The sequence below is a fragment of the Bos taurus genome, chromosome 26 (assembly GCF_002263795.3).
Source record: "Bos taurus isolate L1 Dominette 01449 registration number 42190680 breed Hereford chromosome 26, ARS-UCD2.0, whole genome shotgun sequence".
NCBI classification, from domain to species: Eukaryota; Metazoa; Chordata; class Mammalia; order Artiodactyla; family Bovidae; genus Bos; species Bos taurus.
Window position 1 is genome coordinate 31,435,756 of NC_037353.1, and position 288,358 is coordinate 31,724,113.

General features: G+C 41.8%; 4 protein-coding genes, 1 long non-coding RNA gene and 2 other non-coding genes across 15 annotated transcripts; 6 read left to right on the top strand and 1 right to left on the bottom strand.

The window, feature by feature from the left end:
* Positions 1–701: 701 nt before the first annotated feature.
* Positions 702–27,341, top strand: PDCD4 (programmed cell death 4). Of its 2 annotated transcripts, none has more exon segments than NM_001083647.1 (12): positions 702–799; positions 5,154–5,260; positions 11,932–12,234; positions 13,777–13,871; positions 14,930–15,043; positions 16,624–16,845; positions 18,415–18,512; positions 19,471–19,585; positions 22,130–22,237; positions 22,460–22,570; positions 23,393–23,532; positions 26,621–27,332. In NM_001083647.1, coding segments are annotated over 11 exon segments (1,410 nt in total). In that variant the 5' UTR covers positions 702–799; positions 5,154–5,217; the 3' UTR covers positions 26,682–27,332.
* Positions 16,211–16,291, top strand: MIR6524 (microRNA mir-6524). Its single transcript, NR_107777.1, has one exon. It is a non-coding gene; the product is annotated as a microRNA mir-6524 (primary transcript).
* MIR4680 (microRNA mir-4680) lies at positions 26,678–26,753 on the top strand. Its single transcript, NR_129539.1, has one exon. It is a non-coding gene; the product is annotated as a microRNA mir-4680 (primary transcript).
* On the bottom strand, positions 27,331–44,963 carry BBIP1 (BBSome interacting protein 1). 5 transcript variants are annotated; one of them, XM_059882049.1, is made up of 5 exons: positions 44,613–44,963; positions 43,867–43,964; positions 34,166–34,215; positions 31,940–32,012; positions 27,331–28,554 (listed from the first exon to the last, which is right to left on the bottom strand). In XM_059882049.1, the coding sequence occupies exons 4-5, from the start codon at positions 31,983–31,985 to the stop codon at positions 28,391–28,393; spliced, it is 210 nt and encodes a 69-aa protein (XP_059738032.1). In that variant the 5' UTR covers positions 31,986–32,012; positions 34,166–34,215; positions 43,867–43,964; positions 44,613–44,963; the 3' UTR covers positions 27,331–28,390. The 5 variants fall into 5 exon arrangements, with proteins under 5 accessions (XP_059738032.1, XP_003587940.1, XP_003587939.1 ...); XM_003587892.6 differs by lacking the exon at positions 34,166–34,215 and having other exon boundaries at positions 44,911–44,963; XM_003587891.6 differs by lacking the exon at positions 34,166–34,215.
* Positions 44,678–132,363, top strand: SHOC2 (SHOC2 leucine rich repeat scaffold protein). 4 transcript variants are annotated; one of them, XM_010820029.4, is made up of 9 exons: positions 44,678–44,765; positions 76,647–77,571; positions 102,942–103,079; positions 119,211–119,341; positions 122,308–122,496; positions 125,606–125,728; positions 127,974–128,111; positions 128,643–128,760; positions 130,238–132,363. In XM_010820029.4, the coding sequence occupies exons 2-9, from the start codon at positions 76,869–76,871 to the stop codon at positions 130,444–130,446; spliced, it is 1,749 nt and encodes a 582-aa protein (XP_010818331.1). In that variant the 5' UTR covers positions 44,678–44,765; positions 76,647–76,868; the 3' UTR covers positions 130,447–132,363.
* Positions 132,364–152,881: 20,518 nt separating this feature from the next.
* Positions 152,882–154,243, top strand: ADRA2A (adrenoceptor alpha 2A). The gene has a single exon (NM_174499.2). The coding sequence runs from the start codon at positions 152,882–152,884 to the stop codon at positions 154,241–154,243; it is 1,362 nt and encodes a 453-aa protein (NP_776924.2).
* Positions 154,244–164,110: 9,867 nt separating this feature from the next.
* Positions 164,111–194,253, top strand: LOC112441478 (uncharacterized). The gene is made up of 5 exons (XR_009493003.1): positions 164,111–169,223; positions 169,407–169,475; positions 170,058–170,392; positions 174,905–175,256; positions 175,597–194,253. It is a non-coding gene; the product is annotated as an uncharacterized lncRNA (long non-coding RNA).
* Positions 194,254–288,358: the final 94,105 nt, after the last annotated feature.

Genomic DNA, 288,358 nt, shown 5'->3' on the forward strand with positions numbered 1-288,358 from the left:
GCCATGGTTGAAAACCTCAACCTTGGAGCCGGAAACGTGTGTTTGAATCCCAGGAACCCGAGTAGTCACATTTAGCAAAGGGACTTCAAAGAGTTTTTGAGTCTGTTTTCTCATCTATGAAATGTGAGTGATTTTTTACCGCAAAGGATTGAGAGCATTCACTAATATTCTTAGCATGGGGTTTGCACACAGTAGGGGCTAAGGAGTGAGCAGGGGCCAGCGGGAGAAGGAATTAGAGAAGTTAAGAGTATTCCCCTGAGGAGTGTCGGGAAATGGAGGCCGGGACCCTCAGGAAGCCCAAAGCGTTTGCTTCAGCCGAGGCTGCTGACCGGCGTGGAAGGATGGGTGCCCGCAGCCTGAGGCTTTGCCCTTCCGTCCTCACTTCCCTCCAGCCGGGCCTCCCAGCAGCAACCCACTCCATAACTCCCTGCCGCCCCCCTCAACTCCCCGCCCCCAACCTCCCCAGCCACTCTACTCGGTTCCCCCACCAGCCAGGCCCCAAAGCCTGATGCGCATGCGTCCTCCCGCGCCTTTGCCCAGCTTTCCACGTTTCACTTCCCTCCTTTTCCCTCCGCAGCGCCAGCTCCATCGCTACGATTGGCCAGAAGACCTCCTCGGATTGGCCAATAAACGGCGCCCTGTCGCCCCCGTGTTACTGGGTAGAACAAAACAAAAACAAACAGAGCGAGAGGGGCCAGAGACGCTCGGAGGCAGCGGCAGACGCTGAGGTGCGGGGTCGGGGCCGGCTGACCAGAGACCTGGGCGAGCAACAGCGGCGGCGACGGCGGCGGCCTGAGGGGTCAGTAGCGGCGGCCCGGCTCGCGCGGTCGGGAGGACTGCGCCCTCTCCCACAGCCCCTATCTTCAGAGGCAGCCGCTCGTTGAGGGGGGAGGGGGCCGGGGGGTTGTGGAGGCGGCGGCCGAGTCTGGGTCAGGCTGGCGGGGCCGGCGTCCGCCGCCTCCTTGGAGTTCGGCAGGCCCAGCCGCGTCCGCCCCAACGCCCTGGGCTGCGGAGAACCGGCCCCGGTGCCCTCCTTCTGCCCCCGGCCGGGAGCGTGGCGCCGCGGGCCCGCCCCCTCTTGGACCCCCTCCAGGCTTAGCGGGGCGCGCGAGGCTCTCGCCGTCGAGGGGCTCCTCGCCCCCCAGAAGGCCGACTTTTCATTTTCCTCTGGGGGTGGGCGTCGGGAGGCGGGTTTCTGGCCCGACTGAAATCCTGTGAGGAAGGTTTGCGCCCTCCCCGCCCTCCTGGTCTCCTTGGTGGCCGGCTCTGAAGATGCGGCCGGGCGTTCCCAGACCCGGCCCACCGGAGCCCGGGCCCGGCCGCCCGCCCGCGTCCAGCACCACGCGGGGGTCGGCCTGGCCTGGGGTCTGCAGGAGCCCGGGCCTGCGCGGCGGGGAAGCGGGCCGGGCCGCAGCGGGAGGGGCTGCTGGGAGGCGGCCACGTGCCTGCCGCCCCGGCCCTGCGAGAACTTCGCGGCGCCTCAGGTTGGGTATAGGGTCGCTTGTTTAGTTTAAATGAAATCTCCCGGAGAAAACAAAGGCAGGGAGGGAGCCCCCTTTCTGTGTAACGTGTGCTCTGTCTGCTGCGTTTGTCTATTTGATGCTGCGGTGTATGCGGGGAGGCTTTTTTGGTTTGTTTGCTTTGCAAGAGCTTTAGAACTGCCTTCGGAAGTCAAAATCGCCGGTCTCCCCTGGCCCTAGTGAGAACTGACTGCGTAGCCAGCAGTTGTGAGATACTGACAGAGGAGTAAAATGACTAAAAATGCACCTTTCTCGGGGTAGGGGGGAATGTCACCGCCTGTTTTTCCCTGCATTTTCACTGTTAAATTAGACTTTTGGCATTCTTGCTAACGTAAGGCTTTTTAGGAACTCACCACTCACTTTTTAAAGGATCACTACAGATATGTTGTAAATTTACTTATTGGTATTTATGCCTTTGAGCTTTCCTGGCGGCTCAGTGGTGAAGAATCCGCCTGCCAGTGCAGGAGATGCTGGTTCGATTCCTGGCTCCGGAAGATCCCTTGGAGAAGGAAATGGCAATCCACTCCAGTATTCTTGCCTGGGAAATCCTGTGGACAGAGGAGCCTGGAAGTCTACAGTTCATGGGGTTGCAAGAGTTGGACACAACTTAGCTACTAAACTGCCACCACCATTTGTGCTCTTAACTTCCCTTTTTTATAGGTTTATTAAACTCCTTAATATCTTAGCAGGCGTCTTTGAATTTTATTTTGATTGGTTTTTCTGTTGTAATAATGAGAAAGGAAAAGTAGTTGCTAAAAGTGTAAAAATAAATGACATTTTGCTATTTTCCCTCATTTTTGCATCATTGTGGTTGAGTGCTTTTAGCTGATTTTAAGTGGCTAGTTAGCAGTGACTGTAGCCCTGGAGTGAATACAAGTTCTTTTCTAGTTAACATATGGCCTAAACTTCAAAAAACAGTCAAAGTGGTTTATGAGGTATATTTCAGGAAATAGGTTTTTTTAGGGGAGGTAGGATGGGAAAGTGAGGGTCTTTTGGGGAATGTCTTGGAAATTGATGCTTCTGCCTGTATGTTTCTGTGAAACACAATGGATAAATGAAAACTGTTTAATTTCAGCCTTTAATTTTGTCTGACTTACAGCTTTATTGAAAATTTTCTAGTTTTGTGTGAAGAATGTGGAGTTTAGATTTTTTTTTTTTGCTTTACATTTTTCTTAAGTTTGTGGCAAAAATCTTATGGATTGTTAAGTAACTGGAAGCTCATTACTTTGAAGACAGTAAAAACATGGGACTTATCTTTATCCTTCTGTAAATTCTAAAACATCTGTGTTGTTATCAAGTGTCCCTGAGTTCTTGAATGTGTTAATCATTGCCAGAAGACCCAGACAGGGCTTTTTGTTGTTGTTATAGTTATTTAATAAAAACAAACTTGATAAACTATAGTCATTACCTGATAATGTTCTTTGTCCAACTGAGTGTTTTTGTGTAATAATTTAGATATTATTTTTAGTGTTAGAAAAGCAGTATTTAAAATTTTGATATGACAGCAGAAGTCTGTGTTCTAATAAGCTTCTCTCTGGTAACTCTAAAGAAGAATTTTCCTGTGGGTTATTAAAATCTTGTATTGAGCTTGTGCACACGGAACTGGATTTAGAAGGTCAGGGTTCTAATCCTGGTTCTTCCAATGAGCACTTTCTCTGATTCCGTTTAGTTATGTGAACAGTGGAGTTCCTACCTCAAGATTGTTCTGAGTTGTACATGAAATAACACATGTAAAATTGTTTTTGAATTATATGGGGCTTTTTAAACATCAGTTATACTTTATTAGCTAAGTTCTGTGGAAAGTGTCCTCTTGAAGATTATGCTTGTATCAAGATTGAAGAAGATTTTTAAAATGTAACTCGTTAAAAAATCTCACACGCGTATCATGTGACATTTTCTCTTTCCAAAACATGTGATTCATCTAAAAAATGAAATAGGTTTGGGATTTTCAGCTATGGAGGACACTAATGTTTAGGTTTACGAACTCTTATTGTTCATTTATCTTTACGTATTTCTAAGGTTCATTTTTTCCCCCTTAAATCTGAAGTTGGTAGGAGTTATGATACTGAAAGATATTTATGTACAATCCATATTTTTGTTTCTTCTGAATAGAGAGTGATTTCACCATTTTCTTAACTTCTGAAACAATATGGTAGCATCTGGGTAGCCTAAGGATTATGCCACATTAAGAAACTTAAAATTTTAGCATAAGGTATGTGTTCATTTTTGTTTCACAAAATAATACCTTTTTCTGAAGGAAAGGGCTGTACAACTTACAAGATGTTAAAATGGTGTATGTTAAGAAATGTAAAAGTCAGTTTTTCCTTTGAGTGGCAGGAGGCATATAATTTTTCTAAAATGACAACAGGTTATGTTACATGAAAACTAAATGCTTTTTTGTAATTTGTTTATTAGTCATTCTTTTTAATTTGTGCATTTTATATCTTTTAAAAAGTCACTAGACTTCCCTAGTGACCCAGATGGTAAAGAGTCTGCCTGCAATGCGGGAGACCTGGTTTGATCCGTGGGTCAGGAAGCTCCCCTGGAGAAGGAAACGGCAACCCACTCTGGTATCCTTGCCTGGAAAATCCCATGGACAGAGGAGCCTGGTGGGCCCCAATCTATGGGGTCGTAAAGAGTTGGACACAACTGAGTGACTAACACACATATCTTTAAAAAAGGGCACACTGCTGGTGAAATCATTATAAATGACCTGAATGACATATCTAACTTACGCTACTTCTAAACAGATACTTAAGTACTGTAAATCACTATTTAAAAAATATTTCCAGAGAGATTATAAAATTGTATTTGGTTGCACCTTCTGGTGATAATTTTCATGAGAATGTATTTTGATAGTCTTTTTTCAAACAGTGGATTTTTATTGCTAAGTTAATTGTCTAAATAAAAGGTAACTGATTTCATCAACTAGGGCCTTCCAGCATTAGTAATATTCAAACCATTTTGAAATCAAGATCTAAAATATTGAGGTGCTAATGTCATTGTACTTACTCTTTTCTTAAATAGGTAAGATTTTTAAAATGAATGAGTTTTTCAGATTATAAAAATAATGCTCTCATAGAAAATACTAATTTAAAAAATTTCTTTGTAGCAGTAATTATAGGTGCTTCGGTGATGAAATGGCAGATTTATCTGCTTTCAGATATGTTTTAGTGTGAAAAATAAGATAATCCTGTCTTTTTTTTTTTTAACCAAAACTGTGTTATTTGCATTTTAAAGTATTAGTTCTTACAGTTAATTGGCAACAAACTATTCAATATCTAGATGTAGCAGATTAATTATGAGGCCTGGTATTTTTAAAAAATTTGGAATGTGTATCTACTTTAACTTGAAATAAGCATGTTTAGCAAATATATCTTTTAATTCCAAGTTACAGGGGTGCTTTGCCACATCAGAAATATGGACTTTTTTTTTAATCTTTTTGGACACAGGTAAACTTATCAAGAAGATTGAAACCAAATGTTAATTAGGGGAAGTAAAGTGAACTCTTAAAAAAAAAAGGAATTATGTGGTGATTTTTTTTTTAAACGGTCTGAGTAAGTAAATTAAATGGACCTTAATTATGTGAGTTTGGAAGACGTTGAAGTTTTTCTTTTTTTTTTCTTTTTAAAGAAATACATCCCAAAGGAAGAGTTCCATTTGATAATTTAATCAGTGCAAGTGAAATTAAGGAACAATGGATGTAGAAAATGAGCAGATACTGAATGTAAACCCTACAGGTAAGTAATTATCTTGAATCTTGACTACTGTGAGCAAGTTTTAGGCCATTCCAAATTTTATGAAAACATCTTTACTTTAAAAACCATCTTAACTCATGCTATAAGAAATCAGGTCATATTATTTTAAAAATCAGGTTGGTGATTCTTACTTTTATGAAATTCATTGTATGTATTTTTCTGTGTGTCCTTTCACATTTCATACATTTATTCTTCAGTATTTATAATAAACTCTATGGTGTGGATGGGAGCAGAATAGTGAACCTGATCATTACTATTTTCATATGTGCTAGTTAGTGGTTTCTATACTATAAACTATTCTTGGTATCATTGCTATCTTTCCTAACTAATAATTTATTATAAATTAACTGTATTTTCCTCAATTTCCCATGATGCTTCAGTAGTACATTATTGTAAAAATGATTTTGTAGAATAGATATCCAAAATAACTTTAGATCACTTAAAATGTGTATATACCTTTCAGGATAATCTTTGTAGAGAGCTGATTAGGATTATGAAATATTCTCAGTAGCAAGAACTTTTCATGTTGGTACGTTTTAGGTAATTCTTTGCTTTATGATTAATACTGAAAAAATCTCCATGGAATTGAATGTTTAGCATATTTCATTTTTTAATATTATAGCTTCGTTTTTCAATGATTTTGATTCACTGTTCTGTCCAGTTATATAGTGATCTGAATTCACACTTTGAAGTTGAAGCTTCTTTCTTATTTTAAGTGTGCTAGAAAATTATTGTTGAAAAAAATTACTACAATAATTAATGATTATTTTGGTGCTGCTATATATAATGTCTCTATGAATACTTGTTTTTTAGCATTATAAATGGGTCTTATGTCCCTGCTTCATTGAGGCGGGAATAGTAATGATAAAATTTAAGAATATATTTCACAGATGGATAATTGTTTCTTCTCTGTATTGTCTAGTATGATAGCCAATAGCTACATATGACTACTCAGCTCTTAAACTGGGACATGTCTGAATTCAGATGTATTGTAGGTGTAAAACTTTTTCTATTGGTTACATGTTGAAATGATAAAATGGATCTATTACATTAAATAAAATATATTAAAATAAATTTCAGTTGTTCCTTTTTAGTTTTTAATAGGAATATTAGGAAACTTAAAATTACATCTTTGACTTGCATTATTTATTAGATAGCACAGCTCTTTTATACTGTTTTCTAATTGTAACAAGTTCTATTTCTGACTTTGTTCTTGATGTCTCTGCTCAGTACTTCTTAAATACTTCACTACTTGGATGTGCCTTAGACAGGCTTTTGCATTCAATTTAACCTGTAACAGTCCATGTTAGACTAGTGTATTAATTCCAGCTTCTACTTTTACCAGCTATGTTACTTTGGGGAAGTAGGTTATGTGCTTTGACCTTCAGTTTATTCATATGTAAAGCTGGAATTGTAAATAACCCACTTTAAAGGTTTGTTACTGGGATTAAGTGAGATACTGTGCATGTGTGTCATGCCCATAGCATGTATTATGCATATCACAAATGAAAATGTGCTTATATTGTTAAATATAATAACATAATTCAGTGGACTAGTAATTGAAAGTGTGATTGTCTGGTACTGTGGTGTAATGTATGTTGGGTTGGTTATTGAGATGTTAGAGAATTCAGAAAGAAGAATTTAGTACACAGTAGAAAATGACTTTGAAGTCACCACATTCTGTACTCAAGGTTTTTTTTATCTTTTAAACTTCGGTTTTCTTAAAGTCAGATCAATAGTGGTTCAGTTCAGTCGTTCAGTCGTGTCTGACTCTTTTGTGACCCCATTTCTAAAACCAGCTTGAACATCTGAAAGTTCACGGTTCACATATTGCTGAAGCCTGGCTGGGAGAATTTTGAGCATTACTTTACTAGCATGTGAGATGAGTACAATTGTGTGGTAGTTGGAGCATTCTTTGGCATTGCCTTTTTTTGCGATTGGAATGAAAACTGACCTTTTCCAGTCCTGTGGCCACTGCTGAGTTTTCCAAATTTGCTGGCGTATTGAGTGCAGCACTTTTACAGCATCATCTTTTAGGATTTGAAATAGCTCAACTGGAATTCCATCACCTCCACTAGCTTTGTTTGTAGTGATACTTCCTAAGGCCCACTTGACTTCACATTCCAGGATGTCTGGCTCTAGGTAAGTGATCACACCATCGTGATTATCTGGGTCGTGAAGATCTTTTTTGTACAGTTCTTCTGTGTATTCTTGCCACCTCTTCTTAATATCCTCTGCTTCTGTTAGGTCCCTACCATTTCTGCCCTTTATTGAGCCCATCTTTGCATAAAATGTTCCCTTGGTATCTCTGATTTTCTTGATGAGATCTCTAGTCTTTCCCATTCTGTTGTTTTCCTCTATTTCTTTTCATTGATTGCTGAGGAAGGCTTTCTTATCTCTCCTTGCTATTCTTTGGAACTCTGCATTCAAATGGGTATATCTTTCCTTTTCTCCTTTGCTTTTTGCTTCTCTTCTTTTCATAGCTATTTGTAAGGCCTCTTCAGACAGCCATTTTGCTTTTTTGCATTTCTTTTTCTTGGTTATAGAACCCCAAAACTTAGGTAGTGAAGTGAAATCTCTCAGTCGTGTCTGACTCTTTGCGGCCCCGTGGACTGTAGCCTACCAGGCTCCTCCCTCCATGGGATTCTCCAGGCAAGAGTACTGGAGTGGGTTACCATTTCCTTCTCCAGGGGATCTTCCCGACCCAGGGATCGAACCCTGGTCTCCCACATTGGAGGCAGACGCTTTAACCTCTGAGCCACCAGGGAATAGGTAAGTATATAGCAAAATATAAAAGAGCAATTGATGTAAAAATGGGTTAAAATTATAATACCTAATATATAAATATACCTAGATATATCTACTGCTCAAGATACATAAATGTATATTTGAAAGGATATTAAAATAGTTGAAGAAACTCAAGTGTAGGAAATATGATTAAATTGAATACTTTAGTACTCTGAGGGACATTTTAATGCATTGTTATACTTCTAAGAGAGGCCTTTATCTTCTGGTTGAGTTTGGTGGCTCACCTTGATTGTTGAATAATGAAAGCAATATGTTAGAGATAGGTGTTTAATGTTTGCTTCGGTCATCCATTCTTATGTGAAACACCATCTAGCTTGTCTAATCTATGATCTTTCCTTCTTCCTCTTATTCTTTTTTCTTCTTTGTATTCCCTCATTCCCTGTTTCTTTAGCTGTCACCACTTTGTTGCATTCTAGCTTGATATTTTCTATAGTTAACAGTCATCTAAGATTCAATGTGAGTTTGAATCTTATCCGCAGTCCTTCTTAAGTTTGTAACTTTTCTATGAAACATCTTTCTGGAAAATGAGGATAAACAGTTTCATTGTAGAACTTTGTTTGAATTATAGACCATGTAGGTAAAGTACTTGTGACCTGCTATGTAGTAGGTACAATACTGATGGTAATGATAGAAGAAGTATACAACTACTATGGCTACTGCTACTTTTACCACTAACAGTCTTAGTAGTTTAGGTCTGGTGGTTATGATGATGTCCCAAAGTGACCCTCCTAGCACTGGCTTCCTTTCCTAGTCTAAACTTTTGAAATACTGTTTATTTTTTTAATTCTCTTTGAAAGCCCTTTATTTTGTCTTTAAAAGGGTTAACCTTTTTATTTATCTCGGAGTTATTACCCTTGCCCTTTTCAGTTAGTTCGTGACTGAATACAGCAACATTTTCTTAGCTGGTCTCTTGACACTTTCTATTTTTTATAAGATATTCAGTATTCCTCTGCAAACAAATTATGCCATATCTACCTATGATATCAAATCTGAGCTCTGACCATTTGAATGTGGGAGTGGTCAGCAGCTATTCCAGTGATTGGGACAGGATCAAAAAGGACCTAACATTACAAGGTAATGAGTTTACACTTTATTTCGACCCAATAGGAATACCTTCAAAGGATTATCAGTGGAAGAAGATCAGTCTCCATGCAGTTTGGAGAATGGTTTGAGGATTCAGGGCAGGAGACTATTTATGAGACTGCTCAAGTCGTTTGGTGCTTCTTAATGTTTTTGTTTTGTGATTACTACAGGATTTGTGCCTGTTATACTTTTTTTCAAGAATTGTAAAGATTTTAACACACCTATGGTTCTTTATAGGATGATTTAAAAAATCCTTAGTTTCTACCTTAAACATTTGAAAGACCGTGCATATAGATTTGACACATCTTAGTTACACTTCGGAATTTCTTAAGACATTTAAGCAAGCTTCAGGAGTTGGTGATGGACAGGGAGGCCTGGCGTGCTGCAGTCCATGGGGTCGCAAAGAGTTGGATGCAACTGAAGACATTTGAAGGGCTTTCCAGGTGGCACTAGTGGTAAAGAACCTGCCTGTCAATATAGGAGACAATGCAGGAAGACATAAGAGACACAGGTTCAATCCTTGGCTTGAGAAGATCTCCTGTGGTAACCCACTCCAGTATTCTTGCCTGGAGAATCCCATGGACAGAGGAGTCTTGGCAGGCTACAGTCCCTAGGGTCACAAAGAGTTGGACATGACTGAGGCAACCTAGCAAGACCTTTGAAAAGGGATTCAGCTCTGAGTTGAGTTAGCCATAATGAGCAAAACTCAGGCCCAGGGGTAACTAATTCACTAGCTTTCTGAGCCTTGAAAAGTTTTCAGAGTAAAGCCAGTTGTTTCCATGTCATTTGATCCCCATTGACATTAGAGTAGATAGCATGAAGGATACTCTGCTAGGTGCTGCAGTTACAAAAATATACAGTATAGACATGGTTCCTCTTTTGAGCCTTATGACTTATTTGGAAAAGCACGACTGGTATATAAAAATAAAGTGATTTCGTGAGGTGGTAAATGTGCAGTATGTGAGTGTTACTGTGCCTAAAATTGTTAGAAAAGTTTTCATGGAGGAAGTAAGACCTAAAGTATGTCCTAAAGGACTTTGGTAACTGGAAAAAGCAGAGAGGATGACATTTTAAACAGAAGACCATTGGGAACTGTGGATGCATTGCTGTCTTTCAGAGAATAATGTGCAAATTTTATATAGGCTAGAAGATATTCAGAGAGTGGTAAGTAAATGTGAGTCAGATTTGGAGAAATGAATTAGAATTTTGAGATAATGGCTTTGAAAGCAGTGATGAATCAGCAGTTTGGCTCAGTAATCACAAATGATCACTTATTTGCCAAATGCCTTTCAACCTCTTTGGATTAGTAGCATTTTCTAAGTGTCCATAATTAATCATGAGATGTTTGGCAATTTATTTAAATACTCTTATCTTTAGTTTCCTTGTCTGTATAAATGATGCAATAAATAGCTCTCTAACTTATGGGTAAGTGACAAAATGCCCAGCCTAGAGCTTGGTAAATAATAGGCATTCTGTAAAAGTTTATCTCCCTTCCCTCAAGAGCCTTAGTCTTTTGTTTCTATCTCTAGCTGCTTGACTGTCTTAACTCATACAAGTTTCAAAGGTTTTATGTTTGTGTTTATATTAACACAGGTTTTATGATATAAACACATGAGATAACACACTTTCTGTAAACATTGTTCATTAACATTCAATGCCTTAGTTTACTTTCCATGATACTGTGAAGAAAATCCTGGTTCAGTTCAGTTCAGCTCAGTCAGTCAGTTGTGTCCAACTCTTTGCAGCCCCATGGACTGTAGCACGCCAGGCTTCCCTTTCCATCAACAACTCCCGGAGTTTAGTCTAACTCATGTCCATCAAGTCGGTGGTGCCATCTAACCATCTCGTCCTCTGTTGTCCCCTTCTCCTGCCTTCAGTCTTTCCCAGCATCAGGGTCTTTTCCAGTGAGTAGGCTCTTCTCATCAGGTGGCTAGAGTATTGGAGCTTCAGCTTCAGCATCTAGTCCTTCCAATGAATATTCAGGACCGATTTCCTTTAGGATTGACTGGTTTGACCTGCTTGCAGTCCAAGGGCTCTCAAGAGTCTTCTCCAGTACCATAGTTCAAAAGCATCAATTCTTCGGCACTCAGCTTTCTTTATGGTCAGACTCTCACATCCATACATGACCACTGGAAAAGGCATATCTTTGACTAGAAGACCTTTGTCAGCAGTGTCTCTGCTTTTTAATACACTGTCTTGGTTTGTCAAGAAGCTTTTCTTCGAAGGAGCAAGCATCTTTTATGGCTGTAGTCAGTGTCCACAGTGATTTTGGAGCCCAAGAAAATAAAGTCTGTCACTGTTTCCATTGTTTCCCCATGTATTTGCCATGAAGTGATGAGACTGGATGCCATGAAATTATTTTTTTGAATGTTGAGTTTTAAGCCAGCTCTTTAGTTCCTCTTGATTTTTGCCATAAGGGTGGCATCATCTGCATATCTGAGGTTATTGATAATTTTTCCCTGCAGTCTTGATTCTAGCTTGTGCCTGGCATTTTGCATGATGTTAAATAAGCAGGGTGACAATATACACTCTTGATGTACTCCTCCAGTTTTGAGCCAGTCCATTTTACGTGTCTGGTTCTAACTGTTGGTTAGTTGTCATTTATTAGATTGAGCCTATGAAATTGGCAATATGTGACTGCTACATATAAAAATGATAATTTCATATGATTCAACCTAATCTAACATGACTATAGCTGGTATAGCAATAGACAGTTAAAATGCTTACTTAGATTTCCTTTTTTCCTTCATTTTGTTTTTAAGACCCAGATAATTTAAGTGACTCTCTCTTTTCTGGTGATGAAGAAAATGCTGGGACTGAGGAAATAAAGAATGAGATAAATGGAAATTGGATTTCGGCGTCTTCCATTAATGAAGCTAGGATTAATGCCAGGGCAAAAAGGCGGCTGCGGAAAAACTCATCCCGGGACTCCGGCAGAGGTGATTCCGTCAGTGATAATGGAAGTGAAGGCCTTAGATGTGGAGTATCTGCACCAACCAGTCCAAAGGGAAGGTTGCTGGATAGGCGATCCAGATCTGGGAAAGGACGGGGATTACCAAAGAAAGGTTGGTATATATCTTACACAAAGAAATAAAAGGAAGAGATGCTTTCTGATTCTTGTACTGCAATTTCTTGTTCTAAGAATGAGAGGAATTTAAACAATGATAATATAAGGCTTTATGGTTTGTATGTATTTTTACATAGTAATAATCCAAGAATTACCCCACTCTTTAAATTGAGCCTTTTTGCTTGTTTGTTTAGGTTTAGCTCTCTTAAGCAGAACTTGGTCTCATATTTCCAGCAAAATATACACCAGTGCTTTTCACAGTTATGACTTGTGCACGTATTCTCTAATTCTGCTTGAAAGAAGTAGGGTCAGAAATTCATCATACCTATTATCTAATGAATCTAATTAATTATGTCTTGTTAAGAATACATGATAAATACAATTTGACTGGTAATATCAGGGTCAGAATTTTAATAATTTTGTAGATCTGGTTCTAAGTTCTTTTTAGTTCTATTTATTTTGGGTACTGATGTATCTCCAGGGCCTGGAGTAGTGACTCGCGAGGTAGGTACTTACATAATTGTTGAATTGAGGGGTCTTGTTAGCCTCTGTGGTAGAATTTTGATGCAGTTTGGAGATTTCACTTGCATCTAAATGGTGGAAGCATCAAATTATGGCCTAGGATTCTCGTAAAGTTTTTGTGCCTTGTCAAAAATTGTTGTTGAATGACTCTGCAACCATTGCCTGGATCAGAATGAAACCTAACTACCAGATTTGGTTTTGCTCTGGTGGTAAGAATTATACTCAATGTGTAAATAACGCCCCCCTTCCCCATGGGTGATAAAGTTCTTTTAAAATATTGCAATATATTGAGCCTTATAAAAACATTTCAATACATTTATTTAGTAAAGCAACTTGGAAAGTTGGAATTGTTCAACTTCTGCTGATCTATTTGTTGGTAGAAAAATAGAAATGATTAGTTTGGTTAATGCTTAAATAGAAATCAGTTATTTGTAATATATTTCTGACTGTAAAGTATTTGTTTCTGGTGGGTTTAGAGGGTTGCAGTCGGACACGACTGAGCACACACACGTGAATATCTAAAGAGAATTTGACTTTAAAACAGTTATGGTGGTCACCATACTTTGTTGAATAATTTCTCTGTTGTTGAGTTTTCTATGTCATCCCTTAACTGAATCAGCGTATTTCTTTTTGTTGTTCCCAAGAAATGTCAGAATTTAGAGCCCAGTTGTTATCAGCTGCCTTGAGGTTACCGCTACAGCTGTTTTTGTTTGTTTGTTTGTTTTTTACTTTTATTTTAAAGCATCTGCCTTTTTAACTTTGTGAGCTGTTTCAACTTGGTTTTTTGGAACTAGGTTATAAATATATCTAATCATTACTGAAAAAGCAATAATCTGAATAAAAAGTTTACCGTATAATTCTCAACTGGCAAAAAAAAACCCTGGCATAAAAATTAAAATACAGTTTTTTAACTGCTCCTTAATTAACACCTGAACGTCTAGAACTATTTCAGATTTCAATTAAAATTTATGAACTGTGGACATTATGCTGTTTCCTTTCTCAATTCTAAACTTTTCAGGTGGTGCTGGAGGCAAAGGTGTCTGGGGCACACCTGGACAGGTGTATGATGTGGAGGAGGTAGATGTGAGAGACCCCAACTATGACGATGACCAGGTATAAGGCTGATACTTCTTGTGATACGTATTTAAAAGACTTACAGACTTTTTTGACCTCATGTTTGTAACATACTCATATATTGGTCAAATCATGTATTCTATATTTGTACTATTCATATACATATAATTTTATTTATATGTGTGATTATCTGCATGATTATATAATATGTATATGAGTGTGTATATATGTGTGTACACATTACACCCATTCGTATATATATCTAAATCGTATGTATATTCAGTACTTTCGGACTATTAGGTTAATTTTGGATTAGAAAACCAAGTTAACTGAGTAATGTATGTGTAATTTTCACTTGGTTTTTTAATTTAATATTTGGATATGGAAATATTTCTAAGAGAACATGAAAAAAATTTTTTTTTTTTTTTTTTGAAAAAAATGTTTTAAAACCAGTAGGATTCAAGTACTATAAAATGTTTGCTAAATATTCTAATTTTAATGTATAAACTTGAAGGTATTTGTTGTTAGATGAAGCCAGTCACATGTTGCAGGCAAACACTTCAGGACTGTTTTTTGCAGAGGACAGGGTTAGAAGATTATTGGACTTCTTATTTGTTTTGAAATTTCAGTTGAATAGTGCTTTTTCTTAGAGATTTTCTGGACTCATGAAGGCTTTTATTTTGTGGTACTAATCATAAAGTCTTTGGTTCCTGCTGTTTTTTTTTTAAATGACACTTTAATGAAAATACTGGATATAATAGAAAGCCATCATAAAGTTTTTTGGTCACTGAAGTATTATTGGTTTTTTGGGAGAGAGAAAAAATAAACAAGCTATGGGGGATCAGGAGCAAGTCATATATTTGCTGTGGTTAGTGGTTCTGATCTATATTTTGATTTATTATATTCAGATTTTATAAAAGAACAGTGACATAGATTTCTGTTTTTATATTATGTAAGTGATCAAAGCATGTAGCATGTTTTTTTCTTGTTCCAAATAGGTATTACTAAGCAGTTGGAGTACAAAACTATGAAACAATTTCAATTTATCTGAATATTGTGTTCTTTAATTTATAACACTCTGCCTCTTCCCTTGCCAGGAGAACTGTGTTTATGAAACTGTAGTTTTGCCTTTGGATGAAATGGCATTTGAAAAGACTCTGACACCGATTATACAGGAATATTTTGAGCATGGAGATACTAATGAAGTTGCGGTAGGTTTAAAGTTGCAAGTGTAACTTGTTTAATATGGGAGAACACACACTGTTAAAGCAAAACATCATATCCAGGAGGATTTTGGATCACTGGAAAAGACTAAGCATTTTTTAATTTGTAAATGAAGTTTTAACTAAGAAATGGAATAAAATTTTATTTACCATTCTTAACCTGTTTGCAATCTGATGAGGACTATGTGCCATTTCCTTCTCTGAAAAACAGCACAACACAATATTTTAATAATTGTTGTAATTATAACATTTCCATAATTGATAGTATTTAAAATATAATTTTAACAATTTCAAGGCATTTATGGACCTAAAACCTCAGGGATCTCAGTTAAAAATACTTCAGTTCCACTTTCTTTGATATTCATTTCAATACTTAGGACTAGAATAAAATTTATCCTTGTACTTTGTCCAAAAATGAACACAAATGTAAACAAAGATTTAGAAAAGAATGCATACAAAAATCAAGAGAACAAATGTGTTTTTGAAGCATAATTTGCATGAGGACATTTGCCCTATTTTGAATTGTTCATAGAGTAAATCTAGAAGGGTAAAATAAAATTGTTGCTCTCGTTTAGTAGTTTAGTATTATTGACAAAGTAATAAAATTGTATCTGTAGAAGACTTATGATTTAGATTCTTTTAATTCAGACTGGGCTTTCTTGGTTTGTCTCATAATATGAGGTTTGATAGCTTTGCATTTTTGTAGTATTTGAATATAAAACAAATATTTGATCAGTGGATACCATGTGGAGTTATTTATAATGGTAATTCCTGCCCTTTTGAAGCTCAGTCAAGTGAAGGAAATGATACATGCACAGATTATTAGAATGTTATAGAGGAAAAGTTTACCAAAGTCCCATGAGGGTAGGGACTTGAAATCTTGTTACCTACGTAGCATGGGACCAGCAGTATACTCAGTTTATTAACTGAGTAGTACTGTGAGGTGAGTGTTATGGAAGCATAAGATGGAGGGTGATAGATTATCTGGAACCATCTGAGGATAGTTAGGCATTTGCCAGGCTAAGATGGTCGAAGCAGGTTTTCCGGGAAGGAGTAGTCCTGGAAGGAGTTTTCCAGGAAGGAGTGTCATGTTTAAAGTCAATGAATTGTTCAGGTGCAGCCCAGGAAGATGAAATGGAGTGGGGAGAGACTATTAACAAGGACACCAGTTAGGCCACTCAGAGTAACTATCAGTAACTAACTGGTTACTCTGAGTAACCTAACTGGTATCCTTGTTATTAGTCATCACTGTATGTAACTGAGTTACAACGTAGCTTCTTTGGTCATACTGCCTATATTCTGCTTCATACTTGGTCACTCCTCTGGGAATCTTCAGCAAATACTTCCATTTTTCTGTGCTTGGGATAGGGTGAATATGATAATACCTCCTCAAAAGAGTTGGTTTTTTGAATTAAGTAATAAAAACTTATTCCCCCAAATATGACTGCTTCTCTGATTATTTCGAAACAAGGAGAGAGGATACATGGATAAAGTTTTGATTTTTTTTCCAAAATAAAATTAAACTATAGGCAGTGACATACTTCTTTTTCTTTTTTTTTTTGGAGTAGGAAATGCTAAGAGATTTAAATCTTGGAGAAATGAAAAGTGGAGTACCAGTGTTGGCAGTGTCCTTGGCATTGGAGGGAAAAGCCAGTCACAGAGAAATGACGTCTAAGCTTCTTTCCGATCTTTGTGGGACAGTAATGAGCACAAATGATGTAGAAAAATCATTTGATAAATTGTTGAAAGACCTACCTGAATTAGCACTGGATACTCCTAGAGCACCACAGGTTTGTAAAATTCTTCTTTGTGTTCATTCTTCTTTTTGTTCATTCTCCGTCTGCTTTGCTTGGATTTATAGAACTAATACCTGCTCCTAGGAAGTTTTATTAGACGAAAGAGGGAAAAACTGGCCCATATTCCCTATCACACAACAATAGTGCTCTAATATTTTAATGTATTTTTCCTTAGCTCTTTCCATTCCCCCAGTGTAGTTCTCATCACTGTAATTTTATATCCTACTTTCTCCACCATGGTCTCTAGTTTTTTGGTCATTATTTTTTTTTTTTTGCTGTCTCTATATTCTTTATTACATGTACTTGAGCTGTTTCATGACCTAGGATCTTTTAAAAATGTAGATTGTTGTAATTGAGGATTGAGTTTGCTTCACTAATGTTATGAAAATAATCATAAATAAGATTGTTCCCTTTTATAGCTTTGTAGGGAGATAATTAGAAAATTCATGACTTATGTATGCTTTTGTTTAGATTCTGTCCTCAAAGCCTTTTACTTTTATTAGATTTAATACATGCTGACACTATAATATGACTTTCTGGTTTGAAATTGAAAACGTGTGAAATCGTTGCTATTTACCTGACCAAAGTTTTAAAGCAAGGTAGGAGCACTTTACTTAAACATTAATTTAGGAATAGAGTATAGGTAGGTTAACTTAAATGCTGTTTCTGTTTTCTTTCCTGTGACAGACAGTAAGTAGTCTGTGCTAGTATTGAACTGTGATTCAAACATGAACTTTTTTTTTATACCAGTACCAATACTTAAAAAAAGAAACTGTACACAATAGTCATTATAGAAATTTTGGAAAATAAGGAAAAGCCAAAAGAAAGAAAGGCGAGCAAAAATAGCCACTGTTAACTGTTAGCATTTTGGTATTAAATCTTCCATTCTACTTTTTGTGGATATATGTCAATGTATAATTTTTATATATCCTTACCTTTTTGGTTTTAATAAAAAGTGGAATCATGGTGTATATGCTACTTTGTAAACTTGATTTTTCTTATACTCATAAAAATGCGGTAAATATATTTGTCCATATAGTGTACCCATCTTACATATATACCGTTTAACCCAAAATTACTTTTAGACACTCAGTTGTTTCCAGTGTTATAAGAAATAATGCTGTGAACATGCTTTCATGTAAATATTTCTACACACTTTTACCCCCTCAGATAAACTCTCTTATTCAAACAGGTTTTTGAGAGACCATAGTCCAAGTTTTTTTTCCCCCCAGAAGAGTGGTTTCTCTTGACTGTTAAGTCACTGACTTGGCAAATATTTTTGATCATGTATGCTATGCTTCAGGCAGTGTGCAAGGTCGGGGATTCAGTCGTGAGGAAAACAGATGTTTTATGCCTCACAGCACTTAAATTGAAGGTTAAGATGTGGGGAGTGTATGCCAAGCATAACTAGTAGGTGCTAAATGATGTTTTCTGAATATTCCAGCATGTCTTAGGTATTGACTGTGTAGTTCAACCAGTCTTCATCATTTATGTATTTAGAAATTGTGTCCTATAAAGGTTTTAGATTTTTTATATGGCTCTTTTTTTCCCCCCTTATTATAGTTGGTGGGCCAGTTTATTGCTAGAGCTGTTGGAGATGGAATATTATGTAATACCTATATTGACAGTTACAAAGGAACTGTAGATTGTGTACAGGCTAGGTAAGTAAATTAATTTTTCTACTTAGAACTTTCAAAATAGGGGAAAGTTCTGCAGGATTCTGTTGAAATGACACTGGAATTAATCAGACATTGTGGATATCTATTTGTCATTTATGTGTAATTAAAATTGAGAGTTTCTTGATACAATAGAACAGAAAGAAGATAGTATTATAATGCAGAAGTTCTGCATTATATATTTCTGCATCTATATTATATGCAGAGTTTTAGCTAAACTATTACCTACCTTTATGTCAAGCTACTTTTCTTTCTGCCTCAGTTTCTATATTTATAAAAGGAAAGGATGGGACTTAGAATGTTCTTTAAGGTCCCTTCAGGTTTTAATATTCTGTAATTATTTAATCTTCTAATAAGATGGACAACATTAACAAAAGAGCCATATTTTCAATTTTATATTTATTTGCTATGGAAATCTTAGGAAATATTGTTTCTTACTTTTGTTCTTTAGCATAACTATAAGCTAAATGTGTTATTTGGGAATTATGCTCTGTAATTTTTCATAACTTCCTAGAACTTAGATTTGGACTTAGCCATGTCTTAGGTTTTCATAGGTATAGATACTAATTTTCTGGAACTATTTCAGGTCATAGTGTAATGGTTGCCTTGGTGGGAAAGTATGAATATATACAGAAATTCATTTTAGGTGAAATGTTCCTTCTCAGTGTAGATCAATTATTTTGTAATAACATTAGAGTTCTGTTGACTGGGAAATGGAAATAAGTGTGTGAGAGAATATTAATATGAAAAACAACCTTTTTCCTCCAGCTTTTTATTTTGAAAAATAGTTTGAGAGACTTCTTAACTTTAGGTTGCTTTTATGTTATAATGCAAAAGCTTTTAGTGTATATAGCCCTACCTCTTCCCCGGACTTTATCCATAATTTAGTCAATCTCAACAGTGTTCATATGTCAAAATTAACTGTTTTTGTTTGTTTTTGTAGAGCTGCTCTGGACAAGGCTACTGTGCTTTTGAGTATGTCTAAAGGTGGAAAGCGCAAAGACAGTGTTTGGGGCTCTGGAGGTGGGCAGCAGTCTGTTAATCACCTTGTTAAAGAGGTAACTATGGGGTATTGTCTTTAATTTATATGTATTCTTTAGGAAAATAAACATGCCCTCTAGCTTTTATGGACAAAAATTAAGTTCAGTCCTGCAAGTGAAAAATTGAATAATCCTTATATATATGGCTTTGTGCCCTTTTGCTATAAATTATACCACGACCATATAATCAATTAAATTTTTACTGTTTCCCTGACTTAAAAATAAGATTGTGTTAAGTTAAAGTGGCTTTCATGAAGAAAGCTATGTGGGAACCTTAGCGGAATACCTAGTCTTTTTCTTGGTATTTAAAAACTTTCAAACTGTTGAAGTAAGAGTTTCTATTTTGTAGTTATTTACTAAATGTCCATTTTTATAACCAGTTTGAAACTGGATGGTCTCAGATTTTGTTATGCATTATGAACACTAGAGTAGATCAGAGTGGTAGAATTTTTGTAAGGAAGTTCACTACTGTGAGAGTTGGACCATAAAGAAAGCTGAGCGTTGAAGAATTGATGCTTTTGAACTGTGGTGTTGGAGAACACTCTTGAGAGTCCCTTGGACTGCAAGGAGTTCAAACCAGTCCATCCTAAAGGAAATCAGTCCTGAATATTCATTGGAAGTACTGATGCTGAAGCTCCAATACTTGATGTGAAGTCACCTGATGTGAAGAGCTGACTCACTGAAAAAGACCCTGATGCTGAGAAAGACTGAAGGCAGGAACAGAAAGGAACGAGAGAGGACAAGATGGTTGGATGGCATCACCAACTCAATGGACATGAGTTTGAGCAAGCTCTGGGAGATGGTGAAGGACAGGGAAGCTTGGCGTGCTGCAGTCCATGGAGTTGCAAAGCGTCAAGACATGACTGAGCGACTGAACAGCAACAAATACATACTTTAAAAGAAAAAGTAATTGATTTTTGCATTAATACCAGATTACTCTCTATGGATTTTTTTCCTGGCAGCAAAATGATATTCTATATTAAACCAAAAATGTTTTACTCTTCTTCTTTGAGGATTTTAAAGAAAATTAGAAGATTTATATAGTACATGTGATTTTTATTTTTTAGTGTAGTCTTTTCATGTGAAAGAAGTAAAACTTTCTATATTCCCAGATGACATCATCTGTATACAGAAAATCCAAGTGAATCCTCAAGAAAACAAAAACACCAAACTGTTATAAAAGAATTCACTGTGGTTGCAGGATATAAGATCTGCATACAGAATTTAATTGTAGATCATCTGTATGCTAGCAATGAGTGAATGATTTGAAATGAAATTAAACAATTACATTGATAATAGCATAAAAATTAAATATAAAGGAATAAATTTAACAAAAGAAGTGCAAGTCTTCTGCACTAAAAATGATAAAACACTGTTGAAAGAACTAAGGTTTAAATAAGTAGAAAAATATCCCATGTTTATGGACTGAAAGACAATATTGCTCGGATGATAATGCTTGTCAAAGTTAATATTTTGAGAAACTGCCAAACTATTTAATGGTACGTGAATTATCTCAACAAAAATTAGTCAACATAAAAGCTGAAATAAAACTACCAATATATGAGTTTGAGGTTGACAGTATTTGGATATTCATTTATTTTATATGGAAGGATGAGTTGGACAGAGAGCACTTTTAGAAATATATACGTGTATTTATCATTCTCAAAAATGCATGGAACCAAATGAGAAACATTTAAATACTTTATATAACAAAGTTAAAAGTTCCATGCTTTAAATATTTATTTTCCTAGAGCATAATAGGAATTATTCATCAATCTGTATTCTGTTGATCAGATTTTATTTTTTATGGAAATATGTTGTAGAATTTGGAAGTAGAAGATATGTAAATAAGATTATTTTATTCAGTCAGCTAACATTCATTTGAGTGTCTGCTAAGTGCAGATGATTTTAACAGGCAGTGATAGGGGAGAACATTCCTAGTTGAAGTTCTTGTGCTGAAAAACTATCCTCTTTGTTTTTTTCTGGAGCCATAGATATTCTTGTGTGACTTTAAACAGAGTCAGGACTTGACCTCCTTAGCTGTAACTGGAAGCAGAATTGCTAACAAACGTTTTAAATGGGCCTCAAAACTTCAGTTTTAGAGGAAAGAGAACAGTATTTAGAGAATCTTTGCTCTGTCTAGTAAAGCCCTATTATCTCTCATTTTTTGGCTCCCACTGCAGTATTCCGGTTATCCTGGTGGAAATAAGTTTGTGCCACTTTAAAAAGTCATTTTGAGACTTCAGTTAGTGCCCTCTAGTGGTATTTAAAGTGACTTCTTTTTTCACAGGGAGCGTTGAAGCATGACCACAGCTCAGGCCATACACACGTCTACTCGTCAGTCTCAGTGATTATCAAAGCACACCAGAACACTGCATTATTCCCTTTATGATTTGCTTTTCAGTTGTGAAAAAATTCTGTTATGTCAAGACTACTAGACAACTGTTTGTGACCTACTTATACTTATTTACTATGTAATATATTGAGATGAGGGTAAATCTTCAGGCAAAGCAGAAGTTTTCAAAAATCCAGAACTAACATCTCAATTCTTAAATCTGATAGATTGATATGCTGCTGAAAGAGTATTTACTCTCTGGAGACATGTCTGAAGCTGAACATTGCCTTAAGGAACTGGAAGTACCTCATTTTCACCACGAGCTTGTATATGAAGTAAGATTACTTTGGCATTCCAAAGAGAATTATTGTGTTCCTTTTTGCACCACAGAGACTTAATGCTTCTTTAATAATACACATTTTTAAAAAATTACAATATTAAGGGAGAGTTCTATAATTTTTAATGGTTACATATTAGAGAAAAGAGATCTGATAGATTTTAGGAGCAGTTTCTTATATGAAAATGAGCAATAATTCAATCATTTATTCAATTTTTAGGCCATTGTAATGGTTTTAGAGTCAACTGGAGAAAGTACATTTAAGATGATTTTGGATTTATTAAAATCTCTTTGGAAATCTTCCACCATTACTCTAGACCAAATGAAAAGAGTAAGTATAACATTTTGAACCATGTTTAGGCTGATATCTTAAATTTTGTATGCTTGAATACAGACTGAGGTGTCAATGAAACTTTCTTTCTGGTTTATTTAGTAATGTTATGCCTTTTTCTATATTTTTTAATGGTACTGTTTAGTTTTGAACCTCTTACAGCCATTTCCTGGGAAGTTGTAAATACGTCAGCTTTTTTTTAATCTAAATTTTAAAAATGTGTGTGTGTATGTTCTTCCTCAAGAGTTCTAAGATATGATAATTTGGTTATATCTAAGAGTCAGACACGATTGAGCGACTTCACTTTCACTTTTCACTTTCATGCATTGGAGAAGGAAATGGTAACCCACTCCAGTGTTCTTGCCTGGAGAATCCCAGGGAAGGGGGAGCCTGGTGGGCTGCCATCTATGGGGTCGCACAAGAGTTGGACACCACTGAAGCGACTTAGCAGCAGCAGCAGAGAGAAACAAACTTGTAACAAAAGTACTTGATTTATTCCTATTTTATTGTATGCATTGTTATTAAAATGTTGGTAAGGTTCTTATTTGCCTTTTATTTTTTTTAAAATGTAGTAAATGTATTACAGTAGATGGAGAAATGTATCCAGTGTCCATTGTCTGCTGGAAGCTCTTTTGAGAGAACAGTTTTAAATATTCTGTAACAAATGTACTTAACTCTCTGTACTTTTCAAGGTTCAGATCTGACTTCAGTCTAATTAATATGACCACTTGGACTTAAATATAGCTTGATAACAGTGATGGGTTACATGCATTATGTATTTTATATGGGCTAACACTTCTGTATATAACTTCATTGTTCTAGGGTTATGAGAGAATTTACAATGAAATTCCGGACATTAATCTGGATGTCCCACATTCATACTCTGTGCTTGAGCGATTTGTGGAAGATTGTTTTCAGGCTGGAATAATTTCCAAACAACTCAGAGATCTTTGTCCTTCAAGGTACTTTATTTACTTTCTCAACATCAAATACTGACTGAGGTACTTAAGGTTAAGCTAATTTTCTGTCATTCTGTCTGAAAAATAATAGTATCTTCCCTTTAGTTACTCACTAGTGGAAAATCATCTGAGTCTATGGAGAAGCAAGCATGAAGCTTTTTCTCTTGTAAATCTGTACAGGACTATCTCATGAAGCCCCAGTTCACTGGAAAGAAGCTAATTTTGTGGAACAAAATGTGTCTTACTCTGTTCTGAGTAGATTATTTCAGAGTAGATATTAATCAGTAAGATGAAAAAAATTGAGGCTTATGACAGTGTAATGTACCTTTTCTAAGGTTACACATAGTAAAAGCCAAGGATGGATCCAGACTTTTTCCGGCTTTAAAGGTCTATGCTCATTCCTATTGGAGAAGGCAATGGCACCCCACTCCAGTACTTTGCCTGGAAAATCCCATGGATGGAGGAGCCTGGTAGGCTGCAGTCCACAGGGTCACGAAGAGTTGGACACGACTGAGCGACTTCACTTTCACTTTTCACTTTCATGCATTGGAGAAGGAAATGGCAACCCACTCCAATGTTCTTGCCTGGAGAATCCCAGGGACGGGGGAGCCTGGTGGCTGCCGTCTGTGGGATCACACAGAGTCGGACATGACTGAAGTGACTTAGCAGTAGCAGCAGCAGCAGCAGCAGCAGCAGCTCATTCCTATTCTGTATGTAGGTTCCTTTTGATCCTTCACAGAATGGAGAATTGGGGCTGATTGCATTTTACTTCTCTAGAAAGTGTATGTGTGTGTGTGTGTGTGTGTGTGTGTGTGATTCTTTGGAGGTATATGTGCTAGTAGGATCACACTCTTTAGGAGTTGATGGATTTTTTGTTATTGTTAAAGCTTAAGTTTATATTGTAATAGATATAAAAGTTTAGTAACAGCTAAACTTCTTGTTTGGGCTTCCCAGGTGGCTCAGTGGTAAAGAATCTCCTGCAATGCAGGAGACACAGGTTCGATCCTTGGTCAGGAACATCCCCTGGAGAAGGGAATGGCTACCCACTCCAGTATTCTTGCCTGGGATATCCCATGGACAGAGGAATCTGGGAGGCTACAGTCCATGGGGTTGCAAGTTGGACATAAAGCGACTAAAACAAAGAAGAAACTTATTGTGTGGTCTCCTTTATGTATATTTTAAGTTTTTGTAATTTTTTTCTGAAGAAATTTCAAACTTTGCATACTTTTATGTAAGTGCATTGTGAGAAATCTCAAAAAATACTTAAGGCTGTCCTTTGCTTACAAAGTTCAGAAGCCATTAAGAGAGAAGGACAAGATAATGGTGGAGATACTTTTTAATGGCTTTGATAAAAATGTCTGAAAATGTGTATTTCTACTTGGTGGTGGCATCCTTTATGTACTAATGTGCAAAGTGGTGTACATCAGTATAAACTGTCAACTTTGGCAAGGCTTTTTGCTACTTGCTGCTTCATTTCCACCCTTGATCTCCTAATATTATAGTATGAAGCCTTTATGTTCAGGAAAATATAGCTGCAATACATACCCCTTTCATAAATACCCCTTAATATGAAAAGGAGTCAACACTTTGGCACTGTCCTTTGATAGCTCAGACGGGAAAGTGTCTGCCTGCAGTGCAAGAGGCCCGGGTTCGATCCCTGGGTTGGGAAGATCCCCTGGAGAGGAAAATGGCAACCCATTCCAGTATTCTTGCCTGGAAAATCGCATGGACAGAGGAGCCTGGTAGGCTGCAGTCCATGGGGTTGCAAAGAGTTGGACACAACTGAGCAACTTCACTTTCACTTTTTAAAAAGTTTTTCAGCCTCTCTTCAAAAGTCTTAACTAGTGATTTCTATTATGGCCTTACTTTCAAGGATCATTTGGAGAGATGTCTAAACTTTCTGTGAATTCCATACAACTTTAACTTTTTATCCTCTCTTTTTTTGCTTATTTGGGCAAAGTGCACATTTGTGTGTGACCTTGAATGCCTGTGCATATTGGTCTAGGGTCAGAGAAGAAATAAGGACCAATTCTGCCCAAGCTCTGTTGAGCACTTACTGCTTTCAGCTGCTGTGACTGTTCCTCTTGGGCTGTTGTTACTACATGTAGCTGTAGAGGAAGGCATCTTGAGTTTGAAATGGCATAAAGTTCAAAATGGGGTATATACAGGAATTAAATTGACTCTGTTTTTCCACATTCAGGTTATGGCTTTTCTGTATCTGAGAAAAAATTAAAAACCATTTTAAAACATAGATATTTTATAGGTTCTGTAGCTTTAGTTTTCATAGTTCCCAATCATGTTGGTATTTCCTATTTGGTTCAATGTTTAGCTTTCAAATAATATTAATAACATAGTAGAAATAAATACAGGCATGTCTCATTTTATTGTGCTTTACAGATACTGTTTTTTAACAAACTGAAGGTTTGTGACAACCCTGCATTGACAAGTCTGTTGGTGCCATTTTCCCAAACAGCATTTGCTCACTTTATGTCTGCGTGTCACAGTTTGGTAGTTCTCAGAGTATTTCTAACCCTCAACTTGCAAAAAGATTAGACTTGTTAAAAGTTTGGATGATGGTTAGCATTTTTCCTCAATAAAGTATTTTTAAATTATTATATGTACATTGGGGTTTTAGACATAATGATATTGCACACTTAATAGGCCACAGATTTATGTAAACATTATATGCAGTGGGAAACCAAAAAACTCACGTGATTCGCTTTATTGAGGCAGTCTGGAACCGAACTCGCAATAATTTTGGCGTGTGTTTGTATTAAATTTCCAAACAGCAAAATGTTTGCCATATTTGTATTTTTTTTTCTTACATGACTTCATTTGAACAGTGAACTTATTTCAATAATTGAGCTTTTGTTTAACTAAAAAATGCTCAGATTAAGTAGTTCATTTGGTATGTTCTAGGGTATGTAACCAGTAAGGTCTTTTCAAAAGACTTAGGCATGCTGACTTTTTAAAATTTAAATGACAAACTATTCAAAAGTTAATGACAAAAAAAGATGAAGTTTTTAATTATTTTAATTGACTGTAGTCAAAATTTGTATCTGTTTACATGTTTTTGTTCTTTTCATTACAGGGGTAGAAAACGTTTTGTAAGTGAAGGAGATGGAGGTCGTCTTAAACCAGAGAGCTACTGAATAAAGAACTCTTGCAGTCTTAGATGTTATAAAAAATATATATATCTGAATTGTAAGAGTTGTTAGCACAGGTTTTTTTCTTTTTTTTTTAAAGCACTTGTTTTGGGTACAAGGCATGTCTGAAATTTTTAAAGGAAGTGTTTTTTTTTCTTTTCCTTTCTTTTCTCTGTTTTTTAATTTGAGGGTGTAAAGGAGGGACAGAAAAGCAACCACTTCTTAAGTGGGATATTCTCATAAGCTACCTTTTGTAAGTGCCATGTTTATGACCTAATCATTCCAAGTTTTGCATTGATGTCTGACTGCCACTCCTTTCTTTCAAGGACAGTGTTTTTGTAGTAAAATCACTGGTTTATACAAAGCTTTATTTAGGGGGTCAAGTTAAGCTGCTAAAACCCCATGTTGGCTGCTGCTGTTGAAATACTGTGCTTTGGGAGTTAAAAAAAAAAAAAAGTTATTTCTTTGTTTCAAAGAATTTTTTAAAAATGAGCTAGTTGTGAGACTTATTCATCTTTCCAGAAAACATATTGCTTGGTCTTAAAGACTAGACAGTTAAGTAAATGGTGGCTGGAACATCTATTTTTCTACAAAACTGGAAAAATGAACCCAGTTCTAGAAGAATGTATGACAAAATAAAACATGTGAAGCAGTGTTGATTCTTTATTTGGAGTGCATTTATTTTAGATCTTTTAAAAAATTTATTTCCCACAGCAAATTTTAAATCATATAAAAGAGCATATTTGAACCCAGTTAAACTTTGCTCCTGGCAAACTTTTAAAACAAGAGTACAGTAGTAAATAAATTATTTTAATATTATACTTGGGAAATTCTTGCACACTTCCTTGTTTTTTATCTTATCTAGAACTTAATGAAATTTCTAAAAGTATATACCTTTCATCATTAAGTTCTATTACCAAGTAGTGCTTGTAGTTAGAAAAATTATTCTTCAAAGACTCAAAAGTTTTACATTTAGTCAGTGTATGAGAAAATAGTAGTTACTGATAACAGTAATCTAAGGGAAGTTCACATTTCTAACCTCTTTTGCAGAGCCTAATTACTCAGCAAGGCCTAAAGGTCCATACTAATTTAAATTGTCTATTACCAACTGTAGCAAACCAACCAAGAATTATATTCAGAATTTACAAAGGTTTTCCTAGGAATATACCCATTACAGGTCTAGCTACAGTCTTTTAGAAATAAAACTTCCAAATTTATGTTCATTTTACTTCATGGGCTCTTTCAAGTCCTTATTAATTTCCATTTTTAGGGTTTTATGTTTTGATACCTGAAGACAAAGGTGGCAAGGTAAGTCCTTAAAGTCAGTATAATTAAAAAGCTTAGTTCAGTTTTTAAAACCATGTACAGGATGACTGTAAAAGAAGTTGCATTTACTCACTGTGCCTAACTAAGAATGTTATCTAGAAAACTGATAGGAATGGTGAACAGTAATTTGTAGTTTGAACCCAGATTTTGTTTTATTTTTAACCCAAGCTTTTCAAAGTTTTAAAATTGCTTATATTCAATACAAACCAGTGTTTAAATTCACAATCCAAATGTTAGTAATCTGGTTTTTTTTATAGGGATACTATCTTTTATTAATACATACTGTTTTCAGCATACAGATGCAGATTATTTTCAGCTCTTGTTAATAGAAAGGTGTAGGGTGTTCTGTAGAAGTGCTAGTTATCATTCAGTGAGTTACTTGCCATTGTTCAGTGAGTTATTTTCTGTTCCTTTTCTGTCATTTCCTGTTGGTGAATTGTATCCTGTGCTGCTTGCTGCATTTTCTCCAGTTTTTCCAGAGTCAGAGATTTTAATGGTAAAAGTTTGGGTTTACATAGCACCATTGTGGTTATATCTTCTACATACAACTGCCCTAAGTTTAAAAAGAAATAAAAATCAGAGTGAGATAAATACAGCTGTTTGGTAGTTTGGATTTGCAGTTTAAAAATTTAATACATTGTCATTTAAAATCTCTTGTTCTTACAGTTATCCTTGTAACATATCTTTAATATAAAAATATAAAAGCATCATTTAATACTAGGAAGTTCATGAGAAAGGTTTTGAATTTTCAACCTAAAATTATAAGTTGCCGTGGGACACAACTTCTTGTGTCAGATGTTGAATTTCAAACAAACAAAAAAAATGGAAGGAAATACAACATACATAAAAATACTTAGGGGGACAAGATGGCAGGGTAGAAGCCCACCAGAGTCACAACTGAATGCTGACCAACCATCAATAAAAAAGACGCAAACCTACCAAAAAAGATATTCTGTTGATACATCCAAAGACATGAAGAAACCCAACAAGATGGTAGGAAGGGCACACTCACAATATAATCAAACCCCATACCCCCCAGGTGGGACCCACAAACTGGAGAACAATTATATTGCAGAAGTTCTCCCGTAGGACTGAGTCCCACATCAGGCTCCCCAGCCTGGGGGTCTGGCATCAGGAGGAAGAGCCCCCAGAGCACTTGGCTTTGTAGTCCAGTGGGGCTTGAGTGCAGGACTGCCACAGGACTGGGGGAAACAGCAGCTCCACTCCTGGAGGACACACACGGACGGGCGTGCGTGCACTGGGACCCAGGGCAAAAGTGCACTGACTTCATAGGACCGTGGGTCATACCTGCTGGTCTTAAGAGGCTCTTTTGGGGAGGTGTGGGGTGACTGGCTCACTGTGAGGACAAGGACACTGGTAGTGGAGACATTAGGGAACGCTCATTGGCATGAGCTCTCCTAGAGGCTGCCATTTGGCACCAAGACCTGATGCCACCCAACAGCCCGTAGGCTCCAGTGCTGGGACCCCTGAGGCCAAACAACAAAGCAGGAACATCCCCTCCCCGCCATCAGACTGCTTAAACACTTCCTGAGCCCACAGCCACCTCTGGTCACGTCCCTTGATACGGCACTACCACTGCCCGTCAGAGAACCAAGGCTGAGCTCTACCCAACAGTGTTGCCAAGCATAGGCCATTTCCACCAGGAAGCCTGCTCAAGCCTCTGGACCAGGCTCAACCACCAGCGGGTAGACTCCAGAAGCAAGAAAACTAGCATCCAGCAGCCTGGGAACTGAGTTCACAAACAGATCAGAACCTTCCCTGGGACTAGCTGGTCCCTGGACTGCTAGGTGACGAGAGTGTAAGGCTGGGTGGGACACACAGGACATCCCCTACAGAGGGTCACTTCTCCAAGGTCAAGGAACATAAATAACCTTCCATATACATAAAAAAGAAATTAAGAGAAAATGAGACAGCAGAGGAATACACTTCCTAGAGTAATAGAAATAACAAAAATACACAAATGGGACCTAATTAAACTCAAAAGCTTTTGCACAGCAAAGGAAACCATAAAACGAACAACCTATAGAATGGGAGAAAATGTTTGCAAATGATGTGACTAAAAAGTGATTAATTTTCAAAATACACCAATAGCTAATACAGCTCAATATAAAAACCCAATCAAAAAATGGGCAGATCTAAATAAACATTTCTCTCAAAAGATGGCCAAAAGACACAAGAAGCTAATTCGAGAGAAACAAAACTACAATGAAGTATCACCTCACACCAATCAGAATGGCCACCATCAAAATATCTACAAATAAAAGCTGGAGAGGGTGTGGAGAAAAGAGAACCCTCCTACACTGTTGAAAGTTGCTCAGTAGTGTCCAACTTTGCAACCCCATGGACTACACAGTCCATGGAATTCTCCAGGCCAGAATACTGTAGTGCATAGCCTTTCCCTTCTCCAGGGGATCGTTCCAATCCAGGGATGGAACCCAGGTCTCCCACATTGCAGGCGGATTCTTTCCCAGCTGAGCCACCATGGAAGCAACTATTCAAGTGTACAGCAAATTTTATATACAAGTTATACATACATTCCCACCTACACTGTTGGTGGGAATGCAAATTTGTGCAGCCACTATGGAGGACAGTATGGAGGTTCCCTAAGGAACTAAAAATAGAGTTAACCACATGGTTCTGCAATCCCACTCCTAGGCATGTGTCTGAAGCAAACTGCAATTTGAAAAAAGAAAGGCACCCCAGTGTTCATTGCAGCACTATTTACAATAGCTAACACATGCTGCTGCTGCGTCGCTTCAGTCATGTCCGACTCTGCGACCCCATAGACAGCAGCCCACCAGGCTCCCCCGTCCCTGGGATTCACCAGGCAAGAACACTGGAGTGGGTTGCCATTTCCTTCTCTAATGAACATATGCAGGCACCCTAAATGTCCACTTACAGATGGATAAACAAGACTGTGTGTGTGGAGTATTAACATGAAGAAGACTGAAATAATGCCGTTTGCAGCAACATGGATGGACCATACTAAGAGGAGGAAGTCAGACAAAGATATCATTTATATGTGGAATCTAAAAAAAAAAATATGAACTTTTAAATATAGAACAGAAACAGACCAAAAAGACATAGAAAACAAACTTAGTTACCAAAAGGAAAAGGTGGAGAAGGGATAACAGGAGTTTGGGATCAGCACACACACACCACTATATATAGAACATACAAACAAAAAGGACCTACAGGAATCTACTATATACAACCTGGAACTATAGTCAGTATTTTGTAATAACCTACGAGAAAAGAATCTGAAAAAAAACAAGGTAATTAAATATGTATGTATAAATTGTATATAAAACTTGCTATACACTTGTATAGTTGTAAACCAACTATATACTTCAATTAAATGGGAAATCAAGTACCTAGTAAGATATGGTATTAACATGAATATTCAAATTACTGAATGTTTACCTTAAACCTTCAGCTTTTGTTACAGGTTCCTTTTCCCTCACTTTCGGACCTTAGTATTATGGTAAATTATCGTGCTATTTTTGTCACTAAATTTCTTCTTGTTATCACCAATCTTGAGAATAATAGGATTTCTACATTTAAGAAACAAACCATCATCTTACATCCTTTTACTGGGGGCAAAAAAGCAATGGATTACTCCTTTACAAACTACTCATGACAAAAGCATAGTGAAAGCGGAGAGTATCTGTGGCATCTATATAACACAAAATGGTTACAAGATGTCTAGCTATTGAGTCTGCTTTATGACACTGTTATATGTATAATATTGGAGAAGGAAATGGCAACCCACTCTAGTATTCTTGCTTGGAAAATCCCATGGACAGAGAAGCTTGGCAGGCTACAGTCCATGGGGTTGCAAGAGACTCAGACACAACTAAACGACTAAAGCAGCAAACAATAATATTCTATGACCAAAGCATCTGTGATTTAGATACCTTGTTTTGGAAGAACTTCCCGGAACATCGACTTCGTTTCTGCCATATCTGAAATGTTGGATACAGTCTCGTCCTTCAATGAGAAAACAAATATTATTCAAGAATGAATTCCCAAAGCATATTTCTTGAGAGATTTCCATTGTAGTTTAAGAAGTAAAATCACAATGTGTATAGAAAATGAACTATCCTATCCTTGCATAATTTTTCTTTTAATTACCTGTGAGTCTTTCCACTGAAACAAGGTTGAGATAGTTCATGTAAGCATGCAGACTTTGTCAACTTTTGTTCATCAGTGGTGGTGTTAACTGGAAGGCTGCATGTTCTAAATTTTTCCCCTCTTAGTGAAAATTGGTAGGGCTTAAGTTTTTCAAGCAAAGATAATTAATCATCTAGTAGGTATCTGTGTCACCCCAGTCCAGTACTCTTGCCTGGAAAATCCCACGGGCGGAGGAGCCTGGTAGGCTGCAGTCTATGGGGTCGCGAAGAGTCGGACACGACTGAGCGACTTGACTTTCACCTTTCACTTTCACGCATTGGAGAAGGAAATGGCAACCCACTCCAGTGTTCTTGCCTGGAGAATACCAGGGACGGGGGAGCCTGGTGGGCTGCCGTCTGTGGGGTCACACAGAGTCGGACACAACTGAAGTGACTTAGCAGTTAGCAGGTATCTGTGTAGCTGAGGGAAAACAAAAGGATTTATGTGCAGCTGATAGCATCTCCTGAGTGGTAGATGATGATAAAAGACAAGACAGTTTGGGAGGTGGCCTATGCCAGGCTGTTAGGGAAAGGAGGCAGTACTATGCAAATACTGCCTAACATTCACACTTCTTTCAGTAGCTAACAACCGATTTCTGCTTTAATTCCTTTGCTTTAATGACAAAAAGCAACTTAAGGATCAGTTACTGGCTACACAGCTGCAATTTGTAAGGAAGCAACACACACAGGTGAAACTGGCTTCTGAATACCAGAAGTGAGGTGTGCTTTCAGTTTACTATTTTCCTCTAATACACATATATTAATACTATATGCTGAAGTGCCAGTGAATACCCTCATGTGAGTATTTTGTTATGCAGATCCCAGTGTGTATGTCATCTCTGGCTAGTGACATGTTTCCAGTGTTACATCCCAGTTTATGCCATGCTATGTATTAGTATGTTCAAGGTGTTCTGGACTGTAATTTTTAGCATAATCCCCTTCCAAATACAGAAGCTTCTCTAGACAGTCCCACCCATTTTGTGATATTTTGCCACACTGATGCAACTTACTGTATATCTTTCACAACACCACCACAGAAGAAAGATTTATTATCTATAATGTGATGATGCTGGCTTGGTGCCTGCCTTTACCACCCACTGCAAATTAGTTATAATAAAGTGAAGCTGCTGCTGGTCTTATTCCCATTACCACTATTTTGACATTCCTAATAAAAGTTTCCTACTCTCCATCCACCAAGCCTTTTCCCCTTCTTGTTCAAATTTCTATTCTGAAAGATCTAAAGTTCCTGAGAAAGCTTTATCTGCTTTCCAGAACGGTCATCAAAACTTACCCCTATTCTGCTCTGTCTGGGAAGGAAGATGAAGTAGGGAATGGACCAGGAATAAAGCAATGCATCACACTACCTAGAATCTGAGATAAATGCAATTTACTCAATGCACGGCTGCTTCTCCTTCTGACACATTCTTTCCTTCCTGTTACTTAGGCCTGCCAGTGGTAACGAGTGATCATTTCTGTTTTCCAGGTTATGTTGAAGGGCAAAAACATTGCAGATCTCTGAATAGCATGAATATAAGAAACACTTTACCTCTCAAAGGTAGAACAACGAAAATATTCCTTAAGCCTTTATTTGGTGCAAATCTGACATGATATGCTACTGAAAGGGAGGACAGACATTATAAATGTTGACAAATGTGAAGGAGTGCATAGCATCTAAGAATTTTTATATTACCAATTTTTTTAATCACCAAAATGCTAAAATGGTGGATGAACAAATACTTAAATCTTAGCTGATTTAAATAGCAACTCTAGATACTCATAATTTAATCACTATCTTTTGCTTTCTCTTCTCTATACCCAAAATCTAGCTTGAAGAAAACAATGAAGCTTGGTGCTCTATGAAACCTTAGTTCTCTGATTAAGCTGCCATTGTTACTGGAAAGGGTGTGGAGCTAAAGGCCCGGTAGGGAGTGGGTTGGACCCGGTGTAAGGAAGATCAGTGCCGTCACTTGCCTGGGTGGAGTGTCTACTTTGCTGGGGCTGATTCTTGTTCCGAGGTTCCCCTAGGCATTGGCAGGACAGAAACAGGAAGGGAAGGGCTAAAATAAGCAAGGTATTGGTTGGTTGGCTGGCACTGCCAAGCCTACCGTGTCTTGATAATCAACTGCCCAGGGAGCCCAGAGTAGGAAGGAGCATTTTTATCCTTCCCCAGGTGGCCTGCTAATAGCCAAACATGGGTGTTTTGCCTGGTGTAATGCACCCTATGGAGTGTGGCTACCCTTCAGGGTACTTTCTAATTGGTAAGGTAAGACGTGTGTAATACCAGGGACAGATAGGCCCAAGAAGGAAACATACCAGCTATGGATAAAATTCATGTATGTTATACAAGTGTCACATCATTCAATTCAATAAATATGTGAGTGTCCACCACATGCCAGGAACCATTCATTAGTGAATAAAAGAGGAAAAAAACCTTTGCTCTTTTGGAGCTTACGGTGTAGTGTATAGGGAGAAAAACAAATAACAATGCTATCAGAAGGTAGTGTTACAGAAACTAAAATAGTTTAAGGGGATTTAGGAGTGCTGGGGGTTGTGGTGGTTATACTTTAAATAGGAAAATCATTATGGCCTCATAAAGTGAAAATCATTGTGGTCTTATTTTAGGGCGTGTGTGTTATGTTTTTTGAGATTGCAAAAAAATCAAAATGCCTGATAGTATCCACAGTTAGGGAACATATAGGGAAATGGGCACTCCCTATTGGTGAGCAGGTTTGTCAGTACAGCATTTTTAGAGGGATAATTTGTAGTATCCTTAAATATTTTATAGTATCTACTACGAAAACCAAATATGTATATTTTCTTTGACCCAAACATTCTACTACTAGTAGTGATCCCTAAAGAAACAAAGCATGAGTATGTAAAGATAAAAGCGTTCAGTTTAGCCGCTCAGTCACGTCTGACTCTTTGTGACCCTGTGGACTACAGCACACGAGGCTTCCCTGTCCATCACCAACTCCCAGAGTTTGCTCAAACTCATGTCCATTGAGTCGGTGATGCCATCCAACCATCTTATCCTCTGTCGTCCTCTTCTCCTCCTGCCTTCAATCTTTCCCAGCATCAGGGTCTTTTCAAATGAGTCAGTTCTTCACATCAGGTGGCCAAAGGACTGGAGTTACAGCTTCAGCATCAGTCCTTCCAATGAATATTCAGCACTGATTTCCTTTAGGATGGACTGGTTGGATCTCCTTGCTGTCCAAGGACTCTCAAGAGTCTTCTCCAACACCACAGTTCAAAAGCATCAATTCTTCGGCACTCAGCTTTCTTTATAGTCCAACTCTCACATCCATACATGACTACTGGACAAACCATAGCTTTGACTAGACAGACTTTGTTGGCAAAGTAATGTCTCTGCTTTTTAATATGCTGTCTAGGTTGGTCATAACTTTTCTTCCGAGAAGCAAGCGTATTTTAATTTCATGGCTTCAGTCACCATCTGCAGTGATTTTGGAGCCCCCAAAATAAAGTCTGTCACTGTTTCCATTGTTTCCCCATCTATTTCCCATGAAGTGATGGGACCAGATGCCATGACCTTAGTTTTCTGAATGTTGAGCTTTAAGCCAACTTTTTCACTCTCTCCTTTCAATAAGAGGTTCTTTAGTTCTTTGCTTTCTGCCATAAGTGTGCTGTTATCTGCATATCTGAGGTTATTGATATTTCTCCCGGCAATCTTGATTCCAGCTTGTGCTTCATCCAGTCCAGCATTTCTCATGATGTACTCTGCATATAAATAAGCAGGGTGACAATATACAGCCTTGACATACTCCTTTCTCGATTTGGAACCAGTCTGTTGTTCCATGTCCAGTTCTAACTGTTGCTTCTTGACCTGCATACAGATTTCTCAGGAGGCAAGTAAGGTGGTCTGGTATTTCCATCTCTTTAAGAATTTTCCACAGTTTGTTGTGATCCACACAGTCAAAGGCTTTGGCATAGTCCATAAAGCAGAAATAGATGTTTTTCTGGAACTCTCTTGCTCTTTTGATGATCCAACGGATGTTGGCAATTTGATCTCTGGCTCCTCTGCCTTTTCTAAATCCAGCTTGAACATCTGGAAGTTCACAGTTCACATACTGTTGAAGCCTGGCTTGGAGAATTTTGAGCATTACTTTGTTAGCATGTGAGATGAGTGCAATTGTGCAGTAGTTTGAGCATTCTTTGGCATTGCCTTTCTTTGGGATTGGAATGAAAATTGACCTTTTCCAGTCCTGTGGTCACTGCTGAGTTTTCCCAAATTTGCTGGCATATTGAGTGCAGCTGTTTCACAGCATCATCTTTTAGGACTTGAAATAGCTCAGCTGGAATTCCATCACCTCCACCAGCTTTGTTTCTAGTGATGCTTCCTAAGGCCCACTTGACTTCGCATTCCAGGATGTCTGGCTCTAGGTGAGTTATCACACCATCGTGATAATCTGGGTCATGAAGACCTTTTCTGTATAGTTCTGTGTATTCTTGCCACCTCTTCTTAATATCTTCTGCTTCTGTTAGGTCCATATCATTTCTGTCCTTTATTGTGCCCAACTTTGCATGAAACGTTCCCTTGGTATCTCTAATTTTCTTGAAGAGATCTCTAGACTTTCCCATTCTATTATTTTCCTCTATTTCTTTGCATAAAAGAGTATGAATGTTCATTAGGACACTGCGTTCAGGCATATGTCATAGGTCAAATAAATTATGGAAAAACCATACAATGGAGTACTCTGACAGATTTCAAAATGATACAGACTGTCAAGGCATGTTTTTTAAACAAAACATTAAATTGCAAAAGTTAAAATTCCTACACTAACAGAATGCAAACTTTTAATGCTGAGAGAATACAGTGTCACTCAATTTTTGAAGTTTTTGGTCCGGGTAATTAGAAAAGAATCTGTTGTTTCCTTCTCCCCCAGTTTCTTCACTTTGTAATTTTCCCCACAAATAATGATTTTGATGGATAATACATTTCAAATCATGATAAAAGAAGCAAACCTGTTGTAGCCATTTGAGCTAGATGTCTAAAATTAATGCAGAACTCAGAGGGAAACCAAATCTTTGTCATGAAAAATTTTACTAAGTTGTTTTACTAAGTTGAGTGAAAATCGAAAGGCACTTAGGTCTAGGCAATGGCACCCCAGTCCAGTACTCTTGCCTGGAAAATCCCATGGACGGAGGAGCCTGGTAGGCTGCAGTCCATGGGGTCGCCAGGAGTCAGACATGACTGAGCGACTTCACTTTCACTTTTCACTTTCATGCACTGGAGAAGGAAATGGCAACCCACTCCAGTCTTCTTGCTTGGAGAATTCCAGGGACGGGGGAGCCTGGTGGGCTGCTGTCTATGGGGTCGCACAGTCGGACACGACTGAAGCGACTTAGCAGCAGCAGCAGCAGCAGTAGGTCTAGGCAGGATTAGTAAGTCAATTATACACATATTGATAGCATAAATTAGTCACAGAACTTGAAGAAGTTAAAAATCTCTAGAGTGATTTAGTCTGAGGACCAACCTAGATTTACTATTACAACCAAACTAAACTGTGGGAGTAGGACTGGACAAGAGTACTAGAGTGTCCTTTTGAAACTTAAGAATGTATATTTGTGGTCCTCAAATTTTATCCTTGCATAACCCCCAAAGAGATTTTGAAAAACTAGCAGAAAAATTAGGTACTCTTTTACACATTTCCAGGTAGACATATAAACTGTTATCGTAAGTTTAAACTTATGATAAGTTGCAAAGGACAAAATTTTCAGCATATTTACCCCTATGTCCATAGCAGCACTATTCACAATAGCCAAGACATGGAAACAATCTAAATGACCATCAACAGATGAACGGATAAAGAAGTTGTGGTATGTGTACATAATAGACAACTACTCAGTCATAAAAAAGGATGAAATAATGTTATCTGCATCAACATGAGCACAACTAGAGATGATCATACTAAGTGAAGTCAGAAAGAGAAAGACAAGTACCATATGATATCACTTATATGTGGAATTTAAAGTATGACACAAATGAACTTATTTATGAAACAGACACACACACAGAACACACCTGTGCTTGCCAGGGGGAGTGGGATGGGGGAGGACAGACTGGGAATTTGGGGTTACCAGATGCAAACTATTACATAAAGAATGGATAAACAACAAGGTCCTACTGTGTAGCACAGGGAACTATATTCAGTGTCCTGTGATAAACCAAAATGGAAAAGAAGATGAAAAAGAATGTATATACATATATAAGTGAGTCACTTTGCTGTACGGCAGAAATTAACACAACACTGTAAATCAACTATACTTCAATAAAATAAATTTTGAAAAAGATTGGAGTAGGAAAGTATGCTCTATTTGATGACAAGGAAATTATTCCTTTAGAGTGGAAAATAAATGTAAAATTAAGAAGTTTTAGATCCTATGTACCTAGCCTATCCAGATTTTTTTCTTTCAACAACATACTAATTGTCTATAATGTACCAATCACAGCTAAACGTGGGAGATACAGTAGATAAGAACCTGTTCTTCTCCTTGAGGAATCTGGAGGAGGTGAGATCGGGGAAGAGACATGTAAATAAACAATTACAATTCAATGCAACATACTTTAATAAAAGCATATCTATTGTGCCTTAAGAAACCAAAACCATGAATAACTTGGCTCTGTACAGGTGAAAGTGGTGATCTCTCAGGAATAATTATTACACATGACGTTGGAACTAGTTCCAGGATGCATGGGGATTTACTATCCAAAGAAGTGGCTGTGTAGCAAAGGGAGGGTGTTCCAGATAAAGTGAATAATGTGCTCAAAGAAAGAAGCATTTGAAAAAAAAAGCTTGGAGGAATGGCTAGATTACAATGTATATACAGTGCACATATCATGGTAGGGTCAACCAGGTGGAGGCCAGTTCATGTTCAGCCTTGAATGGCATGCCTTGGAGTTTGAACTTTATAAACAGGAGGGAGCTACTGGATGGCTTTGAGTAGAAATACGACATATGATTTTTTTTTTTTTTTTTTTGGAGACACACATTCTAGATAAAAAGGAAAAACAGAAGAGAGACTAGAGGCAAGACGATTAGTAAGGAAGCTATTGTTTAGGTAGGATGATGAGGATATGAACAAAATCAGCAATACTGATCAGTATGAGGAGAAGATACTTGAGGTATTCAAAGATATAAGAAGTTGAGATTCAAGGAGGGAGGTGGGAGGGGGATTCAGGATGGGGAACACGTGTACACCCATGGTGGATTCATGTTGATGTATGGCAAAACCAATACAGTATTGTAAGGTAATTAGCCTCCAATTAAAATAAATAAATTTATATTTAAAAAATAAAACAATTAAAGAACAAAAAGAAGTTGAGATTCAAGTCTCCTCTGCCATTCCCCAATACCACTTTGGGTGATAAGAAAATGATCAAGGATGACTGAGATTTTAAGCTAACATGCCTGAGTAGATGGTGCAGGTATCAATTCAAGTTGAGGACAGATAAGAGGGACAAGCTAGGAGGGAAGGGTAAAGACTATGAATTAGGTTCTAACCCAATGAGTTTGGAAGGTAAAAAAGACGGGAGGCCTAGACAGGCGGCTGCACAGTAGTATAAGCTATGGAGTGGATATAATGACCTAACAAGGATACGGAAAGATGGTAAATAGTGGTAGGGTGGTGGTAAAAAGAGATAAAGACAGTGTAGCTGTTTAGAGAAGGGTCTGGAGTCAAATTAGTCATTTAAACAAATTATTTAATTTTCTAAACTTCGGTTTTATCTCTAAAATACAGTTTACAATAGCACTGACTTTAGATGCCTTATTAAATGACATAATTCACACAAAGCCATTAACCAGCCCTAGCACACAGGAAGAGCTCAGTGTCTGAATGCTTACTGCAGGTTGTTGATGGGGATGGGAGGAACGGTAGGAATAAAAACGAAAAAATCTGTCTTTTGTCTGATGCAAGACTTGTGTGGTTGACTGATAGATAAATTTTCAAACACATATTAGACTTCTGAATGTAAACCAGCATGAGACAAACGTGAGAGGGAGCCCCCAAATAAGGTGTTTTTCAGCAGATACAAAGTAGTAATGTTCTCTCTCACTCAAGTGATTGACCACGTGCTGGCAGAGTGCTTAACTTGGATTGATAATGTTCAAGTGGCGATGCCAAATAACATTATATGTCATGTAGTTGGAAACTACAGTAGATTCTACTCTGTTTTGCTATCTGGCATCTGCTAGTAGAAAAATGTTGCAACATGTTCAGTTTGGCTAATTAACCCAGACTCATGTGAATAATATGTGCAGAGTCTACCTTCTGGAACGTGCCTAGGCCTAAGAACAGGAACTGCTCTTCGTGAGTGAACTTGGATGATGCCATTGGTTATGTTACTCTCCAGTAGCAGACACTACTGTTAAGTTAGCAGAAAATGACATGTCCTACTCATGCAAAATGCCTTTTACTAATAATTTTTGCTTTTTCAAAATCCAGTACTAAAAGTGATCCTAAAAACATTAGCTATTAACGCTTTAAAAAAGGGTTAAGCCTTTTTTAAAAAAAGGTATCTTTTATATTCTCAGCATCAGAGATATGTAGTTACTTCAATAGAATGCAAAGAAAGGGAAATAAAGAATTGTTTGATACTTTACTCAGTGTTTCTGAAAGCCTGACCCTTGGATCACCTTATCAAAATCCCCTGGATGATTATTAACAATACAGATTTTTCTGGAGCCTTCCCCAGATTCACTGAATTAGAATCTCTAATTTTTAAGTTCCCCACATTAAAGTTGGAGAACCACTGTCTTAGATTCATTCATTCAATAAATAAATATTTAATGCCAACAATATATTCAGATTGGACTGCTTTAGAAGTTACCAATAATAACTATCATACACTGTCTATACACCATGTGCTACACAATATGCTGATGCATTTTATGTGTGTTTGACTCACTCTGTTCAACAAGCCTGAGGTTTTACACTTCTATGTAATAGATGATAAACAGAATGAGTAAACTGTTCAAAGTCATCAGTTAATGAATATCCCTGTTCCTGAAACCCAGGTCTGATTCTAAAATCTGTGGTCTTAATTAGTATATTATTTAGCTTTACTTGAATCTAGAATACAAAAAAAGTGATTGATGGAGTGCATTACTTAAATTCCAATGCGAAGACTAAAAATATTCTGTATCAATCTAAGAGTATCTGCCCTCTCAGAGAATTTTCTTCCTTCCGCTTATCTTTCATGATCAACTGTAAGTCTAGGATAGGAGGAGTACAAAAGCTTGGCTGTCCTGGGAGTTTTCCTCTTGTGATCATGAATTAAATTCTACAGACATCTGTATATCCACTGAACACAGAATGTTCTTTGTGTACTCAGTGCTAAGTATAATCTTGATTTTGCAATTTTTAATAGGCTCTGATGAATGCTACCAACAAGCCATCACAAAAACACCAGGACCAATTAAGACTTGCAGGAGAATTTCAGGGAGAAAAATAATACTGCAGAAATTGGAATGCAGCCATATGGCCAGTACTTGCCTCAGTATCTGCTTTGATAACATCAAGATTCATCTGTATTTGAATTGCAAGGCCCACACACCTTTCATCAACAGTCTTTGGGGTGCCAGGAGATGAAACTCATGAAACTATGCTGACATCAGTACACTCTGCTGTAGATGACATTGCATCAGCTCCAAGTGAAGGCAAAGTAGCAGCAACAATTTATCAAAAGGTAGACAGTCTATGTTGCCAGTGCAGGGTACTAACACACTCTACATTGGATGGCATCACTGACTCGACAGACATGAGTTTGAGCGAGCTCCAGGAGTTGGTGATGGACAGGGAAGCTTGGTGTGCTGCAGTCCATAGGGTTGCAAACAGTTGTACACAACTGAGCGACTGAACTGAACTGAGACAGTCTATGCTGCCAGTGCATGGTACTAATACAGTCTCCATAGACAAGAGGATTAAATGCTAAACTGTTCTTTGTAGGACATGATAGAAAGTGGTATGCTGAGAACTGGCATGGATTTAATGAGCAGCTCATGGTATGGGTAAGAGTAGCTGCATTTGGGAAGATTTAATCATGACTGGTGGAGAAGGCAATGGCAACCCACTCTAGTACTCTTGCCTGGAAAATCCCATGGATGGAGGAGCCTGATAGGCTGCAGTCCATGGGGTCGCTAGGAGTCGGACATGACTGAGTGACTTCACTTTCACACATTGGAGAAGGAAATGGCAACCCACTCCAGTATTCTTTCCTGGAGAATCCCAGGGATGGGGGAGCCTGGCAGGGTGCCATCTATGGGGTCGCACAGAGTCAGACACGACTGAAGCGACTTAGCAGCAGCAGCAATCATGATTGGAAAAGGATGAAAACTTTTAGTTTTCTTACTTTGAAGTAGTCTGGCAAAACCATTAAATTGGATGTAAGCACGCCTCCAGACCAACTTCTGATGTACGGGAAATAAGAAAAAGGAGACGGTCAAAAAGACCCCTGGCCTGAATTTTTCAAAATGACAATGTTACATGTGAAGAAAAAATGGGGTGACTGTTCTAGATTAAGGGTAAATAGTTATAATACTGAAATACAGTACATAAACCATGACTGGATCTTGAGTTTTGTTTTTTTGCGAGGAGGAGAAGGTATAGAAGACATTTTTGGGTCAAATGGGAAAACATATGTACATACAGACTGGATTCTAAAGACTATAGAATTGTTAACTTCCTTAATTGTGATAATAATATTATGTTTTCCAGGAGAACTTTAGAATTCTTAGGAAATACATGTTGGGAATTTTAGAGATGTCTACTTAACAACAGGCATCTGCAACCTATTTCCAAATGTCTCAATGACAAAAAGTGTGCGAGAAGAAATGAAATAAATATGGCACAATGTTAACAACTGTTGGATCTAGGTGATAGGTATATGAATGTTTGTTGCATTCTTTAAACTTTTAATGTATGAATATTTCTTTGATAAAATATTGGGGGAAGAAATTGTGTTGAGTAGCAGGAACTATGCTCAAATTCTGATAAACCGAAATTCCCTAAAACTGAAGTTGCTGGCAAGCATACTGGGCATCCAGGAGACACCCAATATTCAATCTTTCAGTATTTATCAAAATAATGTGTAGGGTAAAATAATAGGCTGATAAATCTGATACAAACCATTCTATTTAGGAGTAAACTGGGCTTTCCAGATGGCACTGGTGGGCTAATGCAGGACATCTGAGTCTGATCCCTAGGTTGGGAAGATCCCCTGGAGGAGGGCATGGCAATCCACTCCAGTATTTTTGCCTGGACAGAAGAGCCTGGCCGGCTATAGTTCATACAGTCACAAAGAATTGGACACAATTGAAGCAACTTAGCACACATGCAAGGCAGAGAAGCTAAGAACACAAGCAGCTGTTATATAAAACAATGGTTGTCATAAAAGAGGTTCAGAAAAATGCTAGGTAAGCTCAGAGGAAATTACTTCCTGCTGGGGAAAATCTGGACACAAATCTCCAAGGTTACTAGGACATGGATACAGAATCACAAAACGTTGGTGCTTCAGTGATTAATCTTGTTAGAAACAAGAAAAGTCCATTTTGGCTAGAGAATGAATACTAAGAATATAAAAAGAAATTCAGCAAAGAATGTAGGTGTGCACCCTTGTTGTGGACTAGCGTGGATATAAACCATTTTCAGTTTACCTGAAAGTTCTCCTGATCCTTTTTCCCCGCAGCTTTAGGTATCCAAGCCGGTATTACGAAGATGACTGACAGGTGTTGACTCAAACCTACAGAAGGAACTATATGAGATAAATGTGAGACACTTGTGGTAAAGAGTCATGTAAAACTAACACGAAACGAATATTCACAAACATTGAATTGTTTAATACACCGTTGACTTGCAGGATTAGAACAGTATACTTTCTTTCAGAATGGCAGTCAGTGCTTACAAACTCTCACCAGAGAAACAAAGGGAGAAAATTCAGAATCTGAAGACAGGAAGTGGGGAAATAAGACTTAGAGGTGTTGCCGCGGTGGTGGGTAACCATCTTTTTCCTTCGTAGCTGGGAACGTAAAACGATTTCCTCAAGTTCCAGAATTCTCCATCCTCAAAGGTCAGGGGGTGAAAGTACTTAACAGAATTTGCGGGGGCGTGGTCAGGAGCTGCACTTTGCTAGAGTTAGGGGCTCCGCCCGGCGGCCCGCACCCAGGCCCCTCCCGTCTCGACTTGCTGCAGCTAGGCGAGGGGAGCCGGTTGAGCGGCCTCGCCCCACAGGGAGCCTCAAAGGGGCGGAGGGAGGGAGGGCTGCCGCCTGGCCAGCCCGGAAAGAAAACCTTCTTCCAGCGGAAGCTACTCTGAGCCTTGCTCTCCTCCGGGACTCTCGGTCTCCCAGGGCCCTGGGGCCCGCTCGGATCTGACCCACGGTTCGGAACCAAGGGACACTCACCTCACTTCTCGACTCCTGTCAGAATGGGTACTCCCTGGGGCAAGGGGGGCGCAAGCTATTCCCATCCTTCTGCCATGACCCTATTCAGAAGTGTCAAATGCAACTTTCGGGCAGAACAGGGATTTTCGGAGCTCTAAACTCCTGTCCACCTAGGTAAGTGACCAGACGTCCCAGCAAAATAAGGGACGGGAAACCTGCTGTCTCTAATCCCGCAAACGGGAAGGTAGTCCGGAATAGGAATTAACTTGTTTTACATGGGATGTCTGGTCACCTTTGGTCCTTTTTTGGGCCTACTTACAGATGCTTCTCTTCCCTGACTGCTCGACTGTTGCCCAGGGCAACTGTGAGTCTGGGCGAAGGGAAAACTACGTCACACAGGAGACGGGAGGCCAGGAAACTCCCGTTGCCATTATCAGTTATGGCTGCCTTAGCGTCAACAGTAACTTCCGCTTGAGAGTTGTCACTCTACCCTGCTGGAGGCTCTCTCTGTGGCCCAGCTAGCCAGCGGCGCCCAGTGGGCGGGAGAGAGGGCGTCCAGGAGCAGAGAAAAGGAAAAGGGCGCAGAGAGGGAAGCTGGCGCCAATACCTCATTCTGATTGGGTAGCGTCGCTGGCGACAGTACGTCTGTCTGATTGGGCAGCGTTGGCGGCTCTGGCCCCGCCTGTTTCTCTTCCCCGGCGATTGACGGGCCTGCACTCGAGAGGTGGGGCGGGGCGGTAGAAGCGAGAGTGTGTGGAGGGGCGGGCGGGGCGGGGCGGGGCGAGTGGGGGAGGGGCGGTCGGGGGGCGGCGGTTGGGCAGCGTCGCTTCCAAGGAGGAGGAGGAAGGAGGGCGAGTGAGGAGGATGGCGAAGTCCGGGCTCCTGACGGTAACCAGGGGCCGCCGAGGCGGGAGGGTGCCTGTTGGCCGGTTCTTCTTGCCGTCCTTCCTGTCCGTCGGGCGGTCGGTCGGTAGGGGGAGGCCCCGCGCGTCCTGACAGGCGCGAGCCGGCGGGGCCGGGGCGAGGCCCGAGGTGCCGGGGCCCTAGGAGGCGCCGCCGCCGCCGTTTTCCTGGGTGCTGTCGCCGGGAGGCCCGGGCCCTGGGAGCTGACTCTCCTGTGGGGCCCGCAGCCGAGCACCGAGAGCGAGCCGGCCGGCTGACAGTGTCCGGGGGCCGGGCCTGCGGTGGCGGCGGGCGGGCGGCCGGCCGGGACAGCGCCCGGGCGAGGACTAACCGGCGCAAGGGCCGGGGCCGGGGGCGCCCGGAGGATAGTCTCGCTCCACTAGGCTCCTGGGGTCACCGGGCCCAGGCTGCGGGGCGCCCCGTGGGCGTGCGAATCGTTGGCGGGGGCCTTGGCGCAGCGGTAGTGATACGGGGTGGAGTCTTTCCTCGCCCCTTCCCCAAAGCCCACCGCGCTCACCGTCTCCTCTCGGTTCCGTGAAGAGTGGTGAGTCGGCTTTGGGTGTGTTGCTTGGTGAAGCGAGTTGTAGGCATCCAAGAGTGCTCTGTTGGACATGCCTAATGGCAACCTTTTTCCGCGGAGGCTTTTAGGGGTAGAGGGAAAGTACTCTTCTCCCCGCCTCCCCCCCCCCCCCCCCCCAATGCTAGAGGCTTCGGGACAAAACGATTTTCCCCCAGCCCTTCAGTATCCATTGTTTTGTACCACCTCCCTCCCCTCCTTTCCTAGGTAGAAGAAGAATGACTCCAAGCCATTAATTGCCTTCCTTTTTTTTTTTTCCCTCAAAAATCAGCAGAGGGTTTGTGTAATTGTGTTAGTGTGGATCTACAAACAGGTGAAATGAATACCGTTTCAATAGTTGGAAAGAAGATGCTTTTGTGTGTGTGTCTGTGTGTGTGTTTAAGCTTTCAGCCCTTTCAGTTGGTGATTTGATTTTCTTTTCTGTTGCTTTGTATCATAATGGGGCTGATGAGAATAAAAGAGGAAGCAATATTTTGCAATCTACCCAAAAAATGTTTTCTAAGTCTCTAGGGATGCTGAAGCAAAATTGGGTTGCAGATGTGGACTGTATAGTATTTGCTTCCCTCACGATAAGTACCACCAGTCTATATCTAAGCTTACACCTGTGCAGTATTATACACTTCTTCGTAAATGTCAGCACTTTCTCCTTGCTCAGTACTCAGGAGTAATGGATAGTTGTATCTAAAACTATTTTTTGTTAGGTTTTCAGAATCTTAGAGTACACTTGTGTCACCAAGTATTTTTTACATCATCAACCCTTTAAGAAAGATTGTCTTAAAGACCTCAGTTTATTAGTTGCTAATCTCTACCCTCACCTTTACATGTTATAGCCTTTGTAACTGTCTGTTACTATGTATTTGAGATTTAGCTATTGAGTACAATTTGTGACATTCAGCAAACTTAAAGTTCATAGTTTGAATTTGTTAAGTGTTTGTTTTCTGTGTGACAGTGACAAGAATTATTAGGAATAATTATGAAAATGACCATTCCCTACCTACATAAGGATCTTAGACTGAATATGATAATCTTTTAAATACTAATTTGCACCTCAGGCACACTGTAAAAGTTTTAATTATGCATATGCATTTTAAAGTAGACCACAGAGAAATAAAGGCTTTGTCTAATGGTTTAAATGTAACATAAAGCTGACATATAAAACTATATTCTTGAAATGCCAGTTTGGAAATAACAGACATGGCCTATCTCGAAGGTTACTACGTTTTCCCGGCGTTTGTTCAGTTTTTGAAAAACACATTGATCTCAGGTTGGCATTTGTTTTCTGATTTCTTGATTGTTAATACAATTTTTCAGCTGTTTTTAAGATTTTTCTCTTTTATTTGTTATGAATGGTAATGGATTAAAGAGTGATGTTAAGAAATACATTAATAACTTGCAGCTGGGGTTTTTGTTTTTTTTTTTTTTTTGAGTTTTTAAGCTACCATATTCAGAAAGTTGATCAGAACTGTTTTGATAATGGTAACAAGACACAGCAACTTGTGAACTAGAAACCAGTCAGAAATTTGAAACATTTCACTTTTCAAACGGAACACTAAAATCATAAATTCTTTTGTTATGCTGGCTGGAATTATACTTTTTGAATTTTTTTTGTTTCTTCAGTGACTTGGGAGAGGGCTTCTCCCATATTCAAGAGAGATAATAAACTGGAATTCTAGGTGGAATGCTCCCAAAGATGGCTTCTGAATAACTGCTGGTATATTTTTTTTTGCCTTGCGTTACCTGTATGGATTTTGAGGGCAAGCGTGAAAATTGAAATTCCTTGTTATCCAGGCAGTTAAATTGCAGTCATATTTGTTTTAAAAATATGCTGGATTATCAATATTGTGTAATTTAATATTTCTGTAAGACTTGTATTCTTTAAACAGTTTAAATAGTTTTTAGATTTTAAATATCATATGAGAAAAGAATACCAGAATCTGTTGTGTTTTTTTTGTGTGTTTTTTTTTTTTTTTAACTGAAAAATATACACTAACCTGGGCATGCAGATATAAGAATGAATTTCTTTGGAGGTTGAAGATTAAATGAAAGACTATATCTTCATAGGATTCAGTTCACTGTATCGTTTATGTATTTTTCATGAATGAAAAAACATAGAATATATGCTTATAGTAATTAAAAAAATCACAAGACCAAAACACTCTCAAAACAATAAAAAACAACAGAAAAACAAGCTGACTCCTGTCCTTCGGTGAATTCTGAGGTTCTGTAACTTGGGTTTAGTGAAGGTGTTCTTGAACTGGATTATAAGATACCAATTAGGAGAGGAAACTTAGATATAAAACTTTGATATTTCCTAATAAGATCCGTGGGGAATTAGTAATACTTTGTTATAGATGAATTAGAAATGGGCTGTAATTTAGCAGCAGAATAATAAAGTACTTCTATGTGATACTTGAAAAAGGAGTACTGCAAATAAATTTGCTGTTTTTGCTTATTATTTGACTTATATTTCCTGCATTACATATTTCACATTAAGCATTAGGCATATTATAATTTAAGGCTAAATCTTTTACTGACTAAAGAATATATAGGTCAGGTTTGCTATTCCTGTCTTCTGAATTTTACGTTGTATCAAGGCTATGTACTATATATCTTTCTGGAAATATTTTTTTCTGTTAACACAGTAGTTAAATTTTGTATTTTACTATCAACTCTGACTTTTAAAATATTAAAAATTTCTGTCACAAGTTGACCTATAGTGTGCTTCAAGTATTGGAGTGCTCTGAAATGTAATTGTCAACCAGCGCAGGTAGAAAAGAACATGCGTAAGTCTAAAAAACTAATTTATGTTCTAAAATATGTAGTTGCGTTATTTTAACATAATATTTCTTCTGTCTTTGGCATTTTCTCCTGGTTCCCAGTTTTTTAGCACATCATCTTTAACTCAGCAAATCAAAGTTCTAGTGTATGAAAAGCATATTCTAATTGCAGAGGGCTCTTCAGCTTTTGAGATGTTGCTAACATATGTGCTCTTTGAGAAAGTATGATGTTCCCATTATCAAGATTTAAAGAACTAATTAGATTATTTCACACTACGTATCTCATTCCAACTTTTGTAAATATCATAACTGGTCACAGAAAGTAGTTCATGCTAGAAAAGGTTAAAGTTTCTTTTATTGGAAATAATGAAGATATTGCTTGAAGCTAAAACATTATAAATGACCTTAAAAGAGGGTATGATTTGTCCCTATGTGAAAGACTACTATGAAATATTTTGGAATGTCTATCTTCTAATGTTCATAGCACTGTGAACACACAATTTAAGCATCTTATTTGCCCTCAAATACTTTATAAATCTTGCAAGTTTAGTTAAGTAATTTCACCGTTGACAGATAAATATTTTTTCTTTCAGTTTTTCTAATGCCTTGTAGGTAGAAATGATGTGTTCTGACATGGGTGATGTCTAGAATTTGGAGTTAATTTCATCAGTTAAATTTGGGCTTTCTCTGTTTCCGGTTTTGTGTTGTACAACACTGCCTTCAGGAATTTTACCATTTTGCAGATAGTTTTTGAGTTAACCTTTAAGTTTTATTATGTAAGTGTTTCTCACTAGTTTCATACTCACTCATGTCATAGACCTTCTCCTGAGTGCTGTGTGTTTCCCGGTCTGTAAAGGCACAGAGATAAATATACTGTTTTCTGCATTTAGTAAGTTCATGGTTTGTTGCATGAAGGGGACAAACAGTAGTTAATTGTTTTGCAGTGTGACAAGTGCTTTGGTAGCTGTATACACTGAAGAACTCAGATGAATTAATTCAGACTGCATGTATAATCATCAGTGCTTACTGAAGGATACAACCTGAACTAACTCTTGAGGAATAAGTTGGATGGAGGGTAGAAAAAGCATAGAAGTTAGAGATGTTAAGGTCCATTTGGAGAATTGCAGGGAATAACAATTTGGAGTCCATCTATGACCTAATGTTAATATTTTAAGTGATACAGTAGGCTTGCATTAAAGTTATTATCTTTAGAGATTGTATGCCTTTTGTGCCTCATTTAATTTGGGGCTTGAACTATGGATCTGCACTAATGTTAGGAATCTGCTCCAAATTATTATTTAAAATTTTTAACTAAGTATATTTTCATAGTTAAATAGAAGAAGAACATATCAGCCTAACGTGAAATAATTCTGAAGCATGGAACTTGGATAATAAGAAAATGTTTCAAAATAGTATTTAAATATATTTTTCTCATATCATACTTAAATATATTTTTCTCAGCTTTTATGTATCTTGTTAAGAGTAACATTTATGAATTTCCTTCCTTAGAACTCATGGTGAGTTATTTCGCAGATATTTAAAATGCACTCTTCTGAGAACATTAAAAATAGCCTCTTTCCATACTTACTTCAGAGTGCCACTCTTTGCTTAAAAGTCAGACTGTATGATCAGTAGTTATATCCTGGTAGCCTGCTAGAAGTCTTTGTATGCCTTTAGAAGTTTTTTAAGATTTAAAAGTTCTCTGAACTTGACTATTAAAAAGTAATTTTTCATGCAGTGTGATTTAATACTTTTTGAGGATGAAATGAAGGCTCTTCGGCTCTCCCAGCGTGCCGTAGTTTCCCATTTTAAAACATTCTCATACTTGGCTTTTTTTCAATCCTTCCTGTTGGGGCTTCCTTGATAGCTCAGCTGGTAAAGAATCCGCCTGCAATATGGGAGACCCCGGTTCTATTCCTGGGTCAGGAAGATCCCCTGGAGAAGGGATAGGCTACACACTTCAGTATTGTTGGTTGAGCTTCCCTGGTGGCTCAGACAGTAAAGAATCTGCCTGCAGTGTGGGAGGCCTGGATTTGATCTCTCGGTTGGAAAGATCCTCTGGAGGAGGGCATGGCAACCCACTCCAGAATTCTTACCTAGAGAATCCCCATGGACAAAAGAGAATGGCGGATCACAAAGAGTTGGACACGACTGAGAAACTAAGCACAGCAGTCCTTCCTGTTATTTTCATTATAGAAATCTGAGAAATTCCTTTTTAAATGTTTCACATTTTAGCAATTCCCATATAAATGTTATAACGTCTCACTTATCTCAAGGTTATCTTTTAAGAAACTAAAACTTTCTGGTGTCATCTCCTTGGGTACAGCCCCATGCTCGCTTCACCTGGCTAACCTCCTAATTGCTGGTCAGGCCCCAATATCACATCCTTGGGGAAGCCTTTGATCTCTAGTTAGATTCTCCTGTTTTAAGGTCTCCCACCTGTTATTTCCTTTTTATAATACTCATCATTTTTGTAATGATGTGTTTAATGTCTTTGTCTTTTTTGCATTACTGTAAGCTTCATGATGAGCATCAAGTATTTGTCCTCTTTACTACCATTTCTCCAGTACACAATGTCTTAACTTTGTAAGGCTTCTAATAGAAAATTTGTCTAGGGCCCCCAAACAAACAGGCCAAAAAGGGCAAAGATATCATAATGCTTTTGCTCTTAAACACATTTACTGCTCTTAGAACCCCCTAGGCCTTAATTGAGGGATCTTTACAATTTTATGCTGCTGCTGCTAAGTCGCTTCAGTTGTGTCCGACTTTGTGTGACCCCATAGATGGCAACCCACCAGGCTCCTCCGTCCCTGGGATTCTCCAGGCAAGAACACTGGAGTGGGTTGCCATTTCCTTCTCCAACGCATGAAAGTGAAAAAATAAAGTGAAGTCTCTCAGTCGTGTCCAACTCCTAGCGACCCCATGGACTGCAGCCCACCAGGCCCCTCTATCCATGGGATTTTCCAGGCAAGAGTACTGGAGTGGGTTGCCATTGACTTCTCCGTTAAAATTTCATAATGTACAGTTACTTTAAAGTTTGGTAGCCAAATGTAGAAAGGATAGGGTACTCCTAGAGGCCTTATGAAAGTTGAAAATAAGAGCAAGGGTAAAGTACTTAAAAAGCAGACGTAAGACATTAAAAAATAAATTAATGTGATAAATACTTAAAATCTTTTAAGATGCCATCTGTTTTATATGTAGAATAGTATAGCAAAAACGATGATGTAAGATCATGACAAAGATATTAATTGCTGTTGGTAAATTTTGATAATGACACAGAAACAGGTATTTCAGAAAGGTTTCCATCTAAAATGATAACAAGTTTTAATGTTCAGTTCAGTTGCTCAGTCGTGTCCGACTCTTTGCGACCCCATGAATTGCAGCATGCCAGGCCTCCCTGTCCATCACCAAGTCCTGGAGTTCACTCAGACTCAATGCCATCCAGCCATCTCATCATCTGTCGTCCCCTTCTCCTGCCCCCAATCCCTCCCAGCATCAGAGTCTTTTCCAATGTGTCAGCTCTTCACATGAGGTGGCCAAAGTACTGGAGTTTCAGCTTTAGCATCATTCCTTCCAAAGAAATCCCAAGGTTGATCTCCTTCAGAAGGGACTGGTTGGATCTCCTTGCAGTTTTAATGTTAGCCTTTTGTTATTGGGAAGATTTGCTTAATGAGATGAAACATAGTAGGTATTGTAAGTATTTATTAAGTAAAATTAAATTGAAGAAAATGATTGAAAGTCCTGATTTAGTGCAGTATATTATTACTGCCTTAAAAGCTTTTGGATTTTATACCTACCATGTGTTTCTTTTGTGTACTGAGGTACGAAATATGTAAAACTGAGTAACAACATGTTTATCAGTTTTGAATGAAAACATACCTGTTGCAGTGATATGACAAAATGACATAAAGCAACTTTTAAACTGTTAAAGAGAGTAGTGGTTTAGTTGCTAAGTCATGTCCGACTTTTGTGATCCCATAGACTGTAGCCTGCCAGGCTCCTCTGTCCATGGCATTCTCCAGGCGAGAATACTGGAGTGGGTTGCCATTTCCTTCTCCAGAGGATCTTTCCGACCCAGGAATTGAACTTGGGTCTCCTGCATTGCAGGCAGATTCTTTACCAACCGAGCTATGAGGGAAGTCCTTAAGGAGTAAGTTTTATTGTTTATTTTTGGCATTTTTGGTAACCTAGACTGGAAAAATTAGATTGGAGGTTATAATACTTGTTTTAGAAGTCTGTAGAATGCTGCAGCTTGGATGACCTGAAATATATTATTTTTAATTCAACTTTGTTTTCTTTATGTCTTCTGGGATAAAGAATTTGATATTTCACTTAAAGGGCTTTAGTTCTGGTTCATATAAATTTATTTTGTCTTAGTTTTGTAATCAGTTGTGTTTTCTGACTATATAAGGATAGGTAAAAGAGCTAGTTATTTCCTATTTTGTTGCTAAAACAAATATTGGTTTATCTACCATGTGTTAATTACAGTTTTAAAGTCATAGAAATGGGATACTTATATACCAGGCAGCTTAAAATGTAAGGTTTTATGATTTAATTTTGAAAACATTTATTTCTGCTTTGGAAGTAGGGATTTGAAATTCTTAATACTAGAAATATGGCCTAGTTTCAGAACACCCACTAAGCAACTGTGGAAACTCAGCATGCTCAATGGCTTATAGTGCTGCAGTATTCTTTAATTTATCCCACCTCCTGTTATATAATAGCTTGTAGTAGTACACACAGAACATGCGTATTTAGGACAAGAACAAAGTGTATTGAAGGTCCAGAACGTGAGTCTGTGTTGGGCTTTGGATTGGGCAGGAAAAACCTGAAGATGATCAAATATGATAGTCAATGGGTGAGTGAGTGACATAAATCAGTTAATATTTTAGGTTGCAAATAAGGCATGAAAAGCAAAAATTGTTTTGGGACTTGAGAACAATGATTCTTTAAAATGGAGTCACAGTTTTTGAAACAAACACTTAATTCTATTAAAATTTATTAATATTTTTATTTAAAAAGTTTGACCACTCTTGTGAAATTGTCATGATGCTTGTGTACAGGACTAAGTATTTCAATGTAAATAATTTTATACATTTCCCCCAGAATGTTGTGCAACTCTGAAGTTGCAGCATTGTATCAGACTGTGAGAAACAGATACTGAAACTGATTAGAAACTAACTGTAAAGTATGAAACTAGTTTGTATCCATTGTTCAGGATAGTATACTGTCAAGGCATTTTATAAAACATACTTTTTACCAGCTTATTTTGTTAATTAAAAAAGGTACTGAGTTGATCTATGCTAATTATTATTATCAGACAAATGGATTTTAGAGTTAAATGTTTCAGTTTAAAGATTTTGTGATATGAAAAAGGAAGGACTTAATAAATTTGCCTTTAAAGTCAGCTATGTAATTTTTATAGAGTTAGCTCTGTGAGTAATGCTTTAACGCATAACTAATTATCTATATGCAAAAATAAACTTATCTGGCCTTTTTTCAGTTGGAGCTCACTATACCTGATATTTACACACACACACACACACACACACACACACACACACACATATATTATGCTAATTGATACTTTTGTAATGACTCTGTAGTAAGATCTTGAAGATTTTTATTTTATCAAAGAAAGTTAAAATTAAGTTTCATATAATTGAAGTTGTAACCTATCCCTTCTCCAGGGGATCTTCCCAACCCAAGATTTAAACCAGGGTCTCCTGCATTGCAGGCAGATTCTTTACCAGCTGAGCCATCAGGGAAGCCCATTATGTTCAAATTCTTTGAATAATCCTCAAAGGTAGATCATGTGTAAAAATAAAAATAATTTCTTAATTGACACATCTTTTTTTTGACCATACCATTACCCAGCTTTTATAATTAACAATTTGATAATATTTGAGTTGCTTCTGAGAGTAATTGAAATTAAGTATGGCCAAATAATGCTTTTTCTTTTTTTCTGGCATAATTTAAATAATAAATCAATTGCTACCTGCAAATTACTAAATGATTTACATTTTTATGATGTAAGAATTTTTTACATTAAAGCTTCTGTAAACTATGTGGGACTCATTTTGCAATTATAGTCACATAGTAGTAGATAGTACATCTAACCAGTTGGGAACTGGTTAGATTTAATATGTTAAATTGCAAAAAAAATATTTTTTTTAATATATATTCAAATCTATAAGCACGGGCTGCTTTTCCATATTTAGAGTAGGTTCTGATGGCAAAGAATCTTTATTAACCTTAAGTTAAATTGGGCTTGACTGTTCCATGTTTTTTTTTTTTTTTTGATCTTGTATGAGGAAGACTTTTGCTTTGGGGTATTTTTTAAAATGTAATACAGAGATAATGAGATTATATTATTAAGGCCCCAAATGCACAATGTAAATTCTGTTTTAACAGCTGTTAGGATGAATAGATAAATAACTGAGCATACTGGTCTTCACCTAAATAGTCTAAAAAGTGAACTATATGAATATAAGAAAAACTTTGTTTTATAATAAAGGCAACTTATTAAATACTGACTCTTAAATGTAATATACCTGCCTTGACACCACAGTCCTCTAATCTTGCTGTGTGTGGTAAATTTATTTTTGTTTATATTTTTTTCCTGACAGTTTCTGATAGTTTATAGAATGAGTAATGGACAGACTTTATGATCAGATAAGATCTAGTGAAGGAATGTGTGGGTTTATACACACAAAAAGCAATTAAATGAGATTAATTTTTAGCTTAAAAGTACTGAAAATCAAATTCTAAGTTGAAAATACTTTTAAAATACTGTAGTCACCTTAGTGCATATAACCTAAGATAGGAATTACATTTTATCTCGTTTGCTTTACACTGATAATTAGGTAGCCAACTTTTTGATTTATTGCCAATTAGCCCATGTTAAAGAGTAAGTGTTCTTTGAGAACACTTAGGTTCTGTTTGACATGTTTTGAAGTTCTGGGAAAGAAAGGCTGTTAAAGCAAATATTCACAAATCTTTTTCTTTAGACTGTGTGGCCTAAGAACTTTTCAGATTAAGTTTGATCAAGATATGACATTTATTATATCTTAGTTATCTTGAGACATTTAAATTCCCCCATCCCACCTCTTCCTTTTATTTTGCTGGAGAATCTTACAATTTATGTATATAGTGAAGTGTTGTACAAGAGAGCTGTAATCTCAATTATGGCTTGACTTTTAGGTTGAGTAAACAGATTTTCAGTTCTTTGCTCAAAACTTTTGTTTGCTCAGAATCAAAATTACATAATAAATCTTGTGCTTTCCCATAAGAAGGAATACCAAATTTCTTGGAAAACTCTCATGTATTTGTTACTGTATAATATTTAGTTTCCGTGCATGTTAGTCCAAACTATTTCAGTCCAAACTATTTCATCTTGCCTCTTTAGAAAAGGGGGGGAAATGAGTTTAGAGATGCTATGAGTTGTGCACTCTTGCCTTGATTCTAATTAACATGGACTAATATAGAGCAATTTATTTATTTACAGCTATTTCTTTAGCCTGCATGAAAATTAACTCTCGCATCATGTTCATTCATGCTGCTTAGGGCAGTGTTTTTCCATTTCTCTCTGAACAGTAATGTTCCCTTGAACATGTTAATTTTGGGTACTTTCTCAATCTTTGGTTTTCCAGTTTTGAAGATTCCTTTTTTAACTTGAATTACAAAAATACATAGAATTATGTGATTTGGAGGGGAGAGCAGTTTATTTCTTTCAACTAGTAAAAGAATATAAAGAGCATTTCAGATCTTTATAAACAAACGAAAATAGTTGAAATCTTGCCATTTTAGTTATTCATTAAAAAATCTGAGTGATTTAATTTTGAGTATAGGGAAGTATGCAATGAGACAAGATTTTTGTCTTTGCTTATTGTTCAACTGGTTTCAGCAAGTGTTTACTACATGCTTATTGTGTGTTTAATAAAAAGTTCATAGTATCTTTGAAGCTGTAAAGTACTTAAGAGGAAAACTGTAGGAAGGCTGCTTTTTAGTAGGGTAGATAAAGCCCAAGTTAACAAATACTCAACAATTCTTTCAATAAATTAAACTGTTAGGTATTATTTTATAACTATTAGAATAAAACTGTGAAAAAGACAATAAGCTCCCTGTTTTCCCACTGCTTTAAATGAGGGAGTGAAATAGCTAATCTGACAAATATGATACAGTGTGAAAAATACTCTGATAGGGGAAGTTTTAAGTGGGAGCACAGAGAGCGGAGACAGTATTCAGAAATGCTTTTGAGTAGTCAGGAAGGACTTCCCTGATATTTAAACTGAGATCTGAAGGGTGCATGGATCTCAGTGAAGAACTGTAAACCTGTTTCTATTGTTGTTGTTCAGTTACTCAGTCATGTCTGACTCTTTGCAGCCCCATGGACTGTATAGCACGCCAGGCTTCCCTGTCCTTCGCTGTCTCCCTGAGTTTGCTCAACCTCATGTTTGTTGAGTCGATGATGCCATCCAACCGTCTCATCCTCAGTCACCCCCTTCTCCTGCCCTCAGTCTTACCCAGCATCAGGGTCTTTTCCAGTGAGGCAGCTCTTCGCATCAGGTGGCTAAAAAATTGGAGCTTCAGTATCAGTCCTTCCAGTGCATATTCAGGACTGATTTCCTTTAGGATAGACTGATTTGGTCTCCTTGCTGTCCAAGGGACTCTTCAAGAGTCTTCTCCAACATCACAGTTTGAAAGCCTCAATTCTTCATCGCTCAGCGTTCTTTATGGTCCAGCTCTCACATCTGTACATGACTGCTGGAGAAACCATAACTTTGACTAGAAGGACTTTTGTCAGCAAAGTGATAAATATAAATACACTGATAAATACAAATACTTAAAATATTTTATACTTTATAAATGTACTGTCTAGGTTTATCATAATTTTTCTTCCAAAGGGCAAGTATCTTTTAGTTTCATGGCTGCTGTCACCATCCACAGTGATTTTGGAGCCCAAGAAAATAAAGTCTGTCTCTGTTTCCATTGTTTCCCCATCTATTTGCCATGAACTGATGGCACCAGATGCCATGATCTTAGTTTTTTGAATGTTGAGTTGTAAGCCAGCTTTTTCACTCTCCTCTTTTGCTTTCATCAAGAGGCTCTTTAGTTCTTTGCTTTGTGCCATAAGAGTGGTGTCATTTGCATATCTGAGGTTATTGATATTTCTCCTGGCAATCTTGATTCCAGCTTGCACTTCCTCCAGCCCAGCATTTCCCATAATGTACTCTGCATAGAAGTTAAATAAGCAGGGTGACAATATACAGCCTTGACATACTCCTCTTCCAATTTTGAACTAGTCTGTTTTTCCATGTCTAATTCTGACTGTTGCTTTTTGACCTGCATACAGGTTTTGCAAGAGGCAGGTCAGGTGGTCTGGTATTCCCATCTCTTTCAGAATTTTCCACAATTTGTTGTGATCCACACAGTCAAAGGCTTTAGCATTATCCATGGAACAGAAGTAGGTGTTTTTCTGGAATTCTCTTGCTTTTTTAATGATCCAACAGATGTTGGCAGTGTGATCTCTGGTTCCTCTGCCTTTTCTAAATCCAGCTTGTACATCTGCAAAATTCTCTGTTCATGTACTGTTGAAGCTTAGCTTGAGGAATTTTGAGCATGACCTTGCTAGCATGTGAAATGAGTGCAGTTGTGAGGTAGTTTGAACATTCGTTGGCATTGCAGTGACCTTTTCCAGTCCTGTGACCACTGGTGAGTTTTCCAAATTTGCTGGCATATTGAGTGCAGCACTTTAACAGCATTGTTTTGTAGGATTTGAAATAGCTCAGCTGGAATTCCATCATCTCCACTAGCGTTGTTCATAGTAATGCTTCCTAAGGCCCACTCCAGGATGTCTGGCTCTAGATGAGTGACCATACCATGATGATTATCCGGGTCATTAAGATCTGTTTTGTACAGTTCTGCCACCTCTTCATAATATCTTCTGTTAGGTCCATACCATTTCTATCCTTTATTGTGCCCATCTTTGCATGAAATGTTCCCTTGGTATCTCTGATTTTCTTGATGAGGTCTCTAGACTTTCCCATTCTATTGTTTTCCTCTATTTCTTTGCATGGTTCACTTAAGAAAGCTTTCTTATCTCTCCTTGCTATTCTTTGGTACTTTGCATTCAGATGGGTATATCTTGCCTCTTCACTTGCCTTTTGCTTCTCTTCCTTTCTCAGCTATTTGTAAGGCCTCCTCAGACAGCCATTTTGCCTTTTGGCATTTCTTCTTCTTGGGGATGGTTTGATCACTGCCTCCTGTAGAGTATCACAAACTTCCGTCCATAGTTCTTCAGGCACTCTATCAAATCTAATCCCTTGAATCTATTTGTCACTTCCACTGTATAATCATAAGGGATTTGATTTACGTCATACCTGAATGGCCTGGTGGTTTTCCTTACTTTCTTCAATTTAAGCCTGTTTTTTTGCAAGGAGTTCATGATCTGAGCCACAGTCAGCTCCTGGTCTTTTTTTGTGCTGACTGTTTGGAGCTTCTCCATCTTCAGCAGCAAAGAATATAATCCATCTGATTTTGGTATTGACCATCTGGTGATGTCCATGTGTAGAGTTGTCTGTTGTGTTGTTGGAAGAGCGTGTTTGCTATGACCAGTGTGTTCTCTTGGCAAAACTCTGTTAGCTATTGCCCTGCTTCATTTTGTACTCCAAAGCCAAACTTGCCTGTTACTCCAGGTATCCCTTGACTTTTACTTTTGCATTCCAGTCCCCATGATGAAAAGGACACTTTTTTTTTGTTTTAGTTCTAGAAGGTCTTGTAGGTCTTCATAGAACCGTTCCAATTCATCTTTGGCATAGTGGTTGGGGCATAGACTTTTATTACTATAATATTGAATGGTTTGCCTTGGAAACGAACTGAGATCATTTTATGCTGGTTTCTGATCAAATGAAATAGCTCATGTAAAGTCTTAGGGACAAGAGGTAGCAGAACTTGGGGGATTGGAAAGAAGTGTTTGTGACCAGAGGATAAGGTGGGGAATGTTGGAGTTGTAGCTGAAGTCAGGGGCCAGATTATGAAAGACTTGAGAATTATTGCTAAGAATTTTGGATTTTATCTTGAGGGCTGTCTTTGTGGGACCACCCCCTCTCCCATCCAGGTGTTTTAATTTGGATAGTTGGTTGATTAGATTTGAGTATTTGAAAAGAAAGAAAGAAAGTGAAATCGCTCAGTTGTGTCCAGCTCTTTGTGACCTCATGGACTGTAGCTTGCTGGGTTCCTTCATCCATGGGATTTTCCAGGCAAGAATACTGGAGTGGGTTGCCATTTCCTTCTCCAGTGAATCGTCCTGACCCAGGGATGGAACCTGGGTCTCCCACATTGCAGGCAGACTCTTTACCATCTGAACCAGCTGGAAAACCCTGAGTATTTGAAAGATTACTTTAGTTACAATGTAGTGATTAGATTAAGAATAAGATGGGGAGTGGATGCTTGAGACCAGTTACAAAGCTATTACAGGAGAATGTTCAGCGTACCTGGCTCAGGGTAGTGGCATTGAGAATAAAGAGAAGTTGAAGAGCCAGGAGTAATTTTATGGGAAGAATGAGTAGGATTTAGTGATTGTTAGGATATGAAAGATGAAGGAGAGAGAGGAGTCAGTATGACCTTAGGATTCCTGGCCCTCTCCCACTCTTATAGTTGATCTCTTCTTAGGTGTTGTCTCTTTAAGATGAAGCCTTTCCAAGGCTCATAAGTGCCTTTGTGCTTCAACAGCTCTTACCACACTGTTTTTGCCTTTACACTTGTTTGTTAGCTTACAGGTAAGGATAATATGCTTTATTATGGTTGCATACTTGGCACCTTGTGCAGTTCATGGCATTTAGTATATTTTAAATGTTGACTGAACGAAACTATAGTTTTTATATTTATGAAAATTGAAATATTCATAATTGAAGAAAAAGCTGGTTTCTGAACTGCCAGTATTCAGAAATTTGGTTTTATAACTTCAATATGAATCAGATCGCTCCAGGCACTTTTGAATATCGCTTGTAAAGCAGTCAAATCTGAAGTATTGGCTATATTTGGCTCCACATGAACTATTGTGGACTAATTTAAATGGGTTTGATTATTATGTTGCCCTCCTCTGGTATTGTATATTAGAGTTTTCTTTGTTAGTTTAAAAGAGAACATAACCGAACTACCATTCTCTGTTTCAAAATGAACATAGCTTTTTCTTTCCCCCCTCACTGATTGTAAAAGGAGGGAATTCTTGTATTTATTTTAAAAAATGATACAAAGATAAATAAAAGTGAAAGCCATTCTTACAACCAAGGATAAACATTGCTATCATTTGATTAAGACTTTGCGATTCCTATATATATGTATATATGAACAATATCATTAAGTTAAAAATTGAGACAAGAAATACTTTATATATATAATTACTTATATGTGCGTGCGCGCGCACACACACGCACACATATCCTTCATAGGAAGAATTCTCATAACTAGTATATAGCCAAGTAACTCAATAGCAGTAGAATGCTAAATTTAAATTCCTGCAAGAGATCAGGCAGGTAACATAAATGAGTGAACTCAGTAGGGATTATATATGAGATTGTTGAGTTGGAGAGTGCTGTGTGGGCACAACTTCTGTTCACCACTAGTTGGTTTTTGTCATTAATAAATGTTGACCCAGTGGTGCTCACATTTAAAAATTTTTTTTAAATGAGAAGTAGTAGTCTGAATTTGTATGTGAAACTTCCAGTGATTGCTACTGCTGCTAAGTGCTTCAGTTGTGTCCGACTCTGTGACCCCATAGACGGCAGCCCACCAGGCTCCTTCGTCCCTGGGATTTTCCAGGCAAGAATACTGGAGTGGGTTGCCATTTCCTTCTCCTCCAATGATTAAATATTGGCAAAATAAGAAAAATTAAAACCATGATGAGTATTATACATAATGTAGCTATAGTCCGTATTTTGCCTGAATACCACAAACGGGAAGAATGGAAAGATTTCTTCACCGTCCCTAATCAAAGAAATAAAGATAATATGTCATTTTTCATACATCAGATTGATAAAAATGAGAAAGAATAATGATTGTCAAGATTGAAAGAGTGTAGATTTATGCATTCTCTTTGGAAGAAGACGGTTTAGAACTACTTACACATATTTTAGTGCTTCCCTGGTGGCTCGGCCGGTAAAGAAACTGTCTGCAATGCAGGATACCAGGGTTCAGTTCTTGGATTGGGAAGATCCCCTGGAGAAGGGAATAGCAACCCACTCTAGTATTCTTGCTGAAAAAAATCTATGGACAGAAGAGCCTGGCGGGCTATGGTCCAGAGGGTTGCAAAGAGTTGGACACGACTGAGCAACTAACACTAGCATACGTGTTTCAAAGGCACTTTAGTTTTGACCGAACAGTTCTGCTTTCAGGACCCTGCCTTATGGAAATACTGGTTCCTGTATATAAAGATTTATGTTCAATGAAGCATTATTTGTGCTACCTATCCCCCCCCCCCCCCCCCCCACTGAAGGCAAATAGAAATAACCTAAACGTCAGTTGATAAGAAAATGATTAAGTAAATTATGGTGTAGTCATACCACAAATTATAACAATGAAAAGGAATGAAGGATATCTGTGTTCTTGTGTAGAAAGAGTCCATAGTTTGTTGTTGGTGTTGTTCAGTTGCTAAGTTGTGTCTGACTCTTTCTGACCCCATATGTCCTTCACTGTCTCCCAGAGTTTGCTCACATTCATGACTGTTTGAGTCAGTGATGGTATCTAACCATCTTGTCTTCGCCTCCCCCTTCTCCTTTTGCCTTCAGTCTTTCCCAGCATCCAGATCTTTTGCAGTTGGCTCTTTGCATCAGGTGTCCAAAGTATTGGAGCTTCAACAACAGGCCTTCCAATGAATGTTCAGAGTTGATTTCCTTTAGGATTGACTGGTTTGATCTTGCAGTCCAGGGAACTTTGAAGAGTCCATAATTTACTGTTTATCATTTATGTGCAAAATTGTAAACCTAAATTTATGTGTGTATGCTGTCATTTTAAATATCTGAATGAAACTCCATTGTGTGGCACCATAATTTATTGACACTTGATGTACATGTAAGTTATTTCTAATGTTTGGTATTTGTATGCACATTTCTTTGAACATTTTTTTGATATTTGTATTTGTAATGTTGTCTCCAAAGATAAATTCCTTTTGTATATTATACAGTAACATATTAAATATCTGAGCTTTCATAGATAGTTTGAAGAAATACATTTGTCTCTGAGAGTCTGCTGTTTGTAACCTTTGATCTGAGTAAATGCACCTTAGGCACAGTGGTCAGAGAGCTAATAAAGAAGTGGCACTGTGTTTACTTATCTTAGATTCCTTAAGATTTTTAAGGGTAATTTAAGTACTGATTTCTGTCTGCTCAATATATGCTTATGATAGAGTCCAAAAGATACAGACATATGCAGCAAATATTTCTCCTACTCTGAGACTTCTGCCTAGTTTTCTTTCCTACAAAACCACTCTCAGTTTTGTGGGTACCTCTGTATTTTGTACATATAAGCATATGTTTATATATATATTTTCCCATAAATAGCACAATATGCTGTTCTACACCTGGGTTTTTCTCACTTATTTATAATTAATATATTTTTGCAGTGCTTTGTATGTTCTACAGCCTGTTTTAACAAGCATTTTAGTATTTATTACTAATCTTCATCACAATCTTCATGCCACATCTTGAGAGGTAGATAGTATTATTTCATCCTCCTCTTACAAAGAAATTAACTGAGGCATAGAAACTTTAAAATGCTAGGTAGTTGGGGAACTGGAAATTGAATTCCAGCAGTCTGTCTACAGAGTTCTAACTATTACCCAGAAAGCTTTACTGTCTCAATTGTGTTATACCAGTACATGGTTGTTGACCATTCTTTTTAGTAATTACAAAGTATTTCACTGAATAAAAAATAATGTATATAACCATGGCCTTGGTGATGGGCACTTAGGTTATTTGAATATATTATTGTTTACATATAGTTCTACAATGAATATCCTTGTGCCAATATAATCCCTATGTCATTTTGTACATACAGAATTTGCATGTATTTCATTTTCATCCTTTCACGTTTGGGCAGGATGAGGGTGAATCTAGTATGCACAGTTATATTTTATTTTGTGATCTAATATCAGACTTTTTCCTTTAATGGGTATGTTTCGTTCATCTGTGTTTATTATAGCTTTATGTTTATTTCCTTATCTTTTATACCTAAGAGAGTAAGATACAGATCAAGCTATAACTATTGAGGTGTACTTAAAGGTATAAAGCAGCATAAAGTATTGTGAAAGTGAAAGTATTAGTCACTCAGTCGTGTCTGACTCTTTGTGACCCCATGAACTGTAGCCCACCAGGCTCCTCTGTCAATGGAATTCTCCAGGCAAGAATACTAGAGTAGGTAGCCATTCCCTTCTCCAGGAGATCTTCCCAACCCAGGGATTGAACCTGGGTCTCCTGCAGTGCAGGTGATTCTTTACCATTTGAGCCACCAAGGAAGCTCTAATATTTGGTAATACTCATCTATGAAGCTGTCTGGTTTCTGGACTTTGGTTGGTTGAGAATTTTTTGATTACTGATTTGATATCATTCCTGATAATTAGTCTGTTCATATTTTCTATTTCTCCCTGATTCAGTTGTGAGAGATTGTACATTTCTAGGAATTTGTCCTTTTTTTCTATGTTGTCCATTTTATTACCATATGATTGTTCATAGTAATCTCTTGTGATCATTTGTTTTGTGGTGTTGGTTTTAACGTCTTTTCCATTTTTGATTTTATTTGTTTGGGCCCTCTCTCATGAGTCTGCCTCAAGGTTTAGCAACTTTGTTTATCTCTTTAAAGAACTCCCTTTTAGTTTCATTGATCTTTTCCATTGCCCCCCACCCCTTTTTTTTTTTTTGCTTTTTAGTCTCTGTTTCATGTATTTTTGCTCTGATCTTTATGATTTCTTTGCTTCTGCTGACATTAAGTAAGTAAGTATGTATTAGTTGCTCAGTTATGTCTGACTCTTAGCAACCCCATGGACTGAGCCAGCCAGGCTTGCCTGTCCATGGGATTCTCGAGGCAAAAATACTGAAGTGGGTTGCCATTCCCTTCTCCAGGGGATCTTCCTGACCCAGGGATTGAACCTGGGTCTCATGCATTGCAGGCAGATTCTTTACCATTTTTGAGCCACCATACAATGGGTTTTGTTATTTCTTCTTTTTCTAATTCCCTCAAGTGTAAGGTTAGGTTGTTTGAGATTCTTAATGCAGCCTGAGATACACTTATATCACTGTTTCCCTCTTAGAACTGCATTTGCTATGTCCCATAGATTTTGGCTCAGTGTATTTTCATTTATCTGTTTTTTTTTTTTCTTTTTTTAAAAATTTTGCCTTAATTTCTTCAGTAATCCATTCATGTTTAGTGTGTTCAAGCCTCCATGTATTTGTGTTTTTCCCTTGTTGCTTTCTATTCTCACAGCCTTGTGATTATAAAAGTTGCTTGATACAATTTTAGTCTTCCTAAATTTACTGACTTTTTTGTGGCCTAGCTTATAGTCTATCCTGGAGAATGTTCCATATGTGCTTGAAAAGAATGCTTATTCTGCTACTTATGGATGGAATGTTCTCTGTATATTGGGTTGGCTAAAAAGTTCTTTTAGTTTTTAAGTAAGTGATATATTTTTCATTTTCACCAAGAACTTTATAGAACAACATATTCACCATTTTGTTCCCCTACCTTCTGCCTTTTTTCAGGCAACTTCATAATTCCATCTTCCCAAAACTTTTTATCTTTTTGAGCAAAGAACTATTCCAGGTGCCTTTTACAGTCTTCCAGGAAATTGAAGTTTTTTCCATTAAGAGAATTTGTAAAGGCCGAAATTAATAGAAATCCAAAGGAGCAATGTATAGTGACTATGGTGGATGAATCAGAACTTCCCAGCCAAACTGTAGCAGATGATATTTACGACTTTTGTCTTTTAAACTGTGGAAAATTCTGAAAGAGATGGGCATACCAGACCACCTGACCTGCCTCTTGTGAAACCTATATGCAGGTCAGAGAGCAACAGTTAAAACTGGACATGGAACAACAGACTGGTTCCAAATAGGAAAAGGAGTATGTCAAGGCTGTATATTGTCACCCTGATGATTGAACATCTATGCAGAGTACATCATGAGAAACGCTGGGCTGGAAGAAGCACAAGCTGAAATCAAGATTGCCGGGAGAAATATCAATAAGCTCAGATATGCAGATGACACCACCCTTATGGCAGAAAGTGAAGAGGAACTAAAGAGCCTCTTGATGAAAGTGAAAGTGGAGAGTGAAAAAGCTGGCTTAAAGCTCAACATTCAGAAAACTAAGATCATGGCATCCAGTCCCATCACTTCATGGGAAATAGATGGGGAAACAGTGGAAACAGGGTCAGACTTTATTTTTTTGGGCTCCAAAATCACTGCAGATGGTGACTGCAGCCATGAAATTAAAAGACGCTTACTCCTTGGAAGGAAAGTTATGACTAACCTAAATAACATATTCAAAAGCAGAGACGTTACTTTGCCAACAAAGGTTCTAGTCAAGGCTATGGTTTTTCCTGTGGTCATGTATGGATGTGAGAGTTGGACTGTGAAGAAAGCTGAGTGCCGAAGAATTGATACTTTTGAACTGTGGTGTTGGAGAAGACTCTTGAGAGGCCCTTGGACTGCAAGGAGATCCAACCAGTCCTCGGTGTTCATTGGAAGGACTGATGCTAAAGCTGAAACTCCAATACTTTGGCTACCTCATGCGAAGATTTGACTGCTGGGAGGGATTGGGGGTAGGAGGAGAAGGGGACGACAGAGGATGAGATGGCTGGATGGCATCACCAACTCGATGGACATGAGTTTGAGTAAACTCTGCGAGTTGGTGATGGACAGGGAGGTCTGGTGTGCTGTGATTCATGGGGTCGCAAAGAGTCGGACACGACTGAGCGACTGAACTGAAGTGAACTGACAAGGTTTATCAGTCTGTTATATATTTTCCTTTACCAATGAGACTTTTCCTGTTGTAATTTTCATATTTCTAGTTGTGGCCTTTTCTTTAACATTTCTTACAAAACTGGTTGTAATGTTGAACTCTTTTAGGTTTTGCTGGTCTGTAAAACTTTTGCTCTTTCCTCCAAATCTGAATGAAAGCTTTGCTCAGGAGAGTATTCTTGATTGTAGATTTTTCTCTCTCATTTTTTAAAATATATCATGCCTTTCTTTCTCTTCTGGTCTGTGGAGTTTCTGCTGAAAAACAGCTGGTAGTTTTATGTATATAACTTGTTGCTTTCCCCTTACTACTTTTAATATTCTCCCTTTATCTCTTACTTCTGCTATTTTAATTACCATGTATCTTTGATGTGGTCGTCTTTTGATTGATTCTGTTTGGAATTCTGTGCTTTCTGGACCTGGGTGTCTTGTTTCCTTCCCTAGGTTAGGGAAGTTTCCAACTGTTTTGTCCTCAGATATGTTCTCTGTTCCGCTCCCGTCCCGCCCCCCACCCCACACACATTTCTGGGATCTCTGTATGTGAATGTTAGTATGCTGATGTTGTCCTAGAGGTTTCTTAGACTGTCCGTATTTCTTTTTATTCTTTTTTCTTTTCAGCTTTAGTGATTTCCGTTGTTTTTAGCTCACTCCTTTATTCCTTTTCATCATCTAATCTGCTGTTGTTTCCTTCTAATGTATTTACTTCATTTATGGTATTCTTCATCTCTGGTTGCTCTTCGTATTTTCTAACTCTTTGTTAAATCTTACTGTGTTTATTCCTTCTTCTCCCAAGTTCTTTGAGCATCTCTAAGACCATTACCTTGTACTCTTTATCGGGTAGATTCCTTATCTCCACTTAGTTTTTTTTCTGGGGTTTTAACTTGTTCCCCCTTATTTTGCCTGTTTTTGTGCTCAGTCGCCTCTGACTCTTTGTGACCCCATGGACTGTAGTCTGTCAAGCTCCTCTGTCCATGGGATTGTCCTGGCAAGAATACTGGAGTGAGTTGCCATTTTCTTCTCCAGGGGATCTTCCTGACTGGGGGATCGAGCCTGTTTCTCCTGTATCTCCTGCATTGCAGGCAAACTCTTTACCACTGAGCCACCAGGGAATCCCAGGTTCCTGCTTTCATTTCTATTTATTCAATAGGTTGGTTACATTTCCTGATCTTGGAATAGTGGCCTTATATAGAAAATGTCTTAGAGGTCCCCATAGCACACTCCTCTGTAGTCACCAGAGATTTAAGTTCCAAAAATGGCCTCTGTGTGAGTTCTTTTGGCCTTTGTGTTGTGGTGGGCTACATTCTGTGGGTACACTGAGATGTGGCTGGCCTGGTTGGTTGCCAGGCCCCACCTTTTGTGGAGGCTACTGGCAGCTGGTAGGTAAGGCTGGGTCCTGGCACATTTGGCTCCATGGACAGAGGAGTCCTGTGGTGGTGCTGGCCTGCCAGTGGGTGGGCCGAATCTTTAAAGACTGGCTGTGGGGCCACAAGAGTTCTGGAATTTATGTTGGCCCACTGGTGAGTGGGGCTGAGGCCCAGGGGATCCTGGGGCTTGTGCTGTCCAATAGTGGGTAAGTCCTGTCAGCCTACTGGTAGGTAGAGCTGGATCCTGGAGTCTCTGACTGTGGGGCCTCAGGGTCCCAGACTTGGTGTTAGCCCACTGGTAGGTGGCACTGAGGCCCAGGAGGTCATAGTTTTTCTGTTTATCTTTTGGATGTTTGAATTATATTAACTAGTGTTTTCTTCAAGAGCAATTAATAGGAACAATATTCCTTCAGTTCTAACATGTTTAATAATATTTACCTGTTTTTATACTGAACTATATTGTTAGAACTCAGTATTAATTCTTGGTCATATTTTTTTTGTCCTTGAAGACTCTTTGCAGTTGATCTACTGTTTTTGCCACTGAGTCCCTCCTCCTGTTTGTTTTTAGGTAGCAGTGAGTTTGTATAGATTCCCAAAGAATTCTCTTTGAATCCTTGAAGTACAGTAGTTTCCCCCTTTAAAATTTATGTTTTTCTTTTTTTTTACTTTTCAATATTGTATTGGTTTTGCCATACATCAGTATGAATCCACCACGGGTGTACACATGTTCCCCATCCCGAACCCCCCTCTCACATCCCTCTGGGTCATCCCGGTGCACCAGCCCTGAGCATCCTGTATCATGCAAAAATCTATGTTTTTCAATAGTACTTTTAACCAAATTCCTTTAGATCAGAAATTAGCTAGCAGATATGTACATTTAACATTAGAATACAGGATAGAGACTGAGTTAGGTTATAAGGCGAGTCAAATTTAATATAGCTAGAACTCCTCAAGTCTCTGAACATCCAGTTCCCCCTCCTCACTTATGGGAATAATTCTCTTTATCCTAGGCAAGAGAAAAATAGTTAGAAAATAAGCATGTACTCTTTTTAAATTTTGTATTGGAGAATAGTTGCTTTAAAATATTCTATAAATTTCTGCTGTACAGCAAAGTGAATCAATTATATGTACACATATATTCACTCTTAAGATTCTATTCCCATATAGATCATTACAGAGTATTGAGTAGAGGTCACTGTGCTATGCAGTAGACTCTTTTTAGTTATCTATTTTATATAGTGTGTGTGTCACTCCCAACCTCCCAATTTATCCCCCCCCCCCCCCCCCCACTTCCCTCTTGGTAAAAATAAGTTTGCTTTCTATATCTGTGACTCTGTTTCTGTTTTCTAAATAGGTTCATTTGTACATTTTTTTTTAAGGTTCCACATATAGACAGTATCATATGCTGTTTGTCTTTGATTTACTTCACTCACTATCTAGTTCTATCCATGTCACTGCAAATGGCATTTTTCATTCTTTTCTATGACTGAGTAATATTCCATTGTGTAATATATATTACATCTTCTCTGTTGATGGACATTTAAATTGTTTTCATGACCTGACTAGGGTGAATAGTGCTGCAGTGACCATCGGGGTATGTGTATCTTTTTGAATTATGGTTTTCTCTTGATACATGTCCAGGAGTGGGATTGCTGGATCCTATGACACTATTACTAGAAGGGACTAGTCAGTACTGGTTTTTAATAATTAGTGCATGGGCCACGGATGTATGAGTCAGGCTCTTTTCTAAATTGAGCTGTGTTATCACTTTCTAGTGGCCAGTTATTGAAACATTTATATATTCTGTTAATGGAAAAGTAGAGCTAATTGGTGGTAGAGTTAAACTGTAAGGTACTGAATTAAAATTAATTTATAAAATATATTCTTTTTATCATACTTTTCAGGAAAATACCACTCAGTAGAAAATAATTGAACTTGTTGAGTTGAAAGTTATATGAATTATGCATTTAGGCATATAATAATACATGGAAGAAATTTCTCATTTGCTCAGAAATTTCTCAATTTCTCAGATTTGTTAATAAACTACTGCTGCTGCTAAGTTGCTTCAGTCGTGTCCGACTCTGCGACCCCAGAGACGGCAGCCCACCAGGCTCCCCTGTCCCTGGGATTCTCCAGGCAAGAACGCTGGAGTGGGTTGCCATTTCCTTCTCCAATGCATAAAAGTGAAAGTGAAGTCACTCAGTCGTGTCCGACTCTTCACGACCCCATGGACTGTAGCCCACCAGGCTCTTCCGTCCATGGGATTTTCCAGGCAAGAGTACTGGAGTGGGGTGCCATTGTCTTCTCCGTAATAAACTACTAGTGTGATCTATATGGAGGGAGAATAATTTTGTAAAGATATTTAGATTTTCTGTATTGGGTTTTTTAATTTAGTATTTCTTAAGACTATAGAAAGCAATCCTACCTTTTTCAATCTTGCTCTGTTAAAACCTTGATTCCTGTGTCAACCTGATTATTTACATGGTTATGTATAACCCTTTAATGTATTATGAGATAGTATAGTGGTTACGACATGGGTTTTGGAGTTGGAACTGTGTTAGCCTTGTGACTTAGTCAATTATGGTCTGTGTGATCTTTGACAAGTTGTTTGATTACTCTTGAGCCTTAGTTTCCTTATCTATAAATGGATGTTAATCTGGCTCCGAATTGTTGCAAGGACTTCATGAGATAAGAGCTAAAAGCATTTAGCACTGTGCCTGACAAGTAGTAAGTACTAAATAAACATTATCTGCTGCTACCTCTAGTGTTATTATTGTCAGACTCCCACCATGCTGTTGGGCAGATAATTTAACTTCCATAAACCTTAGTTAAGGTGAAAGTGAAAGTGAAGTCGCTCAGTCGTGTCTGACTCTTTGCGACCGGTGGACTGTAGCCCACCAAGCTCCTCCGTCCATGGGATTCTCCAGGCAAGAATACTGGAGTGGGTTGCCATTTCCTTCTCCAGGGGATCTTCCCAACCCAGGGATCGAACCCAGGTCTCCCACATTGCAGGCAGACGCTTTAACCTCTGCACCACCAGGGAAGCCCTTAAATACAAGAATCGGTCTCTCAGAAAACCTCCTATAGAGACACAGAACTTCAGATCCAAGTACTAACATCAAAGATTTCAAGGGAGGAAAGGAAGCCAGGTTGAAAGAAGAAGGGGGAGGAGGCGGGAGAGGGGGAGCGAAAGGGGTGGCCTTACAGACGTCCCCTGCCACCTACAGATACCCAGGCATTATGGGACTTTTCCCTGGGCCTCCAGAGAAGGCAGGACTGGAAACTCGGCCCTACCAGAAATCAGACAAGACCAGGACCAGAATTCGAGTTCTCTGCCAAGGGGAGGTGATCAGTCTCCAATCCTCAGCTCAGGCTGAAGGCCCTTCAACCAGATTCCTGTGTCTAGGACCGGGGGACTAGAAAAACAGGGAAGGATAGAAAGGGTTAAGGAGAGGAGAGAGAGAGAGAGAGAGAGAGAGAGGAGGGAGGGAGGGAAGGGGAGAGAGGTCAGTAAAGTCTCATCTGTTAATGAGAGTAACACTCCTGGGGTGCCTGCTTAACAGATGGTCACTTTGGAAATCAAATATAATCATGTGATAGTAGTTTATAAATTTCTCAACCTATCTGAAAAGAGGGAGCAAGTCTTGTACCATTAGGATTGGGCAGGTAAAAGCAGAGGCAATGGGGATCTGCTTTTTTGGGAAAGGGTTTAACTGAAGACTTGATAACAGATTTGCTAGACTGAGGCAGATGTAGATACGTAAGTTCCTTTCCTGATAAGTCAGGCTCAAAGTGCATATCTGTTTCACCAGTGTTCTCCATGTGATATGTGTAAGATCCTAGATGAAGAGTTTGTGGCAAAGTCCAAACTCAAGCTCAGTGTCCATGGCCCTTTATGATTTGGTCTCAACTTCAATTTCTTTACCTCATTCCCTGGCATTTCCTTTTCTTGTCTCTCTCTCTCTCTCATCACCCAGTATCTTTTTCCAGAGAGAGAGGTAAGCAGTTAAATGAACAGTTTGAGGGTGTATTCTTTTATTTTTTTCTGTGTTATTACACAGATTTGTAACTCTCACATACATTTATATTTTTATTCAAACAAAAAATGCCAAATTAATCATATTATGAAGAAGCGACATTTTCAAAAAGTCTTTACTGGATTGTATGCCCATCAGCAGTCTATGAGAGTATAAGTGTCTCTGTGTCCTCACCAGCACAATTCTTTTTTTAGTTTTTAATCAGTTTGATAGGTATTATTTCTCATAGTTTGTTAAATATTCTTCTAATAAGTAGAAGAAGATGGCTTTCTAAATCTTTCATACAGCCAGAAGAGGATTCAGAGTTCATTTGCCCATTTGCTTCAAAATGAAAACATAACTTTGGACTCTACTGAAATCCACTTGTCAAACATTGGGTTAGCGTTCTACTTAGTTGTCTTTACAACTGCAACTTAGAAGCCACCTTGGAACCACAGCTTAGAAACCACCATCCTGAATTTGATGTTTCTCAATCCTTTGTGTGTCTAAATGTATGGTGTTTTTTTTTTTTTTTTTTTTGGCAAAGAATTAAAAAATTTACACAAGTAGAAATACAAAGGCCCAACAAACATTTGAAAATGAATGTCAAGAAATACAAATTAAAACTATGACAAGTACAATATTGGTTCAAAGTCAAAAATATTAAAAAAAAAAAAAAGACAGGACTGTCCATGGTATGATAAATGTGTTCACAAACCATATATATTAATTTGTATGTATTGACACATTATACAGATGGAACCATTCTTTATCATTATGCAATTTATATGTTTTATGTCTTTTTAAAACTTTTTATTTTATATTGGAATGTAGTGGGTGAAAATGTTGTGTTAGTTTCAGGAGTACAGCAAAGTGATTCAGTTATACATATATATAGAGCTACTCTTTCCTGTTTAGGTTGTTACATAATATTGAGCAGAGTAGATTCTTGTTGGTTATCCATTTTAAATATAATTGTGTGTACCTGTCAGTCCTAAACTCCCTACCTGTCTCTTTCCACCACGCTTCCCTGGTAACCATAAGTTCTCTATGAGCCTGTTTCTGTTTTGTAAATAGGTTCATTTGTATCATTTTTTTAGATTCTGCATAGAAGTGGTATCATATTTCACTTTCTCCTTCTAACTTAATTCACTCAGTTTCTGGGTCCATCCATGTTTGCTGCTGCAAGTGGCATTTCTTCATTCTTTTTAATGGCTGAGTATTATTCCATTGTGTTATATATACCACATCTTCTTTATCCAGTCCTCTGTCGTTGAACACTTAGGTTTTTTCCATGTCTTGGCTGTTGTAAACAGTACAGAAATCGGGGTGCTTGTGTCCTTTCGGATTCTAATGCATGCCCAAGAGTAGGGTTGTAGGATCTTATGATAGCTCTATTTTTCGTTTTTTTAAGGAACCTCCATACTGTTCTCTACAGTGGCTATACCAGTTTACATTCCCACCAACCATGTAGGAGAGTTCCCTTCTCTCCGCACTCTCTCTAGCATTTATTGTTTGTGAATTTTTTGATGATAGCCATTCTGACTGATGTGAGGTGATATCTCAATGTAGTTTTGATTTGCAGTTCTCTAATAATTAGTGATGTTGAACATCTTTTCATGTGCCTCATGGCCATCTGCATATCTTCTTTGGAGAAATGTCTATTTAGGTCTTATACCCTTTTTTGATTGAGTTGTTTTGATGATATTAAGCCCCATGAATTATTTGTAAATTTTGGAAACTAATCCCTTGTTGGTCATGTCATTTGCAAATATTTTCTCCAATTCTGTGGGTTGTCTTTTTGTTTTGTATGGTTTCCTTTGTTATGCAAAAGCTTTTACATTTAATTAGGTCCCATTTGTTCATTTTTGTTTTTATTTCCACTACTCTTGGGGGATGGACCGAAAAAGATATCACTGCGATTTATGTCAGAAAGTGCCTATGTGTTCCTGTAAGAGTTTTATAGTGTCTGGTCTCACATTTAGGTCTTTCATTCATTTTGTGCTTATTTTTGTGTATGTTAGAGAATGTTCTAATTTCATTTTTTTATATCTATTGAATAGCTATCCATTTACATTTAAAATAATTATCAATATGTATGTTCTTATTACCATTTTCTCACTTGTTTTGGGTTTGTTTTTAATAGGCCTTTTTCCTTCCCTTCCTCTTCTGTTCTCTTTCCGTTTGATGACCATTTTTGTGTGTTTGGACTGCTTTTTCTTTTTTGTCTGTTTATCGTAGTTTTGGGATTTGTTGTTCCCATGAGGTTTTGATATAGCAGTCTAATATATGTGCAAGGTTGTTTTAAGTTTGCTGGTCTGTTTCCCACCTAGAAAAGTTCCCTTATCATTTGTTGCAAAGCTGGTCTGGTGGTGCTGGTTAGCTTTTGCTTGTCTGTAAAACATTTGATGTCTCTGTCACATCTGACTGAGAGCCTTGATGGGTACAGTATTCTTTTTTTTTTTTAATTTATTTGGCTGCATCACATCTTAGTTGTGACATGTGGGGTCTAGATCCTTGACCAGGGATCGAACCTGGGTCCCTGCACTGGGATTGCAGAGTCTTAGCCACTGGACCACCAGGGAACTCCTAGCATATTCTTGGTTGTAGGTTTTTCCCTTTTATCACTTTAAATATGTCATACCACTCCCCTTGGGCCTGCAGAGTTTTGCTGAGAAATCAATCAGATGATAACCATATGGGAATTCACTTGTATGTTATTTATCATTTTTCCTTTGTTGCTTTTAATTTTTTTTCCCCTTTAATTACTGTGTGTCTTGGCATGTTCTTCCTTGGGTTTATTCTGCCTGAGACTCTGAGCTTCCTGGACTTGGGTGACTGTTTCCTTTCCCATGTTAGGGATGTTTTTCGCTATTATCTCTTCAGATATTTTCTCAGGTTGATTCTCTCTCTATTCTCCTTCTGGGACCCCTATAATGCGAATGTTGATGCATTTAATGTTGTCCAGAGGTCTCTCAGACTGTCTTAATTTCTTTTTATTCTTATTTTTTCTTTTCCATGGCAGTGATTTCCACCATTCTGTCTTCCATGTCACTTATCTGTTCTTCTACTTCAGTTATTCAGCTGTAGATTCCTTCTAGTGTATTTTTCATTTCAGTTATTGTATTTATCTCTGTTTGTTCTTTAGTTCTTCTTGTTCAGTCACCAAGTCATGTCTAACTCTTTGGGACCCCATGGACTGCAGTCCTCCAGGTTTCCTTGTCCTTTACTACCAGTCTGTCTTCTTGTATCTACCTTTCAGAATATTCTGCTAGTTGCTTCATGTGTTTTGTCAGGGTTTTAAGTTACAATTAATGTGAAAAACAGAATATTTTTCTAACTTGTATGGAATTATTATTATTCTAACTTGTATGGAATCAGAAGTCTTTTATTGTAATTTAAGATTCAGTATTGTAAAGCTTTCACATATGCATTTAAGGTAAGACTAGGGAATATATTTAGTATATGTGGCTTATTGATGTGTTTTTCTGAGTAACTAATTATTAAATGTGATGATCAACATTCTAGTCTTATACCAAGAATAGATCATATTAGCCTAGTGTTGTCTTACTTCCATCTCCCCTTGTATTTTCAACCTTTGTGGGTCATTTTGGTCAGTCATTTTTACCAGTGAACTGTTCCTGTTTCTAAGAACCCTTAATCCTTCTCACTGTCAACTGAAAAGTTACCTTTTCAGTTCCTAGAATATAGGTTTCATGGATATTGCTCTGTTATTGTTTCTCAAAAGGGGTACTTAGAGCCCCTTTCCTGATGTATTTGCTGTTTTCCATATGTATCTCAATTTTGTTCCTTTACTCCACTGCTCTCCATTCTGTCATGATTGCCTTTCAAGTCTTTCCTTTTGCTTGAAACTGTTTGTTAATTAGCTGCAGATATAGCAGTTTTACTGTAGTAGTTAGGCATGTAGGGAGTGTACCACCATTTTGGAATCTTAGTTTCATTACTTTGCCAAGATCACAAAGCTGGTTATTTAAAGATATTTCTGTGCCTCAGTTGTCCCTGTGTGTAAGATAGGGGTAAGGATTTATCTCAGGGCTGATATAGAATTAATGTTTGTAAATTCCTTGCAGTGGTGTTTGTTCATAGAAAGTACTTAGACATTAGCTGCTGTGGTGATTTCTCCATGTTTCATCACTTTAGAATTTTGCATTTTGATTACTTGTTCTTATCTTACCTCTTCCTGTTAGATTGTAAATTCCTCAAAGTTAGAATCTGTTTTATTAATTTTTAGTTTTTTAATGGGTTTTGTAAAGTAGGAGGTGTTCAATATTATTACTGTTTCAAATCATAGGAAAATAGCAAAATTGTCAGTAAGATTGTTTGCAGCACCAATTTACTTAATATAAATGATAACCTAAAGTAATTTAATACTCTCTCTGTATTATATTTCAGGAATTCTAATGAATCATTGATTGACCAGCACCATTTTACCAGTTGGAATGAGTTATCAGAAATGGGCATAGTGGTTTTAGATCCAGCATGTAACAGATGGAGATTACTTCTTCAAGCCAACACCTTTTTTGACTGTGTAGGATCTTTGTCTCTTCATCTTTGAATTTCTTTTGTTGGTAAATAAAAGGAGTTCATGTAGTTTTTGCCCTAGCTTGAGTCACCATGAGTAGTAGTTTAGGAAAAGAAAAAGACTCTAAAGAGAAAGATCCCAAAGCACCATCAGCCAAGGAAAGAGAAAAGGAGGCAAAAGCCTCTGGAGGTTTTGGGAAAGAGAGCAAAGAAAAAGAACCTAAGACCAAAGGGAAAGATGCCAAAGATGGAAAGAAGGACTCCAGTGCTGCCCAGCCAGGGGTGGCTTTTTCGGTTGATAATACGATCAAACGGCCAAATCCAGCACCTGGGACTAGAAAAAAGTCTAGCAATGCAGAGGTGATTAAAGAGCTCAACAAATGCCGAGAAGAGAACTCAATGCGTTTGGACTTATCCAAGAGGTCTATACACATATTGCCATCATCAATCAAGGAGTTGACTCAATTAACAGAACTTTATTTATATAGCAACAAATTACAGTCCCTCCCAGCGGAAGTGGGCTGTCTAGTAAATCTCATGACACTGGCTCTAAGTGAAAATTCACTTACCAGTTTGCCTGACTCTCTCGATAACTTGAAGAAGCTGCGGATGCTTGATTTAAGGCATAATAAACTGAGAGAAATTCCTTCAGTGGTGTATAGGCTAGATTCTCTCACCACTCTTTATCTTCGCTTTAATCGTATAACTACTGTGGAAAAAGACATCAAAAACCTGTCAAAACTCAGCATGCTTAGCATTCGAGAGAACAAAATCAAACAACTACCTGCTGAAATTGGTAAGAGGCCTTGCATTACTTTTATTATTTATAGTATTTATTATGCTAAATAGTTTCGTTGAGTTCTTTTCCATATCAGAAAGTGTCTAATAACTTGCCTAAAAAAAAAAAAAAAAACTAATTAGTTTCTAAGTTCTGTCTTTAGCTTGCTTTAATCGGTTTTATGATATTAATAGTACATGGTTTGAGATCATTTTATAGACCTAGAAAATGACTTAGAACGTAAATGCAATTGGGCCTTTTTCACACAAAACTAATCTACTTTCATTTTCATTGGGAAATAGTAAATTTGAAGCAGAAAAAAATTCTTGCCAAAGTTTTTAGTTGTTAACCATCTGCTTTTAAAGTATTTACAGATAGCATTATGTAAGACGCTTTAAGGCTATGTTTTCCCATTTTCTGACATTTTCCTTTTTACCTGAAAATGTTTGTTTAAATTCACATCTCTTTTCTACCTAATTTACCACAAAAGATTGGCATGTAAGAGTCTTGTGAATAAGCTGGGTGGTAAGCAAGTTGAAAAATTTTTTCATTTTGAAAATACTTACATGTTCATTAAAAACACTCTGAGGATGCAGAAAAGTACAGAGGCAGCTATAGTTAATGTCAACACTTAGTATTTTGATAGCTTTCATTCTTATTTTTACACCTAAAGCTATATGTACTAAAAAAAGGGGGAATGCTTTTAAAAGAATGGATAGATGGATAAAAAAATAGGAAATATACATGTGTAAACAAGTCAGTAAAAAGTTACTTGTTTGATATTTTTAATTAAAATTTTTTCAGCAACTTTTGGAATATAGTAAATTGTTGATTTACCAGATTTGAGAAATTGATAAAGGTATTGTCTTTGTAGGCCCTTTTTATGAGAGTTCAAAAACTTGACATAAAAATTGATTATGTAACTTTTAAAGATAAGTTTCTTTTTTTGTGGGTGAAAGATTTATTCTGAATAAAACAGGTTAGTTAAATATATTGTTGCCTTAAGTGTTGGTCTTACGAGTGATAAAAGAAACTTTGTTTTTAGGCTGTGCAGCTTTGTAGAGATACAATACTCTGTGGGCATTTAAAAATTTTTTGTTTAGCTTTGAAAAAAATGTAATTTATATTTTAGGTATGGTGTTCTATTATATTTAGCTCTAGCCAGAAACTTAAAATCTTAATTTAATTTTGGTTTAATTAAATATATTTAGAAATCCATGATTGATTTTTCTCAAAGATTTATAAAGTATGACACACTTATAAGATATTAAAATATTCCTGAAAATTTGAGTGGAAAGGCTCTTTTCCATGTTTTCAGATAGGAATGTGATTGTTGAATGACTTTTGATTCTGTACTTGATTTGATCAAAATTTGACCTGTTTATGTGATTCATTGTAGAATAGAATTATAAGTTTTTGGGGAATGTAATGCTGAATTTTTAGGTAGACATATAAAATGTTATTTGCTGTCTTTGTACTTAATGTTTTGTGCATGTTACACTTCAGTCTAAAATGTTGACTTTCATTCATATGAGAGTTTTTCATTAAGGACTTTATGTAGAAATGTTATCAAATTACCTGGGAATTAAGAACATTCATTTCTTAAACAGGAAATTATTTCATTGGACTTTAAATTTACTTCACTTTGTTTTTAAGCATATGGATAAAATATTTTTACTATAAAGTAATGCATTTATTGGCAAATTTTATTTAATTAGGTTGATTTTTGTGGCTGCCTAATCTTTGGACCTTTATTTCTAAATTTGCAATTTTAAAAATAAACACAATTTGTTTTTTAATGAGTACCCCCCAACCATTAGTGACATTGAATTTTGTGTTCTTTTAATTTCTGTATTTCTATGAAAATAGTAACTTCATAAATGTCATTCATATTCCAGGCAAGGCATCAGATAGAAAGTAAATTACTTTAAAAAATAAAATAATATTTCTTATAAGGAATTAAAATTTATAAGGTTTACTTTAGATGCATGGATTTGGGACAAACCTTGCAGAAGTCTGCATTATGTATTTCCTTATGGGAACAAGAAAATAAAGGTCTAGTAAAAATAAAATAGTTGGAATAATATGAATAGCTGTTGTTTGAGCACAGTATGTTGTATAACATACACTGTTTTTTACATGTAACTTTGTTATCTCATTAAATTCTTATAGTAATCCAGTGAAATAAGTACTTTTCTCTATGCTGAGAAAGGAACTGAAAATTGAGTGAGATTAGATAATTTACTAAAGGTCATATGGTAAGAAGTTGGCAAAGTCACAGTTTGACTCTAGGTCTCACTGTACTGCTTCCAGTGTCTAGAAGTGGATGCCATCTGACTTTGCAACCTCATGGACTGTAGCACACCAGGCTTCTCTGTCCTTCACTATCTCCTGGAGTCATGTCCATTGAGTTGGTGATGCGATCCAACAACCTCATCCTCTGTTGTGCCCTTCTTCTCCTGCCCTCAGTCTTTCCCAGCATCAGGGTCTTTCCCAGTTGAGTCAGCTCTTCATGTCAGGTGGCCAAAGTATTGGAGCTTCAGCTTCAGCATCAGTCCTTCCGATGAATATTCAGGGTTGATTTCCTTTAGGATTAGCTGGTTTGATCCTCTTGCAGTCCAAGGGACTCAGGAATCTTCTCTAGCACCACAATTGGAAAGCATTAGTTCTTCAGTGCTTAGCCTTCTTTATGGTCCAGTGCTCACATCCATACATGACTGTGGAAAAATCATACCATTGATTATATGGATATTTGTCAGCAAAGTGATGTCTCTGCTTTTAGGGTGCTGTCTAGCTTTGTCATAGCTTTTCTGCCAAGGAGCAAGCATCTTTTAATTTTGTGGCTGCAGTCACCATCTGCAGTGATTTTGTAGCCCAAGAAAATAAAATCTGTCACTGCTTTCCACTTTTCCCCCTTCTGTTTGCCGTGAAGTGTTGGAACCAGATGACATGATCTCAGTTTTTTGAATGTTGAGTTTTAAGGCAGCCTTTTCACTACTCTTTCACTTTCAAGAGGCTCTTTGGTAACTCTTTGCTTTCTGCCATGAGAGTGGTATCATCTGCATATCTGAGGTTGTTGATATTTCTCCTGGCAGTCTTGATTTTAGCTTGGGATACATCCAGCCCAGCATTTCCCATAATGTACTCTGCATATAAGTTAAATAAGCAGGGTGACAATATACAGCCTTGACACACTCCTTTTCCAGTCCATAGTTCCATCTCTGGTTCTGTTGCTTCTTGACCTTCATATAGGTTTCTCAGGAGACATATATGGTGGTCTGGTATTCACATGTCTTTAAGAATTTTTTATAGTTGTGATCCACACACTGAAAGCTTTAGTCTGTGAAGCAGAAGTGGATGTTTTTCTGGAATTCCTTGCTTTTTCTATGATCCAACAGATGCTGGTAATTTGATCTCTGGTTCCTCTACCTTTTCTAAATCCAGCTTGTACATCTGGCAGTTCTCAGTTCATGTACTGCAGAAGCTTAGCTTGAAGGATTTTGAGCATAATCTTACTAGCATGTGAAATGAGTGCAATTGTATGGTGGTTTGAACATTCTTTGGCATTGCCCTTCTTTTCGATTGGAATGAAAACTGACCTTCTCCAATCCTGTGGCCACTGCTGTTTTCCAAATTTGCTGACATGTTGACAGATTAATAGCTTAATTCAGATATAATTCACATGCCGTATGATTAATGCATTTGAAGAATACAATTTAGTGGTTTTTTAGCATGTTCACAAAGTTGTTCACTATCACAAACAATTACAGGACATTTTCATTACTCCAGAGAGAAACTCTGTACTCTTTGGCAATCACCCCACCCCAGCCCCATTTTCTTCCAACCCCTTAGACCTATTCAAGCATTAATCTACTTTCTGTTTCTGTAGATTTGCCTATTGTGGTGTGTGCATGCTAAGTTGCTTCAGTCATGTCCGACTCTTTGTGATCCTGTGGACTGTAGCCTACCAGGCTCCTCTGTCCATGGAATTCTCCAGTTCTAATAATTGGAATAATAAAATATATAGTCTTTGGTGAGTGGTTTCTTTCACTTAGCAAAATGTTTTCAAAATTCATCCAGATTGTAGCATCTATCAATATATTGTTCTTTTTATTGCTGAATAATATTCCATTGTATATTATACCACATTTTATTTATCTACTCATCAGTTGTTGAACATTTGGGTTGCTTTCACCTTTTGACTGTTAGGAATAAAATTACTATGAACATTTGTGTGTAAGTTTTTGTATAGACATTTGTTTTCATTTCTCTTGGGTGTATACCTAGAAGAGGAATTACTGAGTCATATAGTAACTCTATGTTTAATCTTTTGAGGAACTACTAGACTATTTTCTTAAGTTACTGCACCATCTTACATTTCCATCAGCAGTGTATGAGGGTTCCAATTCCTCTACATCCTCAACACTTGTGTTAGCTATTTTAATGTAGCCATTCCATGAGTGTGAAGTGGTATCTTATATGTTTTTTATTTATAGTTCTGTGATTATTGATTTGTTTTTAATTTTTGAAAGCTATCTTTTGTTTTAAAGGAAAGACAGAAATAACTGTTTTCTGTGATGCAGATCTTGCTTTTCTGATTTTTAAATTACAGCACCCCCCCACCCTCCTGCAAATCCTGAGCTCTTTTAAGAATGCTTATTAAAAAGACTCATGCACCAAGATCAAATGAAATGGAATTTGACATTTTGAAAAGTTTGACATCTTTAATGTAATTTGACTTATTGTTGAAGATCATAACAAGAGAATGTACACTTCATTATGTTCATTATATATACTAATTACCATTTGTTAAACTTGCATTTTTAGAAGTTTAGCTCTACATTATTTATATATATATATATTTATATATATATATATACACACACACATATGGTACTTATTCTTTGTTGTTTTTATGAGTATAAAACCTTGATTCATGCTATCTGGTTTGTTCAGCAGTATATTTGGTAAGTATGAGAAATTTGAAATTTGTGAAACATAGCGTAGTAGTATTTAGTTTAGCATATTTGAAATTTAGCAGCTCTGTTGTGTTTATAAGGAAATTATATTAAAAACTGAATACCTGTTTAAGTATTAATGACATCTTTATTAATGCCATGTGATTTGATACCAATGATGCATATTCACGTGGGTGAACATTGGCATAAAACAGTGAAAGGATACTGAAAGATCCTTTCTGAAGGATCCTTACTGAAGATCATAATATATTAGAGAATAGTCAGGAAAACTCTTCATTTGGTGATACTGAATTTATTTTTTTCCTTTTGTATGATAAGGTGTGGACAGATAAAGTAAATGTACTATCTTTTTGTGTTAAATAGATAGATGGAAACCTTAGGCATTGCTTTCTCTTTTAGACCAGTATATCATTCTTCCTGCCCACATCTCCTTTCACCATATTTAATCTTGAAAAAGACTCCTCACTGAACACCAAGTCACTCAAGAAGTCATATTTTCAGAGGGAAAACAATAAATAACCACTCTCTTACCCCATCCTCTTCCCTGCCTGGTTCCTTTGAGTTTCATGTTAGAGATGTGCTTTTGTAAAATTTTTTTTTTGCTTCAGTAAATTAGAGTAAAGGTTATCAGGTTTTCATTTTGAATAATCTGTCACTTTAGTTCAGGTAATTCTGAACAATGAAGTTTTAAAGGGTTTTATTCTTCTAGAAAGGAAATGATTACTCTTTGAAACGAGAAATAAACTCCATCTTTGTCTCTTACTAGTAATACTATAGGACTTCCCCCATGGCTCAGTGGGTAAAGAATCTGCCTGCAATGCAGGAGACCTGGGTTGGATCCCTTGGTCGGGAATATCCCTTGGAGAAAGAAATGGCAACCCATTCCAGTATTCTTGTCTGAAAAATCCCTTTGATAGAGGAGCCTGGTGGGCCACAGTCCAGAGGGTCACAGAGAGTTGGACGTGACTAAGCACGCACTAGACATTCATTCAATATTTCTAGAACTTTTCCTTCAGTGAATTAAAAGACTAGTTTTAAAATTTCTTCTCTTTAAAGTTTCCTCCTATTCATTATTCTTTATAAAATAGCTAAGTTAGAGGGAATCTTTTTTAAAAAAAAATATTCATCCTATATTTTCTGTTCAGTGAAGTGCTAGATCATTTATATTGTACACAATTTTGAGTGGGTAAATTGTCTTAGAGAATGATCTGCTATGTTATACATGCTTTTTGAGAACCCAGATCATTTTTACCCATTTAAAAAACTCTCACAGCATTCAGATATATGAGAAATTAGAAATAGCAATTTTTTAACCCATATGACTCATTAACACTTATTGAAAACAAAATCAGTTTTCTACTGTTTATACTACAGTACTGCAGTTATATTTTATGTCAAGTAATATATAATAAATGTATATATGTGTATAATCAATATATAAAAAAATACTAAGAATCAGTTTTTTTAATTATCGAAGAGACCTTAGAGATTTTAATTCCCTATTATGTAGTTTTCTGTAAATTTTTTTAGATAATAAATGGTAGGCTTTCAATAAATGTTGAAGGGCTTCCTTGGTGGCTCAGATGGTAGAGTCTACCTGCAGTGCAGGAGACTCAGTTTCGATCCCTGGGTCGGGAAGATACCCTGAAGAAGGGAATGGTTATCCCCTCCAGTATTCTTGCCTGGAGAATTCCATGGACAGAGGTCCCTGGCAGGCTACAGTCCATGGGGTTGCAAAGAGTTGGACATGACCGAGTGACCAATACTTTCAATAAATGTGGCTTGAAGTGAATTTAATGAAGCCCAACACTATTACCCAATTTTTAATATTAACTCAAATTGTAACCCTTAGTTCCTAAAATTCTTGAAATTCTCTCAGGACTGTCAGGGGTGCTGCAGTTGCTTTCATGGTCCAGGTAACATTATTTAATGATCTCATTTGACTGTTTTGTACAAGTGCTAATGAGTAACTTAGTTTGGCAGGCAAGAGAAATCAGGAAAGGGAATTCATAGTTGTTAATAAATAACTTTTTTTCACTGGAAATCAGCAAGAAACCTTACAGACCTAGAAATGAACTGTTAATTTAGTTGCTGCTGCTGCTAAGTCACGTCAGTCATGTCTGACTCTGTGCAGCCCCATGGCAGCCCATCAGGCTCCTCCGTCCCTGGGATTCTCCAGGCAAGAATACTGGAGTGGGTTGCCATTTCCTTCTCCAGTGCATGAAAGTGAAAAGTGAAAGTGAAGTTGCTCAGTCGGGTCCAACTCTTCGCGACCCCATGGACTGTAGCCTACCAGGCTCCGCTGTCCATGGGATTTCCCAGGCAAGAGTACTGGAGTGGGGTGCCATTGTCAAATTGTCCGGTGTTTCACTAAAACAACAGAAACCTGGAAAAGTTGTTATTATTGCTAAAGGAGGAGATAACAGAGGGGAAAAACAGCATTTGAACCATCTTGGAAAGATCTGACTGAACCAGAGGATACATTTGACTTCCCACTCTGCTGTGGTGTAGGGAAGAGGGCAGTCTTTGTGCTCTAATGATAGCATGCTAGCCATTCAAAGAATACACACAGTGTTGTCTATGTTGCTTAGTTACAGAAGCACTTGCTTAGAAGAATTACTAAAGTTTTCTTTAGAGTAAAAGGGAGAATTAGGCCTATAATACAAATTTATACAAATAAAATAATGTGTATTCTGATATAAGTCCCTAAATCTGTTCAAGCTTGTGTAATAAAAATTTCCAGCCCTTGTTAATTGTGTTGTTTTGCATATGTATTTTAGTAAGATTTGATTTGGTTTTTATTGCTCTGAATGTTTGAAAAATGACCCTATAAGTTCAGGAACAAGAGTTAATTTAAAAATGTAAATGTCCTTTAGTTCAGTTCAGTCGCTCAGTCGTGTCCTTAATATGAGTCAAATGATAATATAGGGTAAGCCACAACTTATGAAATAAACCTAAATTATTTATTTCCTAATATTTGAGTGCCTGTTAGATACATTTTAATAGGGTCTTTTTGTATGTTGCTAGATTTAATTTACTAAATCTTGAAGATTTTTGCATCTGTACTCCTCATGGATATTATCTGTAATTTCCTTTTTTCCCTTTCTCATTTTTGTAATGGTTTGCTATCAGGGCAACTCTGGCTTCATACTGTGGAATGAGTTGGGAGGAGTTCCTCTTTTATGTTCTGGAGGAGTTTGTGTAGAATTAGTATTATGTTTTCAAATGATTCAGATGGTAAATAATCCAACTGCAATGCAGGAGACCCAGGTTTGATCCCTGGGTTGGAAAGATCCCCTGGAGAAGGAAATGGCTACCCACTCCAGTATTCTTGCCTGGAGAATCCCATGGACAGAGGAGCCTGGCAGGCTGTAGTCCATGGAGTTGCAAAGAGGCAGACATTACTGAGCGACAAACTTTTACTCCTTTGAAATGTTTAGAAGAATTTAAGAGTCTTGTAATCTGGGATGGTTTTCTTTGTAGAAAGGTTTTAAATGGCAAGTTAATGGAAAGTTATTTGGGTTTTTTGTTTCTTCTTAGTTGAATTTTGGTAGTTTTAAATCTGTCAGAGCGTTTGTCTTTTGATTTGTTAAATTTTTTGGCATTAAAGTTTTTGAATTAAAGTTCATTTAGTTCCTTATTATACTTTTGAAATTTGGAATATGTATTATTATGTCTCTCATTCATTCCTGATATTGCTTTTATTGGTATTTAAAAAAAAAACAAACTGCTTTTGATGTCTTTATTTTTTCTATTATATTCCCTTTTTTTGTTGTTGTTGTTTTCTATGCATAATTAATAGAGTTTTGCCAAGAAAATGCACTGGTCATAGCAAACACCCTCTTTCAACAACACGAGAGAAGACTCTACACATGGACATCACCAGATGGTCAACACCGAAATCAGATTGATTATGTTCTTTGCAGCCAAAGATGGAGAAGCTCTATACAGTCAACAAAAACAAGACTGGGAGCTGACTGTGGCTCAGATTATGAACTCCTTGTTACCAAATTCAGACTTAAATTGAAGAAAATAGGGAAAATCACTAGACCATTCAGATATGACCTAAATCAAATCCCTTATGATTATGCAGTGGAAGTGAGAAATAGATTTAAGGGCCTAGATCTGATAGAGTGCTTGATGAACTATGGAATGAGGTTCGTGACATTGTACAGGAGACAGGGATCAAGACCATTCCCATGGAAAAGAAATGCAGAAAAGCAAAATGGCTGTCTGGGGAGGCCTTACAAATAGCTGTGAAAAGAAGAGAAGAGAAAAGCAAAGGAGAAAAGGAAAAATATAAACATCTGAATGCAGAGTTCCAAAGAATAGCAAGAAGAGAGAAGAAAGACTTCCTCAGTGATCAGTGCAAAGAAATAGAGGAAAACAATAGAATGGGAAAGACTAGAGATCTCTTCAAGAAAATTAGAGATACCAAGGGAACATTTCATGCAAAGCTGAGCTCGATAAAGGACAGAAATGGTATGGACCTATCAGAAGCAGAAGATATTAAGAAGAGGTGGCAAGAATACACAGAAGAACTGTACAAAAAAGATCTTCACAACCCAGATAATCACAATGATGTGATCACTCACCTAGAGCCAGACATCCTGGAATGTGAAGTCAAGTGGGCCTTAGGAAGCATCACTACGAACAAAGCTAGTGGAGGTGATGGAATTCCAGTGGAACTATTTCAAATCCTGAAAGATAATGCTGTTAAAGTGCTGCACTCAATATGCTAGCAAATTTGGAAAACCCAGCAGTGGCCACAGGACTGGAAAAGGTCAATTTTCATTCCAATCCCAAAGAAACGCAATGCCAAAGAATGCTCAAACTACTGCACAATTGCACTCATCTCACATGCTAGTAAAGTAATGCTCAAAATTCTCCAAGCCAGGCTTCAGCAATACGTGAACCGTGAACTTCCTGATGTTTAAGCTGGTTTTGGAAAAGGCAGGTGAACCAGAGATCAAATTGCCAACGTCCGCTGGATCATGGAAAAAGCAAAGAGTTCCAGAAAAACATCTATTTCTGCTTTATTGACTATGCCAAAGCCTTTGACTGTGTGGATCACAATAAACTGTGGAAAATTCTGAAAGAGATGGGAATTCCAGACCACCTGATCTGCCTCTTGAGAAATCTGTATGTAGGTCAGGAAGCAACAGTTAGAACTGGACATGGAACAACAGACTGGTTCCAGATAGGAAAAGGAGTTCGTCAAGGCTGTATATTGTCACCCTGTTTATTTAACTTTTATGCAGAGTACGTCATGAGAAATGCTGGACTGGAAGAAGCACAGGCTGGAATCAAGATTGGCGGGAGAAATATCAATAAGCTCAGATATGCAGATGACACCACCCTTATGGCAGAAAGTGAAGAGGAACTCAAAAGCCTCTTGATGAAAGTGAAAGTGGAGAGTGAAAAAGTTGGCTTAAAGCTCAACATTCAGAAAACAAAGATCATGGCATCTGGTCCCATCACTTCATGGGAAATAGATGGGGAAACAGTGGAAACAGTATCAGACTGTATTTTTGGGGGGCTCCAAAATCACTGCAGATGGTGACTGCGGCCATGCAATTAAAAGACGCTTACTCCTTGGAAGGAAAGTTATGACCAACCTAGACAGCATATTCAAAAGCAGAGACATTACTTTGCCAACAAAGGTCCATCTAGTCAAGGCTGTGGTTTTTCCTGTGGTCATGTATGGATGTGAGAGTTGGACAGTGAAGAAAGCTGAGCGCCAAAGAATTGATGCTTTTGAACTGTGGTGTTGGAGAAGACTCTTGAGAGAGTCCCCTGGACTGCAAGGAGATCCAACCAGTCCATTCTGAAGGAGATCAGCCCATCATTCTTTGGAGGGAATGATGCTGAAGCTGAAACTGAAGCTGAAACTCCAGTACTTTGGGCACCTCATGGGAAGAGCTGACTCATTGGAAAAGACTCTGAAGCTGGGAGGGATTGGGGGCAGGAGGAGAAGGGGATGCCAGAGGATGAGATGGCTGGATGGCATCACTGACTCAATGGACGTGAGTCTGAGTGAACTCTGGGTGTTTGCGATGGACAGGGAGGCCTAGCGTGCTGCGATTCATGGGGTCGCAAAGAGTTGGACACGACTGAGCGACTGAACTGAACTGACGCTTAATTATCTTGTTTCCTATTACTGTAGGTTTCATATGTCCTTTCTCTTAAATTGTTTGATTTCATTCCTTTCTTCCTTTCATTGTGTAAGTGTTGATAGCTGTGAACCTCCCCTCCAAGTGCTATTTTAGCAGCATCACATAAATTTTGATATGTTGTATTTTCCTTATTATTTAATTCTAAATATTTTCCAAATCACCTTTTGTTTATAAATTGTAGCTTTCGTTGGTAGATCTTCCCTGAAGCAATTATTACTATATTCTCTAAACTCCAGGAGTTGATGTTGGACAGGGAGGCCTGGCGTGCTGCGGTTCATGGGGTCACAAAGAGTCGGACACGAGTGAGCAACTGAACTGAATGATTTTTTAAAATTTCCCTTGTTTCTTTTATATTTATTAGTTGAAATTCTTCTATAAGGAAGAGCTGTCCTTTCTCCCCCATTTATTTATTCAGTTAATTATATCAGTCTGGACTCATTTATTCTGTGGGTTTCAATCCAAGATTATTCTTTACCGTTTTGTTGCTCAAATTATTCCAGCTTTGCTTACTGTGAACTCTATGTTAGTTGGTTCCTGTGCCTTTTGATGTGTCATCATCTTTTTTTATCTTTTAAAGAGACTAAAAATGCCCCCAAATTTTGATATTTGCTCATGTATTTATTCCTTCTAGTGCTTTTCATTCTTTGAGTAGATCTGAATCTCTATTTGGTATTTGCTTTTTGCCCAAAGAGCTTCTTTTAATGCATATTGTAGCCCAGGTCTCCTCTGATTGAATTTTTTATGCTTTCTATAGGTCTGAAAGCCTTTATTTTGTTTTCATTTTTAATGGTGGTTTTTCCTGTTACAAAATCCTAGTTTGGCATCTTTTCTTGTTTATTCATTATTTTTAAAATAGCTCTCCTTTCCCTATGTTTTTGTTTGTTTTTTTCTTGGCTTGCCTAGTTTCTGACAAGAGTTTTGCTGTTATATTTGTGTGTTTGTAAAGTATTTTCTTCTCTGTATAGTTTTAATATTTTTCTTTATTTCTGGTTTCCAACAATTTGTATATGGGCTTTACCATATGTAATTTGAGAATTACTTGTCTTATTTCATTCATACTGCTTTTGCCATCTCTCTTAATAGGTCTCCTAGTGGGAGATAGCCCTCCCGTTCATTCTACTATTGATTTTGTATAGACCCTCATATTATTTCATGTGAGCTAGTTACAGTAGTTTCCTAATAGACTATGCTTCCTAAGCTATCCATCCTTTCAAATCTATGAGTAAATAGTCATTTTAGAATAGCATTCTGATTATCATGCATTATTCAGAAGCTTTAAATTTTGTTTTATTATTTGATCAAAAAGATCCAGATTCCTTAGTTTGGTATTGAAGGTTCCAGGTGTCCTCTCTCATCTTGCCTTGTATCTTCCCTTGGTCTTGAAGATCCAAAAGAAAGACTCTTTAATGTTGAAATTTAATAAACGGGATCCTCTGTAGCCTTCCTCAAATCACATGTAGTCTCCTACTAATTTTTAATTTCATGAAAACAAGCATTTAGTGTACTGTAGTGTCTGTGTCTTTAGTGTCTAGTTTTATGTCTGGAAAAGAGAATGTGCACATAAGAATCTTGTCTGATTGACTGACTTAATGCTCTTGTAGTAATAGTTTATGAGCCTAAAACACAACAGAAAATAGTGTATTCACATGTTTGTATAATAATGTTTCTTTGTTACTGGTTAAACCCCACAAATTTCATTTTCTCAATAATGGTCAGGAATTTCTTATTTAAGCATTTTAATTATCAATACTTGCAGTCTCGAGAAGGGAGGGAAAACCTTTTTCCTCCAAAAATTGCCTGTCTGTTTGATGAATATTTTAACTGTCTGAATTCTGGAAATGAGGGGCAATGTGTCCCGCTGCTTTTTGCATCTGGCATACTACTACTGGAGAAGAGTGGAGAAATAGCTCCAGAAAGAATGAAGAGGCTGAGCCAAAGTGAAAACAAAACCCAGTTGTGTATGTGGCTGGTGATGAAGTAAAGTCTGATGCTGTAAAGAACAATATCGCATAGAAGTCTGGACTGTTAGGCCATGCTGCTACTGCTGCTAAGTCGCTTCAGTCGTGTCCGACTTTGTGCGACCCCAGAGACGGCAGCCCACCAGGCTCCCCCGTCCCTGGGATTCTCCAGGCAAGAACACTGGAGTGGGTTGCCATTTCCTTCTCCATGCATGAATGAATCACAGTAAATTGGAAGTGGTCAAACAGGAGATGGCAAGAGTGAACACTGACATTTTAGGAATTAGTGAACTAAAATTGACTGGAATGGGCAAATTTAATTCAGATCATTATGTGTACTACTGTGGGCAAGAATCCCTTAGAAGAAGTGGAGTAGCCTTCATAGTCAGCAAGAGTCGTAAATGTAGTACTTGGGTACAGTCTCAAAGACAACAGAATGATCTCTGTTTGTTTCCAAGGCAAATCATTAAATATCATAGCAATCCAAGTCTATGCTCCAACCACTATGCTGAAGAAGGTGATACATGGGGTCTCAAGGAGTCGGACACGACTGAGCGACTGATCTGATCTGATCTGATCTGATGAAGACCTTCAAGACCTTCTAGAACTAAAACCTTAAAAAAAAAAAAAAAAAAAATGTCCTTTTCATCACTGGGGACTGGAATGCAAAAGTAGGAAGTCAAGAAGTAAAGAGATACCTGGAGTAACAGGCAAGTTTGGCTTTGGAGTACAAAATGAAGCAGGGCAAAGGCTAACAGAGTTTTGCCAAGAGAATGCACTGGTCATAGCAAACACCCTTTACCATCAACACAAGAGATGACTCTACACATGGACATCACCAGATGGTCAATACCAAAATCAGATGGATTATATTCTTTGCTGCTGAAGATGGAGAAGCTCCATACAGACAGCACAAAAAAAGACCACGAGCAGACTGTGGCTCAGATCATTAACTCCTTGCAAAAAACAGGCTTAAATTGAAGAAAGTAAGGAAAACCACCAGGCCATTCAGGTATGATGTAAATCAAATCCCTTATGATTATACAGTGGCAGTGACAAATAAATTCAAGGGATTAGATTTGATAGAGTGCCCGAAGAACTATGGACAGAGGTTTGTGACATAGTACAGGACACAGTGATCAAAACCATCCCCAAGAAGAGGAAATGCCAAAAGGCAAAATGGCTGTCTGAGGAGGCCTTACAAATAGCTGAGAAAGGAAGAGAAGCAAAAGGCAAGTGAAGAGGAAAGATATACCCATCTGAATGCAGAGTTCCAAAGAATAGCAAGGAGAGAAAAGAAAGCCTTCTTAAGTGAACAGTGCAGAGAAATAGAGGAAAACAAAAGAATGGGAAAGTCTAGAGATCTCATCAAGAAAATCAGAGATACTAAGGGAACATTTCATGCAAAGATGGTCACAATAAAGGATAAAAACAGTACAATGGCACCCCACTCCAGTACTCTTCCCTGGAAAATCCCATGGACGGAGGAGCTTGGTAGGCTTCAGTCCATGGGGTCGCTAAGAGTTGGACACGACTGAGCAACTTCACTTTCACTCTTCACTTTCACGCATTGGAGAAGGAAATGGCAACCCACTCCAGTGTTCTTGCCTGGAGAATCCCAGGGACGGGGGAGCCTGATGGACTGCCTTCTATGGGGTCGCACAGAGTCGGACACAACTGAAGCGACTTAGCAGCAGCAGCAGCAGCATGGACCTAACAGAAGCAGAAGATATTAAGAGGTGGCAAGAATACACAGAAGAACTATACAAAAAAGATCTTCATGACGCCAGTAACCACTATGGTGTGATCACTCATCCTAAAGCCAGAAATCCTGGAGTGTGAAGTCAAGTGAGCCTTAGAAAGTATCACTATGAACAAAGCTAGTGGAGGTGATGGAATTCCAGTTGAGCTATGTGAAGTCCTAAAAGATGATGCTGTTAAAATGCTGCAATCAATATGCCAGCAAATTTGGAAAACTCAGCAGTGGCCACAAGACTGGAAAAGATCGGTTTTCATTCCAATCCCAAAGAAAGGCAATACCAAAGAATGTTCAAACTACTGCACAATTGCACTCATCTCACACAGTATAATGCTCAAAATTCTCTATGCTAGGCTTCAACAGTGCGTGAACTGAGAGCTTATAGATGTTCAAGCTGGGTTTAGAAAAGGCAGAGGAATCGGAGATCAAATTACCAACATCTCCTGGATCATAGGAAAAGCAAAAGAATTCCAGAAAAACATCTACTTCTGCTTCATGGACTACACTAAAGCCTTTGACTATGTGGATCACAACAAACTGTGGAAAATTCTAAAAGAGATGGGAACACCAGACCACCTGACCTGCTTTCTGAGTAATCTGTATGCAGATCAAGAAGCAGCAGTTAGAACTGGACATGGAACAACACACTGGTTTCAAATTGGGAAGGGAGTACATCAATACTGTATATTGTCACCCTGCTTATTTAACTTACATACAGAGTACATCATGTGAATGCAAGGCTGGTTGAAGCACAAGCTGTAATCAAGATTGCTGGGAGAAATATCAGTAACCTCAGATATGCAGAAGACACCACCCTTATGGCAGAAAATGAAGAGGAACTAAAGAGGCTCTTGATGAAAGTGAAAGAGGAAAGTGAAAAAGTTGGCTTAAAACTCAGCATTCAGAAAAGTAAGATCGTGGCATCTGGTCCCACCACTTCATGGCAAATAGATGGGGAAACAATGGAAACAGTGACAGACTTTATATTTTGCGGCTCCAAAGTCACTGCAGATGGTGACTGCAGCCATGAAATTAAAAGACGCTTGCTCCTTGAAAGAAAAGTTATGACCAACCTAGACAGCATATTAAAAAGCAGAGAGATTACTTTCCCAACAAAGGTCTGTATTTTCAAAGCTATGGTTTTTCCACTAGTCATGTATAGATGTGAGAGTTGGATGGTGTAGAAAGCTGAGCACCTAAGAATTGATGGTTTTGAACTATGGTGTTGGAGAAGACTCTTGAGAGTCCCTTGGACTGCAAGGAGATCAAACCAGTCCATCCTAAAGAAAATCAACCGTGAATATTCATTGGAAGGATAATACTGAAGCTGAAGCTATAGTACTCTGGCCACCCGATGCAAAGAACTGACTCATTGGAAAAGACCTTGATCCTGGGAAAGACTGAAGGCAGCAGGAGAAGGGGACAACAGAGGATGAGATGGTTGGATGGCATCACAGACTCGATGGACATGAGTTTGAGCAAGCTCCAGGAGTTGGTGATGGACAGGGAAGCCTGGAGTGCTTTAGTCCATGGAGTTGTAAAGAGTCGGACACGACTGAACTGAGTCAGAGCTATGGTTTTGCCAGTAGTCATGTATGGATGTGCGAGTTGGACCATAAAGAAGGCTGAGTACCGAAGAATTGATGCTTTCAAATTGTGATGCTGGAGAAGATTTTTGAGAGTCCCTTGGAATGCAAGAAGTTCAACCTGTCAATCCTAAAGGAAATCAACCCTGAATATTCATTGGAAGGACTGATGCTGACATGAAGCTCCAATATTTTGGCCATCTGATGTGAAGAGCCAACTCATTGGTAAAAACCCTGATGCTGGGAAAGATCGAGGACAGGAGCAAAAGGGTGAGAGAGGATGAGATGGTTGAATTGCATCATAGACGCAATGGACAGTTTGAACAAACTCTGGGAGATAGTGAAGGACAGGGAAGCCTGCATGCTCTAGTCCATGGGGTCATGAAGAGTCGGACACAACTGAACAACAGCAACAGAAACAGATTTACAGTTCTTCACTAAGCTATCATATTGGTATACATAGTTAGAAGTTATTATTTTTCACTACTGTATAATATTCCATAGTGTGAATATACCACAGTTTTATTTATTCTGTTGTTTTTGGCTGGACAATACCAAATACTTGTGCAAACTTCATTTATTACTGTTGGAATGCAAATGAGTATAGCCACTTTGGAAGACAGTGGCAGTTTCTTGCAAAGCTGAACACAGTCTTACCATAAAACCTATCAGTCATGCTTCTCTTTACCCAAATGAGTTAAACTTGCTGCTAAGTCACTGGCGTGTCTGACTCTATGCGACCCCATAGATGGCAGCCCACCAGGCTCCGCCATCCCTGGGATTCTCCAGGCAAGAATACTGAAGTGGGTTGCCATTGCCTTGTCCAACGCATGAAAGTGAAAAGTGAAAGTGAAGTTGCTCAGTCGTGCCCGACTCTTAGTGACCCCATGGACTGCAGCCTACCAGGCTCCTCCGTCCATGGGATTTTCCAGGCAAGAGTACTGGAGTGGGTTGCCATTGCCTTCTCTTATGTCCATGCAAAAAACTGTACAGAAAATATTTTTAGTTGTTCTATTCATAATTGCTAAAAATTCTATTCATAATTGCTAAAAATTGCTAAAATATTCCTTACAATGGAATATTGTTCCGTGGTAAAAAAGAAACGCATATTTCTAAATGAAAGAAATTAATCTGGAAAAGCTGTGTATCGTATGAATCTAACTATACAATATTCTGGAAAAGGCAAAAGTAAAAGGTCAGTAGTTGCCAGGGGCCCTAGTACAGGAGACTCAGATCAATGAGTAGTGAAACACTGAAGATTTTTAGATCAGTAAAACTTACATATGATACTGTAATCATGGGTACTGGCTATTACACATTTACCAAAATCTACAGAACTGGAAAACACAAATAGTGGATGGATGTCAGTGTAAAATATGGACTTTTAGTTAATAATGATAATGTATAAATGTTGGTTCATCAACTGTAATGCACAATGTTGGATGTTAGTAATAGTGGAAATTATGGGGAGGGTGGTATATAAGAACTCTGTACTTAATTTGCAGTTTTTCTGTAAACCTGAAATTGCTCCAACAAACAAAGAAAACACTACTCTTAATACCCACACCACTATTTTCTTAGTCAAAGTTGAAGTTGCTACCTTAGCCCACAAGACTCTAAATAAATCTGACTCCTGGCTACTTCATCTATCACTTTCTTCATTACTCATTATTCCAGCAACATTGGCTTTCTGTTGTGTTTTGAACTGCTTTCTTGCCTCAGAGTCTTTGTATTTGCTGTTCACTCAGCTTCCCCCAGATGTTTCCATTGTTTCTTTCCTCTTCCATTATTTAGCTGTGTATATTAAAATGCTACTCCATTGGGGTTATTTTCCTTTTCTGCTTACTATCAATACCTCTGATCTCTGCTTCCCACCATCAGACTCTTTGACCTTGCTTTTTTTTCTTTTATAGCTTTTATACATCCTCAGTTCAGTTCAGTCATTCAGTCGTGTCCGACTCTTTGCAACCCCATGATCCACAGCACGCCAGGCCTCCCTGTTCATCACCAATTCCCGGAGTCCACCGAAACCCATGTCCATTGAGTCGGTGATACCATCCAACCATCTCATCCTCTGCATCCCCTTCTCCTCCTGCCCTCAATCTTTCCCAGCATCAGGGTTTTTCCAATGAGTCAGCTCTTCGCATCAGGTGGCCAAAGTATTGGAGTTTCAGCTTCAACATCAGTCCTTCCAAAGAACACCCAGGACTGATCTCCTTTAGGATGGACTGGTTGGATCTCCTTGCAGTCCAAGGGACTCTCAAGAGTCTTCTCCAACACCACAGTTCAAAAGCATCAATTCTTTGGTGCTCAGCCTTCTTCACAGTCCAACTCTCACATCCATACATGACCACTGGAAAAACCATAGCCTTGACTAGATGGACCTTTGTGGACAAAGTAATGTCTCTGCTTTTGAATATGCTGTCTAGGTTGGTCATAACTTCCAAGGAGTAATTTAATTTTACTTTTAATTTCATGGTTGCAGTCACCATCTGCAGTGATTTTGGAGTCCCCCCAAAATAAAGTCAGCCACTGTTTCTACTGTTTCCCCATCTATTTGCCATGAGGAGATGGGACCAGATGCCATGATCTTAGTTTTCTGAATGTTGAGCTTTAAGCCAACTTTTTCACTCTCCACTTTCAGTTTCATCAAGAGGCTTTTGAGGTCCTCTTCACTTTCTGCCATAAGGGTGGTGTCATCTGCATATCTGAGCTTATTGATATTTCTCCCGCCAATCTTGATTCCAGCTTGGGCTTCCTCCAGCCCAACGTTTCTCATGATGCACTCTACATATAAGTTAAATAAGTGGGGTGACAATATACAGCCTTGATGTACTCCTTTTCCTGTTTGGAACCAGTCTGTTGTTCCATATCCAGTTCTAACTGTTGCTTCCTGACCTACATACAGGCTTCTCAAGAGGCAGGTCAGGTGGTCTGGTGTTCCCATCTCTTTCAGAATTTTCCACAGTTTGTTGTGATCCACAGTCAAAGGCTTTGGCATAGTCAATAAAGCAGAAATAGATGTTTTTCTGGAACTCTCTTGCTCTTTTGATGATCCAGCGGATGTTGGCAATTTGATCTCTGGTTCCTCTCCCTTTTCTAAAACCAGCTTGAACATTTGGAAGTTCACGGTTCATGTATTGCTGAAGCCTAGCCTGGAGAATTTTGAGCATTACTTTACTAGTGTGTGAGATGAGTGCAATTGTGTGGTAGTTTGAGCATTCTTTGGCATTGCGTTTCTTTGGGATTGGAATGAAAATTGACCTTTTCCAGTCCTGTGGCCACTGCTGAGTTTTCCAAATTTGCTGACATATAGAGTGCAGCACTTTTACGGCATCATCTTTCGGGATTTGAAATAGCTCAACTGGAATCCCATCACCTCCACTAGCTTTGTTTGTAGTGATGCTTCCTAAGGCCCACTTGACTTCACATTCCAGGATGTCTGGCTCTAGCTGAGTGTGAGTGATCACACTATTGTGATTATCTGGGTCATGAAGATCTTTTTTGTACAGTTCTTCAGTGTATTCTTGCCACCTCTTCTTAGTATCTTCTGCTTCTGTTAGGTCCCTACCATTTCTGCCCTTTATTGAGCCCATCTTTGCATGAAATATTCCCTTGGTATCTCTGATGTTTTTGAAGAGATCTCTAGTCTTTCACATTCTGTTGTTCTCCTCTGTTTCTTTGCACTGATTGCTGAGGAAAGCTTTCTTATCTCTCCTTGCTATTCTTTGGAACTCTGCATTCAAATGGGTATATCTTTCCTTTTCTCCTTACAGCCTCACCTTGATTATATACTGTTCATTTTTCCTTATTAAAATACAAGTTCGCTGAGGGCAGCAAACTTTTTTCTTGCCTTCTCCCTCTTTTTCCCTATCGTGTCTTCAGTCCCTAGAATAGTGTCTAGCACACAGTAGGTGCTTAATAAACATGTGTAGGGTGGATCAATGAAGTCTATGTTCTCTCTGTAGGAAGTCAAACTTTAAAAATTTGCTTAGTAAGTATGGAATGTGAGTCATAAAATGCTTCATATTAATGGCTGGTGTCATCAATATGATCACATGGTGCATTCATTTTCACTAAAAGGTACATCTGCTCCACAGCCAGGAAACTTCTCTTTATGGTTTGAAAACTGCTCTTCATGTACAGTGTAGGAGAGACTGCTTATGTTTATGTCTTGAATCTGTCCCCCCCTTTCCTCTTTAGATTAAAAGATGTACAAAAACATCGAAAAATCACAAAATACAAATATGTGAAGTAGAAAAGAAAAACCACTCTTAAACCTAGCCAGAGACAAGTCACTGTTAAGATATTGATTATTGTTCTTTAGAACCATCTGAAATGAACTTATGTTTTTAAAGTAATATTTGGGTCATACATAGTGAAATAAATGTTTAGAAGTACTAGATAATTGGACAAAGTATAGAAATAATAAATAGTGTGAAAGTATTTTATGAACTCGTTCAATATTTAATATCCTGTCTTTTCTGAATGGTAACACAAAGTCTTATCCTGGCACAGTATTGACTAGTGCAGAGTTTATCATATATTCAGAATTGTCAGATGTTTCTGACTATTTGGATATGAAGAAAAAAAGCTTGAGCAGTTATGAGCATTGCTCTAAAGAAGACAGATCTAAACTTCTTTTTTCCCCGCACTAAAAATGTTTTGTACATTTAATAGGACATTTTGGATTAGTTTTGAAAATATTTTAGATTTTCCTGGAAGCTATCTTTTATTAATTATAAACGCCCCTGAAGTTTTTTAGATCTTTTTCATTGGACTGAAGAAAATTCAGTTCCTAAGAGAAAATGTTTTTCATGTCTTAAAATATATACATGGGTTTTGGGGAAAATCTAAAAATCAGTTTCAAATTCCGCAATATGTATAATTTACTCATGAGTTTATTGTAGTTCAAGGACTGACAGATCAAACTTAAAAATCAGGTTATTTTTGTGTGCTGATACTGTTAAAAAATTAAATCACATTTCCTGAGTTTTAAGCATTTTCAAAACCATAATTACTAGATTGTGAGAAAGAAAGATTAGTAGATGACACTCTCCTTAATGTATCAGTGTTAACATGATTTCCTGATGTTGTAGAATGTTGTATTGTTAGAGGATGATTTTCTGGAGAGCATATAGGCTCAAAATAATTCAGTTATATAGATGGTGATTTACATAAATCAAAAAGGATTTAACTTAATTTGAATCAAAGTAATTATATTCTGCATTTTTAAAACACTTATTTTTTAGTTTAATGTTAGATAGTAATATGTAAGTTCCTGTCCTAAGATACTGGTAATTCATCTGTTTCTGTGTTCATGGGTATCAAACTGGTGTCCTGAATACTGTAAAAAAAAAAAAAAGTCCACAGATATGTTTGATAACGCAGTGTTTTGTTCTATTTTAACCTAAAAATTAGTTGTTAGTATTTGAACATTAGATTTTATATGAAAATATAAATTTCTAGGTTTTTTTTGAAAAGTGTGAGGATTGGACAGTATTTGAGCTTTCTCATCCCAACATTGCAGTGATAACCTGGGGCAGTTTTGGCAATGTTAAACAACAAAGGACATTTTTTAATGTCTAGATGATTGTCATGACTTGGTGGGGAGGTGCTCTTGGCATCTTTTGGCTAAAAAGACCAGGCATGCTGCTTATGCACAGAACACCTTTCTACAGCAAAGAATTATCTGGTCTAAAATATTTCAGTATTGAGTTTGAGGAGTCCTGTAATATAGCAGTAATTGAGCTGAGTTGAATCATATCAGTTTCATATAGGCTATAGTTAGCCATAGTCTCCTCTCAACTTGCTTTATTTATGTGCTGGGACTCTTATATACTTCAATTTGTGCATCTTCCTTTAAAGTAGTGGGAGTTACTTTCCTAGGAATTGAAACAACTTTGAGTATTATTAGAACAGTTGTGGCAAATACACAAAACATTTGTTACTTCTGGCATGAAGAGTATTAGCATCCAAATTTTATTTTCCCCAGTTATCATTTATTCTTTCAGTTAACATAGTGCTGTGTGCTAGATACTACACAATATGCGGAGGAGATAAACAGCTGCTTACACTTTGAGGCTTTTATTAGAGAATTGTTCTGTTTATCATTATGTAATACTTTGTGTATCTCTGATAATTTTCCTTGTTTTGAAGTTGGCTTTGTCTGAAATCTGTGTAAATATTTCAGCTTTCTTTTGATTAACATTAACATTGTATTTCTCCATCCCTTTATTCTTAATCCACCTGTGTCTGTAAAGTAGGTTTTTAAAAGACTGTACTATTTAGTGGGGTTGGGGGCAGGGTCTTATTTCTTAAGTTCCTTCTGATAGTCTCTGTCTTCTTGCATTCACTTTCATATTTAAAGTATTTATTGATTTAGTTGGATTGATATCAACCATATTTGGAACTGTTTTCTATAACTTGTTCTCTATTTTTTATTTTTTTTGGTCTTACATCATTTTTCTGCATTATCTGGGTTTAACTGAGCATTTTGTATTATTTCATTATTTCTCTCCTTAGCATATCATTTATACTTGTATTACTTTTTTTTTTTCGCTTGTATGTATGTTTGTGATTGCCCTGGAGTTTGTGGCATAAATTTACAGCTAATTTAAGTCCACCTTCAAATAACACTATACCACTCAGTGTGGTAGCTTATAACAGAATATTCCCAGTTCTTCTCTCCTGTCCCTTATAACACTGCTGTCATTCATTTCATTTACCCTTAATCTATAGTTACCCAGTATATTGCTGCTCTTCATACTTTTAACAAACTGTTATCTGTTAGATCAATTAAGAGTTTAAGAATATAAAAGATTTTATCTTATTCCTTCTCTATTGTTCTTTTCTCCATGTAGAGCTAAGTTTCTGACTTACATCATTTTCCTTCATTCTGAAGAACTTGTTAATTTTAATATTTCTTTACAGACAGGTCTACTGGTGACAGATTCCCTCATTTCTGTTCATCTGAGAAGGTCTTTATTTCTCCTTTACTTTGAAGGATAATTTCATTGGGTACAAACTTTTAGGTTGGTGATTTTTTTTCCCTCAACACTTTGTAAGTATTCTATTCCATTCTTTTCTTGCCTGCATCATTACTGAAGAGAAGTCCAATGTATTTACCTTGTTCCTATATAGGTAAAGTTTTTTCCCCACCTCTGTCTTCCTTCAAAATTTTATCTTTGATTTTCTGTATATGATTTTGAATATGGTATGCAGGGTGAGAATAGGAGGGGACTTTTATCTTCACTCTGAGAACCTGTGGTGGGGCTCCTGGAGGTAAAGCACAAGGATTCCAATTTTTCCATATCCTTGCCAACATTTGTTTTGTTTTGTTGTTTGCTTTTGTTTACAGCCATCTTCAGGGGTATAAAGTAGTATCTCATCTAATTGATTTGCATTTTTTAATGATTAGTGATGTTGAGCAGCTTTCATGTGTTTATTGTTTATTTGCATATCTTTGGAAAAATATTCAGTTTCTTTACACACTTTTAAATTGGTTTTTTTGGTTGCTGTTGAATTATGGGAGCTCTTTATACATTTGGGCTGTTAATCCCTTCCCAGATACATAATTTGTCAATATTTACCCCTATTCTATGGGTTGCCTTTTCATTCTCTTGATAGTGTCCTTTATACAAATAAGTTTTCAATTTTGAAATCCAGTTAATCTGTTTTTTCTTAGTTGCTTAGGATGTGTCAGAAATATGCCCTACACCCATTTTTTAGTTTTATGCACTTTTACTTATCTTACTTGCTCAGTATTTCCAACTTCAGTTCAGTTAAGTTCAGTCACTCAGTCGTGTCCAACTCTTTGTGACCCCATGAATTGCAGCATGCCAGGCCTCCCTGTCCATCACCAACTCCCGGAGTTCACTCAGACTCACGTCCATCGAGTCAGTGATGCCATCCAGCCATCTCATTCTCTGTCCTCCCCTTCTCTTTCCCCCAATCCCTCCCAGCATCAGAGTCTTTTCCAATGGATCAACTCTTCACATGAGGTGGCCAAAGTACTGGAGTTTCAGCTTTAGCATCATTCCCTCCAAAGAAATCCCAGGGCTGATCTCCTTCAGAATGGACTGGTTGGTTCTCCTTGCAGTCCAAGGGACTCTCAAGAGTCTTCTCCAACACCACAGTTCAAAAGCATCAATTCTTCGGCGCTCAGCCTTCTTCACAGTCCAACTCTCACATCCATACATGACCACAGGAAAAACCATAGCCTTGACTAGACGAACCTTTGTTGGCAAAGTAATGTCTCTGCTTTTGAACATGCTATCTAGGTTGGTCATAACTTTCCTTCCAAGGAGTAAGTGTCTTTTAATTTCCAACTTCGCCCCTCCCCCCCAAAAAGGAAAAATCATGAGAGAGCCGATCGAGCTTTTATAAATAAGTTTTTGAAGACAGAAAAACACTAAGAATAATCTAAATTGCCAGTACTGTCCTTTCAAACAGAATGAGGAGAAAAATACCTTATTTTGTATCCTTTTGGAGTAATATTAAATTGAGAAGCAGTTTTTGATTTCTAACTCTTACTTTACATTTTGAGGTAAGGTGACCCTCAAGATCTATCTGATATTATTGTGTTGAATTTGATTTAAAAATTAGTAAGCTCTTTTTGAAGTATAGAATATACAAATGTAAATGTGGTTAAATTGGTTAATTAAAAATATATAATATTGGTTGATAATGATTTACAGTCAACATGTTAATGTTATCAATATCATTTTCTTTTTTTCTTTAGGTATAATTGACATAAAACCATATATTAGCTTCAGGTGTACAACATAGTTCAGTATTTGTAAGATGTCATTTTCAAATAAGAGTTTCAGATTTTGTTTAACTTTTATTTTGTGAGAAAAAGTATAGTTATGATATAAAATGTTTTATCTCCCAGAAATTCTTACATTTTTATGTTGATCAATTTACAGGTGAATTATGTAACCTCATTACGCTGGATGTAGCTCACAATCAACTTGAACACCTTCCAAAGGAGATTGGAAACTGCACACAGATAACCAACCTTGACTTGCAGCACAATGAATTGTTAGACCTCCCAGATACTATTGGTATGAAAAGAGAAAGAAGATACTGTTAATCATTTATAACTACTTGGACATTAAAATCTATTTCAATAATAAAGTTAAAAGATTAAAATTCAGCATTGTTGAAGTGGTAAAACTTCTAAAAGATAGTATTTTAAAATAATTTTTTATTTCCATTTCTAGGAAAGGAAAGTAAGTTTTAGGAAATGAGCTCAGTTAAATTGTAAAGAAGGTAGAATATTGAGTAACGTCTATATGTTCTATAACTCTGTGCTTAAATTGCAGAATGGGTGCATTCTCTGTTTTTGCTTATTTCAGAAATGTTGCATGCTCTTGTATAGGGTGTGGTCCCTTCTGTGCTAAAGTAGACCACACTGAAAAAATAAGATCATTGCTGTTTAGTTTTTAAAACATGGCAAGTACATTTTAAAATTTGCTCATCTGTAATATCGAGGGATTAAAAGAAAAGATGTCTCAAAATGCATAATGTGTTTTGAAGACATAGTCAAACTACAGAAAGTTGATGTGTTCCATATTTATAAATTCTTGTTTATATTTCTGAATGCCCCAAAATTTATACAAACAATAGAGGGAATTTAAAAATTTTTGGATGCTTTTAGTTATCACTGTGGTATGAGGAAACTATTAGGTTTATTTTAAAAAATTACTCTGTACTTAGTTTATATAATTTTAGTAATGAATATTTATAAGGTTCTATTACTAAATTGCATGAGGCCTATGATGTTATCTTTCTCCAGAAGAATTTTTATTTGCTTCTCTCAGGTACCTAGAGTAACTAACCACTTTAATCCATCCGTGTTCTAAGGGTTGTGATTTTTCTGGTCCTCTCAAGTGATTCAGAGGCAAACTGCAGAGTAATTGGAGGGCCGTTTTAATTCTGATTGACCCCTCATACTAGGGTGCAGCCCTGTAGGGTCCTAGTTGATGCTGATTACTAGACTCCTCACCCTTGGCAGGCTCTAGATTTTGACTCTTGGCAAAACATGCCTTCGCCTTTCAGTTACATCTTCTGTTTGGGAGAGCACTCTTAGGACAAAAATCTCCCGTGCTTTGCTTGTTTCTGGGTTCCCAGCTGGTTTCCAGCCTGGTTACTGCTAGTCATTATCATATTCGTTTTCTGATTTTTGTTTTAGAAGTGTTCTTAGTTTTCTGCAATGGGAGGGTTTGCTTGAATTACCTTGAATTACTTTCTGCTTCATTACTTGAAGCAGAAACAATTGTAGCAGAATTTTTTTTAATGTTACAGTAGACTGTCTCTGGTAACGTAACAACTATTCACAGAAAAGTTAATCTGAGACTTCTTCAGATTATAATAGCTAGCCATTAGAACCTGTATCTTTCTGATTCTTGTCCCCTAGAGTCTAGAACAAAAAGACAGAAAAACACAAAATAAATGAAAAAAGTCATGGGAGACAGGACTAGAAGTTCTAGAAAGAGAATAGAGGTAAGACAATGAAGCTGTAAAATATAACTTAATACTGTTTCCCTGAATTTGACAAAAACCCAGATAATAAGATTGAAATTTCTTACCAAGATGAAATAATGAAAAAAGATACATTCTGGTAGGAGTTTTAAAAATTAAGTTTGCTAATTTTTAATAAACGATATGGGCTTCTCTGGTGACTCAGCAGTAAAGAATCTGCCTGCCAGTGTAGGAGACCCAGGTTTGATCCTTGGGTTGGGAAGATCCCCTGGAGAAGGAAGTGGCAACCTACTCCAGTGTTCTTACATGGGAAGTCCCATGGACAGGGAAGCCTGGAGAACTGCAGTCCATGGGGCTGCAAAAGAGTTGATCACTACTTAGCAAATAAACAATAATAAGAATAAACAATATGTTCATGTGTAATGTTATAAAACCTTTGTCTAGTTTCAGTTTCAGAGTAATGCTGACTATATATAGTAAGTTGGGAAGTTTTCCCTACTCTTCAATTTTTGGAAAAATTTGTATAAATTGGCATATTTCTTATTTGATAAAGTTCATTGATACAGCCACCTAGTCAGAACTTTTGTTTGTTGGAATGTTCTTTAAAAACAATTTCAGTTTTTTTGATAGACATAGAGCTATTTAGGTTATCAGTTTCTTCTTGAGAAAACTTGATCATTATTTGTGTCTTTCATAGAATGTGTTCATTCCATTTACGTTGTCACATTTAATGGGGATAAAATTGTTCATAACATTTGCTTATTATTTCAGTGTCTATAGAATCTGTGGTAATGCCATTTTTCTCTCTTCTGATATTGGCAATTTATATCTTCTCTCTTTTCCTAATCAGTCTGGCTAAAGGTTTATTAATTTTATCAGTTCATTGATTGTCTCAAAGTATTGATTTTACTCTATTTTTCCCTTGGTTTTTATTTCATTGATTTCTACTTTGACCTTTCTCATTCCTGTTTGTCTGCTTACTTTGATTTTATTTGCCCCTTTTCTAGTTTCTTATAGTGGAAGATTGAGATTATTGATTTAAGACCTTTCTTCTCTTCTCAGAGAGTCAGTTCAGTTCATTTCAGTCGCTCAGTCATGTCCGACTCTTTGAGACCCCATGGACTGCACCACGGCAGGCCTCCCTGTCCATCACCAACTCCCGGAGTTTACTCAGATTCATGTCCATTGAGTCAGTGATGCCATCCAATCATCTCATCCTCTGTTGTCCCCTTCTCCTCTCATCCTCAATCTTTCCCAGCCATTTAGTGCTATAAAATTTCCTCTTACATACCACTGACAACATCCCACAAATTGACATGTTGTGTTTTATTTTTTGTTTTGTCCAAAATGCTTTCTAATCTGCCCTTTTGTTTTCTATGATCTATATGTTACTGAAAAGTTTGTTATTTAGTTCCCAACATCTAACAATTTCCCAGGGGTCTTTCTGTTACTGATTTCTAATTTCATTGTGGTTGAGAACATACTTTGTGTGACTTGAATCATTTAAATATATTGAGACTTATTTTATGGCTCAGTGTATGGTCTATCTTGATAAGTATTCCATGTGCAATTGAATATGTATTCTATTTTTGTTGAGTAGAGTAATGTGGATGAGGCAGTCAGTGAATTTATTGTGCTGCTAGCCCTTTTTGGTCATTTTTTCCTCCCAATTTTTATTAGTTATATTGTTAGGACATGCAACATTTATGGTATATCTTGTTAAGCCAGTCTCTAGTTTAGTCTTAATTGTTCACTAACAGTGCTTGCTGCTATAAAATTAAAGGCCATAGTTGTTCAAGTTATTTCTTGGTTGGTTAAAGTCAGTCTTACAGTAATTTTCTCTGAAATCGTTCGTAAACAGTGAAAGTGAAGTCGCTCAGTCCTGTCTGACTCTTTGTAACCCCATGGACTGTAGCCTACCAGGCTCCTCCATCCATGGGATTTTCCAGGCAAGAGTACTGGAGTGGGTTGCCATTTCCTTCTCCAGGGGATCTTCCGGACCCAGGTATTAAACCAGGGTCTCCCACATTGTAGGCAGACGCTTTACCATCTGAGCCACCAGGGAAGACTTATTAGCAGTAGTTTTTGTATGTTTGTAAGCTTTATATTTAAAGAACTCTTTGATGGATATAAAAATCATTGGGTTCAACTTCCTTTCCTTGAACATCTCAGGAGACCTAAAAGGTAGCTCTTTTGTCTTCTAGAACTGAATATGCAACAGTATGAGGCTGGTCTAATTGTTTTTTTCTCATTATAATGACTTAATGTTTGTCTCTGGCCACCCAAAGGGTTATTTCTTTATTTCTAAAGTTCAAGAACTCTATTATATTTCTAAGTGTTAATCTTTCAGGTTCCCATTTCCTTGGGATACTCTGAACCAGTTCAGTAATACAGGTTTAATTTTTACTTCAGTATAAATCACCTATTGACGTGTTTACTTTGTTGTATGTTCTTATGTTGAAATACGTAAGTTTGCTGATTTTAAATAAGAAACTGATTTTGATAGTAAAGGAGAAAAGAAAGAATAATGCATTTTAACATGATCACTTTTCAGTGAATGACACATAAAAGCACTTTAAAAAGAGACTTCTTTTATAAACATAAAGGCTTCTCAGTCTTAGAAAAGTAAAGGTTGTTTACTCTAGCAAATCAGGTCAACTGAAATTAAAGATGGTTGAAATGTTATAAAGTTACGGCCTTATCCATCTCATTGACGCTTAATTATTGTGTATTTCCTAAGATACTATATGTGCAGATACTTTATTGTTCCTTGAGCATATCAGGCAAGTTCTAGCCTCAGGGTCTTTGTACTTCTCAGTTTCTCGGCTTAGAACTTTTTTTCCTAAATATACACATAATTTCCTCTACTCTTTCAACTAATCAAATGGATATATAGCGTTCTATAAAGGGCATGGTTATCAATTAGTCCTGTTCTTCAGTTCAGTTGCTCAGTTGTGTCTGACACTTTGCAACCCCATGGACTGCAGCGTGCCAGGCTTCCCTTTCCATTATGAACTCCCAAAGCTTGCTCAAACTCATGTCCATTGAGTCGGTGATGGCATCCAACCATCTCATCCTCTGTCGTCCCCTTTTCCTCCTGCCTTCAGTCTTTCCCAGCATCAGGTGGCCAAAGTATTGGGGTTCCAGCTTCATCATCAGTCTTTCCAATGAATATTCAGGACTGATTTCCTTTAGGATGGACTAGTTTGATCTCCTTGCTGTCCAAGTGACTCTGAAGAGTCTTCTCCAACTTAGCATTTGTGAAATGACTCAGGAAATGTGCATCAGATACTATTATCTGGGTACTTCGGCAGAGGATTTGAGGGAGGGGTCTGTTCCAGAAAGGCCCTGTAGAGTCCTGTTCTTACTCTCAAATATTCTAACAGTATTTCATTATTTAATATTTTATGCATGTATTGGTTTCCCTATCTTCCTCAATAACAATTGGCGGCGGGGGGGTGCAGTTATAAAGTACTAAAATAGTGTTGGCAAATAGAGAAAGCATAAGTCGTAGAGGATGATAAAGCAATCCAGTTATTAAGACTAGGGTCCTTTGGATTCACTTCCTCTGACAGAGGATAGCGTCTCCATGTATTCTTTCTCCTGGCTTTCTTAATTTTGCATTTCTATCTGAAGTAATTCTTCTGTATTTCAAGTGTGCTTGTTAATATGAAAACATTTGACTTCATTATTAATCTTGGGTAATTGACATGTTATCTCAGAAAAACACAAGTGCCTGACTTCTAACACACTCTACATGGTCAGATTACAAATATGTATTGGAAATCAATAAGAACTGAAACATAAATGATAATAAAAATTTATATATCTCATTTATAAATTTTTATAGTAAATATAAATAGGCTTTGATAGTTGTCAGCAAACTAAATACAGCTGTTATCCCAAGTAATAGCAAAGTGAGTTAAGTATTGTGTGTTGAAAGTTTTTATAATATTATAGTCATTTATCATATACTGTGTTTATTAAGATAGTTCTTTGCCTTTCTCCATCCCTCTTATCCCCCATGGTTTGATTGTATTGCAGAAGGTTGAGATTTGATGAGAAATCTGAACATGCAGGTCTTGATCTGTTACAAATCTCAACAGTCATAATTCACCTTTGAGATTCTCTCTCTCATCTATTGGAGAAGAGCAATTCACCCCAAACCATCAGTGACAAACTTAGCTGGAGTATAATTCTGATACTTTGCTTTTTTTTTCCCCCTGGTTTACTAGTTGAAAAGTATAACTTAAAATGAAAAACAAAAAACCCAACACCTGTCTTGGAGAGTTGATGCTAGTCCCATAGGAGTTGCCCTGTCTCTTTTCCCTGGACCAAAGAAACTTGCACTGAATTCACAATTGAAAATCAAATCTTTTATCACCTTACAGTTACTTTTCCAAAAATCGTTTTTAATTATTTGCCTTTTTTTTTCCTCACAAGTATATCCAGATATTTTTAACTCTTTTTTGCTTGAGATATAAATACTCCTAGAGTAGTTATCACTCTTTGGCAATAAGCAATGCCATTTACTTCCAGGCTGAGCAGTGCCAAGATCACTGACAACTCACACTGTAGAGAAGAGGCAGAAGGAACTGGGGAGATTGGCACAGCTGATTGCGGTTAAGTGAAAGAGTGCTCAAAAACATATTTAGAGTCTTGAAGCCTCAGATATGCAGATGACACCACCCTTATGGCAGAAAGTGAAGAGGAACTAAAAAGCCTCTTGATGAAAGTGAAAGAGGAGAGTGAAAAAGTTGGCTTAAAGCTCAACATTCAGAAAACGAAGATCATGGCATCTGGTCCCATCACTTCATGGGAAATAGATGGGGAAACAGTGTCAGACTGTATTTTGGGGGGCTCCAAAATCACTGCAGATGGTGACTGCAGCCATGCAATTAAAAGACGCTTACTCCTTGGAAGGAAAGTTATGACCAACCTAATAGCATATTCAAAAGCAGAGACATTACATTGCCTATAAAGGTCTGCCTAGTCAAGGCTATGGTTTTTCCAGTAGTCATGTATGGATGTGAGAGTTGGACAGTGAAGAAAGCTGAGTGCCGAAGAATTGATGCTTTTAAACTGTGGTGTTGGAGAAGACGCTTGAGAGTCCCTTGGACAGCAAGAAGATCCAACCAGTCCATTCTAAAGGAGATCGGTCCTGGTGTTCTTGGAAGGAGTGATGCTAAAGCTGAAACTCCAGTACTTTGACCTCATGTGAAGAGTTGACTCCTTGGAAAAGACTCTGATGTTGGGAGGGATTGGGGGCAGGAGGAGAAGGGGACGACAGAGGATGAGATGGTTGGATGCCATCACTGACTCGATGGGCGTGAGTCTGAGTGAACTCCGGGAGTGTGTGATGGACAGGGAGGCCTGGCGTGCTGCAATTCATGGGGTCGCAAAGAGTCGGACACAACTGAGCAACTGAACTGAATTGAACTGAAAGCCTTCTGAGGTCTCCAGTGGTTTTATGAAATCAGGGAGAGGGGGATCTGAAATAGGAAAAATTTTTTATTTTCTATTTCTTTTCAAAGTGAGAGAAATATACAAGAAGACTTTGCCTTCAAGGCTAGAGCACAGAATAATTCATATCTCATTTTGTTACACTGTGCTCTGAAGAAATGTTACAGTAATTATATCAACAAATAGAGTTTTAGTAATTGATTTTAGGTAATTACAGTTCTACTTACATGTAACACCTTTACTAGTTTTCTCTTTAATGGTGGTATTCTTTTGAGTTTTTGACTTTTAAGAATATTTTTTAATAAGTTTACTTTTAATTGGAGGATAATTGCTTTACACCATTGTGTTGGCTTTTACCACACAACATGCTGCTGCTGCTGCTGCATCGCTTTAGTCATGTCCGACTCTGTGCAACCCCATAGATGGCAGCCCACCAGGCTCCCCCGTCCCTGGGATTCTCCAGGCAAGAACACTGGAGTGGGTTGGCATTTCCTTCTCCAATGCATGAAAGTGAAAAGTGAAAGTGAAGTCGCTCAGTCGTGTCCGACTCTAGCGACCCCATGGTCTGCAGCCTACCAGGCTCTTCCGTCCATAGGATTTTCTAGGCAAAAGTACTGGAGTGGGGTGCCATTGCCTTCTCCACCACACAACATGAGTTAGCCATAAATATGCATATGTCCCTTCCCTGTTGAACTTCCACCCCATCCCACCCCTCTAGGTTGTCACAGAGTACTATGTTGAGCTCCCTGTGTTATACAACAATTTCCCATTAGTTATCTGTTTTACATATGGTAATGTTTATGTTTCAGTGCTACTCTCTCAGTTCGGCCCACCTTCTCCTTACTCCGTTGTGTCCAAAGTCTGTTCTCTATGTCTGCGTCTCCATTACTGCCCTACAAATGTTTATTGGTACTATTTTTCTAGAGTCCATATATGTACGTGTTAATATACAAGAATTTGTTTTTCTTTTTCTGACTTACTTCACTCTGCATATAGGCTCTAGGTTCATCCACCTCACTAGAACTGACTCAAATGCTTTTCTTTTTATGGCTAAGTAATATTCCATTTCATTTGTCATTTATCCATTCATTTGTCAGTGACATCTAGGTTGCTTCCATGTCCTGGTTATTATAAATAGTGCTGCAGTGAACATTGAGGCATATGTGTCTTTTTCAGTTATGATTTTCTCAATGTATATGCCCAGTTGGGATTGCTGGGTCATATGATAGTTTTATTCCTAGTATTTAAAGAAATAGCCACACTGTTTCTCCATAGTGACTATATCAATTTACATTCCCACCAACAGTGCAAGAGAGTTCCCTTTTCTCCACACCTTCTCCAGCATTTATTGTTTGTAGATTGTTTTGATGACCATTCTGACCAGTGTAAGGTAATACCTCATTGTAGTTTTGATTTGAATTTCTTTAATAATGAGCAATGTAGAGCATCTTTTCATGTGTTGGTTGGCCATCTGTATATCTTCGTTGGAGAAATGTGTGCTTAGATCTTCTGCCTACTTTTTGATTGGGTTGTTTGCTTTTCTGGCATAGGGCTGCATGAACTGCTTGTATATTTTGGAGATTAATCCTTTGTTAGTTTCATTTATGATTATTTTTCTCCCATTCTGAGGGTTGTCTTTTCATCTGGGTTATACTTTCCTTTGTTATGCAAAGCTTTTAAGTTTAACTAGGTCCCACTTGTTTTTGTTTTATTTCCGTTTCTCTAAGAGGTGGTCAAAGAGGATATTGCAGACATTTATATCAGAGTGTCTTGTCTCTGTTTTCCTCTAAGAGTTTTAGAGATCCTGGCCTTACATTTTATATAACTTTTAAGTTTATTTTCAATTTATTAGTTTAATGTTTCTGGAAAAAAATTGTACCTTTAACAATATTTCATTGTTAGAACTTGTATGCCTTTTCTAGTGATTTTTTGCTACTTTGTTAAAATAAGATAAAGACTGTTTGAGTTAGAGGCTTACTCAAAAGTTACACTAAATTAACCTAAAAATGCTGATTTCTTTTGCTGAAATTGAAAGCATTAATTTTAATTCATAGCCATTTAATGTTTCCATATTTTAAAAATCTGACAGCATAAGAAAACAAGCTGTCAGATTCAGAACACAGAGCAACTTACTGTCAAAGTTAAGCACTTAGAAAGCTAAATGCCAGTGATTGACAGTGATCAGCCTACATTTATAAGCGTTGGCAACATTGATTTTATTTCTTAGTCACAGTGGCTCAATATTAAAGCAAGCTGTGGCTTGATTTCTAGGTTGCAGTTTACTTTGTGGTTAAAACCACTTACTGAAAGAGGCTAGAGTTGAAACCACTGCAGGGGGTGAATCACAGTAAATGCCAGACTTCTCATGTCAAGTTTTTTTTTTTTTTTCTGGCATAAGACAGTGTTGATATTTCATCGTTAATTTTTTTTCACCTTTTTTATTTTGCTGAGAGTAGTGCATTTTGACAAAATGTGGATGACTCTGAGCATACCATGCTCTCAAGAAAGTGACAAGTCCTTTGCAGATGTTAATTGCTTCATCAGAATAGCATATTCTCATAGAGTACAATTTTTAAAGTTCATCCTCTTCAATCCCACTGGGGGGGTGGGTGGAGTTCAGGCATTTCATAGACCTGTTGGTGAATGCTTCAGCCATTTTATTACCATGGAACAGCTTTATTACATAGGGAAAGCAGTGGTATGAAGGAGAGACAGAGGATGAGCTTCTTCTATTTATTTTTTAAGATTGAGTGCCTTTTTTATCTTCAACGTGGTATAGCAAATTAAAATTTTATCAAAAGATTTTTGAAATTCTTTGTACTCAGACATTATCACTGCTTATAGGAAAATTTCCATCTCTTTACCAGTCTTGTAGTGGCCATGGGCATGCGATAGGCAAGGAATAAAATATTGATACCCTCCCTCCTTCCCCATTTTATTTATTTATTTATTTTTTAAATTTCCCCTTGGCCCCGTCAGCCCCGCCACCCCGCTAGGTTCCATGGCGGCTCCTTCCCCCTTGGCCCGGAAGCAGTTCTGGGTCTCCTTCCCCATTTTAAATGGATGTGAGTTAATGGGGACTGCCCTTCAGTTTTGGTGGGAATGAAATTGATACAGCCTAATGGCACTGTCTGTTAAGATTTAAGATATTGCTATCTTTTGATACATCTGAAATATTTTCACATGTACACACAAGTATCTATTAGGACGTTCATTATAGAATTCCTTTTTAAATATTAGGAACAAATGCTGTCCATTGGGGATGATTAGATAATTGTATAATTATACATATAATAGGGTACAGTGGTTAAATAAAATGAAGTATATCAGTATTTACTCAACAAGAAAATATTTCTATGACCTGTTATTTAGGAGGAAAAGTGTGCAAAATGATCCCATTTATATAAAGACAAATAGAGAAACATTTTAAAAAATCCTGAATTTGTATATGTATAAGTAAAAGCTTATCCGGTCTCATCACTTCATGGGAAATAGATGGGGAAACAGTGTCAGACTTTATTTTTTTGGGCTCCAAAAACACTGCAGATGGTGACTGCAGCCATGAAATTAAAAGACGCTTACTCCTTGGAAGGAAAGTTATGACCAACCTAGATAGCATGTTCAAAAGCAGAGACATTACTTTGCCAACAAAGGTTCGTCTAGTTAAGGCTATGGTTTTTCCTGTGGTCATGTGTGGATGTGAGAGTTGGACTGTGAAGAAGGCTGAGCGCCGAAGAATTGATGCTTTTGAACTGTGGTGTTGGAGAAGACTCTTGAGAGTCCCTTGGACTGCAAGGAGATCCAACCAGTCCATTCTGAAGGAGATCAGCCCTGGGATTTCTTTGGAGGGAATGATGCTAAAGCCGAAATTCCAGTACCTTGGCTACCTCATGCGAAGTGTTGACTCATTGGAAAAGACTCTGATGCTGGGAGGGATTGGGGGCAGGAGGAGAAAGGGACGACAGAGGATGAGATGGCTGGATGGCATCACTGACTCAATGGACGTGAGTCTCAGTGAACTCCGGGAGTTGGTGATAGACAGGGAGGCCTGGCGTGCTGCGATTCATGGGGTCGCAAAGAGTCGGACACGACTGAGCTGAACTGAAGTAAAAGCTTAAGAGAAGGATCTCAATATGTACATATTGGATTACACACCATGGTTTTCTGGGCAGTAAAGTAAGTTATACTTATATATTTTGTAATTGAAAATTTATTTGGTGTGATAAGAGGAGTGCAATGGTTAGTTCATTCTCTGATATCTAAAAATGGGCTGCTTAGTCATTGGGTATCCCAGGAAAAATTAAAGTGAATATTTTTAAAAGAACTAATTTTTAGTCAGGTAGACCAGGAAAATCTGTTATGTACTTTAAAATCATGTCCAGTTAACATCTGTGTTTTGGAGACATGCTATTTTATAAGTTGAGAATGGGTCAAAGAAAAAAAGCTTTTAATGAGTCTCATATAATTCTGAGTTTTTACATCTTGTTCCTAATGGAAAGGAGGCCATATGGTGAAATATTTTAGCGTCTTTAGTAAATACGAAAGCATGAATGAAAGCCTGGTGTGTGCTTTGCACTGAAATTCTGTGCAAATTTCAGTAGAAATGCATAGCAAGCTCCCTTACTTAAAGGATTTTCAGTCTCTTGGGGGAAGTAACTAATCCATGAAACAACCAGCAATGTAGACTTTAAGTAAAATGCTAATGTATAATGAAAACAGCATGTAGCCATGTGTCCGGTTTAGAGGGAGATCAATAAGATCTTGATAGAATGGCCAGAGAAAACTTCATGAAGAAATATGCTGGACTTAGTATGGAATAAAAAATGCATTCCGTGAGCTGAACAGCAAGGACAGTCAAACAGCATGGAGGCAAGAATGAGCATATCATGCTTCTGTGTCAGGAGGAAACTAGTTCACTGGATCAGGGTCGATAAAATTCGCAAAAAACGATTACTTGATAAGGAGCCAATTGAGTTTGATTCTAGCTCTGCCATCAAGTCACTTCACATGTCTTATGCTAAAGTCCATTCTGAGTACTCTCAGATGGTTCTTATTGGTGCTGCTTGGGTATCTTTTTAATCTCTTGTCTTTTTTGGGGGGTGGGGGGGTTGACTGTCTGAAACTTGAAACCACCATGCTCTGTTTTTCCACAGCTTAGCTCATATCCTCACTGTATGGAGAAAATGAGCCTCACAGTGTAAAGTGTCCAAACATCTTACCTCTCTGTGTTAATATAAAGCTTCTCCATAATGTAAACTATTCATTCAATAAAAGGATGGTATAAAGATATCACAGTTTTTAAAATTAAACTGACTTCAGAATTACAGAATTTTTCTTTATCAAAAGGACATTTTAAAATTAAAAAATTATAGAAAATTAGGGAAATTCTAGACAGTTCAAAGAAAAAAATTTAATCTCTATTTCTATCATATAGAGATAACTTGAACTCTTTGCATGTGTATGTAATCATACAGATCATACAAAACACATGATTTTGTTACCTGACTTCATTTAATGTCATAACAGTCTTTCATATCTTACAAGATTTTTTGTAGAATAATTTTAATAGGTACAGAATATAGCAGACTATAGTAGTACCATAGAATAGGATTATCTTTTGAGTATCTATTTCATATCAGTCATTGTACTACGTATCTTACATACATTGTATTTAATCATTAGAGCAACCCTGTCAGATATTAGACATTATCCTCACTTTATGGATGAGGAGATAGACTAAGTTAAGTAACTTACCCAGGGACACGTAGATATAGAATATCCTTTGTTTTTGCTGTTACACTGTGATGCCTTCAATCTAAATAATTATGCATCAATTCTTAAACATAAAGGTTGTCCCCATTTTTTGCTATTAGAAACTTGACTATAATTTCATCATAAAGCAGATTATTTTTTGCCAGCCCAATTTCCAAGTAATATTTGTATCATATTTAATGTCATAGTGGAGAAAGGAATGGCTGCCCACTCCAGTATTCTTGCCTGGAGAATTCCATGGACAGAGGAGCCTGTGGGCTACAATCCATGGGGTCGCAGAGTCGGACACGACTGAGCAACTAACACTACAATGTCATAGTTCACTGATAGAAATAATAATGTTCTTGCACTTATTTTTAATCTCTGAATTCTCTGGAACTTTGGAAAGTGATCCAGTTCTCTGCTTGTTCCCCCCCCCACCTCCAAAATTGACACATATCCCTGGAGTGTCATTAGAAAGACACTGGTGAAGCATCCTTATTTAATTTAGGAAGCACTGTAAAGACAAAGTTAACTTGTCTTTTCTAAGTGGTCGTTTTTACTGTTGCTTTTTAATTCAGTTTTCTGCCTGTTGGAAATCTTAATTAATCATAACTAGTGAACTCTTGACCCAGTTTCCAAACACTGTTATAAGAACGTAATGAAAATGAGTATACCATACCTCTGGAATAGTTCTAATTGCAGGAATTGAAATGATTGCTAAGGTTTTTTTGCACTGTAGTTGGCTAGACTTATGGTATATAGACTTATCAGAGTATTTTTGATACTAGTAACTAACTCTTAAAAATGTAAAGGGTAAAAATTAGCTCCATTTGGACATTTCTTACAATTTTGATCACTATTTTCTTCAGCAAGAGCTGCTGCTGCTGCTAAGTTGCTTCAGTTGCCTCCGACTCTGTGAGACCCCGTAGACTGCAGCCCACCAGGCTCCACTGTCCCTGGGATTCTCCAGGCAAGAACACTGGAGTGGGTTGCCATTTCCTTCTCCAATGCATGAAAGTGAAAAGTGAAAATGAAGTCGCTCAGTCGTGTCCGACTCCTAGCGACTTCATGGACTGCAGCCTACCAGGCTGGAAAGATGCAAATGAATATAACTAGATGAGGAATATGAGACAAGGTGACTGCTCTGCTAGGTTTAAGGCTTAACTTATTCTGTAGGCTAATACATGTTTTCTGTAAATATTGGAGTAATGTATCTAAAAGTTATTCATACAATGACTTTCTGAAAAATAGTCAAAGCAGAAATTCGAAAGAAATTGACAAACATCAGATAGTTGCTGAAAGTTGAAAGGCACCAAAATACTTATCTCCAAAATGTTGTGTGACACAGGCATCCACTTCTATACAGACCTACTTTGGAGATATTGTCGATTCCATCTCAGAGCACTTCAACAAAGCAACTATCACAATAAAGTGTCACACAAATTTTTTTGTTTGCCAGTGTATATAAAAGTTCTGTTACACAGTACTGTAGTCTATTAAGTGTGCAGTACCATTTTGTCTAAAAACTATACATGCCTTAATTAAAAATACTTTATTGAAAAAGTATCATTCAGATTATAGAGTAGCTCTTTTGATTTTCTTCAGTTATTTCTGGCTTTTGATTTAAAGTGAAAGACATGCAATTCTGACTTTGACTTGGTTAGAAGTCACTGTAGGGTCATTATTGGCTTAATTTCAATATTGTTGTATTTCAGGGGAGAGGGAGAGAGACAGGGAAGCAACTGTTTGGTGGAGCATAAAGAATATACATAGCATTTATCAATTAAGTTCACCATCTTAAATAAGTGCAGTTCATGGCACCCCAAAACAATTACACTAGTAACATCCAAGATCACTGATCATAGATCTCCAAAACAAGTATAATAATAACATAAAAGTTTGAAATGTAGCAAGAATTACTAAAATGTGACACAGAGACATTAAGTGAACAAATGCTTTTGTGAAAAATGGCACAAGTAGATTTGTTCAAAGTATGGTTGCCACAAACCTTTGATATATAAACACACAATATCAGTGAAGCACAATAAAGAAGAGTATAATAAAATGAAGTATCCTTTTAATTTCTAATACTGGTTATACTGTTGAATTTAAAACTAGAGGCTAACATTTAACCTAGCCCAACTAAAAAGGTTGTAGCAACAATTACATTGTTGAATCAGAAATTAACCAGCCATGACAAAAAAAAAAAAATACATTGAACTAAATTCTCATTACTCATCTTTTTTGGTATCAAAATGAGTTTATACTATTTTGAAAATTAAATTTGATTTAAACCTGTGATAGCAGATATCATCATATTCATCCATGTAGCTTATATATAGCTTACCATGGGTCTTGGCTATAGAAGTATAAAATGTCTGTTTTTCTGCTCTGCTCATTTTAGGTATTCAATAGTGACTAATATGCTCAAGCTGGATATGCTTAGATAATGAGAGACTGTAGCTTTCACTTTTGTTCATAAAAAATTATTTTGAGAAATTTTTAACCATCAAGTCAACTTTTTAGAGAAATTTTGGATTGTTTATATTTAAACTCATGAAAAATATTGAACCTTTCTGATCTCACAAAATAATTGTGCATCTCGTATTTTAAGTAATTATCATTTATTCAATTCAGTCGCTCAGTAGTGTCCGACTCTCTGCGACCCCATGAATCGCAGCACGCCAGGCCTCCCTGTCCATCACCATCTCCTGGAGTTCACTCAAACTCATGTCCATTGAGTCAGTGATGCCATCCAGCCATCTCATCGTCTGTCATCCCCTTTTCCTCCTGCCCCTAATCCCTCCCAGCATCAGAGTCTTTTCCAATGAGTCAGCTCTTAGCATGAGGTTGCCAAAGTACTGGAGTTTCAGCTTTAGCATCACTCCTTCCAAAGAACACCCAGGACTGATCTCCTTTAGAATGGACTGGTTGGATCTCCCTGTAGTCCAAGGGACTCCCAAGAGTCTTCTCCAACACCACAGTTCAAAAGCATCAATTCTTTGGCGCTCAGCTTTCTTCACAGTCCAACTCTCACATCTATACATGACCACTGGGAAAACCATAGCCTTGACTAGACGAACCTTTGTTGGCAAAGTAATGTCTCTGCTTTTGAATATGCTATCTAGGTTGGTCATAACTTTTCTTCCAAGGAGTAAACTTCTATCATTTATTACTTTGATGTTATTCAGCTGGGCCTTGTCTAAAGGTTAATATTTTATTTAAGTGTGCCAATACTTTCCAATAACTGATTTTAAAAATTGACTTGTAGCTGTGTATTTCATTATTTCTCTAAGACGGTGGACACAAAAGTGGCTTCAGTTTCATCCTAATTGGTAGAGTGTACTGTGTAGTTTTTTGGTACAAAAAGTTAGGGCTCTTGCTGAAATAGTACTTGAAAGTAATTTATAAATATTGCTTGATAATCGCCTGGGAGAGTGACAGGCTTATCAGATTAAAAAAAACAATTCCTTTTTTTTTTTTTATGTTCACAGGAAATCTGTCCAGTTTAAGTCGTCTTGGTCTGAGATACAACAGACTGTCAGCAATACCCAGATCATTGGCAAAATGCAGTGCACTTGAAGAATTAAATTTAGAGAACAATAACATTTCTACTTTACCAGAGGTAAGAAGTGAATTATGGTAAACTCTTGAAACGAGTCTATAACATAATGAAGGGAAGATTAATCAGTCTTTACAGCTTGGTAAATTTGATGATTGAGTTTGCTTAAATAATGGGTGTGCTGTGATACGTATCCCATCGCTGAGATAAAAAAATTCCAAAAAAGAAAGAGTAGGTATGTTTTAGCATACCCAGCAACTAGTAAGTTTGCTTATAGTTATTCAAGCATATTTTACTGTAGTATTCTAACATGAGAAGAATTATGGACTTAATGGATTGACTGAACTTTGCAAAGTCTTTTTTTTCTAATAATTAAAAATACCTTGTGTAGTTTCTAGTCTGGACCAGTTCACTAAAACTACTGTGACAGTATTTCACCTGTGGCAAAAGAGCACTATTGTTAGTAGTAAGTAGTAGTTTGGGATTAGGAATAGAATCCACAGATTGTAGATATAGCCCTGACAGCTAGACTGTTTGGATTTTTAAATTTCTGTGATAATGGTAATTCTTAACTTGAAAATGGGTGAAGTTCTACTGTTTAATGTCATCCTCTTTTCTAACAGTGATTCATATCCCATAATAAGGCAAATAATTAACACATTAATTAGATCTTGTTGGCATTCTTTTAGGGTGTGATTTATGAGTTTAAGTAAGACTGACCTCTTTTACAGTGTCATTATGTCTAAATGTAAAGACTAGGTATATACCAAGTTTCACCTAGTGAGAAATTTTAACATTTATTTATATATCCAGTCATATTGTCACTGAAGGGAAACATAATTATTGGGTATCTTAGGATAAAGACATGTGCTGAGTACTTTCATATAACTTTGTGACTGAAATAAGTCAGGATTTATTTTTGATAGGAGAATTATAAAGAAGACAGCTCTCTTCAGTCTGTTTATGGAAGAAGGGGTGTGTGTGTATATTTAAACATACCCATTTTCAGATAGAGAAGTATGGATGAAATACTTGATAGGCCTTGTTCAAACATTGGAAAGCATTTTTATTTAAAGGTAGTCTATGTGCTTTGGAAGTAGCATATTCTTAATGCAAATGTGTAATTATCTGCATTTATAATAACAAGAAAAACAATAAAAACCATTAAACAGCACTTAGATATTCAAGCTGGCAAGAAAAATCGGGAAAGTGATTTTCAAAGGGGGCTCATTATATTGCTGAAATCGGAGCTGGCAAAATCACTATATACTTTTCCATTTGAAGACTGTCTGCAAATGGACTAGTTTTAATGGATACCCAAAGACTAAAGGAGAAGGAACTTAATAAATTTAAGCCCATATACTCAAGGCATAAGGCTGGAAGCTTTACATGTATTATTTCATTTTTATCTTCACTGTAATCCTACTGATTATTGGAGTGGTCTCATCAAATAAAGAAATAAGACTTGAGAAGTCATGTTTTTGGCCACATGTGTCACCCTGAAATATTTTTTTCTGGGAATATAGTGAGAGATATATTGATTGATTAATTCACTGAAGCTTACAAGGCTGGTAAGTAGAAGATCTGAGATGGGAACCCAGATGTGTTTGACTCTGCAGCAATGGTCAGCAACCTCAAAGCTTCACAGTATGACCTTAGAATGAAAAGGTTGGAGAGCTGCCTTACAGCAATCCAGAATGTTTTCTTCTGCTTCTCTGAGTATTTAAAATGGTTTTTCATCCTTTAAGATTTCACTCACTTTCAATTGTCTTCTGCTTTTCCAGTTATTCCAGTATTTCTCCTTTTCTTTGAATTTAAATAAAGAAGTGACTTATAAAGTTACTTATATATATATATTTATTTATTTAAAAAATCTTTACTACAACCTATAAAACAAGACATCATCCTCTTACAAATGAATAGAACAAAGGTTCAGAGAGATAACTTGCTCAAAGTCATGAACTACTAAAAGATGGGACCAGGATTTAAAACTATTTTATAGCCTGAACCAGTGTTTCTCAAACATTAATGAGCATACAAATCACCTGGAAATCTTAAGATTCATATTATGATTCTGTGGAGGTGGGGCCTAAGAGTCCACATTTCTAACAAGCTCTCTGGGGATACGGATGCTGCTCTTCCTTAAACCAGACTTTGAATAGCAAGAGCCTATTCTGTATAATTTATTATTGATTATATAGAGTTGTATATTATTTTCTTTTTCCTATCTGTGTGCTTTATTTCTCTAAATGGAATTTAGTCTTCCTGATGGTAGAGATCCTTTTATAATACTAAACACCTAGTACTCTGGTTACACGGTGGGGGACTGAAGTAAGAGGGAATATGGGGTTATGTGCTAAGTGAATACTTGTTTGATAGATGTATATTCCCTCAGAAATTTACAGTATGGAAAAGCAATGTATTATATAATATCAAAAAGTAGTGTTACCTTCTGAATTTAATATTCTTAAAAGGAACATTTAAATTACTGAATGATACCTTATTCTGTGTCAGGTATTATATTAATCTTAATAATAATTTAGAGATAGATACTTAACCAAGACTTGAATAGCACTGAATACACAGCAGGTGATGGAGTCAGGACTCAGACCCAGGACTGTCTGATACCAGTCCTCTGTAAGATCCTGTATGAGAGGTCTCAAACTGGCCACTCATGAAACACCTCTTACCCACAGATACATTATCTTTACCCTGTAAAGTAATTTAAATAAAGCCAAAGAATAAAAGGAGATTTAATATAAGTAAATGAATTTCCTGTTTCTTCCTAAATTCTGAAAATCTGACTATATTGGCTGCACATCCCTGCAAGGTAACAATTAGCTAGAGCTGAGTAGTGAATGACTTTCCTTCTGGATGAGGCATTATAGAACCGGCCCAGCCAGTGTCTGTCATTTGTTACCTGCAAGACTCTCCCAGGCATTTGTTTGGTACTGCTGCTCTATGTTCTACAGAATAAGTCTTGTTATAGTTCTAATTATTATGCTTATTTCATTTTTTGTTTTTAACAGAGTCTTTTATCAAGTCTTGTGAAACTGAATAGTTTGACATTAGCTAGAAATTGCTTCCAGTTATATCCAGTAGGTGGTCCATCTCAATTTTCCACTATCTATTCCCTCAATATGGAACACAATCGAATCAACAAAATCCCATTTGGAATTTTCTCCAGAGCAAAAGTATTAAGTAAGCTGAATATGAAGGTAAGCCTCTATTTGTGTTAGGGGAAAATCACTACTTTAACTAGTACTTTTAGTGTATTTATGATTTATCAGAATGGGCAATTGTTTCTTCCTTATGCTGTGCTCATTTTTTAATTGGATTGTTTGGGTTTTTCTTTTTTTACTGTTGAGTTGCAGTTCTTTATGTATTTTGGATGTTAATGCTTTGTCAGTTATATGATTTGCAACTATTTTCTCCCAGTGGGTGATTTTTAGTTTCTTGTTGCTTGTCTATATTCTCTACCATGAATGAATCACATTTGTAGTAAGGAAAAGAAATTTTATTGCAGAAGGAAGGAAGAAATGAAAAATGGTTTGTCCAGCGATTTAATTTGTAGTGAACAAACTTATTTTTCTTGACTTCCTACTTTTGCATTCCAGTCCCGTATAATGAAAAGGACATCTTTTTGGGGATGTTAGTTCTAAAAGGCCTTGTAGGTCTTCATAAAACCGTTCAACTTCAGCTTCTTCAGCATTACTGGTTGGGGCATAGACTTGGAATGCAAAAGTAGGAAGTCAAGAAACACCTGGAGTAACAGGCAAATTTGCCCTTGGAGTACAGAATGAAGCAGGGCAAAGGCTAATAAGAGTTTTGCCAAGAGAACGCACTGGTCATAGCAAACACCCTCTTCCAACAACACAAGAGAAGACTACACATGGGCATCACCAGATGGTCAACACCGATATCAGATTAATTATATTCTTTGCAGCCAAAGATGGAGAAGCTCTATACAGTCAGCAAAAACAAGACCGGGAGCTGACTGTGGCTCAGATCATGAACTCCTTATTGCCAAATTCAGACTTAAACTGAAGAAAGTGGGGAAAACCACTAGACCATTCAGGTATGAGCTAAATCAAATCCCTTATGATTATACAGTGGAAGTGAGAAATAGATTTAAGGGACTAGATCTGACAGACAGAGTGCCTGATGAACTATGGATGGAGGTTCATGACATTGTACAGGAGACAGGGATCAAGACCATCCCCAAGAAAAAGAAATGTAAAAAAGCAAGATGGCTGGCTGGGGAGGCTGTACAAATAGCTATAAAAAGAAGAGAAGTGAAAAGCAAAGGAGAAAAGGAAAGATATACCATTTGAATGCAGGGTTCCAAAGAACAGCAAGGAGAGATAAGAAAGCCTTCCTCACCAACCAATGCAAAGAAATAGAGGAAAACAATAGAATGGGAAAGACTAGAGATCTCTTCAAGACTATTAGAGCTACCAAGGGAACATTTCATGCAAAGATGGGCTCAATAAAAGGCAGAAATGGTAGGGACCTGTCAGAAGCAGAAGATATTAAGAAGAGGTGGCAAGAATACACAGAAGAACTGTACAAAAAAGATCTTCACAACCAAGATTATCACGATGGTGTGATCACTCACACTCAGCTAGAACCAGACATCCTGGAATGTGAAGTCAAGTGGGCCTTAGAAAGCATCACTACGAACAAAGCTAGTGGAGGTGATGGAATTCCAGTTGAGCTATTTCAAATCCCGAAAGATGATGCCGTAAAAGTGCTGCACTCTATATGTCAGCAAATTTGGAAAACTCAGCAGTGGCCACAGGACTGGAAAAGGTCAGTTTTCACTCCAGTCCCAAAGAAAGGCAATGCCAAAGAATGCTTAAACTACACACAATTGTAGTCATCTTAACACGCTAGTAAGGTAATGCTCAAAATTCTCCAGGCCAGGCTTCAGCAATATGTGAACCGTGAACTTCCTGATGTTCAAGCTGGTTTTAGAAAAGGCAGGTGAACCAGAGATCAAATGGCCAACATCTGCTGAATCATGGAAAAGCAAAAGAGTTCCAGAAAAACATCTATTTCTGCTTTATTGACTATGCCAAAGCCTTTGACTATGTGGATCACAACAAACTATGGAAAATTCTGAGAGATGGAAATACCACACCACCTGACCTGACTCTTGAGAAACCTGTATGCAGGTCAGGAAGCAACAGTTAGAACTGGACATGAAACAACAGACTGGTTCCAAATAGGAAAAGGAGTTTGTCAAGGCTGTATATTAGTGTGTCAATATATATAAGCTTATTTAACTTATATGTAGAGTGCATCATGAGAAACGCTGGGCTGGAGGAAGCACAAGCTGGAATCAAGATTGCTAGGAGAAATATCAATAACCTCAGATATGTAGATGATAACCACCCTTATGGCAGAAAGTGAAGAACTAAAGAGCCTCTTGATGAAAGTGAAAGAGTAGAGTGAAAAAAGTTAGCTTAAAGCTCAACATTCAGAAAACTAAGATCATGGCATCCGGTCCTGTCACTTCATGGCAAATAGATGGGGAAACAGTAGAAACAGTGGCTGACTATTTTTTTGGGCTCCAAAATCACTGCAGATGGTGATTGCAGCCATGAAATTAAAAGACACTTACTCCTTGGAAGAAAAGTTACGACCAACCTAGACAGCATATTAAACAGCAGAGACCTTACTTTGTCAACAAAGGTCCGTCTAGTCAAGGCTATGGTTTTTCCAGGGGTCATGTATGGATGTGAGAGTTGGACTATAAAGAAAGCTGAGCGCTGAAGAATTGATGCTTTTGAACTGTGGTGTTGGAGAAGGCTCTCTAGAGTCCCTTGGACAGCAAGGAGATCCAACCAGTCCATCCTAAAGGAGATCAGTCCTGGGTGTTCATTGGAAGGACTGATGTTGAAGCTGAAACTCCAATACTTTGGCCACCTGATGTGAAGAACTGACTCCATGGAAAAGACCCTGATGCTGGGAACGACTGAAGGCAAGAGGAGGAGACTACAGATAATGAAATGGTTGGATGGCATCACCTACTAGATGGACATCATTTTGAGCAAGCTCCGGGGTTGGTGATGGACAGGGAATCCTGACGTGCTGTAGCCCATGGCGTCATGAAAATCGGACACGACTTAGTGACTGAACTTAACTGTATGGAAAACTTTGGAGGCTGAGTGTTTTTGTTCCTTGTTTTTCTTTCTTTCTATATTTAGATACTAAAAAAAGGGAATGTCTTTTTCTGTTTAAGAATTCTCTTTCTATAGGGAGTTACATATGGAGCTTTGTTTTTGTGGTTTTACCTTGAATGCTTCGTTTTATCTCTGTCAGGACAATCAATTGACATCACTTCCCTTGGATTTTGGAACTTGGACCAGTATGGTAGAATTGAATTTAGCTACCAATCAGCTCACAAAGATCCCTGAGGATGTGTCTGGTCTTGTTTCTCTTGAGGTGAGTATAAAAGAACATTTAGAACTCATTAGACTTTTCCACAGTTACCTCACTTATGAAGTTTACAATTAATCAGTTTCATAATTGAAGATCATAATTAGAAATGTTAGTGCTCTCAGGACTTCCCTAGCAGTCCAGTGGTTCAAACTCCTCGCTCCCAATGCAGAGGGTGTGGATTTGATCCCTGGTTGGAGAACTAAGGTCCTGTATGCCACGTGAAGTGGTCATAAATAAATAAATAGTCCAGATTCTGTCAATTAAAAAAAGAAATGTAGTGCTCTCTTAAACATGCAGCTGTATTAGGATGATGAAGTGTTGACTTAATCTGGGCTCAATGCTTTTGAATCACTCTTGCCCACTAAAAGTCGGTCGGTTTGAATACTATAAACTATCTTTGAAAGAAAGGGTCTCTAAAGCGCAGCATCTTTTGTATTTTTTTTCTTAATTCTTTGTAAGAATGCTATACCATTGTCCTCTAAAATAATTCTGGGTTCCTCATATTGGCATTCAGCACCCTTCATATAATTCTGACCTACTTTTTCATCCTAATTACCCACCTCCTCTTTTATTTACTAACTGAATTGATTAGTTTCTTTGTTGGCAATGTGTGCATATTTCTAGCTCTGTACCTTTATTGTTCCCAGTATCTAGAATGCTCTTTTCTCATCCCCTTAAAATTTTTCTTTTAAAATTATTTCTCACAATTAAAGATCCGTGCAGTCCATGGAGTTGCAAAGACTCAGACACAATTTAGCAACTACTTTGTTGTTAAAGTAGTTAACAAAGATCTACCTTCCTGTTACTTCCTCAAAGATTTCTCCTGCCTCTGAATCCCTAGCATTTTCACTCTTTTGATGAAAAAACTTACTAATAGTAAATATTTCTAAAATTGTCCTCATGTTTTTTTAAAAATTCTAATTTTTCTATTCTTTTATTATTGTATTTAATAAGGTGAAAAAGTATGGTGTAATGGCTAACAGCAGGAACTTTGAAGCCAAATAGATCTGGGTACAATTCCCCTTTTAACTATTTATGGATTTAATGTACCCAAGCTTCAGTTTCCTCAGCTGGGGAAAGTAATGGGGATAGTAATATATTCCTCATAGAATTGTGCTAGTGCTAATGAAGTCACTCAGTTGTGTTTGACTCTTTGTGACCCCATGGACTGTAGCCTGGCACGTTCCTCCATCCATGGGATTTTCCAGGCAAGAATATTGGAGTGGGTTGCCATTTCCTTCTCCACATAGAATTGTAATTAAGACTAAATGCAGTAATGCACATTTTTCATTTAATATGTGGTGTTAGTGGTAAAGAATCCACCTGCCAGTGCAAGAGACACAGGGGACATGGGTTCAATCCCTGGATTGGGAAGATCCCCTGGAGGAGGGTATGGCAACCCATTCCAGTATTCTTGCCCGGAGACTCCCATGGACAAAGGAGCTTGGGGGGTTGCAGTCCAGTGGGTCACAAAGAATCAGATACAGCTGAAGCAACTTAGCATGCATACAAATAGTAGTAAACTCAGTGATAGCTACTATTGTCATTTTCTTGGTCTTATTGAATATGTTTACTTCATTGTATGTAGTATAACTTTGGAAGAAATAAGTGGGCATAAAAATTTAGCTAGAACCTTACATAGATCTTTCCATTTAGTGCTCTTCTCACTATCCCCATACTCAGTATTGTTTGCCTACCTAACCCCCCTCCACTATAACTTCTCTGAGAATGAAGACTTGTATCTTCTTCAACCTTTTTTCCCCTTCTTATTCAAGATACTGCAGGATGCCCTGCAATGTAATAAATTTACTACAAATAATAACTAGTGGATTGATATAGGCAGTTTAGAAGTCAATTGTTACCTACCTTAAATGATGGCTTGCTTGTAAGGAGTTTTGAATAAATAATTGGTTTCCTATTAGATAGATATTTGTAACCATTCAGTATCAAAATACCATTACCTGTATGAATCTTAGTGCAAGTAGTTAATAATTTTCATATTTTTTGTAATTTAGTTTAAATTCTTTCCTTTTGCTTTCATTAGTTTTGACTTCATCAAACTATTTTGTTTCCAGTGACTATGGTAATTTTTTTTTTAGAATAGTAAGTTTAATATCTTGTTATATAATTAGACATTACCCTAAATATTCACTGTTTAGAAAATTAACATTGCTTAATTTTAAGGCACATGATGATAATATATTTCTGTTTTGTGGGTTGTCAAACATTATCAATGATTTCTCTTTAGGTTTTAATATTATCAAACAATCTTCTAAAGAAGCTTCCTCATGGCCTTGGAAACCTTAGGAAGTTAAGAGAATTGGATCTAGAGGAGAACAAATTGGAATCCTTGCCAAATGAAATTGCTTATCTTAAGGATTTGCAGGTAAAACATTCTGATGATTTTATAGGTATATAATTAAAGTTTTTGGGATGCATTCCAAATTGTACATTTTTTTATTCTTGGACCAAATAGATTTTCCTATTAGAGCTGAATTTTATGTTCATGTAACCTAGCTGCTTTTGTCTTCCTAACAAATGATAGTGTTTGAAAGAAAAAGTTATTTAGTGATTTTTATATAATATGTAGCTCAGACAGTAAAGAATCTGCCTGCTATGCAGGAGACCCAGGTTCAGTATCTGGGTTGGGAAGATCCTCTGGAGAAAGGAATACAACCCACTCCAGTATTCTTGCCTGGAGAATCCCATGGACAGAGATTCCTGGAGGGCTACAGTCTGTGGGGTCGCAGAGTCAGACACGACTGAGTGACTAATACTACATTACTACTATATAATATTAGTCAATCTAATTTCCCTATAAATTTATCTTGCTGTTTAGTAGATGTAATTTTTAAAAAATTTACATCAGTTACAGGAAACATACATGTAACCGTCTTTTATTTTGTTAACCTTTTAGAAATTAGTCTTGACAAACAACCAACTGACCACTCTTCCCAGAGGCATTGGTCACCTTACCAATCTTACACATCTAGGCCTTGGAGAGAACCTACTTACTCATCTTCCTGAGGAAATTGGTATGAACCCTTTGGGTATTTGACTGTACTAATAACATGCTTTCATTAGTTATTACAACATGTGTTCAAGCAGTGTTTCTGATAAATAAATCTACTATTTTTGTCAACTTACTCAAATTACATCAAGCTCAAGATTTTTTTTATAGAGCACTAGTAGTAATAGTAGTAGTTGGTTAGTTTTTATTAGGTTTCCTCATGGGGAATTGAGTTTAACATAATATTTGAGAATGTTTTAGCATACTTGTATTTCAGTAGATTTAACGTTAATTTGGAGGAGTTCTTTTTCTTCCAAGTTTAAAAATTACACAAGCATGAATTAAATTAGTTTCTTATGCCAAAAGAATTTTCCCTTATGAGGTTTTAGGATTGATATTAATATTTGATTAATGTTAATATTTGAGTTACTTTAGAATTTTCCAAGTGTTTTCATACCCATTATTTCATACTGTCAATATGAACACCTTGAATTTTACGCAGTGCAAGTTGCTTCATGTTACAGTGTTTTAATCAATTACAGTCACATAGTACTAAAATTAGTAATCCCATTTGTTATTCTCTCATCTATACCATGCTGTTTCAGAGGCACTATAGATGAGTGGTTAAGGATGGTTTTGGAGTACAATAGACAATTCAAAATCTGGCTCTACTGCTTCTGGTTTTGTGGCATTGAATAAGGTACAGAACCTCCCTAAGCTTCAGGTTCCTATCTATAAAATATGGATTCTAGTAACTTTCCGTAAGGTTGCTCTGAATAATACATAAAATCTTAAATGTAAACAAATCCAATATCTAGTAACTTTTTAAATTAGTTCTATTACATACCACTGTCAAATATTAAGATTTTGAAATTAAAAAATTGGAAACTCATAAAGCAACTTTATATACTTATTTCTAGTGTGCTTATCCAGCTGGCCACATGCAATTGCTTGAGACTATTTGCCTAGAAAGTATGAGTATCCTAAGATGGTCTAAGGAAAAATTTTTAAAGATTACATAAATTGACTTTTGCCTTACTGGCAAATACATAATAACTCTCTTAACCTTTCACGTGAGAAATTTATTACTAAGAGAAATGATCACATTTCTTCAACATGAAAGTAATTATAGGCACTTACTATGTAAGTTGATTATATAATTTTTGAAATTTAAAATACACATGAATGCCAGGCTATCCCAAACAGAGTCTCTGGAGATACAGTATATATTTTTTCAAAGAAACTGAGCTTGAAAACCAAACATAAAGGAAGAGATTTTTATTGGTATAGCACGTGACCTGGACATCACTTTTTAAAAATCTCCCTTGTTTATTTGAATAAGCAGGAAAGTTTGAGATCCATGGTTGTAGAGAGTTTTAAAACTAAGAGAAGAGAGTAAAAGGCACTGTGTGTTCAGTATGCGTGATACCCAGGATAAGGATCATGCTCAGTTGAGCTTTTTAAATAATAACTAACTTTTTAAAAATTATTTTTTATAACAGGTACACTGGAGAATCTAGAAGAACTGTATTTGAATGACAACCCCAACCTGCATAGCCTTCCCTTTGAGCTGGCTCTTTGCAGCAAGCTTTCAATCATGAGTATTGAGAACTGTCCACTCAGCCATCTTCCACCTCAGATTGTTGCTGGGGGTCCTTCTTTCATCATTCAGTTCCTAAAGATGCAGGGTCCATATCGTGCCATGGTCTGATACAAATCTGCTGGTCCCACACACTGTTCAAAAATAGACTGCCGTTAATGTTTCATATCTATATCTGTATCTATTTATGTAGATATTGATATATTTGGCAGATTTATAAAGACTATGTTTATGTGTTTCTGCTAATAGAGGAATCATAGCCATTTAGATTTTTTTAAATTCTGTACAAAAAGCTTATATAAGTTTTCTTTGCTGAACTTGATGGATGTTTTTCTGTTGTGTAATATGATATGCCAGTTTGCTTAAAACATTTGCCAACAAATTATGAAATTATTAAACTTAAGGGCCAGAGGTAGTATAGTTAGATATACTTTTTCTTAGCAAAAATTCTGGGCAAGCAATTTTGTTGCAACTTTTCATATATATTTTCCCCTTACCAATTGTCAGATCTTTTTAGTATTATAGGCCCTGAAGGTAGAATTTTTCTTTTAACTTATTTTGAAATTTGAGATTTGAATTTTATATATTGTTTACAGTCAGAGTAAATCACTGGATTTTATTTTATTTTATTTTTTTTTGGTTTTGATTTGCTCTGTTTTGATCAGCAAAATCTCATTTATATCCTTTGCTAAAGAATTTGCATCAGCTGATTTAATATTAAAAGATATCTGCTTGTTGAAACAACTGGCAAAGTGAAAAGATACAGTCAAAAAATTTTGAATTCCTTTAATTGTGTTTCTCTGATCAATTGTGAAGCAAAATATCTGAAGTAAGTCTTTGGGTTGGGGGAAAGTATTGATACCTTTTCTAGTATAAATATCTTTTCTGAAGTTTAGGGGAACAGAAACTTGTAGTGTAAAGGAGTTTTCATTCCTGAAAGTTGCAGATCCACAGAAACTAACAGAATAATTTGGCAAAAAAAGAAAAAGATACACATAAACACACATAAACACATTCTATATATGTATATACAATGCTATATAGATATGTATTTATTATATCATAAACTGCGATAGGTAACTTTAAGGATTTCTCCCTAGCCTTGTACAATGAAATGAATGTTTTTCTTTGAACACTGCAATATATGTATGTTTCAAGGTTATTTAACAGTGTACTATGGTTTTATATCTTGACTTGCCTTGTACATCTTTCAGTTCTGGAATATCTGCGTCTAAGCACAATATCTTCACACTGTGCTATATTGCTGCTGAATTAAATGCACTTTTCCCCACAAATGGGGCACTGGCTTCAAACAATTCAGTTCAGTACCATTGATTTCAATCTCATCTTTCCTTTTTTGGTAGTTGTTAATAAAGTTACAGAAAAGAGCACATTGCATAAAAGTCATTGATAGTTCAGTGGAAGTTCTGTGAGATATGCATGTGCTATTTGGTATATTTTCTTTTGCTTTACTGCTTTTAAGGCTAGCAGTATTGTAAATGTGTGCCCCTTATTACAGTACTCTTACTTTTGATAGTGTTGGTCTAAGTCAATTTAATTACTGAAGAGACTCACAGAGCAAGTGCATTCTAGATATACCATCCTAAAAAACACTTCCCATATAATGAATAACTATTATGTATAATTACATGTTGCTGCTTGGTTTTCTTTTTTTTTCTATTTAGATGGGCATTGTAATTTAAATAAAACCATTTTTGAAGTGAGGTTATAACATTAAGATGGAAATTTGGAATGTTGTTTTGCTTTTCCTGGCACTCAAAATCAGGACGAAGTTTGAAGTTGAACCTATAGTCGTAATTGGCAATTTTTTAAGGAGCAACTAAGAAATGGAAGGCAGGTAAAGATATAAAACCGTAGAATGCTTAAATGTGCTGTAAAACTATTGTAGATGTCACTGGATTTTACCAGGTAATATCCTTTCTTCTTTTTTTTTTTTTCCATCTACTGTGGCTTTTCAGTTAAAATTGTGTTTATAAAAGGAATTTGTTTATTACAGCTCTACCTGAAGCTTGTGTGTATGTGTGGTTTTTATAAAAATCTCATATCAAAGTGTGTTTATATCTTAAGATAATGGAACTTGAACTTTAAAGGCAGTAACCTAATGTCGTTTTTTTTTTTTAATGGGTATTGTTTCTTAAAAATGAAAATAGATACAGTTTTTGAAATATTTTTGTTCCCCTACATTCATTTATGTTAGTTTATAATAGAAATGCAAGGTGATCACAACCCTACGTGTAGAAGTTATAGACAAACCATCTATAGCTAAGGAATTACAATTTTTTAAGGTGCATAAAATATGTCACATGTATGGCTGTCACCTTAGAGAGCTTATGGATTTCATTACTTCTAACATGAAGCTAAATGGACTCTTAATTTCCCAATTATCCTTGTGCAGTCAGTATATTTAATATTTAAATAGTTTGACTATAGTAAGGGATATTATTGAATGACTACATATGAGCTGATAATTTCCCAAACTGCAGTGGGACTAATTGCCATGTCCAACAATGGTCCTTTCTTTTAAAGAAATTAGGTTTAATCTCTCTGTGAGGCTCAGTAAATAAAAAAAGAATGTCATAGAATGTTACATTTTAAAAAATATTGCTCTAAACTTTGCTTTTTGTTAATATATATAGTAGCAAATTGACAGTGACAATGTCAAAAATTCCTTTGTGGTATTTAGTACTTTAAAAATCCCAAATGATTATTTCATACAGAAAGAAGGGAGAGATGCTAAGTAATTTATGGATTTGATGGATACAAATGAAAACAATAGATGATAGAAATTCTTGCAGGAGGAAAAACACATAAAATATTTATTTGTACTTTTACTGAAAGGTGGATGATGCAATTGGAATGAGCTCTATAAATATATTTGCGTATTTCTAATTTATCTCATTGTAAAGCCTGGATTTAAAACTTTTAATTTTGTATTGAGGTATAGCTAGTTAACAATGTTGTGACAGTTTCAGATGAATGAATCATTCTCTGATAACTTTTGTGGTAACTTTTGCTTCTCAGTTATTGCTAAGCCATTCATACATATTGAGTTCAGATTTCAGCTTGCAGAATTTGTCATTTTGCATGAGTAAGAAGGGGTCATGGTTAAAGGGTATAAAGTGGGACACTTTGAAATGGAAAGGGGGCACTATTAATAACCATACATCAGAAATGTCTCTGGAAAACCAGGGTATATGGTTATTCTTGCATGATTAAAAATTAGATGAAAGCAAATGACATAACCCATAAAAGCAGAAGAATACATTCCTACAGTTTTCAAATTTAATTAAATAACTTGTGAAGAAAGATTTCCTTTTGCTTATACCGGAAGATGGTATAAGATGATATACCACATCCAGTCCATGTATTATCACTCAGTTGTGTCCGACTCTTTTGACCCTTTGGATGTAGAACAAAGGCTCTCTGCCCATGAGGTTTTCCGGGCAAGAATACTGGAGTGGGTTGCCATTTTCTCCAGAGAATCTTCACAACCCAGGGATTTGAGCCCACATCTCTTGTATCTCCTGCATTGACAGGCAAGTTCTTTACCTGCTGAGCCATCAGGAAAGATATACCACCTATCTTTAGCTAAAACTTTTGTCTTATTCTTTTGATTAGTGTAACCTTTAAGAGTCAATTTGGGTAACTGGAATACACTTGACAATCTTTGGTTAATTATCAAATCTCTGAGAATTTAAATATGTAAGAGTTGTGATACTGATTTGATATCTAAGAGAGTATCTTGAGTGCTATTAAAGTATTATGAGAATTTTATAAAACAGATATCAGTACTTGTTACTGAATAGAATGCCTTCTTAAACCTGCCAACAGTAATTTAAGGAAACATTTGTGAGTTTAATTTTTAACTTTGAAATATAAGTTAAAATATAAAAAAGGTTTGAACTGTAGTTGTTCCTTAGTACCTTTTAAAACAATTTTTCTTTACACACTTGGTATTATCCTGTTGATAGTATACATTCTGAATATAAACTGTTTTGAATATAAATACCTGTTTGTGGTCAAGACTTCAACTGGCTAGTAGTTTCTAGTGTTTCAGACTGGGGGCTCTTTAAAGTTTGGTAGGAGGAATAGTGTCCACTATTGAAAGTAGTATGAATTTTGCATGTTTTGCAGCATACAGCACTGCTGCATGTTAGGGGAATTTAGTCAGGTCATAGATTTGTATATTTATTATGACAGTTTTTCAGCAGATGGCAGTAAAGTGTCTTGTTCTAACAATCATGATACTATGTCAAATTTCTGACAGATGGAAGTAAAGAGTCTTGAGGAAGGGGCATTCCGCCCCCCCTCCCCCATTTGTACAAGGCACTAGGTTGGGAGAGTGGAGAGATTTGATCTCTTCATGCAAATTATTAGAGCTCCATCCTAACAATCCTAACAAATGATGTTTTAGTGACAATAAAATCAGTTTGTTATACGTACTACTAAAAAGGATCTTACTCTAAAAATTAATTAATCAGCATCTGTAGGTGCTTCATCAGCTACCATTATTATTTAGATTCCATGTATTATTTACTTTTTGTCATTCTGGCATTATATATATATGGTGAATTTAACCTTCCATTAGTCTGATCAGGCTAAATATACAAATAACATTTGCTCTAGTCATCTATATCATTTTTTTTCACGATTTTGTAGGAATTATTTTTCAATAAGTCTAGCTAGCTAGCTAGCACGTAAAACCTCATTCCAATACCAAAGGGAATGTTTCATATATGGCTCAAAACATTTATTTTAATATTTGTCTTTATAGTTTTCCTCATATCTCACCTCAAAACTCATTTTTAACAGAGTTGAGAAAAGTTACGAAACAAAGTATTTTATGTGATGATGGTCTCTTTTGATTCTATTTGAATCTGTACATCAGAACTTGTTTTTAATTAGATACATGATAATTTGCATAGTACATAGTTTACAAGGAATAGACAGAACACCACAAAAATGATACCTGAAAACAATATTTAACCATTTTGACTTTTCTCTTAGTAAAGGTCAGGCTTTCACTGATATTTAACATGGCTTATGCTGTGATAAATACATAACTATTCTGAGTTATGATTCTAGGCTAAAAGGCATAAACAGTCTTCAGAAAATGTACTTTTCAACCTGAATTATATTGTTTATTTTGACTACACAAAAACTCTGACTTTTTAAGTCATTATGTAGTAAGGTATTCAGTATAAATAATGTACTTTTAAATGTTTTGCTGTTGAATCTTTTAAGTTCCAATCCTGTGTTTAACTGAAGTTGGACATGAAATCAGTGTTTGCAATGTCATTGAACCACAAAAATGTGCAACTAAGAGAAATGACTCTTCACTACCATTGAATCTTCTGGAAAACTTTAGTAAAGCATATGGCATGCATAAGATACACAAAAATAGCTGCACAAAAATGCAACAAATTATTTTGTATGGTAATAGTGACCTTCAATATAGTTATTTAATTGTTCATATTTACTATTTATAAAATCCCAAACTACAGGATTTGGGAAATTTTAAAAACAAAACAATTAGAGTATATAATGAATATATCTTGTAAAGAAGACTGGCTTGTGGTGAAGACATTGACTGACTGGAGGTAATTCCCCCATTCCCTGAGCCTTTGTGAAGAAAATACTTTTTGTTCTGTTTTGTAACCTTTCATAAAAAACTGTGCTGTTTAAGATATCTTGGTAATTAAAAGGTAGAACAGTATAGGATTCCTAGAAGAAGTTCTAACATTGGCTATTAAAGAACATTAAATTATGTTTTCAACTGTTTATGAAGATGAAAATGCTAAGGGTAAAAGAGACCTTACCCAGTGGGAACTGTTTAATTGGCTGAAGAAAACTTAATCAGGGAAGGCAATAAATATTAGTCTTGTGTACCATGTGATTAACTCATCTTTTAACATTCTCTGATACATGTTTTTAGAACATCACTGACTACCTTGAGAAGAATGGTTTTGGAGGGAATCAAAACTAGGAGCCAAGTGGCCATATGGGAGGCTGGTGGAGTAATCTGGGTGAGATGACAGTGGCTTTGATTGGGGTTGTAGCATTGGGGATGGAAAGAAAAACATTTCAGGGAATCTAAGGAAGAAAGGTTAGGAAGACTTGATGATTGGTTGGAAAAAGTGGGTTAGAGAATCACAGGTTACTTCCAGGATTTTGACTTAAGTACCTGCTTGTATTTATTAAACTATGGAACTTCGCAGGAGGGCTACTTTCTTTTTGTTTGGATGTAAGGGGAAGATGTGTTTTAGTACCTGTGGGATGTTAAGTGGAGATGTCAAGTAAGCAAGTGGATACATCTAGTGCTTAGAAGTCAGGCCTGGAAACAGATGATCCAGTACATAAGTGGTAATTACTTTTGCACAGATAGGAAGGAATTTGCAGAAATTGAGAAGTAGCTGTAGTAAAAAGTGTTAAGGAAACAAAGAATATGGTATTTTTGAAATACAGTAGTTTCACTCAGTTTAGTTTTTCTAACCTCTCAGTGTATTCTGTTTCAGTGTCATTTTACTTATTATGCTTATTTTTCTAGGACCCTGCACTGTCCAAAATAGGTGCCACTAACTAACCGCATGTGGTTATTTAGATTAAAATACAAATTCAACTCCTCAGTCACACTTGTCACATATCATATGTGTATGTGAGCACATACTTATGAGAAAGAGCACAGTGGTGAAAACGTAAACAAAGTGAACTTGATGTTCACTTTTAACTCAGGCAGGTGACTGATTTGTAAAGAAGTTCTCTGGTTTTTCTTGATTTGGAAGGTTGTTATGTTTTACTCAACCCTGTTGTTTTTATTTATTATAGGTTCCATGCCTTTTAATTAGCACTGTTTCTTGGCCCAAAGCAATGTTTATCATATATCTTGTCAAACACACACTACAGACAAATTTTTGCCTTTGTGATTGCAGTCTAATGAATTTCACACCTATTTGAGTAATCTACTTAAAAAAAATTAATAGCTGATTTCATTGAGAGTTCAATTTTTCCAACCTCCAGAGCACCTCCTGTTACTGCTTAAATAAAGGCTATCCTGAGGCAATTGAGAACACGAATTGCATTTTTAAAAAGTACTGATAGGCTGCTTTAGAGAGAATAAAATATTAACATAAAGAGTTATGAATGAACCTAGGTTTGGAATGATTACCATTTCCCCCCAAAATGTTCGATGATTTCTTTTTCCTTCCATGAACATCAGTGTAGATGTAAGTAATAAATCTACACATTTTGATATTTGATGTCAACTTGAACCCTGTACAGTCAAGAACTCTTAAGTAACTCCTAATTTGGATTGCAGATGAAAACAAAAAGCAAAGCTTTTCTACTTTTGTGGTTTTCTACATTAACAGCCTATGTTACTTTTCCCAATTATGTCTTATGAAAGACATAATTCATCTTACTACATTCATTGGATGCTATCATAGGTGAGATATAGGAGTATTAGGGTTTACTTTTTAAATTTTATATACATACCACACATGCACTTACACATACACACAGCCCACTCACTCTTCGTCAAGATTACATTCTCCAGCTTGAATACCAGGTAGCAAACACCAGCTTTTAAAAATATTTTAAAACATAAAAATAATTCTTTCAAGGGAAATCTTTAAAACAAGTTTTAATGTCAAAAAGATTTTGCTTACATCAAACTGCCATGGCCGTTATATAACTTTTGTCTGCTATTATTTATCCAGCAGTGAATCTTGAAATAATTTGAATTACTACAATTCCATGGGCTATAAATTTTATTGAGGATTCAATTTTATTAAGGATTCAGCTTCTGTATCTTAATAACATTGGTAGTCATGTTTCCCACTTCCTTGGTTGTGGTTATACTTGGGTGTAAGGATCAGTTTGTTGTCACTTTAAGTAAGCTAATTTCATTATTCCCTTGCTGCTCTTCAGCTTTTATGTAAATCTGACTCCATTATCTTTATTTTCAAGATGAAGGAATATCCAAGGTAATTAATTAAATGACTTATACATTGTGAGTGTCAGGTCAACATTGATTAGGGCCCGGGTCTTCTAACTTCTTGGTTGGTATTTTTCCTACTCAGCTCCCCATTAACCACATCATCTGCACCGTCCCAGTTGAAATCAGTTACTCAAGTGAAAGCTGGTAAAGTGAGGGCTTGATTTACACAGGTTAAGCAGGTGAAAGCCAAAGCAAACATTTTCTTTCCCCCACTAAGAATTTGCTAATTTGAAAAATCATACATTATAACAGAATTTTGAATGGTTTAGATTGAGTTCCTTTTCTTATCTTTTTAAACCAAATGCAGGATACAAGCCACAGAGTGCCAGACTTTAAGTCTATAATGTGTAAGAAAGCCAAATTAAACATTTTTTTTCTCCATTAGAATCTACTAATGTGAAAAATCATATATTGTAAGTCAGAATTTTGAACAATTTAGATTGAGTCCCACATTTCTCATCATTTTAAACCAAATGTAGGATACAAACCACAAGCCAAGTACCAGACTTAAGTCTGTAATGTGTAATTTATACTTAACGGATACTGTTTCTGTATAGGTAATCTTTCATATTGATCTTAGGTGAATATTACAAGATATTTGTTTTGGACAAAGTAAAGGATTAATGGCTTTAGAGTTGGGGGTTCAGAGAAATTACATGAATCATTCCCTTTCAGGTAGGTAAGACATTACCTATTTTAAAGATAAACCAAACCCAAAGAGGTTGTTAAGTCAACTAATATGTACTGCAGTGGAACTAGGGACTACCTCTACTAATACAGTGTTCTTTTGACTCTTAATCATGTTGACTTTGTGATGTTGTATGCTTATCTGTGAACACATTACCCTTTCTAGATTTAGCTTTCTGAGAGCTGAATGCTTGGAGCTCTGTGAGTAATAACTAAGAAAGGTGGCCTCCTGGCTAGCCATGCTGATAAGTTTAATTGAATCCAAGGCAATAATGGAGTGACAGGTGTTGCAACCACATTTCATTTGCTTCCAAGATCACTTGGAATCCAGGTAGCCTGCAAGGTATAAATCAAAACTAAAGTTCTTATAGTTATTTTTTGTGGTGTGGTTGATGGAGGATTCTGCATTCAAGTTCCTTTGTTTTTCTATACCCTAGACTTGGATTTGAAGAAATGGTGGGCATTCGGTCAACAAATGTTTGAGTACTCACTAACATACTAGTCACTGATGTAAGTGCAGGGTGTATTAGTGGGGAAAAAAAACAAACAGTAAATGAAACTTATGTTCTAGTGGAGTAAGGCAAGTGGTGAACATAGTAAAACTTCTGTTAGAGGTTGATATATGCCATAAAACACAAACACACACAAAACAACCAAAATTCTGTTTTCTGGTCCTGCATGTAAGGAACTTGGAAGTTTTCGTTATGTCCTAACAACAAATACAAAGCGAAACAACTTTTACTAGATTTGTCTCAGAGTATTGAGATCACAGGAAAGTTTCAGTCAGTTCAGTTGCTCAGTCGTGTCCAACTCTTTGCGACCCCATGAATCGCAGCACGCCAGGCCTCCCTGTCCATCACCAACTCCCGGAGTTCACTCAAACTCATGTCCATCAAGTCGGTGATGCCATCCAGCCATCTCATCCTCTGTCATCCTCTTCTCTTCCTGCCCCCAATCTCTCCCAGCATCAGAGTCTTTTCCAATGAGCCAACTCTTCACATGAGGTGGCCAAAGTATTGGAGTTTTAGCTTTAGCATCATTCCTTCCAAAGAACACCCAGGACTGATCTCCTTTAGATGGACTGGTTGGATCTCCCTGCAGTCCAAGGGACTCCCAAGAGTCTTCTCCAACACCACAGTTCAAAAGCATCAATTCTTGGGCGCTCAGCTTGCTTCACAGTCCAACTCTCACATCCATACGTGACCACTGGAAAAACCATAGCCTTGACTAGACGGACCTTTGTTGGCAAAGTAATGTCTCTGCTTTTGAATATGCTATCTAGGTTGGTCATAACTTTCCTTCCAAGGAGTAAGCGTCTATTAATTTCATGGCTGCAGTCACCATCTGCTGTGATTTTGGAGCCCCCAAAAATAAAGTCTGCCATGGTTTCTACTGTTTCCCCATCTATTTCCCATGAAGTGATGGGACCAGATGCCGTGATCTTAGTTTTCTGAATGTTGAGCTTTAAGCCAACTTTTTCATTCTCCTCTTTCATCAAGAGGCTTTTTAGTTCCTCTTCACTTTCTGCCATAAGGGTGGTGTCATCTGCATATCTGAGGTTTTGATATTTCTCCCAGCAATCTTGATTTCCAGCTTGTGCTTCTTCCAGCCCAGCGTTTCTCATGATATACTCTGCATATAAGTTAAATAAGCAGGGTGACAATATACAGCCTTGACGTACTCCTTTTCCTATTTGGAACCAGTCTGTTCCACGTCCAGTCTAACTTGCTTTCTGACCTGCATACCGGTTTCTCAAGAGGCAGGTCACGTGGTCTGGTATTCCCATCTCTTTCAGAATTTTCCAGTTTATTGTGATCCACACAGTCAAAGGCTTTGGCATAGTCAATAAAGCAGAAATAGATGTTTTTCTGGAACTCTTGCTTTTTCCATGATGCAGCAGATGTTGGCAATTTGATCTCTGGTTCCTCTGCCTTTTCTAAAACCAGCTTGAACATCTGGAAGTTCACGGTTCACGTAGTGCTGAAGCCTGATTGGAGAAATTTGAGCATTACTTTACTAGTGTGTGAGATGAGTGCAGTTGTACGGTAGTTTGAGCATTCTTTGCCATTGCCTTTCTTTGGGATTGGAATGAAAATTGACCTTTTCCAGTCCTGTGGCCACTGCTGAGTTTTCCAAATTTGCTGGCATATTGAGTGCAGCACTTTCACAGCATCATCTTTCAGGATTTGGAATAGCTCAACTGGAATTCCATCACCTCCACTAGCTTTGTTGATGGTGATGTTTCCTAAGGCCCACTTGACTTCACATTCCAGGATGTCTGGCTCTAGGTGAGTGATCACACCATCGTGATTATCTGGGTCGTGAAGATCTTTTTTGTACAGTTTTGTGTATTCTTGGCACCTGTTCTTAATATCTTCTGCTTTTGTTAGGTCCATACCATTTCTGTCCTTTATTGAGCCCGTCTTTGCATGAAATGTTCCCTTGGTATCTCTAATTTTCTTGACGAGATCTCTAGTCTTTCCCATTCTGTTGTTTTCCTCTATTTCTTTGCATTGATCGCTGAGGAAGGCTTTCTTATCTCTCCTTGCTATTCTTTGGAATTCTGCATTCAGATGCTTATATCTTTCCTTTTCTTCTTTTCACAGCTATTTGTAAGGCCTCCTCAGACAGCCATTTTGCTTTTTTGCATTTCTCAAAAGAGAGTAGAATAAAATACTTTCTGTGTTGAGAGGAAGAAAAAAAAAAAAGTTATGTAGTATCTGAAATTATCATTCAAAAGAAGAAATAAATTTATACAAACTAAAATTTAGGGAATTTGTCACCAATGTACTTCCCCTGCAAGAATTACTAAAAGAAATTCTTAAGGGAGAAGGAAAGTAATACAGGTCAGAAACAATCTACACAAAGGAGCATTAAGGAATAAATGAAGGTAAAATCTTTCATTTTTCTTCACTGATTTAACATAATTGTTCCAATAATAATATATTTGGAGACTAGATTATGGATAAGAGGAATGGCAGCAATATTATATATAAGGGGTGAGAGAGAGGAATTGGAAATACTCTATTATAAAGCAGTTGCCTTACCCATTAAGTGATAAGTGTTATTTGAAAGGGAACTTGGATTAGTTGTAAATAAACATTGCAAACAGTAGGTGAACAGCTAAAAAAGTTAAATGTATGCTTAATATGTTAAGAGAATATGGAATCATAAAATGGTCCATTCAAAGCATAAAAGGCATGGAAGACCAAAAAAAAAATGGTAGTGAAGTTAGATATTCAACTATATCAGCGATCACTTCAGCTGCCAGTGAAAAGCGATTGTCACAGTAGATTTAAAAAAGACCAAATATATGTTGCCTATGAGAAACACACTCTAAATATCAAGATACATAAAGATTAAAGGCACAAGATGGAGAAAGATACACCATGCTAATACTAATCAAAGTTGGAGTAGCTGTATTAATTTCAGACAAAACAAACGAGAGCAAGGAAAATTATCAGAGGTAAAAAGGCATTGTTGAGTTGCCAAGTCATGTGACTCTTTTGTGATTCCCATGGACTACAGCATGCCGGGCTTCCCTGTCCTTCACTATCTCCCAGAGTTTACTCAAACTCATGTCCATTGAGTTGGTGATGCCATCCAAATATCTCATCCTCTGTAGCCCCCTTCTCCTGCCCTCAAGCTTTCCCAGCATCAGGGTCTTTTCCAATGAGTCATATCTTCTCAGCATCAGTCCTTCCAATGAATATTCAGGACTGTTTTCCTTTAGGATTGACTGGTTTGATCTCCTTGCTGTCCAAGGGACTCTCAAGAGTCTTCTCCAGCATCACAGTTCGAAAGCATCAATTCTTCGGTACTCAGCCACCTTTATGGTCCAACTCACATCCATTGGAGAAGGAAACGGCAACCCACTCCAGTATTCTTGCCTGGGGAATGCCAAGGACAGAGGAGCCTGGTGGGCTGCCGTCTATAGAGCCACACACAGTTGGACACGACTGAAGCGACGCAGCAGCAGCAGCAGCAGGAACTCACATCTATCCATGACCACTAGAAAATCCATAGCTTTGACTGTATGGACCTTTGTTGGCAAAGCGATGTCTCTGTTTTTTAATACATTGTCTAGATTTGTCATAGGTTTTCTTCCAAGGAGCAAACATCTTTGAATTTCATGGCTGCAGTCATCGTCTACAGTGATCTTGGAGCCTAAGATAATAAAATCTGCCACTGTTTCCATTTTTATTTGCCATGAAGTGCTGGGACTAGATGCCATGATCTTAGTTTTTTGAATGTTGAATTTTAAGCCAACTCTTTGACTCTCCTCTTTGACCTTCATCAGGAAACTCTTTAGTTCCTTTTCAGTTTCTGTCATTAGGGTGGTGTCATCCGCATATCTGATGTTAATTGACATTTCTCCCGGCAATCTTGATTCCAGCTTGTGCTTCATCTAGCCAGGCATGTCACATGATGTACTCTGCATATAAGTTAAATAAGCAGGGTGACAATATACAGCCTTGATGTACTCCTTTACCAATTTTCAACCAGTCTGTTGTTCCATGTCTGGTTCTGACTTGCTTCTTGATCTGCATACAGGTCTCTTAGGCAGGTAAGATGGTCTGGTATTCCCATCTCTAAGAATGTTTCACAGTTTGTTGGAAAAGTCAGAAGGCTTGAGCGTAGTCAGTGAAACAGAGTAGATGCTTTTCTGTAATTCCCTTGCTTTTTCTATGATCCAACAGATATTGGCAATTTGATCTCTGGTTCCTCTGCCTTTTCTAAATCCAGCTTGACCATCTGGAAGTTCAGTTCACCACATATGGCTGAAACCTGGGTTGAAAGATTTTGAGCATTACCTTTCTCGCATGTGAAATGAGCTAAGCATCCTGAGCTGTTTGTAAATTTTGGAGACTAATCCCTTGTATGTCACATCATTTTCTCCCAACCTGTGAGTTGTCTTTTCATTTTGTTTATTATTTCTTTGCTGTGCAAAAGCTTTTGAGTTTAAGTAGGCCCCGTTTATTTTTATTTCCATTTTTCTGGGAGACAGATTGAAAAAAATATTGCTCTGATTTATATCAGAGAGTGTTCTGCCTATGTTTTCCTCTAGGAATTTTAAAGTGTCCAGTGTCACCTTTAGGTCTTTCATCCATTTTGAACTTGTTTTTATGTATGATGTCAAAGAATGATCTAATTTCTATTTTTTTTTTTTTTTTTTTACATGTAGCTGTCCAGTTTTCCCAGCATCGTTTGTTGAAAAGACTGTCTTTTCAACATTGTGTAGTCTTGCCTTTGTCACAGATTAACTGACCATAGGTGCGTGGGGTTTTTTCTGGGTTTTCTATCCTGCTCCATTGGTCTACATTTCTATTTTTGTGCCAGTTCCATATCATGACGGACTGACTTTCTAACTGCAAGTTTGTACCCTTTGCCATTCACCCGTTTTGTTCACCCCTTATTCCTCACATCTGGCAACCACCAATCTGCTCTCTGTATCCATGCACTTGGTTTTTGTTTGTTTGCTTGAATTTTCTTTAGATTCCACATGAATATGTGAGATCATATGGTACTTGCCTTTCTCTGTCTGACATATTTTACTTAGTGTAACGGTGTAAGGGTCCATCCATGTTGTCACAAATGGCAAGATTTCTTTCATTTTTTTATGACTGAGTAGTATTCCATGGTATATACATACCACTTTTTTTTTAATCCATCGATTTATTGATGGACACAGATTGTTTCCATATCTTGCTTCTGTAAATAATGCTGCAGTGAATGTGAGGGTGCACCCATCTTTTTGAGTTAGTGTTTTACTCAGAAGCAGCACTGTTGAATCGTATGCAGTTCGACTTTTCATATTTTGAGGAACCTTCATACTTTTTTCCATAGTGGCTGCACCAATTTACATTCCTATCAGCAGTGCACAAGAGTTCCCTTTCTTTTCTTTTTGGTAACAGTCATTGTAACAGGTGTGGGGTGATACCTCATTGTAGCTTTGATCTGCATTTCCCTGATGACTAGTGATTTTGAGCACCTTTCCTCATACTTGTCGGCCATCTGCATGTCTTTGGAAAGATGTCTATTTATCCCCTTTGTACATTAAAAAAAATTGGATTGTTTATTTAAATTTTTGTGATTGAGTTGTATGGATTCTTTATATATGTTGCATATTAGCCCCTCATCAGATATATGATTTGCAAATGTATTCTCCCATTCTGTAGGTTGCCTTTTCATTTTGTTGATGGCTTTCTTTGCTGTGCAGAAGCTTTTCAGTTGGGTATAGTCTTAAGGCAAGGGACTTTCTCCCCATTCCTGGCTGTTTACATACACAAAAAGGAATAAATACCTGTTAAAATGTGAAGTCACATTTTCCTACTTTTATTTAGTTTTTAATTCTTATTTTTCACACCAGTTTATTAACTGTCAAACTTTAAGGGGCAGATCTTCAAATATCTTTGTATCTGTCTGAGGAAGAATCAGGTTAATAAAGGAGAAAGTTTTGCCAAATAAACAAATACACTTAATGTATGTCAAGCATCTAGGGAAGCTTGGTGTGCTGCAGTCCATGGGGTCACTAAGAGTCAGACATGACTTAGTGACTGAACAACAACAAAGCATCTATTAAATGCTGAACATTGTGTTATATATTTTCCAGGTATTCATTTATTAAACATTCACTTAAGAGCATGCCTGAGATGCTTATTACTATTTTCCCCATTTCTGTATGAGAAAACCAAGGTCCAGAAAGTTAAGTAAGTTAATACAGTTATTAAGTGACAGAAGTAGGACCAGAGCCCAGGTTTATCTTACTCCAAAGCCTGAATTACTAATGGCTTCACTCCCTGGAGCTGGCAGGCAGGGGCCCCTTTAGGAGGGAAAAGCTTGTGCTTTCCTGGTATCATTAACTAGGGAGAATGGAAAAAAGAAATCATTTCCAGGGAGCAGAATGACCAGATTACCTTTTAAACAGTGTGTGTGTGTGTGTGGTGTATGTGTGTGTTCATGAGGTTTCCATGGTTTCTTTGTGAAAATGTGAAAGGCGATTCACTTTACTTAATTAGGTTAATGAATGTTAGTTTAAAAGTTATTAAGTTTGGTCACAAATATCTCCATTATTCCCAAGGGCCAGAGGCTCTAGCTCACCTGTTGTGCCATATATAGCCATGTACCATAAATAACCATCACTGGCCATAACTGATTCAAGCGTGCTTTTTCTTATGCTTCTGGACAAAGCAGGCAAGACAACTCACCTGAATGTGGTGGGAAAGAGCCCTTATTTGCGAGGACTGACCTGGAAAACTCAGGAGGTAATGGTAAGTTGCATGTGTGCACAACCCTCAGCAGTCAAGTTTTAGTGGAAACGCACACATTTATCTTGCAAGGTCGGCAGCAGCAAAGATCCAGATGAGAGCCCAACCTTTCTGGGCATTCTTAAGATAGAGGTGATCCTGGCACAGACTATTATCTTGGGTCTTGGCCAGAGGGCCCAGTAGGGGCAGAAATCACTTGGCTTCATCTTCCAGGTGGGAGCAGGATGGGCTAGCACCTTAGGGGGGGAAAAAAAAAAGATGAAGGTGATGCTCAGACTTCACACTTTTTCCATGGGAATAGCAGGATGGATCTAACAGTCAGTGATGAGAAACACGGAAGGTGGTAAATAAGGCCACTCCTTCCAACAACACTCTTGGAGGTGATGCTTTTCTTTTGGCTTCCATTCACCTTCAGGAACAATGTGCTTGCAAAGAGCTCCAGCACTGGCAGCAAGAAAGTGGAAGAATTAAATAATAGCTCAGAGGAAGCAATAGATTTTTTTCTAGTGACTGCCAGCCCCTCCTCCCCGCCACCATGTCAGCAATGCAGTGACTTGACAGATGTTAGTAACTGATCGCAGCATTTGGTTCCAGTTGTGTGTGGGGCATGGGCGGCAATGGGAACACTGTTCCCCACCTGCTCATCATGTTCAGATGGGTGAGTGTGTGCCCATATGGTCCATATGCATGGGTGTGTGGCCTGTGTTTGTGTGTCTCAACTTCGATTTGTGAGAGCCTAGGAGTCGGAGAAGGCAATGGCACCCCACTCCAGTACTCTTGCCTGGAGAATCTCATGGATGGGGGAGCCTGGTGGGCTGCAGTCCATGGGGTCGCTAAGAGTCAGACACGACTGAGTGACTTCTTTCACTTTTCACTTTCATGCATTGGAGAAGGAAATGGCAACCCACTCCAGTGTTCTTGCCTGGAGAATCCCAGGGACGGGGGAGCCTGGTGGGCTGCTGTCTATGGGGTCGCACAGAGTCGGACATGACTGAAGCGACTTAGCAGCAGCAGGAGTCCAAGCTAATGAGGATGTAGTTTTTTCTTAGTCTTCAAAAAATAGTAATAAGCTATTAATATCATCTCCAATCCAGTTTTCTGGCTCTTTTTAGATGAAGTCCCCCATGGCTCAGTGGTAAAGAATCTGTCTGCAATACAAGAGACATGGGAGATGCAGGTTTGATCCCTGGGTTGGAAAGATCCCCTGGAGGAGGAAATGGCAACCCACTCCAGTATTTGTGCCTGGAGAATTCCATGGATAGAGGAGCCTGGTGTGGGCTACAGTCCATGGGGTTGCAGAGAGTCAGATGCGACTGAATGACTGAACACACATGCACACACACAAGAATTTTAATATTACCTGGCACTTTAATTATAGATGTAATTCCAGGACAAACAGATAATTTAGTATAAGCTAAATTACATGTATTGGTAATTTGCCTGGCTGGTAGTCATAAATAGACCATCTTCCAGTACTTATGTGTTCCTTTTCAGAAGAAAATATAGATAGAAAGGGAGGTAGAGCTAGAGATATAAAATGAGAGCATCTATGTTTTTTATTTCACACTAGTTAACTAGTAATATGTGTATGTTAATACACATAATTTACCCCCTCCCCACCAACATTTCCCCTTTGGTAACCACAAGCTTTTTTTTTTTTTTTTCTGTTTTGTAAATAAGTTCATTTATATGATTAAAAAAATTAGATTCCACAGGTAAGTGATATGTGATATCAAATGATGTTTTTCCTTTTCCTGACTTAACTTCACTTAGTATGATAATCTCTAGGTCCATCCATGTTTCTGCAAATGGCATTATTTCATTCTTTTCTATGTCTGAGTAATAGTCCACTGTATTTATGCACCACATCTTCATCCATTCCTCTGCTGATGGACATTTGTGTTGCTTCCATGTCCTGGCTATTGTAAATAGCACTGCAATGAACACGGGTACATTATCTTTTCAAATTATGTTTGTTTTTTTTTTTTTCCAGATATATGCTCAGGAGTGGGATTGCAAGGTCATATGGTAGTCCTATTTTAACTTTTTAAGGAGCCTCCTTGCTGTTCTCCATTGTGGTTGTACCAATTTCCATTCCTGCCAACAGTGTAGGAAGATCCCCTTTTTTAGATATTCTCTCTAGCATTTGTTGTTTGTAGACTTGGAGAATGGCATTCTGACCAGTGTGAGGTGATAGTCAATGTAGTTTTGATTTGCATTTCTCTGATGATTAGTGATGTTGAGCATTTTTTCATGTGTCTGTTGCCCATTTTGTATGCCGTCTTTGGAAAATGGTCTATTCAGATCCTCTGTAGTATGTATTTTTATTAATAGTAGAAATAATAGTGGACCTCCATTTGTGTGCCCTAGACTTCTCCTTAGGCCAGAAATGCCAACTTCCTGATGCCTCTGGTTCCTGGAAGAATATGACACCCTCCTAGCTGACCCAGAAGAACTAGGACAGTTATTCTCAATCTGGAGCCCATCCTTAGCAGCTCCGCCTTCCTTAGACACCACCTTTATGCCCCCACCAAGGCAACTGCTCATCTCTCCTGCCCCCAGTGAGATTTATTATTTATTACTTAGAGCAGTGAATCTTCACTGAGTGTGCATGTTAGCATCTCCCAAGGAGGTTTGTTAAAATACACAGTCTGCATTCCATCACAGCCCTGATGAATCAAAATTACCTTGGTGGAGCACTAGTAAGTCTTTTTCACCTTCCCAAGCAATGCAGATATACAGGCTTGGATAGAAATTATTGTCTTTGTGGATCTCTCTCTGCTCAGTGCTGTCTCACTAAGCAAGCACAGCACTAAATCTTCTATCAAAAAACTAATAGCATCCACATAGCCTTTTAAAGCTCAGAGATACTGACACTGAGTGTCAAACTAAGGAGCTAGAGCATTTAGTGATAGATACATGTGTTACCCTGGTGGCTCAGACGGTAAAGAATCTGCCTGCAATGTGGGAGACCCAGGTTTGATGCCTGGGTTAGGAAGATCCCCTGGAGAAGGGAATGGCAACCCATTCCAGTATTCTTGCCTGGAGAATTCCATGGACAGAGGAGCCTGGCAGGCTACAGCTCATGGGGTCACAAAGAGTCGGACACAACGGAGAGACAAACACATATGTTAAGAGGAAGAACTCTGCATATGAAGAGGCTCTGTAGCTAGCCTTAGACATGTTGTGTACTAGGAACTCAACAAAAGACAGCTATCATTATTATTAATAATTGTCCTGAATTGACTTCCAAGACCCTAGCTCCTTGAAAAACCTGTTTCCATTTTAGGAGAAAAGACTCCAAACCCAGGAATTAAGAAGCTGACTGGCTGCTGACTGGCTGTTTGGGAAGCATTTAAGAAAATGTGACATGAGATGTTATACACAGGCTAGCAGCAGAGATTCCAAGAAAAGAAAGCCCTGTGGCCTCTATTTTCATTTCCCTTTTTGCTTCTGAAATGAGATGGGAAGGAGAGATGTGTGTCAGCAGCTGGTGTGGAGATAGGCGGTGATGGTCTATGAAAACTCGGGCCCTAAGGTCTGTGAACAACACAGTGAAGCCCAGATTGCCATGGGCTTTGATATTTGTCTCTCAGCATTCATACTTGAGGTCTGGGGCTCTTAGTTTCTGTGCAAAGGTGAGCGTGACCACATTTCCAACTGAGTCTCATGCAATCTCTCCGAATCTCTTCTCTCAGGACATACAGAGCTGAGACTTGGTTAGAAGATGGAAAATAGATTTAACAGAGGGAGGAAAGAGTGCCTTAACTTTCTTCAGGTGCTCCAGAAAAGGGGATTAGAAAGGCTCTTCAGAATTAAATCTGGAAAGGGAGGTCATCCAATTGGAGGAATGATTGCAGGAGACACCTGTGAAATACTTTGAAAAGCACAGACTTCAGGACTATCTACAATAAGAGCGACCACATTGATTACTGTATAACTGGCCTGTATCACTGGCAGAGGCTGTAGACATCAGCTGGTGTTGAAGGTGATGCTCAGCCTTGATGCTCAAGGTCCTTAATTTAGTCCTCAGTCCTGAGCCTGAACCCTGCTGGGCAGAGAAGCAATCTGTTCCATCCTTAGAACTTCCAGCTTGATTGACTACATAAGGTATTTTGGTTTAGTAGGCCCTTAAATAAGATAACTTTTCTTTAGGTCTAATCTCTCTCCTGCTGACAGTTCCCATCCTCCTGGGCCTTGCCCTTAAACTGCCTACTGTTTATTTGAAAAGTGCAGATAACACAATACAAGCCGGTACTCTAGCAACCGTTAAAATCTATCTCAGGACACCGAGCATGCAGAGGAACACTGCACTCACCCCCTCTCCGTGCTATTTCTATCAGACGGAACCTGGAAAACATTCTCTCTTCTTTTGGTCAGCATCCTCGTCTTACTGAAAGACTGGTGTGCGTGCATCTGAAATGCGGATGTGGTGGGGGGAGAAGTCTAGCTTTCGGCCTCAACAAAGACACAATGGTTCAGAGAAGACCAGAGCAGAGCAACCAGTCAGGCAGGATCCAGGCCTCCGGGATCTGCGGGAAGCGTGGGTTGCCCTGTACTGGCAGGGTGGGCTGCCAGCTCTGGGCTCTGATGCCTGCAGAGCCCTCTTCTGATGTGTCTTCATCAGCCCCAGCTTCACTCTCGCCGGGGAGAGGGTAGCCACACAAGAGTGTATGCGTTAGGAAGATTTCTGCAACATGACAAAGTGCAATAAAAAATCTGGGTTCTCTGTCCCCGAGCATGGACCCAAACTTGCCCTGATATGAGAGAAGGCAGTCTCAGGGACGAGAGTAGGCTCCGGGCGTCCGCGTAGACTGGCAGCGGTGCCGGCGTGCGGCCGGCAGGTGTCAGTGCGCCCTCGCGCTGCCGCCACGCGCCTCCTCCGCTCTAGGACCCCTACTCACCGTGGTCTAGGGGGCGCCGGTTCAGACCCAGTGTGCTCAGGTCTCGCAGCAGCTCTGCAGCTGGAACCACAAAATGGCCGTTTCTCCCCACAGTGGAGCTCCTAACTCTGGCGGAGCCCACTCCGCGTGGGTGTTGCCTCCCTTTCCGCCAAAGGGGTTGGATCCGAACGTGCGCCTTCCTCTCACCAGCTCCACTCGCCCCGCCGCCAGGAGCACTTGCAGGAAAAGTGTGGCCCGGCCCAGGGCGGGGTTGCTCCGGATGCGACCTGTACCGGTAATTGCTTCTCCCGATTCATCCAGGGGACCTCAACACCCTTTCCTCCCAAGTCCCACTCAGCTCGATGTGGCCACTCCCGGGTGCCCAATGTGTTCTGCTCGGCGCGCCCAGAGATGCTTGGCCAATTCCCAGCAGGCTCTCCCCGGGCACGCCCTTTAAATCCCTCGCTCAGGGTATCCGCCTCCCCAAAGGGCCCGTCTCACCAGGGGGGCAGGGTTCCAGTGGGTCCCGCGCTGGGTGAGGGCGCTAGACCCGTGGAGGGGAGGTGCAAGGGGCGGGGGAGGGTCGGCTTCCCACGTGGGGGCTGACGCCGGCTGCTCAGCAACGCCGGCTTGATCCTGGGGCTATAAAACCAGTCCACGGCTAGTGCGGCGGAGAAGCAGCGGCCCGGGCTTCAGTGCAGACGCCTAGCAGCCGGCGCGCCGCCGCCCGGCCACCCCCAGCACCTTCTCTCCCTAGCCCTGCTCTCCTCCCCAAACTCACGCTGCCCTCGGACCCCAGCCTGTCCCGTCGCGCTCAGCGCCCGAAGCTCGCCGTGCCGACGCCCAGGAGACCTCCTGCCTCGGTCGCGATTCCTGGAGGGCCGATCGCCCACCCGCCCGGGTCCGCCTGAGGACGGGGGCGCCTTCATGCGGCCCCCACATTCCTCATCCCGCCGCCGCCGCCGCCGTCTCCGAGCTCCGCGCGCTGCGCCCCAGCCCCAGCAGGGCACTCAACTTTGGAAGTCCCGCGACGCTCCGAGAGGCGGCAGAGTCCGCACCGTGGCCCCAACCCGGGCCCCGCCGGCCCCGCCGCGTCTGGGGGAAGCGAGAGAGTCGGTGTTCGCTTCGGAGATATAAGGAGAGAGACACACGACCCCAAGCCAGCATCAGCACCCCTCGGCTGCCTCCCGGGTTGGGGGCGGGCCCCGCACACGGTAAGACCTCTTGCTTTCGCTCAGGCTCAAGAGTCAAAGATATAGAAACAGATATATTTAATTTCCTGTTATCTTTCCAAGTCATCAGGCCACCGATGATTTTTGTTCTCTCTTGAAGAATAAATATCTCTTTCCCCATCGGTTCGACCTACTCTCTCCCGCCGCTTAGAAATAAAACTTGGCTGTATCTAGGAGCTGGGAGCGAGAAGGCGCCGACCCCGAGAGCCCAAAGCGCGCGGACCGGGTGCGGTTCGCGGGAGCCGGGCCCATGGGCCGCTAGCGGTCCCCCAGCTCGGGGCCCGGCCTCCCTGAGGCCCCTTCTCCATGTGAGGTGCGGCAGGGCGAGCGGGGCGCGAGAGGAAGAGGAGGACCCACGGGCACCGGGCCGGAAGGCAGCTGGCAGCAGGCCCAGGCGAGTGGGCACCCGCGTTCATGTTCCGCCAGGAGCAGCCGCTGGCCGAGGGCAGCTTCGCGCCCATGGGCTCCCTGCAGCCGGACGCGGGCAACGCGAGCTGGAACGGGACCGAGGCCCCGGGGGGCGGCGCCCGGGCCACCCCCTACTCCCTGCAGGTGACGCTGACGCTGGTGTGCCTGGCTGGCCTGCTCATGCTGTTCACAGTGTTCGGTAACGTGCTTGTCATCATTGCTGTGTTCACAAGCCGCGCGCTCAAGGCGCCCCAGAATCTCTTCCTGGTGTCTCTGGCTTCGGCGGACATCCTGGTGGCCACGCTTGTCATCCCTTTCTCGCTGGCCAACGAGGTCATGGGCTACTGGTACTTCGGCAAGGCGTGGTGTGAGATCTACCTGGCGCTCGACGTGCTCTTCTGCACGTCTTCCATAGTGCACCTGTGCGCCATCAGCCTGGATCGTTACTGGTCCATCACCCAGGCCATAGAGTACAACCTGAAGCGCACGCCACGCCGCATCAAGGCCATCATCGTCACGGTGTGGGTCATCTCGGCCGTCATCTCCTTCCCCCCGCTCATTTCCTTCGAGAAGAAGAGAGGCAGGAGTGGCCAGCCGTCCGCCGAACCGCGCTGTGAGATCAACGACCAGAAGTGGTACGTCATCTCGTCGAGCATCGGCTCCTTCTTCGCGCCCTGCCTGATCATGATCCTGGTCTATGTGCGCATCTACCAGATCGCCAAGCGCCGCACCCGCGTGCCGCCCAGTCGCCGGGGTCCCGATGCCACCGCCGCTGAGCTGCCAGGGAGCGCCGAGCGCAGGCCCAACGGCTTGGGCCCGGAGCGCGGCGGCGTGGGCCCCGTGGGCGCCGAGGTCGAGTCGCTGCAGGTCCAGCTCAATGGTGCCCCGGGGGAGCCCGCGCCCGCAGGGCCGCCGGACGCCGACGCGCTGGACCTAGAGGAGAGCTCCTCGTCTGAGCATGCTGAGCGGCCCCCGGGGTCCCGCAGGTCGGAGCGCGGGCCCCGGGCCAAAGGCAAGGCCCGGGCGAGCCAGGTGAAGCCCGGGGACAGCCTGCCGCGGCGCGGGCCGGGGGCGACGGGGCTGGGGGCACCCACGGCCGGGCCGGCGGAGGAGCGCTCTGGCGGGGGCGCCAAGGCGTCGCGCTGGCGCGGGCGGCAGAACCGCGAGAAGCGCTTCACCTTCGTGCTGGCGGTGGTCATCGGAGTGTTCGTGGTGTGCTGGTTCCCCTTCTTCTTCACCTACACGCTCACGGCCATCGGCTGCCCCGTGCCGCCCACGCTCTTCAAGTTCTTCTTCTGGTTCGGCTACTGCAACAGCTCGCTGAACCCGGTCATATACACCATCTTCAATCACGACTTCCGCCGCGCCTTCAAGAAGATCCTCTGCCGGGGGGACAGGAAGCGGATCGTGTGAGTGCGGAGTCCGCGCCCGGAGAACAGACTTGCGCTGACTGCAGGCAGCTGGGATCCAGGGGGCGCGTCTACGTGGTCCTGCCAAAACCCGGGTCCTGCCTGTTCCTAGTTTCTTGGCCCCAGGATGGCTCTGCAGCTTCTTGCGGGCATCTGCGCTCTCCTACCTGAGAAAAGTACTGGCTGGGAGGGCCACACCCCCCACTCCAACCCCCTCATTATTGTTAGGGCAGCTCCTCACTCAGAGCCATCTTCCTGGGTTCTTGGGCAGCCCCAAATCAGTATTGTTTTCTAAAAGTATTTTCACCTCACCTGGGCCCAGCTGTCACAATCGTTCAGAGCAAGCACGAGAGGCCAGAGGGGATGGAGGGCTCCCAAAGGGTTAACAGATGGGGTGGGGGTGGGGGTTACCCAGCCCCGGCTAATTGCTGTCCCCCTTCCCCAACTCTATTTTTAAACAAATGCTCAGGGCAGCCCTGCCAGCCCTCCCATCCCCCTCCCCCTTGTAAATATACACTATTTTTGATAGTACTTGGGGATGGGGATGGGGATGGGGACCTAAATGTCTCTTGGCTTTTGATGTTTGAATCCTGGCTACTGATGTTTGAATCCTGGAGATGCTCTCCAGGCAGACACATTGTGTCTAGTTCAGGGCAAGCCTCTTTGCAAAGTGAGTCCTTTTCTGGTGTCATTACCCTCTCTGTGTCCTTTTCACCAGCAACTGGTGACTGTCCCTTGGGACTGGACTTGCGTTGAGATTTCCTGAGGGGGAAAAGATTTCTGTCCATTTCCCCACCCCTGTGCCTAACAGCATAATTGCCTTGTCCTATGTAAATATTACAAGGATGGATCAAGACAGAAGTAAATGAACCTTTCTGCCTTGCAGCAGCCCTGTGTATAAAGCCATTATTCTTGGATGCACCCTTTTTCACTCCAGTACTGCACTTTAAAACCTTCTCTTTCCAGTGTCCCCTTCCTCCCTTCCTCTGGGGCCACTGCTTGAAAAATATGTATGTTTCCATCTTAGATGTATGTGTTACCACTCCCTCCTTCAGAGTGCTGACTGTGGGAAATCTTTTACCTGCTGTTTTTAGACACGGAGAAGTGGAAATTATGTGGAAGAAGCAAACCTGATACAATTTGCCCAAAGTAAACAGTTTGAAGAGACAAATGGGCTTGCCCAACTGTACAGTTCCTGCCCCAAGAGCTCTTAAGTATCAAAGTGTTGTCCATTTTTCCTCCCTGTTTTTCTGGTTGAGATCAAGTCATTGATAAACTCCCAAAGTCAAGGGAGAAGGGCGGAGACCTTGTTTACATCCAAGTTGCCCTATGTTTTAGACAGAGACTCTTTAAGGCCTGCGCTCATATTTCACTAAAGAAAAATTAATGTCAGCACATGTTGCTAATGACAGTGGATTTTTTTTAACAAAAAGTTTACAGATCAAATGTGAAATAAATATGAATTAAATGGTCTGTCTGTTATCTGAGTTTTCAAAAGCATTAAGACTCTGGAAACATCTGAATTTATGTATATTTGAAATTAAAAAATACTTATGCATTATAAAACACTTTTAAAAGGCCAAGCAGTAACAAAGCTGCCATTTATCATCTGTTTCTTCTTTGCCAGATGCGATGGTGAGTCTGTTATAAGCTCTGTTTCATTTAATTGTCCCCCAAAGCCTATGAGGGTAGGTACTGTTATGATCCCCATCTAACAGGTGAAAAAAACTGAGTCTCAGAGGGCAAGGGATTTATTCAAGGTTAACCACAGTGGGGGGAGTGTACTGCATGCAGGGTGATCAGGTCTTAGGGTCTGTACTGTTCACCCCAGAGTCTTGCCAGAGTTATATCACTAAGACTTCGCAGAATGCTCCCAGCAGTGGAGTCTCTACACAAGGTGTGCTATATCTCCAGAGCACTGGATATATTCCAAGTGTGCAGGTATACACCCTGAGTGTGTAGATATACACAAAGTGTGTGCATGCTGCAGTGTTTTATGTGTTATTCCTCAAAATGTATCCATCGCCCAAGTGTGGTAGATACACCAATTATGCCATATACTCCAAATGTGTACCAGACCTAACAATGTAATGTATACAACATGTGGTACATAGCCCATAGGACGGGATAGGCTTCCCAGGTGATGCTAGTGGTAAATAACCTGCTTGCCAACGCAGGCGATGCCTGGGACAAGGGTTCAGTCCCTGATTTGGGAAGATCCCCTGGAAGAGGGCATGGTAATCCACTCCAGGAGTCTTGCCTGGAGAATCCCATGGACAGAGGAGCCTCAGACACTACTGAAGCAGCTTAGCACGCAAGCGTGGTATATGAAGCAATTGTGGTATAAACCTAAACAGAACCACATATTTGATCGGTTGAGTTGTCTCTGGCCAAAGGCTGGGATCCTTCCTGTTGCATTCCTGTAATATTGAGTTCTCTCCCTATGTCTAGGAGGGCTTACGACCCTTGCCCTGTGGTTATGGTGATGGCACTTTGAAGCTGGAAGGGTCTAGAAATCCAGGAATTCAGCCCCTCATCTTCTTAGAGGAAGTGACCTGCTCAGGGTCCTCCAGCTCTGGGTGACCTTCTGTTGAAAGCAACTGGCCAAGAGTGGAATATTAATAGTTCTCATGTGTGTATTATAAAAGGCTGTGCTGGTGAAGGAGAGTCACCGTCCCAGGAGCTGGGTTTGAGGGGCAATCCCAAGCCACAGATCCAAGTCTGGGGGGAGACGGGTTTGTAAGACCAGCCACTTACAACACACATGCAGCCCAGCTCTGGATGCCCCAGAAGCAGATCATCAGTTCGCCTCCAGGTGTTCCCTCTGGGCAGCACCTGCAATATCTCCTTATTAACTTTTTTGGGGTGGGGTTGGGGTGAGGGTGGGCTTCCTTCATAGCTCAGCTGGTAAAGAATCTGCCTGCAATGCAGGAGATCCCAGTTCTATTCCTGGGTTGGGAAGATCCCCTGGAGAAGGAATAGGCTACCCACTCTAGTATTCTTGGGCTTCCCTGGTGGCTCAAGCGATAAAGAATCTGCCTGCAATACGGGAGACCTGGGGTTTGATCCCTGATTTGCGAAGATCCCCTGGAGGAGAGCATGGCAACCCACTCCAGAATTCTTGCCTGGAGAATCCCCCATGGACAGAGGAGCCTAGTGGGCTACAGTCCACAAGGTCGCAAAGAGTCGGACATGACTGAGTGACTAAGCACAGCACAGCACAGGGGTTAGGGTAGGTATGCAGGGGTGGGAGGGTGCAGAGCCCTTAGAAGGGATCTGGGCTTTGAGGGGCCTGGAAGAAGGAAGACCATGTTTCTGAGGGGTTTTATTAGAGGTGGGAGGGAGTGTCCTCTAGCATCAGATGCTCTGACTCTGAAGACAGGACAGTGGACAGGCATTTGGCTCCAGCAACCCTTGCCTGGAGCTTCAGAAGCCACAGCCTTTGGCATCAAGGCTGCCCTGTCTGGGGCTGTGCCCTGCTCCCTATCCCCACAGCAGCCTCCTCTCTCCCAGCTTGCTCAAGGCACCCATTGCCCCAAAGGCAAACAGTGGCAGACGATAGGCCAGCCCGACAGGCCCCCAGACTGGGCTGTGTGTCCCAGACACAGGGGCAGATACAAACACTGCTTGATGTTAACTGCTGTCTTCAGGGAAGTGGCCCTGCTCTCTGAGAAAGGGGAAGTGTGGGCACTAGAGCCACAGAGGGCAGGCCCTCCCTGCCCCACCCCAGCAGCAGAGAAGCCCCAGAGATGGATGAGGCCTGGGGAAGGGAGGGGAGAGAGGGCTGGAGCTGAGGCTAGGATGCTGGGGGCAGCACTGTTCACTGCAGAGGCCTCAAGCCGCAGTCCAATAGGTCTGGGGTGGGGGACGGGATTTGAGGATCTCAGTCTAAAGATGAGGAGATAAGCCTGTCAGTCTAGGACTTCCGGTCTATATCTGATCCTGATTACCTGGGTCTGTTTTTGTGGTGAAGTCTTCTATTTTACGTGATTTTGGTTGGGGCACCAAAAGCCACTGGCTTTGGGCTCTGAAGCATGTCTTGCCAGGCTCACTCCCACCCAGTGCCTGGAGTTGGGGGCGGGCAGCCTCCTTTGAGCCTAAGCCCCAAGGGTCTGTCTTTCCTGAAAGTCTCAGTTCAATTTCTTCTCTGCTAAAGGGCTGGAGGAGGGTTTTCCCTGGTGTGTGTGTATTTAGTCACTAAGTCATGTCTGACTCTTTGTGACATCATGGACTATAGCCTACTAGGCTCCTCTGTCCATGGAATTCTCCGCAGCGAGGATACTGGAGTGGGTTGCCATTTCCTTCTCCAGAGGATCTTCCCAGACCAGGATTGAACTCGGGTCTCTGGCATTAGCAGCCCCTTCCTTAGTGACTCAGTGGTAAAGAATCCACCTACCAATGCAAGAGATGTGGGTTCAATCCCTGGGTCAGGAAGCTCCTCTAGAGGAGGAAATGGCTACCCACTCCAGTATTCTTGCTGGAAAAAGTCCATAAACAGAAAAGTTTGGCAGGCTATAGTCCATAGGGTTGCAAAGAATCTGACAACTGAGTGAGCATGTGCACACACACACACACACACACATCTCTGTGCTGTGAGTGTGCAGTGTGGAGAGATGGCTGTGGCTGGGGGCTCAGGGAGTAAGATGCAGGGGCTCAGAGATGCCAAGACTTAGGCTTAGGGAGGACGGATGGGAAGGCAACTCTGGTTCTAGAAGCTGAGCCCTGTGGAACAGTGCCAGGCCTATATAACGCCCCAAGGCCTAAGTCAGTCCCCAGATTTTGTGTCTCCAACTTCATCACTGAAGATGTCCTGTCAAATGTCTGTTCCCATTTGGGGACACCTGTCAGGAAGCCCACTTCCCAAACTCAAGCTGAGTGTGTGAATCGGAGAATCACAATCCACACTGGCCTAGCCAAGACTCTGAGAAGACCTAAAGAAAAAGTACCGGTTAAAGATTGTTTTTTCTTTTTGTTTTTTGCTTAGTTGCTCAGTTGTGTCTGACTCTTTGCAACCCCATGGGCTGTAGCCCACCAGGCTCCTCTGTCCGTGGGGATTCTTCAGGCAAGAGTACTGGAGTTGGGTTGCCATGCCCTCTTCCAGGGGATCTTCTCAACCCAGGGATTGAATCCAGGTCTCCTGCACTGCAGGCGGATTCTTTACTGTCTGAGCCACCAGGATGGCTCAGCATCCAGAATGAGGGCTCAATGTCACTCTCACCTGCAGCCTCTGCCCTGGGCCCTGCCACCCTCCACGGTCGACCTGGAGTCTGGGATGCAGGAAAGGGCGCCTTCCTCAGCAGAGGGCATGCCTGCAAGGGAAGCCCTGTGAAGTCACTGAGATTAATCACAAACACCAGAGTCTGTCTTGAAAATAGCATCGATCTCTTTGATTACCAGAAGTCCTGGGGTTTAGAGTCAAGCAAAAAAAAGAAACAGGGCCTGTTGGAAAAAGCCTGGACTAGGCATCAGGAGGCCTGGATTCTAGTGCTGTGGTGTGACCTTGGGTAAAAGCTTTTCTGAGCCCCCATGACTTCATTTATAAAATGAAAATGGTTGGTCTGGATCCCTGCTATTTAAAACTGTGTTTCATTGTACTTATATAACTATAAAAATTAATCTCAATCTCTATCTCCCATCTATCCTCAGCCTCTCTGTCTATCCAACCACATCATCTATTAATAGCTGATGAAATGCTGGTTCAGTGACCTTTAATAGGTACCTTTTAGAGACTTCCTTGGGGGTTCAGCGGTTAAGGCTCTACGCTTCCAACGCAAGTGGCAAGATTTTGATTCCTGGTCAGGGAACTAAGATCCCATGTGCAGTGTGGCCAGAAAGAAAGCAAAAACAAAAAACAATCTTTAACAGGTACTTTTTCTTTAGGTCTTCTTAGTCTTAATTATGCCAGTGTGGATTGCGATTCTCCGAGAGGAGATGATATGGTGTGTTAGGTTTCCAAAACTCCCTGGACTGCAGAATTTCATTTTTTTTACGGAGCATCTCAGTGAATGGTGTTTGCAGAAATAGTTGTTGGACCTTGCTGGGCCGAGGGGTCTCACCAGACTTTTCTGTTGATGGGTTTTAAGTGTCTGCTCTCTCCTGTCCTTGCCTTAGATGTGAGGCGTCCCCCCACCCCAACCCCCAGGCTGCAGTCCCTCTCCCCTACCAGGCAGTGGAGCTGAGCCAGAGGAGGAGGCTGGGAGGAGGGGTGGACTGTTCTGGAGAGGTGGCACTGGTTCTTTGCAGTTTCCTTAGCAGCTGCTGTCCCGTGGAAGGGGAGTCTGACCCCAGGGAGCTCAGGAGGGTGTGGAAGGCCAGTTGGGAGTGGCCTGTCAGGTTCTTTCAGTTCCGCTCAAGGGCAGGAACTTGGCCCTCTTTGAAATTTGCATCTGAGAAAAACAAGATGGTTAGCTGAGAAGGTAAGTGATGAGGGATTAAGAGCGTACTCTTAGTACAAGGCGCATCAGGGTTAAAGCACCAAGGGGCAGTGACACCCTGGAGCTGCCAGGGGTCAGAGGACTGAGGGGAGAGGGCTGTAACTCAAATATTAGAGTTGCAGTTTGCAGGGAGGGTGTCTGGAAGGTGCCTTTGGTCAGGGTCACTGTAGCCAGTGGGCATGGAGAGAGCCTGGGGGATAACACCTCCTCTGCCCTCAACCGGCCACCGGCCTGGGCTCAGAGCAGGAGGGCAACGGCAGAGGTGGTAGGCACGGGGTAGGCGGGCAACATCCAGCACAGAACCCGCCGCTTGAGAAAGGCTGAGCGATGCCAGTCTGGGGGAGACAGGCTGGCGGGAGGCCAGCACCTCGTTTCTTCAGCGTGTCTGTGGCCAGCTCTGTGGGCCGCTGGGCAGACCTCATGGGTGGGAGGGTGTATGTTGGGCTTGTTATGAGCAGATCAGACTGGGCACACACACCGACACACAGACCCACACACCTGCCATCTGGCCCATCCGGTGAGAGAGAGCCCCAGGCACCCTTTGACCAAAGCTCTCTAGACTGGCCTCATGCCTGTGAGGTCCAGCTTAGACAGCCGAGAAGCAGACACTGGGCTGTCTGGCAGTGATGACCAGCAGACTGGGGCCTCGGTGGGGAGGGGTGGGCACTGGCCCAGGTCAGTGACCCCATCTGTGCCCTGGGTACACTGGGGACACGGCTGCTCCTTACCCAGCACCTGAGGGCACCCCTTGGCCTTCCTGCTCACAGATACACACCTTCAGGATGCTTTTTCATGCCATTAGCCCCAGAGGAAGCTTCCCGGTGGCTCCGAGGTAAAGACTCTGTCTGCCCATGTAGAAGACACAGGTTCAATCTCTGGGTTGGGAAGATCCCCGGAAAGAGAAAACAGCAACCCACTCCAGTATTGTTGTCTGGAGAAGTCCATGGACGGAGGAGCCCGGCAGGTTATAGTCCATGGGGTCGCAGAGTCGGACACGACTTCGTGACTAAGCAACAACAAATGATGAACCTCAGCGGAGGCCTGAGAGTTTAATGCACGACAGATTCCTTTCTCCATCCGTTCATTCACTCAACAACAAGTTTTTGGAGCTGTTCCCAAGCTAATATCACTGATAGCGTTCCATTCATGCTTGGTGCTGGGGATAGAATGGTAAGATAATCAGGATCTTGACCTTGCAGAGCTTCTTCTTTTGAGGGGGAGACAGATATTAAGTGGGTACAGGGGAGTGGTAAGCAGGTTGACAAAAGTGGGAGACAGGGGCTCACTGAGGGGGAACCTGGCCTGGGCTAAGGTGTCAGGGGAGGGGCTTAGAGGAGTGACCGCTGGGTGAGGACAGAGGGATGGGCAGGTAGGTCTGGCAAAGGGGCTGGGGGTGAGAGAGGAGCGCCATTTGTTCCGGTCACTAAATGAAGTCCACCCTGCTTGGACCGTATGTCCTGAGAGACTGACAGAAGGGTGAAGAGGCTGGAGACGGTTGGGACCAGGCCACACAGCCATTTGGAAAGATTCATCTCGAGGGCAATGCAGAGCCACTGGAGGGATTTGGAGCGGAGGATGAAAGTGATCAGAGGGTGTTTGTTTGGAACAATATTCTGGCTGCTGAGTGGGGACTGATGGGGTGAGGCATCTCAGGAGCAGTAGCGAAGAGATGATAGGAGCTTGGAAAGTCCAGGGCCCCTGCATCCCCTGAGGTTACCCAAAGGCAGTGCCAGACTTGGTGCAGACCCAGACACTGGGATTTCAGAGAAGTCTTTGCTGGCAAAATACTAGTACACACCACCGCCCCACCCTCTGTGGATTTCCATCTCTAGAGGGTGAGTCCCAGGCTCAGAGCTTCCTGTTTCTGGTTACATGAAACCATCTTGAAGGGTTAATTCAACCCTAACCTAACCCTAACCCTAATTCAGTCTATCTCGGTGGGCTGTAGATCTGGTCATGTGACTTGGTCTGACTCCGGGCATGATTTGAACCTCAGCAGCCTTATCTCTGGGGCTTCCCAAGTGGCACTAGTGGTAAAGAACCTGCCTGCCAATGCAGGAGACATGAGAGAGGCAGGTTTGATCCCTGGGTCAGGAAGATACGCTGGAGGAGGAGGGCATGGCAACCCACTCCAGTATTCTTGCCTGGAGAATCCCATGGACAGAGGAGCTTAGTTGGCTACAGTCGATAGGCTCGCAAAGAGTCAGGACTGAGCGACTGCATGCACACACACGCCTTATCTTTACCACAATCAGGGAGGATTAGAGGAGGCCATGAGAATAGAGGTCGGTGTGTCCCCTGAGCCCCTCAAAGGCTTGTTGGCAATGTGAGATCATGAGAGTTGGAGGCCCTCAGCACCCCGTGGATTCTGCTTGGGACCAGGAGATTTGATAATCCAGAAATCTGGGACTCGCCCCCCTTATTCCTGCACTAGGCTTAACCAGGCCCCTCCAGGGGAAAAGCCCTCTGTTTGCAAGTTCAGGAAACCTGTAACTTGGCACACCTGTCTACTCTGCCTGCCATGAGGCACTTTCAGCTGCAGACTCACGGTGCCTGTGCACCCCTCCCTCTGACACTTCATACCTGATCGTTGGCTTGAAATCTAGTCCCTACGCTTTCAACATGTGCTTATTATTTGCCATTGACCTGTCTCTCCCAGAAGTTCCCAGAGAACGAGTTTGGGTCTTGGAGAGGATGGCTGGGATTTCTGAGAAGGACACTTTAAGACTTGGGAGTCAGAAGATCTGATTATAATCCTGGTTCCAGCACCTCCCCTTGATTTTAACCTTCAACAGATGACCAACCTCATTTTCCCCACCTGTAACTTGGAGATGATGGTTGCTAGCATTTTAGTCAATTGCCCAGGCCAGTGCTCACATAGGGCTGAGACAAATGTGTGTGTGCTAAATTGCTTCAGTCATGTCTGGCTCTTTGCAACCCTATGGACTGTAGCCCACCAGGCTCCTCTGTCCAGGGGATTCTCCAGGCAAGAATACTAGAGTGGGTTGTCATGCCCTCTTGCAGGGGATCTTCCTGACCCAGGGACTGAGCCCTTGTCTCTTATGTCTTCTACATTGACAAGTGGGTTCTTTACCACTAGCACCACCTGGGAAGCCCCTAGAAACCAATACTGCCAGTCTTTTCTGCTCCAGCTTGGAAGCTGCTCTAAGCTGAGTCGGGCTGGGCTGGCTGGTTTGGATGGTGCCAGCATCATGGCTTCTGAACTGCTGTTTTAGGGAGATTTGTGATGGTAATTTGACGTGTCAGTCTCTTAGCTTTCTCTCTTTCCAGCTGGATGAAAGCAAGACCTTGTGTTCTTTATTAGAGCCAGAGGGTAGGACTGGACAAACTTCAAGACCCAGACCAGATCCATAGTGACCACGATGGTTTCTCCTGAAGCAGCCCTGAAACCGAAGTCTCCTGGTGGCCAGGTTAGTGCTCCTTCCTGCCTTGCTGCACCCCAGGCTGGTTTACTGTGTTCTGATGATAGCACTCTGTCCTTGTCTCCATGACTTTGCTTCTCCTACAAGTGGAAAACCACACCATCCTTCCCCGGCTGCCTAGCAAAATCACGTCTAAACATTAAAGCCAAGCTACACCCCAGGACTCTTTAACGTTAGTGATGGGAGGAACCTGGGATTTGACAACAGTTATTTCAGGGCTTAAACCTCGGGTCTGACTCCTTTTTGACATCCTTCCCTGTTCGTGAAGGTGGCCAGTAGGGGTGTGTGGGGAGGGTACCATGCTGCCAATCAGAGGGGCTGCTCCTGGGCTTGCCCTCAGCCCAGCCCATCCTCCAAGGCTCTGAGGGAGCATCTTTCTACCACTCTTTCTTCTTGCTCAAATGGCTTGGGTCCAAAGACTGGTGTCTTCACCAATTCTACTGTACCCACTTCATGGGGGAACTTTTGTCAGAAGAGTTTCAGACATAAACCAAGAGGAAAGCATGAGAAATGTGGATATTTTGCTTTTGGAATGATCTCTCCCCTTTCAGCATCCCCTCGCCTAAAGTTCTCCCAACCTCTCCAGCACCTGGATAAGGGGCTTGGACACTGGTGTTAGACATGGAGTTACATGGTGGCTCCATCTCTGGCTGTCTATATGAATTTGGACATGTTTCATTTTCCAGAACCTCACAGGTTTTTACCCTCTGAAAAATGGGTAAAATATTACCTTTCCCCACAATGTCATGGCCTGGCTATCATTTCATTTCTACATGTTTATCATGTTTTATATGTTTGAGAGTTTAAGTTCCAAAGAGGGAGGAGCTATGTTATCTGCTGAGTCTTTGGCACCTGAAACCCCTAGTAGGTACCAGTAAACATTTGTCAGATACAGTGAGTGAATTATGTGTGATGTGATGGAGGACACAGAGGGCAGTACTGTATCTCTCTCTATTAATATTATCTATCTTCTATCTATTATCTACCCACCTACCTACCTACCAATTGGCCAAAAAGTTCATTGGGGTTTTTCCATAACATCTTACAAAAAACCCCAAATGAACTTTTTGGCCAACCCAATATCCATCTATCTGTCTGTCTGTCTGTCTATCCATTTGTCTTAATATATCTATATACTTCTCATTTGGCAGTGGGATGAATGCTTGGGAATATGGAAAAGGGTTTCAGCTTTTAAACCCAGAGAGATGGTGTATGAGTCAAGGTTCTCCGGACACAGAACCGGTACGATGTTTTTATGTGTGTGTCTCTGTATCTATGAATTTACCTATATATCTGCCTATCTATGGGTTTCCTTGGTAGCTCAACTGGTAAAGAATCCACCTGCAATGAAGGAGATACCGGTTCGATTTGTGGGTCAGGAAGATCCCCTGGAGAAGGGATAGGCTACGTATTCCAGTATTCTTAGTCTTCCCTGGTGGCTCAGATGGTAAAGAATCCGCCTGCAATGCGGGAGACCTGGGTTTGATCCTTGGATTGGGACAGTCCCCTGGAGGAAGGCATGGCAACCCACTCCAACCTATGGAGAATCCCATGGACAGAGGAGCCTGGCAGGCTATGGAGCATGGGGTGGCAAAGAGTCAGACATGACTGAAGTGACTAAGCACAGTACAGCTGCCTGTCTATGGAGATTAATTTAGAGAACTGACTCACACAATTGTGGAAGCTGGCAAGGTTAATATCTATAGGGTAGGCTGGAGGCCCATCGAAGAGCTGCAGTTTACAGGTAGTCTGCCGGCCAAGTACCCTCTTGCTTGGGGGAGGTCAGTCTTTTTCCCTTAAGGCTCTAGCAGAGGGGTGAGACCCACCCACATTATGGATGGCAGGCTGCTTTACTCAAAGTCTACTGATTTAAATGTTAATCTTATCTTTAAAAAAATACAAACACCTTTTCAGAGACATCTTGGATAATGTTGAATCAGATATCTGGGTACTGTGGCCTAGCCATTTCATTCTGCAAATATATATGTGTGTGTGTGTGTATATATAACCATTACATGCGAGGTTGCTCAGTTGTGTCCGACTATTTGCAACCCCATGGACTGTAGGCCATCAGGATCCTCTGCCCATGGGGATTCTCCAGGCAAGAATACTGGAGTGGGTTGCCATGCTCTCCTCCAGGGGATTTTCTCAACTCAGGGATCGAACCCAGGTTTCCCTTATTGCAGGCGGATTCTTTACTGCCTGAACCACTAGGGAAGCCCAAGAACACTGGAGTGGGTAGCCAATCCCTTCTTCGGGGGTCTTCCCAACCAAGGAATTGAACTGGGGTCTCCTGCATTGCATGTGGATTCTTTACTAGCTGAGCTACCAGGGAAGCCTAGCTACCCATTTTAGACAGGTTAAAACAGAATGGTGATCTAGACGTTTGTCTGTACTCAGGACAGTGGGGTACGTTTTCCTGCCCCAGCTTTTAGCCCAGACACAAAAGGCGGTCTCAGCTCATTAAGACTGGCCCTGACCTGGCAGGGAAGGACCAGAAAATGCTCAGAACTGATCAGCTCACATGGTTCAGTGCTTTCCAATCACATCCCAGTGGTCTTTTGTGTGTGCAGCAGAGACACCAGCCTTTGCTTTGCTCTCTGGGTGACTCAGCTGCTCCCTGCCACTCTCCATGGAGACTGCGAGAGGAAGCCTCAAAGTCAGGGTCACGCTGGGCCCACATTAGTAGCCGCTCTGGGTTCTCTGTCATGCAGTCTGCACCTGGCAGGATCTGGGCCTCCCTATCATCACACTTGCTCACCCACAAGCAGCTCTGGCTGTGCTCACTGTTCACAGTTTGGTCCTGAACCACTCACTGCCGCTCACTTGCCTATGCCCTCGTCTAACTGCTGGCTGTCCTGGCAGCCACCGTGGTCACTGACTCTCAGTTCATTTTGTTTCGGTTTGGGCACAGGCTGTTGTCCTCTGGGTCTGGCTTCTCTTGTTGATACTTGCTCAGTGACAGTGATGCCTGCTCTCTGTCCCAGAAACACGTGCAGAATGTCTTGGGCATACCTCCCTGACCCAGTCCCTGGGGCCTTACTAGGATGCTGACAGGGGTGACTCACTCTCTGCGGGGCTCATGTACACGGCTGAACCTGGGCAGTTCCCATGGTGGGGGAGTGAAGGGTGTAGGACCATGGGAGCAAGGTGGAGAGAGGCAGGAGATGTAGGGTACCTTTTGTGAGACTCCAAATCTGAGCTCTTCCTGGGGTCAGACCATTTGTGTGACCTTCTGCACATCACTGTCGTTGCCCTTGTCCCTTCACATTGCTGTGACATGGACTACGACGCCACAGACTGAGTGGTTTGTAAACAACAAAAACTTATTTCTCATAGACCTGGAGGCCAGAGGGCCCAAGATCCAGGGGCCAACGTGGTTGGGTGAGGACCCTCTTCTGGGCTTAAGGCTTGTATCTTCCTGGGGCAGAAGGGACAAGAGAACTCTTCAGGGTCCTTTTTAGAGAAACACTAATGCCATTCATTAGAGCTCTGCTCTCATGCCCTGAGCACCTCCCAAATGCCCCACCTCTTAATATCATCATATTGGGGGTTAGAATTTGAACATACAAATTTTGAGTGGGTGCAAACATTCAGAACATGGTAGTCATGGTCCCACCTCTGAACCCATCAGAGACAGAAGACTTTTGCTAGTATTGTTGGGACCGGCTGAGTTCACTTATCACCTGGGTTCACTGTGGTAGATGGCAGAGTCTGAGAGGGATGGAATCTTGGTGACATCAGTTTAGCCCTCAATCCAGATGAATATGAAGTAAGATCTTCCTCCAGACTTAAAAAAAATTTTCGTAAGCAATTAAATTCCCTTGCTTTTATTTAAGCCAATCTCAACTGGGTTTTCTGTCATCTGCCACCAAGAAAATCCTAATGGAGCCAGCCCTGTGATCTTTGGGTCAAAGTCACCTCATCAATATTCTCAAAGGCTACGTGATTTTTTTAAAAAAACTTTATTAGAGGATAATTGCTTTACAATATCGTGCTGGTTTCTGCCATGCAACAACATGAATCAGCCACAGAAATACATGTGTCTCCTCCCTCTTGAACTTCCCTCCCATCCCCCCACTCTAGGTGGTCACGGAGCACTGGGCTGAGCTCCCTGTGTCACACAGCAAATTCACATGGGCTCTCTATTTTGCATATGGTAATATGTATGTTTCCTGCTGCTCTCTCAGTTCGCCCAACCCTCTCCTTCCCCCACTGTGTCCACAAGTATGTTCTCTATGTCTGCATCTTCGAAGGCTGCCTGACTTTGAAGGGCATTTAGTTGTTTTGCTTCTTTAATTGGGCGTCACTTGGTCCTTGTGTTAGGATCAGCTATCTAATCCAATTCTTTGAAACTCTGCATTCAGATGCTTATATCATTCTTTGGAAGGAATGATGCTAAAGCTGAAACTCCAGTACTTTGGCCACCTCATGCAAAGAGTTGACTCATTAGAAAAGACTCTGATGCTGGGAGGGATTGGGGGCAGGAGGAGAAGGGGACGACAGGATGAGATGGCTGGATGGCATCACTGACTCGATTGACATGAGTCTGGGTGAACTCCAGGAGTTGGTGATGGACAGGGAGGCCTGGCGTGCTGCAATTCATGGGGTCTCAAAGAGTCAGACAGGACTGAGCGACTGAACTGAACCGATCTAATCCAAACTGCGTTGATAACATTGCTTTTGGTTTTCAATAGCCTTAATCAGTTCTTTGAACTTGTCTGAAAGTTGGAAACCCATAACCCACTTGTTGTTTGTTGTTTTATGGGAGCACTTATTGTTTTATGGGAACCAACAGGTTGAATGTATAAGATGAGTTGGTACAGCTCCTTGGATGAGTGGAGAGGAACTTTCAATCATCCATTGATTCCTGGAATTCTTCTATGCTGTGGGTAGGAGGTGGAAGATTCCTGGTCATCTGGGCTCCCAGGATCCAGCTTATTCTTCATGTGTTGCTAAAAGAGGACAGAGCAGTTGTTCTCATAACAGTTCCCTGGCTGAGCAAATGCTGCAACCCAGTCATCAGCACTGAAGGCAACTGAGTTCATGACCTACATCCTGACTGTTTCTAAAGGGAGCTGTAGCCACCCAGTGATTTATTTCATGGGTAAGCCTTCCAGGAAAAGGATTTCGAAGTTGTTGGAATGCGTGTATATTTTTGTGTGTTGAGTTTTGGGGATATTCTTCTTTGATCTAGTTGGCAAAATGAAACGATATGAGCTGAGAGCATGGGCCGTTTGGGTTTCCAACTTTCTGCCCTTACGTTCTGCCTCTTTTCACATTTTTGTAGATGATCAGCCTTCAAAACTGTGCAACGGTGATTGGGCATGAATCCTGTAAGTGCCAATAATGTGTGAAGGTGAGTCCAGTGAAAAATGAGGAAGCCTTGTGGTCAAGAGCATGGACACTGTGGTCTGCAGACCCGTGTTCCCTACACGCTGATTCCAGAGGGAGTGGAGTGTCTGGGAACCACAGTTCTCTCACCTTGCCTAGATAACCTGGAGTCTCATCAACTCTTAAAATTCCCCATGTTTTCTTCTCATTTAGAATCTTTTTCTAAATGTTGCTTCCACCAGGTACAGGGATGAATTCTGGATATTTGTTTTGCCCTGTTATTTGGTTTCATAGGGGGTGGGTCTCTGAGCCTTTTCTTTCTCTCAAACTAGCCTGAAACCACTGGGCAGGCTTAAGAGTATGCTTCAGTTGTCTGCAAATCCACCTCTCCTTCTCCCCCGACCAGCCTCTATCGTAGCACCCGGCATGTCGAGGGTGTTTAGTGTGGCCTTTTGGTCCTGGGCCTTTGCTCTCTGGGGGGTGGGAGTGGCCACTGAATGTGAAGGAAGAGTCTGAGGGCAGAAGTTGGGTGTGGAGGGGAGTAGCCAGAAGAGGGAGGAAGTAGTGGCCAGTGAGAGGAAGGCTAAATGCCTGCTCTGTGTTCCAGTCTGTGTTCAGTGCCCCAGGGCTGCATTGTGCCTCGAAAGAGTCAGCCTGGATTCGTGGCTTGAGGTGGAAGCCAAAGTGACTGCAGCCACTTATACGAGGTGGACTGACCTGCTGCTCTGGTGCCCTTCCCTGGGCACCCAGCCCTGCTGGGTGGTCTCTGTCCTGACCCAGGACCTGTGATTGACGTGAAGGGGTGGAAGCCAAAGAGCTGCGGACAAATGGTTTGCCTTGGCCCCGCTTGCTCAGAGAGCATGGAACACATCTGGAGGGGGTCCTGCTGCTCTCCGTCTGCAGTCTTACCCTAAGGATCTCATGGATGAAGGAATCTGGAAGGTACCAGCCCTGTTCTCAAAGCTGTGTGTGCTGTGCTTGGTCGCTCAGTGTGTCCAACTCTTTGCAGCCCCATGGACTATAGCCCAGCAGGCTCCTCTGTCCGTGGGAATTCTCCATGCAAGAAAACTGGAGTGGTTGCCATGTCTTCCTTCAAGGGATCTTCCCAACTCAGGCATGGAACCTGGGTCTCCTGCATTGCAGGTGGATTCTTTACCATCTGAGCCACCAGGGAAGTCTGTTCTCAAAATGGCTGCATTCAAATGGGCCTTCATTCCTATTATCTCAGTCCCATGGTGACCACTGTATCCACCCTGGGAGCCACCCCTCACCCTCTGCCCTTGCACATTGGCTCCATGCAAAGTTCCCTGGAGGAACAGGCTTACCCCTCCCCCTCCAACCTGAGATGGCATGGGGGTCTCTGGGATGCTGGATCCCAGACTCATCTGTGTACACACGTGTGTGTGTATGTCTGTGTGTAAGGAGGGAGAGAGACTGATCTAAGCCTGGACAGGGACAGAGGGCAGAGACAAGTGGAAATTCACAGGCGGGACTTGCTCTCTCTCTGCTTCCCTGGTCCTCAGCCCCCTGGAAGGTGACTGTCCTGGCTCGAGGAAGCTGGGCTGGGAGTGAGGTATAGAGAGTGCTGGCACTTGTGGGACCCCCCACGCTCTGCAGGTGGGCAGTGAGCTTCAGGGAGAGGAAACCGAGGAACAGTGGCCCCTCCCTGGTTTCCAGTGTGTGGACAAGAATGGGCATCTGGGTCCAGCTCTGAGCCGAGCCGAGCCCCTGGGGCCATGTGGAGGCCGACCCTTCTACTTACTCCTCTGTGGCTTGGACGCATCACCTCCCTTTTCACTGCCTCAGTTTCCCCATCTGTAAAATAGGTATCCTAACACCACCCTCACAGGTAGGTCAGATGAGACCATGGAGGAAGCAGTGCTTTGCAAGCTTTAATGTTCCTGCTGTAGTGGTGAGGGACAGGGAAGACCCCGGAGTATGGGAACCTCACATTGCAGTGCTCTGGGTCTGCAAAAAGATGGGAGGGACAGGAGAGGCTGCTCTGGGGAAGGCAGTCTGGTCCTCACAAGAGTCTTGGATCTCTGTCCTTTTGTCCCAGGGCACGAGAAACCAGGAACTCCACGTGGCTTTGGGGTGGTAACGGTAGGTGTCTGAAGTGGACGAAAAGACAGGCAGAGGGACCACTTCCCTCATTGCCTCTGGTCCATCCAATCACTTGCCACTCCTCTCAGAGCCGGTGCCTTTGCTGTCTGCAGCAGCAGCTACGGGGGCCCTTGGACCTCCCAGCATAATCTTTTTACGGAGGTGGTGTTTGGGGACTCAGGAAGAAAAGCAGCTCTCTGGCATTGTCTTGGTCTTGGCTGCCCCTAAAAATACGATGTGATGCGGCTAATGAGAAAGCACAACAGGGCCGGCTCGGCATGACCTAATATAGCCTGGCATTCGAGCCCAAACCAGGAAAGAAACGGGGACTGTAATTGAAAACACAGCATGTCTCTCCGATAGGGCGGCAGGGTGCTTGCGGTGATCTCCATGGCAGGGCAGCCTGTGCGGGTCTGAGCAGAGGCCCAGGGGGCTCTCCTGGAGCTCCTGGTGTGGTGGGGTGGGGGCCCAGCTGAGACCACCCTGCAGCCTCTTGCCAGCATCAGGTTGATGAGCCCAATAAGCTCTTGTGGGGAGGAGTAGAGGGCTCAGTGCCAACTGGGGTTGTCATGAATCCCATCTCCCCAAGACTCTGGAGAGTGGCATGGACCAGGCTTCCCGGCTGTCAGGGCTGTGGTCACCTGGCTAGACTGGATTGGCCGTACATTGAGTCTCTGAGAGAATCTACCCCACCCTCCTGTCTCAAGCAATGGACTGATGCCAACCTGTGGAAACCCGGTGGTGGCAACTCGGAAGTCTTGTTCCTCCTCTGCCTCCTTCCTGCATAGATGGGGTCCCATGGGTCAGCCGTGGGGCCAAAGGGCCCAGAGGCTGCTCTGTGCTGACATGTGACTTGGGTCTGGGGAGGGGAGGAGCCAGAACCAAGAGGGAGAACCAAAGCTGTGAGCGACCATCTCATCCCTGTGTGTCTGAGACTTTCCTGGCCTTGGCATGCAAGTCCTGAATCCCAGGGAATCCCTCGGTCCCGGGAAAGCCAGAATGGTTGGTTTCCCTACTGCATACCCCTGCTCCCCTAAACCAGTTTGTTGTGGGACCACAGCGTGCTCTCTGGACTGGAGTCCCAGGAGACCCACCCCAGGTCACAGGGCTGTCAGCTGACAGAGCGGGGACTTGAGTCCAGGCCTTCTGACCGAAAGTTCAAGGCTCTGTGCCCCCCTGCCTGTATTTCTCATGTCATCCATGAGCTCTCTCTAGTGTTCTTGGCCAAGGCCTTTCCCCAGGATGGAAGTGGTGGTGATAGAGCAGAAAGAGGGGGAGAGGAGAGACTTCCCAGGATTTAAGTTCAGGTTGCCTACTGAACGTTCAAACTTCTTCTGTTTTTGCAGGAGGGCAGGTGGTGATCAAACACATTATTTGCATCCATACTTCCTTCCCCACTGTAATAGGCCCCTGGCCTCTAAACAGTCACTAGGGAAATGGGGGGCCCCAACAGGGTTAGAGGGGGACACTGAGAAACCAGGGGAGTTAAAGGCTCTGGGCTATGAGACTTCAAGAGGAGAAGACTCAGTCTCTGCCCCCAAGAATCTGATGATCTGGTTAGAAAAATGCAGCAGGCTGGCCTGTGGCTGCCTTGCTGTGGTGCCACCCAGCTATACACACACACACTCACGCACACACATAAACACTCATTCTGGGGAACAATAGATAAAGGACACAGCTTACGGAGATTGTATTACTCTCACTTCCCTTAAAGAATTTATGAGTTCAAATATTTATTGAATATTTGTTCTTAAACATGTTGTTCCCTCTGTCTGGAACACACTCTTTTTCTCCCTCCTCCTCTATCTCGGCCCCATCCCTGCAGCCCAATTCCATCCATTCTTCTGGCCTCAGCTTAATATATCATATTTATTGAACACTTAGTAGGAAGCGCTTTGCACTGAATAACTCATTTAGTCCCAATGAAAACGGTGCGAAGCTATTATACCCAGTTCACAGGCCAGGAAACTGAGTGGTTCACTGACTGCCTGAGGACACGTGGATCTCAGCTGTTAGCCTGGGGTACAGACTGGTTTGTGTTTTCCCTGGAACAAAGGCTTTTCCAATCCCCGCGCCCCCCCCCCCCCCCCCCCCCGGTTCCCCAAACCTCTGGTTTTCCCCTGGTAGGACACTTGTCACAGAGCTGTGAAATGCCTTGTCTCATGTTTCTTCCATGAGACAGTTCCTGGAGGCCTGCGACCCTCCTGGCTTCATCACTAGTTCTGGGCATTTAAAAAGAGCTTAGTAAAGGCCTGTTGAATGAATGGATGGGTGGATGGATGGAAGAATGGACCGGTGGATGAGTGGACAGATGGAGGGATGGATGAATGGACAGATGGAGGGATGATTTACTTCAATGGCTGAAGGAGCACTGAGGCTGAGGTCCTCCATGAAGGCCCTTGTTCTGTAACTGTGGGACACCCACACTGGCCACACTGAGCTCTTGATGTCACAGGTAAACACAGCTCTCCTTTCTGGGGTGGTGCTATAACTGTGAGATCAGAGAACAAATTGATATTTAAACAGTGATTTTTTTTTTTTTTGGAAGAGTCAGTTCTTTTGTAAATTCTTAGGATAAAACAGATTTGGAGGGAATTTCATGCTTGTGGAGGCCTTGACAGGCAATTCTCAGCTTTCCCTCCCCTCCCCCCTCCAACTTTCCATTACAATTTCTACTCTGCTCTGGGGGGTGCTTTGATGGAAAATGTTGGAGAAGTGCCGCTCAGAGGAGTGGCTGGAACTCAGGGCTTGGGGTGATGAGATTCAGTGTAGGGGAGATGGGAGGGAATTCCAGGGGGAGCATCCATGAGAAAGATGGGGAGATGGGAGCGGCTGTAGCTCTTGCTGGTCCCTGGAGCTGGGTGAGCAGCCTGCCACCGGCACTGTGACTGTCCTGGGGAATGGCCTTGGCTTTGAGCTCGCCAATTGCTGTTGAAATAAATGCTTTGTAGCCACATCCTGAAGTACCACGACAGCCTCTTGGAAAACGTCACACTATTTTTAGTCCCTTTAGCTCAAGAAAATTCCATCTCTTTTCCTCCCCACAAGCCAATTCATTGTTCTTGCCTGGGTCGTAAAACCCCGTTCTCCTTTTTAGCTCAGTGAGGCCAGTCAGCCGTGGGGTGGAGTCCTCTGTCCATTTCTATTTTCCTATCTTGTGTCACTCGTTCACATGGGAAAAAACCAGCCATCTCCCACGTTGGGGCCCCGTGTAACCTTCTTTCTCGAGGAGACACGTGATTGCTCTGAATCACTTGGAGGCAGCCGTGAATGAAAGAACATCAGGACTTAGGGTTCGAGGTGCCTGAAGTTGGTACGCCTGGGGCTTGACACAGAGCTTGTCTATTTCAGAAAACATTTCTAAGGAGGAGAGGAGGAACCAGTGCCTTCTAGACCGAGAGGAGCAAAGAGGGTGATTTTCTCCACTGGAGGAGTTCACTAATTCATCAGGAACCAGGAGCTGCCCAGTAGTCAGTCCTCTGCACTTTACAAAATGCTTTTCTTGAGTTGTCTGTTCACACGTGTGCTTCTGCAATGAGGAACTATACACAAAGCTGTGGGCAAACAGATGGAGGGGCTGAGTCAGTCTGGAGGGATCAGCGAAGACTTCACAGAGGAGGTGACATATTGCTGTGTCTTAAAGCCTAAGAAGAAAGGAAGACATGATCCAGGCAGAGGGAACAGCATGTACAGACGCAAGGAGGTATGAAAGGTCATGTCCCGAGGAGACTAGGGGGGAAGTTGGTTCCAGAATTTGAACGGTCATGTGTGTTGCTGGAGGGAGTGGGGAGCTGTTTGCGTATATTTTGCAGGAAGCTCACTCTGGAATCTGAATAGAGATTGAACCATTCTGGAGTGTATAGTGGGCTGTGCTGGGCACAGCCTATTGGACCCCTGTGTTAGACAACTGACCTTTTATTTTAAAGGTTTAATGGCTACAGCCTGGACAGGTGGGAGTGGGGAATTTAAGTTAATCCTTCAAATAGGGGCTAGCACAAGTGCCATCATTCCTCTCTTCATGCCATTGTCTGTGTCCATCACAGGCATTGCTAATCAACCACAGCATCATCCTCATGCTACAATCGAAGAAACAGAAAGGGATGGAAATGTGGGCCCAGGACCCACCAAGTTAGGAAGCAATGGAGCCAGGCCTGGTGTCCGCAACCAGACAGATGCGACGAGCTTGAGGTTCAGACAAACACGGGTGTGTATCCAGGTTTTTCCATTTGTTGCTCGAATGTCTGCACTGTCACTAATCTTCTCTGAGCCTCAGTTTCCTCATCTGTAAGATGGGAATCATACTATCCCTTCACAGGCTGGGTGGAATGGGATAATGAGTGCTGTGTGTGAGTTCAGCACCAGGTATGTATTGAGTGCACAGTGAATGGTAACTATCAGAAATATTAATAATACTATTATTTCTCATAGCTAATATACCATCTCTCTATATATTTCCCAACCTTCCACCCTCCTCTTTACCTTAGCATCCCCATCTTTTCTGTCTTTCAACATGCTGTCAAGGAGGCTGGCTGGGAACTACTAATTCTTTAAAGAGTCATGACACGGACAGACATAGCCCTGCTGTAGATGTCTCTGGTTTGTTCTAGATGAGCCAAGAAACATCGTCTGTCCTTTTGGCAGTGAACGGCAATGAAGAAAAGCGGCTGCAATGACCAGGGTCTGACCTGGTGTCATCAAGATAATTACTGTCATTTGTGGGTCTGTGGTGCCAAGGGAATTCTCCTGGGACCTTACCAGTATTGATATGTGACCAGCCAGGAAGCTGCCTGGAGCCCCATCTGTAGGAAATACAAGAATCCCACTGGAAATTTAATGTGATGAACATTTAATGGAGTTGCTTTCAGGACAAGTCCTGTGATTTTTCGGAGATTTGGGGTAGGTTGTTTGGGATGCTGGATGGCCTCTCAGTGTGTGCCGAGAACACAGATGGTCCCTAGACAGGGTGGAGACACCTCTCTGATGAGCTTTCAGTTTACTGGGTAGTTTTGGGGCCAGAACTGAATGGTTCAGGGCATTGGAGGAAAGGCTGAGGATCACCATCCCAGGTCCTCTCTAATTTCCTCTGAATTCAGGAAGAACTAGTTTTTAAGGAGTACCTAATGATTTGCCAACCTGGGGTCAGCTCTATTTGGTACCTGCCAGGGCAGCGCAGGCCTTGGGCTTCAAGGTACAGCTGCTGTGGGCGTCATAGAGGGCTCTCCATGGAAACCTGGGGACCCCCTCTCCATGTGGTACAGTGGCCTTTTTGTCATGAGTCTGGGCAGGAGCAGGAAGGCTGGAAAGAGAGAAAAGTGGGAGGCACTGGGCATGTGACTCTCCTGCTTTTGTGTCGTTCGTGAGCGTGGCCAGTCCCAGCCTATATCAGGCAGATGGTACAGGAATTTCCCAACTGTATGCCCAGCTGTAGGGTCTGATCCAGTCACACTGAGAGGAAGAGGGACCCCAGCAGGCATTCAGGGAACCCAGGAAGGGAGTGTTGGGCAGTGAGCATGTGCAATGAAGCCCACTGACCCAGAGGCCAAGGCTGGAGGGAGACCGACCCAGCTGCCCCCAGTCCCAGTCCTACATGATCTGCTCATCACTTTATGGGCCTGTGGGGTGACCACGGATGGGAGGGTTGACCCAGCACAGCTCCTAGTCACCTCCTCTGTGAAGTCTTCCCTGATTCCTCCAGACAGACTCAGCTTCTCCATCATCTGCTCCCCACAGCCTGGTGTTCAGTTCCCTGTTACAGACAGCTCAGGATACAGCAGCTGTTCCCTTATGAGTCCGTCAGGCTCCACGGAGTGGGGACGGTTAGGTGACTCTGCAGTGTGGCCGGGTCCCTGGCTCACGGAAAAGTCTGGGTGAAGGTTTATGGGGGTGAATTCTGACATGATGATGAAGGAACTCCAGGCTGTGTTGCAAAGTGACTTGAGTTTCTAGTCCTATTGGTTCCAAACTGCCAAGGACAGGCCTTAAATCACCTTTGTTGTAATGAGAGAAAGGGGGAACAGCAATGATTAAATGTGCTTGGTAAGATGCCCTCTAGTTCGGGTTTGGAAGAAAAGAGGGATGGCTGAGATAAAACAGGGCTGGTTTCCCGCCTTCACATCACAGCGGAGCTAGCCTGCTGGGCAGGGCCGTGTCTCTAGTCCTCCCTTGGTGAGCCGGGGGCTGGCAAGATGGCATGGATGGAGAGGGGCACGGGGTGTGGCCGTGTGATTGAGGCTGAGGGGCCATTGCCACTGGGGGACATGGAAGATGGCATCCTAGGGGCCGGGGAGCCTGAACCCAGCTGAGGCTTGAGGGAAGAAGGGTAGGCTTATCAGGTGGGGCTGCAGTTCCAGGTGAGGAACAGCATGTGTGGGGGCCGGGGCTGTGTGTGCAAAAGGCCAGGACACCTGGAGCTCTGCACAGGGTTGGGAGTGCTCCACCGCGTCCCTCCTCAGCCAGACGCCAGCTCTGCGAGGCTGAGCCCTAGCCTGCGCAGGGCTTGGCCACCATCGGGGAAGCAATGTGGGGAGTGTGCCGATGCACTCTTTCTCCTTTCTTGGGGAGCTTCTACACTTAACGTGTGTCTGTGCGGCATGTGGTGTCTTTTGGAGCTGAGTGGGCTCTGGGCCCACTTCATTCTCACACCCAGCTTTTCCTACTTCCTGGAATGACAGGGAGAGAGAGCAACTCCCCCCGAAGCTACAGTCCCATCCCATCTTGGAGCACGGCAGGCGGACTTGGAGGACTGCAGCTAGCAAGGGAGGGGGTCCACAGGCCCCTCGGAGCTGAGCAGGAGTAGAGAAACAGCTCAGGCACCATGAGTGTTTCTGGAGCCCTCCTTCACCTGCCTCCATACGACTGGGCTGGCTGACACCTCATGGGGCCTGGTCTGGCCCTCATGGCTTCTCCCCCAAAGAGACGCAGTGAGAATTTCACTTATGTCATGGTCACCATCATCCTCTACTGATTTCAATGGAAGCCCTGCTGGGCACCCAGCATCATGCCCTGGCTTTTATCCTCAGGCCTCTGCTCCAACTTCTCAGGGCTTAGGAAAGAGATGGGACCAACAGAGCTGGTCAACCAATGCACAGTTTTAATACCACCACCCAAGGGTCTGGGAAGCAGATACATCCTCAGAAAGTCATACAAAATGAGTTTCATCATAACAGTGTTGTTGTTCAGTCGCTTAGTTGCATCTGACTCTTTGTGACTGTAGCCCACAGGCTCCTCTGTCCATGGGATTTCCCAGGCAAGAGCACTGGAATAGGTTGCCATTTTCTTCTCCAGAAGATTTTCCTAGGGATTGAATCCACATCTCCTGCATTGGCAGGCAGATTCTTTACAGCTGAGCCACTGCTCCTGCTGCTGCTAAGTCACTTCAGTCGTGTCCAACTCTGTGCGACCCCATAGATGGCAGCCCACGAGGCTCCCCCGTCCCTGGGATTCTCCAGGCAAGAACACTGGAGTAGGTTGCCATTTCCTTCTCCAATGCATGAAAGTGAAAAGTGAAAGTGAAGTCGCTCAGTCGTGTCCGACTCTTAGCGACCCCATGGACTGTGGCCCACCAGGCTCCTCCATCCATGGGATTTTCCAGGCAAGAGTGCTGGAGTGGGGTGCCACTGCCTTCTCTGAGCTGAGCCACTAGGGAAGCCTATAAACAGTGTTGGGCCTGACTCAAATGTTTACATGCCCTGTTCCCCCAATTTATGCCTCCAAGCGGTGCTGTCCAGTAGAAATAGTGTGAGCTACAAACATGATTTAACATATTCTAGTAGCCACATTGGAGAAGGCAATGGCACCCCACTCCAGTACTCTTGCCTGGGAAATCCCATGGACGGAGGAACTTGGTGGGCTACAGCCCATGGGGTCACAAAGAGTTGGACACAATTTGGCAACTGAACAACAACAATTCATACCTAAGTATTTTTAAGTAATAGATGGTTGGATGGCATCACCAACCCAATGGACATGAGTCTGAGCAAACTCCGGGAGAGAGTGAAGGACAGGGAAGCCTGGGGTGCTGCAGTTCATGGGGTTGCAGAGTTGGACACAACTTAGTGACTGAACAACAACAACAAAACAGGTGATATAAGGGGGTCGTAGCTCAACCCTGACTTCCCACATGGGGAAACTGAGCCTCAGGAGGTGGGAGCACCTTGCCCAAGGTCACACAGCCACTAATTCGGATGCCAGGATCGGAACTCAGGGCTCCACCAGCCCAGAGTCTAGGCCTCTGCCCCATCCAGCTTTTCTGGGAAAAGACTCAAAGTTCTCAGGATCCTCTCTCTGGAACAGCCTCAACAGTGTTCAGTGAGGGTGCTGGCTTGTCCCAGGGCCTAAAGGAACTGGCGGGAAGGCACCAGGAGCCAGACCCTGGAGTCAGCTCTGCCACTTCCAGCTGTGTGACCTTGGGCTGGTGACTGCACTTCCTGAGCCTCAGGTTTCCCTTCTGGGCAGTGAGAGTGATAATTCCAACATTGCACAGTGTGTAAGGAGAGCTTAATTCAGGGCCCAGCACTTAACTATACATGTAACAACTTTTGCCGTCATTGTAAGGAATGGAACACCCACCCAGCTTGAAAGGTTTAATCGTGAAAGGTGATGTTTGGCTCATGTAACCAGAAAGTCTGGAGGTGGGCTAGTCACAGGACAGGTTGATCCAGGGCCTCGATGATGTCACCAGGGACCCAGGTTCTTTCCATGTATGTCTGATGCACTGTGACTGCTGGCTGCCTGAGGGGCTCATAGCCCCAAGCGAGAGTCTCAGGGATTCCTCTGATTGGATGGGCTTTGGTCGTATGGGCTTTGGTCACGTGGGACCGATGACTTTGGCCAGGGGATGGAATGTTCTGAATGGCTGAGCCCAGCTCAGACCTACTCTTGGGGCTATAGGTTTCAATTCTTCCAAAGCACATGGTATTTATATATATAGGGTGGCTATCCAGTGTCAATCTGGGTCTGGTTGGAAAAGAGGGCTGGGAGATGAGTGGGAAACCAGTAAACACTCTTAATGGTTTTTCTTTTCCTTTTCCTCCACCCCAGCAAGTATAAGGAAAGCTCCCTCCGTGACATCCCTGCTACCCTTTGGTGGACCCAGGCACCAAGGTTTCTTCTCTGCCGCACAGACGGCCAGGGCTCACTCCTATTTTCTGTTGTTTTCATTTTTGGACACCCCACCACCTTCTGTGAGGTTTCTGCAGGAAGCCTCTCTACACTGTGACCTCACAGGTGGGCATCTAGGAATACTCTGTCTGCTGTGCTAATTGCCTTGTGGTGAACTGTGGTCATGACCTAAGGGCTTTTCTTCTCCCCATTTCACAGAAGAGGAAACTGAATCACAGAGAGGTTGGCAGTGAGCTCTGTTAGTCAAGGCTCATTTGATTAGTATCACCATGACCCAGGCCCTGTCATTAAGGGGCACTCGTGTGAGCGGCCTGCTGCTGGTGGGGGTGACGGGGCTCCCTAGAGCTGCTGAAGTGGGCAGGCTCCAGCCACACAGTTGATTCTTCCAGTTGAGGCCCACCTGTCAGTCCAATACTCCAAACCCCTCTCCTCCCAAGGAGGCAGGTGGAAAGAGAGTGGGAGGAAAGCAGACAGGATTGAGCTGATGAGTAAGTTTGGGAAATGACCTCCATCATTTCCTCTTGCCTGAATCTTCATTTTTCTTGGTCCTGCTAAGAGTTAGGGAAATGGCAGCTCCCCTCCCCCACCCACAGTAGGATGGGAGGGTCCCAGGCTGCCTGGGGCTGGGGAGGTGATTTGTCTAATTCTGGAGTTCCATATTAGGAGGTCCAGGTGCTTGAAGTTCTCAGCCAATATTCCCCCAAATCGCTTTCTCAGGCATCCAGAAGCCCCCAGGACAGTGGGACCATTGTGGAGCATAGTCCACATCTAGGTAAGAGAAGATGATGGACTTGGTATAGAGTTGCAGGTAAAGTATAAGATGCCCAGTTAAATTTGAATTTCAGATAAAAAATGAATAATTTTTTAGGATGACTATGTGCCCATTATAGTACAGGACATACTTATACTAGAAAAATTATTCATTGTTTACCTGAAGTTTAAATTTAACTGGGTGTCATGTATTTTTACTTGCTAAAAAGCACTTCATTTTATTTGGCAACCATAGTTTGGGTAGGCTCTGGATGTTCCTAAAGCAGGATGTGGGGATAGGAGAGGACGAGGGGTCCTTAAATCTCTTAGGAGGTCCTCAGCTGCCAGTAACAAAACTGTGAGCGGATGGACTTGGGCATAAGGACATTTATTACTGCCCATAAGGAGGAGTCCAGAGGCAGGGAGGAGTCCCCTGTGGCCCCTGAACTCCAGCTCTACTTGCTCTGAGTTTCTGTCAGCTCTGCCTCCAGAATGGTACTCCTCAGGATTACTGGATGAATACAGTATCTCCAGGTGCTACATCCATGTGATTGCCAACTGGTGGCTATGCTTACAGGCAAGGAAACCTTGCCCAGTGGCCTTCTAGCAGGCTTGCATCTCATTGGCCAGAATCATCCGTCTAAGCCCAAAGGACCACCATGATTGGCTGAAAGCAATCAGACCTGGCTCTTAGGGCGTGGCCTCTCCAAAAGCCTCTCGCAGAGGTGGGTACCTGCAGGAGTACTTGGGGTTCTGCAGGGTCTGATGTCACCCCCAGCTCCATGGAAGTGGGACAGCATGTGAGAGCTTCCAGGGCTGTCTCCTCCGGCTCTTGACCTCTGCAGATGGGTGTCCTTCTCTCCATGTCAGTGTTCCCCTGAGTACCCTGGGATCCCAGGGGCAAACCTCAGTGTCCCTGTGTTTCAGGGGCTCATGCCTGCTTTTCCTGTGACCCCCACTTCACCAGGAATGACCCATGTTCTCCCACAGTCTCTGTCCTCTCCCCTGGGAGCATCTTACTGGTCTGTGAGCACCTCTCTGACAGATGGGGTGCTAGTCCTGGATCCCCCTGAATCATCCCAGGAGACCTGAAAATCTGTGAGGGGTCCTGTGGCCCTGTCCACCACGGCCTCAGATGATGGGCACTGGAGCAGCCATCCCGCTGCCTCCTTCCCTCCACAGACTGAGTGCTCATCCTCCCCTTACAGCGGAGAGAGCCTGGCGCACAACAGATGCCTGACTGTTAACTGAGATGTGTGGGGTGGCCCAGCTCCATGAGCCCCGACCGGCTGGGGGTTAGTGTTCAAGACCACAGGGGCCTGTGGGCCTGTCTCTGTGGGTTGGTCAAGCGGTCAGTGGAGCCTGCTGGGGCCTGATGTGACAGGCACGTCCAACTCCCTTCTGGATTCACTGTGACAAGCCCCTGCTGAGGAGGCCCTTTAACAGAGGACAGGGAGGGCATCAAACAGAGAGATGCAAGAACATTCAGGCAAAAGCTGCTTGGGCCTGATAGAGATGGGAGCAAGTCCTCCTGGGAGGTCTCCACCCACTGGCCCCATGCCCCTTCCTGCACCCCCAACCCCTGTGCTGAAGGAGCTGTGACTCTGAAGCAGCTTCAGCTGCATGAGCCATAAAATGCAGAGGCCTTGTCTTCCCTGGGAAGTGGGGGGATGGGGATGCCCCCATCTCCCTGGCCTTGCTTCCTGCTGACCTAGGAGAGGGGGTACTAGGAGCCAGTTGCCTCTACCCCTGGAATCCACTGTAGGACAGACCTGGGAGCTGCTGAGTATTCCTGACAGAATCTAACTTGATTCAGTTTGATGGGCATTTAGTCAGAGCCTGCACTGTTCCAGGCTTCGGGGCCAGGGTATCTCCAGGGAGGTGTAACTCCCACATTTATTCAGTACAGCATGTCAAGGATCAGGCTAAGTGTTTTATATGCTTTAATGTCTTTTTAACCTCATAGCATCCCTGTGAGGCAGGTATTATCCTTATTCCCATTTTGCTTAGTCGCTTTGCTCAGTCGTGTTGGACTCTCTGCAGCCCCATGGACTCCCCTGCCCATGGAATTTTACAGGCAAGAATACTGGAGCAGGTTGCCATTTCCTACTCCAGGAGACCTTCTCCACCCTGGGATCAAACCCGTGTCTCTCACACCGCCTGCATTGGCAGCTGGATTCTTTACCCCTAGTGCCACCTGGGAAGCCCATTCCCATTTTACAGATGAAAAAAATGAGGTTCCAAGAGGTTTAGTTAACCTCACAAGTACACAGGTAGTGAGAAGCAGGGTCAGGACTTGAGGTTAGGCCTATCTACTTGACCCCTAAATCTGTCCTTGGCCTTGAGGGGTTCACTATCCCCATAGGAAGAACTTATGAGTGCCCATCTCCAAGGGGAAGGAGGACATGGAGTATTGTTCCTTCCTGTGTTGGGGCAAAGAGTCTCCCTAGATGGTCCAACACCCAACCCAGCAGCTGAGCCCAGGTATTCCCACCCCATTCTGTCCTCTTCATCCTCTTTCTCTTCTAGGCAGTCTTCTCTTGTATGGGGAAGGGGGTGGCAGGAGATAAAATATAAGGCTGAATGGAGCCACCTGTCTTTGGGGACGCATTGGTTTCTCTCTCAGGAAGCTGTGCTCGGCATGCAGAGAATTCTCAGCCCCTGTGCAAGAGGCAAGCAACACTGTGACCCGTGAGTCCTGGGGCATAACCAGAAGGTACAGAATGATGGGCAAGCTATTCCACAGCTGGTGACTGCCGGTTGGGCAGACCAGATCTCTGATGTGCCTGCCATTAACCCTTTGGTTGCTAGACATTCAGCCCTCCAGGGAAGCCTAAGGTAGGGGGCTGGGGCAGAGGGTACTGAGGGGACTGTCTCAACTGGTATACAGGGTGTTTCAACATCCAGCCAAGCAGCATGGCTGCCCGAGCATCCTGTCAGCACGGCACCCTTGGTCTGGGAGGCTCAGGAGGACAGCCTGTGGTTTCATGGGTTGGGGAGGGCTCTTTGGGCATGGCGGCTTCTCTGGCCGGCACTTGGACTGGTTTCTTTTTCCTGTTTGGCTCCCAAAGGGCCCGATAATGGAATTGAAGAAATCTGAATGAATCGTCTGATGTGTCATGACTAAGCCTGCAATGTGCCAAGTGTCCCCCAGGAGAGGCCCTTGGATAGCAGACTGGAGCACCACAATTACGCGTTGGAGACCATTTCCAGAGAGAGCCACCGACGTCAGTGGCTCTGAGTTCTAGAAGCTCTTGGAGGGTTTGAGGAATTGTCCCGTGGATTTGTGGCACCAGGCTCTCAGCGTGAGACTGAGGGGTGGTGGTGCAGCTCGCTAGTCCAGCTCTGGTGGTGGATGGATCTCCCAGTGCATGCAGCCTGCTTCACTTCTGGGCAGTTTTAATTACTCTCTAGTTCTTTTACTGATCCCATCTTGACCTCCCAGATCTGTGTCTTGCTCTTTGTTTAAGCTTCTGGAGCCTTGTAGGCTCATTCTCATTTCATTTCCACTGACACTCAAGTGTGTTCAGGGAGCCCTTAAGCATTTCTTGTTCTGCCTCCACTCCCCTTCTGCCTCCTTACCACATCTATTCTTCTCCAGGGAGAATATTCTCAATTTTATTGACTGTTCTTCTGGTGGTTTTATGGGTAGGTGCCTTTACCATCTGGATCAATGGATATGAGATTTATTAATATTTATATCTTACTTGACATGGACTCCTTAGAAATCTGGTACTCATATAGATGATGGTAGCCAAAAGCTTTTAATGGGCTTGAGCTCTGTGCCACTAATACTGCGTGTTCATTTTCTCTTTAATTATGTGTGTGTGTGTGTGTGTGTGTGTGTGTGTGTGTGTGTGCGTGCGCTAAGTTGCTTCAGTCCTGTCTGACTCTTTGCGACCCTATGGACTGTAGCCTGCCAGGCTCCTCTGTCCATGGTGCGATGACCTTTTAAATTTAAATTGATACTATTGGGCTGGCCAAAAAATTTGTTTGGGTTTTTCATAACATCTTACAGAAAAACCCAAATGAACTTTTTGGCCACCTGATAATATTACCCCCCACTTTATAGATGAGGATACTGAGATCTGGGCTTCCCAGGTGGTACTAGTGATAAAGAACCCACCTGCCAATTGCAGGACAAGGCTAAGAGACATGGGTCCGATCCCTGGGTCAGGAAGATCCCCTGGAGAAGGGCATGGCAACCCACTCCAGTATTCTTGTCTGGAGAATCCCGTGGACAGAGGAGCCTGGTGGGCTACAATCCATGGGGTGGCAAAGAGTCCGACATGACTGATGTGACCTAGCACACATGCATACTGAGACTCAGGCTGGGTAAGTACCTCCCTTAGTAATGTAGTCAATAAGAGGATACAGCTGGGACTGGACCCGACAAGTCTAACCCCAGGGCCTGAGCTCTTAACCCCTCCACCCTGTTTCTCAAATTGTGACCCTCCAACCACTGTGGGAAGTTCCTGGGGCCTTGTGAGAAATGCTGGGTCTCAGGCCCCCAACCAGGATCCCAGGTAATTCACATGCACATTTGAATTGGGACAGTCTGGTCTGAAAGCACATGGATCCCTTGGCTTCTACTGATGCTGCCTGAGACCACACTGGAGTTGGTGCTCACAGATCCCCTCTACTCCAGTTGACATTGTCCTCAGGCTCATCTCTGTCCTGTCTAGGTCCTTCTCTCAGGAAACACGATTTGTCAGAATGAAGATATTATGGTTAATATTATGTGTCAACTTAGCTAGGCCTTGGGACCCAGATATTTGACATTATTCTGTTTCTAAGATGATTTTTATAGGATGAAGTTATAATTTAAATCAATAGGCTTTGAGTAAAGCACATTCGCCTCAATAATATGGGTGAGCCTCATCCTTTCAGTGGAAGGCCTCAATAAAATAGAGCAACGACCTCCTTAATAGAAAAAGCCTGAAGAAGAGGAATTTCTGCCAGCAGACTGCCTTCAGACTCAAACTGCAGCTTCAGTCCTTCCCTGGATCTCTAGACTGCAGCCTGGCCTGTAGATTTTGGACTTGCCAGCCTCCATGGCTATGCGAGCCAGTTCCATGCAATCTCTATTTCTCTGGCTTAATCTCTCTCCTCCCGCTCAATACCCTACTGGTTCTATTTCTTGGTGAAATCTGGTTGATACAGATAGCTAAGGACTCACCAGGTAATTTTATTCTTTCACTGTCTAGTCCCTAAGTTGAACCAATAATTAAGGATCCCAACACCCTCCCTCCAAATCTTTGGGCTCCCCAGGCACTCTCTCCTTTTTCAACCCCAGCAGCCTTAGGCCAAGGAGTTTCCAGCACCGTCTCTCTGTACAGTACTGTCCTAGGGATCCTGGGAGATCTGTGAGAACAATGTTGTGGCATAAGAGGGGCCTTAGAGACACTTAGTCAAGTCACCAGCGTACATAGGAAAAGACTGAAGCCCAGAGGGGAGGGGGCTTCCCAAAAGCACATAGCTGTCACATTGCCAGGATGAGAACCCGGCTCTTTCGATTTCTAGGTCTGTCTGTTGAATTTCAGGAAGCAGATATCATAATCAAGCTGGATATTAAGGCGAATTCATGGAGTGGACTATTTACAAATGTATGGGCAGGGTTCAAGCACACTGAACAGGGTGATGAAAGACCCCAGATTAGTATCAGCAGAAAACTGTCACCACACCTGTGTCTGAAGGGTTCCAGGGAGAGCACAGTGATGGAAGCTGTAGCAAGCTACACAGAGGAGAGGGCTGCCAGCCAGCAGCTGTGGCCTTGGGTGGAGGAACACAGCCACTGCCAAGCTAAGACCATCAGGGAAGTTGCTGGGGAGATAAATCCCCCAGCCTCTCTCTCCTCCCAACTTCTGATCTCCTATGGGCTCAGACCACCTGGAAACCAGATATCAAGGAAACTGTTGATGCAGTCCACGGAGTTCGGTCTCCCGAGGTGAGAAGGCACTCATCCTTCAAAGCACGGACACTCTCCTCTGAAACACTCTCCTCTGAAACACTCTCCTCTGAAACACGATCCTGTTGTTCTTTGCTTTGGTCTGGTCTGTTCTGGCTGGCAGCAGGATGTGCTTCAGTCAACTCTCTGCTTCACATCCTTCACTGGGTGTGGTGTCCACTGGGAAATGACAAGTGATCCATTCAACCACTCATAATATATGAGAACTCACATTTGCCAAAACCTTTCATGTTTCATATGGTCTTCAAAACAACCTCACGTGGAAGGAACTTGTTATTCATGGTTTAGAGATAAGGAAGCCAGGTTCAGAGATGTTAAGTCACTTATCCAAAATCAGCAGCCTAAGATGACTCCAGAAGTTTATTTCACAACAGCAGCCTAAGATGACTCTGGAAGTTTATTTCACAAGCATTTATTGAGTGCTGGCCAACTCCAGGCCCTGTGTGAGGGGGTAGGGGTGCAGAGATGAGCCCAAGCTTGTCATCCAGGGGGTCTGGGCACAGATGGCAAATGTTGGCATGTTTCCCAATTTGCTGCCTCTGTCTTACCAAGTCAAAGCATTTTCTGAGTACCACTTTGGGGGTCCCCATGGTGGGCTTGCTTGTCGTTATCATTCCTGCCCTCCAGGAGCTTACAGTTTTCTTGAAGAGATGAGAAGTGTGTGTGGAAACAGTAACCAATGCCGTTAGCCAAGTCAGTGGTGCTGGAGAGGATGTAAAAATTCAAGAAGAGGTCTGCTGGCTCCAGCTGTGTGTGTGTGTGGGGGTGATCCATAGACGTGTCAGAAAGGAGGTGGGATTTCAGCTGTTTTCTGTGGGAAGAATGGTCCATGTTCAGCGAGGGAGATAGGGAACAGAATTTTAAGGAGGAACATCATAGCTGTGGTGGTAGGAAAGCAGAGAACTTGTTCTGGAGACACAGAGGCCAGTCCGGTGCAGCCCTGGGGAGGAGAGGAGAGTACCATGGGTCTTCCTACAAGAGAAAAGAGAGAGATGTTGAGTTATAGAAGAAAGCACTCAAGTGGCTGTTGTAGCAGGGAGAGATGAGATCGGGAAAGCGGGTGTTCGTGGAGGATCTTGTTCTCGAGACTGCTGGGTTTATCACTAGTGTCATCTGCTCTCAAAGTCTTGACTTCAGCATCAGGCTGTGCTGTCATAAGATTCCAGTTGGTTCCATGGTCTTCAGGATGTCTCTGACTCCCCTGGCAGTGGGGAAGGACACCCAGGAGCTGGGTCAGGTGGCATAAACACACACCCAGAGTCTGCGCAGTCGAGCCCCTGCTGACCCCTCTGACTCCACCTCCCATCACTGCTCCTGCCACTGCCCACTTGACTGACTTAGCCCTTGGCACACTGGCCTGTCCATCCATCCAGCACACGGATCTCTGTGCCACATGGCCTTGGCCCTTGCTATTCCCTCTGCCTGGAATGTTCTTCTTTTAGCCTGGCTCCTTCTGATCCTTCACTTCTGATTTCAAGTATCTCCTCTCAAAGTGGCCTTTCCTGAGCACTCCATCTAAAAGAGGGCTCTCTCTACCTCCTGGTTACTCTGTGACATCAGATTGTTGTTCATGACCTTCACAGTACTTCCTACCCTCTGCAACTTCCTCATTTATTATCTGTTTACCCCCTCTGTAAGATCTGTGAGGGCATGGACCTCCCAGAATATGCCTGACATGGTAGATACTCAGTTGACATTTATGGAATTGATGAATGAGCATGACTTCTTTTCAATCTGCTTTGACCTGATAAGAAAGTGTAAAGGGTGGACCTGCCTTGGTGGGGGGTGGGGTGGGGTGTCCTGTGGACCTCTTGGAATTATGGGAAAGCTTATATTGTTTTCTTTTCCCTGGGAAGTAGGTCGATGGTAATCCTTAGGGTTCTTCACCAAATACATCTTTGGCCCCTTTGAAGGGGAGGCGTTGCCTTGGGACTTGTTGTGGCCTTTGGAATGTGAATGGAGATGCTGTAGGTCACTTCCGGGCAGGTACTGGAAGTGCCAGGTGTGAGTTAGCCTGTGCCTTTCCTCCACCAGGATGGTCATGGATTTGTACATTGAGATGGTGTCTCTATCAGGCTGAGTCTCTGAATGACCACAACAAGAAGAGCTCTGCTGACCCACACTGGACATAGAACAGGAGCAGGAAGTTTACTTTGTTTGTGTTAAACCACAGAGATTGTGTTAGCACAGCACAGCCTTGCCCCTCCTAACTGCTGAAGAGCCTTTAGTTTTCATCAGGTTCTCAGAGGTGTCTATTAGCCAAGCAAGGTCCAGAATCACTGGCTCAGGGGTCAGCTGGAAGGGTATGGCATGCAGGGAAGGTTAAACACACGTTTACTACATACCCCATTATGTGCCAAATGCTTTGCTGAGTCCTTCACATGTATCATGGTGCTTAATTTCCAACAACCTGGGGAGGTAGCTAGCGTGAGTCCCATTCTATGGACCAAACTGGGACTCAGAGAGTTTAGAGCATTGGTACTCAAAGTGTGGTCTGCAGACCAGTAGCATCTACATTTCTAACAAGTAGTAGAGCTTGTTAGAAATGCAGAATTTCAGGTCCCTCTCCAGTCCCACTATATCAAAATCTGTGTTTTAATAATAGCTTACCAGGTGACTTGAGTGCATTTTAGAATTTGAGACAAATTTATCACATAGATTTGGGGGACTTGCTTGATATCCTCTAGCTAACAGCAGATATAGATAAGGGATCCAGGCAGCCATCATTCAAGAGGTGGGGGTGGCTCTACCCTCCACCCTCATGTTAGGAGAATGGGAACCAGGATGTGCAGAGCTTGGGTCAGGCATCTGAATCCCAGCTGGTATTCACTGGCTACCCTGGCAGGCACATCTTCAAATAGTTTGAGTGGTTGATGGTAAACAAAGCTATTTATTGATTTACAAAACTACCCAGATGCTGTCTAGGGTGTATGTTTCTTCTAGCTGTGAATTACTGAGTAAAGGCTGGTGGTGGACTGGGGGAGACATTGTCAGACACATTGTCCATGGTGGGGAAGTTTCATCCTTAGCACACAAACCGTGACTGGGGACCCAAGATAATTCCTTGATGATGGCAGGCACATGTCTTAAATCTCTGTATGTGACAGAGTTGGGATCCCTTGGCTTTGAGCTTGGTGCCTGTTTGGACCATGAAGTGTCCTGATTCTCTGGGACTGAATCCTTCAGAAGACCTCACATGGTGCCTGGGCTTGGGCTCTGCTTGCAGGAACTGCTCTGTTATCACATTATAGATGAGGAAATGACCAGGAAACCATGCCAGGAGAGAGATTGCCGCTCCCTGGGTCCATGGCCAGGGCTGGGCATCTGTGGAAGGCCGATTTCTGTGGCCCGTGGCCTCTGGCACCCTTGTCAGTTGGTGGCATTCATCTCTTTGGAGCTCCCATTGAGTTGCTGAGGAAATTGGAGCTCTTGGGTAGAGGAGTATAATTTGGCTTCTCTTGACTGAAATTATGAGATCATCAGCTTTTCTCCAGATATTTAGAGTTTCTGTGAAAAAGGCAGATCTCTGTCTTTTCGTTATGACCTGGTTATCTGCTCAGCTAAGTGAGAAATTTCATGTTACAGAGCGATCAATTAAGGCAACAAATATATATTTGGTACCTGCTGAGTGTTAAGGACTGGGAATACAAAAAAGTACTTTTGCCTTTGGTTAGGCTCTGGACTCGGAGAAGGCAATGGCACCCCACTCCAGCACTCTTGCCTGGAAAATCCCATGGACAGAGGAGCCTGGAAGGCTGCAGTCCATGGGGTCGATGAGGGTTGGACATGACTGAGCGACTTCACTTTCACTTTTCACTTTGATGCATTGGAGAAGAAAATGGCAACCCACCCCAGTGTTCTTGCCTGGAGAATCCCAGGGACGGGGGAGCCTGGTGGGCTGCCGTCTCTGGGGTCACACAGAGTCGGACACAACTGAAGTGACTTAGTAGCAGCAGCAGGCTCTGGACTAGTTCAGATGCAAAGGAGGAAGTTAATAGACAGGGGATGTGGGTGATTGAGGAGCCTGTGGAGTGGTCCTTGGGCCCACACAGGAGGAGATGACAGGGCCGGGCAGGGGCTTTGAGCACTGGCTGAGGACTCAGATCTGGGCTCCAGTTCTGGTCACCATGGCTCCCTCAGGCCCACATCTGTTAGACCCAGATAGCAGTGTACCGGGCAGTCGGGAGGGAAGAAGACCACTGCCAGTGATTGAACTCTCCTTATGAGCCAAATGTTGGAGTTAGGCACAAGCATTATTGAAATTTGGATCAGACTTAGGGGACGTTGGCGGGGAGGGCAAGGCCATCTGAGACTCATCTGTGAGTTGGGGCATGAGTTGCCAGAGGCCCCAGAGCCAGTTGGTGGCAGAACTGGCTCCAGCTCCTAGGCCTCTGGTCTCTTTCCGCGTTGACTGGGCACTTGCCCCATTTTCTCAAGCTGGGCTCGTTTTTGTTCTGATATGGAAATGTGGCTGTAGAGGGGCTGAATGTAGCAGAGAGGCGCACCCAGGACCCTGGCCAACTCCCTTCCCATAGATAAATGCAGCCCGAACCTCCATTTGGCAATCAGCAGAAAAACTAAAGCAGAGAGGCTCTCATCTCCCTTTCCCCCCCTCACCCCACTCTGACAGATTTATTTTGGAAAGCGACAGGAGGCTAATGGCATCACTTAATTTCCCTGATAATAAATTACCCCCAAGTGCAACAATTAAACGTTTCACAACATAGTTTCCTTCTGCAATAAGCTTCCTCACAGGCTCCTCTCGCTCTGACACTCCTCCTCCCTGCCCCGCCCTCATGGCCCCGCCCCACCCCGCCCCCTCTGGCCCTGCCTTTGCACCTTCTGGCCCCGCCTCCACCCGCCCCCTCCTGGCCCCGCCTCTGCCCCTTCTGGCCTGGCCTCTGCCCCTTCTGGCCTGGCCTCTGGCCTCTGGCCCCGCCTCTGCCCCTTCTGGCCTGGCCTCTGGCCCCGCCTCTGCCCCTTCTAGCCCCGCCTACACCCGCCCCCCTCCTGGCCCCGCCTCTGCCCCTTCTGGCCTGGCTTCTGACCTCTGGCCCCGCCTCTGCCCCTTCTGGCCTGGCGTCTCTGGTGAGTCATTTTTATTTCCGGGCTTCAGGATCCTGACCAGGAAACAGTAATGGCTGGAGGACCTGATGGAATTGTGGGAATGAAAAAAAAGTGTGATGAGGGAATCAACCAGATCAGGGTTTGAGTCACAGCTCTGCCACTTCCCAGCTCTGTGACTTGGGAAGGTCCTTTCCTTCCCAGTTGATTTTGCTTCTTCCTTGGTAGAGAAGCACAGCTTACAGGGTGTTTCTGAGGCTCAGAGCAGGGCCAAGCACATGGTAGGCCTTCTTCAGATAGAAACCGCTGTGTTGTTCTTAAATGAATATTGTGAGTCTAATTCTTTTTAACATGTCCTGTCCTGAACTGTTGGAAGGAGAGAGTCATAGACAAGAGAGAGACTGACTATGAGAGAGACTGAAAGAAAATAGAGGGAGAAAGAAAAGGGATGAGGTGGGTGCCCTGGACCATCTCAGGTCTGGGGAGGGTGAGCCGGGTTTTGTCAGAGGCACCCCAACCCTTATGACACACATCACAGCCAAGGGACTGCATCCTTGCCAATCTTTCTAGCCAGATGTCTGAGGCTTTACAGCGTACAGAAAGGGACCAGCTGGAGTTGGGAGGCCTGTCTTTACATCCTAGCAGCTCAGAAGCTGGGTGCACGTCTGTGTGTTAGCAGATTTGGAAGCAACGATGGCACTTTCCCCTGTGATGCATGATTAATGTACAGTCGACTGTGGAATGCACAGCTGTTGGGTATTTTCAAGGCAACTGACTCCATAAGAGCAAGAAAATACACGGGGCTTATACACTGCAAAGTCTGGCCCCAGTGTTAGTCACAGACAATAGGCAAGCGTCAGCCCTGCTCGCCCCCAGGCCTGGAGGTTGGAGATAGGGTATCTGGTGGTCCTTCCCTGGGAAGGAACCTTTTGCAAAACATCCTGTGTTCGGATGGTTTTCTCTTGTGTCACCCACGTGGCCTTGTTGGCTCAGTTTACTTGGTATCCAGGATGGACAAGACACATGAGCCTCGCACTCAAGTTCAATCTGGAGAGGCCTCAGTTGTGTTCCCATCTGTTCTAAGGACAGAGGCAGGGAAAAGTGGGGATTATGCAGAGGTCTCTACCTCTAATAAGGAAAATGATGAGGGCTCCGTCGAAAGTGAGTGAAATGCATGGCATGAATTGAGTCTAAAAATGTCACTTTTCAGGGGAGCTAAAAGGAGCTACACATTTGCTTTCTTGCACGGTCAGCCTATATCTTCGTATCTCAGTCCTATCACAAAGAAAGGATAAGAGTTTCTATTTCAGCTTGAAAATTAAAGGAGATAATGGCTGCCCAGCCTATAGCACAGGCTGGACCCGCTCTAAGTGCTTGAGGGCTGGCAGCTTCTCTGATGCTCTTGGGCGGGCTTATTCAGTCAGTTGAGTGGGTGCTGGGCACCTTGCCCTGAGCCCAAGGTTCCCCTTCAGTCCTTCCTTCCATGCTTCTGCCTGATTGCTTGTCAGAGAGGGCTGTGGCCTGAGCTGCCTGGGAGGGCTGAGAGAGGAGGAACACCTTGCCGTGGCGCCTTCTCTTCATAGAACCATCCACCCCCTCTCCCAGTTCCTTTTCTGCCTCCTTCAAGGATCAACGCCTTACCCTCTTGGGCCAAAGCCATTTTGGGGCACTCATCCTTTCTGCTTTTGGCCAGCAAAAACAAGGTTCCTCTAGGGCTCTGTCCCGGCTCATCTGGGAATGAGTTTCAGTCTGTTTTAAAAGACCAGCTTTGAGTTAATGGAATTTGGCTGGAACCTGGTGGTGGTGGTGGTGGTGGGAGTGGGGGTGGGCGGTGATCCAATAACCACAACACTGGCCTTGCCCTTGTTCAGGAAACCTATGGGATTAACTGGGTGGGAAGGCAGTGTTATTTACTCACCAAGCCCTCTGTTTGAAATGTGGCTCAGGTGAGAAACTTGAGAGGCTTGTGTGGCTGGAGCTGAACTGTTGAATATCATAGCAGAGCGTAATCAGTGCAATTTAGATCTGAAAAGGCCCCAGAGAGAACGCTGCCCAAGAGTCTCGGTTACAGGCTGGGGGACTTGCGCTTAGAGGCTTACAGAGTGAAGCACTGAGCCTTCACAGTTGGTTTTGCGTTTTGTAAGGTGAGTGCCTGATTTAAGCTTGGATTGTTCAGGCTTCCACTTGAAAGACGGCGCCCTCCAGTAAACATGTTGAGTAAACACACTGCCAGCCACAGTTTCCCAGGCCAGTTTCTTTGTTTCAGAGATCTTCGGTTGGTTTTGATGACTGCCTGGTGGTGCAGTTCTTTTCTCTTTGAGCTTTAATTCCCACTCTTATGTTTTAAATTCACTGATAAAGAGTAAGCCTATGAAACCCTAGGCCTCACCCTCAGCTCCAGTGAAAACAAAACCCCAGGCTCTTTCTCCCCCACCCCTGCCCAGAGAACCTTGCTGTGTGGCCTCAGGAGTGCTGTGTACCTTCTAGGACTTGTGAGTAACAAACACTATCTTTCAAAACTTCCTGATAGTTATTGCTGAGGGTGTCTTGCAGTCACAATTTGCACCACAAGGGGTGGTCCAGTCACAACATAAGTTCTGAACGGACCCTGGGTCCAGGTGAGTGCCTCCTGGCATTTCTAGCCTCACTACCTATAGGCTGTTGTTTCATTTCTCAGTCCTGTCTGACTCTTTGTGATCCCATGGACTGCAGCATGCCAGGCTTCCCTGTCCTTCACTGTCTCCCGGAGTTTGTTCAAACTCATGTCCATTGAGTTGGTCATGCCATCCAATCATCTCATCATCTGTTGTCCCCCTTGCCTTCTGCCCTCAATCCTTCCCAGCATCAGAGTCTTTTCTAATGAGTCGGCTCTTCGAATCATATGGCCAAAATATTGGAGCTTCAGCTTTAGCATCAGTCCTTCCAATGAATATTCTGGGTCAGTTTCTTTTAGGACTGACTGGTTTGATCTATAGGCTGAGACTGACATGAAACAGAGGTGCCCTTGGTTCTCTGCCATGTTCCACATTCTGTTCTTTCCTTTGCGGTTGATGGACTCAGGCCTGATCTGCAGCTACCTGCAGCATGTGACCCAAACATCCTTGAAAGGAAAAGTATTCTATTGCTATGTTGCTGTGTGTCCCATAGCAACAAATATTTGTTGAGAGAGCAGATTTGTATTTGCCATTTCGATTTAAACTATTGTTTCCAGAAAACTCAATGAGATTGCAAATATGATTTCTGGGAGAGGTAGCCTGTTAAGCTATTAGGTCTATATCACCAGTCTGTTGAATTTTTTCTGGCTACCTAACTGGATTCTGAGGAGCCCCGGCTGGTCATTTGGTGACTGGATATAGAAGCTCAGAAAAGGATGATGGTGGGTTTGTTTTCCATTAAGGACCTGCCAGGGAGTCCCAGGCTCCAGAAGGAATGGGCTCCTTTGACTTTTTGCCAACCCTGTTGGCAGGATTTGGGGAATTCATGAAGAGGAATTGAAAAGACTGTCCCTTCAGGATCCCTCCAAATGCAGGTCTCCAGAAATGCACTGACATTGAGATGTTTCACTCATTGCCAATTTGCCAGCAATTATATTGAAATAAGGAGAAATTAAGAGCCATCCCAATCACTGCATCATAGAAATATATTCCATCTGTATTTTAAAGTTTTTAAAAATTGTGGTACAATAGACAAAGCATAAAGTTTACTGTTTTAACCATGTTTGGTAGAATTCAGTGATGTCAAATATATTCACAAGGTTGAATAGTCATCATCATTGTTTAGCTCCAGAGCTTTGCATCACCCCAAACAGAAATTCTGTACCCATTCACAATAATCCTCTATTGCCTCTTCCTCTTTGCCCTTCGTAGCCACCATTCTACTTTCTGTCTGTATGAATTTGGCTGTTCTACTTGCCTCGTACAAGTAGAATCTTGCAGTAATTGTCCTTGTATGTCTGGCTTATTTCACTTAGCATGATGTCATCAAGATTCATCCATGTTGTAGCATTGTATCAGAATTTCCTTCCTTTTTAAGGCTGAGTAATATTCCACTTTATGTATATACTACATATTGTTTATTAGTTCATCTTTTGTAGGACATTTGGGTGGTTGTATCCAACTTTTGGCTACTATGAATGATGCTACTATGAACACTGGTGTATAAGTATCTGTTTCAGTTTCTGCCTTTAATCCTTAGGATGTATATCCAGAGGTGGAATGGCTGGATTATATAGTATTTTAAAAACATATTTATTTATTTATTTGGCTGTGCCAGGTTTTAGTTTGACCATGTGGGATCTGGTTCCCTGACCAGGCATTGAACCCAGGCCCACGCACTGGAGGTGTGGAGTCTTAGCCACTGGACCACCAGGGAAGTCCCTATATGCTATTTTTATGTTTAACTTTTGGAGGAACTGTTATGATGTTTTCCATAGTGGCCGTACCAGTCTAAAGTCCCACTAGCAATGCACAAGGATTCCAGTTTCTCCATATCCTCACCAACATTTGTTATTTTGCATTTTTTGTTGATTAATTGTCATATGAATGGGTGCATCCAAATATTTTTTAAGTTGTCCTTTCTTTGATCACAAATATGAACAAAAGCCAGAGTCAACATACTCCTCTTTCATTTTAAAAAATAGCAACTGTTTGACTGCAACAAATAGGCAATGTATGAGATGCAGCATGCATACTGACCTGTAACCAACAGAAGCCAACATTTTATTGAATGATGTGAATGGCATTAAAATTGGGCACACATGGTAAGTGGTTCCCATAAGGGAAGTACTTTGTCAGATTTTATAGAGCCAAAATAAACTGGATGTGTCTCTGAATTTATCCCCAGTGTCACACTTGGTGTCCGAGGTATGTGTGTATGTGATGGTTTTCCCTGAGATTTTCTTAGTTCCACCTCTAGTCCAGTTGGATAAAGCATCTTTCTTCCAAGGAATCAGTCTTTCCTTTCTGTTCTCTACTTTCCCTTCATCCTCTTGTTTTGGATGCTGGTATATGGTTATGGGGGCTTCCCAGGTGGTTCGGTGGTAAAGGACCCACCTGCAAATGCAAGAGATGCAGGTTTGATCTTTGGGTTGGAAAGACCTCCTGAGAAGGAAATGGCAACCCACTCCAGTATTCTTGCCTTGGAAATCCCACAGACGGAAAACCTGGCAGGCTACAGTCCATGGGGTTGTGAAAGAGTTGGACATGACTCAGAGACTAAATAGCAGCAACAGCAAGATGGATATGAATACAATTCTTGATCCTGAAGCTGAGCATCATGAAAGAACTTGAGCAAAGCCACAGAACCAAGTTCATACCCTACAGATGTTCACGGACCACCCCGTCAGACCTATGCTAGATACCTTCTGATGTACTGATTTTGTGGTGTCCCCACAAGACAAGGGGAATTAACCCCACTTTACAGATGAGGACACTTTCCCAGAGAGGCAAGTGATCTATCTGAAGTCACCCAGCTGCTAAGTAGCAGGGCTAGGACTTGAACCTGAGTCTTCTGACAATGCTTTTTTCCCTTGCAATGCCACTCGCTCCTTCATAACTGAAGTGGTTGAACCAGAGGTGTGTGGACAGTTGACTTCCAAGCTGGCAACATGGGAGAGCTGCCTTACACCGTAAATATTCATCATGCTGCAAATATTTACCAGGGTGCCTACCATGTGCTGTCCCTGTGAACACAGGTGTCCATGTTCCTGCAAGAGCAATATATCAACCTTTGAATGTCCTTGTGCTTTTGCCGTCTCATAGCAGATTGACTGTATGAGGAAGATAGTTATATTTGAGACCTCTGAGAAAGCCTTTTGATTGACACTGATTATTTAGGAGAACAATGCAAGGAAATCTTCCATCAAGGGTCTTAAGTTTTCTCAGATACACAGGCTCTATTGGTGAAATCTTCATGGTCTTGAGGATGATGAGGTTGAGGGAGCTACTGTTTATTAAGATCAAACAAAATTTTGGTTTGCCTGAGTGATTTTTTTCACTAACATTGAAAGTTATTTACTGATTTATGTACTCAGTACTTGACACGTACAGGGTGGAAAATGACTAGGATGTGGCCCCAACCCTTAAGCAGCTCACTATCCCTGACTAAGAGAGGAGACAGACACATAAACCTTTAATTAGCACACGATGTTAAGAAGCACTGCAGTAGAGAGAGGTGTTCATAAGGACCTTGGTAACAAGGGTGGAGTAACAATGACCTTCTTTCACAGAAATCAGTGAGGGCTCTACTAGGCAGGGGACATTAGAGTTGGGTATAAATAGAAGCTTGTGGTATGCAGGAGTGGAAGGTTAGTGTTTGAGATAATGACTGATAATTTGACCTGAGGCTAGCTTGATAGGATTCCTATAGGGCAAGTTCAGGCATTGAACTTTGACCTACTGGCATTAAGGACCTGTTGAAGGAAGGATTTTAAATGAGCTACTAAAATCACAGGGCTCCCTTCTGCCTATCATGCCCTGATAAATAGGTCTCAGGTTGCTAGGCCAACTGGTAAACCCAATGTCTCTGAACATATGCTCATCATAAGCATTCTATAAACCATAAAACAGTTTACAAACAATCTACAAGCTACTTTTGAATTAAAAAAAATTCTGAGGGATCTTCCAAGTTGTGGTGGTTTCAAAACTCTTTCCAACTCTTCACCTCAAAAGTCTCCCTGCCAAGTTGATTATGCCTTTCTTGTTGGGCTGTTCTTGGGGATTAATGAGCTCATTGCCTTAACATGCATAGCACCCAGAAGTGCAATAGCTGGGATGTCACTGAGCTAACTTGCCTTTTCACAGGTGAGGAAACTCAGCCATGAAGAGGATGAGTGCCCTGAACAAGGGCTCACAGCTAGTCATCCTTGAGCCAGGATTTAAACCCAGTGTACCTAACTACAGGATCCTGTTCCTACCCATGACACTGCTCTCCCCCAATAAAAATACTTAAGTAGAGCCCAGAAATTCACAATCTGCAGGAAACATCTTAAAGTTTACCAGAAAACACTGAAGAGTGGAGAGAATGGGAATATGGAGTTAGATCTCAGGTTTAAATCCTAACTTCACAATCTGGAGCAATTAGACCTTAGGTAAATCACTGTGTCTCTCTTTGTCTTAATTTTCCCATTTATCACACAGAGTTAGGACTTACCTTGAGGTATTATTTTAATATTAAAAACAGTATATATAGAATGCATAGAATGGACCTGGTTCATAGCAGATACATAGTAAATGAAGGTGATCACTAAACTACTACTGATGATAATAATATAATTATAATGAGTTTCTTTGGTAGAGATCTTTTCCTAAGCTCAGGCCTTCAAAATATTAGGTAGCTAAGTGTTTAATAGTGGTTATTAGAAATAATATTAAAATTATTCTTTTCATAAGGAATCAGAGTACAGAAAACCCAAGCCAATGCACACTTGGGCCATGTACTTGGTTTTATGCTGTATGCAAAGCATGAAGGAGCAGGAGATGGTGGTCTTTGCTCTCTGTAGGAGCTGATAATCTCCCTCATGATAGCTCTCCACCTGCCACCACGCTGTCTCTCCCACCTGACTACCCTTACATGCTTGTTTGGAAAGTGCTGGAGAAAAAGAAAAAGAAAGTGCCTTGTGGTGGGAATGTAAATTGGTGAAGCCCTATGGAAACAGTATGGAGATTTCTCAAAAAACTAAAAATAGAACTATCATATGACCCAGCAATTCCACTCCTGGGCATATATCCAAAAAACCCCAAAACACTAATTTGAAAAGATGCAAGCACCCCAATAGTCCTAGCAGCACCATTTACAATAGCCAAGGTATGGAAGCAACCTAAGTGTCCATCAACAGATGAAAAGAAAAAGATGTGGTGTACATATACATGATGGGATATTCAGTTAAATTCAGTCGCTGAGTTGTGTCCGACTCTGCAACCCCATGAATCGCAGCACGCCAGGCCTCCCTGTCCATCACCAACTCCCAGAGTTCACCCAAACTCATGTGCATCGAGTCGGTGATGCCATCCAGCCATCTCACCCTCTGTTGTCCCCTTCTCCTGCCCCCAGTCCCTCCCAGCATCAGGGTCTTTTCCAATGAGTCAACTCTTCTCATGAGGTGGCCAAAGTACTGGAGTTTCAGCCTCAGCATCAGTCCTTCCAACACCCAGGACTGGTCTCCTTTAGGATGGACTGGTTGGACCTCCTTGCAGTCCAAGGGACTCTCAAGAGGCTTCTCCAACACCACAGTTCAAAAGCATCAATTCTTTGGCACTCAGCTTTCTTCACAGTCCAACTCTTACTTGGTCATAAAAAAGAATGAGATCTTGTCATTTGCAACAACATGAATGGACTTGGAAGGTATTATATTAAGTGAAATAAGTCAGACAGAGAAAGACAAATACTGTATGATAACACTTATATGTGGAATATAAAAAATACAACAAACTAGTGCATATAACAAAAATTGCAGACTCACAGACACAGAGAACAGACTAGTGGTTGTCAGTGGGAAGAGGGAAGGGGGAGGGGCAATATGGAGGTAGGGGTGTGGGAGATACAAACTTAGGTATGAAATAAGCTACAAGGATACACTCTACAACAGAGGGAATATAGCTAGTATTTCAAAACAGTAAAAGGAGTATGTGTGTATGTGTGCTTGCTTAGTCACTCAGTTGTGTCCAACTCTTTGCAACCCCATGGACTGAAGCCCTCCAGGCTCCTCTGTCCATGGGGATTCTCCAGGCAAGAATACTGGAGTGGGTTGCCATGCTCTCCTCCAGGGGATCTTCCCAACCCAGGGATGGAACCTAGGTTTCCTGCATTACGGGCAGATTCTTTACCGTCTGAGCTACCAGGGAAGCCCAAAAATACTGGAGTGGCTAGCCTATCCCTTCTCCAGGGGATCTTCCTGACTCAGGAATTGAACCGGGGTCTCCTGCATTGCAGGCGGATTCTTTATCAGCTTAGTTACCAGGGAAGCCCATAAATGGAGTATCAGATCAGATCACATCAGTCGCTCAGTCGTGTCCGACTCTTTGCGACCCCATGAATCACAGCACACCAGGCCTCCCTGTCTAATACCAACTCCTGGAGTTCACTGAGACTCACATCCATCGAGTCAGTGATGCCATCCAGCCATCTCATCCTCTGTCGTCCCCTTCTCCTCCTGCCCCCAATCCTCCCAGCATCAGAGTCTTTTCCAATGAGTCAACTCTTCGCATGAGGTGGCCAAAGTACTGGAGTTTCAGCTTTAGCATCATTCCTTCCAAAGAAATCCCATGGCTGATCTCCTTCAGAATGGACTGGTTGGATCTCCTTGCAGTCCAAGGGACTCTCAAGTCTTCTCCAACACCACAGTTCAAAAGCATCAATTCTTCGGCGCTCAGCCTTCTTCACAGTCCAACTCTCACATCCATACATGACCACAGGAAAAACCATAGCCTTGACTAGACGAACCTTTGTTGGCAAAGTAATGTCTTTGCTTTTGAATATGCTATCTAGGTTGGTCATAACTTTCCTTCCAAGGAGTAAGCGTCTTTTAATTTCATGGCTGCAGTCACCATCTGCAGTGATTTTGGAGCCCAGAAAAATAAAGTCTGACACTGTTTCCACTGTTTTCCCATCTATTTCCCATGAAGTGGTGGGACCAGATGCCATGATCTTCGTTTTCTGAATGTTGAGCTTTAAGCCAACTTTTTCACTCTCCACTTTCACTTTCATCAAGAGGCTTTTAAGTTCCTCTTCACTTTCTGCCATAAGGGTGGTGTCATCTCAGCAAAAGAGACACTGATGTATGGAACAGTCTTATGGACTCTGTGGGAGAGGGAGAGGGTGGGAAGATTTGGGAGAATGGCATTGAAACATGTAAAATATCATGTATGAAACGAGATGCCAGTCCGGGTTCGATGCACGATACTGGATGCTTGGGGCTGGTGCACTGGGACGACCCAGAGGGATGCTATGGGGAGGGAGGAGGGAGGAGGGTTCAGGATGGGGAGCATATGTATACCTGTGATGGATTCATTTTGATGTTTGGCAAAACTAATACAATTATGTAAAGTTTAAAAATAAAGTAAAATTAAAAAAAAAAAAAAGGGTGGTGTCATCTGCATATCTGAGGTTATTGATATTTCTCCCGCCAATCTTGATTCCAGCTTGTGTTTCTTCCAGCCCAGCGTTTCTCATGATGTACTCTGCATATAAGTTAAATAAACAGGGTGAAAATATACAGCCTTGACGTACTCCTTTTCCTATTTGGAACCAGTCTGTTGTTCCATGTCCAGTTCTAACTGTTGCTTCCTGACATGCATATAGGTTTCTCAAGAGGCAGGTCAGGTGGTCTGATATTCCCATCTCTTTCAGAATTTCCCACAGTTTATTGTGATCCACACAGTCAAAGGCTTTGGCACAGTCAATAAAGTATAACCTTTAACAATTGTGAATCACTATATTATAACTTATATCGTACATCAACTATAACTCAATAAAAAAAATTCTGGGAGAGCCCTTGAGAGGGGCCCATTTTCCACTGATGAAAACTGGGCAGAGAGAACTGGGCAGACATCAAGAGAAGGGTTAAGGTTAAGGTAGCCAAGCCCAGAAGGACAGGAAGGACAGGTGGTGATGCTGGGGAACAGGGACTGATTGGGCAGGGGGCGTGGAAAGATGTGTGTGGGAGGATGTGGGTGAGGACAGCAAGTGGGGGCCCTTTGCATCTTCGCTAGAGACTGTGGCACCTAGGAAGAGGGTGGTAAGCAGCCCCAAAAAGTCCTGGAGGGCATGAAGAGAGAAAAGGGGCTGTGATGAGGCCACGTGACTGTGAGTCATGGAGATGAGTAATGGAGCATCAGTGTGGAGCCAGCTCGGGAGTTTTCAGGATAAACACGTAGAGGTGCTTCACGGAGGCTGACAGAACCTGCCCCTAATGCATCCAGGGGACACTAAGCGCTTTAGTATATCCTCTGATGAATAATTTCTCCGACTCTAACCACATTAGGGACACACGGGGCCATGGCTTGGTGCTCTGTCTGTCAGATGTTGTTGCCATTTAAGTGAGTGATGCAGAGTGGGTCCCCACGGTGCCTGGGTCTGTGGATGGGGCAGGCAGCCAGGAGAGCTGGCCCCAGAGGTTTGACTTCTCCCTCTCTGTAATCAGATTGGAGGCAGAATGTTTTTCTGTGGCTCCTCCATATAGTCTCCCTGTTTTGATTCCATTTCCCTTCCCCTGCCATCCTGCTCCCAGTTGGTGCTGAGGGTTGACTTGGTAAATTGCTCTGTCTCCCATCCTTCCAGACCCACTGCCCAGGCAGGATCAGAGAAGGGAAATGACCCTGCAGTGGCCCGTCTTCAATTCTGTGCCCTTGGGGAAGAGAGGAGGGAAGAGAAAGCGTGCTTATCAAATTTCCCAAATGTACAGAATCAGAAAGCTAAGGTGTCCACAGCAGCGTAGGGTTGAAAGGACCCCAGGAGGCTCTAAGTCAGAAATGAATGACACTCTGTAGGTAATGCAAAAGATGGTATTTAGGTCCCAAAAGTCAGATATAGAAGTCCAGGGGGTAATTCCTTGGGCTTTATTTTTTGTGAAAGTCTTAACATAGACTAATTGTGTGGTGGAGTTCCTTAAAAAAAACACAGCATGTAATCTTAGCTTAAATATAAAAACTTATGATTATGCATCGAACCTGGACTGGCAACTCGTTTCCCACATGATACTTTACATGTTTCATTGCGGCCCAAAGGGATGGTATGGGGAGGGAGGAGGGAGGAGGGTTCGGGATGGGGAACACATGTATACCTGTGGCGGATTCATTTTGATATTTGGCAAAACTAATACAATTATGTAAAGTTTAAAAATAAAATAAAATTGGAGAAAAAACCAAAAAAAAAAAAAACTTATGATTAGGAAAAAAACTTGTATTCATTGCAAAAAAAATTAGAAAATTACAGAGGAGAGAGAGAGATAGAAATGGTGGTAGTGGTGAGTAATTATCGCTAATTCTATCTCTTACAATTATCTATTAACCCATTGAGTTATAACCTTTTTTTTTTCCCCTAGCAAATACACACACATGTGTATATATAAATATAAAATTTTTGAGAGAACATAGCCTGAAAACTGGCTTAATGGCTCACTATTATAAACAACTTTCACAGTCATATTTTTCCACATCATTTCCTTTTACTTTTAAAAAAATTTTATTTTATGGAAGTATAGTTGATTTACAGTGTTGTGTTAATTTCTGCTGTACAGAAAAGTGATTCAGTTACATACATTCTTTTCCATTAGGGTTTATCAGAGGATATTGAATATAGTTCTCTGTGCTGTATAGTCAGACCTTGTTGTTTATCCATCCTATATATGATAGTTGCAACATCATTTTCAAGTATTCTAAACTTGAATTCAGAATTCTAAGGATTAACCATAATTTATTTATGAAATTTTATTTTTCCTCTGTTTTTCTCTAGTACAGTGAATGCTGGGAAAAGCAGCCTCGCACATAAATTTTTGTGCACACTCTTGAGGATTTCTTTAATATAAAGTCCTAGAAGTGGAAGTTCTAGGATTTAAAGGATTATGAACATTTTAAAGGGCTTTATTGTGTTGTTTTTGGTGTGTGTGACCAAATGGCTCCCTAGACTGTGCCACCAATGTACTCATGTTTTCCCACATTCTCCCTAGTACTGGGTACTGTGACTTTAAAATGGCTTGTCGGATTGGTAACTGAAATGTGGTATTTTGTTTAAAATTGTTTGTTTTGGATTATTAGTGAAGTTAAATATATTTTCTTCCATATTTGGCTTTTTAAATCTCTTTTTGTGAATTGCCTATCTGTGTCTTTTGCCCATTTTTCTCCATCAGATTATTCTTTGTTTATTGACTGTAAACATTTTTAATGTTGACTGTTAGCTCTTCATCAGTTATCCAGGTTGCAAATATTTTTCATTTTGCTTCTTGCCTTTGAGTTAGTATATGCATATTTCTAATTTTTATATTGCCAAATCCATAAATTTTTATTTAATTTTTAATCCATCAACATTTCATTCAATTTTTCCTTTTATGTAAAATTTAGAAAAATCTCTCCTGACCTAAGATTATATGTTCACCTATATATTTTCCCTAATTTTTTACACTAAATTCCTATGGTTTAATTAAATGCAGTTTAAGCTAATATCCAAATCAAAAGATACAAGTTATCAGGGGGAAGATTTTGATTCATTGCATGAATGAAATTTCTAATGATTTAAACGTGGACAATAAAAGAAGAGATTGACCACTGTGGAAGTAAACTAATCTTATTGCTTCACCTTCCACCGGGTTTTAAGAATTACCTGGCATTCTCTAAGTGCTCAATTAACATTTGCTGAATAACGATGGTACAAGAGACCCTCATAGTGCCTTACAACACTGCTTCTCTGACTTGGTTTGGTTTCCAGCTCATGCCATCTCCACAGATCCTTCCAGAATTGGAGACTGTGCTCTCAAGGGTGAGGCAGGCAAGAGGGCTGGATGACACAGAGACAGCTGATATCAGGGGTCTGGTTCTCAAATCTCACCCTCCACATGTTGAGTAAAGATTTGGGGCTTCATCTCTGTTCCTGGGCACTAGGATGGGGGTGATATAAGTAAATAAGCCAGTCTTAGCCAAAGGGATATACAAGTAGCTTGCTGAGCTATTTCAAACCCCGAAAGATGATGCTGTGAAAGTGCTGCACTCAATATGCCAGCAAATTTGGAAAACTCAGCAGTGGACATAGGACTGGAAAAGGTCAGTTTTCATTCCAATCCCAAAGAAAGGCAATGCCAAAGAATGGTCAAACTACCACACAATTGCACTCATCTCACATGGTAGTAAAGTAATGCTTAAAATTCTCCAAGCCAGGCTTCAGCAATATGTGAACTGTGAACTTCCTGATGTTCAAGCTGGTTTTAGAAATGGCAGAGGAACCAGAGATCAAATTGCCAACGTCCGCTGGATCATGGAAAAAGCAAGAGAGTTCTAGAGAAACATCTATTTCTGCTTTATTGACTATGCCAAAGCCTTTGACTGTGCGGATCACAATAAACTGTGGAAAATTCTGAAAGAGATGGGAATATCAGACCACCTGACCTGCCTCTTGAGAAACCTATATGCAGGTCAGGAAGCAACAGTTAGAACTGGACATGGAACAACAGACTGGTTCCAAATAGGAAAAGGAATACATCAAGGCTATATATTGTCACCCTGTTTATTTAACTTATATGCAGAGTACATCATGAGAAACGCTGGGCTGGAAGAAGTACAAGCTGGAATCAAGATTGGCCAGGAGAAATATCAATAACCTCAGATATGCAGATGACACCACTCTTATGGCAGAAAGTGAAGAGGAACTAAAAAGCCTCTTGATGAGAGTGAAAGAGCAGAGTGAAAAAGTTGGCTTAAAGCTCAACATTCAGAAAACGAAGATCATGGCATCTGGTCCCATCACTTCATGGGAAATAGATGGGGAAACAGTGGAAACAGTGTCAGACTTTATTTTTCTGGGCTCCAAAATCACTGCAGATGGTGACTGCAGCCATGAAATTAAAAGACACTTACTTCTTGGAAGGAAAGTTATGGCCAACCTAGACAGCATATTCAAAAGCAGAGACATTACTTTGCCAACAAAGGTCCATCTAATCAAGGCTGTTTTTCCAGTGGTCATGTATGGATGTGAGAGTTGGACTGTGAAGAAAGCTGAATGCCAAAGAATTGATGCTTTTGAACTGTGGTGTTGGAGAAGACTCTTGCAAGTCCCTTGGACTGCAAGGAGATCCAACCACTCCATCCTAAAGGAGACCAGTCCTGGGTGTTCATTGGAAGGCCTGATGTTAAAGCTGAAACTCCAATACTTTGGCCAACTCATGCAAAGAGTTGACTCATTGGAAAAGGCCCTGATGCTGGGAGGGATTGGGGGCAGGAGGAGAAGGGGATGACAGAGGATGAGATGGCTGGATGGCATCACCAACTCGATGGACATGAGTTTGAGTAAATTCCTGGAGTTGGTGATGGACAGGAGGCCTGGTGTGCTGCGATTCATGGGGTCGCAAAGAGTCGGACACAACTGAGCAACTGAACTGAACTGAACTGAACTGCGCTGGGACTTCCCTGGTGGTTCACTCAGGGCATCCCTGGTGGTTCAGTTGGCAAAAAACTTGCCTGCAATGCAGGAGACCTGGGTTCAATCTGTGGGTTGGGAAGATCCCCTGGAGAAGGAAATGGAAACCCACTTCAGTATTCTTGCCTGGAGAATTCCAAGGACATAGGAGCTTGGCAGCTTACAGACCGTGGGCCACAGAGTCTGACAGTGTGAGTGACTAACACTTTCCTGGGGAGCTGAAGCAGGTACCCCTGAGGATGAAGGAGCAGCATGTGTGGCGGTGAGGAAGATAGTGATAGGAATGGGGGCAGGGGTAGATGCTATAGATCTTGAAAACAAGCAAGATGCATTTTATGAGTCTGTCCCAGAGGCTTGCTCCAAGTGTTCCTCTCCTGAATGACTCTTCTAAGAAGCTCTCTGTTCAGAAATCTGAAGAAATCCCAAGAGTTGAGTTTCTTGTCTATTTTTTCAAACAACTCAGTGACTCAGGGAGGAAGAAAATGTAGGTGCTTGTTAAAATGATAAATGAAGCATGAGTACACGTATGCCTATTCACATACTCACATACCAAACCTGTGTGCGTGTACATGTGCATATGTGCCTGTCTGATTCTGATTTGTTGTGAATTTTTTTCTGGGTAAAGATGGCTGTTCTTTCTAGATTATACCAATATAGGGTAAAGTAGGGTCTTGATGATAGCCACAAAGAAGGATTTCTGTGTCTCTATCTCATTTGTTCCATAGAGATGCCAGGCACCCCCTCTCTCCCCCTACCCAAAAGACTCCTGAACATGTCTGCTTGGCTCTTGGTAACCCAAGGCATCTTTCCACCTCTGCCACTCTGGTTTTTCCATCTTAGGGGATGCCAAGAGAGGCGGCTCTGCCTCCCATTTTCTGGCTGCCCCTGCTGTCTGCTGTCTATGCTCAGCTGAACGACACCCAGGAGGTGGAGGAGGATGCCTGCATCCAGGTGCTGCCTTTGGTAGTGTCTGAGTCTGTCCAGGGCTCCAGCAGTTTTCATGTTAATGGCTCTTTAATTTTACATTCCATTGCCAAAATTCACGTGAGTCACTGGGGACTGGGCAAAGGGGATGTTTTAAAGGGTGGGTGTAGGGGAAGCCCCTTCTCCATCCTGACACTGGTTTATTCTGTTTGGAGGGGTTGTGGGCAATGCTATATCTCTTCTCCTTTCCTGGACTCCTTGTTTCTTCAGATGAAGTCTTCTTGTCCAGATGCCCCTAAAGTGTAGGATGAACATAGTTTATGGGACACGCTTACCCACTGAGGACTCAAGTGGTAGATTTCCACTTGAGCTCCAGAGCCAGCTGCTTTGGTTTGGACCATTTATCAGCTGGGCAACCCTGGTCACGTGGCTTTACCTCTTTGGGCCTTGTTACTCATCTGTAATGTGGAGGTGTTAATAGCACTTACCTCATAGCATTGCCTGGAAAATCCCATGGACGGAGGAGCCTGGTGGGCTGCAGTCCATCGGGTCACTAAGAGTTGGACACAACTGAGTGACTTCACTTTCACTTTTCACTTTCATGCATTGGAGAAGGAAATGGCAACCCACTCCAGTGTTCTTGTCTGGAGAATCCCAGGGACGGGGGAGCCTGGTGGGCTGCCGTCTCTGGGGTGGCACAGAGTCAGACATGACTGAAGCGACTTAGCAGTAGCAGCAGCAGCAGCAGCATAGCATTGCTATGGAGGTTCTCTGAGTTAATGTAAATGAAATGGTTAAAAAACAAGCAGATAGTAAGCATTTAGGTAAGAAAAACATTAGCAATTATCATGGTAATTTCAAGCTCATTCTCCTGTTTTTTAGATTTTGCTTGATTGGAAAGTTCTAATCATCATAGACTCCTCTTGAACGTCAAAGAGTTCAATGACAGAAACAGAGGAAGGTCATTCAGATAGTGCTGATCTACCCAGGTTTGGGGCCTCTTTTGTGGACCAATGGCTTGGTAGACCAACTTTCCTTCTTTTTTATATTTATTTGTTTTTGTTTATTTGGCTGTGCCAGGATCTTCAGTCTTTGTTGAAGCTTGCAGGATCTTTAGCTGTGGCATGTGGGATCTAGTTTCTGACTGAGGATTGAGTCCAGGTCTCCAGCATTGGGAGTGCAGAGTCTTAGCTACTAGACTACCAGGGAAGCCCCCCAACTTTCTTTCCTGCTTTCCTGTGTCCTTCCTCAAATATTTTTTTGGACAGTAAATAGACCTGCTTCATATTCTCTCTAAGCTCCAGTTCTTATAGAAAAGGAATAAAAGAAGAGAGAAAGTGATTGGGAGAATGGGAAAGAAAAGGGGGTCCATAGGGTAGGCATACAAATTTTGGAGTCTGACAAAGACTGTCCTTGTTATTTCTAATTGCTTGGCTTCAGGCATTGTGACCTGAATTGCTTTGCTATTTAGAACTCAAGATCTTTACAGTGGGGCTACTATCTATGTATCTTATGAGATGGGGGTGAAGATCAGAGGAGAGAACTTATATGGTAGCTACTCAATAGTACTAATTTCTTACCTCTCTTCTCCCTTTATCCCCCCAAGATGAAGTCAAGGTCACTAATCGCCTGCCGATAACATAGACCTTGGAAGAATTCAGAAGCCTTCAAAAAATTATTTGAAAAGATTTTATCCAGCAACATTCATTCCATAATGTTTTCTCTTATCAGATTTTCTTGTATTTTAAAGCATGGGACTTATCTGCAGCTACTGGTGAAACCTGCCAATGGTGGTTGGATCTAAAGATGGCAGTCCCACCACTGGGAGACTGGCTGCTGCTTCTGACTGCTGTTGTTGTGAAATGATGTGGGCCAGTTGATGCATTTTTGTCACTTCCCATCTGCTCCTCCCTCTCCCTGCTTAACTGGTATTTTTGGAAGAATGGTTAAGTACATCAACCTTTTTAAAAAAAAGAGTAATTATTAAATCTTTCTTGTCGTCAAGATGTCATCAAGATTTAGTGGGGTTGTGTGTCATGCATAACTCTTGGCAGTGTCTAAATCTAGATTTTAGAAACAAGATGAATTTTTCCTTGGCCCCCCTTTTTTTCCTTTTGAAAACGTTTAGGTTCTTCAGGAGTTTCATGGTTACTTTTCAGAGCTTGTCTTGATTTAATCAGCAACAAAATGACTTTCCCATTTGCAGCAGCTCTGCCGAGGCCCACCAAGTCACACAGAGCTGAGTGGTGTCTACAGTGAGCTTTGCCGCTTACAATAATAATGTTTTGGTTAACTAACTTTTTATCTCTGGAGCCTAAAATATGGGCCTTCAGCAGTATGCTCCTGTGAGCCTACTGGCTGGTAGCGCTGCTCGATGAATGAACTGGTGCTTAAGGAGGTTACTATGGAGAAACAACAATCATCATTACCGAATAAATGTGAGCAATTAGAGAAGTACTTTAGGTGCCTTATTTCCTTTGAGACCCTACAAAACCACAGCTAGTGTTTATCGAATACTTATTGTGCATCAAGTTGTGCTCAGTGATTTTATAGCATCTGATGTGATCTTCATATCCTCTTAGGAGGGGTAGTTGCCTAGTGAGGATGCAAGTGAGAGTAACTCAACTCAGCTCTCTTTAACCTAGTTTTATTGCCCTAATGATGCTGAAAAAAAAGTTTTTGCAATAAATCTGGATACCTTTAGGTCTGGCTGGATCCAGGTGCTCAAATACTATGATTGGACCTCCTCCTCCTCATACTGCTTTGCCTTCCTTTATATTGACTTTGTTCTCAGCAGAAATTCTCCATGAGGTGAACGGCCACCAGTGAATTATATCTTCCCTATATCTTCCCAGCCTAGAGAGCCAAGTAGAAGAAAGAAGGTGCTTTGGCTGTGTGGCTCCAGAAGTCACTCTGAGTGGACTGCCTTTGGTTGTGTGCTCCAGTTTGTAAACCTGAACCAGGGAGGTAGGCTAGATTGAGTGGCCGGAGCTGGATCATGTGTGTATACCTGGTACTTTAGGGGGAGGAGTTAAGTTTACCCCATCCATAGCATATGGACTGAGACTGAGAAGGGATGGTATTCCCAAAGAAAATCGGGGCCCTTTAATCCAAAGAAGACAAAATATCAGTATCAACCACAGTTTTATTATCTGGTCCATTCTGTAGATGAAGAGACTAAGGGTCAGAGAATTTGTGTAATTTGATTCAAGATCTCTCCACTGGGAGGTCCAGAACTGGAATTTGAACCTAACTCCAGTTTCTTTCCATTATTTGGCCTATTTCGGGCCTGACCAAGTATATCTCTGTCCCTGACTCAGGAGCATCTCTTGTGTCTTTTCATTGGCTTGGCTTCCTATAGGTTACTGGTGAGCAACTAGAGTGAGTTGTCAAACAGGAAGGAATCCAGTGACACAGGTGGGGGATTGGAAAAGAGCTCTGCTGTGTGCTGTGAATCTGATTACTGTACACAGTGAGTCTGTCCCAAAGAACCTTGGCAAAGTAGTCAGGTGCTGAGAGAGTTCCTTAGGAAGTGGGGGAGGTACATGAACTTGCCACCCTAATAGGTCACTAGGGAGACTCCTATGGGTCTCTGTTCTTTAGGTGCATAGGAAAGATGAGGCAGGTGGTTTGAGTCCACTGTCCCCGTGGTTGGGCTTGGCAACTCCCTGCAGTTAAACCAAGAACAGTTGCTGTGGACAGTCTGTGATCACCAGGAAGATCTGTGTGCTCCCAGGTCGCCCTTCCACAATGGGCAGTGTATATCTGCAGTGCTGGATGGAGACTTCTGACTGCACAAGAGAGATGGGATGTACACAGATGTAGGATTAAATGACAGGGAGCACGTGGTCAAAAGTGTATTCCCTTCTGAGTCTGTCTGATCAGCATCTTTCTGAGACTTTGTCCTTGAGGTAGGCACATCCCAGCACCAAATCACCACTCTCTCATCTTCTTTCTGACGCTAGCAGGATGGGCCTCATGCTTAGAGCCTTTGGCAGGCAATAGCATCCAGCTGGAATTCCATGGCATTGCTTTTGTTTTTATTGTATTTATCTTTATGGTTTCTTTCCATTTTGGCAGGTGGCCCTGGATTTTTTACTTATGGTAGGCATATACATGTTGTGTACAAAATAAAATTCTTTTAGCAAAAGAAAGTGAGTGGGTTAAAAGAAAACATTCTTAATTAGATGTATCATATATATCAGTCAGGGTTCAACCAAATAAACAGAGGCAGTAGGAGATTAGTATTGAGATTTGCTGCAAGGGGCTCACATAAGTGTGGGTCTGGGTAGGTGAGTTTGAAATCCATGGGTGGGTGGTCAGGGAGGGCGGGCTGGGCTGAACCTACTCCTGCAGAGTGAATTCCTTCTGCTTCTGGGAAACCTCAGCTCTGCTCTCAAGTATTTCAACTGATTGAATTGATCTACCCACATCATCTGGAATAATCTCCCTTACTTAAAGTCAACTGATTACAGATTTTAATCATATCTACAGAAGCTTTTCCACAGTTTATTGTGATCCACACAGTCAAAGGCTTTGGCATAGTCAATAAAGCAGAAATAGATGTTTTCTTGGAATTCTCTTGCTTTTTTGATGATCCAGTGGATGTTGGCAATTTGATCTCTGGTTCCTCTGCCTTTCCTAAAACCAGCTTGAACATCTGGAAGTTCACGGTTCACGTATTGCTGAAGCCTGGCTTGAAGAATTTTGAGCATTACTTTACTTAGCGTGTGAGATGAATGCAATTGTGCGGCAGTTTGAGCATTCTTTGGCATTGCCTTTCTTTGGGACTGGAATGAAAACTGATCTTTTCCAATCCCGTGGCCGCTGCTGAGTTTTCCAAATTTGCTGACATATTGAGTGCAGCACTTTCACAGCATCATCTTCTAGGATTTGAAATAGTTCAACCGGAATTCCAGCACCTCCACTAGCTTTGTTCGTAGTGATGCTATCTAAGGCCCACTTGACTTCACATTCCAGGATATCTGGCTGTAGGTGAGTGATCACACCATCATGATTATCTGGGTCTTGAAGATCTTTTTTGGACAGCTCTTCTGTGTATTCTTGCCACCTCTTCTTAATATCTTCTGCTTCTGTTAGGTCCCTACCATTTCTGTCCTTTATCAAGCCCATCTCTGCATGAAATATTCCCTTGGATCTCTAATTTTCTTGAAGAGATCTCTAGTCTTTCCCATTCTATTGTTTTCTTCTATTTCTTTGCATTGATCACTGAGGAAGGCTTTCTTATCTCTCCTTGCTATTATTTGGAACTCTGCATTCAGATGTTTATATCTTTCCTTTTCTCCTTTGCTTTTTGCTTCTCTTCTTTTCACAAATAGCAAGCCTTGTAAGGAGGACTTACAGATAGGCCTCCTATTTGTAGGAGGCAAAACTTGGCAAAACTCTATTAGCTTTTGCTCTGCTTCATTCTGTATTCCAAGGCCAAATTTGCCTGTTACTCCAGGTGTTTCTTGACTTCCTACTTTTGCATTCCAGTCCCCTATCATGAAAAGGACATCTTTTTTGGGTGTTAGTTCTAAAAGGTCTTGTAGGTCTTCACAGAACCTTTCAACTTCAGCTTCTTCACCGTTACTGGTTGGAGCATAGGCTTGGATCACCGTAATATTTAATGGTTTGCCTTGGAAACAAACAGAGATCATTCTGTCATTTTTGAGATTGCATCCAAGTACTGCATTTCGGACCCCTTTGTTGACCATGATAGCTACTCCATTTCTTCTAAAGGATTCCTGCCCACAGTAGTAGATATAATAGTCATCTGAGTTAAATTCACCCATGCCAAAGCCTTTGACTGTGTGGATCACAATAAACTGTGGGAAATTCTGAAAGAGATGGGAATACCAGACCACCTGACCTGCCTCTTGAGAAACCTATATGCAGGTCAGAAAGCAACAGTTAGAACTGGACATGGAACAACAGACTGGTTCCAAATAGGAAAAGGAGTACATCAAGGCTGTATATTGTCACCCTGCTTATTTAACTTCTATGCAGAGTACATCATGAGAAATGCTGGGCTGAAAGAAGCACAAACTGGAATCAAGATTGCCGGGAGAAATCTCAATAACCTCAGATATGCAGATGATACCACCCTTATGGCAGAAAGTGAAGAGGAACTAAAAAGCTTCTTGATGAAAGTGAAAGAGGAGAGTGAAAAAGTTGGCTTAAAGCTCAACATTCAGAAAACGAAGATCATGGCATCTGGTCCAATCACTTCATGGGAAATAGATGGGGAAACAGTGGAAACAGTGTCAGACTTTATTTTTTTGGGTTCCAAAATCACTGCAGATGGTGATTGCAGCCATGAAATTAAAAGACATTTACTCCTTGGAAGGAAAGTTATGATCAACCTACATAGCATATTCAAAAGCAGAGACATTACTTTGCCAACAAAGGTTCGTCTAGTCAAGGCTATGGTTTTTCCAGTGGTCATGTATGGATGTGAGAGTTGGACTGTGAAGAAAGCTGAGTGCCGAAAAATTGATGCTTTTGAACTGTGGTGTTGGAGAAGACTCTTGAGAATCCCTTGGACTGCAAGGAGATCCAACCACTCCATCCTAAAGGAGACCAGTCCAGGGTGTTCATTGGAAGGACTGATGCTGAAGCTGAAACTCCAATACTTTGGCCACCTCATGGAAAGAGCTGACTCATTGAACAAGACTTTGGTGCTGGGAGGGATTGGAGGCAGGAGGAGAAGGGGATGACAGAGGATGAGATGGCTGGATGGCATCACCGACTTGATGGACATGAGTCTGAGTGAACTCCGGGAGTTGGTGATGGACAGGGAGGCCTGGTGTGCTGCGATTCATGGGGTCACAGAGAGTTGGACTTGACTGAGTGACTGAACTGAACTGACAGAAGCTTTTGGGCTTCTCTGGTGGCTCAGTGGTAAAGAATCCTCCTGCCAAGCAGGAGAAGCGGGTTTGATTCCTGGGTCAGGGAAGATCCCCTGGAGAAGGAGATGGCAACCTGCTCCAGTATTGCCTGGAAAAATCCCAAGGGCAAAGGAGACTGGTGGCTACAGTCCATGGGGTAGCAGAATTGGACACGACTTAGCGACTAAACAGCAAGCACAGATTTCACCTAGATTAGAGTTTGAGTAACTGGGGCCGTTGCTTTGCCAGGTTAACACACAGGAAGGATTCCCCACTAGATAACAGCACAGGTGAAACAGCCTAGTTCAAGTTGTGAAGGAGGTAATTAAGTCAGTGATGGGCAGTTAGTGCTGGAACCAAGCAGCTGAGGCAAATGGCTAGGATATTAAGTCCTGAGGAGGGAGCTGGGAGTTCCAGCTGGAATTGAGGCTTCCCGTGCTTGGAGATGGGTATCTTAGCCATCTGGGCATTGGCAGGAGGAGTGGGAGATGGCGAGGAGAGAGCAGAACACAGCAACCTGCCTTTTGTGCGCCTGCTTTTAAGCCCCTTTTCTATGGGACCAGCTTCTGTTTGCCTCTCTCTTCCTAATTTCATCTGTTCAACTTACTAGAGGTAAGTTTGTTTTTAGGCAAAGTCTGTAGGCCCTGCTCGGGGCTGCTGCGGGCCTGATGGTGACCTGAGAGGCTGTGGCCAGAACCTGCACATCTCTCCAGGGACCAGGCCATGTCTTGAGGCCAGGCAGCCCTGAGGGAGTCTCTGGACAGCAGTTCCCAGGGGGATGGGCGCTGGGCACCCAGCAGAGTCATTGGGACAGTGCTCCGAGGTAGCTGGTCCTCTCTGGTCAGCAAGCAGAATCCGGTAGCCTATCAGGCAGTGTCCCAGTGTCTTTGGAGGCCACAGGCAGAAGCGTGGATGCCACCAGGCTGGTGTCCAGCTCCTGGGAGTCGGGGGTGAGCATTGTATGCGTGGGCAGGGACCTTGAGGCCATGTTGAGGAGATGCTCAGTGAGCCGGAGCTCTTCCTGAAGCCTCCACCAGCTGCATCCCGATGGCTCGCTGGTCCTTGTGCGGCCTACAGGTGCAGCCTACACCTTGAGCTCCAGTCAGACGTGGTGATGGGCAAGCATCGGCATGGAGGACACAACCGTGGACCACACGACCGGCTGTTTCTGTGCTTGGATGTGACCTCCAGTGACATGCAGGGTGAGCGCAAGACCTGCCTGGAGCCTGGCCACGAGCTTCACGGCCTCCTGCCCCATCAGTGCCTTTGTACCTAAAGAGAAGCTCCCTGACCCTCCCAACCTGAAGCTGGGGCTCAAGGCCAAGGTGAACTCAGACAAGAGGGTGAAACATCCTCCATGATTGTCTCCATCCCTTTTCTTCATCTGGGTTTCCCTGGTGGCTCAGCTGGTAAAGAATCTGCCTGCAATGTGGGAGACCTGGGTTCGATCCCTGTGTTGGGAAGGTCCCCTGGAGAAGGGAAAGGCTACCCACTGCAGTATTCTGGCCTGGAGAATTCCATGGACCATGAGGTTGCAGAGTCAGACATGACTGAGCAACTTTCACTTCTTCATCTACTACATTTCTAAGATAATGACCTTGGATGAAGGAGACATTATCTTGACTGGGACGTCAAAGGGAATGGGACCCTTTTAAGAAAACAATGAGATCTGGGCTGGTCCACATGGGGTCATCAGTAGGAGATGTAAGGTGGAAAAGCTAGAATATTGAATCTATGCAAAGCACCCTAACTTCTTAACACAAGTTTCAGGGAAAAAGGGAACAAGACAAAAGCAAGCAAAGATGATTTAATTAAATGTGACAATCTTTTATTAAGCCAATTTTTAAAAATTGGATTGCTATGCATCAACTCAAAGAAGATGGACCCTCCAAAAAAGACCTGATCTAGAAGAAGTGGGCCAGAAATGGAAATGAGAAACCGTGTATTCTAGGAAACACCAAACCAAATGTTCGGAAGACTTACTTTCCTTTCCTAGAACTAGACTGGGTCATTCTGGGACCAGGTGTTCAAGTCTTAAAATCTGAAAAGGAAGCAGAAAAGCATGTTTCTTCAGTGCTCCCCAAATTTCTTTGATCATTAAAATCATCTAGAGGAATTTGTAAAATTAAAAATTTAAAATTACTGTCCCATCTCAGGCCCAGTGTGTTAATTAATGGAATTAATCTCTAGCACTCTAAGGGATTCTTATCATGAAAGTGTAGGAGATGCACTACTCCAGCTAATCAGTTAATTAAAAGTTTTATTTAATAAGTGAGCAATTAATGAAGACCTCACTTGTTCGCTTGGGCTTCCCAGGTGGCTCAGTGGTCAAGAATCTGCCTGCCAGTGCAGGAGACAGGGGTCTGATCCCTGGGCGGGAAGATCCCCTAGACAAGGAAATGGCAACCCGGTGTTCTTGCATGGGAAATTCCATGGACAGAGGAGCCTGGCAGGCTACGTGGACACAACTGAGTGACTAAAAGAACAACACTTGTTCGCTTAGGGTGTATATTCTGGCCCGTAGATTCTGAATTCAGGAGATAATTTTGAAACTGTTGTTTCCCAAATAAATATTCTGTCTTTTATCTACCCTGCCCTCCCCCGACCCCATAAAAAGGAAAAAAAAAAAGTCTGCCAAAGGATAGGACTCCATCATATAACCAGATGGTGCCTGTGATACTCATAAAGCCTCCCTCCATCACCAGTGACATGCCTTTTACCAAACTCTTCACTGTCATTTGGACTTCACCTTTGAAGCTCCAAGGTCACCCCATCCAATGATAATGGTCATTGGATTGGAAATGTAATTTCATGATTGTTAATCAAATCTATTTTCTCCAGACTGAAGAAATAGCTGAAACGGTCCGTGGGGAGCTTCTTCCTGTTATGGCAACTGGAAAAGGATGTAGAACTTGCTCTTTGATGAGAAGGTTGACTCCATGTAAGCCTCCTGGGGATGTGAGGAGAGCAGAGGGCAGTTGGTTTCATTTTGGAAAGATCAGAATTTTCTTTATCCTTTGGAGGCCTTAATTAATTTTCTGGACCGTGAGCCATGCCTTCAAAGAACATGGAGGACTGATCAGATTGCTAGCGCTTGACCCGCAGAGCAGTGATGGTAAGTGAACGCTTCTGCTGACATTCTGAAATTGACTTGCTGACAAGTGAAGTGTGGCCTGGAAATCTCTCTTCCATCACCGCAAATGTGCAGTGTTTGTCAGGGTGGCAGTTTTGGGTAGTTCTCCTCCCAGAGTTTCAGAAGTAGGAGTTCCTGCTGTGACCACGTGAAGGGCTGAGTCGCATGGACCACTTTCTAATGTTGGACAGAGTGAGTGGGTGGCTTTGGGCAGCTGTTTCATGTCCACTGGTATCTGAAATGCTATTCCAGAGATCCCTAGGGGAAATTTGTCCTAAGTCTGAGATATGATATCTTTCAACTTTCTGTTTTGTGGCCTAAAATCCTCAAGTTTGCAGATGACGTCCAGCCAGGTAAATAGATCTCACTTCAAGGGCCAACCTCAGCAGAGTGGCAGGGGCTGCCTGAGGGCAGGGAGGATGCCAAACCTTCCCTGGGCCCAAAGGGGAAAGAGTCCTGAGAGTGTTACTAATGTCCATCCTCATGTGTGATGGGCGTGGGCACAAGAGTGGCCTGGGGATGAAGTCATACAATGTTAAGATTAACGTGTAGGTTATGGTCAAGTTTCTGTGCTTCATTTCTGCACTTAGATTGCAAACTGAGGGCATGCTTTGGGAGTCGTTCATTTACAGAGCAGTCGTTGGTTCTTTGGGACAACCTCTTCTCTTGCCCTTTAAAAACAAATGTTTTTTTTTTTTTTTTTTTAAATGTGTGCTTTAAAAACAGAGCAGGTTTAAAATGAATAACCAACAAGGACCTACTTTATAGCACAGGGAACTCTGCTCAATGTTATGTGGCAGCCTGGATGGGAGGGGAGTTTGGAGGAGAATGATCCCTGGATATGTGTGGTTGAATCCCTTCCCTGTTTACCTGAAACTGTCACAACATTGTTAATGGGCTATTGTTATTGTTTAGACGCTAAGCCATGTCTGACTCTCTGTGACTCCATGGACTCTAGCCTGCCAGGCTCCTCTGTCTATGAGGTTTCCCAGGCAAGAATACTGGAGTGTATTGCCACTTCCTTCTCCAGGGGATCTTCCTGACTCAGGGATTGAACCTGCATCTTCTACATTTCCATGGATTGTTTACCACTGAGACACCTGGGAAGCTCCCAACTGGCTATACTCCAATACCAAATAAAAAGTTAAAAAAAAAAAAAAGCAGCTTTGTCACACCCACTTCCCTTCAGAAACCCCCATCACCCAAGACTATCCAACCACACTGCGGAAGGCATTTTACTGAATGTCTTGTCTAAACACAAAGAGTTCCATTGCTTACCCTCCATCTGAATCTTCTCTGGATTATTCATGACCCTGGCTTGGCTGCATGGAGTGCTAGCTTGACTCTTATGCCTAAACTGCATGGGAGTTTATTTTTCTCTCTTAACAAGAATTCTGAAAGTGAGCTTCTCACATGCAGCAGCTCCATCTTGGTGTCGGTTTTCCAGACTTCCTCTGTCTTTGTGCTCTGCCATTTCAAGCATGTGGTTTTCATCCTCAGGCTTATCACCTTGCGGTAATAAGAGGACTGTTCCCCTGCAGGCCTCAGGTCTTCTGTTCCAGGAGAAGGGAGGAGAGCATCCGTCACAGACATGCCAGTTGAGCTGGTCCCTTTTTGTCAACCTCCAGTAGATTTCTGCCTCCATCTCACCAGCCAGAATTGGGTCACATGGCCACTTCTAGCTGCAAGGGAGTCTGAGGTGTTTCTCGGTTTAAGCAGGAAGGGCAGAGCAGACACTGGGTAGGCAACTAGCCTGGAGAGGCACAGCCTCCCAGTCACCTCCTCATCTTCCTTTTGTGGCCTGAAGACATTCCCCACACCTCCAGCCATACTGGTTCCAGACTCCTTACCCATCTCAAATGTCCCCCCATCCTGGGTAGTCATGGAGGCTCAGATCTCCTTGCAGGGGGCAGACAGCTGTCTCACTTTGGATTCCACACCATATTCATGGTGAGACCACATTTCCCCTTGGTCCATCCAGCTCATGACTGCATGCTGTGGGATCACTGGAGTTGGCCACTCCTCCTCAGCATGGGATCCTTCTAACAGACAGCCTTTTCTTGGAGCCTCTCCATTAGCCTGGCCAAGGCTTTGCCAGAGCTGCCCTGAAACCTCATTTCCTCTCCCCTGCCTCTTCTCCTGGTTATTCGGTCTGCATCATGCTCTGAAAGCTCTCCTTTCCCTCTCCTGCTTCCTCTCCTCTTATCCTTTACAGGCATTCCCCACCTCCCCAAAAAAAGCCTCTTGTGCATCTAACACTATCTTAATATCTGCCACTTGGAGGGCTGACACTGACTTGCTTCTCTGCCCACATGTTCAGAGCCTTCCTTTTATCTGGAGACGCTTCACTCTCTTTGATCTCCAGTTTGCAATGGGAGGCACATGGTTTCCCTTGGAACCTCCTCATTACCCCCTTGGCTTCTGTAGAAGGTGGAGCCCAAGGTGGATTCTTCGTTTGAATGCTTTTGCAAATATTTTTCTGTGTCACAAAATGAATCAGTCACGTTGATTGAGTTTGTTATGTGCCAGGTCTGTTTTACATGCTGGAGGAGACCGCAGTTTAGCAGCCTGGGTCCCTGCCCTCCTGGCCACTCACAGGCTAGTGCGTTTAGGAAAGGGTCTTACTTTTCAGTGATGAGGGATGTGCCCTACCCACCTGTAGTCTCTCCATACACTGGGGTCCCATCTAGCATTTCTACCTTGAGCCTCTCTGCCACTCCCCTGGCAAATTATAGGAGAAGCAGAGCAGCTATTGCCCCTGTATCCAGCACATCAAAAGTCCAGGTACCACAGGCCTGGTGTAACCATGGCAACCTTAATGGGGTGCAATGACCCAGCATCAATCCAGCCCCAAGCTCACTGTAAAATGAGAGGGAGCTCTGTCTCTGCTCCAAATCTTTTGGAGGGAAGGGTGCCGTGCTCCCTGTGGTGTCTAAGAGGTTTCCCTCATAAAACATGTGATGCCACCTTCAGAATGAAGAGCAGGAAACCCTGGTGTCAGTGCAGGAGGTTTTCTGTGACCTGTGATCTGGCCATTTATTTATGTGCCCTGGATCTGCCTTGGAATTGCTAAATAAAGCCAGTTGGGCGCTCCAGCCATGGAAGGAACATGGGACATCTTATATGCAAATGTGCATGTACCTGATGCACACTGCCAGACCCGTGGATGAGGCGGAACTGCTTTGCGCATAATTCCTTACATCTGTCAGTTGTCTCTCTTCATCTTGCACGCCTGGGAATGGCTCCATGGCAGTGCCCACTGGGTGCCTGTGATACGTTTTCTGCTCCCTTTGCTGAGAGCTGCCTTCTCCATGGCCTCCAGGTTTTGCCCCAGGTTTCCTGTCCTCTGAGCAGTTCCTCCCTGATTTCAAGCAAACACTCAGGCTCCAGTGACCCTCTCTTCCATCTCTGTCTCCCCTGGAGTCCTAACTTTTTCTCCATGTAGCCTTGCTCATGTGCGCGCTGGTTCGTTTTTGTTCTCTCTTCTCACTTGCAAGTCACTTGTGTGTCTATCATGTTTTGTCTCCTTAGCATCTAGCCAAGGGCCTGGCCCAGAGCATGTGCTCAGTAAATGCCCATTGGATGACCGATTGGATGCTTCTTCCAGGCCCTTGGTATCTGCCAGTGGCAGCAATACTGGGGACCTGTAACTAGGGGCAGTACAGGGAAGACCCCATCTTGAAGGACATTATTTTCTTCTTCTGAAAGCTGCCCCTCTTGCCCCTCCAGTTGCTCAGTCGTGTCTGACTCTCTGCGACCCCATGAACTGCAGCACACCAGGCTTCCCTGTCCTTCACCGTCTCTGAAGTTTGCTCGAACTCATGTGCATTGAGTCAGTGATGCCCCTCTGGGTGCCGTGACATTTAGTGAGAGTTCTCACCTGTTGGAGAGAGCAGGGAGGTGGGGAATCTGTGGTTGAGGGGAGGGTGATAGAAAGGGAGCAGCTCTGCTCTCCATCTTTTGGTGTTTATGTACATTTCTCAATCTTGATCCTACTGTGTTATTAAAAAGCACTCTGGGCTAAGCACAGCAAGCTGGGAGGTCTCAGGTAGAACCAGACAGATGTCTCTGTTTAACTCGTAAACTGATTACATTCTGCTGTGTCTCCAAAATTAAACTGAAAAGCTCCTCCACCCCTGCCTCTTAGACTTCACTGGACCAGACACGAGTCATCCTCCTCGGCTAGCAGCTGCCCAATGGAAAGGCGTGTCTCTACTGTTACTCTGCTGGGTGTTGCTGTCCCCCCTCAGCTGCAGTCCTGACAGGGGATATTCAAGGTTATTGAATGTTTGAATGACTTGGGGCTGGAAGATAATTTATAAATGGGTCAACACCCTTCTGTTTAGCATGATGCTGATGACGCAACACTGTCCCCAGGACCTGGGTTAAATGCTCTGTGGCAGAAGCTTTGGTGAGAGGACAATGGAATGGTCTCACACGCCTTTGACCAGTGACTACAGCTGTGTAATGACATCTGTCCCAGTCCCAGTGATGCTGAGTTTGAGCAAACTCTGGGAGATAGTGAAGGACAAGGAAGTCTGGTATGCTGCAGTCCATGGGGTTGAAAAGAGTTGGATAAACAAGTGATGCTGAACATATTTTTGAGCCTCTGGAGATTGCCTTCTCCTTGATTAGAGAGACCGGCATGCAGGCAATCCACCTGGAGAGCTGGGAAGTCCACTCTGTTAGGAGAGATGAGGAGGGGCTGGTAGCCACTTCAGCACCCTCTCAGCCAGCCTGCTCTTGCCCTTGGTCACCTCTCTGCCTGTTTCTGATTGTTACGGCAGGAGGGCAAATGGCTTGGTCCCTTGTTGAGTACTGCTCCCTCCTCTGGACTGAACTCCCCAGCTCCTGAGTGTCCCAAAGGCTTTACTTCCCTTTGCTTGTGGTCCCTGGAGAAGGCAATGGCATCCCACTCCAGTACTCTTGCGTGGAAAACCCCCAGGGATGGAGGAACCTGGTAGGGTACAGTCCATGGGGGCGCTAAGAGTCGGACACGACTGAGCGACTTCACTGTCACTTTTCACTTTCATGCATTGCAGAAGGGAATGGCAACCCACTCCAGTGTTCTTGCCTGGAGAATCCCAGGGACAGAGGAGTCTTGTGGGCTGCCATCTATGGGATCGCACAAAGTCGGACATGACTGAAGCGCCTTAGCAGTAGCAGCAGCAGCAGCAGCAGCTCGTGGTCCTGGAACAGATAGGCTTGACTATTCCTTTACTAAGGCTGATGTGATAAACTCCCAGTCTCTGTCCCCAATCATGACATTTTCTAGGTGCTTTGGAGTTATTGAGCAGTTTTATTTTTCTGGCCATACTTGTCCCTGTAGTCACAGTCATCACTTTCCTCCTCTTGGCAGCCAGAGGATTTTGATGTCAAGCCTGCCTTCCTGAAACCTGATGAAAGGCACAGGGGCTGAGCCATCACCTGATGTCAGGGAACAGTTTACTCTGGGTGACATTTTGCTTGCTCCCCCGTGACTCTTCTTGTTCCTCCAGCAAACATTTTCAGGATCACTTAATTCCTTAGAGCCCATGCAGGTTCTTCTGGTGTGAACGGGGCTGTGTTCTTCCTCATCACATTAAATCATTTAAAATGGACTTCAGGGATTTCCCAGTGAGTACTCACTTCCTCCCATCACCAGGGATGGGGGTCTCCTCTGCTCCCCTTTGAAGTGTGAGGTTAATTTTCTTTGCAGCACCTTTAGGTCTCAGGAGAGGCAAAATTGTGGTTGTTGGCTCTGAACTGGGAAACCTGGAGAAGACTTGTGGGCTTGAGACATGTAGAGGTGAGACCGGAGAGTTGGAAAAGCCATTGGCGTGTGAGATTGACTGTTGACAAGCTTCCTCCACACACACGTCTTTGGAACAGAATTCTTATGGCTCTGGATGTTTCCTTCCAATGATGTGGGGCAAAGTGAACCAAGTGTGTGGTGTCAGATGTTGGGCACTGGAGTTAAGTGGAGGCAGAGATGACCTGTATGCAAAATCTCTGAGGTTGGACTTGAGTGGTGGGCATCGTTCAGTTTAGCTTCAAGATATGGTGTTTTTAGAAAGAAAAAAGGAAGAAATATTAGCCTAAATGTGTCCAGTGTACCACCAAATATTCTGATGCTTGATTAAAAAATAAGAAAATATTTTTATTAATTGAGTTCCTATTGTTAAAGAACCTTGTGTATATTATCTCTAATCATTACAAAAGCCATTTATGCGGGTGGAATGATCTCTACCTTCCAGGTAAGACAGCTCATTGAACAGGTTCATGGGGACGTCTTGCTGCCCACGTCTTCTCCCAGTCTTGCCCATATGAGCTGAAGTTGCCACCTTCCTGCTGTGGACGCTGCAAACCTTCTGGCTGTGGGCCCAGATTCTCTCCCTCTTACCCTGACCGTCAGCCCACTGGGCTGTGTCAATTCTGCCTCATACCTGGGATTTGTCCATCTCTCTCTTTCTACTTTTACCAACCTCATACAAATCTGCATGTTCTTCTGAGTTCTCTTGCCCTCCAGAGTTCCTCTTCACTCAGCATCAGAGCAATCTTGGCAAAACAAACACTACCCACGATACTCGACCTTGGCCAGGCGTGCCTTCCCTCCCCATCATTTCTGGTCTCCTTCTCACCCACCTCCCATTACACAGACCCCCTTCTAGTCTCAGAAGCATGTCCACATGTAGAATATTCCTGTGTTCTTTCCTTTGCCTTGAGCACTCTGCCTCTCCCCTCTCCCACATCCATGGCTCTTACACTCTTGGTCCCTGTTACTCTCCATCAGTGGATTTATTTTAATTTCCTCAGAGGTTCAGAATGGGGCTGGGAAATCTACATTTTCACAAGTTCCCTCCACCCCATGATTCTAATGCTTATGGTCTATCAGTTCAGTTCAGTTCAGTCGCTCAGTCGTGTCTGACTCTTTGCGACCCCATGAACCACAGCACGCCAGGCCTCCCTGTCCATCACCAACTCCCGGAATCCACCCGAACTCATGTCCATTGAGTTGGTGATGCTGTCCAACCATCTCATCCTTTGTCATCCCCTACTCCTCCTGTCCTCATCTTTCCCAGCATCAGGGTCTTTTCCAATGAGTCAGCTCTTCACATCAGGTGGCCAAAGTTTTGGAGTTTCAGCTTTAATATCAGTCCTTCTAGTGAACACCCAGGACTGATCTCCTTTAGGATGGACTGGTTTGATCTCCTTGCAGTCCAAGGGACTCTCAAGAGTTTTCTCCAACACCACAGTTCAAAAGCATCAATTCTTTGGCCTATACTTGGATGGAAAACATAAGGGCAGTTTTCTTCTATGCAGCTACAGCTCAATACAATTCTTTGAGAAATGCCTGCAGAAAAGGAGTCCTCTGTGGGCAATGGCTACAGAGAAGCCAAATAAGGTACAAGACTTTCTGTGTCCTTGATAATATGCAGGAGGTGTTGTAGAAACCAAACAATGATGTTACTCAAATGACCTTCCAGGTGGGCACCAGGCTTGCCCCCAACTGTCTTTTATATCCTTCTTTGAATCTCAGCAGTTAGAAGTAGCCAAGCTGTGAGTACATAAAGGTAGTTATGAAGGTAGCTTGGGTCGCAGCTTAGTATTAGTGTTCGATCTTTCCAGGCGACAGCTGTGGCTTGGATGCTGGTTGTGGAATGGATGCGTCTGGATGTTTGTCATGCGGTCTCATTACCTTCAGCAGCCCTGAGCTCAGGAAACATTGAACTGGCGTGAACCCTGCTGCACCGACTCTCTGGCTTGGCAGCTGGGTTTGGACATTTCTCATTTTCAGTTGACAGCAATGAATTGTAGAACTGCACTGATGCTGCCAAAGATTTGGAAAATTTTTAATATCCCCGAAAGACCTGTGCAATTTTTGGAAAGAGGGAAGAAAAGGTTCTTAAAAGAAGATTATCACACAAAAAGTAAAATAGACACCAGGAATTTCTTTGGTTCTTTGCTTATTCCAGTTGTTTGGAATGCAGGAAAGTGGTGGTTTTGCCATAGGCAAGTTTTCTGTACACAGCCTTTTATTAATTGATGATTTTCATTTAAATGGTCCCACTTTAATCGAATTTTAGGTGTAAGCCTAAGCTTGGATTTTTTTGGATTTCCTTATTAATGAGGAAGAAAGAAAAAATATATATGCCAATGCATATACTTCTTCAAAAACAGCTTTCCTTCAAGTCACTTAGGAAACTCTTATTTCCTGCATTCCAAAGATAAAGGAGAAATTGGTTCAGAAAAGAACCAAATTGTCCTTCCCTCCTGTTCTTTCGGCTTCATTTCCCATCTGTCCTCCCCAAGACCTTTACTGAGCATTTACTCTGTGTCTGTCTCGTTCATGGTTGCATGTGTAGAATGTAGGGGAGCACCTGTATAGTCTCTGCCCTCGCTGAGCTTACAGTTTGGGAATTAGGGTGAGGGAGGAGGAGATAGGCACTTAATAAATAATTGCAAGAATGATTAATTACAATTTCATAAATACAATGAAAATATACAAGATGCTGTGACAGCTTGTTATAGAGGGTCAGGAAGGTTTCCTGGAGTAAATGCCATTTAAGCTGAGACCTGACAAATAAAGAGTTGACTGAGTGAAGTGAAACAGGAGCTGAGCGTTCCAGGCAGATATGGTCAAGCAGCACGTGCAAAGTCTCTGGGGCAGGAAATGCACAGTGCATTTGAACAAATGAAGGCATAGATGGTATTGGAGAGATTTGCAGGGGTCTGACCTATGTGGGCCTTTGTAAGGCCAAGCCAAATCTGTGCACTTAATTCTAAAAGCACTAGGAAGCCATCGGAGTGTCTATGCAATGGTTTGTGTTTTTGAAGAGCTCACTGTATTATTGAAGCTAATTGAAGAGCGTCAAGAGTGAGGAGGAGGAAGACCAGCCAGGAGGCTGCATGAGTATCTGAGTCATGAGATCATGGTGGTGTGAAAGGGGTGACAGCAGTGAGGTGGGAGAGTAGTGAATAAGTTGGAGAAATATCCAGCAGGTAAAATTCATGACTGAGGGAGAAGGAGGTGTCAGAATGACTCCAGCATTTCTTTGAATGCAGAGAAATGCCATTTCCTGAGATGGGGAACTGAAGACGTTGGAAGATGGAGAAGAAGGCTGGTTCGCTTTTGCACCTGTGATGCTGAAGCTGCTCTTGGTCATCCAGGTGGAGTTGTTGAGAAGGCAGGTGATGTGTGAGACTGGTACTCAGAGCACAGGTCTGTCCCAGAGAGATACAGTTTGGAAATTTCACCAATTGCTAGCACAAGTTTTTCTCGACTCTGAGCGTCCCTACTGAAAAACGTTACTACTTCAGCTGCAATGCAGGATTCACAAAAGTTCAAGCACTTGTTCTGCCAGCTTGGACTCTGAATAACAGGTGGTCTGAAACCCCTTCAAAGTGGACGAGAGAGAACGAGAGAGAAGCTGACACATAAAGTTCACCACCACCATTGGTACCAGTGTCTACAGAGCTGGGGCAGCAGGCAGTGATCACAGGGCACTGTGGTACCAGGGATTATCATCAGCTGGGAGCAGATGAAGACAACGCGCCTGAAGGTCTCATCTAGAGAATGATTGGCGGTTCCAAAAGTCACTGGATAGTCAGGTAAGCAAGCTCCAAGGAAATAGATGAACGATACCAGGGGTGAGCGGGGAAAAGCCCTGAGTCAAGTATTCAGAGAGGCTGGTAGGGAAGATCAATAGAAGCCAGCCTGTGAAATGCCCAGGATCTGGGTCATAAATACACGATGCAGGGAGGGTGACAGGTGTATGCCTCTTAAACTCTCCTGGGAGGAAAAAATTTTAACTGTTGCCACTCTAGTAGATTTTCAAAATGACAGGAAATCGCTAAATAAATTGTGAAATGTTAGCTCAAAGTTCTATTTGTTTTGCTGCGGTGTAAAAACCGTCCTCCTCCCACTCCATCAAAATAGCGAAGCAAAGAAGAAAAGGAAGGGCTTTAGTGTGGACATTGGGACATCAGTCACATTTTCTTTTACTTTCTCTCTCCACCCTCACCTCCAGTCCCATCCTTCCTACATAACCCCTCCTTCAACCTCCCTCTTCACTCCTTCTGTCATGTGATTTAACATTTCTGGAAGATTCTAGAACAGTTAGAAGGAGCCATAAGAGATAGAGAAATAGCTGTGTTAAGGTGCAAAGTGAGAAATCACAGTTGAAGACTGTGATGTGTGGTGGTGGTGGGCGGGCAGAGCAGTGTTTATCTCATTAGAAACTAAGGCAACTTTCTGCTCCCTCTGCCTCTCCACTAAGAACTACTTGATTATTTAGAGGATATGGATGCCCAGGTGAGAGAAGGTGAGTGTACTTACCTGTAAAGGGGAAAGAAGGATTCAGGCGTTCATATGACTCAATGTATAAGTTCATTTTTGTTTTTTCAGTTACAAAATTATGAGACCCTAGTTAGGTTCTCAAAGCTGTGTTTTCCTGGCTGCAATGTCTTGGGTGAGTTGCTTAATCTTCCTGATCCTCAGTTTACTGAAAATATGAGATGACAGTGATGATCTCTGTCCGACCTTCATAGCAACTTTTGAAAATTGGGGATTAAATTAAATGACATATGTAAATTCTTTATAAAGCAATTAGTTATCATTATGACCCTTGATATGAATTTGAGTTCAGTTTCTGTAGAATGATAGAAATATGGGTTAAAAAATGTAGCAAAGCAATGCAATGAAAACTAAAAACGGCAACTCCATATAGCAGAAATCTGAAGCCAGAGAGAGTTCTTATCAGCACTGAGTGTTGAACTTCCTGGCAAACGAGGCATAAAGGGAAATTAGCTAGTAAATGATGCTCAGTATTTCTGCTGGAGTCATCAACTTTTTATAGAAATTACTGCTGGCAATTCCATCCCCTGCTTATAGCTTAGGGTTGGCTTGGAATATTTGCTGAATGAACAAATTAAATTAAGACCTCATCTTTGTCTTTAGCCTAATGGGGAGGAGTTTGTCACGTGTATGCTTGTATTAAGGGATCATATCCAATACAAGGGGCCAGTTTCCTAAAGCCACATTAGCAATGGAACAGAAATTATATTTTTAGGACCATTTCTTTTATTGACTTCCATTGTTTGGTCAGTCAGCAATCATTTCTGGGCACTGTTGGCTGCAGACACCACACCAGTTCTCTGCAGAAGGAAATGAAAACTAAGGATCTGAAAGGTTGTTGTTGAATGAAAAGACGCTGGGATTCTTGGCCCCTGGAGGAGAAGAATTCAATCCGGGGCCAGAGATGAGGCTTGATCACTCAGAGCTTTTGTGTAATAAAGTTTGATTAAAGTATAAAGGAGATAGAGAAAGCTTCTGACATAGACATCAGAAGGGGGCAGAAAGAGTACCCCCCTGCTAGTCTTCAGATGGATGTTATATAGTCACTAGCAGTCTGTTAATGAAAGAAAGGAATGTCTTAAAACTCAGAATGGCACCAGGTGCCTCACCCATAAGATGCATTTTGGGATAATCTTGGCACCAAATGGTTCATCCTGGGCCATAAAATGATTAACTTGAATCTCATAGAAGGGCAGATTACCATACAAATAGTTTCATTTATATAGATTAGGGCAACAATATCTGAGTATAACATACTGGGTTGTCAAGTAGGTTCTGAGCCATTTGGCGGAACCGACTTGAAGACAGAATCTGGGGTAAATGCATAGCACATTAGCATAGCTTAAGACAAACATTTCCATAAGGAAAAGGCATTGGTTAACTCAAGGTTTGCGAATAGTTAACTTCAGGTAAAACCAGGTGTCATTATGGCAACACAGTATTTTAAGAGAAACCTCCTTTTAAATTTGTATAGAGAAGGAAACAAATATCGCTAGTTTGTTTCCTCCTGCCGCTTAAGAGAGAGAAAAATGTCTGACACTTGCAGGCTATTTCCTCCATTTGGAGACCCCTGGCCTTCCTGCCTGTTACTCTTTCAGATCTAGTACTTTAACTTCTAGAATGTAGCCCAGAAAAATACTCCCTTATGAACACAAAGAGAGATGCACAAAAAAGTTTATAGTCTTATTGTTTGTATAACAAGGAAAATGGGATATAATGTGAAAGTCTTTCCAAAGAGAAATGTAAGTAAACTATAGGGCCTCGCTATGATGGAATCCTATGCAGCTGTTAAAAATCAGTGAGGCAGAGCCATGTGCTTCATCAAGGAAGCGTGCTCCTGTCTTATACTACTTAGTGGTAAAAGCAATTTGCAAAACAGCATGTAGGCAATGATTTCATCTTCAGGAAAAAATATAATTATTAATAATTTGTTGTTTTGATACACTGTGGACAAAATATGCAGTGGTTATCTTGTGACAGAAAGATTCTGGGGGAAGTTTCGTTGTCTACATTCTGTACTTCTCTAAGATGTGAATTTTATATTGCCTTGTGTTACGTGTGTTATCAGAGCAATAAAGATGCTACGTACTGTGCAGGGAGCTGTGGATAACATGATGTATAAGTTACTGTCCCCACCCTTGTAAAGGTCAAAGTCTAGTAGGGGAGAAAGCCACTAAAGGAAGGATGCCATCATGTGAGCAGTGATAGAACTGTGTCCAGGGGGCACAGGTGTTGTGGGGAGGTACAAGGTGGGGGAAGGGATGCTTGGAAGGGCGTTGTAGGGAAGTCGACCCTGAACATGGTCCGGAAAAATACCCAGAGTGGCCATGACCAGGAAGTTACATCAACAAATGCCAAATGAGGATTCAAAATGGTCAGCAGCATAGTGGTAACTCAGGAAGTAGTTCCATTCCTGGAGCATTCTGACTCACGAAGTGCCACAGGAGGTCAGACGATGGAGGGGACCCTTTAAAGACAGATGGTCGAAGGGAGTCACAGAGGGTCAACTCAAGGCCAGTTTCTACAGGCCAGTCATGTGGTTCTGCACATTCCCTCATTAGAAAGAACTTGGCATTAAATCAGAGCTTAGTTGGTGTTCTAAGGACACATTCAGATGATCCTAATGAATCCCCAAGCTTCCTGCACCACATTGTTCTTAAATCTTGACTTTATGGTTCAGAGGCAAGACACAAGTGTCATCAGAGCGATATTTATTTGGAGATGAAATCACTGAGATACTTTGATTTATAGCAGGGTGAAGGACAGGGCCTCAAGTTTCTTACTGACAAAAAGAACATGTTTTCCCAACGTCTTCCCATTTGTTTATCTCACAAAGGGCTTTGGCAGACACATGGGTCATCTGCCTCTGTTTTTCTCTGGTCTTTAGAGGTGGTCTTCCTGGCACTGGTTTCCCAGAAAGCTTCTTGTTAGATTTGGCATCCTGACTTGGTGAGGTGGTTAGGAAACACAGTTCAGGATGGAGTGAGTCTAATGTACGCTGTCTCTATCCAACCCTGTAACTGCGCAAAAGAAAATAGAGATGGAAAAAGAGAGAGAAATGGAAAAGGTGGGACAACTGAGGCTGCTCACCAAAAGGAGTTGTACAAATTAGAGATTTTCATCCCGGCTGATTGGGGATCTTTATTTCCTCCCAGTTTGTTTCCACTGCCAGGGCTCATATCTCTCTGTTAACATATATATAATAACATGCCTTCTAGGGGCATATATACAACCTTTTGTCTCTCAGTAAACCTTATTAACGAGTATAACATACATTTAGAAAGATGCACAAGTCATAAGTGTATCACATGATACGTATTCACAAACTGAACACACTTGTTGAATCAGCTTCAGATCAAAACATAGAACAACAACAACAACAAAAAAAAAACAAAAAAACATAGAACATTATCAGCATGCCACCCTCATGCTCTCTTCCAGTTAATATGTCTCCCCCCAGTCACCCTCCTGACACAGAATACCCACTATCCTGACTTATTCCGTAGATCAGTTTTACCTGATTTTGAACTTCAAATTATATGTTTGTGAGTCTATGATTTATTTGACTCCATATCATGCAATTGTATTTTTATGAAGACTCATCTTACTATTGATGGACATCCAGGTTATTTCAATTTTGGGGTATTACTAGTAATGATGCTGTGAATATCTTTGTATGTGTGTTTAGGTGAACATATGTGTACATATCTGCTGAGTATGTTATTAGTAAAATTGCTGGATTGTAGGAATGCACATGTTCCCTTTTAGTAGCTACTGCTAAATGGTTTTTCAACATAGTTATACTAATTTACACCCTCACCAGCAGCAGTGTATAAAAGTCTCAGTTGATTTACATCTTCTCCTACATTTTGCATGACTTGCCCTTTTCATTATAACTATTGGAAGAGACTCTGATGCTGGGAGGGATTGGGGGCAGGAGGAGAAGGGGACGACAGAGGATGAGATGGCTGGATGGCATCACCGACTCGATGGACGTGAGTCTCAGTGAACTCCGGGAGTTGGTTTGGACAGGGAGGCCTGGTGTGCTGTGATTCATGGGGTCGCAAAGAGTCGGACATAACTGAGCGACTGAACTCAACTGAATTCTAGTGGGGGCATGGTGGTATCTGATTGTAACTTTTTTTTTTTTATTGTAACTTTTTAACTTTGCTTTTCCATGATGACTAAATGAACCCAATCACCTTTTCATCTACTTTAGCTAATCTGGATATTCTTTTTTGTGAAACACCTTTTCAAGTCTTTGGCCTATTTTATTGGGCTCTCTTCTACTTAATGATTATAGGGTTTCTTTATATCTTTTGGATGAGTCTTTTGTTAGATAAATGCATTGCAAATACATATATCCGTGGCTTTAAAAAATCTAATGATGTCTTTGATGAGGGGATGTTCTCAATTTTAATGTAGCATGATTTATCGATTTTTTTTTACTTTCTGGCTAGAGCTTTTTGTGATCTATTTAAGACATGTACAAGGCCAGTGTAATAAACATATTCTCTGTATTTTCCTATAAAAGTCTTTTGTTTTTAGCTTCGGCATTTACGCCAACAGTTCATCTGAAACTGATGTTTGTGGGTAGTATGTGATAGGAACTGAGACTTATATATTTCCCCACACGGATATTCAATCGAATCAGCACCCACAGTTTAGAACAGTGACCTTCCCTTCTGCACTGCATGTTCACTTTCATTATGGCCCCGAGGACTGCGTCTCTGTGTGTTTATGTCCCTGGACTATCCTCTGTGTCATTTGCCAGTTTGTCTCTATGCCAGTCGCACACCATTTTAATTACTGAAGCTTTAACTTTGGGTAACATAAGTCCTTTGTTGTTATTCTTCAAGACTTTTCCCTTTCTCTGCACATTTCTGTATCGATTTTAGAATCACTTTTTCATTTCCAAAGCAAAACCTGCTGAAATTTTGAGTGAGATTCCTCACAACTGGTAGATCAGTTTGGAATTTGATATCTTTTTGACATCAACTTTTTCAGCTCACAAACATGATATATCCCTCCATTTATTTGAATTTTCTTTACCTATTTCACAATGCGTTGTTGTGTTCTATGTAGAGATCTTCTTTTGATTTGTTTCATTATTCATTGCATTTCCCTTTTATTGACCAGTTGTCCTAGGAGTTCATCCGCTTTATTAATCTTTCAAAGCTGAACTTTTGGCTTTGCTGATTGAGGCCGTATTTCCCCCCTTTTCCCCTTTACAGTAACTCTAGATTTATAAGAAAAATTGTGAAGATAGTACAGAGAGATCTCACATACTTTTCCGGAACTCTGTTTCCTCTAATGGTAACATCTTATGTAACCATGGTACATTTTTTACAACTAAAAAATTAATGTTGGTGCAGTACTATTTACTATACTGTAGGCTTTTTTTCATATCCCAAGTTTTTCCATGAGTATCCTTTTCTCTTGTTTCTGAATTCAGTCCAAGATACCGCCTTACATCTGTCTTATCTCTCTAGTCTCCTCTAGTCTGTGACAGTTTTTTGGGGGGGCTGGGATTTCCTTGTCTTTCATGATCTTGACACCCTTGATGAATGCTGTTGGGATATTTTGTAGAGCATTCTTCAGTTTGGTTTTAAAAAAAATTTTTTTTTGATGTTCAAGCTGGTTTTATAAGCATTCAATTTGGTTTTGTCTATTTTCTCATAATTAGACTAAGGTTATGGATATTGGGGAAGAATATCTCAGATGATAATTCATTACCTCATATCAGGGGTTATATGATGTCAGTATGACCAAATGCTGGTGTTATTAACTTTGTTCAGTTAGTAAAAGCAGTGTCTGCCAGGGTTCTACGACTGTAAAATTGCCTTTTTTCCCCTTTCCGTACTTTGTCCATTAGAGGTGAGCCGCTAAGTCCAGCCATCACTCAAGCTGAGGGAAAGTAAACTCCACCTTCTAGAGGGATGCGTATCAAAGAATTTGTGGACATATTCAAAGTTCCACAGTAGTTAGTAAATATTTCAGTAGTTACACTTTGAGGCTATGCAAATATCCTGTTTCTCCTTAAAATTTTACCGATCAATTTGAAATCCCATGGGCAGAGGAGCCTGGTGGGCTACACAGTCCATGGGGTTGCAAGAGTTGAACACTGCTTAGTGACCAATCAGCAGCCAAAGGATATTGCCTGAAGCACTGTTACTATAGTGTGCTAATAGTGTTTTTTTCTGTTTCTCTCATTCCTTACTTTTTAAAATTGGAGTTTTTCTGTAATAGATTATTGTTGACTATAGGTACAATATTGTCTAGCAGATCTCTAGAGCTAATTCATCTTGTTTGACTGAGACTTTTTGCCCAATGACTAGTAACTGTTTCCTCTGCCCCAAGCCTCTAGAAACTGCCATTCCACTCTTTGAGCCTATGAATTTGACTATTTTACTTGTGCAATATTTGTGGAATAAGTGGAATTGTGCAGTATTTGTCTTTCTGTTACTGGCTTATATCTTTTTCTTTTTAAAGTTATGAGATGCTTCAGTCCCCAGACTTAGAATCAGTCACTTCCTTTTATTGGAAAATGGTATTTAAAAACCCAAGATCTGGGTGTTAGCTGTGCTCATTGCCACTGGGATATCATTGATTCTAGGTTTTCTGAGTGTACAGAGCTAGAAAAATGATATATACAGTATACACATATACACGTATGTAATATTCCATATCGACATTTGTTTCTGTATTCATTTGTATATGTGTTTGAATAAATCACGAGTTTCTACTGATTTCTGTGACTCGAATCCAGCAGGATTCACTTTAGACTTCCCCTCCCTTGTTTGTGTCTTCTTTCTTTTATAGTGAAGAACATGATTCTCATCATGTGTAATGTATTTATCTATTGTTCAGTCTTAGCATATAAGTAATGTTAGACTTGTTAACCTGTGCCCCTGTGAAAAACAGATTTACCAACTGTAATACTCAGGCTTTATGTCTTTAGCATCACAGTATCTAGATAAACCCAGTTTTTCTAGAGATTGTGTCATAAATTAGCTTCATCTGTCACACATGTACAGTTCAATCAGGAAAAAGCATGTGTCATCTTGGGCGAGCAGGTTATGAATCCAATAGTATATTGGACAGGAGGTTAGGCAAGGCCTCCCCTTTTCTCAGGATTCTGACCAATTGGACATACACACATGTTGCCAAATGGGAATCAGGTCTAGTATCACATTTGATACTGAGAAGATGTGCTGCAGAATACAGTGGGACATGTCACGTGTTACTTCCTCCTACCACACGGAAGTAACAGCTGTTCTGGGGCAGAGAGAGAGAACGGTAGGTCTGACCTGCAGCGGGGAGGATGAGAGGGAGAGGGGAAGGGCCTGTCTAGGTGAGGAAGACAAGGGGTCAGACTTTATTTGGAGAGTAAGAGAGCGGAAGGAGAGGGAAATGCAGAGTAGGGGTCAGTTCTACTTTGAAGTGCTGGTGGGTTCCAAGGATTCATGGTATATCACGCTCTCTGGGACATGACAGGGTGTAGTGAACAGAAACAGGAGTGTTTATTCCAGGACTGGAGCTGTCAGGAGTGGAGTGGGGACCTCTTTCCTAAAGTGGTAAGCTTGGGTAGGCCGTGTCCCCTCTCTGTTACTTTACCTGGTCAACAGATTTTAGGAAAGACAATTCTGAAAGACAATTCAGAGCAAGGCTTTGAAATTCTTCTGAAATAAACACAGAAGTGGTCATTTTAAAAATAGAGTTGATGTTCTGATGATGACTGTAACTAGTGTTCATTAAAAAATTTAGACAATATGAAATATAAAGAATAAAATCAAATGACTATAATCTAAATATCCAAGAAAAAGAAATGTTAACATTTTGTGGTATTCTTTTTTTTTTTTAACTCATTTTTTCCCCCCAAAAAGTGACTTTTTGTTTTGTTGCTAGTCTCCATTTTTTTTGGTCAGCTCTGTTTCATTAATTTTTGTTCATTATCTCATTACTTCTACTTATTTTAGACTTACATTTGCTTTTTTCTAGCTTTTAACATGTAAATTTAGGCCCTTTATTTTAGATTGTTTTTCTTTACTTGTATACATCTTTAGATTTATACATTTCCCTCCAAGGACTGCTTTGCTGTATGATACAGATTTTGATACACTGGTTTTCCCTTTCATCCTGTTCCAAATATTTTCTAGTTTCCTTGGTAATGTCTTCTTTGGGCCATTGGTTATTTACAAGTCTGTTTGCTTATTTTCTAAATATTTGAAGATTTTCCATATTTTCTCTTGTTTATGACTAACTGAACTTCAATGTGGTCAGAAAACATATTCAATATGTTTCAGCCCTTTCAAACTTATTGAAATTTATTTTATGGCCCAGATTACGTATCACAGTGAAATTTCCATGAGCATTTGAGAGCAATGTGTATTTCACTGTTGTTGAGTGTAGTGTCTACAAATGTCTGTCAGGTTAAGTTGTTGCAGTGTTGTTCAAATCTTCTATGCACTTAATTGATTTTTATTTTGCTACTTTAATTAATAAGAAGACTTTTATTATCTCTAATTTTAGATTTATCCATTTTTCCTTTTGGTTTTTTATTTGAAGTTTTGTGTAATTTGAAGCTTTCTTATTTAGTACAAAGGCATTGTACATAGTACAAAGTACATGTCTTCTTGATTAAAGACATCATTCTTGAATTTGAGGAAAGCAGATTGCCCTTTAGATATGGGGGAGCCTCATCCCATCAGTTGAAAGACTTAACAGAACAAAGACTGACCTCCCCTGAGCAAGAAGGAAGCCTCATAGGAGATGGCTTTAAACGTGAACGGCAACACTGACTCTTCCCTGGGTCTCTAGGATGCCAGCCCACCTTGCAGATCTTGGATTTTCCAGCCTCCATAATTATGCAAATTAGTTGAAAGTTGCTCATTGTGTCCGACTCTTCGCGACCCCACGGACTATACAGTCCATGGAATTCTCCAGGCCAGAATACTGGGATGGGTAGCCTTTCACTTCTTCAGGAGATCCTCCCGATCCAGGGATCAAACCCAGGTCTCCTGCACTGCAGGCAGATTCTTTATCAGCTGAGCCACAGGGAAGCCCAAGAATACTAGGGTAGGTAGCCTATCCCTTCTGCAGTGGATCTTCCCAACCTAGGAATTGAACTGGGGTCTCCTGCATTGCTGCTACTGCTAAGTCACTTCAGTCGTGTCCGACTCTGTGTGACCCCATAGACGTCAGCCCACCAGGCTCCCCCGCCCCTGGGATTCTCCAGGCAAGAACACTGGAGTGGGTCTCCTGCATTGCAGGTGGATTCTTTACCAACTGAGCTATCAGGGAAGACCATAATTATGCAAGGCAGTTGCTTAAAGTTAATTCCTATCTCAGATTGGCTCTCTTTCTTTGCAGAACCCTGGCTAATACAACTCATTAAGTAAAATTTTCACATTGGTCTATATTTCATGTCTAGAAGTTTCATTCAGTTCTTTTTTCATGTTTTTTATATCTGCATTATAGTCATGTAATTCTTTATGTAACTCACTCACTTCAGTAGTTTTCGACTCTGTGACCCTATGGACTCTAGCCCACCAGGCTCCTCTGTCCATGGGATTCTCCAGGCAAGAATACCGGAGTGGGTTATTTCCTTCTCCAGGGGATCTTCCCGACCCAGGGATTGAACCCACGTCTCCTATGACTCCTTCATTTCAGGTGGATTCTTTACCCACTGAACTGCCTGGGAAGCCCTTCTTTATTCTTTAGCATGTTTATAATAGATGTTTAAAAAAATCTTACCCACTATTTCTGGATCCGTTTCACGTGATTGATTTTTTTCCAGTGCAGTCACAACGGCCTTCCTTTTGTGTGCCTGCTTCCCTGAGATCTCTTCCTTTTCTTATGAAGACACTTGTCGTATTGGATTAGGGCTTATGACCTCATTTAAAGCTTAATTACCTCTTAAAAGGCCTTATCTCCAAATACAGTCACATGGAGAGGGGTTAGCGCTTCAGCCTATGAATTTGGGGGGGTACAGTTCAGCCCATAAGACTGTTGTTGTTTTGTTTTGTTTCCCTTAATGAGTGTCCCTTAATGAGGCTGTGTTCTGGCAGGGAGTTAAGTTGCTTGGGAAACAGCCTCCCTCTTTCAGGGCTTGTTTTCAGCTCTGTTAGGGCAATACCATAGAAGCCTTTATTCTAGATCTGGTATAGCCCCACTGTGAGGACATGGTCCTCTGGACTCTCTACTGAGTGCTGATCAGTGATGAGTCACTGCCCTGGCTGGTTAGGACTTACATTTCTTTCAGTCTTTTCAGCTGTCCCAAGTGTTCAGCTTACAGATCCCTGGTCATTTTATCCCTGATTCTGTGGAGTTTCGTCCTGTTAATGCACACCTTCATACTTGTGCATTAAAGAGTTTCCTGAAGCTCTTTCTCTGCCCAGTTCTCTCTTCTCTGGAATTTTGCCTCCACAAAGTCCAGCTGTCCCAGCACACTCAGACCCAAGTGTCTGTATCCACAGTGCAGCAAGACTGGCCACCTGCTTGGGATTCTCCTCCGTCTACAGTCTGTAAAGTTCCTCTGGTCAAGAACTAGGGCAAAAACAGGGCTGCTCTTATTTTCCTTCCCCCCCCCCCCCCGCCCCGAGATTAGAGCTTTGCAATGACTGTTGTTCCATATTTGGAAACCATTGTTTGTGTATCTTCCCAGTTACCTAATTGTTCATAGGAAAAGGAGCTATGTAGCTGGTTACTCTATCCAGGCATATTTCTTTATTCTCATATATTTAAGACCTATGGAAGAAGTAGAAAATGTTAAAAAGAAAAAAGCAACCCTATGGTGTCTAGATTTTGTATATGCTTTGTTTCACGTCTTTTGTCTTAAAACCTTTATTAAAACCTTTATACCTCATTAAAAACTCCTTAGGATGCTGCATTAATTGGATGCTGTATGCTTGGACTGAAGACCAGAGCCAGGGACAGAGTCAGATCCTGGGACTTGGCCCTGGCCCTGATGAGGCACTGGCAAAGGGGACGCCGGGCTGTGGGAAGTAGAACACTGGGGCCCTGGGGCTCCACGAGGACAAGTGCAGTGTCCTTCCTCGCCACTGCCTTGTCATCCGTTCTCTCAAATCGCGTTCTGACTTTGCATCTTGCCAAATAAATACCTCTGGCTTTATGAGTACCTTGCTGACCAGGTAGCTGGATGTAAGGGGGTAGAGCATGGCCGCCAGACTTAGATGTCAGACAGATTTAGCCTTGAGGCTCTCAGCTTCTTTACTCAGTAGTTAATGGCTCTTGGGAAAGCCATGATACCTCTTCATCCTCCATTTGCTCATCCATAAGGGAATGATTGTTGTGACCTCACTGGGCTGTTATCAGGTCTATTGAGATCATAACCCAAGAGCACTGGGTATCATGTCCGATACAGGCTAGGTTTTCTCTAGTTGCCTATAGGGTTTCTTCATAAAATCAGGTGTAAAACTGTGAACTGGATGTATTTGGGGCTAAGGTGAGCTACAGGGAACTCGAGGACCTGAACAACTCTGTGTATCATTTCTTGCCTCTCTTTGTTCACAGACCAGAAAATGAAATCAGGCAGATGATCTCTACCAAGGTTATCATCAAATTCCTGGTTGTGAAAGTCTAGCCAGGTGAGGCTGGGCTTTATCTGACAGTTTGCAGAACTGGCTGCTCAGGCAACAGTTTCTGTCCCACACATAGCCTGGGACACCAGCTGTCCCGCCTTTCGTGGGGTCTGCCTGCAGCTGTGATCAGGACAGACTGTGGTGGCTGCTACCCATGAGACCACTAAGGATCATTACAGAACAGTCTGTGTTTGGGTTCTAGGCAGTTAGGAGCTGGACCTTTACAAAAGGCTTTTCATTCACCCAAAGCAAGAACTCAAATTTCATCTGTTCTTCTTCTTTGCCTTTTAGCTAGCTCCTTTCCTTTCATCATTTCTGCTGTTCTGATACTTGTGTCTTTTGTTTCCTCCTTCTAGGATGCCTATTTCTCCATGCTTGTCTGGCTACCCTCATCTGTCCTTCAGAACATGTCCCCTGATTGGCTCACATTTCCCTCTTTGACACTCACGCTCATCCTGTCTCTCACTATACTATTCAGTCATTCCCTCTTTGTTCATATATATTGTCTGGTACCTAGCAGGCTTTATTTTTATTTTTATTTTTTTTGAGTAGCTGAGGAAATAGAGAGAAAAGATAATCAATCATCTAATCATTGTACAGCAGAAACTAATATATCATTGTAAAGTGTTAATACTCCAAAAAAGAAAAAAAAAGAATAGAGGTCAGAGGTCAGAGGAATTACAAAACGTGTTTCATACCCACTGTCATTTGGAAAGAACTGTCAAAGCAGAGAGCTCCCTCATGGGGTAAGAACGTCATGTTTGCAATAGTGACAGGCACCTGGCAACGTGAGAAATGCTTGAGGTATTCCAAGTACTCCTTTGCTTGGCTGTTCCTTCATTCACTTATTCAATATTTATTAATGTATGTGTGCCAAGCACAGTTCTAGATGCTGCTGGAAATATCACTAGTGAACAAAACTGAAAAAAAAAAAACCCATAAAAAACCAACAACAACCCTATCTTCATGGAGCTTATGCTTTAGTCAGGGGCAGCTGATTATAAAGAGATCTAATAAGCCAGGTAGTTATCGGCCTGATGAAGAGAATTAAGGCAGCATTGGGGGGGGGGAGTGGGGGGCACTACTTTAGCTGGAATAACCAGGGGGAAACTTTCTCTAAGAACATTTGAATAGAGACCTGGATGAAGCAGGGACTCAGGCATCCATATTCTGTGAAAAGCTGTGTTCTAAGTAGAAGGAGGAACAATGGGAAGGCCTTGGGATGGGAGCAGGCCTGATAGCTGTAACCACCACTTTTTTCTCAGTGGTAAGATGACCACAGAACTTTCATTTTGCCCTTTTGCATTATAGCTCTTACCAGATAAACCAAATAATGTTACAGGTCCACTTTCTACTTTGTGGTTCAGATGGTAAAGAATCCACCTGCAATGCAGGAGACCTGGGCTCGATTCCTAGATTGGGAATATCCCCTGGAGAAGGGAATGGCTACCATTCTAGTATTCTTGCCTGGAGAATTCCATGGACAGGAGCCTGGAGGGCTATAATCCACGGGGTCGCAAAGAGTTGGACACGACTGAGCGAATAACATTAACACTTTACTATGTATAGTGAACATATTCCTGGAATATGGAAGCTAGTGAATTTATTTTTTGTAATTCAATTCCATTTTAAAGGCACACAGGAGCTTGTCCCTTAAAGGGACTCCACAGCTAATTATTTTAGTAGAGTGAGTAGTCAGCCTTAGAAGATCCCTTAGTTTCTTATCATTTCAAAATCCTATGCTTTTTTGTCTCTACAGAGGCTCAGCTTCTGTATATTTTCATGAAGGTGGAGAAAACACAACACTCAGTTCAGTTCAGTCGCTCAGTCGTGTCTGACTCTTTGCGACCCCATGAATCGCAACACGCCAGGCCTCCCTGTCCAACACCAACTCCCGGAGTTCACTCAGACTCACATCCATCGAGTCAGTGATGCCATCCAGCCATCTCATCCTCTGTCGTCCCCTTCTCCTCCTGCCCCCAATCCCTCCCAGCATCAGAGTCTTTTCCAATGAGTCAACTCTTCGCATGAGGTGGCCAAAGTACTGGAGTTTCAGCTTTAGCATCATTCCTTCCAAAGAAATCCCAGGGCTGATCTCCATTAGGATGGACTGGTTGGATCTCCTTGCAGTTCAAGGGACTCTCAAGAGTCTTCTCCAACACCACAGTTCAAAAGCATCAATTTTTCGGCACTCAGCCTTCTTCACAGTCCAACTCTCACATCCATACATGACTACAGGAAAAACCATAGCCTTGACTAGACGAACCTTTGTTGGCAAAGTAATGCCTCTGCTTTTGAATATGCTATCTAGGTTGGTCATAACTTTCCTTCCAAGGAGTAAGTGTCTTTTAATTTCATGGCTGCAGTCACCATCTGCAGTGATTTTGGAGCCCAAAAAAATAAAGTCTGACACTGTTTCCACTGTTTCCCCATCTATTTCCCATGAAGTGATGGGACCGGATGCCATGATCTTTGTTTTCTGAATGTTGAGCTGTAAGCCAACTTTTTCACTCTCCAATTTCACTTTCATCAAGAGGCTTTTGAGTTCCTCCTCACTTTCTGCTATAAGTGTGGTGTCATCTGCATATCTGAGGTTATTGATATTTCTCCTGGCAATCTTGATTCCAGCTTGTGCTTCTAGTCCAGCATTTCTCATGAGGTACTCTGCATAGAAGTTAAATAAGCAGGGTGACAATATACAGCCTTGACGTACTCCTTTTCCTATTTGGAACCAGTCTGTTGTTCCATGTCCAGTTCTAACTGTTGCTTCCTGACCTGCATACAAATTTCTTAAGAGGCAGATCAGGTGGTCTGGTATTCCCACATCTTTCAGAATTCAACACAACACTAAGTACATATAAGTGGCAGCCAGCAGTTAGTCAAGCAGGTAAAATTTCACTGGAAGAGATTGAAATTGTTTTTTTTCCCCATGCAATATAGAGTTTATCAATCTCTACCTTACTTCCCCTGTTATCCAAAAAAAGGGCAACTCTGGGCAGAAAGGAAGTAGACATTAGAAGTCAGATGACTAGGAAAAAAGACTTTAAAGTAGCTGTTTCCTAAACTCTATTTAAAAGAGCAAGCCCACGATTCTTCTCTTAAGGGAAGGATCTCCTTTTGAATTTCAGTTCGAGTGGGCTGTGTTATGATAGGAGCGAGTAAGGATGGTCCAGTTCCAAATTTTTTTCAGTTTCCCCAAATCATCTTGGTTATTGTAAACAAACAAATGAAATGAGGCATAACATGAATCATGTAGAGTGTATGTGTGTACATGCATGCTTGTGGAGGAAGGGCTCATATGTGAATATTTTTACATGTCTCTCAGGTGGCATTAGTGGTAAAGAATCCGCCTGCCAATGTAGGACATGCAAGAGACATGGGTTTGATTCCTGGGTTGGGAAGATCCCTTCGAGTAGGAAATGGCAACCCACTCCAGTATTCTTGCCTGGGAAATCCCATGGACAGAGGTGCCCAGCGGGCTACAGTCCATGAGGTTGCAACGAGTCAGATACGACTGAGCACATGGAAAGGTCCAGTTTGGTGTGGTGAGTACATTTAATTTGGCAAAGATAACGTTGGCAGTATGGCTCCTACTGGAGATATTTTTATTGAATGGATTGTTTGCTTACTAGTATATAACATGACAACCTCCTATAATTTTTAAATTATTCATAATGATTCAAGAGTTACTAAAGCAAAAAGGGGAAAAATAAAAGAGAACAAACATATAATTCATGGACAGAGTAATTTTCTGGCTTGAACAAGGAGCCAGTCCTTAACAGAGTCAGTGCAGAAGGTGCATCATCCAGCCATTCAAGGGTCTGACTGAACCACCATCACCAACCCAGCTATTGGTGCTGCTTGGACTTCATGTGCAGCCAGCTTTCCTCAGCTGGAGATGGGAGGGAAAACTCTTTTTTTGTCCTCCTCTTTTTACCGTCAATGAGTCAGCAGGAATGCTGGTTCTGAAGACAGTTTCCTATGCAGTGTACATTTCCCAGCTCTTTACAGTGGAGGCAGTTTCATAGTGATTTTGTTGTGGTTTTTAAACCTTGGGACGTATAGGCAGTTCCCCACTTAGGCACTGGAAGTGAATAGGGAGTTACAATGCTCAGGATAACTCCACCAGCAGAGCTGTTTGTTTGGTATCTGTTAAGTCCTGCCACTTTGAAATCATCTTCACTGCAATCTTATAGGTGTCATCTTCATCCCTTCTCTCAGTGTGACAAGGGAACAGATGAAAGTCTCCCTGGAATTACCTCTGGGTGAAGTTGTTAGCCTCTCCCTCCTCCTAAAGCATCTTCTGAGCTCTCTCTTTCCTTGGAGTTGACATAGCCCTTTGTCTGACCCACTAATCTGTTGCTTTTCCAGTCCAGATTTTGGATGGAATTCGTCCATGTTTGTGATACCTTTCACTAGATAAAGGCCACTTACTCATTCAGCCAATGAATGCATATCTATGGCTGTTCCGGGCCAAGCACCATGCTGGTGTCTGGCTGTGTGAATTTGCATGGTCACGGCAGTGCTTGTTATCAATCTAGAGCCCACTTACTTCTGGCAGTTTCACAGATGGACATTGTACCTCCAACCCTGCCTGGTTCTTTGCTAATGTGCTGGTGCTGGCAGGAGCACAAAGCTTTTTGGTCCAGTGGGTCTGCAATGAAGGTTGATATTGATAATACCAATGGAGATGGGATGGGTGTCAAGTATCAGAGAAAGGCACATGGTCACTTAATCTACTTTTATTCATTCCTTCTCAGATCCTCAAGGTCGAGATCACTCTGTCTCTCTCTCTAGTATTGGATGGTTTGGCAGAGAGCGCCCTCACATTTTGAACTCTGACAAAGAGCTCTTATATCAAGGCTTTTTAAAAGCAAATTTAACAGAATCCAACAAAGTTTTAAAAAAGTGTTCTCTCAACATTTTATTGTGAAACAAAAAATTTTGTGAGAGATTAAAAGCAAAAGAATCATGTGTGGGGACTTCCCTGGTGGCCCAGTGGTTGAGACTGTGCTTCCAATGCAAGGGGCAGAGGTTCAATCCCTGGTCAGGGAACTAACATCCCACATGCCCTGATATGCGGCCAAAAAAGTATTAAAAAAAAAAAAAAAAGAATTCCTTAAAAAAAAAAAAATCACGTGTGGACCTCATTGCATGTTACTTGACCTAGTCTTGGAAGGTTGCATGTAAACCCCAAATTTGTTATTCAAAATCTATTTTAAGTCCACCCTGAAGAGTTGTTATTTAAAGAAATCCTGTGAAAAAAGAATAACCAGAACCCCCTGAAAGTTAGACTTGGTGGAGGCAGCAGATTCTTCTTCTTTTTTTTTTTTTAAGGAGGGTGGGAACATGACTCTTATGGCCATCTTGGTTTAGCCCCAGACTGGTATGGCCTGAGAACCATAATTTTAAGAAACTGTGGGAATAAGGAAAGAAGAGAGAATGGATCAAAAGATATGTGGAGTATGGACAATGGTTTCATTTTTCTCCACTGGGAAAATTTTATTCCCTGTCCCTCCCTTCCCAGAAAAGATTCAGGGATATGGCCTCAGTTTGTTCTGAACTGTCTGGAAGGAGAGTGCGGGAATCCCCTGCTTTCACAATATCAGTTGCTGGATAGAACAACATTTCTCAGGAGCCCCAGGACACAACGTTATAGAGAAAGGGGTAACTTCCATTTCTGCAGGGATACATTCCTAAGGAAGTAATTGTAATATTTTGTTTAGAAAAGAGGCGAGATCATTTGCTTGAACATCTGAATTGGCTACAGGAATCCCATAATTTGCATTTGTTGGGGGCATTTTTTGTGGATTGTTATCTTGAGAAGAAACAAAGAAAAACTTGGTTTCAAACCCAACATTCCACAAGGAAATGGAAATTTCACTGTTCCTTTCTGACATAAAAGGTCATCTTGTTGTTTATCTATGAAGCCAGGGGAAATTGGCTGTTGAGTACTTTGCATTTGGAAACACTGGCCCAAATTCAAAGATGTCTGATGCTTTCTTCCCTCTCAGCCCTGTTTTTATTTAAAGATGCTGGACTCATGAATCATTGGTGAAAACTTGAAATACAGCCCCTTCTGTTTCAGAAGATGGGGACCTTATTGTAAAAAGAGAACCCAACGTCAAGGATGCCCTAGAATGCCTAGGGATGTAGACCCTGAGAATGTAACTGCTATAATGTTCCTGGTTTTTGCATTACAGGATGCACTGTACTCTCTTGTACTTGATGAAATCACTGTGAAAACCTTTGGCAAGATGCGGATCTTGGGCACATCTTGAAGTTTCCAGCAAAGTCTCAGAATAGTTACCCTTCAAGGAGGGTGGTGACATAATTGGCTAAATACAAAATGAAAATGTGGGGCCCTTTGTTTTTTTTTTTTTAAGTATAGTTAAAGGGGTTTAAACATAAACCTTTTCCTTTAAAAATATTTTATTGTAAAGCATAATGGTGTAAGTTGTGATACATGAGTAACAAAAATTATAGTTAAAAAAAAGGTTTGTTGCCATAATTTTATATACTACAGTTAAAAAAATAATACTTTATCAAACTGTGATATCCTGATTGACCATAACATTTTTCTGGCTCTCTTTTCTGGGAATCTATTTATCAGATTTATGAAAATTTATACTTTTCACAATTTCATTTTCAATTGATATAATTCACAGCAGCATGAGTTGCTGTTTGCATGTGCAAGATCACAAATAATTTTGGATAATTTTAAATTTTGAGAAGGATCTTTCTACTGATGTAACTGTTACTGGCAGCTAAGAGTATCTTATTGGCTATAATAGCATTAGGATAGATTTCTAAAGAATCATTTTGATATATAGACAGTATATCTAGAGCCGATGTTTCTGGCCTAACAGGTTCTCTAAAAAGATCTAACTCTCCATACAAATTAGTTTTGTATAAAGTTGAATTTAATTTTAAATGTAAATTTTCAGAATGGCATTTTAATGTTTTCTCTGACATTTCCTGTAGCTTGCAAAGATTCTGGGAGCAACTGAAAGTGGCTTCACAATTTATGTATGTATATTTCAAAATGCTCCCCTGGTGGCTCAGAGGATGAAGAATCTGCCTGCTATGCAGGAGACCAGGGTTCAATTCCTGGGTTGGGAAGATCCCCTGGAGAATGGGATGGCTACCCACTCCACTATTCTTGTCTGGAGAATTCCATGGACAGAGGAGCCTGGCGGGCTACAGTTCATGGGGTCTCAAAGAGTCGGACACGACAGAGCGACTAACAATTTCACTTTTCAAAATGCTTTTTTAGGTCATCTGCTGTCTTTCTTCATACAGGATGCATTAATTTTAAAACTATCCTTCTTTTAAAATTGGTTATTTTAAAGTTTCTTATGAAAATGTTCTTTTCCATGGAATGTGACAACCTTAACATTAAATTTCTATTTTTAAGCCTGTGGCCATTTGCTTTGCAATGTTGTAAATGTTGCAACAGTTTTTAAAACTGGATTCTTTGAAGACTCCCAATAACTCATGGATAGGCTTTATTGCAATGTCCATGTGCACATTTTTATTTTGTGATAATTTACTGACAGAGTTTATTGCCTGAGCACCAGCAGTTCCTACCCTGGCGTTCAGGACAGAGAGTTCATATTTATGCAGATGTCACGGGGCTGAGCTCTGAGGAATGACCGGCGATGGGCCTCCTATTGCTGGGGCTCGTACAGCTGCTGTCACTGCCTTTGCCACCACCTACCTTGGCTCAGTCCCAGCCCTGGCTTCCCCCACAGGGTCCCATGACATCCTGGACTGCCTTCAGCCTGTATTGCTGCCTGGTATACACCTTTTCTGCTCGTTAGCATCCTTCACTGTCACGTAGTTCAGTTCAGTTCAGTTCAAGACTTCACTTAAAAAAACCCCCATATTCAGCAATAAAATTACTAATAATTTTAAGAAAGTAACTGTAGAGCATACACTAAGTATGGGTCTCTTCTGGGATTGAGTGCCTCTGTGAGGCAACCGGTCATATACACGTGAAGCCAGTGGTTCCTGGACTAGAGAATGTGGCCAGTGGATGGAATGCAGGTTACTGACCGCATGAAGCCTAGGTTAGTTTCTGGCAGACTTATCTTCACAGTCCAGGAATATCGAAACTCCAGAAGTTCTCCTTCATTCTAACCTGGACCTCAACACAGCCATTAAAAAAAATACTTTCTCCAAATGTCTTATCAATTACATTTATCAAAGCCTCTCATTAGGTCACCTAATGGACAAAGGGCTTCCCTAGTAGCTCAGCTGGTAGAGAATCCGCCTGCAATGCTGGAGACCCCAGTTCAATTCCTGGGTGGGGAAGACCTGCTGAAGAAGGGATAGGCTACCCATTCCAGTGTTCTTGGGCTTCCCTGGTGGCTCAGATGGTAAAGAATCCAGCTGCAATGCGGGAGATCTGGGTTTGATACCTGGCTTGGGAAGATGAACATGGACAAGGATTCACCTGAGCACAAACTAGCACCTGGTTTCACATCTGGGGACACTGACTTCTTATATGCCTGGCTCTGCATAGAGACCAAGGGATTTCACAAGTAGAAGGGGCTGCATAGCTCCCCTGGGGCTTCCCAGGTAGCACTGGTGGTAAAAGAACATGCCTGCCAATGCAGAAGATGAAGAGATATAGGTTTGATCCCTGGGTCAGGAAGATCCTCTGGAAATGCCTACCCACTCCAGTATTCTTGCCTGGAGAATCCCGTGGACAGAGGCGCCTGGTGGGCTATAGTCCATAGAATCACAAAGAGTCAGACATGACTAAAATGATTTATTACACACACACACACAAACACACACCTACAACGAGTCACCAACCTGGTTCATCATCAGAATGCCCCTCAGGATTGTAAAACTGTGATGTTCCCTGTTTCTGTCCCTAGAGATCCAGATGCAGAACAATCAGGATGAGGCTTGGGCAACTGCATTTTCCCAAGTGTTAGCTGGGGATTCTGAGGGGCCGCCTGGTTTGGGAGTATCAACTGATTTTCCTGATTAGGATTTTGTTCAAGTCTCCACAGTATTATTCCCTTTTCTGTCCCTGACTCCAGGGCTCATTTCATTCTTCCTGTAATTTGTCTTTATCTGACTCAGCGGTCTGAGCTCCATCTGCTGTGCTTTCCCATCTTCAGTCACACAGCCGTGAAATGGAAGAGGCCACTCTCTCTGGACACTCCTTTTAGGTGGAATCCTTTCTGCAGCTCTGTAAAGTCACTTCCAACTAATGTAACAAGGAAGGTTCCAGATTGCCGGGTTCATAACAAGCGGCACCATTAAATGGAGAAAGATGTATGTATGTGGGAATGTGTATGAGTGAGTGTGAGTCCTCATGTGTACATGGGTGGGAGTGTATGCATGAGCCGACTAGGTGGTGATGGTGGTGGAGGAAATTAATCAGGGTAGACTTTAAGGGCTAGGGTATTTCAGACTAGCTATACCAAGCCTGATGAGAGATGTGAATCAAGCCCTACAATTCATGAATGGTTCAGAAGGGTCAGCAAAGACTAACTCATCTAATTTGAATATACCTTTTAAGGCCCCAAAGAGGTAGTTTTAACAACTTGTTTCATTTAAGATAGTCTCTGTTTCACTGCAATAATAAACAACCCCCAAATCTTAGTGGCTGTAACAACTTAGAGCACAGGTCCATTGCTCATCTTTGGGGAACTTGGCTTCTTGTCTCTTCTTTTTGAGATTCAGGCTGATGGAACAGCCCATCCTCAACACTATGATTTTCCAGCAGAGGGAACATCCTACACAGCAAAAAGTGGTCTGGCCTGGAAATGGCGCATCATTTCTGCTCACAGTTCTTTGGCTAGTCACGTGGCCAGGCCATAGAACAGAGACAAGGAGATCATACAAATATGAGAACTGTTAAGTGCACTGCAAATTCCATCACTATTTTGAGGTATTTTAAAGAAGGCACCACATTATCCAGTAGAGCATAAGCATCTAACCTAAGGAGTGGGAGAGACCAGAAATAGGCCATCTTAGAAGACTAGATATATTCATGTACAATAGTTCCCCACCACTGAAGGCTGGAGGAGCCACTCTGGGAGGATCTGGCTGAGATGAAAGACTTCACGTTGGTTTCTCTCATTGTATCAGAGATCCCGGTGGTAAAATGGACTTTCTTCTTGGTTCATTTCCTGGGCATTTTTCTTTCTTTCTTTTTTTAAAAACATGATTCATTAAAAAAAATTTATTTAATTTTTGGCTGTTCTGGGTCTTCATTGCCGCACGTTGGCTTTCTCTAGTTATGGTGAACAAGCTTCTCATTGCGGTGGCTTCTCTTGTTACAGAGCATGGTCTCTAGGGTGCCTGGGCTCAATAGTCATGGCTTACAGGCTTAGTTGCCCTATGGCATGTGGACTTTTTCCAGACCCAGGGATTGAACCCGTGTTCCCTGCATTAGCAGGTGGATTCTTAACCACTGAACCACCAGGGAAGGCCCTGGCCATTTTCCCTATTCTTCTCATGCCTCCATGTAAATCTTGATGGTAAAGATGGAAATTGTGGGTATAATTATACATTACAGAGCTTAGAGGTGGCTGAATAAAGTTGTTTTTCTAGCTCTCCCTTAATTCTACGTTGTCCTAGTTCTTAATCTTACCCCTTAGCCACCTTGCCTCCTGCCTCTGTGTTTGATTCCCTATTATGTGACTGCTTTGGATAAAAAGTTCAAATTAAACTGGAGGCCCTCATTTTATCAGGACTCGGTGCTTAGGGAGAACTTGGAAATTATAAGTGAGTGAGAAACTGAATCTGAACATGAGATTTAGGACAGCCATGTATGGTAAAAGTGTTTCCTGTTTTAGAATTTCAGAAGCTGTGGCAAGTAAAAGATGGATGTAAAATAACAAGAACAAAAAACTCTAGACATCCTAGAACTTGGAGAAGATGTTCAACTTTCATGAAAACAAGTTGATTTTTCGCTGACATAAGGTATCTGAAGAATTGCAGCACTGCTGAGAGTTCTTGCTTTGCGGTCAGAGATAGATGGTTGAAAGCCCAGCTGTAAGAGTCAGAGTTCTCCAGAGAATCAGATCCAACAGGTTCTCTCTCTCCTCCTCCTTCCCTTCCCCTGCTTCCCTGCTTTCCTCTCATCTCTGTTGGTCTTGGGACATAACATGTATCTAATATTAGAAGGAGTTGACTCCCATAATTTTGGAGACAAAGACTCTTGAGATCTGCAGTCAGCAAGCTAGAAATCTAGGAGAGCCAATGGTGTAAGTTCCAGTGAAGGCCAATAGGATTGAGACCCAAGAAGAGCCAGGGTTTCAGTCTGAGTCCAAAAGCTGGAAAAGACCAAGTGTCCCAGGTCAATCGGGAAGGAAGGAGGAGTTTTCTCTTATCCACCTTTCTTCTATCCAGGTCTTCAGTGATAAGTTGAGGTCACCCACATTAAGAGGATGATCTCCTTCACTCAGTCTATGACTCAGGTGTTACTCTCACTCAGGAACTCCCTCACAGATGCATCCAGCTGATGTTTGGCCAAATTTCAGGGCTTGACTGTGGTCCAGTCAGTTTGACACATAAAACGAACAATCGTAACACTCTATTACTTAAGAGCTGTGTGATCTTGAGCAAGTTACCTGACGTCTTTGTGTTTTATTTCCCTTCTCTGTAAAGTAGGATAGATAATTAATGTGCTTACTCTTAGGCTAAGACAAGCCTATGAAGGGTGGTCTGAATGAGAAAATTCAGAATGAAAGTTTACTGAGTGCTTAGCGTATACCTGGCACTGTGATACTGCTGCAGCTGTCATCATCATTATCAATGTCGTCATCCCTCAACAAAAAGCTGTTGATGGTGGGTCACTGCTCATCCCAGGTGAGCTAAGAGAGCCAGGGTGAGGAGGGGTCTGTGGACCAATCTGATTGTTCTCTGGTATTATAACTTCATGGTTGGTTATCACACAGGCTTTAAAGTGTTTATTTCCTTTTCTTCCTTTTAAATGTTGGTCTCTGTTTCAAGAAACATTCAGTCTACATGACTGTGATTTATTTACTGTTAATGCACTCCTCGGTAGATTAGTAAGTGGCATTTAACAACAACAACAACAACAAAAAGGTATTCTGAGCCTCTTTAAGGAAGGTAGAGCAGAGAGGTTTCTGCAGGCGGCAGACTGCTTTGCCCAGTGGTCAGTATTTGGCTCAGAGGCTAATAATTCAAGAGGTTCAATGGAGTTCCAAGCCAAGCAAAAAAAGAGAAAGGCTTCTCATCTTTATTTTATTTGCTCTTAAGTAAAGTGGTATTTATATTTAATATGCCTGACAAATCCCATCACTTCTTTTATATGTAGGTTTAGTGAGGCATAATTTACATATAGCAAAATTCACCCTTGTGAATGTGAGTTTTGACAAATATGTACAATCGTGTAGCCAGCAAAACAATAAAGATATAGAACATTTTTTATTATTTTCCTGGAGTTTCCTGTGTCCCTTTGGCAGTCAGTCCCCTGTCCACATTCCGAGCCCAATAACCATGGATTTGTTTTCTGTTCTTATTGTTTTATCTTTTGTGGAATGTGATGTACAGGGGATCATACGGATGGAAGTTTTCATGTCTGGCTTCTATTATTTACCATAGTGCTTTGGAGACTCATCCCTGTTGTTATCAGTACTTCTCTTTTTAAGGTGCTGACTTGTAGTCCACTGTCGTGATATTCTAAAACCTGAATGGTTTCTGAATGGACATAGATTTTTATTTCTCTTGGGTAAATAATTAGTACTGTGATTTCTGGGTAGTATGGTAAAGTATATGTTAAACATTATAAGAAATTGCCATATTATTTTCTAAAGTGGTTGTATCATTTTGCATCTCTACTAGCAGTATGTGAGAATTCCAGTTGCTCCACACTCTTGTTAATGATTGGTATGGTCAGTCCTTCCAATTTTGATTATAAGTGAGTGATATGAACATCTTTTCATGTACTTATTGACTATTTATAAACAATTTTTGCAAACTTTTTACATTATATGGCCATTTTTACTGCTTTTTTTCTTTGGAAATTTTTATATATTCCATATTCATTTTTTGGAGGGGGGTCAGATATGTGGTTTTCAAGCATTTTCACCCAGTATGTTACTATTCTTTTAATTTTCGTAAGTCTTTTGAAAAAAGAGGTTTTTAATTTTGATGAAGTCCAGTTTATCATATGTTTTTCTTTCATGGTTCATGGTTTTTGTCCTATCTACAGTCTTGAGAAATCCAAAGTCATAAAATTTTGTCTCGCTTTCTTCAAGAAATGTTGTTGTTTTAGCTCTTGTATTATCTATATATATGGTATGAGATAAGAGTTGGGAATATCTCATTTTTTCTGTCTGTCTGCTTATTGATATCCAACTGTTCAAACACCATTTGTTGAAAAGACTCTTCTTTCTCTACTGAATTCCTTTCTTGTGGAATCTTTGTTAAGAATCAGTTGATTCTCCTTCCTTTATTCATCTATATACTTATTCTTATGCATTTACCGATTTCTGTGGCTCCACAGTAAGTCTTGAAATCTGTTAATGTGTGTCCCCCAACTTTATTCTTTTTCAAAATTGTTTTGGCTATTCTAAGTCTGTGCATTTCCATATGGAATTAGCTTGCCAATTTCTAAACAAAATCCCATTTTGACTGCCATAACTTTTCACCCACAGGTTAATTTGTTGAGAAAGGACATCTAACAATATTGATCTTCTAATCCATGTAATTCAGGCTTCTTTATCTTAGTAAATCTTATAGTTCTCAGCATACAGATATTTCAAATATTTTGTTAAGTGCCGGGGCCCAGCCCCGGCTGATCCAGGGTATTCGAAGGAGAGACAGCTTCGGCGACCTATTTATTTATTTATTTATCAAAGATATAAAGAGTAATAGAATGAGGATAGCTCAGTAGGAAAATTCAGTGGAGAAAAGAAGCTGAGTAGCGTGGTTTACGCGGAAAATCAATATAACCCATGATACCAGGTTAGCTGTGACCACGGAGGCCGCAGGTGCCCTCTCGAATAGCGGAAGGTGCCCCACCTTAGACACCTTCTCGAGTGGGTCTTAGAAGCCCAGGCAAATAAATGGTCGCAGAGGATATCCGCGCTCCAGATGGAGACTCAGCTGGAAATTGAGGGGAAGAATGACATGGGGAGACCAAGCGTTGGTGAGCAAGGCCCGTAGCTTTATTTTCAACAGGGGCTTTTATACCCTAAGTTACACATAGAAGATAATAGGGGATGCAAAGTCAGCAGTCTTTGATCCTTATCAAAAACCAGTGTTTCTTTCCTGCAAATTTATCGTATACAAATGGTTTAGGTGATTTCCATCATCTTCTGGCCAGAAGGCCTATTAACATTTTATGACTCTTGACAAAGACTTATCAACTGTAAGACTTATTTTCTCTAAGCGTAATTATTTTAAGGTTTGGCACCATTTTCTGAAGATAAAATTGCATTCCTATAGGGCGGATGTGTAATGGGTTTACAACAAAGGAAAGAATTTATTACCTTAAGGGTCTAAAGTTACTAACACCAAGGCCACTACCTTTTTTCCTACATACCAACTATATTAATTAATACACATTCAAGGATACAATCCAGGGGATGTGGAAACTTGGCAACAAGCATTGGCTCATCAATGAAATCTTTTACTAGTTTTATTCTGACAGTTTCTAACTCTCTGAGAGGTTCTAAGCTATTTGAATATCTTAAGCTTCCCGTGCCTCTCGAGGCTGGGAGACTGTAAACAATTGTATGCATAGCTGTAGGAGTCCGGGTAAACTTGTCAGGCGAGTTAGAGAGCCATCTGAGGGGTTTGGATTTAAACACTCCTAGTTGCCCAGGAACTTTATTAATTGGAGCTGTAAGTTAACTCTTTGACAGAGAGAGTGAGATGGTGGTGGGGGACAGCCCCCAGTAAAGTCAGAGGTGAGAGCACAAAGCAATAAAGTAGGCAGACTCTGGTTTTTTGGGGGTAGATGCTCGAGAATATCCAGGGGGACTCCTGAGGCTCGATCCCGCCTTTGCGTATGCTGAGCCTCCTTCCTCATGACCTTTGTCACGAGTGGAATGCCTCACCGGCTCCCGGCAGTTAAGTTTATTCCAGAATTCTTTTTTCTTTAATGCTGTTGTAATGCTATTTAAAAATTTCAGTTTCTCATTATTTGTTGTTAATATGTAGAAATAAACCATTTTTTGGGGGGCCATCCTTACTTTTAGATTATGCAGGCCTTTGCTTTTAAAATGAGTTCCTCAAAAAAATAAAATGAATTTTGCAGTTTATAGTTAGGTCTTCCTTTTTAAATCCAGTTTGACAATCTTATAATTGGACTGTTTAGACTATTTACATTTAATTTATATGTAATAGTACATTACTATTTACACTTGCTGCTATTATTGATATGATTGGATTTAAATCTACTACATTGCTATTTGTTTTCTATTTGTTCCATCTGTTATTTCTCATTTTAATAAATATAGAAATATAAATATATATTTTAGGCCCACATTATTTCATGTATATTAATACGCAAAATAACCTTTGCTTATTATCCTTGAGGTCTAGGGCTTTTATGGCATGTTGAATGAGGAGAAATGGCTTCAGTGTCAGTCACCATATGTTTGAATCCTGGCGTTACTGTGAATTTGGGAAAATTACTAAGCAACTTTGTCTCAATTTTCTCATCACTACAAGGAGGACAGTAATAGACCTCGCCCTACCCATAGGTTCTTTGAGGATGAAAAGAGATAATGCATGCAAATTGTGTAAGAGAGTGAAGCTGTAGTAAGTACTCAAATATACAGAAACCATTTTTGACCTTAAATTACATCATAAACATGATTTCATGTTTTATGCTATCTTTGTAACTGTCATTTTGATGGCTGGATGATAGGCTATAATGCAAATACAAACCACTATGACTAACTCACTTCTGACTGGTTTGACAGGTTATTTCCAGTTTGGGGCCATTCTGGATAATACTATAGTTAATGTTTTTTCATTTTTGTTTTTTCCATATAATATCCTTTTTTTGCTTTAGTTTACTGATCTCCTTTAGAGAAATCCTTGGAATAGTATTTCTGGGTAAAGGATATGAACTTTGACATGGTTCTTACTGTATATCCAAGCATATCTTTGGGAGTCTAGTAGGGACTAGAAAAAGATGTCACTCTCCACCTCTTATTCTCATGGGAACTAGAAGCTATTTCTTGCTCATGTCCCTTTGAAAGAGGCACCTTCATTTTATCTCTTTCTGTGTTGAGTGAACTGTCCTGGCCTTTCCTACTCATCCTAATGGCTCATTATTCACACCTGTCATCCATTTCGGTGGCTCTAGAAAATTGCAAGGCTCATTTTCATGTCGGTTGTCTTTCCTTGGAGCCCCTCAAGAAGAAAAGCAGCGTGTTGTTGACGGTGGGGGCTGTCTGCTCTGAAGTTCTCTCTTTATTTGGCTCAGTTGGATGTGCACCTTCTCTGAGAGGCATCCTTCCAGAGCTGCTTAGAAGTTTTCAGGCTGGAGAGAGAAGTAGGCTCCCTTGCGCCCTGCCTAACAGACTTGATTTCTCCTGCAGACGCCATTGCTTGAGGGTAAAAAGTAGGGAGGACAGCTCTCCCACCGTGGCTGCTCCCTCTGAAAGATCGGTCTGTTCCTTTTTCCTGCCTTATTCTCTCAGGAATTCACTCTCCCAGCAGTCTCACTGTTTTGCCAGAGTCTAGATTAGAGGAAACACATATACACATGCAACCTGTGGTTTCCATTTAGGCTGAGGAGTCCAGTTTTGAGGGAGAATCCTGCAGCCCTGTCCTTTCACGTAGGACAAGAAAGTTGCCAAGTCTAAGGAAGTCTCATGTTTGGCAGGAGGTCAAGGTGAGCAAGGCTATACTCTGAGCCTAGAGCCTTTCTTTATGCTCCCCCAGAGGGCATCTTGGCCATCTCAGAGGGCATCATACAGTGGGAATACTGAGACCGTCCATTTGCTGTACAACTCGATTGGAGGTTGAGAATGTTTCAGATGGGCAATATTTAAATCTGGAGACACTGTGAGTTTAATCCTGCATTATCTAGTGTCCATCTAGATGGCCTCCCAGGTCAGCTCTTTGCTGCCTTCTGGGCTTACCTAGAGGGTGGCAGAGGCTTAAGAACAAAGTCTTTGGCTTGCACCCTCTTCTATCCAGCCAGCCTTAGATCAAACAGTCCTTGAATTCTCCTCTTTCCACCTCGGCTCCTGTTGACTTTTCCAGTCTTTTATCCCCACCCATCACCAGCCTGGGGTGAGGGTTGTCTTCCTACCTCTGTCACTTCTCAGATTCCTCTTTATCAGAGTGATGTAAAGCAGGGGTCCCCTAACTCTGGGATCTAATACCTGACAATCTGAGGTGGAACTGATGTAATAATAATAGAAATAAAGTAGAAAAGACCCTGATGCTGGGAAAGATTGAGGGCAGGAGGAGAAGGGGGTGACAGAGGATGAGATGGTTGGATGGCATCACTGACTCAATGGACATGAGTTTGAGCAAACTCAGGGAGATAGTGAAGGACAGGGAAGCCTGGCATTCTGGGGTCGCAAAGTGTAAAACACAACTAAGCAACTGATCAACAACAACACAATAAATGTGATGTGCTGGACTCATCCTGAAAGTGTCCCTCAGTTTGTGGAAGAACTGTCTTCCATGAAAACAGTCCCTGGTCCCCAAAAGGCTGGGGACTGCTGGTAAACCATTCCATCCCTTCTGTATCAGATACACCCGTCACACACCTGCTTTTTCATATTGGCTCTTTCCAGTCGTCCTTCCACATATGTATTTCTTTAAATTACCAGGTGGTTGTGAGTGTGCAAGGGGATGTAGAGATGAGCAGAGGGGAGCCTCCAAGGAGGTGAATTGGTTGGCTTTGAATCCACACTAGAAAAGTGAGTGATGGGGAGGGAGGTTTTTATTACAGAGAAAGTGACATACTCAAGCAATACAGAGCATTGTATTCAAGTACTCTGAATTAAAAATGAACATCCTGGGAGAGAAGTCCCAAGATTATCAGAGGTCTATAAAGTCACCTTGCTCTACCTGTCTTAATGATGGCTCTTCAGTTTAGTTCAGTTCAGTTGCTCAGTCATGTCTGACTTTTTGCGACCCCATGAATCACAGCACGCCAGGCCTCCTTGTCCATCACCAACTCCGGGAGTTTACTCAAACTCATGTCCATCGAGTCGGTAATGCCATCCAGCCATCTCATCCTCTGTCGTCCCCTTCTCCTCCTGTCCCAATCCCTCCCAGCATCAGGGTCTTTTCCAATGAGTCAACTCTTCTCATGAGGTGGTCAAAGTACTGGAGTTTCAGCTTTAGCATCATTCCTTCCAAAGAAATCCTAGGGCTGATCTCCTTCAGAATGCACTGGTTGGATCTCCTTGCAGTCCAAGGGACTCTCAAGAGTCTTCTTCAACACCACAGTTCAAAAGCATCAATTCCTAGGCACTCAGCTTTCTTCACAGTCCAATTCTCACATCCGTACATGACCACGGGAAAAACCATAGCCTTGACTAGACGGACCTTTGTTGGCAAAGTAATGTCTCTGCTTTTTAATATGCTGTCTAGGTTGGTCATAACTTTCCTTCCAAGAAGCAAGTGTCTTTTAATTTCATGGCTTCAGTCACCATCTGCAGTGATTTTGGAGCCCAAAAAATAAAGTCAGCCTCGGTTTCCACTGTTTCCCCATCTATTTGCCATGAAGTGATGGGACCAGATGCCATGATCTTAGTTTTCTGAATGTTGAGCTTTAAGCCAACTTTTTTCACTTTCCTCTTTCACTTTCATCAAGAGGCTCTTTAGTTCTTCACTTTCTGCCATAACGGTGGTGTCTTCTGCATATCTGAGGTTATTGATATTTCTCCCGGCAATCTTGATTCCAGCTTGTGCTTCTTCCAACCCAGTGTTTCTTATGATGGCTCTTCAGTTCATGCTAAAGTCATAACATAGGAGTCTTACTGTAGGGATGCCACATTTGTATGTGTGTGCCTCTCAGGGGCCTGGAACATCACAGATGATTTGTTTTTCAATTATGAAAACAAGTGGGAGTCACAGTCAGAGCACTATGCCTGAGTTCATGAGTTCCAGGTCCCCCATGGGAGGCACAGAGACACCAACCAAGACCCCATGTCAGTTGGTGTCTGTACCTTTTCCTGCCCAGGCTCTGGGTGTTTTGTGCTCAGAAAGCGAGCCAGGATGAAAGGGTTTCTGAGAGAAAACCCAGGAGTACCTTGCCTTGATTTAAACATCGATAGAACTTCCTGGGCACACCCAGAAGGGAAAGGAAGGATCAAGAAGGGAAAGGAAGGATCAAGAATGCACATTCTTCTATGTGATGATGAAGCAGCTTTCTTCCATCCATCTTCCTGCCCCTCTTGTTATGTTATTTTCCTTGGAAGGAAGCTTTATGTAGCGTGGTGTTGACTTAGTCCAGTTGCAGATAAAAACACTCAAGGTGTCAGCCAGACAGAGACATCCCAAAGAGAACTTCATGTGTATTTTGTTTTATATGTATATCAATACCCACAAACATATATATGATACAGATAGATGTTAAAACAAAATGTGCATGTATATGATACAGATAAAACGAAACAAAATGCACATGAATATTTATCTACACACATTCATATACTAGAGTAACGCGGGGTGGCAGTTATGGCCCCAGAGTTTTTTTTTAATTGACATATAGTTGATGCGTAGTGTTGTGTTAGTTTCTGCTATACAGAAGTAATAGCAGTTATGCGTGTATATATATTATTATATTTTCCATTATGGGTTATCATAGGATATCGAATATAGTTCTCTGTGCGCTACAGTAGAACCCTGTTGTTTCTCCGTTCTGTATGCAATAGTTTATATCTGCTAATCCCAGACCCCCGATCCACTCCTCCTCGTCCTCCTTCCCTTGGCGACCACAGGTCTGTTTCTGTGTCTGCGAGTCTGTTTCTGTTTTGTAGATAGGTTCGTTTGTGTCCTATTTTAGATTCTGCTTGTAAGTGATACCATATGGTATTGTCTTTCTCTTTATGACTTTGCTTAGTATGATAATCTCCAGGTCCATCCACGTTGTTGCAAATGGAATTATTTTATTCCTTTTAATGGCTGGGTAGTATCCCATTGTATATATGTGCCACATTGTATCCATTCATCTGTTGATGGACACTTAGGTTGCTTTCGTGTCTTGGCTATGGTGAACCGTGCTGCTATGAACCTGTGTATTTTAGAATTAGAGTTTTGTCTGGATGTATGTAGGGCCGCAGAGGTTTAATTAGACCTTGAAGAGGTTGGGACTTTGACCACTTTTATGAAATCCAAACCCTGGGGTATGTATCAAAACTACTTGTGGCCTCTTTTTCCTGGAATTACTGAATGAGGAGGGGAAAATGAATTTTTCTGGGAAGTTTTGGTCTTTTTCAGATGCACTGGAAGGTTCGGGGTGAAGTAATAAGCCGTTTGGAACTCCTTGTCACTCACTGTTGTTGTGACACTGGTCCTCAGTTTGGGTCCAGCTGGGAGTAAGTGTGACAGTTAGCATGTGCGAGTGTGGAATCACTCTGTATGGTGTGATGATTTTAATATTCAGGAAAACATATAGGATGGGACTTTGGAGCCAGGAAGTCATGAATAAAACTCTTAGCTCTTGCACTAATCAGCTGTGTGATCTTGAAAGCTACTTAAACTCTCTGGGCTTTAACTTCCTGGTCTATAAAACAGCATAAAATGGACTGCTTCAGGGAGCAGTTTGAAGGATGCTCAAGAAATGTTCTGCTCCTTCCTCTTTCTTCCCTGCCCTCCTTTCTCTTCTTCCATCCTTCCTTCAGGTTCTACTGCTTTCCCACACTGCACCTTCATATATTTTTTGGGAAGGATTCAGAAACTTGATTGGAGGAGAAGTACAGAACCAAGCTTGTGGATGGGGTTGCCCGGGGGATATTGCTCTGTGCTTGGGAAGGGCTGACAGACAGGGGTGTCCCGATAGAAAGGATTAGTGCCAGGTTTGAAGGTCTGCAGCCTACCAAAGGCAGAAGGCCTGACTGTGTACCCCACTTCTTGTTAACAGAGAAACAGGTGCCTCCTAGAAGACATTATATACCTGATGTGGGTCACAATCAGGAACTTCAGATGACTTTTATTGTTGGTGATTGCAGTAGATGCTCAGAGTAGGGGGTGCTCTACAAGTGGACTGGGGAGGTGTAGACCATAGTAAGACCCAGCAGGCTCACATTGAAGATGATCCCTTGGGGGCACTTGAGTGAGTTAGGACAAGGCCCTCTTTGATTTGGTGGGTCTTCTCCTGTCTGTTTCCCCTAAGCTTTCAGTTCTGACATCTCAACTTTGCTCGGCCTTGCTTCAGATCTGGAAAATGCCCTGGAAATGTGGATCTCATTAGAATCACTTGAGCCTTGTCCTGATTGTTCTTTTCCAGGGCTAATATGGATATTTTTCTAATGTAGGCTTGAAAGAGAATGAAAGCGTGTGCTGCCTAAATTAATTTGTTGTGAAAACAAAATCACTTCATTCTCCAGATTCTTTCAAACACTTGATGTTTCCTCTAGTTTTCTGGCTCTCATCCTTCATGACCCATCTCTTTTCTGGGAACTTTTTCTTGGCTTAGAATCCTAGCGTTGCTCTGAATGAGGCAAAGGAGTCTGTGCCCAGATCACTTGGAGGAGCCAAGGGGAAGACCCACCCAGTCCACTGAGCCCCAGGGGTGCATGCTAAGGTCCTGAGTAGAGACTCGGTTTCTTAACATATTGGTCTGAAAATAGCTTTCCTGTCATAAAGCAGGTCCCAAGGGGTTTGTCAGACTGTCCAAGGAAACTAAATAAATATATACATATGCATGTTAAACTTTTATATTATCATGTGATCCAACTATATGGTTCCAGTTTAGCTTCGTGGTTTTTTTTTAAAAAAATGAGTCATTTAATGTTAGCTTCCCAGATCCTTCTGAAACCTTCTCCCACCATCTCTCCAGCCTTGCTGGAGCCTGAGTTGGGTCTGGCATACAGTATGTCTGTCTTGGAAGCAATTAGCGCTCTGGGTGAAGGGCGCATTGGTGCCTCCCTCTCACCAGGCTCCTTAGCTGCTTGGACTTTGCTTGGATCAAGGTGTTGTGGATTTTGTGGATCACGCTCTTCTCCCCTTCTCATTCATTTTATATTATTTTACTTATTCCCCCAACATTTATCAGTTGGTTGGTATGTCCCAAACCTTGCGCTCAGCTCTCAAGGGAAGAGGAATCTGAAGTGGAATATGGATCTTGGCCCCTTTGCAGGGCTTTGCAGCCTACTCAGACAGGTAAACCATGTTCCCCAATGAGGTAAATGTTGTTTTCAGTTGCTAAGTTGTGTCCGACTCTTCACAGACTATAACATGCCAGGCTCCTCTGTCCATGGCGTTTTCCAGGCAAGAATATTGGAGTGGGTTGCCATTTCCTCCTCCAGGGAATCTTCCTGACCCAGGGATCAAACCTGCGTCTCCTGCATTAGCAGGTGGATTCTTTACCACTGAGCCACCAGGGAAGCCCAATAAGGTAAATGCTGCTGCTAAGTCACCTCAGTCGTGTCCGACTCTGTGCGACCCCATAGACGGCAGCCCACCAGGCTCCCCCGTCCCTGGGATTCTCCAGGCAAGAACACTGGAATGGGTTGCCATTTCCTTCTCCAATGCATGAGAGTGAAGTCGCTCAGTCGTATCCGACTCTTAGCGACCCCATGGACTGCAGCCTACTAGGCTCCTCCATCCATGGGATTTTCCAGGCAAGTGTACTGGAGTGGGGTGCCATTGCCTGAAATAATATAGGGTAAATAATAACAGGTGACACTTCCTGAGCTCTCAGAATTTGCTAGATTCTGTGTTAATTGATTTTCGTATATTATTGCCTTCAATGTCTATAATACTTGGAGCATGTGTTTCCCCATCTCACAGATGAGGAAGCTGAGGCTAGAAGAAGTGAACAGCTGCCCAGGTCCTAGTGCCAGAGGCAGAATTTGAACTCAGACCCATGCAGCTCCAAACCTTAACAGACAGAAAGCGATAAACACTATAATAAAAGAGTGAGAGTTCTCTTATTTCTCGGTTTCTCATCCATAAACTGGGGATCGTTTCCCTGCTATTGTCAACTCCTCCCCTCAGGCCTGTTGATAAGAGTGCACGTGAGGAAATGCGCTCAAGTATTCTCAGAGCCATGTCGGGGCCAGGTGGTCTCTATGTGTTTTCTTTCTGGGGCTGCCTTGGAGAACAGGCATTAGCCTCTCTGGATTCCCCATGACCAGCCCTATGTGACTGTGGGTGATGTCATGGGCCTCTGCCTGTGGCTTCCAATTTGGGGAATCAAAAAGCATGAGCTCAACAATGGTGGCACCAAGACCAAGGCCACAGTCAGGGCTGGCAGTAGCAATGTGTCTCTGGGGCCCTTGGAATGTGTTAACCCTTTGCCAAGTAGGATGGTCCCCCCACCCCATTTTATTGAGATATAATTGACAGGTAATATTGTATAAGTTTAAAGTGTACCATGCATTAATTTGATACAGGTGTACAAGGGTCAGGAAGATCCCCTGGAGGAGGAAATGACAACCCACTCCAGTACTCTTGCCTGGGTAATCCCATGGACAGAGGAGCCTGGCGGGCTACAGTCCATAGAGTTGCAAGAGTCACACGTGACTGAGCGACTGAGCACACACGCATACTGCGATAATATTAGCACCTTAGCTTAGCTGCCACCTCCAGCACACCACGTAATTACTATTTCTTTTTTTAAGTGAGAACTTTACAGATCTACTCTCTTAGCAACTTTCAAGGGTGTAACATAGTATTGTCAACTCTGTGCACTTGCTGCTGCTGCTGCTAAGTCGCTCCAGTCGTGTCCGACTCTGTGCGACCCCATAGACGTCAGCCCACCAGGCTCCCCCGTCCCTGGGATTCTCCAGGCAAGAACACTGGAGTAGGTTGCCATTTCCTTCTCCAATGCATGAAAGTGAAAAGTGAAAGTGAAGTCGCTCAGTCGTGTCCGACTCTAGCGACCCCATGGGCCGCAGCCTACCAGCCTCCTCCGTCCACGGGATTTTCTAGGCGAGAGCACTGGAGTGGGCTGCCATTGCCTTCTCCAATGCATGAAAGTGAAAAGTGAAAGTGAAGTCGCTCAGTCGTGTCCGACTCTAGCGACCCCATGGACCGCAGCCCACCAGCCTCCTCCGTCCACGGGATTTTCCAGGCGAGAGCACTGGAGTGGGGTGCCATCGCCTGCTCCGTCTGTGCACTTGATCTCCTGTCTTTGGACCTAGGCTACCAGGGCCCCTTCCCTGGGCCCTGACTTTGGAGGGCCCTGCCTGGCTGGCCCCCTGCCCTGCCTTCCTCAGGAAGTGAGGTGTCTGTGGACCGGTGGAACATGCCCATCAGAAGCCTTCATCCTCTCAAGTACCAGGAGGCCTAGAATTTCCTGCCCACGTGGGTAGTCTCTTCCCTGAATCCGCATTCCCTGGGTCAGACCATGCTCCTAGTTTGTACAACCCTAGGTCCAAAGGGTGTAGGGGTGGGGAGCGCTGTTTTCAGTGGGTGTGGACAAAGCTTTGATTATGTCCTGAGTTGTCTGCACTCGACAGGACAGGATCCTAAGGGTGCAGAATAGAACGGGTGAGAAGTGAAGGGCAGTGAGCTGCAGGCCGGGGTACCTCTGCTTGTGCTGTTGCCCCAGGCCCCTGAAATGTTAGAGGTGAGCCCATGCCAGGCACTTTCCTGCAGTATTCCCTATAAATCTCACCACAAGCCTGGGTGGTGTGCATACCATCACCTACAGATGGAGAAGCTGGGGCTTAGGTAGCTTAAGTGACTTGTTCAAGGTCACAGAGCTAGGTTTCTAACTCAAGTGTCTTCCAAAAGCTCATGTTATAAACCACCACCTGACATCCAAAGCCCTGGAGTCACTTTGAGGTGCTGGTTAAATATGCAGATTCCTGGACTTTTCTCCCCACACTGATGCATCAGAGTCTCTAATGGGGGACTGCGAAATCTGTTTTTAAACAGTCTCCTCATAGGACTCTCTGCTCAGTAGCCGGGATCGAGTCCAGACCTGTCCTAGCCTAGCAATGTGACCTTGACCAAGTACGTCGGCTTTGTTGTGCTGCTGGTACCTCATCTGTCAGTGCGGATAACAGCACCTGCTCTCCCGAAGACCGCAGTGAAAATAGACTGTGTGTGTTATGTATTTGGCGCAGGACAGGGCTTAGACATGGGGAATTGAATATCTCCCCCTTCTTGTGATCTTTCTATTCAACTGGAGTCTCACCCTTCCTGCAGGGCTTATTGTTGGTTCTGCTTTCCCAGGGCCAGATTATCAGGAGTATCTGCTAAATTAATTTATTTCTGAGATCTCAGCTACTAAGAGTTTATGGCTTAATAAGCCCTTTCTTGGCTATTGGCAGAGGACAGGAGACTCTTGGAGATGAAAAAACATTCAGGATCTGTGGATCTGGCTCCCTGACATGGAATTGGGCTCTGTCAGGGGTAGGGGAGAAAGCCACAGCTTTTTAATCAACAGAGAGATACCATGTAGGAAGCTGTAACTGTGGCCCCTTCCTGGGCCAGCTTCTGTGACCCTCTGGAAACACCTGTCACTTGGAACCCTGCACCAGTGTTCTTGGGTCTCTGCTGCAGCCTAGCCTCTCTTCTCTCTGGTTTCCCTTGTCTTGATGTTTCTGCTCTGAAAAGTGGTGTTAAGAAAGGCACCTCCCTTCAGATGGGCCGTGCTGAGATTCCACGAACAGAACCCACCCTCGGAGGGCCGCAGCGGAGGTATGAGAGTCTGACAAATGCCAGGAGAAATTGATCACGGGAAGGTAAGATGCCAGGGAGTCAATTGCTGTCACTCCTGGGGAGACAAACAGACAGACAAGCTGTCAGGAAGGGCACGCACTGCCTGTACGTGCTGCTGTACTAAGGGAGGAGGGAGCTGCCTTTATCCACTTTCATTTATTTCACATCCCTCACATGTGCACTGTGGCCCGAGGTTTTGTGAAGGTGCAGCTGTAGTCTCTGGCCCTGGAAGCCCCAGGCTTGCTGAGGAGGCCAGACCCAGAACTCAGGAAACATTCAACAGCACCAGACATGAGTGGGGGCGGGTGCCCGCCAGGGTGCAGGACACCCATAGGGATGGGTTCACCCCCGAGGCTCAGAGCAGCTTCTTTCAGGAGCTGCGCCTGGCTGCACCTGAGGGTGGACCACTTCTGTTTTTTTGTTAAGCATTTTTTTTTTTTTTAAAAGCACATTTGCATCTCATCTCAGAGTGAGATGAGTCCACCAGATGCTGTAATAAAATGCTGACTGTATTCTCTGAACACCAGCAGGGCTCCTTCTGGCTCCAGGTGAGCTAGGCAGCTGCAGCAGTGAGTACTGTTATTGCTGTTGGTGCTTTTTATCCTTCCTGGAGAGAGGCTCTTGAAAGTCATCAGATACCACGCTCCCAGGTGCAGTAACCGTCACACAGGGCTTGCCAAGAATTACCTACTGTGTGGCTCCCTTTGAAATTCTTGGATGATTCCCAAATGTCATGGTGCTCCTCTCCCCTGGAAATCGCTGTCTCCATACGGGCTCAGGGAGACCCTCCTGTTGACCTGTCCCGGTCAGTCTGTCTCATCCTTGCTCCTGAGGCTCCTGCCCCGCTGAACAACCTGGCCAGACCTGCTTCCACCTTGGCCCACGGAGCTCCTGCTGGGCCCAGTATGCTGCTTCCTCCAGCAGTGCCCTGCCTGCTGGATCCAGGTCATCTTCAGGTCCTTCAAGTCTCGGCTCTTCCCCTGCTCCTCTGTGCGGTGCCTCCAAGGAAGACAGGGGGGCTCCTCCTATGTTCCTAGCACATCCCTTCCTTACAGCCATCCCCTGCACCTCTATTGTCCTTCATGCAGCCATTTTCCCACCAGACTCTCAACATTCCTAAGGGCAGGAGCTGGGCCTCGTTTGCCGCTGTTCGGACGCAGGCCTGGCCCTTGCTGACTCAGCACATTTGTTGACTGACTGAAGGATTGTGAAGAGGCAAAGACAGTACCAGACTTAGAATTGAGAGACATGGGGGCTCCAGCGCTGACTTGAGGAGCTGAGTAGTTGTGTGACCTTGGCCCAAATGGCCCCACCTGTGTGAGACAACATTCACCGAAGCACGTGGGAAAGTACAGCTAAGAAGCCAAAGTTCACAGAGAGCTATCTTTATTTCCCGGTAAGCCTATGACATTATGGAGATCAGCCAGGGGACATGCTTCTAATCCTGAATTAAAAACATGCCAAAGTTGGCCTCGTTCCAGACACAGAGTCCTTCAAGCCAGTAATTTAGTTTAATCATCTACATAAATTGAATATCGGGTTCTGTAAAAGACACCAAGGCCCGGATTTTGGTCGTGAGCTGTGCAACTTTGGGAAATGCCTCTGGGACTCGTTTTCCTTGAATGCACTTGTCTATTACTTGTGAAATGTAAATGTCAAAAGCTCTTGCCCTGCTGGCATCAGGAGGAGGCTGCGAGGACCAAGTGAGGTGGTGATCTTCCCAGGGGCGGCACCTGGGGTGCAGTGAGGGGCTGTAGAGGCAAGAGGTCAGGGTGGGGGAGGCTGCTGGCACCCCACACAGGTCCCCCCTGGAACTCATCATGGCTGTGAGTGTTGACCACGAGGGGGCACTGCTGTGCCCTTCCTGAGACTCGCCCTTGGAGGAATGGGCACCTACCTGCAAAGAGCCAAGCATTCCCCTGGGCTCCTGCAGCCCACACACCTGGCAGACTACACAAGCCTACAGAAGAAAGGTCAGCCTCCTCATGTCAGGAAGGGCCAGTGTCTAGTACAATTGGTACTTGGCTTCCCTTCCTGAATGCCTTGAGAACCCCAATATTGTTGTTCAGTCACTCCGTCATGTCTGACTTTTCACGAACCCATGGACTGCAGCCCACTATCTTGTGGAGTTTGCTCAAATTCACATCCATGGAGTCAGTGATGCTATCTAACCATCTCATGCTCTGCTGTCCCCTTTTCCTCCTGCTCTCAATCTTTCCCAGCATCAGGGTCTTTTCCAATGAGTCGGCTCTTCCCATCAGGTGGCCAAAGTATTGGAGCTTCAGTTTCAGCATCAGTCCTTCCAATGAATACTTAGGGTTGACTTCCTTTAGGATTGATTGGTCTGATCTCCTTGTAGTCCAAGGGACTCTCAAGAGTCTTCTCCAGCACCACAGTTTGAAAGCATCAATTCTTTGGTGGGCAGCCTTCTTTGTGTTCCAACTCTCATGTCTAAACCATTGTTATTGTTCAGTCGCTCAGTCTTGTCCGTCACTTTGTGACCCCATGGACTGCAGCACACCAGGCTTCCCTGTCCTTCATCATCTCCTTGAGCTTGCTCAAACTCATGCCCTTTGAGTCAGTGATACCATGTAACCATCTTGTCCTCTGTTATCCCCTTTTCCTCCTGCCTTCAGTCTTTCTCAGCATCAGGGTCTTTTCCAGTGAGTCAGTTCTTCGTATCAGGTGGCCAATATATTGGAGCTTCTGCTTCTGCATCAGTCCTTTCAATGAAAATTCAGGACTGATTTCCTTTAGGATTGACTGGTTTGATCTCATAGTCCAAGGGACTCTCAAGAGTCTTCTGTGTTCAAAAGCATCAATTCTTTAGTGCTCAACTCTCTTTATGGTCAACTCTCACATCCATACATGACTAGTGGAAAAACCACAGCTGCAACTCTATGGACCTTTGTTGACAAAGTGATGTCTCTGTTTTTTAATATGCTGTCTAGGTTTGTCACAGCTTTCCTTCCAAGGAGCAAGCATCTTTTAATTTCGTGGCTGCAGTCACTGTCCACAGTGATTTTGGAGACGAGGAAAATAAAATCTGTCACTGCTTCCATTTTTTCCCCTTCTATTTGTTATGAGATGCTGGGACCAGATGCCAGGATCTTAGTTTTTTTTAATGTTGAGTTTCAAGCCAGCTTTTTCACTCTTCTCTTTCACCCTCATCAAGAGGCTCTTTAGTTCCTTTTCATTTTCTTGCATTAGGGTGGTATCATCTGCATATCTGAGGTTGTTGATATTTCTCCTGACAATCTTGATTCCAGAGAAGCCCAGACAACCTCTTTTAAGAAAATTGCTATCCTCATCATTGTGTTCATTCTCCAGAGAAGACCATGTAATCTGTATATATCAAGTATCAAAGTCACTACAGGAACTAGTGACTGGTATGTCTGGCTTGCTCTTCAGAGCCCCAGGATCCTGGAGGGAAGTCCCAGGGAACGCTGGTGCTGGCATGAAGAAAAGGGAGGTCTTCCCTGCACAGACCCAGCTTCTTACTCTGATGATGTGGTTGGGAGCTGCAGTTTAGAGATGAAGCGTTTGGTCAAGGTCACTCGGCTAGTCAGAAGCAGAGCAGCATCTTGAACCCAGGTTCCTTAATCCAAGATCAACGCCCTTTCCATTGCATGTATTTACTTGCCAGAACCCTGCTAGGAAACAGAATTCCTCTTGGATAGTTTGATGAGGGGAGACTTATAGAGCAAAGGGTGGGGTTCTGAAAATCAACAAGGGATGCTGAGGTATTCAGAGTCAGTCAGGAGCAGGAAGCTGCCTCCATCACTGGGCTTGAAGTATCAGGAGGAGAGGACGGTCTTCTTTAAACCAGAAGAGAGCTGAGGGTGGACGCGTGGCTGCATGGCAGTGGCTGGAGTGTGGAGGGAGGCATTCCTGCCCACAGTGTGGCCCAAAGCAGGGAGTGGGAGGGGAAGGCTAATCTGGCAGTGCCTCCATCGGGGGAGCGCATTGGAAGGCCCCAGCAAGCCTGGTGATGCAGTTCCCGGTGGAGAATGGCACCGAGGAGACAGAGAGGGACCCACACAACCTAACTACACTGTCAGGCCATGTGCCCAGAGGAGCGGGTGAGCAGTGACGGGGCCAGACCTCGGCACATTTCAAGTCAGGCTTCCTGGCCCTTTGCGTGTGCGGCAGTGAGTTTAGTACTTGTGAACCTGCTCAGGGTTCCTTGAGCCCCAGAGTGTCCACTGTTCTGAGAGGCACGTGTCTTTTTGAGGGGCCAGGGATGCAAAGTTTCCTCTGGTGGCAGACTGGAGAATTGAGTGATGGGATGGAGACTTTTCCCGACAGCTCCAGGTTTTGGAGTGAACAGTCCCTGCAGAGTTGGCATCAGTGATTTGTGGGTGTGCACCTGAAGGGTTTGGACAAACCTTGACACTGGGTTTTGCTGACAAAGCCCTACCCCACCATGACAGGCAGGGTGCCTAATTTGCAGATTCTGAGGCTCAGAATTTACACACTGTCTCTGTGAAGAACCTGCCTCAAAGCTGGGCTCTTTGTTGTGGTCTTGTGTGTCCCAGACAGAGAAGCTCACTTCTGCAGGAATAATTTTATGATGTATAAAATGCAGTCTTTTCTTATAAATTCTTAGCCCCGAGGAGCAGAGTATCTCCTTGGCATGATCGCTTCAGGGAATGCCCAGGGGACCAAGCAACACTCCAGTTATTATTAAGTCCAGCATATTCACACTGATTTCAAGGACAGTGTGATGCTCTTGTTGGCTCAACAAGCATGATCCTGAATAGCAATGATTGACTAGAAAGCCGGGCTGCAAGGTGGAACGGGGAACGTGCCCTTCACCTGTCCCCAGAACCCAACATGACAAAAGCAAAGTGATGTACATTAAATATGTGATTCTCCATTTCCTATGGTCATGCCAGAACATCTGCCACCACAGACTGTTGGCTGCTTGCCTCTCCACACTCTCTCAGGCCAACTTCCTTTGTTGAGGGTCTCCCTGGATGTCATTAGCAATGTTTTCTTTCCTGATTGTGGGGTAAGGAGTGCTGTGCCTCTGAACGTCATTGCCTTCAGATTCTGTGGGCAAAGTGAAGACAGTTAATGGTCTTCAAGCAAATTATCTCAGGGACCCTTGCAAGAGTCCTGTCCTGTCTGTTCTGAGCTCTCCTACTGGGTCTTTAGAAAGCCTGGTTAACTTCCAGGCATTCCCAACTTATGTAGGCTGTGTGAACAAAAATCAGCCCAGAAGGAGCTGGTCTTCTAATTTTCCTCATTATTAGTAAAATCTGGCAGAGAAGCTGTGACACAGGAGTCAAACTTTGGGTGAATCACTCAGTCATGTCCAACTCTTTATGACCCCATGAAGTGTAGCCTGCCAGGCTCCTCTGTCCATGGGATTCTCCAGGCAAGAATACTAGAGAGGGTAGCCATTCTCTTCTCCAGGGGATCTTCCCATCCCAGGGATCGAACCCAGGTCTCCTGCACTGCAGGCAGATTCTTTACTGTCTGAGCCACCAGGGAAGCCCAAACTTAGATAAGTATCTGGATAAACTCTGAATGCCTGTACTTTATAGCATTTGGCACAGGGAGACTGCTTGTCAGATACTTTCTTTTCATTCCTCTTTTATTCAACAGGTATTTCTTGAGAAACTATTGTGTGCGAGGCAATGCATTAGGCACTGCCTAATTCATGGCTATGAAGGAGGACAATAACTTCTGTCCTCAAGGAGTACGTAAGTGTAGCTCTGAACTTAAATTTAGTGCAGTCTTTTGGTCCATCTGTCCATCCATCCGTCTTGTACCCATTATCCATCCATGGCTTTGCTTCATATTGCCTTGTGTCACCTCACAGTTCCACCTGACTTCCAGGGCTACAGAGAGACACTGAGCTGTACGTCATTACTCATAATTTAGCTGACAGGTCTGGCATATCTATGGTCTCTGCTGCACTGCAGGTGTGGAGATGTTGTTAGTAAGATTGGGAGAGTAAGGCTTCTCTTCTGATGGAAAGGATACAGAATGTCGATTGCAAGAGGGAACATCTCCTGTGGCTCGTAAGTCTTCTTTGGTACCTCTTGACATTTAAATGTATGATCTTTTATTCACTCATACACACATTCTTCCAACAAATGTTGATTAAACACCTGCCACGTGCTAAATACCATGAATGTAGAGATGGATAAGTGACGGTGCCGTCAAAGGGTCACAGGCTGGAGGATTAAATGACCCTCAGTCAGTCTTGAGCTTGAGGTTTACATCTTCCCTCTTCTTTCTACCCAATCCCAACCGATTCCACAGTTTGGAAAGGGGTGTTATTTTTGTCCTCCTTACTTTTTTTTTTCCCCAAAAAAGTTAGGCCAGGCTTTTCACATGCCCCAGTCAGGACAGTGACTGAGGATTCGAGCAGATGCACATCTGGGTGACTGAGTAGATGGTAATCAGAGGTTTATGTAGACTTGGGCTGGGTGTGGACATCTAAGACAGGATGGCGTAGGGGTTTTTAGCTGCTATTCTGGAGCCAGGAACCACCCAGGTGAAAGCACAGCCCTTTGTGAACTGGTTGGATGACCTAAGGCAAGGTTACTTTTCCTTTTGTCCTGTGTAAAGTGGGGACCATTATTAGAATCCCTAAATCACATGTTGATGTTTTCTGTATGGGTACACGACAGTGATCAAAATCACAGAGCTATAGTCTACAAAGAATATATTTTATTGTACATAAATGAAAAGAAATCAACCTGTGTGTGTGTGTGTGTGTGTGTGTGTATGTTGAGGCGAGGGTAGGAATATGGCCTGGAACAAATGAATCTAACTGTATTTAAAATGATTCACACAATCACACTGGAGGGTCTGAGCTGACAGAAGTTACCTAGGAAATATTGTGTCTACTTCAGTTTAGAGAAAATGCAAAAAAGAATTGCACACAAACATGATATTCTAATTGGGAAATTTGTTTCTCACAGGGGTATTGGGTTAGCAATTCTGAACCTTCTTAAATTTATCCTGCTCATGACTCATGGTTTTTCAATCTGAGGAAACTCTTTAATCCTGGAGAATTTCCTACCGTCGTGTCTTTGGATACAGCGTCTCTCTCATTTCTTTTCCTTCCTTCTCGCTCTTTCTTCCACACCCTCTAATGTCTCATGCATGGTCCCCATCTTGGGTCTCTCTCTGTGGCATCCTAAGTTTTCCAGATAAAACGTCCACTCACCAATTCCCTCTTCAGTTGATCTGTCTGCAGTTTAGCTAGTCACTCCCATCTCAGTCTCTCTCTGCCTCTCCACACTCTCTCCACCAGCCTCTTACTTGCCTTTTCTCCTCAGCTCCTCCAGAGAAGCTGGGCTTTCTGCCCTGAGGCCTTTGTATGTGCTGTTAGCTCTGCCTGGCAGATCGCTGTCACCCAGCCTCCTTCTGGCTGCTGCTTCCTGTTCATTCCTTGTTCTCAGCGACCTTACCCTGAGCCTCTGGGAAACTAGCTGGATGAGATGCTTCCTACTTCACTTGTTCAAGTCCCCTCTGATTTCATTTAGGTGACACTCCTCTGCCATTCATGGGCATTTTTTCTCAAAATTTTATTTTCCTCTTGGTGGGAAATTCCTGAAGGGCTACGCCTACCCCGTCTTCCCAGCACCTGGCTCAGAGATGCGCACCTAGCAGCCGTAAGTGCTGAGTGAAGGCATTCGTGTTGGTAGGTCTGCACCAGGTGGATTCTGTCCTTTGGGAGGCTTGAACTCTCCTGTCTCCTCAGCTGCCTCTCTCTCCTGCCTTTTCTTTCTTCTCTCCTCCTTCTCAACTTCCTTATAAGTGTGACAGGGCTGGAGAGCCTGGCATGAATTGGGGGTGTCCTTACTGCCCACCTTGAGCCCTCCTAGTTTCAACCTTCTTCTGCACAGACTCTGATACAACCTGAGGAAGGAGACAGACCCAGTTTCTCAGGCTGAGTCGCTGGGTCACCTGCGAGCACTGCACCCCTAGATTGACAATGTCCTCCTCTTTTCTTATCCTGGGAGCCAGAACACATCTGTTCAATGATCCTGCCACTGAACACGGCAGAGTGATCAAGCCCTTAGTATATCTGGGAGGCAGGAAGGGCAGCTTATTTTTGATCTCCACATGACTTCTTCTGTGTCCATCTCATTCCAGTCTTCAAAGGAGGATGACATTTATGGATACAAGACTGAAATCAGCCAACAGAGTCCGGCTGAAGGGTCACATGCAGCTCCATGATGTCACCTGTGTCATCTCCCTCGAGCCAATATCCTGACCTTTCCCATCCAGGTAGCCTGAGTTGAGGGGGCTCCGTTCATTAGGCAGCTGTGCTGTTGCAACAGCCGGGCTAAAGCCGTGCTCCTGTTTGCCAACACCCAGCTGACATGCTAAGCATGGGAATTGTCTGGTTTATTTACCTGCAAGGAGATTTAATCCACGTAAGTGTCTGACTTGGGCCCCACTTTCACCCCGATGAATCACTGAGTGGGGCTAGTATGAGGGACCCATCCAGGGCTTCAGCTACCTTCTCTATGTCTGATAGCTCTTTAGGTTCAAATGTAGCTGCTGAGCACCATAAACACCTCCCCAAAGATGCTTATTAGGAAAACATCCAAGCAATATTGCTAATTCACTTGCAGGAGCAGAGACCTATTGAGCAGCACCAAATGGTGTTGGATAGTAGAGGCAGGAACAAACAGGATGAGAAACCACCCAGGAGGGAGGCAGGAGCAAGCATTCCAGACTGTGCCAGGTTGAGCAGGCTGAGGGCAGACTGGGAGATGTCTTCTCAGTGGCCCACGCCCCTCCTTTTCATGAGGGTCCGCCGAACTCTGGGCTCAGGTCGGGTTTCCTCTAAAAGCAGACCCTGAGATGAGGATTTGGTGCCAGCAGTTCATCTGGGAGGTGATCTCAGAAGCCACCATGAAGGATCTGGGGAAGTGAGCTAGGGAGATGGAAGAGACCCAACAAGGGGTGAGCCATTAAGTGAGAGATGCAGTGGGCTGCTGGGGCTCAGTCCTGTTGGAGATGCTGAGAAACTGTGTGGAACACGCCTTAGACTTGGTCTTGCCCTTTACACTGTGGGGAGAGAGAAAGAGGATATTTGTCATGAACTCCTGTCCTTCACTGGTTGACAGCTGCCCCTGGGATGTTGACTCCTCGGCCCTCGCAGCTTCCCTGAGCCGGGCCCGAGCAAGGTCTCAAGGCAGACTCGTGTCCCTAGATAGAGACACAGGAAGCCAGCAGCTATGGGAATGTCTTCAGGTGGCCCGGGGGCTGGTGCATGGGTGTGGCCAGGTCTGCTCCAACTCTAGCTGCAAAAAGGACTGTGGTTTCTGGTTAACAGCAAACCCAAACCTCCTCATCTAAAAATAAGATCTGATGAGCCTCAGGGGGAAATGGGATCATTAGAAACCTGAAGGAAATGGCAACCCATTCCAGTATTCTTGCCTGGGAAATCCCATGGACAGAGGACAGGCTACAGTCCATGGGGTCACAAAGAGTCGGACATGACTTAGCAACTAAAACAAGTCGTGCCCGGCTCTTTGCAATCTCGTGGACTGCAGCATGCCAGGTCTGCAGTCCCCATCCACAATGACTTTGGAGCCCAAGGAAATAAAGTCTGTCGCTTTTTCCGTTGTTTCCCCATCTATTATTTGCCATGAAGTGTTGAGACCAGATGCCATGATCTTAGTTATTTGAATGTTGAGTTTTAAGCCAGCTTTTTCACTCTCCTCTTTCATGGAAAATGCGCTTATGGTTTTTCCCAGGAGGCATGGTGTGGAATGTGGTGGAGAGCACCATGGCTACCTTGCCAGGCCTGGCATCGCGTGGTGATGCACATCACAGCTCCTCTGTGAGGCCTCCACGACCAGGCTGTCTGGTCAGTGACTATTCTCTACCAGCCCCTGTGTCACCACTAACCACCTACAGTGTCCCTGGGAACTTGTTTTTTCTTTTCTTTTCTTGTGCATACCTGATTTTCCCAACAAGGAGGCAAGGCTCCTGAGCGCCAGAGTCATGACCTACACAAGTCCACCCTCCACGCTGAGACCTCTGAGCTGCTGGCAGTGTGAGCACCGCAGAGTCACCCACCATAAAGCACCACCGCGGGCTCCTGGGGAGGCCAGCGTGCTCATCCACTGGGTCACTGGGCAGTATGTTTTCCTTCCTGGGACTGGAAGGAAGCAGCACTTGATTCTAGAGAGAAGCAAAATATGACTTTTATGGAAATGTGTTTAAGATCTAACAAGTCAGGCACCATGTGAGACTGTGATCTGTATTAACTCCTTTACTGTTCATCACACTCCCATTTCATAGATGTGAAAACTGAGGCATAGGCAAGTTAAGCAATGTGCCCAAGCCTCTCATGGGAAAGCTCTTATCTGGACCCTGGGGCCAGGTTCTTTCTTTCCACTGTGGGCACGGCTCCATGGTGAGGAGGGCAGGGAAGTGGGGGGGTGTATGTTCAGTCAGGAGGGTTACCTTGCTCACCATTGCGGGGGTTTTCTTGGAGCCCAAGGCAGGGGTGGCTGCTAGGCTTCTACACAGCCTAGAGCAAGAGGCTGAAAGGCACAAGAGCTGGAGCGACTTGCCTCACCCTGCTTTATTCTGCTTTTCACCATGTCTGCTCCCCTCTTATCTCTCCCAGCAGCTTCATTCTCTCTACACACACATCAGCATATTTTTGCCATTTAAACACCAACTGAGACCGGCCATGGGAGCTGTGTTCCAGTCCCGGGGGAGGAAGTCCGACTGGTGCACCCCCATCCAGTCTACCTGTGGTGGGGTGACTGAGCACTAAGCCCACTCTCCACTCCGTCAGTATTTCTGCCCATCCCTGCTTCTAAGATCGCCATTCAACGGTCACCGTGCTGAGGCAGGATCTGGAGAAGCTGTCACCCAGCTGGCTTCTACTGTTTTCTTTTTCCTACTGGCTTTTGTTTCCAGTTTTTGGGGTCCTCAGCTCTGGGTAAAGTCCTGCTTAACACCAAATGGGAGCCTGTGTGCTCCAGGAAGCGGAGAGAGGACTGAGGAAGGGGACCCTCATGTCATCTTTGATTCCTCTGGACCACATGTGCTGAGGGCATCCTGGAAGTGACAAGAAGTGGATGGGAAAATGGTGCTCTCTTGGCTCAGTGCTTCTCAATCACGCCTGAAAATTCCTCTGAAAAGGATTCCTCTGAAAATTCTGGCTGGCTTTGGTGGAGCTGGGTTCAGGCATCACAGAATTTTAGTACCACCCTGGTGATTCTAGTGTGTATCCAGGATTGGGAACGTCTATCTTGGGCTTCCTTGGTGGCTCAGTAGTAAGGAATCTGCCTGCTAATGCAGGAGACACGGGTTGACATGGGTTTGATCCTTGGGTGGGGAAGATCCCCTGGAGAAGGAAAGGCAATCCACTCCAGGATTCTTGCCTAAAAAACCTCATGGACAGAAAAGCCTGGTGGGCTACAGTCCATGGTGTCGCAGAGTTGGACACAACTTAGCGGCTGAACAGCAACATCTTGGCTCTGGTTTGTGGTTGTGAAAGAGAGTTAGAAATGCCAGGGTGAGCTCCAAGGGTCAGCTCCCAGAGAAAATGGCTTGTCTTTTTGTCTGTCTCTTGCTCCTTTATCGTTTGACTTCCCATGAACTCCCGTGTGGCATCTGTTTTCTACTGCCACCGTGTATCGGTGGCATCAACGCATGAATTGCACTCTATGTCCAGTTTTTGAGGATCTTCTAACGAAGGGTGTGTAAGGCAGTTTAGGGGGCTGGAGCAGTTCTGCATTGATGCCAGGTCTGCCCAGAAATCCTGTGCTAGGAGGAGGGTCTGTGTGAGTGCCCACCACTGGGGGGCTTAGGGCTCTGCATAAATCACTTTGAAGGTTTAGATCTTTCCTTTAATTAAGAAGTTGCTTCTCGTCCTCCAGGGAGCTGTGGTTGCCTCACTGGCATTCTGCCCAGGGAAATGAGAGCTGAGTGATGCATCAGGAGGCCATCAAGAGAGTGACTTGATGCCATCTCTGGCTCTGTACCCCACTCCTCATTTTTGGAAGGCAGTCGTGGGCATTCTCATGTGGCAGTCAGTGTCTGGGCAGGACACTGGAAAAGCTGATCTGGGGGTTAAGTGGGGGTCTTTCAGAAGCTGTTTAGGTTCAGGGCTAGAGTGCACAGGAGCTGGTGATTAGCCTCTGGTCAAATTAGGACTGTGCGTCCTGCCCCCTGAAGCATAGATTAGATGAGATTTTAGGGGAAGACTGAGATGACTCCCACCAGTATTCTCCATGCCTTATACTTAAGGCTTCTCTGTTGTTGGCTTAAGTACAGTGCAGTAGGTTGCTTCTCCAGTGCAGGAGGCTGAAAGTCCTGCTGAATTGCTTCAGTAAAATGTGGAGGTGATGCTGTTTTATCGATCTCTCTCTGGCGATTGGCAGCTTTTCCCCACGGAACATGGCCTCTGGTCTCAGTGGCTATATCGGCTGGGTGTCTGTTTCACTCAAACAATAGAATGAAACATCTAGAAACCCATATCTAACTGGGGGATAGAGGAGATTTCTGTCCAGGTGCTAAGGCATGGTCAGATCTAGCGCTCAAATGAGGTATCAAAGCTCCACATTTTCTCCACCTCTTAATACTGCCCTCCTTCACTGATTGCCTTTATTTTCAGGCGAGCTTCTCCATCTGGAAGGAGAGGTGGCTACTGGCAGTCCCAAGCAAGCACCTTCCACATTCACGATCTGATAGTTCTTTCAGTGTCGATATTTTCATTTTCAGGACTGATTCTAATCAGCTCTGCTACCCACTGAGGCTGGGGGAAGGCACACTCCCCTAACCCAGGTACAATGTCCCCCTCACCTAGAGGCGAGCCCACGACCAGATGCAGAGGAGAGGTCTCCTGAGGGGAGAGGACTTCTATGACCAAATGTAAAAGGAGAAAGTGAAGCTGGAGCCATGAAGGCAGTGACTTTCCACCACGGCAGCCAAGTTTGGTTTTCTTCTGGCCCCAGGACAGTGTTGTGGACTCTGTTTGCACTTCCTCCTATCACTGTGATACTATTTAATTGCTTCAGCTGCATAATTGGCAAAATTGGTTAATGTGCCTCATTCTGTGGCTCCATAAGCAGCCTGCACCCTCTCTCTTTTCTTTCTCCATTCCTCTCTGCTCCCACCCTGCACCCTGGCATGAGTCACCATTAATGTTTTTCCAGAACTATACTGCTTTGGAAGGGATAATTCCTTACTTGTATCGGAAGAGGATGAGAGCAATTAGTTGAAGACCTGGGGCCAGCATCCATCTGGGCCTCCTTGGAGGGTTCTGTATTCTGTGGGAGAAGGATAATCTGGTTAGAGATAATTGAGGAAAGCCGATGGGATGGGGATGACTCTTGGGTTTGATGGGAAGGGCACTTCCCAGGCCCGCCAGGGTGGTGCATGCTGAATATTGCAGCATGAGAAACTTGGCTGGGAGATATCCTGTGTCTTTGACCTGGTCACCAGCAGGGGGCAGGGAATAGCATGCATCGTTCTTACTTGTAAAGGATGTTCAGTCTACTTATTGGGACTTGGAGCATCAGCAGGAAGCATCAGTGACAGATAAGAGGCTACACATGGCTATGTCTAAGCTACACTTTGCATTAGAAATGAAGAGACAAAGATATAGAGGGATGGAACAGTCAGGAAGGGATTTCTGGTTGTGACCTTTGCAGCATGAAAAGGAATTGACAAAGTGGTGGGAAGAGGCATGCCAGAGAAGCCAGCGCTGCAACTCACACCACAGAGGAAGAAGTGGATGTGTGTAGGGGCCAGATTGGAAAGCTTCCTGATGGGAGGCGTAGAGGCAAGGTGCAGAGAAGACTGGGTGATAAAGAGCATAGAATGTGCTGGTCTCAGCCCAAAGTCTAAGATACCTTCCTGACTCAGCCATCCTAGAGGCTTGGTCTTTGTTCTGCATGCCTTCAGTCCTGGTTTTCCTTGATTTCATTTAGGTTGAATATTAAGTGAATTTCTAGTGCTGGTTACTACAGAGCATGGGAAGTGTAGCTCCTCTATGAGGTTAAAGGCCAGGCAGTAGAAGGACTTCCTATGGGCTCTGGGCTGTCCAGGGTCTGTTTCTAAGGGAAATCCCCTAAGGGAACCCCAAGGGTCTCTCATGGGCAAAACAGAAGTGAAGAGGCTTTGGGACTCAAGTTTATTAGTAGATTGTTGTTTGTTGGAAGTTAGGTAAGGCACAAGACATAGTAACAGTGACTAACAATCTGGAAATTACCAAGTAATTAGATTTTAATTGAATAACCATTTACTAAGCCCTTCCTATGTAACAGGGTCAGGCAGTGCAGGGGAAACACAGGAATCACCCTGCTGGCCTGCAAGAAACTTACCATCTGCTAGAGTCTTTAAGGGAGAAAAAATGGGGCATAATAGCAAATGTGGGCTTGGTGGTCAGACAGACCTGACTTTGAATCCTGATCCTGTTAATTACTACCTGTGTGACCTTGGAAAAGCTGCTAAAACTTCCCTAAACCAAGGTTTTCTTTCTTTTTTTTTAATCTATTAAGTGGGACTAACATCTGTCCTGCAGGGTTTTATGAGGATTACAGCCAACATATAAAATTAAGCTTCCTGGCTCATGGTAAGTACTGAATAACTGTCAGTCACCAGCATGATTTGGGTGGGAAATCAGTAGAGCATCCTTAGCTGGGCTGAAATGATCCCTCTAGAGCATAATGAAGAGTAACCTGAACCTGCTTTCTCAGTCAAGCTTTATAGCTCAGAGCATTTTTTCATTGGAAAGACAAACACATTTGTGCTTCGTGGTCAGCTGATAATTATACCATTGGAAGAATATCTTCTAAAAGGCTGATATTTGGGCAAATCTCAAATGATAAAATTTGATGGAAGATAATGAAGTAAATACTATTTCTTTAGCATCCTCTCACCAACCATGACTATTCTGTCCCAGGCTTCTGGCATTATTGCCTCATTCATACATTTAATAAATGTTTATTGAGAAATTACTATGTGCTGGGTGCTTTTCTAAGTATTAGATTTGTGATCCTCCGCAACAGGGTAGAGAAAGGTTAAGTAACTCACCAACAGTCAACTAGTTGACACTGATGGAGCTGAATGCAAACCTGGAAGGAAGATGCTAGACCAGCTCTCAGCCACGACAGCAGACTGTCCATTCTCATGGAGGTCTGCTTCCAGATGTTGGCCGATGTCACTGTAAAATGGAAACCCTCCTAAGAATCTCTATGTTTGCACAGGGAGTTCTTGAGGGTAAGCAAGGCTCCACAGAATAAACTTCCAACAGTAAAATGACATGATACAAAGTTATTTATTAGTGGACAAATTTGTCTCCTGAATACCCACTATGGGCCCCTCTGCAAATGACATCTCTAGCACTGGTGGTCTAAGAACCCCCATGACCCCTCATAGGCAAAAACAGTAGCCAATTCAAGGATTCCTGGGAAGGAGTCAGGGACCGCCTTGAAAGCAGGAGCAGTTCATAGCTGAAAGGGTCATTAGACACTATCTCGCTCAAGCTTCTTTCCAGTACAGGATTCACCGAGATTGGCCAGGAAGGCTATGGCATTTGGTTCTCTACTTGAACACTGCCTCTGATAGACAGCTCACTGAGGATTCCATTCTGTCACTGGACAGCTCCAGTTGTTAGCAGATTTCTTCTTCTCTTAAATCAAAATCTGCCTCCTCCTAACACTCACCAATATGTTCCAGTTTTCCTGATAGAACAAATTTATTTCTCCTCTTGGATGATGAAGTGGTGGGGAGAAAGTGTGCACGGTTGGCATCTGATGCAGGCTTGGCAGGAACTCCCTAACTGTCAGCCACTCATCTGACTCACTTCCTCACACATCTGTGGGTTCTGACCCCTTGTAGCTCTCCCCTCCATCCAGGAGAGGAATGCTGGTGCCTTGGATCCCATATTCCCTCCCCTTAGTTCCTCAGGAATCTTTATCTACCAGTTATCTCTTTTTTCATCTTTAACTTCTCCTTTTCAATTGGCTCAATGCAGCCAGCATTTAAATATATGTAAGTTTTTTCACCTTAACGACAAATGTCTTCACGGTGTCCGCAGCCCACCCTTCTGGTGTTTCCTTCCCTGCACAGCCAAACTTGAAAGAGTTATATCCATGTACTCTTCCAATCTCTCACTTTCCAGTTTCTCTTTAACGCACTTTAAATTGGCCTCAATCTCACCCTCTCTGCAGTGAAAGGCTAGCCAGTTGGAGGTTGCCTAAGATCTTTGTCATTAAATTCTGTAGACACTTTGCAAGTCTAATTTTATGTGGTCTCTGTCTTCTACGACACTGTGGACCATTCTTCAAGGAAACACTCCCTTCTTCTTGTTTTCCTGACACACATCCCTCAGTGTGCCCCCTTCTATCTGACTCCTCACTACTTATTCACGAATTTGAAAATCCATACTCCAAAGAAGTGAGTATTGAGTTCACTGGAGTCATTTCCTTGGATCTCTTTTGACTTGGATCATTCTTACTTAGTCACATGCCTTTGATCACCACCTGTATCTGATAATTTCAACGTCTCTATGTTAAGTTCAGATGTGTCTCTTGAGTTCCAGATCTGCAGTCAGCTGTTCACTTAGCATTTCCAGATGTATATGGCACAAATTCCCTAAACTCTACATATATAAAATTGAATTTACATTTTTTTCCCTTCAAATTTGTGTCTTCTCTCATGCTTTTCAACTCCATATTTGGTAACACCATCCTACCTATTGTCCAATCGGAAACTTTGGGGTTATCTTTGACGTTGGCTTCTTTTTTCTCCACACAGACTGCATCTTCTTCAGCCACATCTTGCTTATCTTAAAGCCTAAATATTTCTTGAAACCACAATCTTCTCTCTAACTCCTCTGTCACTTTCCTTATCTTGTCTATTATATTTTGTCTCAGTTAATGCACTGGCCTATAACTAATTTCCCATTTCCTCTTCCATTCCTTGCACTGAGATCAGCATGACCTTCCCAAACATCAGATGTGTTGGCATTATTCCTCCACTTAAAATTCTTCAGTCACCCCATGTTGCTTTTGGGATGAAGTTCAAATATGTTTGTGTTCAGTGATCTGAGGTGGTGGTGGGCTGGGTTTTTGGCTGAAGATCTCAATCAATAGGTGGGTGGAGTTCAGTCCAGTGAGGTTGGGGAGTGTTGCAGAGCATGCAGAGATTCAGAATGGGTGTGGTTGTAAAGGTATAAATTGGGACTGTATAGCTAGAAGGACAGTGATAAGGAGTTGGACATGGGCAGATGCCAGTGGGCAGATCAAAAGGCAAGACTGGGTGCCCCAGGCTACTGTAGCCTTTGGAGGCAGCACCAGGGACAGCTCCAGTGCCTTGGTCCAGTTGCAGCGACTGCCACCCTTTTTAAAATTTGAGAGCACTTCATACTTTATTATCCTGTTTGGGCTCTTTGATGCTAAGAGGACAGACTGACTAGTAGGTTGAATTCTGATCTTCAAATAGGCTGCATCCTTGTCCTTTCAGAACACTCCAGAATTTGAGAGAAGGCAAACCCATAGTTCTGGGTGTGTGGTTTGGGACTTAGGTCAGGAAATACGGTGAATGATTGGGCTCATCCTTGAGAATCTTTTTTGATTCAGGACACTGATAATTTCAGAGCTTTGATTAGAGCCTTGGTATGGCTCCCCTTTTTGTTCTCTGCATTCGCAGATTCCCCTGCTGCTGACTGTAGAAAGTTTGTCTGTTTCATATGCACCAACTGGGTTTTCTTCCTCTTGTTGGTGTGAAATTGTGTGATGAAACGTTACAGCAGAGACTCAGAGCTCTCTCCCTAAAGTCCTCTCAGGGACATTGTCTATCTGGAGAACTTCAGGAGAGGAAATGGAGGAAAATCACTGAGGTGCGTTTTCCAGTGCTGCCTTCCTCTAGAAACCACTGTGGGCTCCGTTCAGTGGCCAGCCCTTCCATACTTCTCTTCCAAGCTGCTCTTTTCCTAGATATCAAGGTCTTTTCTCTGGAAGTTTCCAGGGGCAGACAGAAATGGGACTAGGGAAAATCAAGCTCTATTTCTAGTCGGTATGAAAAATAAACGAGCTTATTGGAGAAACTGCTGACTACACGGAACTCAGGGGCAGGTCCCACATATTTTAAAGATATTATAAAGAAAGTGAATTCAAATTTTAACATTTTGGTCTCCTAGGCTCAGTCAGAAAATGTGTTTCTGCCTCCTGGGGAAAGAAACATTTTTCTTGCTGGCATAGTAATGGTGAAGATATTATTATCCTTTTAGGTGGGCACGGGAAACAGAACTATTTTGAGGGGGTGGGAGTGGCAAATACATTTTCTCAAAGACCAGACTAATTCCCTGAAGTTGGCAGGCTCTTGGGGTTCGATTTCTTCAAGACTCTTTATGTTCCAGGGAAGTAAAAGGCATTCATTAGTTCCACTTGAATATTTGACAGTGGCAAGTGCCCAGGATGGAAAGTGGGCTAGATTCAACTTCATCATGAAGCTGTGCTCTGAGATGACAGCTCGAGGCTGTGGTGAGAGCTGCTGATACTTCTCCAGCAGGCAGATGAAGCCAGCCTGGAAGAGGAGGAGAAGAAATTCTTAGAAAACTTGCCAAAGTCTTTGCAGGGTATCCACTTGGGACTCAAGTTTGGGTCCTGAGAATATCCTGTGTTAGTGGGAACCAGAGAGAAGGGTTTAACACCCATCGTGCTTTGGATGGTAGAGGGAAGTGGGGAGGGCACATATCCGTTAGTTGTTAAGACAACTGGCCCATGATATCACAGCTCTCTGCAGAGCTCCACTAACCCTGTTCTAAAAGCTAACAATTCATAAGTGAAGGAATCCAAGCAGAAACCCTAGGAAGAGCTGGAGGGAGGCCCAGACTCACATAAAAGCTTCCGTGATCCATGATGCTACTAAGCGGAATTGTTTTGTTGTTGTTGTTGTTGTTGTTGTAACTTGAGAAACATTTGTCACCAGTATTCCCTTACAAAATTTCAGCTTGATGGACTATGTTGAGTGTTGGGGCTGGTTGCTTGGTTTTCAAAATTTGGGGATATCAAGGGATCACTCTGGAAATTTATGAGGGAAGTTAGTCATGATTCTCTATGGACTCTAATAATTCCATGCATCTCGTTTTTTCCAAATTTGTAAATGGAAACTCCTGATATGGAGGTATAGGTCTGGAGGTGAAAGTTACAGACTTTGGAGTGAACATGGCTTGGCTTTGCTTCTTCCTAACAGGGTGACATGGGACACTTAAGCTCTCTAAGCCCGTTATCTGTATGTAAAATGGAGGGATGGGCCGCATCAAAGCACTACTGTGAGGATTCAGTGATGATGATGTAGAACACCCAGGGCAGTGCTTGGAACATGGCAGGCACATGGTACTCACTGTTAAAAGGAGGTTGGGATTTTGACTGGATCCCTCCTAAATGCCACGGCCCCAGGAGGATGTGACAGCCTATGTCTTGTTGCATATATTAGTTGGGAGCTTTGACGCTGGATTCAAATGTATTTGTGTTTAAATCCCAGCTTCATTACTTAGTAGCTGGATAAGATGCCCTGGAGAAGGAAATAGCTACCCACTCCAGTATTCTTGCCTGGAGAATTCCATGGACAGAGAAGCCTGGTGGGCTACAGTCCATGGGGTTGCAAAGAGTCAGACACAACTGAGTGATTAACACTAACCTCCCTAAGTCCCAGCTTTTCATGTATTGAAGAAGATAAACCTGCACATCACTGAATCCTTGTTAGAATTAAATCAGAGCAGTTGGAGCACACTGTAGCTGGTCTAGGAGAGCCTAGTGAAAAGAAGGCAAGCTCCTTTTTGGCACTTTACCACTTAATTCCCCAAAGGTAAGAAAGGTTTCCATGGTGGTTCACGTGGTAAAGAATCCACCTGCAATGCAAGAGACACAGGTTCAGTCGCTGGGTTGGGAAGATCCCGTGGAGAAGGAAATGGCAACCCACTCCAGTATTATTGCCTGGGAAATCCCCATGGACTGAGTAGCCTGGTGGGCAGCAGTCCATGGGGTTGAAAGAGTCGGATGCCACCACCTCTCAAGAAAGGTGTTAAATTTCATCACAGGCATCCTAATAAGCTTTCTCTCACTGTCAAAGCTGTCCTTCCAGGAATGGCCAGGAGCACAGGTTTTGTGGTTCCCCTTGGCCTGCCCTGCATCACGTTTGGGGCTCAAAAGGAAGTTAGATCTCATGCTTCAGGCCAGAGATGCTGCCTGGTGGAGCCCTGTTGGAGGGGGAAGGTGGCTGACGGGTTTCCTCTCATATAAATGAATTCTCTCCTATTGAGGAATCCAGTACATGCTTGGGCATCCATGACTATAGTTGTAACTCATAGCTGTATCCCTTCTCCAGCGGGTCTTCCCAGCCCAGAAATCGAACCAGGGTCTCCTGCATTGCAGGTGGATTCTTTCCCAACTGAGCTATGAGGGAAGCCCCATAGTTGTAACCAGGAAGGGTTAATTTTGAGTTCATACTGGATTTGCTTATGAGACTTTAATCCTTATCTTGCTGCCTTTGTTATTCTGGACAAACCTAATGGCCTGCCTCAGGGAGCTAGCCTGACCCTGCCTGCCTGTGAAGAGCTGTTAAGGAAGTGAAACTAATACACCCCCCTGCCTGAGGCTTGCCGCTCTAGGAGACATTTGCAAGAATTAAATGGTCTTTTTACTTTGTTTCCTCACCTTCCCACATTTCTGATCCATAGAAGAACCTGGCATCCAGGCCTTGACAAGATGGTTATTTTGAGGCACTCGTCTGTCATCTTCTCAGTCAGTCGGCTCCCTGAATAAAGTCCCTTCCTTGTCTCAACACCTCATCTCAGATTTGCCGGCCTATCGTGTGGCAAGCGGAGCGAGCTGGTAACGCAGTGGTGTGTCCTAGCCATGGGGACCACAAAGGAGGGAGTGTTCCAGCCTCTATCTCTGGCTGGCCATTTGGTCTTGTAGTTACTTTCTAGAGAATTTGAATTCCCTAGGAGAGTTTGCTTAAGCCCATCAAAATCTCTCTGCCTCTGCCTTCAGCCAAACACCAGGAGCCAGTCAAGGTTGCCAAATGATGAGAGGTAAGAATTTATTGGGGTGAGTCTGGGGGCAACATTGAGTGGCCTTTGCTGTTTTGCTGTGTCTTCCCTGTGCCTAGAATGGCTAGACTCATAGGATGGTAGGAGAAGGGTTTCCCGAGTCTTCTCTGGAAGGCAGTTTCCTATGGGCTTACTGATACTTATGAAGTAAGTGCCATGTTCCCATCCTTGTGCTTAGGAGCCATCACCTGGTGGCTTATTTTGTTCCCAAGCAGAGAAAAGTAGAGGTTTAAAATGGAACGGTGTGGGTGGCACATGCACATATAGACAACTTATTCACAGGTGTATATGCATCTTATCTTTGGGATACAAGACACTGAAGCAATCTATAAGCTTCTTATTTGGGGTTGGGGGAGAGGCTGAACTAGATTGTATCTGCTGTTTAAAAACCTAAGTAAGTTTGAACTGTTCTTCCAACGAAATCACATGTATACTTATCAGATGTGTACTTTTTAACAAGATTGGAGTATATTTAGTTACTTCCCCTGAAAAGCAATTATTACCATACCTTTGTAAAAGGTTGTTTCCAGCAACCCCCTTTGTCACATTAACTCAGCCCACAGCCACGATCAAGTAAAAGGCAAATTCTAGTTACAGAGTTTTTAAATTTTCTTCCCAAAGTAATGTACAGCATACATAAATGACAGGTTTGCAGATGTAGTAATGCTGATAAATTCTTGAGCTTGGAAAAATGTACCTTTTCATCTAAACCAAACCTCTGCAGAGGCTCTAAGTCATGTACAGACCCACTCATTTCTCCTAATAGACAAGGTACAGGTTATTGCCAGAAATTTTGGATTCTGTGAAATAAACATCTTGACTTCTTAATTTTAGCATGAGACAGCTGCAGCTGCCAAGATACACTTCCGTAAAAATTTTAAGCTCCATGGGACTCCAAAAAACAAGGTGAAAATAATAACAGCCAGTCCTGGTTTTGTTCCCTTCTGAGCAAGTGGTTGTTTCTGATCGACAGTTGCGTAGAAAGGTGGAGAGTACTATAATTAAGACCATCCAG

Excerpts from the sequence above, each read along its gene's own strand:
- PDCD4 (XM_059881804.1), top strand. The coding sequence starts at position 5,218 with ATGGATGTAGAAAATGAGCAGATACTGAATGTAAACCCTACAG. Across the intron at positions 5,261-11,931 it reads ACTGAATGTAAACCCTACAG|ACCCAGATAATTTAAGTGAC; the intron begins GTAAGTAATTAT and ends TTTGTTTTTAAG. Across the intron at positions 22,571-23,392 it reads CTCTAGACCAAATGAAAAGA|GGTTATGAGAGAATTTACAA; the intron begins GTAAGTATAACA and ends TCATTGTTCTAG.
- BBIP1 (XM_003587892.6), bottom strand. The coding sequence starts at position 31,985 with ATGGCAGAAACGAAGTCGATGTTCCGGGAAGTTCTTCCAAAACAAG. Across the intron at positions 28,555-31,939 it reads GGAAGTTCTTCCAAAACAAG|GGCAGTTGTATGTAGAAGAT; the intron begins GTATCTAAATCA and ends TTTTAAACTTAG.
- SHOC2 (XM_010820029.4), top strand. The coding sequence starts at position 76,869 with ATGAGTAGTAGTTTAGGAAAAGAAAAAGACTCTAAAGAGAAAGATCCC. Across the intron at positions 125,729-127,973 it reads CTGGTCTTGTTTCTCTTGAG|GTTTTAATATTATCAAACAA; the intron begins GTGAGTATAAAA and ends ATTTCTCTTTAG. Across the intron at positions 128,761-130,237 it reads TCATCTTCCTGAGGAAATTG|GTACACTGGAGAATCTAGAA; the intron begins GTATGAACCCTT and ends TTTTTATAACAG.
- ADRA2A (NM_174499.2), top strand. The coding sequence starts at position 152,882 with ATGGGCTCCCTGCAGCCGGACGCGGGCAACGCGAGCTGGAACGGGACC.